The 288,358-nt window shown below is 43.4% G+C and overlaps 1 protein-coding gene and 1 long non-coding RNA gene across 10 annotated transcripts; both read left to right on the plus strand.

Annotated features, from left to right (window-relative positions):
- Positions 1-9,141: 9,141 nt before the first annotated feature.
- On the plus strand, positions 9,142-186,239 carry LOC129696203 (KH domain-containing, RNA-binding, signal transduction-associated protein 3-like). 9 transcript variants are annotated; one of them, XM_055633854.1, is made up of 11 exons: positions 9,142-9,273; positions 9,536-9,627; positions 9,694-9,759; positions 57,428-57,546; positions 75,772-75,888; positions 82,230-82,376; positions 97,053-97,189; positions 99,204-99,387; positions 127,945-128,027; positions 164,274-164,332; positions 185,555-186,239. In XM_055633854.1, the coding sequence occupies exons 2-11, from the start codon at positions 9,537-9,539 to the stop codon at positions 185,653-185,655; spliced, it is 1,104 nt and encodes a 367-aa protein (XP_055489829.1). In that variant the 5' UTR covers positions 9,142-9,273; position 9,536; the 3' UTR covers positions 185,656-186,239. The 9 variants fall into 9 exon arrangements, with proteins under 9 accessions (XP_055489829.1, XP_055489833.1, XP_055489835.1 ...); XM_055633858.1 differs by having other exon boundaries at positions 9,697-9,759; XM_055633853.1 differs by having other exon boundaries at positions 9,154-9,433.
- Positions 186,240-187,145: 906 nt separating this feature from the next.
- LOC129696204 (uncharacterized) lies at positions 187,146-202,399 on the plus strand. The gene is made up of 3 exons (XR_008723287.1): positions 187,146-187,215; positions 192,485-192,606; positions 201,404-202,399. It is a non-coding gene; the product is annotated as an uncharacterized LOC129696204 (long non-coding RNA).
- Positions 202,400-288,358: the final 85,959 nt, after the last annotated feature.

Below are 288,358 nucleotides of genomic sequence, written 5' to 3' on the forward strand. Positions count from 1 at the left end.
CTGCACTGAACTAGTCGCCCTCTGACTGATGCAATAATTGAACCATGCCTCCGATTTTCAATGAGGAATCAATTAAAAAACACGATAATTCAATCCAAATTCGGGGCAGGTGAAAAAAGGCAAACTTCTACAGTACATTGTAATTATATTAATGCAGATAAACAAAGAATAAGTTGTCATTGTGCATTGAAGAATGGTGCTCTGAGATTGAAAAAAGATGGAAAAGAGTGGTCAGGCAGCATCTCTGAAGAACACGGATAGATGACGTTTCAAGACTGGACCATTCTTCAGACCCAAGATTAGATTGTTCTAGAAGTGATAAAAAAACATTGCATTTACACACAGTAACACATTTCAGATTTCACCTTGTTCTAATGCTGTATATTCAAAACCTTTTATAAATCCACTGCGATTACAAGTCACCAGTTTCATGGTTAGATTTACTCAATTTCTTTAGACACAAGGAACTGCCTAAGCTGGTAAATAAAAGACACACAAAGTGCTGGAATGCCTCAGCGGGTCAGGCAGCATCTCAGGAGGACATGGATAATTGATATTGTGGGTTGGTACTGTTCTTCAGATTAAATGTAGTAGTGGGCAAAAAGCTGGAAAAAAGGTGGGAGTGAGATAAAGCCTGGCAAGTAATAGGTGGATACAGATGAATGGGATTGCACTGGCAGATAGATGGACAAAGGCCAGAGATGCAAGGGCCCTTTCAACTTTCTTCCCAGCTGTTATCATGCAACTGAACCATCCTATCACCAACTTGAGATTCGTCTTGACCTCATTAGAGACCTTCAAAATATCTTTAATCGGACTTAAGTGGACTTTATCTTGCACTAAAAGTTATTCCCTTTATCCTCTATCCGTACACTGTGAACAGCTTGATTGTAATCATATACTAGACCAAGTGCAGACACGTTGGGTCTGTTCCCCCAACATGCGGTCGTGGGGGGGGAGGCGGCATGCAGCGTCACACACACTAACTATCCTCCCCCCGCACTCACGCTAATTACCCCCCTTGAAATTATATTAATATTATTAATTTTTGCTCCTTTACCCTTATAACCACCCTATCTAGAGAGTGAGGGCAGAGAGAGAAGGGGCAGAGACAGAGAGAGACACCAGAGACACCAAGAGAGGGGGCAAGAGGGATAGGGGGGTGGAGAGGAGGAGAAGAGGGAGGGTGGGTGAGGGGGGAAAGGTGGGGGAGGAGAGAGAGAGGGTGAGAGTGAGGGGGAGAGAGAGGGGTGTGCTGAGAGAGGGGTGAGGGGGATGGGGAGGGGGGGGAGGGAAGGGAAAGAGGGTAGGGGTGTGGAGGGGATGGAGGAAGGGTGGGGGAGGGGGAGAGAGAGGGGGAGGGGGGGGAGGAGGGGGGGGAGAGAGGGAGGAGGGAGAGAAGAGGGGGAGAGGAGAGAGGGAAGGAGGTGAGGTGGAGGGGAGAGAGGGGAAGCGAGAGAGGGGGGAGATGGGGGAAGAGGGTGGGGGAGAGGAGGGGGGGAGAGGGAGGGGAGAGAGGGTGTGCAGAGGAAGGGGGGTTTAGATATGAGGGAAGGGTGGGAGGTGGGAGGGGATGGAGGGAGGGAGTGGGAGGGAGAGTGGGGAGACAGGGGGAGAGGGTGAGGAGGGAGAGGAGGGTATTTTAGGTGAGGAACGGAGGAGGTTTAGGAGGAGGGAGGGGGTGGGAGAGAAAGGGTGGAGGAGAGGAGTGGGGGAGCGGAGGGGGTAGAGGAGGGGGTCGGGATGGAGAGGGGAGGAGAGGGGAGAGGAGAAGGGGGAGGGGGAGGGAAGAGGAGAGGGGGGGAGGGGATAGGGGGTGATGGGGAGATGTGGGGAGAGAGAGAGGAGAGGCAGGGAGAGGAGAGAGGGATAGAGAACCGGGGGAGAGGAGACAGGGGAGAGAGGAGAGAAAAGGGAGAGGGCAGGGAGGGAAGAAAGAGAGAGGGATAGGGAGAAGGCAGAGGGGGTGGGGAGAGGAGGGAGAGAGAGGGATTGGTGCCTTTTTTACCCCCGAACCCCCCAAACAACCCCAAACGAAACCAGTTTGCAGGCAGTGCTTTTTTCCCCTCAAACTAACCATATTTTCATTTTCAAACCACATTATGGGTACTCACAGCTGTGGAGACATTTGTTCAATGTCATTCAGAGCTCTGATTGAGGCACACCACTTGCAGAGACTGATTGAGGCACACCACTTCCTGGTTTTATAGTCCCTCCCCCTCCCTTCAGCAGGTGGCAGCAGAGAGAATGGGGAATTTTTTGTAAAAACATTAATATATCTGTCATTTTTCATCGACGGGAAAAATCCTCGGCACACATGTGGCGGAGGGGGGCTCTAAGCGAGGTGGCCAAAATTGACGGCCGTAGGCGGTGGCATTCTCTCGGAAATCGCAGCACAGCAGGCCAAAACCAGTCAAGAACAGATTTTTAGTAATATAGTCTTTTTGGTGACTAGATAGCACGCAACAGAAAAGCCTTTCATTTTACCTTGTACACATGACAATAATAAAATACAGAGATGAAAAGGAGCAAGATAAGGAGAGAATAGCGCGGCACGGTGGCGCAGTGGTATAGTTGCTACCTTATAGCACTTAGAGATCAGGTTCGATCAGGTGCTTGTTTGGAAGGAGTTTGTACGTTCTCCCTGTGATCTGCGTGGATTTTCTCCGTGAACTTTGGTTTCCTCCCATAGTCCAAAAGATGTGCAGATTTGTAGTTAACCTTGGTGTAAATGTAAAAAAAAATTGTCCCTAGTCTAGGTGTAGGATAATGTGTGGGGATCGCTGGTCAGTGCGGACTCGGTGTGTCAAAGGGCCCATTTCCGCACTGTATCTCTCAACTAAACTAAACTAAAGAGAAATGAAATTAGAAGATGGGGCATAGGAGGAAGAGAACTTGTTTCCGGAAATCTATATTACTAAAAGTCTGTTCTTGACCGGTTTTGGCCATCTGTGCTGCGATTTCCGAGAGAACGCCGCAGCCTACGGCCGTCATTTTTGGCCACCTTGCTCAGAGCCCCCCTCCGCCGTATGTGTGCTGAAGATTTTTCCAATCGATGAAAAATGACAGAGATATTAATGATTTTACAAAATTCCCCATTCTCTCTGGTGCCCCTGCTGGCGGCAGGGGGGAGGGACTATAAAACCAGGAAGTGGTGTGCCTCAATCAGTGTCTGCAAGCTGGAGGAAGGCAGAGGGTTACCTTTCTCTGAGCTGTGAATAACACAGAACACATGTCTACTAAAAATATTAGTGTCCTTAGTGGGTCTAAAACGCTTGCAGAATGTGTCTATTGGTTCTAAAATGTTTGCAAAAAGTGTTTATTTGTTATAAAATGTTTGCAAAAAGTGTCTCTTTTGGTTCTACAATGCCTGCAGAAGGTGTATTTTTTGTGGTTCTAAAATGTTTTGTAGGTATCTCCTCCCCCTTTCCCTCTCTCCCTCCCCCTCCTCCTTGCTCCGCCTCCTCTCCTCTCTCCCCCCTCTCCTCAACTCCCTCTCCTCTTCTCCCCCTCTTCTCTCCCCACCTCTTCTCTCCCCAGTCTCCGCTCCTCTCCTCCCCCCCCTCTCCTCCCCCTCCCCCCTCCTCTCCTCCACCCTCTCCTCTCCTCCCCCCCCTCTCCTCCTCCCCCCCTCCCCTCTCGCCCCCTTCTCCTCTCCCCCTCCCCCCCCCTCTTCCCCCTCTCCTCTCCTCTACCCTTTCCGCTCGCTCTCCCCCATCCCCTCCTCTCCCCCCTCCTCTACCCTCCCTCCTCCTCCCCCCTCTCCTCCCCCCCCTCTCCTCCCCCCCTCTTCCTCCCCCTCCTCCCACCTCCCCCCTCCCCCTCTCCTCCCTCTCCCCCTATTCTCTCTCCCCACTCTCGTTTCTCCTCCTCCTCCCCTCCATCCCCTCCCACCCCCATCCTCCCCTAAACCCTCCTCCCTCCCACTCCCCCCCCCCTACCAACAAAGCGCCGTCCCCCCTCCCCTCCCTCTCCCTCCCTGCTCCACCTCTCTCCCTACCTCTCTCCCACTCTCTCTCCTTCCCCCCTTTCTCTCTCTCTCTTGCTCCCTTTCCCTCTCTCTCTCCCTCTCTTCCCCTCTCCCCTCCCCCCTCTCTCCCCCTCTCTCCCCCCCTCTCTCCCCCCTCTCTCTCCCCTCCTCCCCCCCTCTCCTCCCCTCCCCCAACCTCCCTAAAACCCTCCCCTCCACTCCACACCCCCTACCCTATTCCCTCCACCCTCCACCCTCCCTGCTCCCCCCCTTACCCCCCTCTCAGCACCCCCTCTCTCTCCCCCTCTCACTCTCACCCTCTCTCTCTCTCCTCCCCTCCTCCCCCACCTTCCCCCCCTCACTCTTATCATCTCTCCGCCTCCCTATCCCTCTTGCTCTCTCTGTGTCTCTGTCTCTTTCTCTGCCTCTGCCCCTTCTCTCTCTGTCCCGCCCTCCCCCCCCGCCCGCCCCCCCCCCCCCCTCTAGATGTGACTGCAAGTTGGGGGCTATGCGTCAGTAGATAGGGTGGTTAGGGGGTAAAAGGAGCAAATTAATAATATTAATATAATATCAAGGGGGTAATTAGCGTGAGTGCGGGGGGTGGGGGGGATAGTTAGTGTGTGTGACGCTGCGTGCTGCTTCCCCCCCCACAACCGCCCATTGGGGGATCAGACCCAACGGGTCTGCACTTGGTAAGTACTATAAACTAGTAAGTACTATAAATGATTTGAACAGTTCAACATGAGCTTGACAACTTCATTTCATGTTTTTAGCTAAAGAACAGTATAACTTACCAAGCAAAGATGGGGGTTGAGGACACCATTATCCACCTGCTCCATCATTCATATGCTCACCTGGATAAGCCGGGAAGCATTGTGAGAGTCCTGTTTTTTTACTTCTCCAGTGCTTTTTACACGATCCGGCCTGCACCGCTAGGGAGAAAACTGACGAAGGTGTGGGTGGATGCTCCATTGTTGTCGTGGATCACCAACTACCTGACTGGACGACCACAATATGTCAGGCTACAGAAATGTGTCTCAGACATGGTGGTGAGCATCACAGGGGCCCCACAGGGGATCGTCCTCTCTCTCTTCCTGTTTACCATCTACACCTCGGACATTCAGATATAACTCCGCCTTCTGCCACCTGCAGACGTTTTCAGATGACTCTGCAATTGTGGGGGCGAGGAGAAGGAAATGAATACAGAGGTGAAGTCAACAACTTTGTTGAGTGGTGCGGGATGACTAACCTGCAGCTCAACACCGACAAGACTAAGGAGTTGGTGGTGGACTTTAGGAGGAGAGGAACACACCTGTCCCCTGTCTCCATCAATGGTGTGGTTGTGCAGTTTACCAGGGAGTACAAATACCTGGGAGTATACCTGGACAGTAAACTGGGCTGGTCCAAACGCTGAGGCCCTGTACAAGAAGGGACAGAGCCGGTTGTACTTTTTGAGATTGCTCTGCTCCTTCAACGTCTGCAGTGAGATGGTGCAGATGTTCCACCAATTGGTGGTAGCCAGTGCCATTCTCTTTGCTGCCATGTGCTGGGGCAGCAGGGTGAAGGCTGCGGATGTCAATAAGATCAACAAACACATCAGGAAGGCTGGCTCTGTCCTGGGTGCGGAGTTGGATTCTTGGGAGGTGGTCTTGGAGGGGAGGATGCTCCTCAAACTGAGGAACATCCTGGACAAAACAGCTCACCCCCTCCATGACATGCAGGTCAACCTGAGGAGCACCTTCAGCAACAGACTGGTTGCATCAAGATACAGGACAGAATGCCACAGGAGATCCTTCTTCCCTGTGGCTAACAAACTTTACAACTCCTCCCCCTTCTGTCATGGTGTAGACTGAGATTGACCCCCTCACCTCCTCAATCTTTGCTCGGCCCCAAAGCCTTACCACTCGGGACTTTATTTTCATGTTTCATATATTTTGTGGTTTTTATGACTGTTGGCAAATTAATTTCCCTCCTGGGATAAATAAAGTTCTCTTGTATTGTATCATATTGTATGGTCATTATTCAAATCTAGGGCAAAGCTTTCATGAGTGAAATGCACCAAAACATATACTCCATTTTGCATATGGCAAGTGAACTTTTATTTCATACCATTACCATTCTTTCCTTGCTTCATCAAATATTCCATGAGTTCATTGGTTTTGCAACACGAGAAAGAGGTGAAATGGTGGGCAGGTATTCAAATTAGCAGTATGTAGCTTGTGATGACCCACAATGTTCTGTATTGGAATTGCAACTGTTGACTATTTTTATGAACTACTTAGACCCATATGATAGAAAGTCCCTTATTTAAGTTTCCCAAGGTCAACAATGTAGATGGTAGCAGGAAGTTAGAAAGACACTTTAATAGTTTTGGCTAATGGGTTACAAATTATCAAACAGATTTCAACATAAGCAAATCACCCATTTGAAAGATAGACCATTTTCTACCTGCTGAAAGGCCAGAAGCTGCAGAAGATCAACGGAGTTTTGTTTGCTACGATTATAAAAATAACATAGAAAAAGTACTGAAAATAATTAAAGGAGCTAACATAATGTTGTCCTATAGATTCTGGAACACATGTTATGGTATGGCAAATCAAAATCAAGTTAGACTGCACAGTGTAAGCAATTCTGTAGACCACCATTTGCCATGGAGAGCATATGCTTACCAGAATGGTGCTTGGAACCTGAAGAGTTAACATAGAATATAGCACACGGCAGCACGGGCACAAGTCCTTCAGTCCACAATGTCTGTAGCGAACATGATGCCAAGACCAACTTTTATCTGTCTGTACATAATCTATAATTCTCCATTCCCTGCATATCCATGTGCCTATCCAAAAATCTCTTAAATGTCACTATTATATCTGCCTCCACCACCACCTCCGGCAGCACATTCAAGGCACTCACCACCCCATGTGTAAAAAAAAATCGCCCTGCACATCTCCTTAAAGATTTGCTGCTCTCATCAGAAAGCTATGCTCTCTAGTATTTGATATTTCAATCCTGGAAAAAAAAAGTTCTGACTGTCTATCCTATCTGTGCTTCTCATAATTCTATATACTTCTATCAGGTGTCCTTACAATCTCTGGCACTCCACAGAAAACAATCCAAAATTAGCCAGTCCAACATCTCGCTGCAGCTAACACCCCATAATCATTTTTGTAAACTTCCTCTGCATCCTTTCAAAGCCTCTACATCATTCCTGTAAGGGACAGACCAGAACTGCATGCTTATACCCAGTGCCCCAACCAATGAAGGCAAGCATACCATAACTTGCATTTGGTCCATCTAGGCCTGCTGGATCTTCCAGTTGCTAAACGTTTTGACTCCCCCCTCCTCCCATACCCAGACTGACCTTTCTGTACTGGGCCACCTCCATTGCCAGAGTGAGGCTGGAAGAACAGCACCTTATATTATAGACAATAGACAATAGGTGGAGGAGTAGGCCATTCGGCCCTTCTGATTAGGTAGCTTAACCCACCGTATGAAAATTAAATTCTCCAATTTTAGGTAACACCCCAACCCCCTGCCCTTTCCTGACTTTGGTGTGCATCCATTCTTCCCCTATCCCACCCCTGACCCTTTCCACCCCAATCAAACCTCCACCCCGCCTCATCTGCATCCAACTATCTCTAGCCAGGCTTTGTCCCACCCCCACCTCTTTTCTCTACAATCAGTCTGAAGAAGAGTCCCAACCCGAAATGTCATCTATTCGTGTCCTCCAGAGATGTTGCCCATGAGTTACTTCACAATTTTGAGTTTTATGCAAGATTCCAGCATCTGTAGTTCCTTGTGTAGAATAGCATAATTTTTTTATGTTATGTCGTTAAATTACAAAAGCAGATTATGTAAACTAGGTTAGTATTTGCTGGAATTTAATGCTTTATAATGGTTTGTAATATAGACTTCATGACATTAATGGATAATTGGGGAAAAAAAACCTTGTTCCAGGAAAAAAACTCTATTCCAGGGCCATGGGTTAATTGCCTGAAAACAGGCGCCAGGTCTTACAAAAATGAAATGATAAAGTTCTGCTACATACAGTTCCGTGTGAACTCCAATAGTAGTTAGGTCAATTACGAAGATCAAATCTGCGACTGATAGTTTGTTGAAGGGACATGAGATAAAGGCACCCTTTGGATGCAGAGCAGCCATTATCTCATTGAATTATGCAATAAGCTATGTTTGATTTTCCTAGTTTGATGCTCCTGTAGTTCAATATCTATATAGTATTGTAGGAAAGGCAACATAAGCATGCAATGGTGCGGCTGATGCAACATTTTTAGCATTCTCAGGAAAGGGAGAAAATCTCTAGAAATTGGTGTTTCGTAATATTAAAATAATCGAATAAAGGAATACTTTAAAGCTTTTTTAGATTCATACCATTATAATTATACTTGTACAATGATCAGATAATCTTGACGTAAAATTAGGAGACATTGTCGATAATCGTTAAAATATTACTTACACATCAATAAATGTAATAGTTGATTATGAAATATGTAGAGAACAATCATACCACAGGGAGGCAGTATTGCTTCTTCTCAGTAAAAAACTTTCTTCAAGTGCTGTATTACTTCTCCCGGTCAACCTGCAGCAAATAATATCCATCCATTCCTAAATCATGATATTTTATCAGCTCGAGTTCATTTTTGGTCGGATTCATTATCACCTCACATCCCTGTGTTCTTTTGGCAAAAATAATAAAATGCCAATTAATACTATTCAATGAATAATACTATTCATTGCAATTGATTCCTGTACGTTCCGACGATAAGCAAACATGCAGTAGGAATTTCTTTAACAAAGAAAATACAAAGGTCTAAGATGTGATAAATATTTTGAAACTATATTCAAAATAAAAGAAGCACAATTCCTTTGCAGTTTGAGAATTATTTCGCCCCCGCGGAGATAGATGGTGTCAGTGCATTCAGCCAGCGGTGCTGCAGCCTTGATTGAGGGGCTGGGCGCCCACTCACGGAGAAAGGCAGGGTTCAGGGAGGGCGGGGCTTTATGGGTGATTGACAGGTGCCGCGGCACCGTCGGCTGCCGCCACCAAAGCCGGCGCGGCCATTGGCCGGGACGCCATCGATTGACAGCTTCGGTGACTAATGAAAGGAGAGGTAATCGTGAGCGGGAGGTGGGAATGGCCAATGGGAGCGGGGCAGGGGGGCGGGCTCTGCGGGAGGCAGCGGACGGTTATTTTTGATTTCCTCTCCTCTTTATAATCTGCGTTGTCGCCCGAAGCGGAGAAAAGGGGGTTAAAAAAAGGAGAAGGGGGCAAAGCAGAGAAAGCAAAGGTGCGAGTGAGAGAATACAGCCCGAGAGGGGCACGGGGCAGCCGTCAGTCACCTCGCAGGCGCGTCTTCAGAATTGTTCTGTCTTGTGCTTTCTCCAATTTGTTGTAAATTAAATACCACGTCTTTTCAACGCTGGAGTCGGACCTTTCGGCTGATCATTGTGCGTGCGTGAGGGTTTTCCTTTCAGGGGAGGGGGAGTAATTACATAATTATTCGTTGCTGTACTTAACACACAACTGACCCGGGTCGCCCTTTGCTGCAGGATGGACGAAGAGAAGTATTTACCCGAGCTGATGGCCGAAAAGGATAGCCTGGACCCTTCATTCGTGCACGCCAGCAGGCTGGTGACAGCAGGTAGATGCTCCGTGTATTTATAGACCCGGGTAAAACTTTGTAATTATTGAATTATTCTTCTCTCAGCAGCAACTCGACTCTCCACTGGTGTCTCATCATGCAAAAAAAACACATTGCTTGACATAAAACCAGGTACTTGTTTTCTCTATAAAAGATTTTTGTAGTCAATTCAATTGCACATTCGGGTAAAAAAAAAAGTTGTCAAGCTAGGAGGGTTTTTAATTATTTTCTGCAAACCCCGAGTCATTTTTCCTTGTTTGCATTTGCTATCCGTTCGATTGTTCCCATTGACTTTTGGTCATTCCTCATTTTCTGCCCATGGATTAAGAGTACCTGAAATGCTCGGGTATTTATTTCTTTGGAGACCGTTTTATTCCAGCAGCTCGCATGATTTGAGATTCGTTGAATGTAGGTTTCAAATGCTGCGGAGGGTGCTTGTACTGGGAACTTCTTTGACATCACTGTTATGTTTTTGGACATGTTGGAGGATTAAATGAGCTATTGAATCATTCTGCAGCTCTACTCGATTGTGCTGCTCGTTTACATCCAGTATACGACGTTTCTATCATTTGTCCTAAAGTTTCAGCATACGCACCTATTTAAATTCGGTTTAAGGAAAATGACTGCTTTTATTGTGAGGAGTTCTGCCCATGTCTAAAGCATCATGCATCCCTGGTTAAATTTCGCATGTAATCTGAAGAAATGTGTAATCTCTTTGTCCTAATTTAAAAAAAAAATCCTTTGGAGTATTGCTTCAGCCACTGGTCAGGAAAGCGAGTTTAAGAATAAATTGATTCATTCTTTGGTACTTCTGATTAAGACATCCTGAAAGATGGGTAAAGCAAATGGCATGTGTTGGATGTTAACCTGAAGCACATTTAATTATCAATTGATTGATGGAAATAATGAAAATATTTGTAAGGCAGATAATAATGAAATTAGACTTTTAATTATTTGGTGGCCTTGGTTAAACACTTCTTTCTTGTGCAGTACCCCTATGGAGGGTGATCATTTTTAATTTGTATATGTCACCAAATTCTTCATGTTTTGCTAACTGTTTCGTAAAACTTGAATGGATATGTGAAGTCTAGTGATGGAAAGTTCCTTATGGATGCATATAAAGCAAGCACTGTTTAGGTTCTTCAGAGCAGACTGTTCTATTAGCTTCAGGAGTACTTATTAAAAATATACAATATATCTAGCTTGGTGATGTTGAAGAACTAATTTAAATTCTTGCATGATAGCATGCAAAGTGTCTATTTTAAATTTACAGGTAAGGTTTGTTTTGGGTTACAGTTTGGGTTTTTTGAGGAAAGAAAGTTGGCATTTCTCAATCTTTTTGGTTAAAGTACATTTATTTGTCCATTGTTCCCCATTGTCATGCTGAGCTTTATGCCGTCTATATTGTGAGGCAATTTTCAGAAGCAGTAGCACCAGTGAACTAACTGATTAACTGAATTATTTAAAAGTTCTGAACTTTTAAATTTTCATCTGTCTCTAAAACAGACAAGCAACATATAAATTACACTTACTCTTCGATGCATTTGTATATGGTGCGTAAAGAATAAACAATAGTTTGAGATTGGGGGGGGGGGAATGACTGGAATTTTCTATTAAATCTTATGGTATTCGCTGTATCTTTTTTCAATACATTTGGGGCATGTATCAAGATTAAAACTGCTGTTTGACAGCATGTTCATTAACATGTTCTGTGAAGCTTTTATGCTTGAACTAATATTTAATTTGATGTGGTTGGTTTGAAAGTTCATTATTCGTGTGAAGTGGTGATGCTTTTTGAGTGATGACTGCATACCACTCTTTTGCCTCTTGTGCCTTGAATTGACTTTTTTTGCAGTGAATGTAAATAGTTGAATGGAAACATAAGATTGTTGGAAATTGTAGGGAAATTAGGTGATGAAGCTGCACCTACCATCAGCCTCGCATTTTGTTTGCAGGCTTGGCTTGGCAGAGGTAATAAAATTAACTTTTCATAGTTGTGATTATATTTTAACTTCTCTACCTGCTGACTCAACCATGTCAAATGTACTTGTCTTAATCCTAATTTTATGGAAAGGAAATTGGATACTATCTTGACTATTTTTCAGCATGAAAATAACAATCTATTATTTATGGAGCTGACTTGAAATTGATAACTGGTACTTTCAGGACATGTATGTGTTCGCTAGCAACAAATTTTATTTTCTAAGCATGTGTTAAAATTGTATGTTTTATGCTGCAGTGGATCCACAAAGTTTGTTTTGTAGACTTGTTATGCAGGTGGTCCTTAAGTCAAAATTTACACAAAGATGCGTGTTTCTGTCAATTGTATTCTGTAATTATGGAGATACAAAATTGTTTAGAATTGGAATGATATTGAATGTCATCGTGCAGATGGATTTTGACAACTAGATTTCTCAGTCTACATTATATTTATAATGTGAATTTTGCTTTGAATATGGTGCATTGATTTAACACTGAATAAGTGATGACAATTTGAAGTAGATTGTGCTGAACCCAGATTATGCAAATATAAAATAATCCTCCAATTGAGTGGGTTATAATGCTTTTTCAAAGCCTGTATTGTTGAAGCACGGGCTTCAGTGTTATGAGGGAATATTGTGTGCTTTTAATATGACGATGTTGAGTTTATTTTAAATACCCAAACAGTTTTATCTTTAAGTATTGTGAAATGTTTGAATGTTTAACAATCGAGGTAGAGGAATTTTTTACTGTTCTCAAATTTGGTGAAATGTGACCATCCAACACAGAACAGTGCAGCACAGAACAGACCCTTTGGTCCATGAAGTCTGTGCCAAACATGATGCCAAATTAAACTAATCTCTTCTACCTGCATGTGATCCATATCCCTCCATAACCAACATATTTATGTACCTATCTAAAAGCCATTCTTCCTAATTTTCATAAGTTATCAATCATATGGACCTCGTTTCTACGCTAATGTGGCAGACATGTTATCTTGAAATTATTTCCTAAAATACATACCTTTTTTGGTTTTCCTTTTCACCAGATCTGTTCAGATTTAATACTTGTGCATGTTTTAAAGAGCAGATAATTTAAATTTGGGCGTTAGAATCGGCACATTTCATACAAGAAATACCGCTAAATTAATTTCAGCATGACATGTAACCTGGCAAAAGGACTACTAATAGAAAAAGTGTTAATTTAAAAATCCAGTGGCATGTTGCAAAGAGCTCTTTCAACCTTGATAAATTATTCTGTTTATGGAGATTTGTAGTGAAACACGGACATTGCAGCAAACATTCTTTTCATGAGCTTGATTCCCAATTAAATAGCATACCATTATCTCTGAAACGGGATATTTATTCCCTTGTTTAGGGCATTATGGAATGGGAATACAACTAACCCTTCACAAAGAAATTATAATTCTTGCCAAATTTCATAATGGCTTTGGATCATTACCAGTTGCCTAATATTTCATATTGAACTGACGTGAGCAACATATTTCTGGTTTCCTATTCCAGCATTGAGGTATTGGAATATTCCATATAGTTGTGAAAGTATGCAAACTAATGTTGTCATTTGTCACAATACCCAATGAAAAAGGTATACTTAATGGTTCTGACAGTCATAACAACTTCGTTGTAAAGAATATAAACAGCTGGAATGCTACAACTTTGCAACTAATTATGGAAGTACAGGTGCACAACCTTTTATCCGGTGTTCCGGAAACCTAAAAACTCCGAAAACCAGCCATTTTTTCCAGGATGTCGTCTGCACACCAAGGCTCGCGTTTGGCGCCAAACTTGACCCGAAACGACCCACGGTCAACCCAGGTCTGTACTACTGTAGCGGCTGCCTCCTCCCCGGAGACATCTGTAAATCATTGCTTAAATGTTAGTTAGTTTGGAGGGCTTTTATGTGAAGAGGGAGGGGTGAATGGGTAAACTTTAATTATTTGTCCCCTACCTGGTCGTAGAGGCGGGGAGTGGTCAATGCCTTACCGGGTCACCGTGCAGTAAGCTCCGCAGAGCTGTGGCCGCCGACTCCCAGCTGGGGTTGCGGACATCCGGCTGCGGGCGGCGCCAGTTGTAGCTCCGACCCCGGCAACTCTACCCCTGGCTGCGAGGCGCTCCAAATCCACCGTCGCCCGCGGCCGGACGCCCGCAGCCCCAGCTCCACGAATGTTGGAAGTCGGCGGCGTCGCAGCGCTGGGATACCAGCGGGGAGCGGGCAATGCCTTGCCAGGTCGCTGTGCGGTAAGCTCCGGAGCGCTGTGGCCGCCGACTCCCAACATTCGCGGAGCTGGGGCTGCGGGCGCTGAATTTGGAGCGCCTCGCAGCCAGGGGTAGCGTTGCCGGGGTCGGAGCTCCAACCGGCGCCGCCCGCGTCTGGACAGAGCCCCCAGCTCCGCGATGTTGGGAGTCGCCGACCAGGTAGGGGACTAAGAATTAAAGTTTCCCCCTTCACCCCCACCACCACCACCACATAAAATCCCTCCAAACTAACTGACTAACATTTATGCAATGATTCCCCCCAGTCTCCGGGGAGGAGGCAGCCGCTCCAGACTTTTCAAGCCGCCTGCACTACCTACCTAATCTACGCTAAAAATCTTCCATTCGGAAATCCGAAAATGTCCGAAATCTGACAAGTGTCTGGTCCCAAGGCTTTCGGATAAAAGGTTGTGCACCTGTAATTGGTTTTTGAATTCGGAGCATGACATTGTCCTTGTCAATTGGACCTTTTAGTTTGTGTTAATGCATATTTTCTTTGAGGACCTCATTGTAAAATAGGATTGTAATATTTTTGCTCGCCATTTTTTGTGTTAAATTGGTTTTAAAGGCCATTTGATTACTTTTTTTTAAATAATATTTTTATTAGAAGTAGACATATTATAAAGTATGGTTCATATTATAGTAAAAAAACGTTTCATATACATCAGTCATACATTATTAACATTTTCAATTGTCGATGACTTCTACTTCTAGTGGGGTTTTTTAATATAGAAAAAGAGAGAATACAGTTACAAATATCAAAAAAAAACAAAAAAGGTGGAATGGATTACTTATAATACATCATTGGAGATGGGTTTGTAGATTATAAAGTATGACTTTTCATCTAATGCTGAGTTCAAGTTTCAGTTGGGTTTTCGTGCTGGGCCAATCTATCCCGTCAGATAATTAATGAATGGAGCCCATATTTTATCAAACAGTTCTTGTTTGTCCATTAAGACAAGTCTAATTCTTTCTAGATATAGGGTCTCTGACATTTCCACAATCCACATTTTAATTGTTGGGCCTTTCCAAAATTTTAATATTAATTTTTTCCCGGTTATTATACTGTAGTCGAGGAAATTTCTTTGGCTTGTTGTGAGTGTTAAACTTTGCTCTGATATTCCAAGTATTATTAATTTTGAGTTTGGATCCAGTTTTGTATTAATAACCTGAAATTATTTCAAAAATATCAGTCCAGAAATGTTTAATTTTTATACAATTTGCAAACATACGTGTTAAATTAGCATCTAGATGTAGACATTATCACAAATAGGAGAGATTTGTGGGAAGATTCTATTTAGTTTTATTTTAGAGTAGTACAATCTATGTAAGACTTTAAACTGTTTTAAAGCATGTCTGGCATTTAACGAACATTGATGTATATGTTGTAAACTTTCGTCCCACAAATCTTTCGTTATAGAATGACCTAATTCATTTTCCCATGTGTGTCTATGGTTCCGTCGGTGGTACCTCGTTGTTTAGGAGGGTGTTATAAATATAAGCTATTAATTTTTCAGTGTTAGGATGCTTGTTCAAACATTCATCAAGGATTTCTGGTTCCCTAGTCCTGTAGACTTGTGTGTTAGATTTAACATAATCTCTCGTTTGTAGATATCTGAAGAAATTATTTGAGTGCAGTCCATGATTCTGTTGTAACTCCTGAAATGAAAGAAAAGTGCCTTTCCCATAAAGATGTCCAATCTTTTTAATTCCATAATTTTTCCATTGTGTGAACCTTATCCAAAAAGGATGGCTTGAATAAAGGATAATTTACAATGGGAAGGCATAGTGGTATATTATTCACTTTTAAAACTTTTTTTAATTGTTTCCAAATTCGTATTCCACTATGTATTATGGGGTTTTCCTTATAGGTTTTTTTGTGGTGGCAAATATGATTGGACCAATTTCAAAAGGTAAACCATCTTCCTTTTCCATCCTTAACCAATCTGGTTGTTGATCCATTTCTTCCAGCCAGAAATTCGTGTTTTTAATATGGACTGCCCAGAAATAAAACAAGAAATTTGGCAAAGCCAAACCTCCATTTATCTTTGACTTGCATAAATGTTTTTTACTTATTCTATGATTCTTATAATCCCAGATAAAACTTGTAACAATGGAGTCGACTTTTTTGAAAAAAGTTTTTGGGATGTATATCGGGATTAATTGAAATGGGTACAGTAGTTGCGGTAAGAAGATCATTTTTATAGCATTCATTCTACCAAGCATTGAAATGGGAAGTGTTTTCCAGCATTGAATATTCTTGTGTAGTTTATTCAGTGAGGGTGGAAAATTTAGTTTAAATAAAGAGGTATATGTCTTAGTTACATAGATTCCTAAGTATTTAAATTTATCTTTAACTATTTTAAAAGGGGATTGTTGTAATGTATGTAAATTGAGTTTTGTTATTGGCATGATTTCACTTTTATTCCAATTTATTCTATATCCTGAAAACTGACCAAATTGAGTTATTAAATTTAATAGATTTGGAATACTAGTTTCTAACTTTGTAATATATATTAGTACATCATCTGCATATAAGGACATTTTATTCCTTGTGTCTCTAGTGTTATATCTGTACATTCCTGTATGGGTTCTAACACTTTCTCCTAAGGGTTCGATTGCATGAGCAAATAATAGTGGGGATAGTGAACATCCTTGTCTACAACCTCTAGAGAGATTAAATTTAGTTGATAACATTTGGTTTGTTAATATTCTAGCTGTTGGATTAGAGTATAACAATTTAACCCATGTACAGTACTTCTCTCCCAATTGAAATTTTTCCATCACCGAAAATAAATATAGCCATTCTACCTGGTCAAATGCTTTTTCAGCATCTAACAAAATAATTGCTAATCTGCACTAGGAATTCTATTGGAGTATATAATATTGAATAGTCGTCTCAGATTATAAAATGAATAACGTTTTGGAATAAAACCTGTTTGGTCGGGGTGTATTAATTTATTAATCACTAAGCTCAATCTATGAGATAGAATTTTAGTTAATATTTTCTGATCAGTATTTAAAAGGGCTATTGCTCTATATGAACATGGGTCTTCAAGATCCTTATCTGTTTTTGGTATGAGTATGATTGTAGATTCATTTAGAGTTTCTGGGAGTTTCTGATGAGTGTAAGCGTATTTGTACAGTGTCTGTAGGCGTGGAGAAACCAGATCATAATTTTTGTAATAGAATTCAGAACTTAGACCATCAGGACCTGTAGCCTTTCTGTTTTTTAAAGATTTAATTGACTCTTCGATGTCTTTTATCGTAATTTCAGCACCTAGTGATTCTCTCTCTTTCTGATCTAAACCCGCAAGCTTACATTTCTGTAGAAATGTTTCCATTCCTGCTGATTGTTCTGTCATTTTAGTTGAGTGCAATTTTTGATCGTATTGTAAAAATCTATTTGATTACTTTTATGCGTCAAATTTAAGATGATTCACTTCCTGCTGTGCAGATAAATGCATGTTGCAGCCAACTGCGTGCCAAATGTGGTGTGCAATCCAATTAATTTAATAATGCTACAGAAAAATTAACCCACGTCCCCAAAAAATTATATATTGTAACTATTTCCATTATGTTAAAGTGTCATTATTAGAATCAGACTACAAGATTAAGGAAAAAAAACTGATTAGACTAGGTACTGTAAATTAGATTTATTGGTGAAGAAGTGCACGTTTTAATTGATTATTTAAAAATTGACACGTTTGGGGTTTTGAAAGCTGACTTTAGAACTAGATTGCTGTTTAGAAAATGATGAATATCATTTGCTACAGGGAAAGCAACGATGCAGTAATGGGTTAACAATATACTTTCACTGAAATTGAAAGCTGGAATTGTTTGGTGTTTATTTTTGAAGTTTGGCTTTTAGGGCCAATGAGGAGAGATGTTGCAGCTGTGAAATTCATTAGGATGAGGTCCTTGAAATTGCCTTGTGGTTTTTTTTTGCAGTAAGTTCATTTAAGCATAACATTGTATTTTAGTTTCAATAGGCATATCAGAATGTTGATTGCTTTTTCTCTTCACTTTTTGCAAATGTTCATTCAATTTCAGTTAACATTGCGCTGCTTTTTTAGTTTTGTAAATACTATATTATTTGGAAGAAAGAAATTGAGCTTATCTTTGCTTTTCTACTTTGGTGTAGTTTAGAATTGCATCTGGTTTATAGACAATATGTGCAGGAGGGCATTCAGCCCTTCGAGCCAGCACCGCCATTCAATGTGATCATGGCTGGTCATCCCCAATCGGTACCCTCGTTCCTGCCTTTTTCCCCATATCCCCTGACTCCGCTATCTGTAAGGCCCTATCCAGCTCTCTCTTGAAAGCATCCAGGGAACCTGCCTCCACCCTGAAGCAGAGAATTCCACAGACTCACCACTCTCTGTGAGAAAAAGTATTTCCTCGTCTCCATTCTAAATGGCTTACCCCCTATTCTTAAACTGTGGCTCCTGGTTCTGGATTCCCCCAACATTGGGAACATGTTTCCTGACTCCAACGTGTCCAAACCCTTAACAATCTAGTATGCTTCAATAAGATCCCCTCATCTTTCTAAACTCCAGAGTTTAAATGTATATTTTGTATTTGTGCTTTAAAATGGTTATAGATTCAAATATTTTTCTAAAAAGAGAGAATGGGATTTAAATTCTTGAGCACATAAATTAGCCATCCCAAAGTTGATGGGTACTTGTGATAAAGTACACTTTAAAGAAAAATAAAATATCTGTTGCATTGATCATGTGATAATCAATGTTAGAATTGGACTACTCAACCATAGCCTGATGTCGATAGTGAATGCTATCTTAAGTATACTGTATTAAGATGGGATGTATATGCTCATAAATCATTCAAGTATGGGTTGGATTTGGCATGCAAATGTTTGCTGGGTATCTGGTTACGAAAAGGTCTAGATCTTAATTTTATACCAGACCATGCCTCTTGTTCATAATCTTTTTTTAGTTCTGCATGGACTGGCTGTGTTTAATTGCTATTTTTCTGCATGACTATTCTGGAGGCTTTGCTCAAAGGGGTGAGATAGTGTTTTACTTTATTCTGACTATTTGCAGTTTTTATTGCTTTATACTGAGGGTGTATACTTTATCTTCTGATTATATCTCTCTTGGCGATACAAAAAATCACTTCATGGATGTTTTCAGAAGATAATTTAACAAGGTAAGTACATTGCCTTGCATGCAGGCACAAAATGCTGCAAAGATTCAGCAGCTTGGGAAACGTGTATGAGTAGAGATACCATTAACGTTGTGGACCTCTGACCACTCATCAAAGCTGGGCAAAGTCTCAAAATATTAATTGTTTCTCTTTACATGGGTGTTTCCTGACTTATTACGTGTTTGAAGCATTTTTATTTTTGGTTTGGATTGCATCTACAGTTTTCTTTGACACACACACACACACACACACACACACACACACACACACACACACACACACACACACACACACACACACACACACACACTGCTATGTTTGTTAAATGAAAGTACAATACATTTTCACACTCATTGTAGTTTCCAAAATAACTTTGGATTCTCACATCAGATTGGCAGCCCTGTGAGATTTTGTGGAACTAAAGCAGTATCTTGACTTTTTGATTATGGTTAAGAAGAAACTGCAGATGCTGGAAAATCGAAGGTAGACAAAAATGCTGCAGAAACTCAGCGGGTGAGGCAGCATCTATGGAACGAAGGAAATACGTAACGTTTCGGCTCGAAACCCTTCTTCAGACTGATGTATGGGTGGGGGGGGAGGCGGGAGGAAGAAAGGAAGAGGTGGAGCCAGTGGGCTGAGGGAGAGCTGAGAAAGTAAGGACTACCTGAAATTAGAGAAGTCAATGTTCATACTGCTGGGGTGCAAACTGCCCAAGTGAAATATGTGCTGCTCCAATTTACAGTGGGCCTCACTCTGGCCATTGAGGAGGCCCAGGACAAAGGTTGGATTTGGAATGGGAGGGGGAGTTGAAGTGCTGAGCCACCGGGAGATCAGGTTGGTTATTGCGAACTGGAGGAGGTGTTTGGCGAAGCCTACGCTTGGTCTCACCGATGTAGAGTAACTGACATCCAGAGCAGCGGATGCAATAGATGAGGTTGGAGGAGGTGCAGGTGAACCTCTGCTGCACCTGGAAAGACTGGTTGGATCCTTGAATGGAGTCAAGGGGGGACGTAAAGCGACAAGTGTAGTGTTCTGTGTTAAAGAGGGAACTGCAGATGCTGGAGAATCGAAGGTTACACAGAAAAGCTGGAGAAACTCAGCGGGTGCAGCAGCATCTATGGAGCGAAGGAAATAGGCAACGTTTCGGGCCGAAACCCTTCTTCAGACTGACCAGGGGTGGGGGTGGGTGGGGACAAGAAAGGGAAAAGGAGGAGTAGCCGGAAGGCTGGAGGGTGGGAGGAGACAGCAGGGGAGCTGAGGAAGGGGAGGAGACAGCAAGGACTAACAGAATTGGGAGAAGTCGATGTTCATGCCCCCGGGATGCAGACTCCCCAAACGGAATATGAGGTGCTGTTCCTCCAATTTCCGGTGCTGCTCGCTGTGGCCATGGAGGAGACCCAGGACAGAGAGGTCGGAGATGGAGTGGGAGGGGGAGTTGAAGTGCTGAGCCACCGGGAGGTCAGCTTGGTTATTGCGGACCGAGCGGAGGTGTTCGGCGAAACGATCGCCCAACCTCCGCTTGGTCTCACCGATATAGATCTGCTGACATCTAGAGCAGCGGACGCAATAGATGAGGTTGGAAGAGATGCAGGTAAACCTCTGTCGCACCTGGAACGATTGCTTGGGTCCCTGAAAGGAGTTGAGGGGGGAGGTAAAGGGACAAGTGTTGCATCTGCTGCGGCCGCAAGGGAAAGTGCCCGGGGAGGGGGTGGACCGAGAGGGAAGGGAAGAATTGACAAGGGAGTTATGGAGGGAGCGGTCTTTGCGGAAGGCAGATATGGGGGGAGATGGGAAGATGTGGCCAGTAGTGGGGTCACGTTGGAGGTGGCGAAACTGACGGAGGATTATTTTTTGTATGTGATGGCTGGTGGGGTGAAAGGTGAGGACTAGGGGGACTCGGCCCTTGTTGCGAGTGCGGGGATGGGGAGAGAGAGCAGTGTTGCGGGGTATGGAAGAGACCCTGGTGCGAGCCTCATTTATGGTGGAGGAGGGGAACCCCCGTTCCCTGAATAGTGAGGACATTTCAGATGTCCTGGTGTGGAACGCCTCATCCGTGGAGCAGATACGGCGTAGACGGAGGAATTGGGAGTAGGGGATGGAGTCCTTACAGGAAGCAGTGTTCTTGTGTGTTATTGATTGTTGCAAGTTTGTTTGTATTTATATTAAACCGCTGCCTTTTAATTTGGGATTAATTTCTATTTTAGCTATTTGAAATAGCTGAGAAAAGATGCAATTTTCTCCAACAATCCCAGTACTCGGATCAAATATTTATAGCATAACCATAACTTTAAAACAACAGCAACCATGATAGCAAAGTAGTCCTTGTATCTAATGGTTCAAAATCTGACTCGCATTCCTCTGCACTGTCATCCAGATGTATGGAGAGAGACCAGGGCATGTGGCAAAGGTTGGAATGTCAAGAGTGTTTTATTGTCATATGTCCCAGATAGAACAATAAAATTCTTACTTGCTGCAGCACAACAGAATATGCAAACATAGCATGATATGACAAACGAGAGATAGCTCGTATAAGGCAGCTTCTGGCATACACAAGTGACGCACGCAACACTTGCGTGTTAAAAAACCGCCAAAATGGTCACATTTTGCGCTGTAAAAAATTGTGGCAGTAAGGGTAACCATGAGTGAACTGCCAAAATCACCGCTGCTCGCTGACTTGCGAAAGAGCAGTGTGCTGGCGGATTGAGGGCAAGTTCCGGCCCATCACCACCCGGGGCTGCAGGGTGACTGAGCGGTCTGAACCAGAGTACCCAGGTGTAAGCGGCCGAAGGAGCTCATCCCTCGGGACAGCCCCCATTCTCTCTCTCTCTCTCTCTCCCCCCCCCCCACCCCCCCCCCCCCCCCCCCCCCCCCATTCTTTCTTCCCCCCCCATCGGAGTTGGGGACAGTCTGGTCCCGCCACCCAGAGTCACTGACCGCGCTGCACCCGACCCCCGGACCCTGACCGACAAACGGGGTGATTCATTTCCCCCCCCAGCACATGGGGTGATTCACTCCCAGGCCCCTGGACCCCGACCCACACACGGGGTGATTCAACCCCCTGACACCCACACCGGGTAATTTTCTCCCCCCCCCCCCCGGGTGCCGGGCTGTCTGAAGCCCTGCCAAACACCGGCCGTGGGTGTGGAACCAGTCAATGCGGAGTCTGAATGCTGAGACCGAAGACGGGCCCGCTGTACTGGCAGTCATAGTAAGTGCTCACCTGACGTTCACCGCTTGTACTTCCGAAGGCGTTGCGTGGCAACAGTAAGCGTCGCGTGTCGTGCAACATCCCTTTTGGAAAATAATTAACTCACCCAAAAATTGCTATTACCATAGGATACCTCATTGGGTTTTTGAAAAGCATTAGAGGTTTGGAGTCTCCATGATTTAACTTACGGAGCTACCGACCCCGATAACGGTCGTTGTGACAATGGCCACCAAGCACAATGACTGTTACAGGATCTGTACTGTATTATGTTTATGTTACTGTATTTCCTTCCGGTATTGATGACTATATTTCCCTAGACCATTATCAAAATTTATTGTGTGAGGGTTGTTGTAAGAGTATTAACATCTGCACATTTTTTAACATTTTGGAGTCTGGGAGTTTTTCATTTGGGTTGAGGTACACTGTGCTGATCCCATTTCTATTTGATTAATAGAAACATAGAAAATAGGTGCAGGAATAGGCCATTCAGCCCTTTGAGCCTGCACCGCCATTCAATATGATCATGGCTGATCATCCAACTCAGTATCCCTGCCTTCTCTCCATACCCCCTGATCCCTTTAGCCACAAGGGCCACATCTAACCCCCTCTTAAATATAGCCAATGAACTGACCTCAACTACCTTCTGTGGCAGAGAATTCCACAGATTCACCACTCTGTGTAAAAAAAATGATTTTCTCATCTCGGTCCTAAAAGACTTCCCTCTTATCCTTAAACTGTGATCCCTAGTGCTGGACTTCCCCAACATCGGGAATAATCTTCCTGCATCTAGCCTGTCCAACCCCTTAAGAATTTTGTAAGTTTCTTTTTTTATTTTTTTTTTAATTTTTTTTATTTTTTAATATTTTATTTTATTAGAAGTAAGCACAGTCATATGGCACCAAAGTGCCTAATATATATTTTCATAATACATTTTATGTACAACTTTTTTTTTGTTACATTGAAAAAAGATGAGAATAAGAAAAAGAAGTTAGATAGTAAAGGATAGAAAAATGTGAAATATATAGTGTGTGAAGAAAGAAAACGAGTAAATGAAGAAAGTTGAGAGAGAAAATAGTGAGAAAAAAGATCATTATTTATAGTCTTGATCAACCCTCGTCCAGTCCTGAAACAGTTATTTTTTACAATTGTGTTGCACCATATGATTCCAAAAAAACGACGAATGGAGACCAACTCGTTATGAATTGGTCTGATTTATCCATTAGGAGGAATCGCATTTCCTCAAGATGAGCGGTGTCCAACATACTTGCAATCCACATTTTAAGCGTTGGTATTGATGTACCCTTCCAAAATTTAAGTATTAATTTTTTTGCTATTATTAAACCATAATTAAGGAATAGATTTTGAGATGCGTTCAATTTATTCCCATCTTCCATTACACCAAATATAATCATTTCAGTATTAGGTTCCATTCTTGTCTTGAATAATTTTGTAATTATTTCAAAAATATCATTCCAAAATCTATAAAGTTTTATGCATGAAACTAAGGAGTGTGTTATAGTTGCCTTTTGGGCTAGACATTTATCACAAGTGGCGGATATATTTGGATAAATTTGGACACGTTGGAGGCAGGAATTTTGTACGTTTCTATACGATCCCTCCTCAATCTTCTAAATTCTACCATGTACAAGCCAAATCTATCCAGTCTTTCTTCATATGAAAGTCCTGCCATCCCAGGAATCAGTCTGGTGAACCTAATCTGTACTCCCTCTATGGCAAGAATGTCTTTCCTCAGATTAGGAGACCAACACTGTACGCAATACTCCAGGTGTGATCTCACCAAGACCCTGTACAACTGCAGTAGAACCTCCCTGCTTCTATACTGAAATCCTTTTGCTATGAATGCTGACATACCATTTGCTTGCTGCACCTGCTTGCCTACTTTCAATGACTGGTGTACCATGACACCCAGGTCTCGTTGCGTCTCCCCTTTTCCTAATCAGCCACCATTCAGATAATAGTCCACTTTCCTGTTTTTGCCACCAAAGTGGATAACCTCACATTTATCCACATTATACTGCATTTGCCCACTCACCCAACCTATCCAAGTCATCTTGCAGCCTCCTAGCACCCTCCTCACAGCTAACACTGCCCCCCAGCTTTGTGTCATCCGCAAACTTGGAGATGTTGCATTCAATTCCCTCATCCAGATCATTAATATATATTGTAAATAGCTGTGGACCCAGCACTGAGCCTTGCAGTACCCCACTAGCCACTGCCTGCCGTTCTGAAAAGGACCCGTTTACTCCTACTCTTTGCTTCCTGTCTGCCAGCCAGTTCTCTATCCACATCAATACTGAACCTCCAATACTGTGTGCTTTAAGTTTGTATACTAATATCTTATGTGGGACCTTGTCGAAAGCCTTCTGAAAGTCCAGATATAACACATCCACTTGTTCTCCCTTATCCACTCGACTAGTTACATCCTTGAAAAATTCTATAAGATTCATCAGACATGATTTACCTTTCATAAATGCATGCTGACTTTGTCCAATGAATTCACCACTTTCCAAATGTGCTGCTATCCCATCTTTAATAACTGACTCGAGAATTTTCCCCACCACCGATGTTAGACTAACTGGTCTGTAATTCTCCATTTTCTCTTTCCCTCCCTTTTTAAAAAGTGGGGTTACATTAGCTACCCTCCAGTCTTCAGGAACTACTCCAGAATCTAAAGAGTTTTGAAAAATGATCACTAATGCATCCACTATTTCTGCGGTTACTTCCTTAAGTACTCTGGGATGCAACTTTCTCAAATAATACATTGCCACCCTCTTTTTAAAAAGGCTTGGCTGTAACTTTTCTAACACTTATTATTATGTGATAATCTTGAACTCGTATTCATTGTTGCCCTCAATCGCACTGCTCTTATTGAATTTATTCATATTTCCTGGGCAGTAATTTGTTCAGTGCTGACCTTAATTTGATCTGATAATAATGGAGGAAGGCTAATTAGATTCTCTGATTTTTCTTACAAACATTTGGCCGCTTCAGGAGCAAGAGGCTGCCATGGGGTTAACCTGTTATTAGTACTGATTCACTACTGCCAGATGTGACAAATGAAGTAAATCAAAAACATTTATTGTTCAGGAAAGGAGTCTGCAGTGAAATTTCTAACTTGAGAGTTAGATGCTTCCAACATGAAAGGAAGTAGTGTTTGCTTATGTGGAGAAGTATACATTTGAGAGTGAAGCAGGATTTGCAGGTTTATAGCAAATGCATTGTGGAATCTGCTTTTAACTAATTCAAAGTTGATGTAAGGGTTGCATTCCAGTGGTTTAAGGTTTTGTGTATGATGTGTATTAATGTTTTTTTGTCATTTGCTTATCACATTTTAAGATCTGTCAAAATGTCAATGCATGATTCTCTTTTTTACAATGAGGCATTTATATCTTCAGAAAGTAATTTGATGCTTTCTATGGTGCATCCATAAAAATTGTTAAGTTATTTGCTGAATTTCCTCTTCAGGAAGTAGAAGTCTGCACTTTCTTGCTGTAATGTCAGTGTGGTTTATTCAATTCTTGAGGTGTAATTTAATTGTTTCAGAGACAGGTGCACACGACGAGGTAATGTCTGAGGTGATCAATTTGGTGGGCTTTTGAAATTGGGGTAGCTCTTATACCTGCATTAAGGAGGCAATTCAGCACACCTGAGCAATTACAAACACCTGTGAAGCCATGTGTCCCAAACTTTATGGTGCCCTGAAATAGGGGGGAGGGGGGGACTATGTATAAACACTGCTGTAATTTCTACATGGTGAAACCAAAATGTATAAAAATGGCCTTTAATAAATTCTGACAATGTGCACTTTAACCACATGTGATTTAACATTTTTTTTTTTTCTATTACAAATCTAAATTGTGGAGTACAGAGGCAAATAAATAAATGACGGGTCTTTGTCCCAAACATTATGGAGGGCACTATGTCCTCTGGTTCTTGATCCACCAACTCTGGGCAAATAGGCAACATTTCGAGCCGAAAGCCTTCTTCAGATGTGGGGGGGGGGAGAAGAAAGGATCTTGGACTCCAACACTCCAAGGAATAAAGTCCTGGCATGGCCAATCTCTCCCAATAGCTCATACCCTTGAGGCCTGGCAACATCCTTGTAAATTTCCTCTGCACTCTTTCTAGCTTAATGACTTCTATATCTAACTAATGCTCTGATCTTGTTATCTTCCGGTCTGCGCGGTCATTTTATTTACGCAAAAACGTTACGCGATAGCGTTACCAGGGCTCTCGCTTAACTTTTTTTCCCTGTTGCCAGCCGTGCAACCATGGCAACTTTTTAGGTTGCCAAATGACAGTTTAGGTGGTCATTTAAGATGGCTTGCATGACGTGTGCGATAATGCGTTCGGACGAAGTGCGTAGTTACCAGTTAGAATTATGCTCAATGAAACATTCACATATTATTTCTGCTTCAAATAAGTCGCAAACTAAACATTCATCAATCAAGACATGATGTATACCACAATGACATGCAGCAAAATTATAATACAGTATCTCAACTCTTTTTACACATTGCAATTAATGCAATTTTTATTATTTTTCCACTTCCAAACAAAAATGTGGTAGGATTATTCAGCGTATGATCAACTTGTGTCAATAAATCATGGACCATGATAACATATATGCTTAACCATGCACACTACAGATTGATGCAAGCATGTTTACTGTGAAGGACTGAAAATTATGACATGGCCATAGCATGTGTCGTTATTGCTATTGGTACAGAAACACTCTCGCTTCCCGCATAATTTATCCACAACAAAATATACAGATTGCAAGGAATTTACTAAAGGCATTTTATGATAATAGCTGACAAAACTGACTATACCCATCTGACAGGTTAAACATTACGCTAACTAACAAGAGATGGCCAAAGGACATAAATGCAGCAAATGTTCTTTTGGTAATATATTTAAAGGTGTCAAGACGCCACATTACCGGACATTCAGATTAGTTGTATGTGTTGTGAACGGCAATGAAGATACGCAGTTTGAATGCAACAACTTTTACAACATTTTTTTGATAAATGCTTTTTCCATCATTCCCACTACAGAATTAACGTTAAAATTTCAACTGAAATATCTCCTGACCAAATTTGTGATGTATATGACTGACTGTAGAAGCAAAACCTGGATATATGCAACGTATGGTTGTGAATGTTTCTCATTAAATAACTACAGTACTATACTCCATATTATATTGAGTAATGAGGAAGGGTTAGTTAGTAGTCTTGTTGTGCGTGGCCCCTTGGGCAAGAGTGACCATAATATGGTTGAGTTCTTCATTAGGATGGAGAGTGACATTGTTAATTCAGAAACAATGGTTTTGAACTTAAAGAAAGGTAACTTTGAGGGTATGAGACGTGAATTGGCCAAGATTGACTGGCAATTAATTCTAAAAGGGTTGACGGTGGATATGCAATGGAAGGCATTTAAAGACTGCATGGATGAACTACAAAAATTGTTCATCCCAGTTTGGCAAAAGAATAAATCAGGGAAGGTAGTGCATCCATGGATAACAAGGGAAATCAGGGATAGTATCAAAGCAAAGGATGATGCGTACAAACTAGCCAGAAAAAGCAGCATACCGGAGGACTGGGAGAAATTCAGAGACCAGCAGAGGAGGACGAAGGGCTTAATTAGAAAAGGAAAAATGGATTATGAAAGAAAACTGGCAGTGAACATAAAAACTGACTGCAAAAGTTTTTATAGATATGTGAAAAGAAAGAGATTAGTTAAAACAAATGTAGGTCCCTTGCAGTCAGAAACAGGTGAGTTGATCATGGGGAACCAGGATATGGCGGACCAATTGAATAACTACTTTGGTTCCGTCTTCACTAAGGAAGACATAAATGATCTGCCGGAAATAGCAGGGGCCCGCGGGTCAAAGGAGGTGGAGGAATTGAGTGAAATCCAGGTTAGTCGGGAAGTGGTGTTGGGTAAATTGAATGGATTAAAGGCCGATAAATCCCCAGGGCCAGATAGGCTGCATCCCAGAGTACTTAAGGAAGTAGCTCCAGAAATAGTGGATGCATTAGTAATAATCTTTCAAAACTCTTTAGATTCTGGAGTAGTTCCAGAGGATTGGCGGGTAGCAAACGTAACCCCACTTTTTAAGAAGGGAGGGAGAGAGAAAACGGGGAATTACAGACCAGTTAGCCTAACATCGGTCGTGGGGAAACTGCTAGAGTCAGTTATTAAAGATGGGATAGCAGCACATTTAGAAAGTGGTGAAATCATTGGACAAAGTCAGCATGGATTTACGAAAGGTAAATCATGTCTGACGAATCTTATAGAATTTTTCGAGGATGTAACTAGTAGCGTGGATAGGGGAGAACCAGTGGATGTGGTGTATCTGGACTTCCAGAAGGCTTTCGACAAGGTCCCACATAAGAGATTAGTATACAAACTTAAAGCACATGGCATTGGGGGTTCAGTATTGATGTGGATAGAGAACTGGCTGGCAAACAGGAAGCAAAGAGTAGGAGTAAACGGGTCCTTTTCACAATGGCAGGCAGTGACTAGTGGGGTACCGCAAGGCTCAGTACTGGAACCCCAGCTATTTACAATATATATTAATGATCTGGATGAGGGAATTGAAGGCAATATCTCCAAGTTTGCGGATGACACTAAGCTGGGGGGCAGTGTTAGGTGTGAGGAGGATGCTAGGAGACTGCAAGGTGACTTGGATAGGCTGGGTGAGTGGGCAAATGTTTGGCAGATGCAGTTTAATGTGGATAAATGTGAGGTTATCCATTTTGGTGGCAAAAACGGGGAAAGCAGATTATTATCTAAACGGTGGCCGATTGGGAAAGGGGGAGATGCAGCGAGACCTGGGTGTCATGGTACACCAGTCATTGAAGGTAGGCATGCAGGTGCAGCAGGCAGTAAAGAAAGCGAATGGCATGTTGGCTTTCATAGCAAGAGGATTTGAGTATAGGAGCAGGGAGGTTCTACTGCAGTTGTATAGGGTCTTGGTGAGACCGCACCTGGAGTATTGCGTGCAGTTTTGGTCTCCAAATCTGAGGAAGGACATTATTGCCATAGAGGGAGTGCAGAGAAGGTTCACCAGACTGATTCCTGGGATGTCAGGACTGTCTTATGAAGAAAGACTGGATAGACTTGGTTTATACTCTCTAGAGTTTAGGAGATTGAGAGGGGATCTTATAGAAACTTACAAAATTCTTAAGGGGTTGGACAGGCTAGATGCAGGAAGATTGTTCCCGATGTTGGGGAAGTCCAGGACAAGGGGTCACAGCTTAAGGATAAGGGGGGAAATCCTTTAAAACCGAGATGAGGAGAACTTTTTTTCACACAGAGAGTGGTGAATCTCTGGAACTCTCTGCCACAGAGGGTAGTTGAGGCCAGTTCATTGGCTATATTTAAGAGGGAGTTAGATGTGGCCCTTGTGGCCAAGGGGATCAGAGGGTATGGAGAGAAGGCAGGTACGGGATACTGAGTTGGATGATCAGCCATGATCATATTAAATGGCGGTGCAGGCTCGAAGGGCCGAATGGCCTACTCCTGCACCTAGTTTCTATGTTTCTATGTTTCTATTAAGAGCATTGATTTGCCATTAAAATTAATTCTGTAATAACGTGTCAATGGTAGCAGTGACAATCGAGCACTGCGGTTTTAATGTTTCACGTGTTCACAATTTAAGCAATCCATCATTCTGGATTAATGGATGGATTGAGGCAGGGGAATTAGTGCGTGTTGGTTGGAGTAGGTAACATTGTGAGGGGAGAGCGCGGGGGATGACAGTGGGGTTGAATGGAGGGGGGGGGGGGGGGGGGGGGGGGGTGGGGGCGGGGGGATGTCCATTGGTGGTTCGGCAGTGATTACAGCGCCAGAGACTGGGTTCGATCCTGGCTGTGGTGCAGGACTGCCGAGAGTGTTTTTGCATGTCTTCCTTATCCAATCACTCTAGCGCTCTATCCTCAGCACTCTTCCCCCCCCCTCTCTACTCCCGCCTCTGACTGACACCTCCGTCCTCCAAGGATCTGTTTTGAAAGCGCCATTGGCGGAGTGGCAGCAGCGGCCGTTATCAGGTCGGGCGGGGTGTGGGAGGAGGAGGAGATGGAGCTGCCGCCACCATTGCAGTGCAGGGCCTGTCATTCGCTCCGACCCTCTGTCACGCCACACTTAGCATCTTTCCAACAACCGTCGCCGACACCAAACGTCGCGTTCCTTTTCTCCAGAGATGCCGCCGGACCCGCGGAGTTACTCTAGTTTTTTGTGTCTTCGGTATAAACCAAGTTGCCAAGCCGGGCAAAATGACTCGCCGTTTAGGTTGCCCAGCGGCACTTTGAGTGGTCAGTGGCACCCGGGCAACCGCTAATTTCGAGCCCATAGTTATCGCCACCCAAAATTACCAAGCATGTAATTAAAAAACACATTTCAAATCTGATACCTTTTTTATTTTAAACCTGATGCTCTACTCCTAGATCAATTGTACAAACTATTGTTTGTGTCCAATGGCTGCTCATTTCTAGTCTCATTCAGATGGGAATGAATTTTTTGCAGTTTTCATATATCTGTCTATACTATTACTAAAACTCTCATTGTAATTAAATTTGCGCAAAAATGCTACCGTGTATTGCTTGGATTTTTTAGCCACCTTACCATTCTCTGCTCCAAGCCATCAAGTTTTGTTCCGATCGGTGAAATAATAGAAAAGTTAAGATGGTTTAAAAAATCGTGAGATCAGCAGAATGGTATTGTATATCTTTATTGTCATTTCCTGAGTATTCACATACCCAGAGGAAACAAAAAAACGTTGCTCAACCAGTGTCCATTCAGTGTGCATTAAAAATAAATAGAAATAAAAATATATATCATGAACAAATTTAACACTCTACTAAACATTCAACAGGCGTTCCGATCGACAGCGGCACAATAGTGGCTCTGCTGCAGTGTGTCCAGGTTGGTGGTTGGTTCACGATACTTTGGCAGGGGGCAAAGTCCGTTTAGCAGTCTTATAGCCTGCGGGAAGAAGCTGAGGAGCATCCTGCTGGTTTTGCAGCTAATGCTCCTGTACCTCTTCCCAGATGGGGAATCAGATGGCAGGATGGAGAATATGTGATGCGATGGGTGGTAGGGGTCTTTGATGATGGAGATGGCTCTGCTGATACATCTCTTCCTGTACAAGTCCAGCAGGAAAGGGAGTGGAGCACCAATAATCCTGCTGGCGGTCTTCACAATCCTGTCTAGTTGGTGCCGTTCGTACGCCTTGCAGTTCCCGAACCAGGAAGTGATGCCGTAGGTCAATGTGCTCTCGATTGTCCCCCTATAAAAAGTCCGTAGGTGTGTAGTGGGGAGACCTGCTTTACGTAGTCTTCGGAGAGGGTGTAGTCGCTGCTGGGCTCTCTTGACCAGTGCTGTGGTGTTGGCCGTGGACGCCAGGTCATCTGACAGGTGTAGTCCTAGGAACTTCACGCTGCTGACCCTTTCCACATCAGCTCCATCGATGTGCAGAGGTGTATGGTGTTGTTTCCCTGCCCTCCTGAAGTCAACCACCATCTCCTTAGTTTTTACCACGTTGAGAATGAGGTTGTGGGATTTGCACCAACCTGTGAGCAGCTCCACCTCCATCCTGTACGCCGATTCATCATTGTCACTGATGAGACCCACCACTCATCGCAACAATAACCGACAACATCGTCCCCACGGTAAGGGTAAGCACCTTCCCGAACCAAAAACGCTGGGTAGACAGATCTGTTCGTGTGGCCTTGAATGCTCGTACCGCTGCCTACAACTCGGGCTTGGCATCAGGAAACATGGACGTCTACAAGGCAGAGTCCTACCGACTGCGAAGGGCGGTGAAGGACGCAAAGAGAAGGTACAGGGACAAGATGGAGTTACAGATGGAGCAGCAGGACACCAGAAGCCTGTGGCAGGGGCTACAGATTGTAACCAACTACCGAAGCACCCCTCCCTCACCCGCATGTGCCGGCACCTCCCTAGCTGACGACCTGAACTCCTTCTACGCTCGTTTCGAGAGGCGCAACACCACTCCAGGTCTGCCGGCTATCGACAATACCGACAGCGGGCTGGCTACCGAAGCTGAAGGGAGGAATATGCACACATTCTCGCTGTCCGAGCACGACGTGAGGAGGGCACTGACACGGGTGAACACAAGAAAAGCTGCAGGCCCCGATGGCATCTCGGGGCGAGTACTCAAGTCCTGTGCTACGCAGCTAGCTCCAGTGCTCACTACATTATTCAACCTCTCCCTGGACAAGTCCGTGGTCCCTGCCTGCTTCAAAAAATCCATCATTGTACCGGTACCAAAAAATGCCTCCCCAGCCTGCCTGAATGACTACCGTCCGGTGGCCCTTACCTCGGTAGTCATGAAATGCTTTGAGAGGCTGGTGAAGAATCACATCTGCGCCTTCCTCCCTCGGAACATGGACCCGTTGCAGTTTGCATACCGTCCGAACAGGTCCACGGACGATGCGGTCTCCCAGGTCTTGCACACCGCTCTCTCCCATCTGGACAGCCAGAAGGGGGGCTACGTGAGGATGCTGTTCATAGACTACAGTTCAGCCTTCAACACGATAGTCCCCACCAGACTGGCCGGGAAGCTACTGGAATTGGGGCTCAACACCTCCCTGTGTGCCTGGATCCTGGACTTTCTCACCGCCAGGCCCCAGGTAGTCAAGATGGGAGGGAATACATCGAAGTCCCTCACCCTGAGCACAGGATCGCCCCAGGGTTGCGTCCTCAGCCCCCTATTGTACTCCCTGTACACACATGACTGTGTGGCTAGGTTCAGCTCCAATTCAATAATTAAGTTTGCTGATGACACTGTGATGGTGGGCCTGATCTCAGACAATGATGAGAGGGCCTACCGGGAGGAGGTGGCTGATCTAGCACTCTGGTGCCAGGAGAACAGCCTCCTCTTGAACATCAAAAAAACGAAGGAGCTGATCATGGACTTTAGGAGGGCACATCATCCGAGGACGTACACTCCATTGAGTATAAATGGGGATCCTGTGGATAGGGTGAACTGTTTTAAATATCTGGGAGTCCACATCTCTGAGGATATGACATGGTCATCACACGCCTCAGCACTGGTGAGTAAGGCAAGGCAGCGCCTTTACCACCTCAGGCAATTGAGGAAATTCAGAGTGTCTCCGAGGATCCTACAATGCTTCTACGCAGCGGCGGTGGAAAGCATCTTGTCCGGGAACATTACCATCTGGTTCGGGAATTGCTCTGCCAAGGACAAGAAGGCTCTGCAGAGAGTAGTGCGTTCGGCCGAACGCACTATGGGAACTTCACTCACCCCCCTGCAGGAACTATACAACAGGAGGTGCAACTCCAGAGCAAACAAAATCATGAGAGACCTCTTCCACCCCTGCAACGGACTGTTCCAGCCGCTACGGTCAGGCAAACGCCTCCGTTGCCATGCAGTGAGAACGGAGAGGTTGAGAAGGAGTTTCTTCCCAGAGGCAATTCGGACTGTAAACGCCTTTCTCACCAGGGACTAACTCTACAGAACGTTTTTCCTTCTATTATTTATTATGTAAAATAATATGTGTGTTATGGTTGTGTTTATAATTTGTTTGGTTGTTTTGTTGTTCCGCGAGCATTGCCACTTTCATTTCACTGCACATCTCGTATGTGTATGTGACAAATAAACTTGACTTGACTTGACTTGACACTGTTGTGTCATCAGCGAACTTGTTGATGAAGTTGTTGTTGAGTCTAGCAGTACAGTCATGTGTCAGCAGACTAAACAGCAGGGGGCTTAGGACACAGCCTTGGGGTGAGCCAGTGCTCACGGCTATGGTTTTTGATGTCCTACTGCCCACCCTGAAGGTAACGCCCCTTCTGGGGGCAAGGAGAATAAATCCCCGGAGGTGAGGTGTGAGTCAGCCCGGAAGCCGTGAGTGTGGTGTGGCCAGAACTGTGAGTCCACCGGCTGTTAGTGAGTGAACTGTGAGTCTACAAGCCGTGCTGACTGACCTGTGGGAGGCTCAGTACAGAGGTCGGACCGGAGTCCAGACGTCGCGCTCAGTCCAGAAGTCGGGCATGAGTATAGTCAAGAGAGTTTTACAGTCGTATGTCCCGGATGTGTGTGTGTGTGTGAGAGGTGGAGTGTGTGTGAGTGAGTGTGTGAGAGATGGAGGATGTGTGTGGGGTCGGTGGTGGGGGGGGGGGGGGGTCGGTGGTGGGGGGGGGGGTGGTGGGGGGGGGTCAGTGTCAGTGGTGGGGGGGGTGTGTGTGATGAGTGGGTGTGTGTGTGTCAGATGGAGTATGTGTGTGCGAGAGATAGGGTGTGTGTGTGTGATGGATGAGTCCACCAACCTCGAGTGAGTGAACTGACCACCACGGCGAGTGAGCGAACTGTGACCACCACGGCGAGTGAGCGAACTGTGACCACCGGCGGCGAGTGAGCGAACTGTGACCGCCGGCGGCGAGTGAGCGAACTGTGACCGGCGGCGGCGAGTGAGCGAACTGTGACCGCCGGCGGCGAGTGAGCGAACTGTGGCGACGAACTGTGACCGGCAGCGAGTGAGCGAACTGTGACCGGCGGCGAGTGAGCGAACTGTGACCGGCGGCGAGTGAGCGATCTGTGACCGCCGGCGGCGAGTGAGCGAACTGTGACCGCCGGCGGCGAGCGAGCGAACTGTGACCGGTGGCGAGCGAGCGAACTGTGACCGACGGCGGCGAGCGAGCGAACTGTGACCGGCGGCGGGTGAGCGAACTGTGACCACGCCTACCGCGAGTGAGCGAACTGTGACCACGCCTACCGCGAGTGAGCGAACTGTGACCACGCCTGCCGCGAGTGACTCCCTTAGAATACACTTTAGTAACTTTCCAACTACAGATGTGAAGCTCACCTGCCTATAGTTCCCAGCGTTTTCCCTGTAGCCCTTCTTGAATAGAGGCCCAACATTTGCCAGTCTTCCGACACCTCTCCTGTATTTAAGAACGACATAAATTTCCATCAGTTCTCCCGCAATGTCCTTGGATATAACTGATAAGGCCCTGGAGATTTGTCTACCTTCATACATGACAGTACCTTTAGTACTTCTTCGATGGTAACACTGACTGCTCGCAAGACACTTCCATAGATTGCCCCAAGTTCCTCTGCCCTACTGTATTTCGCCTGGGTAAATACAGAGGGGAAATACTCATTGAGGACCTTGCCCATCTCCTGTGGCTCCGCTTTGATTCCTGAGAGGTCACACTATCTAGTTACCCTTTTCACCCTTATTTATTTATAAAATCTTTTGGGATTGTCTTTACTGCTACCCACCAGACCTATCTCCTGGCCCCTTTTTGCTCTTACGATCTCCTTTAGAGTACTCCTTAGTTCTCTAAACTCCTCCAGGGATGCACTTGTCTCCAGCTGCCAATACCTGTCCCATGCATCGTTATTTTTGACCAACCCCTCAATTTCCCTCCATGAATTCTTCCAATTTTGTTAGTCCTTGCTGTCTCCTCCCCTTCCTCAGTCCCCCTGCTGTCTCCTCCCATCTCCCAGCCTTCGGGCTCCTCCCCCTTTTTCCTTTCTTGTCCCAGCCCCCGATCAGTCTGAAGAAGGGTTTCGGCCAGAAACGTTGCCTATTTCCTTCGCTCCATAGATGCTGCTGCACCCGCTGAGTTTCTCCAGCTTTTTTGTGTAACCCTCAATTTCCTTCGTCAGCCAAGCTTCCTTGCATTTACCTGCTTTGCCATTCATTCTAACAGAGACCAAATATCCTGAGCTTTTGTCACCACACTTCTAAAAACATCCTGCAGCCGATGTTCCTTTCCCCTCAAATAACCTGCTCCAGTCAACTTGAGCGAGACCTCCTCTCATACCCTCAAAGTTGGCCTTACCCCAGTTGAGCATTTTAACACGTTGAGCATTTTAATATCTCCGTCACTATCTATAACTATCTTAAAGCTAATTGAACGGTGGTCAACGGTCCCAAATGACTTGTACTTTATTTAAATAAAAGATTGAATTTGTTTATTTGTGTTGGAGTTGAATTTTTATAATTTCATTCTTGACATTTATTATTTCTGCAGTTGAGCAGCAAAGCTTGACTTTGAACCAGCAAAGCAGATTGAATGAGTTTATTGCTAATTATCTTGGATTGTTCTCTAAATTAATATTGGTTAAAATGTCCATGTCCCAACAAAGGAATATGATGTAGTGCGTGGGTCTCAAAATGAGGCAAGTAGTCCGAAGTTTGAGAAGCACTTTTATTTAATTCCTCCCGGTTCAAGGGAAGACGAAACCAGTAAAAGATGGCACCCAAACCCTGCCTTTTAAACCATCCGGCTAAGGGCCGCCTCCGGACTGCACCACTCCTGTGCCGAGGGGTTCGGCAGTATAATGGCACGACCCTTAGGAGCCGCCACAGGACCCCGCCCCCCCCAGAACCAGAGGCACAAAACGCACTGGCGGGCGCACGACCCGGCCGGCCCGCGTGCGGAAGTCAGCAGATCCCGGAGGTGTCAGCCAATGGAATGGCCTCCGGCCACCGTGTGAAGCGGTCCACCATGGTCAAAAGGTGGGTGATGCCCCGGGACGGTGGAAGGGGCCCCACAATGTCCACGTGGAGATGGTCGAACCGCTGGTGAGGTAGACCAAACTCCCGGAGAGGTGCGCGGACATGGCGCTGGATTTTTGCCGTCTGGCACGGGATGCAGGTGCGAGCCCAATGGGCAACCTGCTTGCGCAGACCGTGCCACATGAAACGAGCTGCCACCAGTGCCGTTGTCGCCCGGATTGATGGGTGAGCCAGTCCGTGGATCACCTCGAACACTCTCCGGCGGCAGGGACGATGGGGCGCGGCTGACCGGACGACACATCGCACAGGATTGTCACACCCCCAGGACCGAGAGGGACATCCTCAAGGCGGAGGCCGGAGATGGCAGTCCGGTAAGCGGGCACCTCGTCATCTGTGAGCTGTGCCGCTGCCAGAGCAGAATAGTCCATTCCGGGCGCCACCTCGAACACGGCATTTATAGCAGGCCGCTTCTCTTTCCCCTTGACGTAGCGGATGGCTGTGGTGTATTCGGAGATATAAGCCAATTGCCGCTGCTGACGTGCGGACCAGGGGTCGGAAACCTTCTGCAGGGCGAAAGTGAGCAGCTTATGGTCGGTGTAGGCGGTAAACGGGCGGCCCTCCAGGAAGTAACGAAAATGGCGCACAGCCAGGTACAGAGCCAGGAGCTCACGATCGAACGCGCTGTACTTGGTCTGCGCGCGGTTGAGGTGCCGACTGAAGAAGGCCAGAGGCCGCCAAACTGCGCCCGTCAGCTGCTCCAGCACAGCACCAACCGCCGACTCCGAGGCGTCCACAGTGAGAGCAGTCGGGGCGTCTTCCCGCGGGTGCACCAGCAGCACGGCCCGAGCAAGGGCCTCCTTCGCGCCGTCGAAAGCTACCTCCGCCTCGTGGGTCCACTCAACGCTCTTCTGCTGCCCACCCGCCAGAAGTTGATACAGGGGCCGCATGATGTGGGCCGCGGATGGCACGAAACGATGGTAGAATGCCACCATGCCGACAAATTCCTGCAGGCCACGCACCGTGCGTGGGCGGGGAAACCGACGGATGGCGTCAACCCTGTCAGGCAGGGGAACCGCGCCTTGCGCAGTCACGCGGTGGCCGAGAAAGTCAATTTCGTTGACCCCAAAACGGCACTTGTCCAGGTTGATGGCCAAACCATGCTCGCTGAGCCGCTGACAGAACTGTCGAAGGTGAGCGCAGTGTTCCTGCTGTGAGCGGCTGGCCACCCGGATGTCGTCCAGGTACACGAACACGAATTCGAGGTCACGACAAACCCCGTCCATGAGGCGCTGAAAGGCCTGTGCAGCGTTTTTGAGGCCGAACGGCATCGGAGTAAACTCGTAAAGCCCGAATGGCGTGATGATAGCCGTCTTGGGTACGTCATCCGGGTGAACCGGGATCTGATTATAACCCCGTACCAGATCCACTTTTGAAAAGAATGTGGCCCCAGCCAAATGGGCCATGAAGTCCTGGATGTGGGGTACGGGGTATCGATCCGCTGTTGTTGCAGCGTTCAGCCGTCGGTAATCCCCACAAGGTCGCCAGCCCCCGCTTGACTTAGGGACCATGTGGAGTGGGGACGCCTAAGGGCTGCTTGAAGGGCGGACGATCCCCAAGGCCTCCATTGTGCGGAATTCCCGCCGTGCCAGACGCAGTTTATCTGGTGGCAGTCGTCGTGCTCGTGCATGGAGTGGTGGGCCGGTTGTCGGGATATAATGCACCACTCCGTGGCTGGGGGTTGCTGAATGAAACTGCGGAGTGAGAATGTCCGGGAACGCAGCCAAGATTCGTGCGAATGGGGAGTCCACGGACGCCAGTGGCTGTCCCACCGGTTGATACAAGCGCAACGTGATCGGCTCCATTGTAGTGGCGTTGACCAAACGCTGACGACCGACGTCCACCATGAGGGAATGTGTCTGGAGAAAATCGGCCCCGAGCAATGGTTGGGAGACGTCGGCAATGGTGAAGTTCCATGAGAAATTGCAGGAGCCGAGCAGGATGGGAACCATGCGCAGTCCATATGTGCGGATGGGGCTGCCGTTCGCCGCGGTGAGGACGGGCCCCCGCTTACCGGAACGAATGTCAGCCAGCGAAGGGGGCAGGACGCTGAGCTCCGCTCCTGTATCCACGAGGAAGCGGGTCCCGGAGCGCCGATCCCAAGCGAAAAGGCGGTGAATTTGGCCGGCCACCGCGGGGACTATTGGCAGCCGGCCCAGGCATTTCCCGGGAACGTGCACGGCTGGCGGCATTGTATTGTATTGTATTCAAATTTATTGTCATTGTCTCAATTTGAGACAACGAAATGAATTTCCCTTACAGGCAGTATCATAAAATCATAAAAAATAATAAATAAATAATAAATAAATAATAAAACATATTAAAAAATAAAATTGAAATTAAATTACAAAAAAAAGCACAAACACAGAAAGTCCACAACACAACATAACATAAATGGCACCCAGGTGAGGATGGCACCATAGTCCAGCCAGCCTCCCCTCCGTGTTCATCCGTGGTCGGGGCCTCCGAGCACCCGCAGTCGCCGCCCCGGATGGCCCGATGTTCAGGCCCTCACGCCGGGCCGGTGGAACGCCGACGCCGAACCCCGACGGTGAGCACCCTCCTCAGCGGCCCGGACCTTCTGATCAGCCGCCTCCCGCTGCCGGAGTCTGCAGCTTCTGAGTCCGCAGGTCGAGCCGGGCAGAGTCGCAGGATCCCGCGCTGTCCATCAGCACCGCCCGCGTTGGGAGCTCCACAAACCGCAGCTCCATGATGTTGGTGCAGCAGGTCCAGCACTCCAGGCTCCAGACGGCGACCCCCGGTAAGGCATCGCCAGCCCCGTGATGTTTCAGCGCTGTCCCGCCGCTGCTGGTCGATCCCGGCAGGAAAGGCCGCGCCAATCCAGGCATTGTCGTGCTGCAGCACCCCAGCGCTGATGGAAATAGCACCAGCTCCTTGTGTTGGTGCTATTTGGAGCTTGTCTGCTCCTGCTGGTGGTGCCTGCAGCTTGCTGGCGCTGGACTGCAGGTGCAGTACCCCTCACTGCCGCTGGGGGTAATCGTGCGGGCCGTCGGGCTGGAGCTGTCACTCCTTCCACAGCTCCGCCCCACTGGAGGAAATCGGGAGCTGCTGGGGTGACGTCATCGGCGTGCCTGCCGACGGCCAGCGCGTTGACGTCATCGGCGTGCCTGCCGACGGCCAGCGCGTTGACGTCATCAGGGCTCGTCGACCTCAGCGCGACCCCGTCTCTGCTGACGCCCAGCGTGCTGACGTCATCAGGGCGCGCCATCCACAAGGCGTCGGCGCGCCTCCCGAGGGCCCGAAGGTCGGCAAACGAGACCTCGGTGAGCTGCAACCGAATATAGGCCGGCAGCAGATGCAGGTAAGTATATTCGAACAACAGGCACGGCGTGTGCCCGTCTAATAACGCCACCATTTCCTTTAGGAGGGTAGATGGCCGCCGGTCGCCCAGGCCCCCCATATGCAGGATCCTACCTGCCCGCTCCATCCTACTTAGTCCGTAAATTTGGAGCAGGAGCTGTTTCAGGCCGAGGTATTTATTATTGTCCGGGGGGACTGCGAGGAAGTCCGTTACTTCTTCCACAGCATCCTGGTCGAGGGCTCCCACCAGGTAATAGAAGCGGGTGGCAAGGACCATGATGCCCCGCAGGTTGAACTGGGCCTCCGCCTGCTGGAACCAGCTGAGCGGCCGTGTGGTCGAGAAGCTGGGCAGTTTTACGGAGACCGCGTCCAGAGACAGGGTCGGGCTGGCGTGTGAGGAGGTAGGGCTTTGTTCTGTCTCCATCATGATGCCAATGGAGCGTCGGGGTCACCAATGTAGTGCGTGGGTCTCAAAATGAGGCAAGTAGTCCGAAGTTTGAGAAGCACTTTTATTTAATTCCTCCTGGTTCAAGGGAAGACGAAACCAGTAAAAGATGGCACCCAAACCCTGCCTTTTAAACCCTCCGGCTAAGGGCCGCCTCCGGACTGCACCACTCCTGTGCCGAGGGGTTCGGCAGTATAATGGCACGACCCTTAGCAGCCGCCACAATGAAATAATTAAGATTTCTAACTATTAGATTTTGGGTGTAGTATTTTCAGAGAGTGACAATATTCAACTGGCTGCCAGATTTAGATGGTTACTAGACTAAGTGGACCTGTTAGGTCCCATTACCATATAACAATTACAGCACGGAAACAGGCCATCTCGGCCCTTCTAGTCTGTGCCGAACACTTATTCTCACCTAATCCCATCTACCTGCACTCAGATCATAACCCTCCATTCCTTTCCCGTCCATATACCTATTCAATTTATTTTTAAATGATAAAATCGAACCTGCCTCCACCACTTCCACTGGAAGCTCATTCCACACAGCTACCACTATCTGAGTAAAGAAGTTCCTCCTCATGTTACCCCTAAACTTCTGCCCCTTAATTCATGTTCTCTTGTTTGAATCTTCATCTACTCTCAATGGAAAAAGCTTATCCACGCCAACTCTGCCTATCCCTCTCATCATTTTAAAGACCTCCATCAAGTCCCCCGCCTTAACCTTCTGTGCTCCAAAGAATAAAGACCTAACTTGTTCAACCTTTCTCTGTAGCTTAGTTGCTGAAACCCAGGCAACATTCTAGTAAATCTCCTCTGTACTCTCTCTATTTTGTTGACATCTATATTACTAAAAGTCTGATCTTGACCACTTCCTGTTCTGTATATTGATTTTAGAAAAAAACGCTGCCACTTACGGCTGTGATTTTTGGCCATCTTACTCAGAGCCCCCCTCCGCTGCGCAGGACAAGAGGATTTTTCCCATTGATGAAAAATAAAAGTTATTAGTGTTTTAAAAAAAAATGTTGAGATTCTCTCTCCTGAAGGCCACGCCCCTTCCGGAGGGACTATAAAACCAAGAAGTGTGGAGGAGTCTCGGTTCTCTGCAACATGGGGGAGCGAGAGGTCGCAATTCTCAGTCTGAGCAGTGAATAACACTGAACACATGTCTACTAAACTGAGTGGTTTTACTGACAGGTCAGAGCCCTTAATGTGGTTTGAAAATGCAAAAGTGTGTTTTGGTTTGAAAGTGCTAAAGCTGTGTTGCCTTTGGTTTTGAAAGAGCTAAAGCAATCTGTGTTGCCTTTGGTTTTAAAAGTACTAAAGCAAGTTGCCTTGCCTTTGGTTTTGAAAGTGCTAGCTGCATTGCCTAATTAGAGCTGCCTTGCCTAATTAGAGCTGCCTTGCCTAATTAGAGCTGCCTTGCCTAATTAGAGCTGCCTTGCCTAATTAGAGCTGCCCTGCCTTCTATATTATTAAAAGTCTAATCTTGACCACTTCTTGTTTGCGCTTTATATTAATTTAAAAAAAAAATGCTACCACGTACAGCTGTGATTTTTGGCCATCCTACTCACTCCCCCAGGTGCCGAGGATATTTCCCAACGATGAAAAATAAGAGTTATTAGTGTTTAAAAAATGTTGAGATTCTCTCCTGTCAATCAAGCAATGAAGCCCACGCCCCTTCTGGTGGGAGGGGTATGGACTATAAAACCCGGTGGTCGTGGTCATCGCCCAGTCTCTGCAAGATGGGGGAGGGAGAGGTCACGACTTGCTGTCTTTGGAGGCCTTGCACCCTGCTTGAAATGGTATGACACTGCACTTGAATTTGGTGCCCTTGCACCCTGCTTGAAATGGAATTTCAATGAATAGCCGTGAGTGAAATGCGAGCCCACCAGCCGTGAGTGAGCTGCCGGCACAACAGGCTTGAGTGACTGAGCCACCAGCCCAAGAATTAATTCGGCCCACAATGTGCATACTAGCCCTCTGGAAACCGGCCTCTTCAGCGCACAACACCCATACTAGCGCCGCAGAAATCCCCCACCCACTGGCCGCCAGTACTGGAATTGGTGGAGAGGTGGAATATTGCGTTGGGGGACCAGCTCTCCCGTGTGATGCTGGGACCCAACGGGTCCCACTCAGTCTAGTAACAGATATAAATTAGATAACTTCAAGACCAAAAGCCAAACCTTTGTCATGACAGACAAATCTTCATCGTTTTACCAGCAATTTGGACACCGAAAATGTGACATTAAAAACTCTGCCACACTTAGACATAAATATTTAATTCATAAATAAACTTCATATGGCCCCTTTTTATTTTGATAATGATCTAGGGAAATCTTCATTAATACCAGGAGAAAAATACAGTAACATAAAGATATTACAGTACAGGAAAGATCTTGTAATGGTCGTTGTGCTTGGTGTCTATTGTCGCAATTACTATTATCGGGGCCGGTACCTCTAAGTTAAATCACGGAGGCTCCAAACTTCTCATGCTTTTCAAAAACCCATCGGGGTATCCTTTGGTAGTAGCGATTTTTGGGCAAGTTAATTATTTTTCTTATTTTCCAATTTAATATCTAAAACATCGTGGTGTCAAAACGCAACGACTGTTTACAATATATTTTCCGACTTTTTAAAATCAATAAAAAAAATTTGGATATAAATTGGTCCTCAAACCTAAGAAACTGAGCCAATCTTCAATTTGGCATTATGCTATTACCATCAGCAGTTGTATCATCAATGAAGATAAGTGAGCCAGTACCTTCCAGCAGCCGTACATGCCCAGGCCAGAACACCCCCACCACTGTTTCACAGATAAGGTGGTATACTTTGGATCTTGGGCAGTTCCTTCTCTCCTCCATACTTTGCTCTTGCCATCACTCTGATACGTCAATCTTCGTCTCATCTGTCCACAAGACCTTTTTCCAGAACTGTGTTGCTCTTTTAAGTACTTCTTGGCAAACTGTAACCTCGCCATCTATTTTTGCGGCTAACCAGTGGTTTGCATCTTGTAATGTAACCTCTGTATCTCTGCTCATGAAGTCGTCTGTGGCCAGTTGTCATTGACAAATCCACACCTGACTCCTGAAGATTGTTTCTGATCTGTCGGACAGGTGTTTGGGGATTTTTCTTTATTATAGAGAATTAAATTGTCATCAGCTGCGGATCCTTCCTTGGTCTGCCAGTCCCTTTACGACTAGTAAGCTCCTCAGTGCTCTCTTTCTTCTGAATGATGTCCCAAACAATTGATTTTGTGATGCCTAATGTTTGGCCGATGTTTCTTAACAGTTTTATTCTTGCTTCTCGATCTCATAATGGCTTCTTTGACTTTTATTGGCACAACTTTGGTCCTCATGTTGATAAACAACAATAAAAGTTTCCAAAGGTGATGGAAAGACAAGGTGCTGAGATCTCTCTTATACCTGCACGAAGAAGGCAATTAAACAGATCTGAGCAATTACATAAACCTGTGAAGCCATGTGTCCCAAACATTATGGTGCCCTGAAATTGGGGGGGGGGGGGGGGGGGGACTACTATAAACTTAGCTGTAATTTCTACATGGTGGAACCAAAATATATAAAAATACCATTTAATAAAATCTGACAATGTACACTTTAACTCCATGTTTTTTTGTTGCAAATCTCAACTTGTGGAGTACAGAGGCGAATAAATAAATAATGGGTCTTTGTCCCAAACATTATGGAGGGCATTGTTTAAAATTCAGTGTAAATTCTACCTACCACATGTGCATCCCAAATGCTCAGTAAATGATATTTTGCTGCAAAAAAAGTATTTTACTTCATAATGGGTGCCAGTTCAATAAACTGGCCAACCGTAACCTTTTGGGCAGACATAGCAAAAGTCTTGTGAGGCATATGCATGATGAGAATGAGCTGAAACTTTAATTTATATTGATTGACGAGGTTGATCCACTTTTTTGTGGAACTGGATTTGTACATTTTTCAGATATTCTGTTCTTTGATAGGGTTTAATTCAGTATAAGAGATTTTGAAATTAAGAAATTTAGGTTAAATATTTTTGGTATCAATGCAGTGCATGCCTTTCATTTGCTAGTGTTTTACATGGTTTCACTCGCTTTGCTTACATTTGCAATTCTCTTTTTTCAGTAGTTTTACTGCATTATTTTCTCTTGTTAAAATTGTTCTAATTTTTAACGTTGCACATTTTTTATTTCTTGGAGGGGAAAAATCAGCATGTTATTTCTGACATCTCTGCATAAACCTCTCGATTGATTGCTGTGCAATAAAATAAGAATAATCCCATTTAATTATCAATATGAAGTAGACATTGTGTTCATGTTTCTTGTCCAGTCACATGTAGAATCTTCAAAAACTGCTCGGATGTTACACAGACTGCGCTCGGCCAACTGGATGTCTGAATTCAATAACTCTAATGGAACAAATCCTAGGATTTCAAAAGTTGATGATTTAGTTACTGTCAGATTAGAATTTTAAACTACCCATTGTGGAGGAATAAAATGAGAACCATGTTGCCAGAACATTTAAAGTTTATCTTTAAATGCGTTTAGTGCGCTACAACTCACTGCCTGCCAAAACATCACGATTTAAAAACAGTTTCTATCCATATGCAATTCGAACTGAACACTCTATGATAATATCACAAAGCCACCTCGTGCATGTACTGTACACTGTATGTTGTTTGTGTTTTATGTTATGTTTGATGGGAATCGGCCTATTGTGTAACATCCTGTACTGAATATGAATTCCACCAGCTTGACTGTGATCATTAAATAATCTGAATCTGAATTAACACCTTCAAGCAGTGTTTTCCTGTGTTTAAATTGAAACTGTGCTACTTTGCTGACTATCCATCAAGATTTTTAGTTAATGCTTTAGAATGTGTCTGTTATATATATCCTAATGGAATGCTCCATTTCTTTCCGTTTGTTAGTCTAAACTTATTTTCTCATGGTACTAGCAGTATCAGTCAGACTATTAAAATGTTTTCAGAGATTTCTCGCATCATTAAATATTAGGAGCAAGATGGGTTTAAACTCCTGCATAGCAATTGTACTCCATATTTTAGACTAAGGAGTCTAAGAGTTTAGTGTTGTTAATACCTAATTACTTTGAATGCCATATGCAAATCTAGGTAGTGAATGAAAGATTAGAAATGTCAGTACAGATCTTAAAGGGTGGTAAAAAGAAAGGGCTTTGTATCTAGGTTAGGGGTCGGTTTCAAATTCACAGTATTTTGTCCCAGGATTTTTTTTACTATACGCAAAATCGGTACACCACAGCGTTACAATTTTTGCACCACCTTATTCACAATTGGCCTGTGATGTGCAAAAAATGTTTTGTTCAGATTGATGCCATATTTTACAAGTTACTCACAGTAGACAATAGGTACAGGAGTAGGCCATTTGGCCCTTCAAGCCAGCACCGACATTCAATGTGATCATGGCTGATCATCCACAATCAGTACCCAGTTCCTGCCTTCTCTCCATATCCCTTAACTCTGCTATCCCTAAGAGATCTATCCAACTCTCTTGAAAGCATCCAGAGAACCAGCTTCCACCGCCCTGTGAGGCAGAGAATTCCACGCACTCACAACTCTGTGTGTGAAAATATCCTCACATTCATGTTTTAAACTTAAAACATTAAAAACAGCAGCCCCACTTGCCGTCCTTGACTGGCGTCATAAAGGACACCCAAACGGGTCGTCTGCACCTTTTCACAATTTCAGATCATCTTTTTTGTCCCTTGGGCCACAAAGGCTGCACGGATAAGTTTCCTTCCATGTTACTCCTGCTCCTGGCCCGTGGGGAGGGAGAAGCGCTACCCGGGGCTGCTGCTGCTCCGGGCCAGCGGGGAGGGAGAGCGCAGGGAGGGAGAGGAGCGGGACTCGAGGCAAGGAGTTGGAGCCGGGGCAGGGAGAGGCCATGTCGGCGACCTACCCGTGGGGAGGGAGAGCAGCGGCATCCGGGGCAAGGACATTTTCATTGTGGGGGTTGGGATGGGGGGGGAAGGTGAAGTGTTCGGGAGCAGGGAGGGAGAGGAGTTATGGAGGGAGAGAGTGAGGGTAAGGGAAAGAAGAGGGATAGCGAGGTAATGGGAGAAGGGGGGTGAGGGGAGGGAGGATAATGGAGGAGTAAATAGGGTATTGAAGAGGGAGAGTGAGATGCGTTCACATTGCTCTTATTTATTATGTTATTGCCACCAACGCAGTTGGGGGCGATGGGTGAATGGTGGAATATTGCGTTGGGGAACAGGCCTCCCGTGTGACAAGGGCCACTTGGTCTAGTTGTCTTTAAAATGCAGCTTTCTATAACACTTGGTTTCTGAGGAACAACAATTGGATTGTAGCAGAACTATCCAAACTACTTCTCACTGAATCATTCCCTGTATCCTAGTCAATTTCTAAAGTATCTCTTGAGTGTTTGTCTAGATCCCGATCAAAATTTCATTACAACCTATTTGTTGTGCGTAATGCAGATGCTGCATAACCTGCTGAGTTAAAGGCCAATAAATCCCCAGGGCCACATAAGCTGCATCCCAGAGTACTTAAGGAAGTAGCCCCAGAAATAGTGGATGCATTAGTGATAATTTTTAAAAACTCTTTAGATTCTGGAGTAGTTCCTGAGGATTGGAGGATGGCTAATGTAACCCCACTTTTTAAAAAGGGAGGGAGATAGAAAACGGGGAATTACAGACCAGTTAGTCAAACATAAACATAGAAAATATGTGCAGTAGGCCATTCAGCCCTTCGAGCCTGCACAGCCATTCAATATGATCATGGCTGATCATCCAACTCGGCATCCTGTACCAGCCTTCTCTCCATGCCCCCTGATCCCTTTAGCTACAAGGGTCACATCTAACATCGGTAATGGGGAAATTGCTGGAGTCAATTATTAAAGATGGGATAGCAGCACATTTGGAAAGTGGTGAAATCATTGGATAAAGTCAGCAAGGATTTATGAAAGGTAAATCATGTCTGACGAATCTTATAGACTTTTTCGAGGGTGTAACTAGTAGGGTAAATAAGGGAGAATCAGTGGATGTGTTATATCTGGACTTTCAGAAGGCTTTCGACAAGGTCCTACATAAGAGATTAGAAAACAAACTTAAAGCACATGATATTAGGGGTCCAGTATTGATGTGGATAGAGAACTGGCTGGCAGACAGGAAGCAAATAGTAGGAGTTAACGGATCCTTTTCAGAATGGCAGGCAGTGACTAGTTGGCTACCGCAAGGCTCAGTGCTGGGACCCAAGCTATTTACAGTATATATTAATGATTTGGACGAGGGAATTGAATGCAACATCTCCAAGTTTGCGGATGACACGAAGCTGGGGGGCAGTGTTAGCTGTGAGGAAGATGCCAGGAGGCTGCAAGATGACTTGGATAGGCTGGGTGAGTGGCCAAATGCATGGCAGATGCAGTATAATGTGGATAAATGTGAGGTTATCCACTTTGGTGCCAAAAACAGGAAAGTAGACTATTACCTGTATGGTGGCTGATTAGGAAAAGGGGAGATGCAACGAGACCTGGGTGTCATGGTACACCAGTCATTGAAAGTAGGCATGCAGGTGCAGCAGGCAGTGAATAAAGCGAATGGTATGTTAGCATTCATAGCAAAAGGATTTGGGTATAGGAGCAGGGAGGTTCTACTGCAGTTGTACAGGGTCTTGGTGAGACCACAAGTATTGCGTACAGTTTTGGTCTCCTAATCTGAGGAAGGACATTCTTGCCATAGAGGGAGTACAGAGAAGGTTCATCAGACTGATTCCTGGGATGTCAGGACTTTCATATTAAGAAAGACTGGATAGACTCGGCTTGTACTCGCTAGAATTTAGAAGATTGAGGGGGGATCTTATAGAAACTTACCAAATTCCTAAGGGGTTGGACAGGCTAGATGCAGGAAGATTGTTCCAGATGTTGGGGAAGTCCAGAACAAGGGGTCACAGTTTAAGGGTAAAGGGGAAATCTTTTAGGACCGAGATGAGGAAAACACTTTTTACTCAGAGTGGTGAATCTCTGGAATTCTCTACCACAGAAGGTAGTTGAGGCCATTGGGTATATTTAAGAGGGAGTTAGATGTGTCCCTTGTGGCTAAAGAGATCAGGGGTATGGAGACAAGGCAGGTACAGGATTCTGAGTTGGATGATCAGCCATGATCATAATGAATGGCGGTGCAGGCTCGAAGGGCCGAACAGCCTACTCCTGCACCTAGGTTCTATGTTTCCTTCAGCACTTTCTGTCTTGCAATGCAGCTTTCCCTGATTCATTGCCCGTGTGATATCCAGTTCATGTTATGATTTTACACATTATAGCAGAATTACCTGTAGATCACGGGCTCCCAACCTGGGGTAAATTTACCCCCAGGGTTAATTTTGATTCTCTATTTGTATGTTTTTTTGGTCATCATTAGTTGTTCATAAATAAGTGAAATAACATAATTATCTCTATACCTATAAAACTCTGATCTTGGATGTGTATTTATTTGTGTGATGTTCGTGTGCGTTTCACATCTCCTCGAAAACACGACGCGGTAACGGTGAAATTTTTACATATTCCGATAGATTTACGCCATGATGTAAAAAATCCTCTTATCTGAAAATTTCATGCATTATTTCTCGAATTATTTATGAAAATGTTCAAAAATGTCAAATAACTTAAAAAATAAACAAGATGGTCTCGGTGATGACGTCACAATGGACCTGACTGCCTGCCTCTGCTCGGGCTGTGAGTGATGTCACCCCTGTTCTGTTTCATGTGCTTCTTGGCTTCTTAATTTTCACTTCTTTAAATTCGTCACTTAGCATTTTTAAACAGCTGCTCAGGTTGTGCTGTGCGCTCCGCTGGGCTCCTTGAAATTCTAAAACATGGCAGTGGCGGTCGTTATCGCTGCGCTAGTGTGGGTGGGGGCGCGGGGCAGCACGATGGGAAGGTGGCCCAGGTGGCCATTACTCCCCCTGGGAGAGGCCCCTCTCCGCCTCCCCCGCTCGATCATTTATCATATGGGTGGGTGGGCTTCCCCTCGCGGAAACCACGATCGGCCGGCCCTCCGCTGCATGGAGAGTGGTCCCGCCCGCTCGGCGCCACCCGCCTGTCTGCGGCCTCCCACGAGTCCAGGTCTGCTCACAGCCTCCCTTAGGTCGACGATCGCCTGCCACCTTGCTCGGGGTCCTCTGCTATATGCTCGCCCATGGCCTCGCTCGGGACCATGCCCACCTGCATCCTCGCTCGTGCCCGGCGCCTGGTGGGGAGGGTGCTACTCTACGACCTGGGTAGGTGATGCCTCTATGCCCTCCCCCTCCCTCTCTGCCCCCTCCCCCTCCCTCTCTGCCCCCTCCCCCTCCCTCTCTGCCGCCTCCCCCTCCCTCTCTGCCCTCTACCCCCTCCATCTTTCTCCTGCTCCCTCTGCTTTCCCCCCCCCCCCCCCCCTCGCTGGGGGTCGGTGTCCCGTTGGTCCTGACGTCTCCGGCCACCCCCCTGGACAGGAGCTGAGCCTGGGAACTGTACCGCCCTTGCCCCCTCCCTCTGCAACTGCAAACAACCCCACTCTCCTGCTCGCCTAAACCCCCCCCCCCCCCCCCCCCCTAAAATCCACAAACAAAAAATTTACATAGGACCCCTGGGGATCTAGGTGTTAAGGTTCGCTTCTTAAAGACAGCCAACTCACAATGGTAAGGTAAACCAACTCAAGCTTTACTGATCATCAGCCGGCGAGAGTGTCAGTGATACAATCAGGTATGCAACAGACACTTAACTCTCCTGAGCCATCTCTCTAATGAATGAAGACATACGGCATATTTTATGGTGTTTTGGAAACGTTGTCATATGTTTACACAGACTTGCAGCAATGACGTTTAACACAAATCAATCACAGGCTGTACCCATTGAAAGTATACTTGACACTAATACAACACTTGTCATATTGTGGTTATATCAATCATAAACTTTCGTTACAAAACCCCTAAACACCAGGAACTTAGTCAAAGGCCCAACATTTGCAATTCCTTCTTAACCGATGTACGGTTCTTTATCAGTTCCCCACAGAAGTTTCTGTTTACCCAATTTTCAAGTCCACAGAAAACACCATCCTCTCCCACCTTTGTCAATTGTCTTTCCCGGGCATAATAGAAAGCACTATCAGAAACTCTTGGTATGCAGGCTCCCTGATTACTGCAGCTCCTCTAATATAGTACAGAATTATAAAACATCAGTTTATTCAGAACCCAAAACAGTCAAGTATTAAATATCCAGGATATTCTCATCGGTGCTGGAGTTTGAAATGCAGGCGTAGGTTGACTGTCATCAACTGATCTATTGGTCTGGTATGCAAACTGCAGAGGGTCCAGTAGGGGGTTTGTGACCCATCTTTCATGGGTCTTCATGACTACAGAGGTCAGTGCGTCAGTGCTTAACTTTTTTTCCCTGTTGCCAGCCGGGCAACCTCGACTGCTTTTTAGGTTGCCAAATCACAGTTTAGGTGGTCATTTAAGATGGCTTGCATGTCGTGTGCGATAATGTGCTCAGACGAAGTGCGTAGTTACCAGTCGGAATTATGGTCAATGAAGCATTTGCATATTATTTCTGCTTCAAATAAAGTCACAAACTAAACATATTCACAATTCAAGACATGATATATACCACAAAGACATGCAGCAAAATTACAATACAGTATCATCTCTTTTTACACGTTGCAATTAATGCAATTCATATTATCTCTTTCCACTTCCAAACAAAAATATGGTTATTCAGCGTATGATCAACCTCGGTGAGACCAAGCACAGGCTTGGCGATCGCTTCACACAACACCTCCACTCCGTTCGCAATAACCAACCTGATCTAGCGGTAGCTCAGCACTTCAACTCCCCCTCCCATTCCGAATCCGACCTTTGTGTCCGCGGCCTCCTCCATGGCCAGAGAGAGGCCCACCACAAATTGGAGGAACAGCGCCTCATATTTTGCTTGGGTAGTTTACACCCCAGCGGTATGAACATTGGCTTCTCCAATTTCAGGTAGTCCTTGCTTTCTCCCTCCTTCTCCTCCCATTCCCAGCTCTCCCGCAGTCTACTGTCTTCGCCTCTTCCTTTCTTTTTCCCGCCCCCCCCCAACCCAACATCACTCTGAAGAAGGGTCTTGATCCGAAACGTCGCCTATTTCCTTTGCTCCATAGATGCTGCCTCACCTGCTGAGTTTCTCCAGTATTTTTGTCTACCCATTCACACAAGTTCTGTTATCCCACTTTCCTCACCCACTCCCTGCACATTAGGGGCAATTTTACAGAGACAAGTTAACCTACAAAGCCAATGCGTCTTTGGGATGTGGGAGGAAACCCACATGCTTGCAGGGAGAATGTGCAAATTTAACACACAGTGCCCGAGAACAGGATCGAACAAAGATCCCTGGTGTGTGAGGCAGCAAGTCCACCAGTTGTGCCACTATATTTTATTTTCCAACACAAAAAATTATATGTTGATAACTTTGGTTACTAAAAAAAAGAAACTATCCATTCTTATTCTTAAATCTCTAAGTGACGCTATGTCCCCCTTTACAGCTACTGTATGTTTGAATTCAGTTCAAGGCTATTGGCCATAAATTTGCTGCCTACAATTGCCAGAGACCCGGAATTAATCCTGAATATGGGTGCTGTTTGTATGGAGTTTTGTTTTCTCGTTTATAACATTGTTTACAGAGTACTATGTTTACATATTCTGTTGTGCTGCTGCAAGTAAGGATTTCATTGTTCTAACTGGGACGTGAGAGAATAAAACACTCGACTTACGTCGCTGATGTGTGGGATAGAACTAGTGTACGGGTCGGCGTCGCCTCGGTGGACCGAAGGGCTTGTTCCACGCTGTATCTTTAAATTAAACTAAAAACACTAAAACCAGAGGAAATGTAAAGAAGGGTTTCTACCCGAAATGTCATCCAATTTTTTCCATCCAGAGATGCTGGCTGCTCCATGGAGTTTCCCCGCACAATTAAAGCATGGAATAGTCTTCACCCTACCATAGGTACCAACCAGACGCAACTAAATTTAAGGTAGCTTTTTTTCCCCCAAGAACCCTTTTTTGCTTAAGCCCAAGTCAAGAGTCAAGAGTGTTTTATTGTCATGTGTCCCAGATTGGGCAATGAAATTCTTGGTTGCTACAGCACAACAGAATACGTAAACATAATACAGAACAGGAGATAAAAGTTCAGTGTGTCTATATACTATTGACCATATATATACACAAAGATAAAATGCAATAGGCTGTTATTTTTCAGAGTTTGGTGTTTGGTGCTGGTGGGTCCACCAGTTTAAATTCCATTTCGAATATTTTTGGAGAACCAGGAAACCAAGAAGCAAGAGTTACTCCAGGGAGTTACTGCAGCTCCAGGGAGTGATTCTGTGTTGTTTTTCAGCGGTCGCGGTGAGGCAGCGGCTGGGCAGCAATGGTGGCCAGAGCTCCCACAATGCAAAGGGAGGGAGAAAGTGGTCGACGCCGACCAGTTGCCGTGGCAGTGTGCATGTGCGGGGCCGCACTTGTGCATAACCACGGCCGTTGATGTGCTCGCCGGCGGCCGTGCCGAGCTAGCGCCGAGCGGAGACCCGAGCGGAGAGCTAGAGCCGAGAGCTAGCGCCGAGCGGAGAGCCGAGCGCCGAGCCGAGACCCAGACATGGATGGCGGGCTGGTGTCCCGGTTGCTTGCCAAGCCAGGCAAAATAGCATGGCTTTTAGATTGCCCGGCGGGACCGTATGTTGCCATTGGCACCCGGGCAACCGTTAATTTCAAGCCCTGGGCCTGTAGTTATTAAGGCCATTAATCCATGTCTTGTTGGGTATAGGGACAATAGTGGAGACTTTGAAGCAGGCAGGGGCAGTACAGGTTTGCAGGGACTGGTTGAAAATGTCTCTGTAGACTGGTGCCAGTTGTTTGGCACAGAGCTTCAGGGTAGAGAGAGAAACATTGCCCAGTCCTGGAGATTTCTGGCTTTTCTGTCTTCTGAATAGGCTCTCCACCTCCACAATTTCTATTGTTGGTGACAAAGTGGCCAGACTGATGTTGGGCAGGAAGGAGGGGGTGGGTAGTGGACGAGTGCCCAGTCTTTGCTGACTGGAGTCAGGCTGTGAGTAGGTGTGAAGTGGTGATTGGGGAAGGGGTACCAGGGTTAAGTTTCTGTTATTGAACCTGCAGTGGAACTCGTTCAGGTCGTTGGTCAGCTGACAATTGTCCAAGGAGCGGGGGGTTTTCCTCTTGTAGCTGGTGATTTCTTGCAAGCCCTTCCAAACTGAAGAAGAGTCATGAGCTGAGAACTTGCTCCTCAACTTCTCTGAGTACCTTTCCTTGGCAGCTCTGATTCCTCTTCTCAGCTTGTACTTGGCCTGCCTGTAGAGGACTTCATCCCCGCTCCTATGGGCCTCATCTTTAGACTATTGCAGCTGTCTGAGTTCTGCTATAAATCAGGGCTTGGCTTTGTTGAACCACAATCCGGGTCCTAGTGGGAATGCAACTGTCCTCACAAAACATTACTTATGATATCAGTGTCTGTATATTCATCGAGGCTTATGGTTGCTTACCTGAACACATGCCAATCAGTGCAGACAAAGCAGGACTGTATGTTTTCAATGCCCTCGCTTGTCCACCTTTTCATTGTTCATACAATAGGCTTAGCATATTTTAGTTTCTGCCTGTGGGTCAGAATAAGGTGAACTAAACAATGATCAGAGACACCCAAAGGCGCTCGGGTAACAGAGCGATATGCGTTCTTGATTGAAGTGTAACAGTGATTGAGTGTTCAGCAGGCAGTGAAGAACGTTAATGGCATGTTGGCCTTCATAACAAGAGTTGAGTATTGAAGCAAAGATATCCTTCTATAGCTGTACAAGGCCTTGGTGAGACCACACCTGGAGTATTGTGTGCAGTTTTGGTCTCCAAATTTGAGGAAGGAGAGAGAGCTTTCAAGAGTTAGAGCTCTTAAAGATAGGGATATGGGCTCGAAGGGCCGAATGGCCTACTCCTGCGCCTATTGTCTAAGTCATGGCTTAATTATGTATTTTGTGCAACTCAAATATTCGGCTTAATCTCATCAGTTCACATAGTGATTGTAAATGTTATATTGTACTAGACCAAGTGCAGACCCGTTGGGTCTGCTCCCCCAATGGTGTGATCCCTCAACCCAATATTCCACCATGCACCCGTCTCCTCCAATGGAACTGAACCCGTTCCCAAATGTACGATTCCAGCACTCCCCTGCCTCCCTCAGCAGTGGATTGAAAAGAAAATCCAATTGCACCTTCCCTGCCTGCTGCAGCAGTTCCAATTGCAATACCAATTGGCCCTCCCCCTTCTGTTGAAGCACTCGCTGTGATATCCCATTGAGGTGAAAAGTTCAGAGTGTTCCTGTCTTACAACTTTGTTTTGAAGTGTGTTGGAAGCTGATAGGAAGGAGTGTATTGGGCATTGTGACATCGCACGATGAAACAAATCAAAAGGCAGCCGGACGGCGGACGACAGGCGGCAGCCACACAGTTTTAATATATAACTAGACCAAGTGCAGACCCGTTGGGTCTGTTTCCCCAACGGCGTTTGTGTGTGTGTGGGGGGGGCTGCGGCATCACACTCACATTAACCACGCCCCAAACACACAGGTGGGGGGAGGGGGGGTGAGTAGAGGGGAGGGAGGGGTGAGGAAGAGGAGGAAAACGGGACAGATTTGGGAAGGAAAGGAGAGTGGGATAGGGGGTGAGAGAGGGGGTTGGGGAGAGAGATGTGGGGGGGGGGGTGGGGAGGTGGGGGAGAGGGGTGGGGGAAGAGAGGAGAAAGAGTGGGGAGGGAGAGTGGAGGGGGAAGGGGAGAGGTGGAAGAGTGGGGAGGGAGGAGGAGAGGGGTTAGGGGGAGTGATGGAAGAGGGACAGAGGGGTAGGAGGAAGGGGGCGGGTGGAGAGGGAAGGGGGTGGTGACGTAGAGAGGGAAGGGGGGGGGGGGAGAGAGGGATGGGTGGGAGAGGGAGAGGGGTGAGTAGAGGGAAACATAGAACCATAGAAATTAAGTGCAGGAGTAGGCCATTCGGCTCTTCGAACCTGCACCACCATTCAATATGATCGTGGCTGATCATCCAACTCGGTATCCTGTACCTGCCTTCTCTCCATACACCCTGGTCCCTTTAGCCACAAGGGCCACATCTAACTCCCTCTTAAATATAGCCAATGAACTGGCCTCAACTACCTTCTGTGGCAGATAATTCCAGAGATTCACCACTCTCTGTGTGAAAAATGTTTTTCTCATCTCTGTCCTAAAGGATTTCCCCCTTATCTTTAAACTGTGACCCCTTGTTCTGGACTTCCCCAACATCTGGAACAATCTTCCTGCATTTAGCCTGTCCAACCCCTTAAGAATTTTGTAAGTTTCTATAAGATCCGCCCTCAATCTTCTAAATTCTAGCGTGTACAAGCCGAGTCTATCCAGTCTTTCTTCATATACAAGTCCTGACATCCCAGGAATCAGTCTGGTGAACCTTCTCTGTACTCCCTCTATGGCAACAATGTCTTTGAGCATTGGGCATTGTGACATCACACGATCGAACGTTCACCAAGTGCTTGTGCTCCTGCAAAGGCATATGTAAATGAATCCATTCCGATTGGACATATGTGAACCTTGGGCATTGTGACATCACACAATGGAACGTTCACCATTGGCTGGGGCTCCTGCAAAGGCATATGTAAATGGATCCATTCCAATTGGACATCTGTGAGCATTGGGCATTGTGACATCACACGATGGAACGTTCTCCAGGGGCTGGGGCTGGTGCTGATTCTATGGGTGAGAAGCCAGTTTATTTTTCAAATATTGGGGGGGGGGGGGGGGGGGGGGAAGGATTTGATTAAAAAATTTGTTAAAAACGTGTACTTAAACACGACAAAATGTAATGAGGAGCGGATATTAGAAAGAAAAGTGAAATCTCTACCGAAATGGAAAAGATGTCGGCGAATCTGCGTCTGGTTTCGGAGTTGCAGTGAATCAAAGGAAGAAAGTCCAATTGGACATCTGTGAGCATTGGGCATTGTGACATCACACGATGGAAACGAATCAAAAGGAGGAAAGGCAGCCGGCAGCCGGACGGACGGACGGCAGGCGGCAGCCACAGATTCCATGTTCTCACCACCTTCTGGGTAAAAGGTTGACCTTTGGGTCCCCCTTTTACCAATTTTCCCCCTCTCTCCTAAATTCTATGCTGTAGTTTTAAACTCCTATTCTTGTTTTTGTTTAGGGGGGGGGAGAGAGAGAGAAGGCTATGACCATCCACCTTATCTACTCCCCTCATATTATATACTTCATAGTCACCTCAGCCACCTATGTATGCTTCAGGAAGGCTATTTTTTTTTTAAACTATTTAACCTGATCACTTTTTCTTTCTCTTTGTCAGTTAATGTTAGTAGATGTTTTAATCATCTGAAATTATAACTATACTTGGAGATAAATGAAAAATTGTTGATAAACCCAATTTTAATAGATACAATGTAAGTGGTCAGCACATTGGTGTGTAAATTCACACCATGGATTTGGAATGCCAATATGTTGACACATTTGTAATCGTTGCCACTGAGAGCAAATTACTTCAGAAGTTGTTTTACAGTTGCACTCATTTTATAAATGTTGCAGTGAATCAAGAGGATTTATGTAAATATTTGAATTAATGTTTATTCAGTTTCAGTTCAGCCTAATTTGGGGTATTATTTAATTTATTTGTTTACTTGAATGCATGGATATTGAACAGATTTTGTTTATCAAAAGTTTGAATATGTCTATAATCATTGATATATTTACATTACAGAGATAACCAAAATAGAGGCAGGAGAGGGAAGTGATGAAGAAAAGTTTGTGGATGTGGTCAGTAACAAAAACATGAAGCTGGCTCAAAAAGTGTTAATTCCTGTTAAACAATTTCCAAAGGTAAGGAACTAGATTATGTTTATTTCAAAGAAAAGTTTTAAATTTGAATTGGCTTATTAATGGTCTTTAGATATTTAGACTAAAATAATAATTTCATCATAGCGCCCGTAGCATGGGACAAAGCAAATTGTTTTTAATTTTTGATTCTGCGCACGCTTCCTCGTTAAATTCTAGTCAGAAAGATCTCTTAACCAATAGAGAGTGTTTTGGGCTTTTTAAAAAATGTTTCACATAGCTCTTTCCCAGTATTTGGTTAGGGATGAATATTTGCACATTAATTACCACTAATTGTTTCAACAAAGTTTTATTGTTTAAAATAAATCTCATGAGCTAAATGGTGTCAAAGGAGTGAAATCCTTTACTCATACATCAATATTGTTTGTCAAATATCTTAACGATCTGACAAATATCAGTTTAGTCGACTAACATTTGATTTGCATTAATTATTTGAATACTAATATTTTCACAGCAAGTCATCGCAACATGCAAATTCCAATCTGTTTGGTAAATTTACAAACGTCGGGCCTAGCTATAATATCTCTTAACAATGCAGAAATTGTTATAATTGTACTCTATGCTATGTTAGAACAGTGTTGCACTTTATCTTGGAAAAAACAATTATTGTGTTATTCTATTGTATTTATCATTTAAATAATAAAAGCCAGTAATTGTTGCTTTTGATGTTGAAGTTAATAATTACCAATCCTGATTGGCAAAAAGTTAATCCCATCCTCATGATTTTAAATGTACTGAAGCATTTGATTACATTTAAAACCATTAGTCTCCGTTGAATTGCCAGTATTTTTCAGTTATGTACAATTGAAGAAATGGAACTGTGACCATTTTTCTGACAGATCATGATGAAGTTAATTTTTAACCAGTTGCATATGATTACATTAAATATGAGCAGAAGTCGCCCACCTGCGATTGAAACCTGCTCCATTTTTTGAGCTGGTCAGCCATCTCATTGCCACTTTCCTGTCTTTAGTTCGTATTAATATCAAGTTTCTACTGTTCTAAGGTAATGAATTCCCATGGTTTACCACGGTTTGAGTGAAGACATGTCTCCATCTCTGTTCCAAAATGCCTATCCTTTGTTCTGAGAAGGTGAATTCTAGTTATAGACTTCTCAGCCTGCAAGCCTAGTAGAAATGTTCAGTTTCAGAGATTCCTGTTTTTCCAAATTGCTTAAATATAACCTGGCCTTAAATATAAACAAGAGTACTATACATCATACAGTGATACACAGGTCATATGAGCATAATTGGGGCATTCAGCCCATCAAGTCCACTTTGCTGATTACTTCACTGTGCTCAATCTATGACAACTGCATCCTTGATTTTATTCCAGCCATGTTTCATTAAGACCCTTTACAGTTGTGCTATTACTTACACCGACATTCATGTTTTATTGTAATGATAGCAAAAGCACAATTTTTGTTCCTAATTGACGCTGCACCTGTAGGTTGATTTTCAATTACTTGTTTATCAGCACATCCGGGTCTTGTTAACCATCAACAGTTACTTGCTATTTAAAAATTCTGCATTTGTGTTTTGTGAATAAAGTGGATACCCTTGTATTTTTTTGCATGTTATTTTCTATCTGTCATGTTATCTTCCTCATGTTCACCTTGTCCAGATTTCCCTGAAGCCTGTTTATGCCCAGTTCCGCACTGGCAATCCTTCCTAGCTTTGTATGATGTATAAAGTAGTAAATGTAGTATTTGTTCCTCGGCCAAATCATGGCTATAGATTACTATTAGTCTGAAGAAGGGGCTCTGCCATTCAATGTCACCATTACTGATCATCCCCAATCAGTACCCCGTTCCTGTCTTCCTCGTCTCCGTTCTAGATGGCTTACTCCTATTCTTAAACTGTGGCCCCTGGTTCTGGACTCCCCCAACATCGGAACATGTTTCCTGCCTCTAGCGTGGCCAACCCCTTAACAATCTTATGTTTCAATGAGAATCCCTCTCATCCTTCTAAATGATATCCTTAATTCCTTTTACTCTGACTTTTGATTGATCACTTTTGTGTGACCTTATCAAAATCTTTCCCCAAATCAATCTGTCCACTTGGCCCCTTTTGTCTGTTCTATTCTTCATATCCTCAAAGAACTCCAGTTGTTTCAGAGTAAGATTAAACGAGAACTTACCAGTTTGAAGTTTGATCGTTATTTTATGAGGAGTTACGTTGAGGGATTACGTGAAGAACCTGCCAGGACGCATGCGTGTCAATCTTTAAAGCAGCGGTGTGAAATCACAGATAACAGTAATGACTGAACATAGTAAGATTAGAGAAGAGGATACCAGTTGAACTTTATTATCAAGGGTGGGAGCGGAGGGCACGTAATCCCTCAACGTTACTCCTCATAAAATAACGATCAAACTTCTAACTGGTAAGTTCTCATTTAATTTTACTATTTTACTTCGTGGTCACGTGAGTGACTACGTGAAGATTTCAAAGCTCTGATTTCATGTCGTGGAAACGAGTCCATGCATCACATCTGCCTTAATTGACTAAGGGAGGAATTGTGTTAACATGTTTAAACATGAATCCGTCATTGAAAATCAATGATAAATTTATTAACAACATGTTATAGCCCCTATTTCATGGGGTGAAATCATATTACAGAACTTAAAATTGATTCTGCAAAAGTTCCCGGTTTAACCACTGGTTTATGGTAGAATTGTTGGAACGTTTTTTCCCTTGACCATCCTGCTGTCTCCAGGATTTGGTCCATCGGTACGTCCAACTCCATAGCTGCCGATGTAGCTGCAGCCCTGGTGGAATGAGATTTGAATATGTTAGTATCCACCCCAGCTGTTAAAACCTGTTTCAGCCATCTGGAAATAGTTTGAACCGCCACTTTTTTGTGGGGTTGCTTGTGGCTGATTAGTAGTGCCATCTCATTTAAAACCAGCCGCACTGCTGATTCCTGAGCCGCTTGAGTTGGAGGACCACGTCCCCCGTGGGAGCTACGGGTAGAGAATGGCTGCGTTGGGGGAGCAGACCCAATGGGTCTGCCCTTGGTCTAGTATAACAATAAATGTCTTATTATTACAGAGACGATCATCTATAGGGTATGCCCTAAATTCTATTTTGAGGCCTAATGATCCCGGTCTGTTCTGTTTGACTAATTCGTGAATATAAAAAGTTATACTTTTTGTTGAAGAAGTCATATTGTCCAGCCTTAACTTATGTAAAGACTGTACCCTTGGTGCTGTGACCAAAGCCACCAGCATGACTGTTTTATGCGTCAGTTTTTGCAGGGACAGAGCTGTTGCTGGAGACCAGTTCCTTAGCAACGTTAGGACAATATTCACATCCCATATTTGAGAGTACCTGGTTCTTGGGGGATTGATATTAAAAATTCCCCTCATAAGTTTGGTTACCAGGGGGTGAGTCCCAACAGAATGACGCTCTGATCCTCGCCATAGATATGCTGAAAGGGCACTTCTGGCGCAGTTAATGGCACTGTAACTGAGCCCCTCATCATAATGGAGGCCTGCCAGGAATTCCAGAACAGACGTTATGTTCATCGAGCTGTAAGTGATGTTGTTTCTGTGACAATATATCTCCCATTTCCTGATGTATACCAGATATTGTTTTTTGGTGGACTGCCTGTGAGCCGCTGAAATAATGTTCAATGTTCGGTCCGCCAGTCCCAGTTCCAGTAGAGGTTTCTTTAGACTCTACAAATTAATAAGTTTGTTGTAATATGAAATGGATGGCTATCCCCAGTTACGGGATGAACCAACAAATCTGGTTGTTTCAGGATGGTGATACATGGTTCTAAGACCATGTCGAGTATCACAGGGAACCATGGTTGAGTAGGCCAATCGGGCACTACCAAAATACCAGACGCCGAGTCTTGTTGTATTTTGCGTAATACCCGACTGATGAGGCAGAAAGGAGGGAATGCATAGAAAAACAATTTTCCCCAATGCAGCGAAAAAGCATCAATCGCTGAAGCCCCAGGGTCTGGTTCCCAAGAAACATAGTTTGGTAACTGGTGATTGAGTCTAGATGCAAATAGATCGATATCTGGTGTTCCATACCGTGCTTCAATCTCAGCAAATACTTTTATATCCAACATCCATTCCATGATTCCTGGGATGTCAGGACTGTCTTATGAAGAAAGACTGGATAGACTTGGTTTATACTCTCTAGAGTTTAGGAGATTGAGAGGGGATCTTATAGAAACTTACAAAATTCTTAAGGGGTTGGACAGGCTAGATGCAGGAAGATTGTTTCCGATGTTGGGGAAGTCCAGGACAAGGGGTCACAGCTTAAGGATAAGGGGGAAATTCTTTAAAACCGAGATGAGGAGAACTTTTTTCACACAGAGAGTGGTGAATCTCTGGAACTCTCTGCCACAGAGGGTAGTTGAGGCCAGTTCATTGGCTAAATTTAAGAGGGAGTTAGATGTGGCCCTTGTGGCTAAGGGGATCAGGGGGTATGGAGAGAAGGCAGGTACGGGATACTGAGTTGGATGATCAGCCATGATCATATTAAATGGCGGTGCAGGCTCGAAGGGCCGAATGGCCTACTCCTGCACCTAATTTCTATGTTTCTATGTTTCTATGTTTGCATTGAATTTGCGTGACCTGGAGTCTGCCACTGAGTTTAGATTACCTGGTAGGTAAGTAGCTGATATCCAAATATTTCTCTGGATACACCATTGCCAAATTGTATTAGCTAGATTGTCACGATGTCGATTTGATTCCGCCCATATGGTTAATATATGCCACCACGGTGGTATTGTCAATCTGTAGTCTAACATGCTGGTGATATATTCCAGAACAGTATGACTTTAGGCCATAGAACGCACCCAACATTTCCAGGTAGTTTATGCCAAGTGTCTGTAGTAATGAGGCCTCCTGTGCATGCCATCTACCTCCACAGCTGGGGATGGAATTGGTAGCACCCCAACCAAGTGCACTGGCATCAGTTTGTAGCACCACTGAGGGGTTGCTGATAATGATAGGGCTGGAACAATGCCAAATGTTATCCCTTCACCATTTTAATTCGATAATTGCTTTGATTGGTAGCTTCATTGGTCTGTCGAAATGACCAGCATTAATTTTGAGTGCTTGTATTTTTGCCCTTTGTAAATTTTGATAATACAAAGGTCCAAATTGTGTGGCTGGAAAAGCAGCCACTTTTTTGCCAATCACCCTTGCTACCAATCTGATAGATGGTTCACTGATGTCAATGAGGTTGTTGCAGGCCTCAGTTAAGACTGTAGCCTTGTCCTTTGGTAAAATCACCGACATGTGAACTGAGTCAATAGTGAACCCCAAATAATCCATTATGGTGGAAGGCGTTAGTTTAGATTTAAGTGGATGGATGATAAACCCCAGTTTCTCAAACAATTGTTTGGTGGCTGATACAGCTAGTTTGGCTAATTCCAAAGTTTTGCCCACAATTAATATGTCATCTAGATAGGCCATGATCATATGTTTTTGTTTCCGAAGAAACGCTAGGGCTGGTTTCAAATTTTTTGTAAACAGCCTGGGGGCTGATCCATTTGGTAGAGCTCTATACTGCCAGTGCTGCCCCATCCAGTTGAATTTTAAATAACGTTTGTGCTCAGTCCGTATAGGCAATGAATAGTAAGCATCTTTTAAGTTGATGCTAACCATGAAGTAGCCTCTGGAAATCAATTGTTTGGCAGTAACAAAGGTTTCCATTTTGAAATGAATATATTGCACACATGTATTCAATTTGGTTAAATCTATGATGATGCGACCACCACCATCTTTTTTGTTTTTGGTAAAGATATTAGACACAAATTCCAGAGAATCGTGTTGGGTTTTTTCCAATTACCCCCTTTGCGTGAAGTCTCACCAGTTCACATGTACTTCTAATTTTTCTTTTCGTGAAAGTTCGAAAGTTCGGTTCGGTACATGCTTAACTGAGGGGCTATTTTTGTGCACAAATTCAATGGCATATCCCTGGATACTGTTTAGGATATAAGTGTCTGTAGTTAATGTACTCCATGCATCCCAAAAGAAGTGTAATCTTCCACCGATATGTGTATTATCCACACTTCCTATAATTTGTAAGGGACCAGACCCACCTACCTCCATGGTTACCAGTGGAAGGTTTACTTCTTCTTGTGTAGTCTTTGAGGAGGTTGAGGCGCCGGTGTCTGGGTTTAGGTTTGGGGTTTGCGCATTTTCCACGAAGGCCAGTCTGGGCCATGGCCTAAAAAAGACCCCTGTCCTGTATGCCCGGCCTTTGAGCTTTCACCAGCTTCTCTTGTTCTGCTGGTGGGTGCATAAGGGTGCTTTCTTTGGCTGTGGGAGGTCCTTGTTGTTGTCGCCTTTATGAGCCCCAGGGTTTTTGCCACCTCATCGAGCTCCTTAACCTGCTTGGACAGGTTTCCCCCAAATAATAATATCGGTGGCTTTGTGTCTGCAGGTTTGCACAGGCCTGCAAATTTTGGATTTAAGGCAGGTCGGATGGCACTCTTTCTGATACTATCGATTTCATACTGCGTATTGCAGAATAGTGCCAGTGCATTCTGTTGTACTTGCGACATTTCCTTCCCATCCACTGTGCGAGCGAATGCTGTAATCCCTGCTGTTAGTAGTTTCAGTATTTTCTGGAGCTTGACATCCAGGCTACTAACTCCTGCTCCGACGTGTTTCCAGATACAATTATTCACGACTGGACCATTCAGGGATATGCAATTTCCTGCATGTAGCAATATGACACGCATGCGTCCTGGCGGGTTCTTCACGTAGTCACTCACGTGACTCCGAAGTAAAATCAAAACATTATTTTCCTTTTATAATTTGATGCTGGGTCTGCTCAATCCAGTTATTATTTTCAAGGTATTCTGTTATTACATTCATCATGGATTCCAGAAATGTTCCTACATATTTCCCTATGTTTCTGTTTCACGAGTTATCTAGTCACTCTTATGACCCTGTTGCTCTCTATGTCAGGTTCACAGGATGTCACTTCCTGCGCAGTGGTCCTTGTTAGGGGTGAATTAGTTGTCCTGAAGCTTCCTAATGGTATTCTGAGTCATGCAGTATCCAAGGCCCATTTATTTTCCGTGCAGCAATTCCTACTCCTTCCCTCCATTGGCATTCCTTTCTCATGTAGAGCTGTACTCCTGAAGCTCAGTTTACTCCTCCCATACCCTTGCCTTCTTGCCTGTTTTGAAGTCCAATTTCATCCCCATCCCAAACTTTGTCAACCCCTTTTCTTTTTCTTCCTTGTTCTGCTTTCTAATCTGAATTATCTGGACAAGCAGTGACCTACCTAACCTACCCTCTCAGCTCTTCCCCAATCATTCACTTAAACCAATCTTGAGTCTGTCTTTATAAAATACTAGACAAAGTGGGACCCGTTGGGTCCCAGCATCACACGGGAGGGCTGGTCACCAACGCAATATTCCACCCTTCCACCAATTCCAATATTGCTCGCCAGTGGAGGGGCTGGGTGGGGAGGACTTTCTGTTGCGCTAGTATGGGTGTTGCGGGCCAAAGGTACTGGTTTCCAGAGGGCTAGTACAGACATTGTGGGCCAAATGGATTTGTGGGCTGGCATCCAACTGTTGCAACGATTTTAAAAGCCAAGACGAACAATTTGGCTGCAGCCACCCGACAACCAAAATTCATTTTGTGATCAAAAACTCTTTTTAACGGCGAGGCCAATTGGGCTGCAGCCACCCGACAACCAAAATTCATTTTGTGAACACAAACTTATTAAAAAGGCGAGGCAAACAATTGGGCTGCGACCACCTGCCAACCACATTTCTTTTTGTGAACACAAACTTGTTAAAAAGGCGAGCCAAACAATTGGGCTGCAGCCACCTGACAACCAAAATTCATTTTGTGAACACGAACATTAAAAAGGCGAGGCAAACAATTGGTCTGCAGCCACTTTAGAGCTGCACCATGTTCTGGCACCTTCCTTGGAATCATCATAAAACTCTTTTTTTTTCGAATACCACCTATTGTGTCTTTCACGTTCCTCCTGAGATGGCCTCTGATTCCAACAGTTTATCCTGCTTATCTCTGAGCTCTTTATTAAGGCTGCATATCAGGCCTAATTTACCTTCCACCTTATACAGGTTGCCATCTTATTCCATTAATTCCTACACACTATCAAACAGCCTCCTTATCCTCTTCCACAACTTGTTTCTCTCATTCTCGGCTCCCTTCAGAGCTAGGACTCGACCTTTCTCAGTGAGTTTAAGTTTCTAATTGGTCTTACATCGCTACCTCGTGCACCCTCAGGCGTGAAACTTTCTTCATCTTCTAGTTCCATAATTTTAAAGAAGTCTTGGCAGATCGTCAAGTCTTTAAATTGAACGAACAAAGTCCTCTGCTGGTAGTTCTAATTTTGTTTTGTCAACATTTTCATCAGAACCATAACAAACTGGAATTGTAGAAAGCTTCTCTCAAACATCCATGGGCTTAAAGATGACGCTACTTCGAAAGGAATGTGTGTTAACAAGAGTTCAAAACAATCCAAGGTAGTACTGGCTGGAATCTCCAGACAGTTAAAAAACACATTCTAGCTCTTCTCACAGAAGCCGTTTAAAATTAAAGCTTTGCAGCTTCCAAATTCAAAGAAATAATAGTTGATTTTACTTACAATTTCTGTGATATTGTCTTCAGATCAGTCTCATCGCAGTCGATAGACCTCAAGGCCTTCTCTGGCTGAGATCTATTGTCTTCAGTTCCTCGGCTGGAACCGGTATTGTCTTCAGTTCCTCGGCTGGAAACGGTATCCTGGCCAAAACCTCTTCCGAGATCTCAGCCAAATTTTCTGCCCCACTCTCTGGGACTGGTATTCACCCCCTGGTCGGAGGTATCCTTTGACTTAATTTAGCGGCAGATTTTTAAATCTTCAAGATGACTCCCTCAAGCCGCTAAATGGACTACATGGTTAAGGAGAATGTCTTTATACACATGCGAGCTCTACGTCAGAGACCTTCAGAGCTTCTTCACAGATAAGTCTTCAAAACACAGTCCTTTGATTAATAAATTCTTTATTGTTGATGAAAAACAATAAGGTACATCCAAGCTTCTTCCGACTCGTACACTATAAATTTCATCGAACTCCAGCTTATTGCATTAAACTCCTCGTGTCTCCGTTACATTTCGCATGGTCAAAGGGTAAGCCTTCTCCATGCTGGTCCTAAACTAAAAACTAAGCTTCTGCGCAAGAAACTTGGCTCAAAACACGCCTTAAATACGTCCTAAATCCCACACACAATATAACGGGCTGTCTAAAATTTAAAGACACATGCCATAATTAATGACACACAAGACAAGCCAAATTACCACTAGTAGTACAGTCTGCTCTTAGGTGTGCACATCAAGGGGATTGGAGGTAGGGTGGGGTTGGTGTTGCTGGTTGTGCAAATATACTGGTTGCATGAGAAATGCTCATTGGAAACATCACAGGCTAGTCCATTATACCCCCAATTTTAGGATTATCTGCAAACCTGCTGTTTGTGCCACCTACCTTCCAATCCATATCATTAACGAACAACAGGCAACCCAGTTTTTAAAATAAATGCAGAATGATGCCATCTCCTTGTCCTTTTCAAATACCAATCTTTTAAAATAACAACACTGCAATTTTATATCTGAATTAGGTCTCCACCTGTGTAAATACTGCAAAAATTACTGCATTCACTATCACATGCCAACTCTTCAAAGTAATCAGCTAATCAGCCTGCAAATGTAGTGTTTTTAGCTATTATGAAAAATAAACTCAAAGATTTTTACACTTGAAATAAAATACGAGTTCTTACAGTTCCTTAATATTCTTAAATTATTGCAAGTTGCATGAAATTTCTTGACACATAAATGCAGGACCATTAAGAAATTTTAGTTGAGACACCATTGTTTCAAATTCACTGTTCTGCATTATATTTTACAATAATATTGTTTACACAATAAAGAATGAATCGAATGGGCTTATATTCATTGGAATTTAAAAGGATGATAGGGAATCATAGGAACATATAAAATTCTTAAGGGACTGGACAGGCTAGATCAGTGGTTCTTAACCTTTTTGGCCCCACGACCCCATCAAACATTCTTGGTCAGTACCGTGACCCCCAAAACAAAAATTGAAAAAAAACAGCCCGATTTATTAAAACATGTCTGCCAATGCTCAGTCAATGGGATGGCTGCAATTGCTTCGCAGCCATCGGGCAATCACCTCATATCAGCGTCGATCACAAGCCTATTGCGTACCTTTGAGTTACCAAGGTTGAGAATCCAGCCGCACAGCGATAGGTTGAGGGGGACTGGACCAATAGGGTCAGGGCCCTCTTCGAAAGAACAGGACAGTCCTTCACTTTCAGCCAAAACGTGGCAAACTGTTCTTCCACGAAGTCACTCTTGACCTGCGAATCTTCACAAATTCGGTGAAATTCAACCTTTGCAATCACGACAGTATCGCTGATCTTCAACGGAAAAGGGTCGGATGATCCACTCATCAAGAGAGCAGTCGTCCAGTCCGGGAAAGTAACGTTCGATGGCTTCACTAATTGCCAGATCTCCTCGTGGAAGTGGCATTCAATATCTGGCGTAGCATCCAGGAGAGCCGACATCTCAGGGAAGATAGTCGTGTCACCGTCCTGGACTCTTCTCTGATAAAGATGAATCTTCCTCCCGAACGCTGCCACTTTGTCACAAGTTGTGTGTAGCATTGGGAGGTTTCCTTGAAATGATAGGTTCAAGGAATTCACCTTGGCAAAGAAGTCAGCCAAGTAAGCAACCTTCATCACAAACAGTTCATCCTGCATCTTTTCATGAAGCTGATTCTCCTTCTCAGTACACCCTCTCTCCAAGAACAGCGCTACTTCCTCTTGAAATTGAATCACACGGTTGAGAACTTTACCACGCGAAAGCCAGCGCACCTCTGTGTGGAATATCAGAACAGTGAAATCGGTGCCCATTTCTTAACACATCGCTTTGAAGGTTCTTGAGTTTGTTGCGCTCCCTCGGATGTGGTTCACAATCTTCTCCACATCTGAAAGCACTTCTCGAAAACCAGGAGGGAGAGTCTTCATCGCTAAAGCATAGCAATGTATCATGCAGTGGGCGAAGGAGACATGGGGAGTGACGTCCTTCACGAAGGCTTTGAATCCGGATCTGCAACCGGCAATGAAAGGTGCCCCATCTGTACACACCCCGACAAGGCATTCCAGCCAAGCTCATGTTTGATGAGGAAGGATTTCAGCATTCTGAGCACATCTTCTCCCCGCGAGGTAGTGGCCAATGGCTCCCAGAACAGGTACTCCTCCTTCATGGCTTCTCCATCGAGGTTACAAAAGTAGACTAGCAGTTGGGAACATGAGGCAACATCTGTTGACTCGTCCAGTGCAGTGAATACACTGGACTGCTCTTCACAGCGCTCACTACTTGCAGCAGAATATCATTACTCATATCTGAGATTCGACTTTTGACTGCGTCTTTTGAAAAGGAAATCTGCCTGAACTTGTTTGACTGCTGTTCCCCCAGCACCAACTTTGCTGCTTCGAGAAGGCATGGCTTGATAAGCTCTTCACCGATGCTGTGAGGTTTCTTAAGGGCCTGTCCCACGAGCATGAGACCTGCATGCGGCAAGCGCGACCAAACCGGAAGCGAGGGCCGCGCGGAGGTCGAGCGATCCCCGTACAGGCCGGTCCCACCAGCATGCGCCTGCATGCGGCGAGTGCGACCAAACCGGATGCGGGGGCCGCGCAGAGGTCGAGTGAGTGACGTGAAATTCGAGCGAAGTCCGCGGGAAGTTCGCGTGTGACCGTCGAGACGCTGCGTACGGCGTTGAGGAGCTGCGCACGCCGTCGAGACGGCTGCGGGCCGGCAGGCCGTTGCCGCGCGGAATTTTTGAACACGGTCAGTTTTTCGGAGCCCCGCTATGGAACGTAAGAAATAGGCAACGTTTCGGGCCAAAACCCTTCAGACTGAAGAAGTGTTTTGGCCTGAAATGTTGCCTATTTCCTACGCTCCATAGATGCTGCCTCACCCGCTGAGTTTCTCCAGCATTTTTGTCTACCTTCGATTTTCCAGCATCTGCAGATCCTCCATATACATACTGATTTAGGATGATCAGCCATGATCATATTTAATACGTTGCTGGATCGAAAGGCCGAATGGCCTACTCCTGCACCAATTTTCTATGTTTCTATGTAATATCACTTATGGTGTTACAATAGTGAAATTCTCTTAAGTAGCATCGGATAGTTCAGTAGAAAACTTTGTACGCTGTCCAATCAAATTGTACAATACTGTTGTATAATCAAGCCATACACAAGTACACCAGATAGTGCAGAGAGACAAAGTAGAGATTTAAAAAAAGAGCAAGTGCTGCAATGCGGTAGGTTAGGTTTTCAGGACTATACCCTTAACTTATGAAAGGCCTATTCAATAGTCTAACAGCGGGCAGAAGTTAGTCTGAACCCTGAATCTGATGGTGTGTGCTTGACCAGTGTTCAATGGTTCAATGGCACTTTATTTTTACGTGTACCTAGGTACAGTGAAATTTGATTTGCCATCCAGTAATACAACCAAAAGCAACAAGATACATAACTCCATAAAGATTAAACATAGACTTAAACATCCACCACCAGGGCACACAGCATAAGTGGAGATCCACAGCCATCAGTTCAATGTCCGGGCCACACACACACTCCTTCACCGTGATGTGGCCAGAGTTGTACCAACTGCTGTCACTCTCTCTGCAGTCTCTGTCCACTCGAACAGTCAGAAAGCCGTCCACATTCGCATTAGACTCCGGGATGTCCTCATGGAGTGATTTCCATTGCAAACCCTGCGATCACTGCACTCATGGCACTCCCTCCGAGTCCTCCCCAATGCAGGCAGCACGTCCATCTTGATTTTCAGCTACCTCACATTCCCCCCTGTGATGGAAGACAAATAACTTATACCTTCTTTCTCCTTGATTTTATCTGCTACTTTCACAAGGCCACGTTAAGTGTAGATGTCGATTGTATGCTGAGTAATGTATAGAAGCGAACTGGGTGTTGGTACAATGGTAAGCCATCTACTTGGACAGGGTACTCGTGGAGGAGGAACTTGCAATGAATTTAAAAACATTTTTCGTCTTGGAATGTATATGTGTGTTTTTACAATACTGGGTACAAAAAGTGTGACATCATACATAAAACTAAAGTTCATAAATAATTTATTTCAACATGATTCAGATTAATCAAAAACCTTCACAGCAGCAGTACATGACAGGGAGAGATAGTTCATGAAGTTTGAGAAAATTTCATTAATGAACAAAATTCCTTGTTTAACATGCGTTCTATGCGGTTTTTACATTTTATGTTTGATGTCCATAACAACCGTTACTTCAAATTTAGAAAGTCATTTTTTTCTAAAGCATGATAGCTGATTTCTGCTGTTTTTCCACATACGAATGTACTTTCTTGCTATAAACATGGAGTATGTGACCAAATGAGCAATATTCCTCTTATCTATTGAAACGTGCATTACGCGCATTACACAGTGTCCAAGGGTGGACACCAAAATGAGCGTTGCTCCTGTTTCTTCCAGTATGGCTATTTTTGTAATTTCTTTCTCATGTTTTGAATAAACGTTATGAAAGTAATTGTCCATATATAATAAGAAACTACAGGTACATAATTTGATGGAAATATAGCTACTGCAAAATGCTGGTGTTACGCATGTGATAGTGGACACCAAAAATATTCACTAATTTTGGCATGCAGTAGCTTTTACAGAATCTTGATATTAAGGTTACTTTCTTGTCATAATTTCATTATCTAATGTGTTCTTCAAACTAGAAACATTTCAATCTCCTTGGGAAGTATTTAATTTACTATTGTGGTGCAATGGTGGTTACTCTAAAATAGGGTGGACACCAAAAGTAACCACCGTTACACTCTGCACTGAAGAAGGGTTTCGACCCGAAACGCTGCCTATTTTCTTCGCTCCATAGATGCTGCCTCACCCGCTGAGTTTCTCCAGAATTTTTGTTTCCCTCCATTCATCCTGTACTGATCCCCCCCCTCTCCATCCTGCACAGATCTCCCCGTCCATCCCACACTGATCCCCTCCCTTTCAACCCCACCAACATCCCCTGCGTGTTCCCCTCACACTTTTACCTACTCCAATTAACACGCACTAATTCCCCTGCCCCAATCCATCCATTCTGCACCAATTGCCTTCTCAACACTCCCCCCCCACCGCCACCATCAATCCATCCCGCACTGATTCACACACCCCTCCCCGACCCTGTAGTGCTGGAAATGTCTTCAGAGGCAACATTGACTATGTTTGATAACGGACTGCAATCAAATGTGTTTTAATTCCCAATGTTATTATTTGTTTTAATCCATCAAGATGGATTAATTAAACTGAATACGTGAAACATTAAAACTGCAGTGTTCGATTGTCACTGCTACCATTGACACGTTATGGTCGCTTTCAAGAGAGAGCTAGATAGGGCCCTTAAAGATAGCGGAGTCAGGGGATATGGGGAAAAGGCAGGAATGGGGTACTGATTGGATGGTGGTGCTGGTTCGAAGGGCCGAATGGCCTACTCCTGCACCTATTGTCTATTGTTATTAGAGAATTTATTTTAACGGCAAATCAATGCTCTTAATATGGAGTATCAGTACTGTAGTTATTTAATGAGCACCATTCACAACTATACGTTGGATGTATCCAGGTTGTACTTCTACAGTCAGTCATATACAGTGGCTTGCAAAAGTTTTCATACCCCTTGAACTTTTCCATATTTTGTCACGTTACAATCACAAACGTAAATGTATTTTATTGGGATTTTTATGTGATAGACCAACACAAAGTGGTGCATAATTGTGAAGTGGAAGGAAAATGATACATGGTTTTCAAATTTTTTTACAAATAAAAAACTGAAAAATGTGGCGTGTAAAAGTATTCAGCCCCCGAGTCAATACTTTGTAGAACCACCTTTTGCTGCAATTACAGCTGCAAGTCTTTTGGGGTATGTCTCTACCAGCTTTGCACATCTAGAGACTGAAATTTTTGCCCATTCTTCTTTGCAAAATAGCTCAAGCTCAGTTAGATTGGATGGAGAGCGCCTGTGAACAGCAATTTTCAAGTCTTGCCAGAGATTCTCAATTGGATTTAGGTCTGGACTTTGACTGGGCCATTCTAACACATGAATATGCTTTGATCTAAACAATTCCTGGCTGTATGTTTATGGCTGTCGTTGTCCTGCTGGAAGGTGAACCTCCGCCCCAGTCTCAAGTCTTTTGCAGACTCTAACAGGTTTTCTTCCAAGATTGCCCTGTATTTGGCTCCATCCATCTTCCCATCAACTCTAACCAGGTTCCCTATCCCTGCTGAAGAAAAGCATCCCCACAGCTTGATGCTGCCACCACCATGTTTCACAGTGGGGATGGTGTGTTCAGGGTGATGTGCAGTGTTAGTTTTCCGCCACACACAGCGTTTTGCATTTAGGCCAAAAACTCCAATTTTGGTCTCATCTGACCAGAGCACCTTCCTCAGGGTTAAAGCTTTAGAGTTGCAACAGACCGAGTGGGACTCGGGGTGGGTGGGCCTGCGGCTTTACACGCACACTATGCACCTCCCACACACACATATTAACTGCCCCCCAAGCACACACACTAACCACCCCCCTTGATATTATTCATTCGCTCCTTTTACCCTATCCCCCTCCCTATCCACTCACGCATAGCCCCCAACTCACAGGCATGGCTAGAGAGGGAGAGGGAGGGGGTAGAGAGAGTGAGGGCAGAGGGGGGCTGAGGACAGGGCAGCGAGAGGGCAGCGACAGAGGCAGAGAGCGGCAGCAACCCCCACACCATGTGCCGACAGGAGGATCCTGAGTGAGGGGGTGACGCGGCATGTGGGTGGGCGAGCGGGTGAATATCGACCAAAGGGCCGCGAGTTGGCCGCCGCAGTCTTCAGCTATGATCTTTAGTCTTCAGTCCAGGGCCCGACTTCATCACCAGCTGCGTCTTTTGAATAACTGGGAGGAGGAGGGAGGTATGGGGGGAGAAAGCGTGAGGACGACGGCACGTGGAGCAGACCCATTGTGACGTCATCAGTTGAAGACAGTTGTTTTTAAATTCAATGTTTTGTCATATTTTTGAACGTTTTCAGTAATAACTCGAGAAATAAAGCATGACATTTTCAGATAAGTAGATTTTGGACTCCACGGGAAAAATGTCTACCAGAATATGTAAAAATGTTATCGTTACCGCGTAGATTTTTGACAAATATGTAATAACACACAAACAAATGAACACACAAATCCACAAACAAGATCAGACTTTTAATAGTTAATAGACCAAGCCGGGGGGGGGGGTGGCGTCACACACATACTAACCACCACACACACACACAGACACTAACCACTCCCCTTGATATTATATTAATATTATTCATTCGCTGCTTTTACCCCTTCCTCACCCTATCCACTCATGCATAGCTGCCAACTCGCAGGTGCGTCTAGAAAGGGAAAGTTGTGGGCGGTGTAGAGAGAGAGGGGACAGAGGGAGAGAGGGGCGGAGAGGGAAGGGTGCGGAGAGGGAAGGGGGGAAGGGGGGGGAGAGAGGGTTCTGGGGGAGGAAGAGAGGGGGCGGGGGAAGAGAGGGTGGGGGGGGTAGAGGGGGTGTGGAAGAGAGGCCGGGAGGGGGGTGGTGGAAGAAAATGGGGGGGGGGGGCGGGGAATAGTAGCCGGGGGGGGGGGGGGGGTGGTGAAGATAGGCTGGGGGGAAGAGAGGAGGCGACGAAGGAGCCGAAAGAAAGCCCCGAGAAAAAGCGATGCCCGGGCGTCTTTTGAATAACGGGGGTAACATAACTCGCAGCAGCGCGAGCAAACACTCGCGCAGCAAAAACGGCAGCAAGCAGATCCATTTTGACGTCATCAGCAAAAAAGAGCCAGTTTATTTTCGGTATTTGTGAATATTTCATAAATAACTCGGGAGCTAAAACATTAATTTTTCAGATAAGGCGATTGTGGACTCCACAGTAAAAATCTCTACCGGAGTGTTTTTTCGAGAAGACGTGATTACACACAAACAACACATATACACACACACAAATAAATACACATCTAAGATACGTCCCCTCAAAGCGCGGTCGTGGGGGGGGGGGGGGGGGGGGGGGACACACACACTAACCCAGCCACCCACATTTACACACCCACACACACCACACCCACCCCCCCCCCCCACACACACACACACACACACACACACACACACACACACACACACACACACACACACACACACACACACACACACACACACACACTAACCACCCCACCTTGATATTATATAAATATTATTAATTCGCTCCTTTTACCCCATCCCCACCCTATCCACTCACTCATAGCCCCCAACTTGCAGGTGCGGAGGAGAGAGGACAGGGGCAGAGGCAGGAGAGAGGACGCAGGGGCAGAGGAGAGAGAGAGGGCAGGGGCAGAGGAGAGAGGGCAGGGGCAGAGGGAGAGAGGGGCAGGGGGGCAGAGGGGAGAGAGAGGGCAGAGGGGGGGCAGAGGGAGAGAGGGCAGGGGCAGAGGGAGAGAGGACAGGGGCAGAGGGGGAGAGAGGGCAGGGGCAGAGAGAGAGGGCGGGGGCTGGGGGGCAAAGGGTGGAGGGGCAGGGGCAGAGAGAGGGGCAGAGGCAGAGAGAAGGCAGGGGGCAGAGAGAGGCAGGGGCAGTGAGAGGGCAGGGGCAGAGGGAGGGAGGGGCAGGGGCAGAGGGAGGGAGGGAAGGGGCAGAGCGATGGCATGGGCAGAGGGAGAGGGAGGACAGGGGCAGAGGAAGAGAGAGGGCAGGGGGCAGAGGGGGAGAGAGATGGCAGGGGCAGTGGGAGAGAGAGATGGCAGGGGCAGAGGGAGAGAGAGAGGGCAGGGGCAGAGGGAGGGCAGGGACAGAAGGAGGGCAAGGGCACGGGCAGAGGGTGCGAGGGGAGGCAGAGAGAGAGCAGGAGGAGGGCAGAGAAGGAGGGGGGTACAGTTTGAGGGGTGGGGTGGGGGGAAGTGATGCATGAATTTTTCAGATGAGGCAATTTCGGAGTCCACGGGATAAATCTCTACCGGAATATGTAAAAACTTTACCGTAACCGCATTGTTTATTCGCGATATAGCTTGTGTTAACTATTGTTCATCAATGAAACCCAAGATATCCTTCAGTCTTAGAAATAACTTTTGTTTGTCTCATTACTTGTAGTTTAACTTTGTCGGTAAACTACTGGGACCACGTGGTAATTCTTTGAAGCGATTACAGGAAGAAACACTGACAAAGATGTCCATTTTGGGTAAAGGATCCATGCGGGACAAAGCAAAGGTAAGATTTAATAATGTGTAGCACAGAAAGACAAAATTGGTTCAACTTTTTCTGCTTTGCCTTTCTTCCCCTCCCTGTAAATGCTCTTGGTTTATTATGGATATGTGTATGTTTATAGTGTGAACGATTAATTTGTACAATGCAGTAATTTCTTACAACTGTTTGTTGAGATTAGACCCCCCCTGTCTTTGATTTGAAAATGGCATCCACAAAATTTGAAAATTGAGGATCACCATAAGAATTCAATTTAAAAATCAATCTCTTGCCAGGAATTAAACATAATGACATTACCAAATCCATGAGCAAAACATGATCGATTGTTTGTATACTTGCTCAAATGATAATGCTTTAGACAATAGAGCACTGTGTGAAAGGATCATCACTTGTCGGGTGACCTAATATCATGAGTAATATTAACAAAGTTTTCTGTTTCTGATATGTTTGCCTCAATAAAATTTGATTATTCAGGACCTGCACTGGGTAAAAGTCATGCTATTTAAGCACGTAGCTACTTGAAAGAAAATTTGGCAGTGATTTGCCATTCGAAAAGATTACTCGAGGACATCTTAAAAACAATAAGCTTCTTTACTGAAGAGAGAAACCCCAAGTGGAGAAGGTTTGGGTACAATTGGGAGACAGCAAGTGGGCGATACATAGAGGCAGATATATATACAGGAGAAAGAGGGATAGGTGGAGCCAAAGGAGTAAATGGAGACAAAAAAGGGAGAAAATGCTGGGATTTGCGTAATAAGAAAGTGATGGAAACCAGATAAGGATGGGATGATGGTCAGATAGAGTTAATTGGGGATGGGGTAGGACACTCAGCAGGTACAGTGTATGGGTGATTGGCAGATGGAACTAAGAGGAGGAGAGGAGAACCTGGGTGGAACAGTAGAAGATAGAAAGAAGCACAAGATTGCAAGTTACCAGAAATTGGAAAGTTCAATATTCATACCATTGGGTTGTAGACTACCTAGGTGGAGTATGATGTGATTATGAAGGAACTGCAAATGCTGGTTTAAGCTGAAGATAGACACAAAAAGCTGGAGTAATTCAGGAATATGAAGTGTTGTTCTAGTGTGTGTTTTGCATGCCCCTGGCAATGAAAAAGACCAAGGACAAACATGTCGGTAAGGTAATAAGACGGGGAGTTGGTATGAAATCATGGGCTCAGGATTATTGCTGCAGACAGAGTGCAGGTGTTCCACAAAACATTTGCTCAGTGGATGTTTGGTTTTGCCGATACAGAGGAGACCACATTGAGAGCAACAAATGCAGTAACAAAGTTGGCAGCGGTGTAGGTGAATCTTTATCTCAGCTGGAAGAGCTGTATACATCCTTGAATGGCTGAGGGAAGAGGTGTGAGGACAATTGCGGCAATTCCTTTGGACGCAGGGAAAAGTCCCAGAGGATGGGGAGGGATGAACAATCATGGCGAGAGTGGTCCCTGCAGAAAGCCAAAAGAAATGGGGAGGAGAAGATGTGACCGGTGGTGAGATCCCATTGTAGTTGGTGGAAACGGTGATAGTTGAAGGATGTGGGGGCTGTTTGGGTGAAATGCAAGGACGAAGGGAACTTATTCTCTGTGCAAGTTTTCAGATTGTAATGGGCACAACACCATAAATACTAATCAGATTAGAGATGGTGTTTTTTATATTACAGCAATCATGATATTTTGGACAATCATCAAAGACTTGCAACCCATGATGACAACAATGATTTGCTGGCTTCTGATTGGTTGGAATGCTGGCAAAGTAGTTCAAAGGCTGTTTGATTTTTTCTCAACCTAGAATAAACTGTACCTGGCATGGAAATTATCCTGACGTGCTCAATCCTCTGTGTGTAAGGGCAATTGGCACTATGAAACACTCTATGACCTTTTTTTTAAACTATTTTGTAATTCAAAACCCATTGATCATCTGATCACAACTCTGGTCAGATGCCACATTTCTTTAACTGGAGGCATAAGGAACCTGCAGATGCTGGTTTACAAAAAAAAACATAATGTTCAAGTTCAAGTGAGTTTATTGTCATGTGTCCCTGATAGGACAATGAAATTCTTGCTTTGCTTCAGCACACAGAACATAGTAGGCATTTACTACAAAACAGATCAGTGTGTCCATATACCATTATATAAATATATACACACATGAATAAATAAATTTGATAAAGTGCAAATAACAGATAATGGGTTATTAATGATCAGAGTTTTGTCGGAGCCAGGTTTAATAGCATGATGGCTGTGGGGAAGTAGCTATTCCTGAATCTGGTTGTTGCAGTCTTCAGGCTCCTGTACCTTCTACATGAAGGTAGCAGGGATATGAGTGTGTGGCCACGATGGTGTGGGTCTTTGATGATACTGCCAGCCTTTTTGAGGCAGCGACTGCGATAAATCCCCTCGCCCAGAGCCGATGATGGACTGGGCAGTGTTTACTACTTTTTGTAGTCTTTTCCTCTCCATGGCGCTCAAGTTGCCGAATCAAGCCACGATGCAACCGGTCAGCATGCTCTCTACTGTGCACCTGTAGAAGTTAGAGAGAGTCCTCCATGACAAACTGACTCTCCGTAATCTTCTCAGGAAGTAGAGGCGCTGATGTGCTTTCTTGATAATTGCATTAGTGTTCTCGGACCACGAAAAATCTTCAGAGATGTGCACGCCCAGGAATTTGAAGCACTTGACCCTTTCAACCATCGACCCATTGATATAAACGGGACTGTGGGGCCCCATCCTACTCCTTCCAAAGTCCACAATCAGTTCCTTGGTTTTGCTGGTGTCGAGGGCCAGGTTATTGTGCACCATATGGACAGTTGCTCGATCTCTCTTCTATACTCTGACTCATCCCCATCAGTGATACGTCCTACAACAGTGGTGTCGTCAGAGAACTTGATGATGGAGTTCGCACTGTGAACGGCTACGCAGTCATGAGTATAGGGTGAGTACAGCAGAGGGCTGAGCACGTAGTCTTGAGGTGCTCCCGTGCTGATTGTTATCGAGGCTGACACATTTCCACCAATACGAACAAACTGTGGTCTGTGCATGAGGAAGTCTAGGATCGAATTGCAGAGGGATGCGCAGAGACCCAGTTCTGCGACTTTGGTAACCAGCTTGGAGGGGATGATTGTATTAAATGCCGAGCTGTAATCAATGAATAACAGCCTGACATATTAGTTTTTGTTGTCCAAGTGGTCCAGAGCGGAGTGGAGGGCCAGCGAGATCACATCCACCGTTGATCTGTTGTGGCGGTAAGCGAACTGCAGTGGGTCCAGGTTTTTGTCGAGGTAGGAGTTGATTTGCTCCATGATCAACCTCTCAAAGCACTTCATCACCACAGGCGTTAGTACCACTGGTCGATAGTCATTGAGGCACATCACCTTACTCTTCTTGGGCACTGGTATAATTGATGCCCTTTTAAAGCAGGTGGGGACCTCAGACCTCAGAAGTGCGAGGTTGAAAATGTCCGTAAAAACTCCAGCCAGTTGGTCCGCACAGGTTTTTAACTCAGCGATTCAGGCCGCATCTCTGGAGAACATGGATAGGTGATATTTCAGGTTGGGGTCTTCTGCCGACTGACTTGCTGAGTTACTCCAGCACTTTGTGTTTTTTTGTTTGTTTAACTGTTATTGGATTGAGACAATAAACTTTAATAACAAATGCTGGAAAGACTTTGCAGGTTAAGATTCATTTGTGGAATGACAGTTAACATTTCAGATTAAAGGTCCTTGATAAGAACCTGATTGGAATGGTTAGTTTTAAGTTGCAGAGATATGGGGCAGAGATGGATAGGATAAAATGAATATATCTTGTTTGGGTGAAATCAGGGTCGCTACGGAGCTTAGTTGCAGAATTCATTTGGAGAAAGGGTAGAAAGTGTGAGAGCGATATCTTCATATTTTGTAGCTGCCAAAATGAAGGATATCAATGATCTATTGAGGAATTTTCAACTAATTAATTTCTTGGCAGTGTGTGGTTAGGCCTTGGAATATCTGAAATATAAATGTGTCCTCAACAGTATAATTACTCATTATTCCATCTCAGGGTCTGTCCACTTTAGATGTTGATAATCAGTGCTCTGACCTTACCCTTTTACTCTAATTTTGCCTGTTATGATGGATTCTGCAAAACTTCTCATGCACGATATAATACAATATTGCTGAGGAGCAAAAGGACTGTGTAAACAACTATTAGCACTTAGTGATTTAGTTTTGTAAATCAACATCTTTACATCCTTGTTTCTCCAATCTTTTATCAATAATCTGCACTGTTAAAACAGTTTCTATCTGTAAACACCAGGTCACCAACATGATATTTATCACTGGGTGGCAAATTATGCCATTGCCTTACTTGTAATTGCTACAACGACTTCTGAAAAGTGTATTTGCATAATCATTTTTGCCATTAAAAAATTGGGCTAACAGCTCTAATACACTAGGTGAGCCTAATTCTCTTCAGAAAAATATTAGATCATTATATCAGTCAAGTAAAGAAATAACTGATTTATTGCTAAACCCTCCAAGGTATGTGGGTATGTGTTATCCAGATTCCATATTAAAGATAGTTACAACATTTTCTTTGCACCTGTATCTCACTACTTGAGAATTTGATAATCAATTTGACTTAACTTGACATACAAGATAATAGGCTGTGGATTTGAACATTGTGGTTTGTTTTGACGAAGGAAGAAGGTTGACAGCTGCTTCAGGAGTGTAATAAATATATTACTTAATCAAATGTGTTTTTGCAGATGCCATCTAAACTGAGCCTCTTGCACTTTTTCTGCTGGGGTGTACACTGCTTATTTTTGATAATCCAATTGTCAAAATCTTGGACCTAAAAGAATTTTGCTTGAACTTCAAGCATCAAATTCATAATTGGATAAATGAATAACTTGATAGTTGGCATGGACATAGTTGTCTGAAGGGCATATTTCTTTGCTGTATGTTTCAGTGACAAAAATGGTGCCATGGTATGAGTGGAACAGCTACCGCCTGGCTGAGTTTATATTTTCTGTGAAGAAATATTCATTAGATATAATACATATTTTCCAGGACACTTCTCACATGAATCAGTGTTGCGCTTTACGATCCAGGCACAGTTCTATTAGAAAATCTAGCGATTACTTCGAGACCAGTCACATAAATGAATACAATCAAGTCATACACAAGTGCAAAGGTCATGCAAAGGGAAACATATCAGAGTACAGAATATGGCGTTAAAGTGTTACAGCTCAGAGAAAGTGCTTTTTTTTAAAGTGTTGCAATGAGGTAGGTTGGGAGATTAGGATAATTCCTTTAATATATCAGTGGTCCTTTCAATAGTCTGATAACAGCAAGGAGGATGCTATGTTGGTGTTTCTGAATCTGGTGATATTTGCTTTCAAGCTTTTATATCTTCTGCATAATGGAAAAGGGGTTGATTGGGCATTAATTAGTCCTTGATTTTTTCAGTTACTTTCCCGAAGCAGCGTGAAGTGTAGATGGAATTAATTTGGGGGGTGGTGAGGTTGAGGGGGCTGGTTTATGTGATGGACTGGGCTGCATCCACAACATTGTAATTTATTGCGGTCTTGTGCCGTTCTCTTGCCAAATCAACTTGTGATTCATCCCGATAGGATGTCTTCAATGACGCATCTAGAAATTAGTAAGAATTGTTAGGGACATGCCAAATTTCATGAGTGTTCTAAGGAAGCAGAGTATTGGTGTGCTTTATTGGCTGCAGCATCAATGTGTTTTGACCATGACAAATTATTGGTGATATTTACACCCTGCAACCTGAATCTCCCAGCTATCTCCAATTGAGCACCACCCCATTTCCTGAAGTCAATGACTAGATCCTTTGTCTTGTTGACATTGAGGGTGAGGTGATACTCTTGACACCATATTACTAAGCTCTATCTTCTTCCTATACTCCATCTTGTCATTGATATTCGGCCCACTCGGGCGGCGTCATCTGCAAACTTATACATGGAAGGTACACAAAAATGCTGGAGAAACTCAGCGGGTGCAGCAGCATCTATGGAGCGAAGGAGATAGGCAACGTTTCGGGCCGAAAACCCTTCTTCAGAGATCAGTCTGAAGAAGGGTTTTCGGCCCGAAACGTTGCCTATCTCCTTCGCTCCATAGATGCTGCTGCACCCGCTGAGTTTCTCCAGCATTTTTGTGTCCCTTCGATTTTCCAGCATCTGCAGTTCCTTCTTAAACAACTTATACATGGAGTTAGGGCAGAATTTGGCCGCACAGCCGTAAGTTTACAAGAACTCTAGTAAGGAGCTGAGAACACTTGTGGGACACCATCATCTGACATTTGAAAGTTGATTTTTTTTTCATATCCTCCCGTTCAACAGGAAGAGGAATTACGGAAGAGTGGTGAATCTAAATATGCACATCTTAACGAGGATTTGCATGTACTGATCGAAGTATTTGCGCCACCATCGGAGGCCTATGCTAGAATGGGTCATGCTTTAGACGAAGTGAAGAAATTTCTCATACCGGTTGGTATTCAAATTCATATTCTCATCTCTTGGTTCATTTGGTTTTAAGATGGTTCTGTAGTATGCTTTCTCTCAAGGAGCACATCTAGTCCTGGTTATTATTTTTCTTCTGTTTATTTATTGTTAAATTGTGCTTTAGTGTGTGAACTTGCTCTGAAACATTTTCCTTGCATCTCTTCAGCTTACTTAAAACCTGCTCAAAGATTAACTCATTGATTGCCATTGGTAATTTTTTCTACATATCTAAACCCTGGTCGAACTTTTAATTAACTTTGGTAATGTTCCCTGCATTAAAGATTCATAAAAATGTACGATGGCAGTGATTAATAATACTGATTGTTTCTTTTAAGAAAATATTAATTCTACCAACTCTGAGAAAACAACATTTATGAATTGCTTATCAGTGAGGATGTATTAATATGATATAATTATTGTTACCTTATGAAAAGCTTCTTGTTGCATTTGAAAGGACTTTACAAAAGGCCTTGCTTCGGACTGTAGTTGCCCCATTATGTAATGCATAAATGCTTCTCTTGACCACCACATTGTTATAAGAAAAATTATGATGGTGGTCATGGGTTAAGGAGCAATTTGTTGGTTAAGACAATGGAACAATTTATTTCAGTTGCTCAAATAGGGCTAAGGTAATTTGCATTTATCTAAGCAAAAGCATGTTTCATTTTTATAATGAAGGTAGGAATAAAAATTCCCAAGGAGCTTCATACAAGAAGTGAACACAGGATATTAGGACAAAAATGCCAGTCTGAGAGAAAAGGAATATAGAAATACATGGGTTTGGAGAGAAAACCCATCGGAGGTCGGAGAGAGAAAGTTTAAAGAAGTTGTGTGAAGCAATTTTTTTTGCACAGAATGGTGCCTGGAACGAGCTGCCATGTGTTACGGTGGAGGAAGCAGATATGATTGTGGCGTTTAAGAAGCTTTAGATTTCACTTAGATATGCTGGGATTGGAGCAATATGGATCACAAATGGACAGAGGAGATTAGTTTAACTTTGCATGTTCAGCACAGACATTGTGAAGTGAAGGGCCTGTTCTTGGGCTGCACTGTCCTGAGATCAATGGGTGGGTGAATATTCAAGTTAACATGCTCTCAGTTTTTAATCTGAAATAGCTCAGCATCTATGGAAAAAATATATATTTTTCAGGTATTGGTTTATTATATTCATGTGTACTGACTGAGATGTAGTGAAAAACTTTGTTTGGTGCTATCCAGTCAAATCATACAATGCATGAGTAACATCAAGTCATACATAATTATAACAGGTAGTATAAAGAGAAAAATATCAGTGCCAAATATAGTGTTACATCATTGTAGCATTACAGTTATAGAAAACAAATACTGTCCAGAGGCAATATGAAGTGTAGATGGATTTGATTTGTTGGTGAGGGAAATTATTTGTGAGATAGTCTACGATATATCCACAACTTTCTGCAATTTCTGGCGGTCTTAGTGGCCAAACAAAGTTGTGATATAATGTTTTCCATGGTGCATCTGTAGAAGTTGGTAAGTATCTTTGGAGAAATGCTGAACTTCCTTGGTCTTCTGAATGGTATGGTTTCATGACTGTAGTTTCGTTGTGGTTGGTCCTGTAATAGCGTTGGTGCTATTTACCCTTTGGAACTTGACCATCTCCACCTTGGCTCCATTGATGTTAACTGGGCTCTATACACCCTCACCTTGTTTCCTGATGTCACTAACTGTCTCCTTCGACTCGCTGACATTGAGGGAGAGATTGTTGTCTTGACACCATGTTACTATCTCGTTATTATTCGAGATCTGGCACACCACTGTTGTCATCTGGAAACTTGTAGACGCAGTTAGAACAGAATTTGATCGCACAGTCGTGAGTGTATAGAGAATATACTGAGAACGTATCTTTGCGGCACTGGTGTTGAGAATTCTCGTGCAGGATATTTTGTTGCCGATCCTCATTAATTGTGCTCTGTGAGTCACACAGTTGAGGGCCCAGTGGCAGAGAGGGGTGCTGACTCCTATGTCCAGGTGTATGGAGATAATGTAGCTGGAATTATAGTGTTGAAGTTGGAGCTATGGTCAATTAATAGGATTCTGGCATAGACAATAGGTGTAGGAGTAGGCCATTCGGCCCTTCGAGCTAGCACCGCCATTCAATGTGATCATGGCTGATCATCCACAGTCAGTACCCCGTTCCTGATTTCTGCCCATATCCCTTCATTCCGCTAGCCTTAAGAGGTCTATCAAACTAATGCATCCAGTGAATTGGATGCCTTCTGAGGGAGAAATTTCACAAATTCACAACTCTCTGGGTGAAATAGTTTTTCCTCATCTCAGTTCTAAATGGCCTACCCCTTATTCTTAATATATGTCCTTGTAATCCAGATGTTCCAGAGGTGAGAGTAGGGCTAGGTAGATGGGTTCTGTCATGGACCTGTTGCGAAGGTAGGTGAATTGCCGCAGCTGTCTGGGAGACTGGAGTTAATGTGTATTGTGAATGCCTCTCAAAGCATTTCATGATGATGGGTGTCAGATATTGGGACAGTAATCATTAAGGCAAGCTAACTTGCTTTCTTTTGCCGCAAGAATGATAGATGCCTTTTTAAAGCAGGTCAAACCTCAAAATGGAGAAGGGGAGAGGTTAAGAATGTCCTTTTAATATTCCTGCCAGCTGGTCCGTGCAGCTTCTGTGAAAGCGTCCAGTGAATCCATCTGGGCCAATTGCTTTCTCTGGGTTCCCTCTCAGGAATGTTGATCTGACATCTGAGATGGTGACCATGGGCACAGGTTCAGCCAAAGTTCTTGGGGTGGATAACATCATTCCATTGACCTATTGTTTAAAGCAAGCATGGAATCCATTCAGCTCATTGAGGGAAGCATTGTTTTCAGCAATAGTGTCCCAGAGACTCTTCAGAAAGAGAGAAAATAATTTAGTCTAACTAGGAGAGAAGGTGGGGGAGGGCAGTAGGTGAAATAAAGGCAATTCGTTTTTAGCTAATTACACAAGTCGTTTTTAAGTTTGTTTTCAATAGGTTCTTGCCTTAATTCTTGTTTAAATGATTGGTTTAGTTTCCTGCAGGGAAAAACGATTAAAGAAAGCATTCCTCCTGCTTTTGACATACCACCACATCTATTTCTTCCTCATAGTTCTTCATGCAGTCCTGGAGCCTCTATAATTAAAACTTTATTAAAAGTCAACTCTGATATATTTAACCTTATTACGATGTTTAAATAACTAATGCACTTGTGACATATGTAAGGTGTATATAACCTGTCTTGGTGGCATTGAGAGACTTAAATGTTCTGATTTGAGTTGAACTGGATACTAAAATTGCCAACTATTTGAACTAAAGTGCTTGGGAATAAGATTCAATTCTTCTTTGTTCATAATATCTACTTCAGTGACTTTTGCAGCTTTATATATCTCCTCACTGGGATATATTGATAAAATTAAATCCAGAGCAATTTGCTCAAGTATGTTTCAGTGTTGCAGTTGTGAAGTTATAAAGATAGTCTATTTTTTGAAGGATACAGTTTTCAAAATAATGCTGATTGATGGGGTGGTTATGTACTGGGGGATACTTCTATTTAACAATGAGTGAACAATGTCTATTGTGTGCAGGATCTGATCATGCTGCTGTCTAATGTAGATGTCAACAATGAGACTGAAGCATTTGCAAACATCTTCACCTAGAAGTGCCACATGGATGATTCAATTTGGTTTCCTGCATGTTATCAAGAAACTCTGGAGAGCATTGCATAAGAAAATCTATTGGATCAGGCATCATCCTGTTTGTAGAACTGAAGAATTGCTCTGAGCCAGGACAAAGCAGCTTACTCATTTGATTGTCATCCCATCCTACATGTGCTACCTCCATCACTGGCACGTTACAGTTGCATTGTATACCATCTACAAAAAAAAAAAATTAAGAAGATGATAACCAGGGAAAAAGTAGATACCCCTGAAGCAGGGGCGGAAATCCGGGGGGGGGGGGGGGGGGGGGGGGGGGGGGGGGGACACGTCTCCCCCCCCCCCCCCCGTTTTGAGAGGTGGGGGGACGATCCCCCCCATTTTTGTAATCGGATTATAAAACTCGGTGAAATCTCTGCTTTCCGTCGAGACAGTGGAGGTGGGACTGATGATCGAGGGTGCCGATTGGACGAGAGAGACGTCGGTCAGCAGGCAATGGGGGTGGGACCATGATAATTCAGCGCGATGATTGGAGGAGGAAAGTGTCGGTCAGAGGCTGAAGTAGGGGGGGTGGGACTGAGGATAGAGCGCGGTGATTGGAGGACTGCCGGCACCCGTCACTAATTACTGTCCACGGGGCCCACGGCTGAAGCCTCGTGTGTGTGTGAGTGTGCGCACGGCTGCCAAGAAATTGTGGTCCCCCGGTCCCCTCCATGTTGAAGTGAAGATAATTCAGGAAATTGTATGTTATGAACCTCACATCAGTGGTAGGGAAGCTATGAAGATGATTTGTTGGGATAGGGTTTATTACATGTAAGAAAGAATGGGCTAATTATAGCTCATAACTTTGGTTGCGACAGGTCGTGTCTTACAAACTGTTGCAGCTTTATAAAACACAGATGAGGCTGCATTTGGAGTGTTGTGTACAGTACTGGTGAACCCATTACAGGAAGGATGTGAAGCCTAAGGAGAGGGTGCAAAATAAGTTTATCAGGATGCTGCCTGGATTGGAGAGTATTCATTATAACGAAGGGTTGGATATCCTTGGATTTATTTCTGTGGAATGTCGGAGGTTGAGGAGAAACCTGATAGAAGTGATAGAATGCATAGGGCAGATAAACCTTTTTGTCTCAGGGTGGAATTGTCAAAGAGAGGGTGTAGCATTAAGGTGGGAAGGGCAAAGTTTAAAGGAGATGTGCAGGGCAAGTTTTCTTTTACACTTGAGAGTAGTGGGTGATTGGCACATGTTGGCAGGATGATGGTGGAGGCAATCACTACGATAGGGAGGGAGGGGGGATGGGGGTTGCGGAAAGGGGGGGGGGGGGCGCTGGGGTCAAGATTGTTTCATTGTCATATGTCCCAGATAGGACAATGAAATTCTTGCTTGGTTGGCTGTAGGGAAGAAGCTGTTCCTAAACCAGGACGTTACAGTTTTCACGTTCCTGTACCTTCTTCCCGATGGCAATGGTGAAATGAGTGTGTGGCCAGGATGTTGTGGGCATTTGATGATGTTGGCTGCCTTTTTGAGGCTGTTGGGGGGGGTGTGAATAACCGGGGAGGGGAGGGGGGTGTGAGTGTGAATAACCCGGGGGGGGGGAGCATGAATATCCTGGGGGGAAGTGTGAATAACCCAGGGGGGGGGGGGGGGGGGGGGGGGGGGGGGGGGGGGGGGGTGTGATTAACCTGGGGGGGGGGGGGAGGGGTGTGAATTACCCGGGGGGGGGGGGTGGGGGGGGGGGGCGACCCAGTTGGCTGCGTTTTTGAACTGGGGCCACAGCCAGCATGGAGAAGAAGCGATAACTCCAGCTCAACTCTCGCCGGGCCCAGACTGCCGATACCAGCGGCCGTAGGCCCACCGCTAGCGGCACGAAGCGGCAACCACAGCTCGACCCCCGCCGGGCCAACTGACAGGCCCGGAACGACTGCACCAGCAGCCCCAGGCGCGCAGCTGGCGCGGAGAAGAAGTGGCAACCCCAGCTCAACTTCCGCCAGGCCAACTCACAGTCCTGGACCCCACCGCCGCTTTTGCGATGCCTCACTGCTGTCGCGGCCCTATCTTCGCGAGGCCTCACCGCCGCGGTTTCGATGCCTCCTAGATGCCCGTGTAAAACCGCAGCCTGGGTGTCACGGGTAGAAGCCCGGGTCGAAAAAAGCGAAACGTCAATTTAAATGAGGCCTTCCCTCTGACGTCACTCGAAGCTCGTGGAATATTCTGTGTGTGAAACGGGATAGAGAGGGAGGGGGTAGAGGAGGAGGGGGTAGAGAGGGAGGGGAGGACAACTTGTTCTATTTGATCTTATTTGGTTGGACGCCAGGTTGATTGCATTTGTGGAAGCACGTGAAGGTTGCAATCTCTAACCCCTGCCCCATTGTGATGTCATATGTAAATGAGATCCATTGTAATTGGACGTCTGTGAGATGCCACTGTGACATCATCAATGAAAAGTACTGCAAGGGTCTCACACTAAAAAGCAGTAATTTTTTAAAAATAAACGATTAAAACTTTAAAAACTTCGGTAATATAGTTTGGAATGCGTCGGGAAGATGTTTATCCGGTCGAGGGAAAAAATGTGAGTAGCATGTGGCCAAGCGTTTTGGAAGAAAATACAATTAAGGAGATTAAAAGAAAGCCAACACAACCCTGCATACACACGGAATTTAGAATGTTGAGAACAAAGGGAAGAGTTTTAGTATATACTAGACCAAGTGGGACCCGTTGAGTCCCGTCCCCTCAACGAATGGTTGCGGAGGGAGTAGACTGCGGAGTCACTCACACACACACTAACAACCCCCCCCCCCCCCCCCCCCCACACACACATTAACCCCCCTCTTGATATTATATGAATATTATTCATATGCTCTTTTTCCCCCCCCATCCCCCGCCCTATCCACTCATGCATAGCCCCCAACCGCGCAGGCGCGGTGGGAGGGGATAGAGAGGGAGAGGGTGAGGGGGTAGAGAGGAAGAGGGAGGGTGAGGGGGGTGGAGAGGGAGGAGGATAGAGATTGAGAGGTGGGTGGGCGTGCAACGTCGCAGGGGAGGGCTGGTTCCTGAACGCAATACTCCACTACTCACCCATAGGTCCCAATACTCACCACATCCTAGAGAGGGAGGGGTAAAGAGGGAGTGGTGGTTGAGAGGGAGGAGGAGGTAGAGAGGGAGGGGGGCATAGAGGGAGGGCTAGAGAGGAAGGGGGAGGGGGTAGAGAAGAGAGGAGGGGGGTAAAGACTGGCGGTTGGGAGGGAGGGGGATAGAGAGGGAGGGCGTAGATAGGGAGGGGGGTAGAGAGGGAGGTGTAGGACAACTTGTTCTATTTGATTGTGCAGGTTGATTGCATTCAATTAATCACATGAAGGTTGCAATCTCCCACCCCTGCCCATTGTGATGTCATATGTAAATGAGATCCACTGTGATTGGATTTCCATGAGATGGCATTGTGACATCATCAATGGGGTGCAAGAGTCACACTAAAAAGCGACTAAATGACTAAAACTTAAAAAAACTTCAGAAATATAGATTGGAATGCGACAGGAAAATGTTTATCCCGTCGAGGGAAAAAAGGGGAGTACATGTGTGAAAATGGGAAGGCTGTGGCCAAGTATTTTGGAAGAAGATATAAATTAAGCCGATTAAAAGAAAGCCAACACAACCCTGCATACACAGAGAAATTTAGAACGCTGAGAACAAAGGGATGAGTTTTTGTATATACTAGACCAAGGGAGACCCGTTGGGTCCCGTCGCCACCACGCGCGGTTGCGGAGGGGCGGGGTGCCTGCGGTATCACACACACAAACTAACAACCACACACACACACACACACACACACACACACACACACACACACACACACACACACACACACACACACACACACACACACACACACACACACACACACACACACAAACTCCTGCCTTGATATTATATTAATATTATTCATTCGCTCTTTTTCCCAATCCCCCACCCTATCCACTGACGCATAGCCCCCAACTGCACTGGTACTGCTAGAGAGGGAGGGGGGATAGAGAGGGAGGGAAAAGGGGTAGAGAGGAAGAGGGTGAGGGGTAGGGTAGGACGAGCTGTGTCACAGAGGAGAGCTGCTCCCCGAACACAATACGCCATTACTCACCCATATGTCCCAATATTCACCACTCCTCAGAGAGGGAGGGGGGGGGTTGTTGGGCAGAGAGGGGGGGGTTATAGTGGGGGTGGGGGGGGGGGGGGGGGCTAGTGTGAATATCCCGGGGGAGAGGGTAGAGAGGGGGTGACATCCTCAGGTGTTGAGGGAGGGGGGTTTGTTGGCTGCCTTTTGTGAATAACCCGGTGGGGGAGAGTAGTAATGTGACTAACCCGAGGGTAATGGGAGTGTGAATAACCCGGGGGGGGGCGGGGGGGGGGGGGGGGCACTGGTCGTGTGAATAACCCAGGGTGGGGGGGGGGAGTGTGAATAACCCCAATCGGGGGCTTTTTGTGGGGGGGGGGTGTGAAATAACCCGTCTGGGGGGAGTGTATAACCCTGGGGGGAGGGGAGGGTCCGGGGGGGGGGGGGGGAGGGGAGGACTCGAAGTGCATGGAAGATTCTGTGTGAGATGGCTCCGAGCCGAGCCATTGTGACATCATCAGTGAAAGCTGGTCGTTTTAATTTCAGTCTTTTGATGTTTTCAAACTTTTATAGTAATGAGTCGAGAAATAAAGCATAAAATGTGCAGTGAAGGTAAATTTAGAGTGGAAAAATGTGAATCAGAAAATGGTAAAATGTTATCGTTACCGCATAGTGTTTTTGCGAAGATGTAAAGACACACACGTACAAGATGAGAATTTTAGAGTTATATATCGACAAAGTGGAGACCCTTGGGTTGTGTGGGGGGGGGGGGGGGGGGGGGGCCTATAGCGTCACGCACACACGATCCATCCCCCCCACACACACACACACGCATTTCTCCCTCACTTGATATTATATTAATATTATTAATTTGCTCCCCTCAACCCAAAACCGCCCTATCCACTGACGCATAGCCCCCAGCTTGCAGGCACGTCTAGAGAGAGGGGGGGGGGGGGGTAGAGAAAGAGGGCAGAGAGAGAGTGGGCAGAGACAGAGGGAGACGGACTGAGACAGAGAGGGGGGGGGGGGGGGGAGGAGGAGGGGGGGGGGGAGAGGAGGGAGATACAGGGGAGAGGGGGGGAGGAGACGGGGAGGGGGATAGGGGGGGGGGGGGGGGGGGGGGGAGGGGGGGGGGGGGGGAGGAGGAGGAGGAGGAGATACAGGGGGGAGAGGAGGAGGGAGAAGGACCCGACCAGAGACGGACCCAAGAGCCCAAGAGCACTAATACAGGGCCCGACTTGCTCGTTCTTCACTCGCAGCGCAGTTTTGTGCTTTGATCTTTGGTCTTCAGTCGACGGGCCGACTTTTGAATATAATGGGTGGAGGAGGGAGGGGTGGGGTTGTGACGTCACTCACAGCGCGAGCTGATGCAGCGCGAACAGATGGCAGGCAAGCAGATCCATCGTGACGTCATCAGCGAAAAACAGACTTTTTCATTTCAAAGTTTGATCGGAATTGTGAACATTTTCATTAATAACTCAAGTGTGAAAAATATCCATCTTCGAGATGCGCTGGGACGCATCCTCAGTGATGTGATCTGGGGTCATCGGGTGTTTCGGGTCTCACAACATCAGACATACTCACCCAGGCGACCCAGCCGGGGTTGATCAGGCCCCGACGCGTCCCAGCAGCAACAGCCCATGGATCAGCTATCTTAATAACTACTCTGCAGGGGTTGGGAGATTCCAGTGCGTGGAGGGACTGGGCTCTGTGGGGTGAGTCCTGGCCTGGCTCCTCCTGCATCTCACCAGGTTCAAGGCCTGTGCGCTGCACCTCTTTCTCCTCCGAGCATTTCATTCTCGCCTGATGGATTCTTAGGCCATGGTGTTTCATTAGGCCTTTCCGTAGCTTTATTTGGAGACTTTTTCACGAACCCAGCCTTTCCCGGGTGCCGTCTTTATTAAGAAATAAAGCACAACATTTTCAGATAAGGCGATTTCGGACCTACGGAGATTTCTCGGTAAATCTCTACCTGAATATGTAAACATTTTACCATTAGTGCGTCGTTTTTTCGACAAGATTTGACAACACACAAACAAGTAAATACACACACACACACACACCACACACACACACACACACACACACACACACACACACACACACACACACACACACACACACACACACACACACACAAGTCAAGAGTTTTATGGTGGGTCCCGTCTCCTCAACGCACGGTTGCGGAGGGGAGTCGACTTGCAGCGTCACACACACACACACTACCGCCCCCCCACACCGATATATTCATTTGCTCCTTTTAACCCAACCCCCATCCTATCCACTCACGCATAGCCCCCAACTGCGCAGGCGAGGCTAGACAGGGAGGGTGGGGGGTAGAAAGGGAGATGGTGAGGGATGTAAAGAGGGAGGGGGTAGAGAGGGTGAGGGAGGGGGTAGAGTTTGAGGCGTGGGGGGGTGGAGCAGTGTCACCGGAGAGGGCTAATTCCCGAACGCAATACTCTACCACTCACCCATAGGTCCCAATACTCACCACTCCTTAGAGAGGGAAGGGGCAGAGAGGGAGCACATGGAAGATTATGTGTGTGAGACGGCACCGAGCAGACTCATTGTGATGTCATCAGCGAAAGCCAGTCGTTTAAATTCAAGGTCTTTTGACAATTTTCAACTTTAACCTGTAATGTCGTGAAATAAAAGCATGAAATGTTCAGATAAGGTCGTCCCGGCCTCCACGGGAAAAATGTCAACCGGAGTATGTAAAAATGTTATCGTTGCCGAGTAGCTTTTTCGCAAAGATGTAAAGTCACACACGTAAACGCACACATGAGATCAGAGGATCAGGGTTTTAGTATATAACAGACTAGTCAGACTAGACTAGAGCAAGTGGGTCCCGTCCCCTCAACTCGCGGATGTGTGGCGGGAGGGGGTGGGGTGGGGGGGGGAGGGCCTGCGGCATCACGCACACACACCACCCCCCCCCACACACACACACACACACACACACACACACACACACACACACACACACACACACACACACACACACACACACACACACACACACACACACTAACCCCCACTTCATATTATATTAATATTATTAACTTGCTTCTTTTACCCCATCCCCCACCCTATCCACTCACGAATAGCCCCCAACTGCTCAGGCGCTGCTAGAGGGGAGGGGGGTGTAGAGAGGGAGAGGAAAAGGGAGGTAGAGGGGAGGGGGGTAGAGATTGAGGGTTGGGGGGGCACTTAGCGTCACGGGAGGGCTGGTTCCCGAACGCAATACTCCACCACTCACCCATACTCACCAATCGCTAGAAGGGAGGGGGCAGAGGGGGGTAGGGGGAGGGGGAGATGGTAGAGAGGGATGGGAGGGGTAGAGAGGGAGCGGGTAGAGGCAGCAGCTACCCAGGTCGTAGAGCAGCAGCCTCCCAAACAGGCGCTGGACCCTAGCTAGGCTGCGGACTATCGTCGACCCGAGGCCCCAAGAGAGAGGCGTTGGGCAGGCGTGTGTCGACCCGCGTGCGTCGACCTGAGGACCGCGAGTTTGGCATCTTTTAAATAACCCGGTGGAAGGGGGGGGGGGGGGGGGGGGGGGGGGGGTACACGTCACTCGAAGCGCGTGGAAGATTCTTAGTGTGAGATGGCACCGAGCAGTCCCATTGTGACGTCATCAGCGAAAGCTCGATGTTTTTATTTCGAAGTCTTTGGATATTTTTTTAACATTTTCAGTAATAAGTCGAGAAATAAAGCATGAAATGTTCAGATAAGGTGCTTCCGGCCTCAACGGGAAAAATGTCAACGGAATATGTAAAAACGTGTTGTTTTTTTGCGAAGATGTAAAGACACACACATATACACACATAAATAGACACGTACAAGATCAGAGTTTTAGTGTGTATATATATATATATATATATAGAAATAGATAGATAGATAGACAGACAGACAGACAGACAGATATACTAGACCCAAGTGGAGACCCATTGGGTCTGCTCCCCCAACGCACCGGTTCCCTACGAGTAGCCCCCACGGGGGCCCTGGTCCTCTAACTCAAGCCGTTCCCGAATGTAAGATTCCAGCACTCTCCTACCTCCCTCAGCAGTGGGCTTTAAAAAAATCCAATTGCACTTGCCCTGGGTGTTGCAATAGCAATTCGCCCTTCCCCTCCTGTGAGGTGTAAAGTTCAGAATGTTTGAAATGTGTTGGAAGCTGGCAGAAATGATCTTAACAGTAAAAATCTTGTGAAAATTGGCATTTTTAAAGCTTTAATCGCGAATAACGTGAAATATAGGAAGAAATCTTCAGTGAAGCTGGTCACTGCTACCCGAGCCATTGTGACATCATTAGTTGAAGCTGGTCATTTTTAATTCAAAGTCTTTTGATTTTTTTAAACTTTAACCAGTAATAAGTCAAGAAATAAAGCATAACATGTTCAGTTAAGGTGGTCTCTGCCTAGAGGGGAAAACTGTGAATCAGAATATGTAAATATCTTGTTATAGTTGGCATTTTAAAAAGCTTAATAGTGAAAACGTCAAATATAGGATGAAATCTTCAGTGAAGCTGATCACTGCTAACCGAGCCATTGTGACGTCATCAGTTGAAGCTGGTCATTTTTATTTAAGTCTTTTGACTTTTTTAGACTTTTCATCAGTAATGTCGAGAATGTCGAGAAATAAAGCATAAAAAGTTCAGTGAAGTTGGTCTCTGCCTCGAGGGGGAAAATGTCAATCAGAATATGTAAAGATGTAATCGTTACCGCGTAGCTTTTTTGCGAAGATGTAAAGACAACCACATATACACATACAAGATCAGACTTTTAGTAAGTACTAAGTGGGACCAATTGTGTCCCAGCATCACACGGGAGGGCTAGTCCCCCAACGCAATATTCCACCTCTCCACCAATTCCAATATTGGTGGCCAGTGGGGGGTGGCGGCTTTCTGGAGCGTTAGTATGGGTGTTGTGGGTTGAAGGGACTGGTTTCCAGAAGGCTAGTATGGACATTGTGGGCCGAATGGATTCTTGGGCTGGGGGCTCAGTCACTCAAGCCTGTTGTGCTGGCAGCTCACTCACTCATGGCTGGTGGGCAGTTAATTCACGGCTATTCCTTGAAATTCCATTCCACCAAATTCAAGTGCAGTTTCATACCATTTCAAGCAGGGTGCAAGGCCACTAAAGACAACTAGTTGTGATTCTCCCTCCTCCATCTTGCAGAGACTGAACCATGCCCACACTTCTGGGTTTTATAGTCCCTCCCCCTCCCACCTGAAGGGGCGTGTCCTTCATGGTGTGATTGATAGGAGAGAGAATCTCAACATTTTTTAAACACTAATAACTCATTTATTTTTCATCGATGGGAAAAAAGATGGACAAAAATCACAGCCTTACGTGGTAGCGTTTTTTTCTAAAATCAATATAAACGCAAGCAGGAAGTGATCAAGATTAGACTTTTAATTATATAGAAGGCAACTTTAATTAAGCAAGGCAACTTTAATTAGGCAAGGCAACTTTAATTAGGCAACACAGCTTGGAAATGCAAAGGCAACACAGCTTTAGCATTTCCAAACTATATTTTCAAAACAAATTAACGGCACTGACAGGTCAGTAAAACCACTCACAATTTAGTAGATATATGTTCAGAGTTATTCACCGCTCAGACTGAGAGACGTGACCCTGTCACGCCCCCACCTTGCAGAGACTGACTGAGGCACTCAACACTTCCGGGTTTTATAGTCCCTCCGGAAGGGGCTCCAGGAGAGAGAATCTCAGCATTTTTAAAACACTAATAACTCTTATTTTTCATTGATGGGAAAAATCCTCTTGTCCTGCGCAGCGGAGGGGGACTCTGAGTAAGATGGCCAAAAATCACAGCCATAAGTGGCAGCATTTTTTCTAAAATAATATACAGAACAACAGGAAGTTGTCAAGATCAGACTTTTAGTAATTATATATATGATATATGACATGATTATATGATATGATGATAGTCATAGATGACATCATGTTCGATACAGACATTTTTTATTCTGAGCAACATTTGCATCCAATAGTCAAGGATGTTTATTTGTCATATGCAACAGGTGCAGAAAAATAAAATTATTTCTCGCTACAGCTTTATACCACAGTAACACAACAAATAAATATACAATAAATGTTAATACAATAAATTATCAGTTATTACCAGGTACCATATTGTAATAGTGCAAGCCAAAGTTTGTAAAACAATATACAAAGTTCCAAGTAGCTTGTTGCTGAGTTAGCGATGTGGTTATGGTTGTGCAGTGTGGTTCACGAGCCTGATGGTTGATTGGAAACTGATCTTCAATCTGGAGGTAACAGTTATTAGGCTCCTGCACCTTTCTCGTGATGGAAGCAATGAGATGACACCTTTGGGAGAATTGTGTGGGACTTTGATGATGTTAACTGCCTTCTTGAAGCAGTGCTTCCTGTAGATTCCTTCATTGGTGGAGAGATTAATACCCATGATGGATCGGACAGTGCGCACCACTGTCTGCAGCCTCCTCTCCTTGAGCATCTCAGCTACTTAATCAAGCTATGATGTAACCAGTCAGTGTGCTTTTATCAATCGGTTACTTTTTCTCGCGATATCCTTAATATTCATGAGGATGAACAGGCCTTGGTGCAAATTAGGAAATGTTTAGACTTTTGGATGTCCTTGAGTGTATGGACAATAGAACAAGGGGTGCAGACCTAGTGTGGAATAGTCTTGCCTAAAGTTAACAAAGGCACTAACAAGCACTTATGCAGCAGAAGAGGTGAGCTTGTGGCATCATGAAGGTGGAAATAAGGGGTCTTGCTGATCGATGTTGCGACTGAAAGCAGTAAAGGAGCTTATTACCAACTTGGATTATTTATCCCCTCCAAAATAATAATGTTCATAATGTTTGCATATATATTTTTAGGATTACAATGATGAAATTAGACAACAACAACTGCAGGAATTATCATACCTGAATGGTACACCAGAAAGTCCAGAAACTCCAGCAGTCCGGGGAAAACCAGTAAGGGGCCGTGGAGCAATTGCACCAACTCTAACCAGGTGAGATTATATGTGTGAAAACTAGTGGTACAGTTTTTTGCAGGCTAAATTACTACTTGATTTCAGAATAAGTTTTGATGACACACTTTGCCAATATTAAATTTTGAAATATATTATCTCAGGTAAAATATTTGTCATTTTACTGGTCCAATGCTTGTATATATTTAAAGAGTAGACGACCTCAACGATGAAAACGTAAATGCGCATTAGTTTAACTACCTAGAAAGCAAGAAAAATGAAGAATTTGTGCATATTTGGCAATCCCAGATTAAGGATTCAGAATTAAAGAACCAAAAGATCAGAATCTTAACATTTTGAATTAATTTAGAAGTTATAGATCACTTTTAGATACAGAGATATTTTGTCCAATTCTGGTCACGGCACTATAGGAATGGTATGGTTAAATTTGGGAGAATGCAGAAAAGATTCACAAGGATGTTACCTGGATCGAGTTAACAGAATAAATTGGACAGGCTAGCTCTGTTTTCCCTGATATGAAGGAGGCTGAACTTTTAAGTAACAGAAGTATATAAAATTATGAGGTATGGGTTTCTAAAATGAAGGCACATGTTTAAGGTGTGAAGGGGAATGTTTATGGTGGAACTGAAGAGGAAATATTTCATGGCAAAGTGGTAGTTGTATGGAATGAGCTGCCAGAAGAAGGGGTAGAGGTGGGAGTAGTAACAACATCTGAGAAGTATCTGGAAAGGGACTTAACTGAGCAAGGCATGGAGGGATATAGAATTAATGCAGGTAAATGGGATTAGTTTAAATGTGCATGATGGTTGGCATAAATGGAGTGGGCTGAAGAGCTGTGGTGTTGGAATCAATAACTGATTAAAAAATAGCACGGCTGAAGTGCTATGAAGGTATAAATGGTCAGTATTATAAAATCAATCTATAAGTAATTGTAGCTTATAAAATACTAGTGCTAGAGATATTGCTCTGAAGTAAGGCAAACACCTCTTTTCAATTAGTCAATGACAACATTGATGGGGAAAGGTACATAAAGGGTGGTTGAGCCAATAATGTTTGAGGAAAGAGAGAGTTTAGCATGTCCTGATGGAGTTACAGAAAAGTCATGACATAGAAACATAGAAAATAGGTGCAGGAGTAGGCCATTTGGCCCTTTGAGCCAGAACCGCCATTCAATATGAACATGGCTGATCATCCAAAATCAGTACCCTGTTCTGGTTGGCTTTTTCCCCATATCCCTTGATTTTCTTGGCCCTAAGAGCTAAATCTAACTCTAAATCTAATCTTGGAAACATCCAGTGAATTGGCCTCCACTGCTTTCTGTGGCAGATAATTCCACAGATTCACAACTCTCTGGGTGAAGAGGTTTTTCCTCATCTCAGTTCTAAATGGCCTACCCCTTATTCTTATACTGTGACCCTTGGTTATGGACTCCCCCAACATTGTGAACATTCTTCCTGCATCTAGCCTGTCCAATCCTCTAAGACTGTTATATGTTTCTATAAGATACCCTCTCATCCCTCAAAATGCCAGTGAATACATGCCCCATCAACCCATTCTTTCATCATATGTCAGTCCCACCATCCCAGGAAATAACCTGGTGAATCTACACTGTACTCCCTCAATAGCAGTAATATCCATCCTCAAATCAGGAGACCAAAATTACAACCAATACTCCAGGTGCGGACTCACCAGGGCCATGTACAAATGCAGTAGGACCTCCTTGCTCCTAAACTCAAATCTTCACACGATGAAGGCCAACATGCCATTTGCTTTTTCACTGCCAGCTGTACCTGCATACTTACTTGCAGAGAAGATAAAGTTATAAATGTAATGTACAAAAAGTCTTGAATTTTACTGGATGTTTTTGTTGGCAAGTGAAGAAAATAAGGAGAATGTCTGTGGTGTGTTTTCTTAATATTAGATTGTAAAAGCTCACTAATCTACAAAACGCCAACGTTTATTTTAGAAGCTTTAAATTATTTTTTCTGACATGCAAACAGGTGCTTTATGACATTTCCCTTTTGCCCTGCATCAGAGGCCGTGGTGGAGTTCCTCCACCCGCATCAGCAGTCCCACGAGCAGGGCCAGTTCCCAGAGGAGCACCTCCTGGTCGAGGTCCTGGAACTAGAGGACGAGGAGCTCCAGCGCCAAGAGCAAGGGGAGCACCGAGTTATAGGCCTCCACCACCTCCAGTACAAGATTCTACATATGGTGAATATGTAAGTAAATCACCTCCTATATTGATGATTGATGGGATGATGGGTGTAAAATAAAGTGGTATCAATTTTAATTTTGAAATAAATTGTGAAAATGCAACTAGGAATCTGAAAGTATAAAATTACTATTAGAATTGATTATCAGTAAAACAAAATGGATCACGAGCTGTTCCACAACTTTGAGGAGAGCAACTGAACAATAAACTTGATGGATAAGTTTAATTAATAAAATAATTGAGATATGAAAATAGCAAACATGGCAAATTAATTCTGCCTCTGCATGTAGAGATATTCAACATTATTCCAACTAGTGTGTAGAAGCCATGGATATTGTTGAACATTAAATTCCACGCATAAAGTCCACATAGGGAATACCTTTTGGTCTGGTTGATTTCACTGAGATGGTTTTGTTTTGCCTATTTATAAAATTTAATGATCTTGATTTGGTTCAATAATTCAAATTTCCTCATGATTTCACACTTCCTAATGCTCCACTTGTGAATGACCGACCAATGAAACTCACTCAGCCTCAACCAGAGACCTTTTACTGTTTTACCCAGTGCGTTGTTTTTATTGAAATAACATATCAAAATCATACAGTTCCCTCCTTTTAGAGTTTTTTCTCCAACTGTTTTGTCATCTGTAATAAGTTTATTTTTACAGTGAATCAGCACTGTTGACCACATTTTTAGTTCTCACTCCCTAAACTTTAACTTAACATGAGCAGTAGTAAGGAGAATATCAAGCAGTGTTGTATTATTGCTGAGTGTGCCTCAGGTGACTCTAATCTAGCATGCCTGATCTGATTATAAATGTGGAGTATATCCATTGTGACCAATTTCACCTGCTGCCAGAAATTAACTTTTTTTTAAATTGGTTACTCATTATATATTTTTGGAAGTTCATGCTGTAAATTTACCTCACCTTTTAAAAAAGTAATTGATGAAGGGGCTAAGCATTTGGATGAATAAAAATCAGGTTATAATACATTTAATTGAGAAAGTACTTGACATATTTTTAAATTTAAGTTTGTACCTTTGGATGATTTATGACAGTTGAACATCCTGAACTAAGATTTTGGTAAACATGGAAACTATAACCACTGCCACAGGGAGCTGTTTGTGGTTTATAATAAGGAATACCTCATATAATTATAGATTAAACACTATTGAGATTTACTATGTACACATTTAAAAAGGACAGGGAAATGACTAATAGCAGTTTTGCAAACTGTGTTCCTATACTACCTCATTTCAGTGCTTGAAATTTGCAAAATAACCCAGGGGTGAACTAAAATCAGATAATAATCATAACTGGTGCAGACCAGTTGAATAGCAATGTAATATTGATAATGCACTAGATGGTGACTGGTTAATGTATCAATGTTACAAAATTTTGAAATTTTAAAAATCAAGTCTGCAATTTATCCCATCAGATAAAGCATAAAAAGAAGTTTAATTTGATACCTAATTCACTTTCATATCTTCAGTATTAAACAAGTTATGGCCATTTTCATACTCAGAAATTAGCATCTTGTTCCCTCTTGCTTTTCCATTGACATCGCACAAAAGTTGTGATCGAGGACAGTCAAAAGCCCATAACTTTCTTAAAAATTAAGAGAACTGAATGAAATTTTCAGTTATTATAGATTGAAGCATTCTGAAACAAATATGAAACATCTTACTTGGATGACCTGAAATTAAAGCATATAATTAGTTAGTTACCTAATTGTAGCTAATTACAAAATTGACGGACGGAAATGGTAATAAATATCCAGACTGCCTTGAAAATTCAAAAATGTGATATTCTCAAGTTCAGAACTTTATTAATATTATAGTGTTATATGCTGTATGTTTGCAACAGATAGGTAAATACATTACAATTTCTAGCAATAGACCAAGTCATTATGGAGAAGATCAGTTTCTAGCTGGTACATTGGCATATCATAATCAGTAGCATCATCATACTCCTCAGATTGTAACCAATAAGCAAATCTGTACACCTTGTTTTTCCTCAACTTTTCAATTTAGGCGTTGTAAACTACAAGTTTTTGCTCTTCAAACCACGCATGACATGCCTTTCTGCCCACTACTTTCCCATTAAGAATGTCCTGTAGATCATCACATTTGGAGTAGTACAAATTTGGATAATCTCTGCGAATGCTGTCTAAATCACTCTTTTGCTGGGCATTTGGATTGACAATTGTGCATTTTTTCTTCGGAGACACCCGTTTAAAATGTAAAGGAAAAAAAAACACTGAACAGCATTAACAGAAACAAGTTATTATTTGCAGTTTTAGAAAAAAAGGTAGAAATGATAAAGTTAAACGAAATAGCAAAAATACCCAACAAAAAATTCATATTCATCAGTTTCATCAAATCAATTAAATTCATCTAATCAATTAAATTCATCTAAATTCAATTACTAGATCTAAACATCTATCCATTTCTTAAGAAAAGGCTAAATGTTTTAAATAGCCTAAGTATCCAAATAACAAACTAATCCCATTCACACAAGAATTCACAATATAACATGATTTTTAAATCTCACTGTCTTGAACATATATGTCAAATGGAAGGAATTTAATGTTTAATTCCCATAAATTAATCTAGAAACATCCACTCTACATATAATCAAAATTATTATTTTTTTGCACAATACATGTGACTAAAACTGTTGTGAATATTTAGTGAACAAATATTGACTGGATAGACAATTACACAAAATATAGACGATTTATGACATGATTGTCCAAATGTCTTGCGAGGTGGTGTTTCTGTAATGCGATCGATTGGAACGTTGTCGTGAATTTTAACCTGATATCGGCAGGCAAAGACCTGGCCTAATCGTTTGGGGACTAAATAACATTTTCGCATTGTAAAATTAGACTAAAGCCACCCCAAGAAGCAAGATTATATGTGAAATACACGACTTACCCTTTGTTTTGTCCTGATATTACGATCCGTCACGTTGAAGGCGTTGAGAGCGTTCAAAGTCGCTTTTTACTTTAACCCAACTATTAAATTGTCCAGCGATTTTTGTTTTTAAACGGGAACGTAAGTCCGATCGATTCTTCTTCATCGACTAGCAGCCCGAGGAAATCCCTCTCCGACAAGCGATACAAACCTGCATTTTAAGCCCGCCCCCCAAAGGTGCCGTAGTCGCACACACAGCCAGTGGCAGATCTGCAGCGCCGCTGAAGGTAGGTTTTGTAATATCGCTAGTTAATGCATAAATCTTCGTCAAGATAGGAAAGTGGTACTCCTCAAATACGATCTTTGAATATTTTATAAACTGCCTTGAATGTGGAGATTGATTAAAGAAAGCATGCTCCATCAAAACTGGGATGCATACAAGCCTAGATTTCTGTGGAGTAGAATGAAAAGAAAATGATGGAAGATCTCAGTGGGCCAAGCAGCATCCTTAGGGAGTAATACCACATCAGTAATATTGCTGATGAACAATCATTAACCTACAACATGAACTCATTTTTTCCCTTCTCTCCATGGGTGCTGCATGTCCAGTTCTTGCACCATACTCAAATCCTTTTGCTATGAAAGCCAACATACCATTCGCTTTCTTTACTGCCTGCTGCACCTGCATGCCTACCTTCAATGACTGGTGTACCATGACACCCAGGTCTCGCTGCATCTCCCCCTTTCCCAATCGGCCACCATTTAGATAATGGTCTGCTTTCCCGTTTTTGCCACCAAAATGGATAACCTCACATTTATCCACATTACACTGCATCTGCCAAACATTTGCCCACTCACCCAGCCTATCCAAGTCACCTTGCAGTCCCCTAGCATCCTCCTCACAGCTAACACTGCCCCACAACTTAGTGTCATCCGCAAACTTGGAGATATTGCCTTCAATTCCCTCATCCAGATCATTAATATATATTGTAAATAGCTGGGGTCCCAGCACTGAGCTTTGCGGTACCCCACTAGTCACTGCCTGCCATTGTGAAAAGGACCCGTTTACTCCTACTCTTTGCTTCCTGTTTACCAGCCAGTTCTCTATCCACATCAATACTGAACCCCCAACGCCGTGTGCCGTGGCCTGCAATGGAGCTGTATCCCTCCATGTCTTTCTTAAGCAGTTGTCCAAATGTCTTTTAAATATCGTAATTCTATTGCTTCTATCACCTTCTCTGGAAACTTGTTCCAGATAGCCACCACCATCAGTTGCTGAAATAATCCCTCGGATTCCTTTAAATCTCTTTCTGGTTTTTAATTTTTCTGTGGATATTTGGCAGCTTTAGTTCTGAAATTCCAGTCTTTTGGGGTCTAGATTTCATACTAATCATGCACTGTCTTTCCGCTGACTGGATAGCACGCAACAAAAGCTTTTCACTGTATCACATGACAAGCTGTATCACATGACAAGAGCACTTAAGCACGTTAATTTTCCAAAGAATTTGATATGTATATTACAACAGATTTTTTTTTTTTAGTTTTCTGCTATTTTCAATGGTAGCGTTTTACAGTTAAAAAATTATAGACCCAGTGGAATTTTAAACCTTTTCAAAATTGCTTTTTAAATATACAAGTAAATCTAGATCATAGATGCCTCAAGCAACTGCTTTAATACTTAGAACATTTGCTGATGTCAGAAAGGGACTTGAATTGAGCTACTTCAGAAAATAGTGCATTTTCCTTTTTCAAGTTGCATGTTTCATTAATATTACTTTTTTTTGTTGAAATGGCATTATATATCCTTCATACTTTCAACATATGAGAATTCTACTTCATTTAAAATTGAATACATTTTAACATATTTGGATTGGGCATCACCAGTAACCTGAAGCAGTGAGAATTTCAAGCTGGTCTCTAGTACATATTTTAAGAGATGAATATTCTAATAATAGTGTTAAGTGTAGAAATAAAGATTCATGTCATGCTCTAATGTGCCCTCGGGCTATCCCAATGCACTTTGCAACCATTGGATTACTTTTAAAGTGCAATATGTGTAAAGTGTAGGTAAAGGCACAACAATTTACACAATCAGATCTAGTTGGCAAATGAAACTAATAATAACATATATCAATTTTGATATTGGCTGAAAAATGCTGGGGAGCACTCCTCAGATTAATCTTCACCTCCAAAATTTGTCATCTTCAATGTGCAGAGATGCTTAATCACATAACAAAATGGGCTCCAAAAGGTCTCCTGTGGTGGCTTGATGCAATACGTGGATGATGTTTATTTGGAGTCCTACAGCACTGAAACAGGCTCTTCGTTTCAACTTGTCTGTACTGTCCCATGATATCCTATCTAAACTAGTCACATTTTCCCCCGTTTGGCCCATATCCCTCTGAACCTTCCTATTCATATACTTGTCTAAATAGGTAGGGGGCGCCGTCCTGTGTAGTGGCTGCCTAGCCAGCAGCTGTCCGTCTTTTCCACTATTTTTTTTATTTTTAGTGAGTTTTAATGTTTTGTTTTTAGGTGGTCTAGACTTTTTTATGTGGGGGGAGGGGGGGGAGGGGGAAACTACTTTCTAGGGTCCCTTCTGGTCGGAGAGGCAGCTTTTCTCCGGGCTGCACCGTCGACCCGTCCTCGCGGCCTACCAACGGGCCTGGAGCGGCGTTTTCCTGAGGGACCGCCTAGCACCTCGACTTCGGCGGCGGCACAGCGCTGAAGCGCTATCGCGGAACGGAGCGGGCGATGCCTTGCCTGGGTCACCGCGCCGGAGCTCCGGTGAGCTGAAGACCGCCGAGAAAAAGAAAAAAAACATTGCGGAGCTGCGGGTCTGTGGAGCGGCCAGCCGCGGGCGGCGGCGCTGAACTTAACAACGGGAGCCTGGGATCTCTCGATGAGAACGCCAGTGGTGGAGCTCCAACCGGCGCGGCCTTGTCGGCTTCGGAAGCCGCGGTCTCCAGTAAGGAAGCGGCCGTTCCAGGTGTTCCAAGCCGCTGAGAGGATTCTCCCGACGCCGGAGCAACATCACCCGGCGAGAACGGCCTGGAACATCGGGCCTCCGTAGGCCTCAATAGGCCCGACTATGGGCGAACTGGGGATGGGGACTGGACATTGTGCCTTCCCTCATAATGGAAACCATTGTGGGGGGATGTTTCTATGTTAAAGATCATTATTATTGTTATGTTTTGTGTTACCCTTTCTGGCTTGAGCCTCCCCTTCACCACCTCCAGTTTAAATTCCAGTTGGAATATTTGGAGGACCAAGCAACCAAGTACCAAGTACCAAGTGTATTTTAAATGCTGTTTTAGTACCTGCCTCAACTACCTCTCTGGCAGCTCATTCCATATACCCTCTACCTTCTGATGAAAAAAGTTGTTCCTTGGGATCCTATTTATTCTTGCTTCTCTCTCCTTAAAGGTATGTCCTCTGGTTCTTGATTTCCCTACCCTGGGTAAAAGACTTTGTGCATTTACCATATTTATTCCCCTGATGATTTTATATACCCCTATAAGATCACCGGTCAGCCTCATGTGCTCCAAGGATTAAAGTCCTAATCTGCCCAACCTTTCCGTACTGCCCAGCCCCTCAGGTCCTGGCAACATCCTACATGGTGAATCCAAAATGGATAAAAAATGGCTTTTATTAAAATCGGACAATGTGCACTTTAACCACATGTGTTTTGTTACAAATCTCAAAAATTGTGGAGTACAGAGGCAAATAAATAAATTATGGGTCTTTGGCCCAAACATTATGGAGGGCACTGTATACTATTTCACCATCTACCTCAAATTCATTCATCAGATGCATTAAAAAGGCTTGCATCTATCTCATGGGTGTCTAGAGGTTGTGAAAATATAATGTTCCAGTAATACACACAAAAAGCTGGAGTAACTCAGCTGATCAGACAGCATCTCTGGAGAAAACGAATATGTGACGTTTCCGATCGAGACCCTTCTTCAGACTGAAGAAAGATCTCAACCCGAAATGTCATATATTCCTTTTCTCCAGAGATGCTATCTGACCCGCTGAGTTGCTCCAGCTTTTTGTGTCTATCTTTGGTTTTAAACCAACATCTGCAGTTCCTTCCTACATATAATGACCCAGTAATGTTGGACTAATGAAACATGGTTGTTTGTTAGTGTACAGAGTGTTTTTAGAACATTCTCTTGTTTTCTTTGCCCATGTGGTTGGTGAGGGTGATGCGTTTACAGATGTGGTTGATCTAGATTTTACAGTGAATAGTAGATAAACTATTTTATGAGCCATGTTTGTTCAAGTCAGAATCCCTTGGATGTTAAGGAGTAACAATATATCCTTTATCAGCAATTGAAGTTAGCATGTACAAGGCATGATTAGTAAGTTTGCAGATGGAACTCAAGCAGGTGGTATTGTAAACAGGACCTCTTCGGAATGTTTACCTTGTTGTTGTGAAGAGGCTTGCATGCCCCAATGATTCCGAGAGCGATGTTGTCGGAAGCAGCAGCTTTTGGTAGAGCCAGCCATGGCGGTAAGGTCGAGGATGACGGTCCAGACTAAGAATGATCCAAGCTACAAGACCTCAACGACGGTCCAGGTGGAGAACGCGAAGGTTAGTGGCTTGTGGTCCGTAAATGCAGTAAACGGCCTCCCCTCCAGGAAGTAGCGGAAATGATGTACGGCGAGATACAGGGCAAGGAGCTCATGGTCAAAGGCGCTGTAACGGCGCTGAGCATTACTGAGATGTCTGCTGAAGAAGGCGAGTGGCTGCCAGCATCCATCAACGAGCTGCTCCAACACTGCCTCAACCGCAACCTCAGAAGCGTCCACCGTCAGGGCGGTCGGGGCGTCCTCTCGTGAGTGGACGAGCATCGTAGCCTCAGCCAGTGCCTGCTTAGCCCTCTCGAATGCCGCTGTTGCTTCCATGGACCAATCAACCTCCCTGCGATGACCAGCAATCAGGTGGAAATGCGGACGCATGACTTCGGCCGCTGATGGCAGGAAGCGGTGATAGAAGGTCGGACGGGGGAACCTGCGGACAGTGTCCACCCTGGCCAGCAGAGGCACCACCCCATGTGCAATCACGCGGTGGCCGAGGAAGTCGATAGCTGTCACCCCGAAACGGCACTTGGACGCGTTGATGGCCAAACCAAAGTCGCTGAGGCGCTGACACAGCTGACGGAGGTGGGTGCACTGCTCCTGCTGCGAGCGACTGGCTACGGGTATGTCATCCAAGTACATGAAGACGAAGTCCAGGCCGCGGCACACACAGTCCATAAGCCGCTGAAAGGCCTGCGCAGCGTTCTTTAACCCAAACGGCATCCGTACAAATCCGAATAGACCAAATGGTGTAATAATGGCTGTCTTCGGGATATCATCGGGGCATGACCGAAATTTGATTGTGCCCTCGCACGAGGTCCATCTAGGAGAATAGGGATGCTCCGGCCAGATGGGCATTGAAGTCCTGAATGTGCGGGACCGGGTACCTGTCGGCGACGGTCGCATCATTCAGGCGACGGTAATCCCCATATGGGCTCCAGCCCCCGTTCGTCTTAGGGACCATGTGGAGCGGTGACGCCCATGGGCTATCGGAGGGACGCACGATGCACATCGCCTCCACCGGGCGGCCTCCCGAGCCAGACGAAGCTTGTCTGGCGTGGGACGACGCGCCCGGGCGTGCACAGGCGGGCCGGTAGTGGGGATATGGTGCTCCACCCCGTGCTTGGGGATGGAGGTGCGGAAGTAGGGTTCAAGAATGTCTGGAAAATCTGCCAGGATGCGCGCGAAAATCACATCCACGGATGACAGGGGGCCATCAGGGCGTGATACGGGATCACCAATGCGGAGGAAGACCGGCTCCTGCGTGACAGAGTGCATCAGGCGCCGCCGCTTGACATCCACGAGCAGTGAATTGACTCGAAGGAAGTCGGCGCCCAGCAGCGGCTGGGAAACGTCGGCAATGACAAACTTCCATGAAAAGGAGCTGCGGCCAAAGTTGAGGGGGATGGTGCGAAACCCATAGGTGCGAATAGCACTCCCGTTCGCCGTGGTGAGGAGGGGGCCTCGTTTGCCCGCACGCATGTCAGCGATGGAGGGAGGCAGAACACTCACTTCTGCACCAGTGTCCACGAGGAATCGACCTCCAGTGCGGCGATCCCAGGCGAAGACGCGATGCATTGTGCCAGCCGCCGAAGGAATCACTGATGACCGGCCCCTTCGTTCCCGGGAATAAACAAGGTGGGCGACATAGCCTGGCTGCAGCTCCCCAGCGACCATGGTAATAGCACCAACGCCCTTTGCTGGCGTCTGGTGGAACTGCAGGCGAATTAGTCTGGTTTGAACGCCAGCGACCTCTGTTGGCGTTGGGTGGAACTGCAGGCTGGCCATGCTGGAAGGACGTACCTACAGTTGAATGCGCAATGGCAGCCGGATTTTGCCGCGGGGGTCGACTGGGAGCAGTGGAAACGCGGTCGATAGCGGTCCCGACCTGCTCTGATCCTCCAAACGCCGCGGGAAGGACGGTCAACGCTTCCAGGTTCTGATGGCGGGAATTCCACAGCTCGTCGGCTTGATCATGCAGCGCCCGCATGTCGGTAAATGGATCCCTGGTGAGCTGCAGGTGGATGTCGAGCGGTAGCTGCTGCAGGTATTTAAATAGAAAGCAAGGTTCATGGTCCCCCGAGGAATCGCCAGAGTCGGAACACCAGCCAGCGCGGCCTGCCGATTTCGGATGCCGCAGTCTCCGAGTAGGGAGCGGCCGCTCCAGACATTTTTCCAAGCCGCCGATGAGTGTTCACCCGACAGCGGAGTTCCAGCTTTCCGGCAAGAGGGCCTGTAAACATCGGACTGGCTGCGGAGGCCGCAAATAGGCCCCGACCTCTGGGTGATTCACAGAGGAAGAGGACTTAACTTTATGATGGCTTTCCCCACAATGGAACATTTTGATTTTGTTGTGGGGGGGCGTTCATGTTGAATTCTATAATGTGTTGTGTCATTTTTTCTTATTTTTAATTTTTCTATGGATGTACGGAAACTTAATTATTTATTTTATGTAAAGCATTTTGGTTTCAACGCGAGTTGATTTAAATGTGCTATATATAAATAACATTTACTTACTACTTACTTACTAAACAGCACTGTCAGTTTAGCGTGTGGGAATTTAAAAGAACAGCGCTATGGGTTCTAATTATAGCGCTACCAGCCTGAGCGCTATTGCCTTTACACAAAGCGCTATGTCCACAGCATTATGGGACACAGAGTGTTCGGGAAGGGAGAAGGAGAGAGGGAAGGAGGAAATACGAGAAGGAGGGAGGAAAAAGGGAAGGATAGGGGGTGGAAGAGGGGGAGGGGGAGGGAGAGAGGGAGGGAGTTAGGGAAAGAGGAAGGAGGGAGAGAGAGTGAGGTGAGGGAGAGGGAGGCTTCCAAAATTGCTTCTGTATTATCTGGTGCTGAAACCAGGGAAGCAACTGTTCAAACAGAAGTAAACAAAGAGATGGCAATGAATGCACTGTAAAGTAAGGTGCGTAGAAGACATGTCAATTGGTAGCAAAGTTATGCATTCTTGTACTCTTACATGGGTATGACCGCACATAAAAATCAACATTTTTTTCAGCAAAATGGCACCGCGTAAAAATACTGATTTCCTCAAAATAGTGATTTTCAGGTACTAGAATACTGAAATTAACAAAACTTGGCAGCTCTGGATAAGTGTGAGGTGTTACACTATAAGATGTCAGACCAGGGCAGGAACTATGCAGTGAATGATTGCCCCCTGGGGGGTATTGTTGAGAAGAGGGATAGGGCATATGTACACAGTTCGCTGAAAATAGTGTCAGAAATAGATAGGTTGGTAAAGAAAGATTTTGGTACATTAGCCTTCATCGGTCAGGCTCCACAATATAGAATATATCAATCTGAAGAAGGGTCTCGACCTGAAACGTCGCCCATTCCTTCACTCCAGAGGCACTGCCTGTCCCGCTGAGTTACTCCAGCATTTTGTGTCTATAGAATATAGAAGTTAGGCTATTCAATTAGGCAAGACATTGGTGAGGCCACACTAAGAGTATTGTGTCCAGTTCTGGTCACCCTGATATAGGAAGGATATGAATTAGCTGGAAAGAGCGCAGATTTACAACGATTTTGCCAGAACTCGAGTGATTTGGCAAGCTAGGACTTTATTCTTTGATGTGCAGGATGTTAATGATCTTATAGAGTTGTATAAGATCACGAGGGGAATTGATAGGGTGAATGTGTGGAGACTTTTAGCCAAGGTAGGGAAATTAGAACTGGAAGGCATAGATTTAAAGTGAGAGGGGAAAACATTTAATAGGAACCTGGACAATGTTTTCACTCAGAGGATGGTAGGTACATGGAATGAGCAGTCAGAGCAGAGGTGGGCAAAACAGAACTTCAAAAGTGTATTCAAGGTTTCAAGGTTAGTTTATTGTCACATGTACCTGTTGAGGTACAGTGCAATTTGAATTACCATACAGCCAGACATACTAAGTGAAAAGCAACAAGACATACAGCCACATAAAATAAAAGTTAACATAAACATCCACCAAAGTGGCTCCCCACATTCCTCACTGTGGTGGAAGGTAATGAAGTTCAATGTTCTTCCTCTTTGTCCTCTCGCGGTCGGGACTATGGAACCATCCGCAGTCGGAGCGATCAAAGCCCCTGCAACCAGCGATCCGAAGCCCTCACTTCAGGGTGATCAAAACTCACGCGTCGGGGCGATTGAGCTCCCGAGTCAGCCTCTTACCAGAGACCGCGGGCTTCATGATGTTAAAGTCCACAGGCCCCAATGTTGGAGCCTCAATCCCCGGCAAAGGGATCGCAAGCTCTGCGATGGTAAATCCGCACCGCGCCCGCGATTGTAGTGCTGGGTCTGTCTCCGTCTCCAGGAATAGGCGTGCCACTCAACGATGTTAGGACGCAATGGGGACGGAGATACGATACGGGAAAAAAATTGCATCTCCGTCGGGGTAAGAGATTGAAAAACGTTTCCCCCACACCCCCCACAGAAAACAAACCAGGGAACACTAAATCGTACTCTTTAACACGTACTAAAATAGCAAAAGCGAAGAAAGGACAGACAGATTGTTCATTCAATTTTTCCCAGATTCATCAGTAGTGTCTTTTTTCCCGTTATTTTTTCATTTGTCAGGTAATGGTATTGCTGGTAATGCTACCATTTCCTAACTCCCCTAGAAAATAGAATATGTTCTCTTCCTGAACAACTGAAGATTTTTTGGTGAATATTATTATTAGGTAGGAGGTTCTTAATTTACCACCAATGTTGTTGCAGGAATAGAGGTACACTTCCAAGCCAGGAATATGTGCAAGTTGGATGTTTAACCATTGACCCGATTGTGTAACCATATTATTTATGAGGCAAGCCTAGTTTTGATTCTATTAATAGTGACTCCCCAGGATGTTGTTATAGAGTTCTTGGTGATCAGACAGCTATTGAATATTATGCATAGTTTTACTGCTCTTGGAGGTAATCATTTCCCTGCATTTTTGTGACATTAATTTTGACTTGCCACTTATCAACCAATGCCTAAATGCTATTAGTTTTTATTATATGCAAACAGGTACTGCATTGTTTTCAGAAGAGTTGTGCCTGGCATTCTGCAAGCATCAGCGAGCATCCCTTGTTTAGACTGATGCTAAAAGGATAATTACTGAAGCATTTGAAGATAGTTGGGCTTGGACTTTGCACTAACTAACTTTTATTTTTATTTTTTTTTATTTTTTATTATTTTTTTTAAAATATTTTATTTTATTAGAAGTAAGTACAGTCATATGGCACCAAAGTGCCTAATATATATTTTCATAATACATTTTATGTACAACTTTTTTTTTTTTTACATTGAAAAAAGATGAGAATAAGAAAAAGAAGTTAGATAGTAAAGGATAGAAAGATGTGAAATATATAGTGTGTGAAGAAAGAGAACGAGTAAATGAAGAAAGTTGAGAGAGAAAATAGTGAAAATAAAATAAAATAAAAAAGAAAAGGAGATCATTATTTATAATCTTGACCAACCCTCGTCCAGTCCTGAAACAGTTATTTTTTACAATTGTGTTGCACCATATGATTCCAAAAAAACGACGAATGGAGACCAACTCGTTATGAATTGGTCTGATTTATCCATTAGGAGGAATCGCATTTCCTCAAGATGAGCGGTGTCCAACATACTTGCAATCCACATTTTAAGCGTTGGTATTGATGTACCCTTCCAAAATTTAAGTATTAATTTTTTTGCTATTATTAAACCATAGTTAAAGAATAGATTTTGAGATGTGTTCAATTTATTCCCATCTTCCATTACACCAAATATAATCATTTCAGTATTAGGTTCCATTCTTGTCTTGAATAATTTTGTAAGTATTTCAAAAATATCATTCCAAAATCTATAAAGTTTTATGCAGGAAACTAAGGAGTGTGTTATAGTTGCCTTTTGGGCTAGACATTTATCACAAGTGGCGGATATATTTGGATAAAATTTGTTCAATCTTGTTTTTGAATAATATAATCTATGTACAATTTTAAATTGAATTAGATTATGTCTTACATTAATTGAACATTTGTGAATATATATCAGGTATTTTTCCCATTTAACCTTCGTAATTTTTATCATTAATTCCCGTTCCCACTCTTCTCTAAGTACCTCTGTCGATGGTAGGTCTATATTTAGAATACTATTATATAAATAAGATATTAATTTTTGTGAGTCAGCTTCAATATTCATTGCTTCTTCCAATAAGTCAGGAGTTACTTTTTGATATCCTTGTATATATTTTTTCACAAAGTCGCAAATCTGAAGATATTTAAAATATTGGTTGTTTTTCAATTTAAATTTTAATTGTAGTTGTTGGAATGATAGTAGGTTTCCCATTTCGTACATATCCCTGATCCTTCTAATTCCGAGACTTTCAGACTTTCCCATTGGTTATATGTCTTATCAATAAGAGATGGTTTAAATAAAGGGTTGTTCGCAATTGGCATTAACAGTGATAGATTTCTTAATTTTAAAGATAATTTTATTTGTTTCCAAATTCTTATTGTACCATATATAATTGGGTTCTTCTTATATATTGTGTTATTCAGTTTTTGGGGGGAAAAGAGGATCGTTCCTATATTACAAGGATGGCAATCCTCCTTCTCCATTTTTATCCATTCTGTCTGTTGGGTAGAACTATCCAACCAATAAATCATATTCTTAATATGCACTGCCCAGTAATAATACATAAAATTCGGAAGTGAAAGTCCCCCGACCTCTTTTGGTTTACATAAGTGTTTTTTTGTGATTCTATGTGATTTATAGTCCCAAATATAATTTGTAATGTTAGAGTCTAATTTAAAAAATATATATTTTGGTATATATACCGGTATAGACTGAAATAGGTATAGTAATTGTGGTAGGAAGATCATTTTTATTGCATTTATTCTACCTAATAATGATAAGGGAAGTGTTTTCCAAAATTTAATCAGTGTATTAAGTTTATTTAATAAAGGTATGAAATTAGCATTGAATAATGCTTTATATTTTCTAGTAATCTGAATACCCAAATATTTAAATTTTTCTGTTGCGATTTTAAAGGGGAACTTCAATAAGTGTATAGGTTCTTGAGGTTTTAATGTCATGATTTCGCTTTTGTTCCAGTTTATTCTATATCCAGAAAAAGACCCAAATTCCTCTATTAAGTTTAATAAATTTGGTATGCTCGTTTGTGACTTTGTAATATATAAAAGTATATCGTCTGCATATAATGAGATTTTATTCTTTGAGTCCCTGGTATTATAGCCCTGAATATTCGGATGAATTCTTATACTTTCAGCCAGGGGTTCTATCATAAGGGCAAATAGCAGGGGTGATAGTGCACATCCCTGCCTATTACCCCTTGATAGTTGAAATTTTTGAGATAACATGTTATTAGTTAAAATTCTTGCCATCGGTTTATCATATAATAATTTTACCCATGTTATAAAATTCTCTCCCATATTAAATTTTTGTAGTACTTTATATAAGTATTGCCACTCTACCTGATCAAATGCTTTCTCTGCATCCAAAGAAATAATTGATATATCTTCTTCCTCTACTTTATGCGAGTACATTATATTAAACAGGCATCTCAGATTATTAAATGAGTATCTTTTAGGTATAAACCCCGTTTGATCAGGGTTTATCAATTTACTAATATATTTGCTTAATCTTCTTGCTAAAATCTTTGCTAAAATTTTCTGATCTGTATTTAAAAGTGATATAGCTCTGTACGAGCCCGGATCTTCTAAATCTTTATCTTTTTTTTGGAATAAGCGTAATAGTTGATTCTGTTAGTGTTTCAGGTAGTTTGTTTTCTTTAAAAGCATGGGAGTATAAATTAAATAAATAAGGGGTCGTTATCTCCTGAAATTTTTTATAAAATTCATTATTAAAACCATCTGGTCCCGGTGTCTTACCATTTTTCAGCGATTTTATTGTTTCACCTATTTCTTTGATTGTAATTTGAGCTCCTAGTTCCTCTTGTTCCAAAAGGTCCAGTATTGGAAGATTACAGTTATCTAGAATTTTTTTTATTTTACTATCTTCTATTTTAATTTTAGATGTATATAAGTTTTGGTAAAATTGGGCAAATCTATTATTAATATCTTTAGGTAGTATTAGTAATTCGCCTTTCTCTGATTTAATTTTGGTTATAGTATTTTCCCTTTCTTGTTTTTTCAATTGGCGAGCTAAAAGTTTATGTGGTTTGTCACCAAACTCAAAATGTTCCTGTTTTGTAATTTGGAATAGTCTTATTACTCCTGCCGATAAAATTCGATTAAGTTTAAATTTCAGTAATACTATCTTATTGTGTTTATCTGTCGTGGAATCTTTGGCATTATCCAACTCTAACTGTCTGATTTCTTGTTCTAACAACAATTGTTCTGTCTTATTCTTTTTATTTTGAAAACTTTGATATGAAATTATAATTCCTCTCATAAATGCCTTAAAAGTTTCCCATAATAAAGAAGGCGAAGTACCTGGTATATCATTTGTATCGAAAAAAAGTTTCATTTGTTGTTTTAAATATTGATAGCCTTGCACGTCATTTAAAATATGTGTATTAAACCTCCAAAAAAAATTTTTTACCCGGCATTCCCTCAAATTTTACTGAGAATGTCAACGGAGAGTGATCTGAGATACTACTAATGTGGTATGTTGGGTTGTTTGTATAAGGCATTAATTTCATGTCCACTAAAAAATAATCAATTCTTGAATAAGTTTTATGCACCGGAGAGTAAAACAAGTATTCCCTTCCAACTGGATTAGCAGATCTCCATACATCTATTATATTAGTATTTTTTATATATGTATTTAGAAGTTCGCTAGTTTTAGATTTTAAATTACTCTTCTTTTGATGATTTATCTAGATATGAATCTAAAACACAATTAAAGTCCCCCCCTATTATCACATTTTGGTAATTAAACTCTGATATTATGTCAATAATTTTATCAAAAAATTGGGGGTTATCAAAATTCGGAGCATAAATATTTATCAAAGTTAGTGGGGTTGCATAAATTTCACCCGAGACTATAATATACCTTCCCTCTTTATCTGATATAGTATTCTTTAATTTAAAAGGAATACCTTTCCTAATAAGAATAGCTGTACCCCTAGATTTAGAAGTAAATGAGGAGTAGTATGTTTGGCCTATCCAATTCGCCTTTAATCTTATTTGTGTTTGTTGTTTCATGTGTGTCTCCTGCAAAAACATTGTCGCTTTTCAACGATTTTAGTTGGGCAAAAATTTTACCCCTCTTAATTGGTTCGTTGGCACCCCTTATATTCCAACTACAAAATGTAATTCCTCCATTCTTTATTTGTCTATCGTCTTGCATTGTAATCAGGGTAATATTCCTGAATCATATGGTGCAACCAAATACCTCAGAATTTTAGGACTTGGGTGGTCATCCCGGTTTATTAGATTTATATTGCATCTCCTTCTTGTAAAGTGCCTTAGAAAAAGAAAAAAAGAATGTGATATACAATTACTTTCAAAAAAATTAAACAGATAAAAATCTTGATTGTGCTTTAAAAAAAAAGCGCTATTAAGGTATCTAAGGGAAGATACCTTAAGGACAAATAGCCATCAATGATGGCAAAAAATGTATCGACCTCCGCGATGTTGTTATACATTGAGCTCCTCCCCCTTGGTGAATCCTCATAAAAAGTTACATACCGTTTCATATTTTGTCTTTTCTTATATGAGTTTATCAAACCAGTGCGTGACAGCCGAGAGAAAGAATAAAAAATAAAAAAAATAAAAATTATCAGGAAGAGACATAAGGAGTAAAAAAAAAAAAACCCAAAACAAATATAGAACACAACATATACACGATTATATAAGTATATATGTCCTTCCAATTATCCAATCTTAATCTAATCTAAACTTTCCAATATATATCCCCCCAGGATTCTTACATAATATCCCATTCTATAACTACCATACATCATACAGGCCGGTACCAAAGGGTTAACTACCGTACAAGCAGGTGCCAAGGGGTTAAACTTTGAGCTTTTCATCCAAGGTTAAATATAACCACGCTCTCTGAATAACACATTCCAACGAGATAAGCTTTTTAATTGTCTGGTTAGCTTGGCCATTTTAATCAGTTCAAAGCTCTGTAAAAAGTTCAATCTTCTTCTTTGTCGGCAGCTTGCCCCGATGTTTTCTTAACGATGTCCTCTGCATACTTTAAAGCTTTTCCGGGCTCTGCAAATGAACGTTCAACGCCGTTATAAGATACCTTCATTTTTCCGGGAAAGTAAATTCCATATCTTACTCCCGGGACATCCCTCAAAGTGTGTAAACAATCTCATTTTCTGGACTACTTCAGGAGAGTAATCGCGAAATATTCGCACATTATCCCCACGGTATGTTAGCTTCTTGCCATGAGTGATCTTTTTCAATATAAATTCCACTGAAGAGATGTCACGGAATTTCACGATTATCTGTCTTGAATAATTTTTTCCTCTTGCAACATACCCAACTCGGTTAGCGACGTCTATTCTTGGTTCTTCTGACAGTTCAAAGACATCTTTGAGCAAATCAGTAACGAAAGTACATGCTTGAGATTCATGTCCTTCTCGTCCTTCCTTTACTCCGAGAATCCTCAGGTTATATCTCCGAGTTCTTGATTCCAGGTCCAGACATTTATCAGTCATTCTTCCAAGTTTTTCCTCTTCAGTTTTCTGTGATTGTTTCAAACTCTTTATTTCCGAGACAATCTCTTTTATCTCATTCTCCATCTCTTCCATTATCTCATCCAGCTTTCCGATATCATCCTTTACACCTTTAAATTTCTTGTTGTAATCATTTTCAATTCTGACACACTCTGATTTTAATCTCTTATCAAATTCCTTATTCTGCTTTTTCAGTTCTTTTAACTCACTGCAAGTATTATCAATTTTTTGAGAAAGTTTCTCCATGCTAGCCTCCATACTCTGCTTGTTACTTTCCATGTGAGACTCCATACTTTGCATCTTCTCCAGTGTAATGTTAATTGTAGCATTCATATCTAAAAGCAATTGCTTCACCTCTTTCTCCTTCTTGTCTCCTTTTGTTGCCATTTCAAACAGAGACCCTTGGCTGTAAGAATCTTCTTCTTCTGAACCTTCTTCTGTCGTTTGCAGAGTATCCAATACTTTCTCGAGCTGAAGGCTGATAGTGTTTTTCTCTGGCGCCCTTGAACGATTATCTCTGCTCATTTAAACTCATTTAAACACCCGATTTCACCATTAATCTCCCCGATTTTCACGTCTTCTTCTGATGATATCACCCTTACACAACACCAGGCGACTTCGGTGAGTTTTTTTTAAAATCGGTGCTGACTTAAAACGGCTTTTACAATTTTTTACGGGGGAGAAGCTCAATGCCGCGCCTTAATTCTCCATGACGCCGCCGGAAGTCTTCTAACTAACTTTTATAACAATGCCGTGGAGCCAGCATCAAAATTGGAGCCATCTTCCCTTGTGCAATGTATGATTCCAACCATTAGAACATTTTTCCTTGATGCCTTTTGATTTAAGTTTTAGCAGGGTTCCTTATGTGACACTTGATAGCACTGTCTACATTTCACAGCACTTTCTATATTTTGCATCACTTTAGCACTTTTTATTTAGGAGTATATTTGTGGAGCAGGCGTTAGCTGGATTTATATTGGCCTTATAGTGAGTTTTCAACATTGAGTTAGATGCCTTTGTGGTAATGGTATTGGAACAGCTTGGTGAGAGATGCAACTAGTTTTGGAGCAGTTCTCCAGTCGTAGAGCTATGTGGTTGTCTGGTCCCTTAGCTATGTCTTAATCAGCACTCTGAGGAGTACTTGATCCTGTACTTTCTTAAAAATTAAGAGAACTGAAAAAAATTTTCAGTTATTTATAGATTGAAGCATTCTGAAACAAATTAAAGCATATAATTAATTAGTTACCCAATTGTAGCTAATTACAAAATTCAATTACTAGATCTAAACATCTATCCATTTCTTAAGAAAAGATTAACATTTTTAAATATCCTAAGTGTCCAAATAACATTCGCACAAGAATTCACAATATAACATAATTTTTAAATCTCATTGTCATGGATTTATAGGCCAAACTAGACCAAGTGCAGACCCATTGGGTCTGTTCCCCCAACGTGTGGTTGTGGGGGGGGGGTAGGTGGCATGCAGCGTCACACACTAACTAACCCCCCCTCCCCTCCTGCACTCACGCTAATGGAGGGGAGGGAGAGAGAGAGAGAGGGGGACTTTGGGGGGGATGGGGGGGGGGGGGAGAGGGGGGGGGGGGGGGGGTGAGAGGGGGGGGAGGAGAGAGAGGGGGGGGGGGGGGGAAGAGAGGGAGGGGGGAGAGAGAGAGAGAGAGAGAGGGGGGGGGGGGGAGAGAGAGTGCCTTTTTACTTCAACCCAAACCCAAACAACCATTTGCAGGCAGTGCTTTTTTACCTCTAACCATATTTTCATTTTCAAACCAAATTAAGGGTACTCACAGTGCTGTAGACATTTGTCAGTGTCATTCAAAGCTCTCATTGAGGCACACCACTTGCAGAGACTGATTGAGGCACAGCACTTGCAGAGACTGATTGAGGCACACCACTTCCTGGTTTTATAGTCGCTCCCCCTCCCTCCAGCAGGGGCAGCAGAGAGAATGGGGAATGTTGTAAAACCATTAATATCTCTTGTCAATTTTCATCGACGGGAAAATCCTCGGCACACACGCGACGGAGGGGGGCTCTGAGCGAGGTGGCCAAAAATGACGGCCGTAGGTGGCGGCGTACTCTCGGAAACCGCAGCACAGAAAGCCGAAACCGGTCAAGAACAGAGTTTTAGTAATATAGATAGATGGAAGTGTAAAGGGACTTAGTCTGACACACTGTAACCTTTACTAGAGTCTTTATTATAGCACATGGCACACACGTCCCAGCACTGGCTGCACCCAGCCTTCAGGCGTACCAGGACAAAATGGGAGGAGGGGAGGGGAGGAGATCATAGTTATACTGATATGAGAGGGCGTGTTAATGGTGATGAGGTAGCTACATTATAGGTTGCATGCATAAACCATCTACATCCTTTCCCATACAATTTAAACAAAGTTGCAAGAATAGCAGGTTAATTATACAGGACCTGCAAAACTAAGCGAAGTCTCCGTAGCGATCCGGAGCTTTGACAATCCGACCCGAGCAAGTGCGCACAGCACCCTCACCCTCCCCACCCGAAAGAAGAGAGGGCAGAACGGGAACAGGAACAGGGGGGAAGGAGAAGGTCGGCGGGGACCCCAGCTGCAAGGGGGATCCGGCAGGCACTGGAGAACCAGGAGAGAGAGAAGGGGATGAACGAGCGGCAGGTGGAGAGAGAGCGAGACGGGCAGGAGGCGAGCGGACCGGAGACCGGGAAGGGCAGAGGGTGGAAGGCGAGGGACGCGAACCGACGAAGGCATGTTACGGGCAAAGGGCATGTTACTGGAGGGGGGGCACCGCAGGCGGGGGAGAATAAGGAACAGCAGGAGGAGGTTTCGGCTCTCTGACCGCCAACAGGTGCTGGCGGCTGCGACGGTAGATGGTGCCCTCATAGTCTACTAAGTAGGAACGCGGCGAATCGTCGACCCCCACCACGGTAGCGAGCTTGGAGAAACCGGTAGACGTCTGCAAATGGACGACCTGGCCTGGCAGTAGTGGGGAAAGAGGACGGCAGGACTTGTCGTGTGAGCGGCGTTGGATTTCGTGCTTCTGAGCAATTCGCTGCTGGATGGCAGAAGGCTGCAGGACCCTGGGCACCAGAGTTTGCTGGGCAATCGGCATCGGAGGGCGAATAACGCGGGACATGGGCCTTTGGTCAGGCGATTTCATGGTACAGTCTCTGGATATATTCCGAAGGTTCAACAACCCTTGGTAGAAATCACCATAAGAGAGATAGGACTGTTCGAGCAGGTGCTTTGCACTGCGCACAGCGCGCTCAGCCAGGCCATTACTCTGCGGGTACTCTGGACTGCTGGTGTAATGATCGAAGTTCCACTTTGTAGCGAAGGCTTTGAACTCAGCGCTAGTGAACTGGCGGCCGTTGTCAGTCTGTAACCGGACAGCAGATCCAAACGTTGCGAAGTGGCGACGGAGCTTGCTGATGACCATATCCGAGGGGATGGCAGGGAGAAGGTCCACCTCGAACCAATTTGAGTAAGAATCCACCAAAACGAGGTATTGCTTTCCACGCCATTCAAAAATGTCAGCAGCCAGCGAGGACCATGGCATGTCAGGGGCAGGCTGTTGTAGCAGCGGCTGACGCTGCTGATGCGGGGCAAGAGAGGCCACTCTGGCCTTGATGTACTTCGCCATGCCAGGCCAATAGTACTGTTCCTGGGTATGCGAGACGGTGGCGTCAGCCCCTGGATGCCCCATGTGGGCAGCATTGAAGTACAGGTCGTATAGTGAGGCAGGGACGACTACTTTGTGGCCCTTGATGATAATGCCATCGATGAGCACCAGCTCATCACGAACCAGGAAGAAGGGGTGAACGCCAGCAGGTAAAGAGGTGCGCTTGACAGGCCATCCACGCCTGATGACAGCGGCAAGCTGGTGTAGATCGGGGTCGTCGGCGGTGTGTGCAGCCAGGCATTGGAGCTGTTTCGAAGGGACGAAATTCACGTTCAGCACCTGTAGGTCATCCTGTTCGAAGGGGTGCTGGACACGTGAGGTCCGGGGGGCCCGGGACAGCGCGTCAGCCACATGCATCTCGGTGCCCCTTTTGTAGACGATTTTAAAGTCAAAGCGCTGCAGCTGCAGCATCATCCGCTGCAGCCTGGCGGGAGCAACGTGGATAGGTTTGTTTAGGATCGTCACCAGGGGTTGGTGATCCGTCTCGACAGTGAAACTGTTGCCAGAAAGGAAGTCTTGAAACTTTGAACAAGCGAACACAACTGCCAGCAGCTCCTTCTCAATCTGCGCGTAGCGCTGCTCCGTGTCCGTCATGGTCCTAGAGGCATAGGAAACCGGCTGTAGGGAGCCATCATCCTGCAGCTGCAGGCAAGCAGCACCCAGACCAAAACGTGAGGCGTCACACGTCACCACCACCGGACGCTGCAAATCAAAGAACCTCAGAGTGGGTGTGCTGATCAGCTTTTTCTTCAACAGGTCGAAAGCTTGCTGGTGGTGTGGGAACCAGGACCAGGCAATGTCTTTTTTAGTAAGCTGTCTTAGGGGCGCGCTCAGCTCGCTGAGGTCAGGAATGAACTTGCCCAGGTAGTTGAGCATGCCCAGGAAGCGCTGTAGACCGGCAATATCAGTGGGGGCAGGCAGTTCAGAGATTGCGTTCGTCTTTTGGGGGTCGGGCTTCAACCCTTTTGCCGTGAAAATGTGGCCAACGTACGGGACCTCAGGTACACGGAAACGGCATTTTGACGGGTTCAACTTGAGATTTACCTGCCTGGCGCAGTCCAGGATTCTGCGGAGGTTGCGGTCATGCTCAGCCACATCTCTGCCGTAGACCAGAATGTCGTCCACAATAATCGCACAGGGCAGACCTGCAAACAGTTGCTCCATGGAGCGCTGGAATACCTCACTAGCGGAGTTGATGCCGAATGGCATCCGCAAGAATTTAAACCTGCCGAAGGGTGTACCGAATGTTGTTAAGTCAGAGGAGCATTTGTCCAGGGGTATTTGCCAAAATGAACTCCTGGCGTCGAGGACGGAAAACACCGTTGCTTGTCCGACTTGGGCGGCGACGTCTTCAACGGTCCGCATTGGGTAGTGGGGCCGCTTGATTGCTAAGTTCAAATCCTTGGGGTTGATGCATACCCGTATCTCATCCTTTCCTTTCTTCATCGTGGCGACCATGGTGGAGACCCACTCGTTGGGCTCGCAGACTGACGCCAGAACACCCATATCGACCATGTCCTTTAGCATAGCCTCCACCTTGCCCTTCATGGCGAATGACACTGTGCGGCGGGCGAATTACAGGCATCACGGAGGGGTCAGTTGCAATCTTGTACACTAGCAGCAGCTTCCCCAGCTTACCTTCAAAAAGGTCTGGATACACGGATAGCGGTCCATCACAGCTTGAACCTCGTGAACGGTCCGGTCGAAAGACACCAGACCGAGATCATGGCAGGTCTGGTTGCTCAGCAAGGTGACACAGTCGCAATCCAGAATAAAGAACGACAGGTCACAGGATGATTTCTGCAGCACACAGTGGAAAGTGGCCCTCCCCACAGGTGTTAGTTCCTCTCCCCCATAGGCACGCAAAACAGAGCGATCGGCAGTCAACAGCTCATTATTTCTTATCTTGTTGAACAGTGATGTTGACATAACATTCACTTTTGCACCCATATCCAGCTTCGCAGAGATATTCGATCACATAGTCGTGGGCAGTGTCGGCAGTAGACTGAGAGTCCATCTCACTATCAAGTTGCTGAAGGTTGTTTAGCATTTGCCTAGTAGTTGGTGGAACTTTCCCATGGGAACGGCATGCGGCAGCAAAATGATTCATTTTCTTACAGAAATTGCAGGATTTTCCGAAAGCCGGGCACGGAGACTGCACGGGGTGGGCATAGTTACAATTGGGACACTTGGGTGCCCGCGGGTCCCGAGACGTACGGGCGGGCCGCGGTGGAGGGCGGGAGCTGTCCTGCAAACGTCGTGGCCCTGTAACACCAGTTACACCAGTCAGATTGACAGCGCGGCTGTCAGATCCCCTCACCCCATGCGTAGGGGCTACCACCTCGGCGATGCGACACGCATGCATTGCCTGAGTCAGGGTCAGGTCAGGTCATTGCAGCAAATCAGCACGTAACTTCTAGTCTAACATGCCAGTAACTAGAATGTCTCTGGTGAGCTGATCACACATATTTTCGAAACGGCACCGCTGAGCAAAGTAGCGCAGGTCAGCGATGAAACACTCGACAGGTTCTTCTGGCTGTTCTTTCGCGAGAAAAACCTAGCCCGCTGCAATATGCGGTTGGAGGGCAGGTCGCAAATCTCGGCAAATTTACGCAAAAGACATACCGGGTCGGTGGCAGATTCAGCTGGCACGATGAGCTGGCCGTTGTCATCCAGGACCGCTGGATCATAGACGAAAGCCCGAGCTCTCTTCATGGCATCGGGACCTGCTAGATTAAGCAGCAGGGAGGCACGGACCGCAGCTGGGTCATTTCTGTGCGCAATATTGACGAAGTGAGTGTAGTCCATTACAAAAGTAGCCCATCGCTCCGCAATGTCCGCATCAAAGACAAGGGGAGAAGGTTTCCTGCACGAGGAGGCCATCAAAACTGATAGGGAATACCGGGCAAAAATAAAAGAAAACCGGTAAACGGGAGGCGCGAGTCTAACTAACTATCTGACACCATGTAAAGGGACTTAGTCTGACACACTGTAACCTTTACTAGAGTCTTTATTATAGCACATGGCACACACGTCCCAGCACTGGCTGCACCCAGCCTTCAGGCGTACCAGGACAAAATGGGAGGAGGGGAGGGGAGGAGATCATAGTTATACTGATATGAGAGGGCGTGTTAATGGTGATGAGGTAGCTACATTATAGGTTGCATGCATAAACCATCTACAGGAAGGAATTTAGTGTTTAATTCCATAAATTAATGGCCATTTTTATCATCTTGCGAGTAGGTTTTTGAAGAACGCGATCGTTTGGAACGTTGCGGTTGCGGTGCATTTGAACCCCATATCGGCAGGAAAAACACTGCCAGTTCGTATGGGTCCTAAATCACCGTTTCGCAATGTAAAATGTGGATTAAAGGCATCCTAAGAAGCACGTTTATATGTAAAATAAACGGCTTTCCCTTACCTGTCCCGTACGTGAAATCCGTCCCCATTGTCGGCGTTGACGGCGTTCGGCGTTAGAAGCTGATTTTTAAATTACTCCAGTGCTGAAATTGTCGGGCGATTTAAAAAAGAAAATTCACAGAACGACCGTCGGAACAATTCTTCCGAAAAAACTTGCTCTCCGAGAAAATATATTCGGGACAGGTAGGAGAAAAAACACATTTTAACCCCGCCCCCTGAGATTACTGATGCCAGTAAACACTGATGTGATAAATTGAGAGTGCTGCATAAATCTAATTGAAGTTTAGATGTTATTTAAATTGATTAGTTAAGAACTAAACTAATTTAATAGTTGTTGACCAGTTGTTAAGTTCAGAAGCACGTCCAGTATTGAAGTCCTTGACAATTAGCAAAGCTGAGATAATAGCCATGCCAGTTATCACGTTTCTTCATTTGTTCATGGGCAGAGTTTGTTCCATCCTGCCCACTTGACAGCAATAAATCAAACTGCAATACAGGGTCTGTCCATTAATAATGGACTAAAGAAAGCCTGGCTATTTACATTATACAGGTGCACAACCTTTTATCCGAAAGCCTTGGGACCAGACACTTGTCGGATTTCGGACATTTTCGGATTTCAGAATGGAAGATTTTTAGCGTAGATTAGGTAGGTAGCGCGGGCGGCTTGAAAAGTCTGGAGCTGCTGCCTCCTCCCGGGTGACCGGGAGAATCATTGCATAAATGTTAGTTAGTTAGTTTGGAGGGATTTTATGTGGTGGTGGTGGAGTCGGGGTGAAGGGGGAAACTTTAATTCTTAGTCCCCTACCTACCTGGTCGGCGACTCCCAACCTCGCGGAGCTGGGGGCTCCGTCCGGCCGCGGGCGGCGCTGGTTGTAGCTCCGACCCCGGCAACTCTACCCCTGGCTGCGAGGCGCTCCAAATCCAGCGCGGCCCGCGGCCGGACGTCCCAGCTCCGGGAATGTCGGGAATCGGCGGCATCGCAGCGCTGGGATACCAGCGGGGAGCGGGCAATGCCTTACCGGGTCGCCGTGCGGCAAGCTCCGGAACGCTGTGGCCGCCGACACACAACATTGCGGAGCGTCGCTGGATTTGGAACCGCGGAGCTGGGGGCTCCGTCCGGCCGTGGGCGGCGCCGGTTGGAGCTCCGACCCCGGCAACTCTACCCCTGGCTGCGCGGCTCCAAATCCAGCGACGCTCCGCGATGTTGTGTGTCGGCGGCCACAGCGCTCCGGAGCTTGCCGCTGCGACGCCGCCGACTCCCGACATTCGCGGAGCTGGGGCGTCCGGCCGCGGGCGGCGCTGGATTTGGAGCGCCTCGCAGCCAGGGGTAGAGTTGCCGGGGTCGGAGCTACAACCAGCGCCGCCCACAGCCCCACCCGCCACAGCGCTGCAGAGCTTACTGCACGGCGAACCGGTAAGGCACTGACCGCTCCCCGCCTCTCCGACCAGGTAGGGGACTAAGAATTAAAGTTTACCCCTTCACCCCCCTTCACATAAAAGCCCTCCAAACTAACTGACTAACATTTAAGCAATGATTTACAGATGTTTAAGCGTCTCCCGGTCTCCAGGGAGGAGGCAGCCGTTACAGTAGTACAGACCTGGGTTGACCGTGGGTCGTTTTGGGTCAAGTTTGGCGCCAAACGCGAGCTTTGGTGCGCAGACGACATCTGGAAAAAATGGCCGGTTTTCGGAGCTTTTCGGTTTCTGGAACACCGGATAAAAGGTTGTGCACCTGTACCACAATAACTCAATTATTGTGAGATGTGTCTTTGGAAGTACCTTCAATGTTAGCTGCATTCTGAATATTGAGGATAACGATGGAGATCTGCAAAAAAGACTCTACTTTTTTTCAGTAGGAATTATAGATATCCTGCTGCTGGTTCTGGCTTATGATATCACTGAGATATGTAAATCAGGATAGGAACTCCACAATTTGCATCCGAATTCTCCAGAAGTGGGAGCTGGGTAGGAGGAGGAGACTTAGTACTCTGATCACTGTGCATGCGTACTGATACAAAGGATATGTTTGTCCTTCATTCCACAGTTGAACGATATCAATCCTCACTGTTTATAACAATTTATTTACTGAAGGACTGCCACTGTCCGTGGGCCCAACTATTTTGAGAAAGGCAAAGTTGGGCAACATTTTCCTGTGTTACTATCTAGCAATGTTACAAAATTTTGAGATTTTAAAAATCAAGTCTTTAATTTATCCCATCAGATAAAGCATAAAAATAAGTTTAATTTGACACCTAATTCACTTTCATATCTTCAGTATTAAAAAGGTTATGGCCATTTTCATACTTGGAAATTGGCATCTTGTTCCTTATTGCTTTTTCATTGACTTAACACAAAAGCTGTGATCGAGAACATTTGAAGGCCGATAACTTTCTTAAAATTTAAGAGAACTGAAAGAAATGTTCAGTTATTGTAGATTGAAGCATTCTGAAACAAATATGAAACAATCTTACTTAGTTGACTTGAAATTAAAGTATATAATTAGTTAGTTACCTAATTGTAGCTAATTACAAAATTCAATTACTAGATCTAAACATCTATCCATTTCTTAAGAATAGATTAACATTTTTAAATAGCCTAAGTGTCCAAATAACATTCACACAATAGTTCAGAATATAACATCATTTTTAAATCTCATTGTCATGGGTTTATAGGCCAAATGGAAGGAATTTAATGTTTAATACCTGTAAATTAATGGCCATTTAAATCAGCTTGCGAGTGGGTTTTACTGGAACGGGACCATTTAGAACATTCAGGTGCGGTGAATTTATACCCCCATATCTGCAGCAAATACACTGCTGGTTCTTCGGGGGGGGGGAAAATCACCGTTTTGCAACGTAAAATGTGAATTAAATACATCTTAAGCAACACTTTTATACATAAAAATAAACTACTTTCTTTTACCTGGTCCTGCATAAAATCCGTCCCAGTTTTCGGCATTGACGGCTTCAGAAGCTGCTTTTAAAATCATTCATTAACTTGTCGGGTGAATTTTTTTTTTAAAAACACACAGAACGGCCGTAGGAACGATTCTTTAGCAAAAACTTGCACTCCAACAAATATAATTCAGGACCAGGTCGGGAAAAAAACCCGTTTTAACCTTGCCGCCCCCCCCCCCCCCCCCCCCCCCGCTCAAACGTGCCAAAATCGCTCACACGGCCAGTGGCAGAATTACAGTGCCGCTGAAGGTAAGTTTAGGATTCCACTGGGATGTTTGAATTTTCAACACACAGCCAATTCTATATTTGACTATGTGAGAATAACTGGTAGATTATATAATCAATGCTCCTTCTTGAAACTTTAGGCATATGGTGATGGCTATGGAGCAGCATATGAAGACCAAGGTTATGACTCATATGATAACAACTACAGCAGTCAAGGCCAAAGGTAACATTTATTCTTCTTGACCTCATTCATTGATTCTTCGTGTGTGGCCTTATGAAGTAAACTTTTAAGTCAAATTGTAAGAGGTGTCATTGAGGTGTCACTTACGGTGATGATGCAGTACTTGAGTTTGAAGCCCCATCTGACTTTCAGTGGATGTAAAAGATCCCATGGCATTCTTTTGAAGAAAAGTTGGGGGAATTTATCAAGATGTCTGGGTCAATATTTACCCTGCTGTCAATAAAACATTACCTGCATGTTTGTAGAAAGTTGTGTTATGCAAATTCACCATTACATTTACAGTAATAATTGCTTCATGAAGTACTGAATTGGCTCTGAAGATACCATGGGATCATAAAAGATGCAGGTTTTGTTTTTGTGTGGTGCTGCATCGTGATGTCAGTTTGAGGAAGGGATGAATGAAAGGTTAAAATTTGGAATTGATTGCAATGTGAAATGAAACATTTTGAGATTTAAAAAAAAATATTCATTTACTGGATATGGCCATTGCACTTATGCCCATCATGAATTGTTCTTGATAGGTGGAAATGATCTACTTTTCTGCAGTGTATCTGGTGATGATACTCCCAGGAAGAGAATTCTAAGATCCAGTGATGATGAAGAACTGTTAAACCATTTACAAGTTAGATTACTGTGTGGCATTGGGGGGGGTGAGGACGACTCTGTGGTGATATTCTTAGGTGCTCATTTTCTTTGACTACCTTCCTGGCATGGCTTTGGCAGTGCATTTGGAAGAGTGTGCACATACTGGTCGTTTATGCCGGTGGATAAGGTATTGTCCAGTCTGCCATCTTTTATCCTGGGTGATTTTGAATTCAAATTTCCAAAGTCACACTTTTTAGCTATGTGGAAATGATTCCACCACATTAATAATGTTCCCTGAGTTGGGTTTTGGAGAGATGGAAGATGATACTGGCGATCTAGCTTCTGGTTGCCGTGGTAGCCGGGCTGTTCGTACAAAAGTTAAGTTTCTGGGTACCGGTGACTGCAGAATGGGCTTGGTGAAATGAGTGTGTTTTTACCCAGAGTTGTGAATCTGGAATTCTCTGCCACAGAAGGCAGTGGAGGCCAATTCACTGGATATTTTCAAGAGAGAGTTAGATTTAGCTTTTAGGGCAAAAGGAATCAAGGGATATGGGGAAAACGACAGAACGGGGTACGGACTTTGGATGATTAGCCATGATCATATTGAATGGCGGTGCTGGCCCGAAAGGCTGAATGGCCTCCTCCTGCACCTATTTTCTATATTTCTATGACCCCATTGGTTGGATTCTTTAGTTTAGAGATACAGCACGGGAACAGGCCCTTTGACCCTCCGGATCCGTGCCAACGAGCAATCCCCGCACATTAAAACTATCCGACACATACTGGGGACAATTTACACTTAAACCAATTATATAAACCCAAGCCAATTAACCTACAAACCTGTATGTCTTTGGAGTGTGAGAGAAAACTGAAGATCTCAGAGAAAACCCACACAGTAACGGGGAGAACATGCAAACTCACTTCAGACAGCACCCGGAGTCGCGATCAAACCCGTGTCTCTGGCACTGCAAGCATTGTAAGGCAACAACTCTACCACTGCCACCTTCTGTAATGTTGGACATGGTTATTTCTTGGCATTTGTGTGGGCGCCTGTTACCTTCCATTTAACTGACTATGCCTGAATGATGTTATGGTCTTACTGCTTGCAAACATTGGCTATTTTATTTTATGTTTTAAAAAACTATAAAAGGAGTTGAATATATGGTCATCATCATTGAACATGCCCACTCCTGATCTTAAGATGGCATAATCATCATTGATTGCAATATAAGAATATACAAAATCGAAGAAGTAGAGTGCTCAGTCTCTCAACCCTGCACTGCCATTCAGCAAAGTCTTCTAATTTACCAATAATTTTCCTACCTATTTCCTTATCTCTTGATTTCAAATTGTTGAAACAGCTGTAGGCAGATGGTTCCAGCACATGAACTGAGGATCTCTGGCATTATGATCTTGGGGTTAGGATGATTGACCACCAATGACCACACCTTTCTGCAAGGTTTAACTTTAGGTAAAGGAGAGGATTCCCTTTTACCAGAGCACACATTGCTGCTTTAATATCAAAAGCAATCACCTCAGTTCTGGAATTTTTGTCCATTTTTGAACCAAGCATGTAAAGAGGTTTGAAGATGCATCCTGGTAAAAGTCAAACTCAGACGTAGTTACTTATTGTAAATACAAATTAATAACACTGTCAGTTATACAGTTTCTCATTTTGGTAGTAATTAAATGGTAATTAGCTAGTATGGATTTGATCAGTATTAGTTTGCATGATTCAGTTACTCTTGGCAAAGTTGTAGAAAAGAGCAGAGATGAAACAGAAGTAAAAAATGATCAATAATGGCAAAACACATTTTACCAGACTGAGATAGGTAGGTACAGTGCATTCAGAAAGTATACAGACCCCTTCACTTTTCCATTTATTCTAAAATGGATTAAACGGATTTTGAAATTTGGTAAGGCTTCACCGCCGCCGTGCCCCATCGTCGCAAGCAAAGATCATAGGGCTCAACTCTATGAGCTCCATGATCTTTGGTCGCGAGGCTTCACCGCTGCCGAGGCCTCACCGCTGTCGACGCCCCACTTCACGACTCCGTGGTGCCGTCCTGGGCCGCGTGCCCCGTCGGCCGCTTCGTCCGACCCGGGCTTCTACCCGCAAGGCTCTGACCCGTGCGATCCTGGTGGCATCGAGACCGCGCGGCATCTCGATAAAGGCCTCTTGCTGCATTCCCAGTTCCCAGTCGGGATGCCTTCTGGCTGCGCAATACAATGTACTGTTGCATTTCCAACTTGGACTAGCCATTGAATCAGCAATTAGCATTCCTTAATAGTCACTGACTTTGCAAATTCTGGCAATCAGAAAATGTCCAACAATCAAAATAAGATAAAAGATTATTCGCTTATTTTTCTTTATTTTTAAAATAATTTGACCATAGATTTAAGAAATGAATTTTTAATTTAAAATTTTGGGAAGTGTTATTTACTGTATACTGTACTTAATTTAACTGAGTAGCTATGTAGCACAATATGGTCATCTTTGAAGTAGATGGATCATAATTTTCATCCTAACTGTTAAGAGTTGGATTTGAAATTCATTTGGCATTTAAATACAATGGTAAAGGATACTTCTCTCTAATTATAGTAAACAAGCAAGGACCAGGTATCATGTTACAAGTAGGTGTAATATTAAATATTTTCAATATGACTTAAGTGTAAACAAGCAAGAAGTTGGTGTCATTTTACGGTATGATTATCACAAATTCGCTGTGTAAATTAAGAAGTGACAAGCAAGTAAAATGTGTTATTTTTAAGGTACAATAAAAAAAATTACAGTATAATTTAAGGGTGAACAGGCAAGAAAACAGTGTCATTTCAAGGTACAATTATCAAAAAATGGCTGCATATAGGGGGTGCTGCCCCCTTTTAACCCCGCCTGGGACGTTGCACCTTGGAACCATATCAGGGGACAATGCCCCATTTCTCTTCCTCTTTTTTCAGTTGTTTCCTGTCTCATGCTCTGTCAGATTGGATGGGGAGCGTCAATGCACAGCTATTTTCAGGTCCCTCCAGAGATGTTCGATCGGGTTGAAGTCCGGGCTCTGGCTGGGCCACTCGAGGACAGTCACAGACTTGTCACTAAGTCACTCCTGCGTTTTCTTGGCTGTGTGCTTAGGGTCGTTGTCGTGTTGGAAGGTGAACCCCCACCCAGTCTGAGGTCCAGAACGCTCTGGAGCAGGTTTTCATCAAGGATCTCTCTGTACTTTGCTCCATTCATCTTTCCCTCAATCCTGACTAGTCTCCCAGTTCCTGCCGCTGAAAAACATCCCCACAGCATGATGCTGGCACCACCATGCTTCACCGTAGGTATGGTATTGGCCAAGTGATGAACGGTGCCTGGTTTCCTCCAGACGTGACGCCTGACATTCAGGCCAAAGAGTTCATCAGACCAGAGTACCAGAGAAAACAACTCTTTTGGCAAACTCCAAACAGGCTGTCATGTGCCTATTACTGAGGAGTGGCTTCCGTCGGGCACTCTACCATAAAGGCCTGATTGGTGTAGGGCCACAGATATAGTTGTCCTTCCGGAAGGTTCTCCCATCTCCACAGAGCAACTCTGGAGCTCTGTCAGAGTGAGCATCGGGTTCTTGGTCACCTCCCTAACCAAGGCCCTTCTCCCACGATTGCTCAGTTTAGTTGGACGGCCAGCTCTATGAAGAGTCCAGGTGGTTCCAAAGTTCTTCCATTTAAGAATGACGGAGGCCACTGTGCTCTTCAGGACCTGCAATGCTGCAGAAATTGTTTAACACCTTTCCCCAGATCTGTGCCTCGTCACAATCCTGTCTCGGAGGTCTACAGACAATTCCTTCGGCTTCATGGCTTGGTTTTTGCTCTGACATGCAGTGTCATCTGTGGGACCTTATATAGACAGGTGTGTGCCTTTCCAAATCATGTCCAATTAATTAAATTTACCACTGGTGAACTCCCAATCAAGTTGTAGAAACATCTCAAGCATAATCAATGGAAACAGGATGAACCTAAGCTCAATTTGAGTGTCATAGCAAAGGGTCAGAATACTTATGTAAATATGGTACAGGTGCACAACCTTTTATCCGAAAGCCTTGGGACCAGACACTTCTCGGATTTCGGAATTTTTCGGATTTCCGAATGGAAGATTTTTAGCGTAGATTAGGTAGGTAGCGCGGGCGGCTTGAAAAGTCTGGAGCGGCTGCCTCCTCCCCGGAGACCGTGGAATCATTGTAAATCATTGCTTAAATGTTAGTCAGTTAGTTTGGAGGGATTTTATGCGGTGGGGGGGGGGGTGAAGGGGGAAACTTTAATTCTTAGTCCCCTACCTGGTCGAAGAGGCGGGGAGCGGTCAATGCCTTACCGGGTCGCCGTGCAATAAGCTCCGGAGCGTTGTGGCCGCGGACGCCCAACATCACGGAGCTGGGGGCTGCGGGCGTCTGGCCACGGGCCGCGCTGCATTTGGAGTGCCGCGCAGCCAGGGGTAGAGTTTCCGGGGTCGGAGCTACAACCGGCGCCGCCCACGGCCGGACGCTCGCAGCCGCAGCTCCGCGATTTTGGGAGTCGGCGGCCACAGCGCTCCAGAGCTTACTGCACGGCGACCCGGTAAGGCATTGCCCGCTCCCCGCATCTCCGACCAGGTAGAGGACTAAGAATTAAAGTTTCCCCCTTCACCCCCCCCCTTCACATAAAAGCCCTCCAAACTAACTGACTAACATTTAAGCAATGATTTACAGATGTTTAAGTGTCTCCCCAGTCTCCGGGGAGGAGGCAGCCGCTACAGTAGTACAGACCTGGGTTGACCGTGGGTCGTTTCGGGTCAAGTTTGGCGCCAAACGCGAGCTTTGGTGTGCAGACGACATCCTGGAAAAAATGTCCGGTTTTTGGAGCTTTTCGGTTTCCGGAACTCCGGATAAAAGGTTGTGCACCTATATTTCAGTTATATCTTTTTAATTACTTTGTAAAATATTGTGTGATGATAAAAAAAAAGAGATTTAATCCATTTTTAAATAAGGCTGTAACAAAATGTTGAAAAAGTGAATGGGTCTGAATACTTTCTGTATGTACTGTATATGAATAGAGTGAATATATCAACCTGATGGTAATTTACTGACAGAGAAATGGGGTCGAAGCAAGAGAGTTAATAGGAGTTAAGAGCAAATATATACCCATGCGGATGAGGGTTTGGACTCCAAATATGTAGAGCTTTACAGGACGAGGAAGAAACAGTGAGTCTTGGCATCATGTTTGGCACATTGTGGGCCGAAGTGCCTGTTCCCGTATTGTACTCTTTGACATTCTAAATAGGTTTGTCAAATATTAAGAGCTTGAACAAGTATAAAAAGTGCAAGAGTAAAAGTTAAAATGAAATGACTATGTACAAGAGAATGATTGGAAACAAATATGGCCCAGTAAAGTCAAGGAAATCATAGATTCGTATTAATGATATTAAGGGATGACAAAAGAAAGGAATATAACCTTTTCAGTTGATATGACTCATTGTGAACCACATTGTGGGAAACCAGAGGGGAACTTGCGGGAGCCCTGATTAAAATTTCCGAGTCACCCTTAAATACAGGAGAGGTGCCAGACGTTGTGCTCCTTTTCACGAAGGGCTGCAGGGAAAATGCTGGGAACTATAGTTGGAATCTGTAGTTGGAAAGTTACTAGAGAGTAATCTGAGGGATAGGTTATACAGGCATTTGGACGGGCAAGGGCTGATTAGGTATAGTCAGCATGGCTTTGTTCGTGGGAGATCATGTCTCGCAAATCTGATCAATTTTTTTGAAGATGTGACCAAAAAGTTGATGAGGGCAGAGCTGTAGATGTTGTATACATGGATTTCACTAGGGTATTTGACAAGGTTCCACGTGGTAGGCTGCTCTGGAAGGTTAGATTGCATGGGATCCAAGGAGAGATAGCTGAGTGGATAGCAAATTGGCTCCATGGAAAGAAGCAGAGGGTGATGGTGGAAGGTTGCTTCTCGGACTGGAGGCTAGTGACTAGTGGTGTGCCTCAAGGTTTCGGTGCTGGGCCCTTTACTGTTTGTTATCTACATCAATGATTTGGATGAGAACATAGTGGGCAAGATTAGCAAGTTTGCTGATGATATAAAAGTGGGTGGTTTTGCAGATAATGAAGATGGTTGTGAAAGATTACAGCAGGATCTGGATCGATTGGCCAGGTGGGCTGAGGAATGTTGATGGAATTTAATACAGAGAAGTGTGAGCTGGTGTGTTTTGGGATGTCTAACAATGGCAGGACCTACACAGTGAATAGTAGACCTCTGGGAAGAGTTGTAAAGTAGAGGGATCTAGGAGTGCAGGTGCATGGTTCCTTGAAGATCGAGTTGCAGGTATCGAGTCGTGGTCAAAATGGCTTTTGGCACTTTGGCCTTCATCAGTCAGTGTATTGAGCATAGAAGTTGGGAGGGCATGTTGCAGTTGTCTAAGATGTTGGTGAGACCGCATTTAGAATATTGTGTTCAGGTCTGGGCACCATGCTATAGAAAATAAATTGTCAAGCTTGAAAGGGTTCAGAAAAGATTTACGAGGATGTAGCCAGGACCAGAGTGTGTGAGCTATAAGGAGAGGTTGAGTTGGCTGGGTCTCTATTCCTTGGAGCGCAGGAGGGTGATCTTATGGAGGTGTATTAAATCATGAGAAGAATAGATCAGATACATGCACAGAGTATCTTGCCCAGAGTAGGGGTATCGAGGACCAGAGGACATAGGTTCAAGGTGAAGGGGAAAAGATTTAATGGGAATCTGAGGGGTAACTTTTTCACACAAAGGATGGTGGGTGTATGGAACAAGCTGCCAGATGAGATAGTTGAGGCTGGGACCATCCCAACATTTAACAAACAGTTAGACAGGTACATGGATAGGACTGGTTTGGAGGTATATTGATCAAGTGCAGGCAGGTGGGACTAGTGTAGCTGGGACATGTTGGCCAGTATGGGCAAGTTGGGCCGAAGAGCCTGTTTCCACACTGTATCACTCTATGACTCAATATAGAACCAACCTGCCTGGTTCCGGCAAACCAACAAAGGTACAATACATTAGAGAAATCACTGCCAAGAATTTAGCAATTTCATTCTTGTTTTCTTTGATCACAGTTGTATTCTGTAGCTGTAAATTGAGCATTGCTGCTCAGAAATTTAATGGAATTGGTTAATTACATCAACATTGGTCGATGATGTAAAATGCTATTACTTAATCCAAATAGCTCGAAGTGAAGAAGCAGCTACGATGTCGGGAAAAGTGTTGAGGTTCAGAGCATTAAGGATACAGGGGCTTCCTGGATTACAGATCACTGATTTGGGTAACCTGATTTGAGGCAAGTCCTCCCATTTTTCAAGCTAGTACTAATAAAATTTCATGGTATTCATTAATGACTAGATATAATGCATGTTCCATTAGTTTAATTATGGGCATTCGGGTGATTATTCAATTAAATGAAGGATTTGTGGGAAGTGTTGACCTTTTGACCTCTTTTAAAAACCTGCTACTGAAAGTTGAGTGTAGACAAAAATGCTGGAGAAACTCAGTGGGTGAAACAACATCTATGGAGCAAGGAATAGGTGACGTTTCAGGGTGGAGACCCTTCTTCAGACTGATGTGGGGGGGGGCGGGAAGAAGAAAGGAAGAGGCGGAGACAGTGGGCTGTGGGAGAGCTGGGAAGGGGAAGGGAAGGAGGGAGAAAGCAAGGACTACCTGAAATTGGAAAAGTCAATGTTCATACCGCTGGGGTGTAAACTATCCAAGCGAAATATAAGGTGCTGCTCCTCCAATTCACTCTGGCCATGGAGGAGGCCCAGGACAGAAAGGTCGAATTCTGAATGGGAAAGGGAGTTGAAGTTCTGAGCCACCGGGAGATCAGGTTGGTTAATGCGAACTGTGCGGAGGTGTTTTTTTATTTTTTTTATTTTATTTTTATTAGAAGTACGGTAAATTACAATCCTACACAACACATATATCCTAATACATTTTTTGTACCGCTTCATTTTTTTTGAGCTTTAAGAAAAAGGTAGAAGTAAGGAAAGTAAAGAAAGTGCGCGAGAGTCGTGAAGTGCAAGAGTGTTGGGAAAAGAAAGCCCCTTAGGAAAGAAGTTAGAGAAGGAAGTAAAGTGAGAAAATAGACCCTAGAAAAGAAAGAAAGAGAAAATAGAAACAATCGCTCTATTATAACATTAAACTCCGCAGAAAGGGGACTACCAACCAAGTCTGTTTTTGTTATTTTACCTCCCGTTACCAGGTCCTGATACCATTTATTTATATATTTGTTTTTTTTTAAATTACTATTGCACCTCATACTTGTAATAGGTCCAGAAACATAGACCACGTCTTTTGGAATTGGTCTGCTTTACCTGCTAGGAGGAATCTCATCTCTTCCAGATGTAATGTTTCAAACATATTTGATATCCACATTTTTATTGTTGGTGTCGGCGCATTTTTCCAGAATTTAAGTATAAGCTTTTTTCCCATTATTAGCCCGTAATTAAATAAATTCTTCTGAAACACGTTTAATTCAGGGTTACCTTCCGATATTCCGAAGATAATCCATTCTGGTTTTGGTACCAGTTTTATTTTGATCAATTTTGAAAAAATATCAAATATTTCATACCAGAATTTTGGGATTTTTGTACAAAAAACAAAAGAGTGCGCTATGGTAGCTTCTTGACACAGGCATTTATCACAGATTGGTGAAACATTAGGGAAGATTTTATTTAATTTAGTTTTTGAATAATATAATCTATGTAATGTTTTAAATTGGATGAGCGTATGTCGTACGTTGATCGAACATTTATGCACCTGTAGTAAATGATTATCCCAGGTCTCTTTTGAGATTTTTATAGCTAATTCTTGTTCCCAATCTTTTCTAATTCCATCTGTTGTGGGTATTTCTATGTTTAAAATGATATTATATAGGTACGATGTTAAATTAGCTGATTCCGCCTTGGTCTTCATTGCTTCATCCAATAAGTCGGAAGGCATATTATGATAGTCTTTTGTGTGTTTTTTCAGATAATCACAAATTTGAAGATATTTAAAATATTGGTTATTTTTCAAATTATATTTCAGTTGTAGTTGTTGAAATGATAGTAAATTCCCCAATTCATATAGATCTTCGAGCGTTTTAATTCCCATTCTTTCCCATTGTATAAATGATTTGTCTATGATTGATGGTTTAAACGATGGATTATTGACTATTGGTATTAAAAGAGATAGGTTTCTTAATTTTAAATTCTGTTTTATTTGTTTCCATGTTCTTATTGTGTTATGTATAATTGGATTTTTATTATAATTTTTATTATTCAAATTTATTGGTGAGAGGATGGTCGCTCCTATATTACTCGGGGAGCAGTCCCCTTTTTCCATTACCAAAAATGCTGGAGAAACTCAGTGGGTGAAACAACATCTATGGAGCAAGGAATAGGTGACGTTTCAGGGTGGAGACCCTTCTTCAGACTGATGGGGGGGGCGGGAAGAAGAAAGGAATAGGCGGAGACAGTGGGCTGTGGGAGAGCTGGGAAGGGGAAGGGAAGGAGGGAGAAAGCAAGGACTACCTGAAATTGGAAAAGTCAATGTTCATACCGCTGGGGTGTAAACTATCCAAGCGAAATATAAGGTGCTGCTCCTCCAATTCACTCTGGCCATGGAGGAGGCCCAGGACAGAAAGGTCGAATTTTGAATGGGAAAGGGAGTTGAAGTTCTGAGCCACCGGGAGATAAGGTTGGTTAATGCGAACTGTGCGGAGGTGTTGGGCGAAGCGATCGCCAAGCCTGCGCTTGGTCTCACCGCAGTTGACACCTAGAGCAGCGGATGCAATCGATGAGGTTGGAGGAGGTGCAGGTGAATCTCTGTCTCACCTGGAAAGTACCAGGGGCAGGGAACACCCTACCAGCCGTAACATACAACAGACAGTCCTCTGACATTTTCGCCACCTCCAACGTGTTCCCACCACTGGCCACATCTTCCCATCCCCTCCCCTTTCGGTTTTCTGCAGAGACCGCTCTCTCCGTAACTCCCTGGTCAATTTGTAACTTCCCACCCAAACCACCCACTACGCTGGTACTTTCCCTTGCAACCGCAGGAAATGCTACACTTGTCGCTTTACCTCCCCCCTCGACTCCATCCAAGGACGCAAGCAGTCTTTCAGGTGAGCCAGAGTTCACCTGCATCTCTACCAACCTCATCTATTGCTTAGTCTAGTTTGTTTGTAAATTTAGGATTTACACGCTGAGATAACAAAAGATCCATTTAAGCCAAGTCCTATTGGCAATTAAACATATTTATTTATGAATGCATGATGCATTAAAGTAGTTCAAGTCACAATTTCAATTTTCAATAATGTTACTTTAATACATCAACAAAATGTTATAGATTATTGCTTTGTTTCATCTTTTAATGTGCAATTTGCAGTGTTGATAATATCACTAAGAAGTACCTAGCATGACAATTTCCTAATTGTTCTGCAGGGCAAAGGTGGAATTGAGGATTGTACATATTGTATGAAAATACAATGCACTTGGGAGATGTACAACATAAATTGAATTTACCAGTGCCATCTGCTTAATAGCATAGTGCTGAATTCTGAGATATTTATAATCACCCATTCATGGTATTAACAGATGCTGTAAAGATTTAGCAAACTAAGGATGGGAGGTTTATTTTGTATTTTAAATATGATGACAGAATACAGAGGTATCTGAGGTCTTATTTTCACTGGTGCATGGCCAGAAATTTACAGTGTAATTCAATTAATTTGTCTCAAAAACTTAAAAATAATATTGTATTCTTAATATCTTATCAATTCCATTCAAACTATTCCACCAACAAGCAATAGATAAGTATAAGGCAGTCGCTTGTTCAATTTATTATTTTATTGAAATTGGAAGCCTACTTTGTGAATTCGATTTGATGGCTCATTTACAAATGAAAGTAGATGATAATTCTTGGCGGTAAATGAAGATTTGTGCAGTTGATTTGTATTTTCCAATCTTTTTCATCACATGAAGTAAAACTAATAAAAGGTTTAAAACATTTTTGGTTCATTTGCATATTTGACACTCCAAAATACAAATAAATGGGAGTACAACTGGGAAAAGCTGTTTATTTTAATGATTTCATTTAATAATTTGAGCAAGTTACATTGTTATTCTATTAGACAACCTTTTAAGGATTGTAGATTAAATGACTGATTTCTATGAGGGAGATTGTGTAAACAATATTGCAGAACAGCTTCAGTCAAATGTAATGAAGACTTATCAATAGCCAGATGAGACAAGTATGAAAAAGGTGTGACTTTTAAGAGCTGAAAGATTGTAATAAAAATTATGACGAATAAAAAGTGACAGATGCGACCAAAATTTTACAGGGTGTGTGGTCTTGTGTTGAGAGTGATTTTGAGTCATTTGGGATGTGGGAGAAAACATAGAGGTACTGGATACGATTCTATGAAAACAGGCTTGATTAATATTGATTTTTCTTATTCAAGGTATTCTTTAGAATCAGATAATCTTTCCAGAGTTAATATTAGAACAACTAGAATTGGCATCAGCAACTAGAATTAGCATTGGAATGAGGGAGGACAAAAACAGATTTCTGTTATTGACATTGAGACCAGTTGGATAAACTTAAATGTGAACAACATTAATGTTCACTTAATTCTCACTTTAAATATGCCATAATAGGTCAAGGGTCAAGAGTGTTTTATTGTCATGTCCCAGATAGGACGATTACATTCTTGCATGCTTGGCTATAGGGAGTAAGCTGTTCCTGAACCTGGATGGTACAGTTTTCAGGCTCCTGGTGGCCATGGTGAAAAGAGTATGTGGCCAAGATGGTGTGGGTCTTTGATGATGTTGGCTGCTTTTCGAGACAGCGGGGGGGGGGGGGGGGGGGGGGGGGGGGGGGGGGGGGGGAAAGGGGACGCGGGGAGGAAGGGGGCGGGGGGTGTAAGTAACCCAGTGGAGGAGGGGGCGGGGGGTGTGAATAGCCCGGGGAGGGGAGGGGGGGGGGGGGGGTTGTGAGTAAACCGGAGGAGGAGAGGGGGGGCAAGAGGTATGAATAACCTGGGGGGGAGGCGGGAGGGGGCTGAGGGTGTGGCACTCGGCAGTTTGAGAGCCCATTGTGATTGGTGCACTGTGAGTGGCATTGTGATATCATCATTGGAAGTTCCTAGAAAAAAGGCTGTGAGTGAGGTGGTTTTTGGCTTTTTTTTTAAACTTTAATCATAAATAACTTGTGAAATATAGGATGATGTAGCAGGGACTCCAGGAGTCCAGCCAAGAATGAGGCGAAAACGAGTTGTGTGAACGAAAAGGGAGTTTATTGCTGCACTGTGCTGCTTCCAACATCACCCCATGACCGGGCATGACCCGACCCGGGTCGAACCCCATGACCCAATGCCTCCCACTCTGATGCTCAACTGCTCCCTCCTGAGCCGAGGGTTCGCTACCCATGGCTCGCCACCAGTTACCGCCACATGACCCCCCCGCCCCCCCCCCCCCCAGAACCGGAGGCACTGAAATGAACGGGACGCCGAACAAGGCGGCCTGACTGCGTAAACACGTCCGTCCGAATAGGGTCCTTACCTGCCCGGAAGAACATATGGAAACCCGCGACAGCAGGTGTCCGCGACGAGGAGGCTGGGCCACCCGAACCGGCTCGCTCAAGTCCAAATGGGCCGGCTTAAGACGCACCACAGACACAGTCTCTTGCGGGCCCCCCATGTCCAGTACAAATGTTGCTGTCCCGTGCCGCAGCACATAAAAGGGACCTTCATAAGACCGTTGCAAGGGCAACCGGTGGGCGTCGCTGCGCAAAAAGACGAATGGGCAGTCCACCAGCGCCGGTGGCACATGGAAAGGGGCTATGCCATGCCAAGGTTGGGACGAGAGACAAGCGCAGCAGCATGGAGGACGGATGTTCCCGGGACCTACCAGCATCTGGGATGAACTCTCCTGGAATGGTGAGCGGAGCACTATACACCAACTTCACCGAGGATGATGCCAAATCCTCCTTAAGCTGGCATTTCTTCGTCTGATAGCTGCGCTGCCGCCAAGGCGGAGTAGGCTACCCCGACGGCCGGGTTGTGCACAGCTGCGATCTCCGTGCAGGACAAGGCGTCCGCCACCAGGTCGCATTTACCGGCGATGTGCCGGACGTCGGTGGTATATTCCGATATGGCTGTCAGCTGTCACGGATCCAAAACCTTGGCGAACGTGAATGTGAGGGGCTTATGGTTCGTGAAGTCCACAAAGCGCCGACCCTCCAAGAAGTACCGGAAATGCCGCACCGCGAGATGTAAGCCGAGCAACTCCCGATCAAAGGCACTGTGGCAAACCTCCGCTGGGTTCAGCTGTCAGCTGAAGAAGGTGAGAGGCCACCATTGACCGTCGAAACACTGCTCCAGGACCCCGCCGACTGCGGAGTCCGAGGCATCCATGGTAAGAGCTGTGGGGGCGTCTGTTCGTGGGTGCACAAGCATGACCGCACGAGCCAGGGCATCCTTAGCCCCTTCGAACGCTGCCTAAGCAACGGCTCAATGGACCTCCCGCCGCTTGCCAGACGGCAGTTGGAACAGTGGCCGAATGATCTTAACCGCCGCCGGAACGAGCCGGTGATAGAATGTCACCATGCCTACAAACTCCTGAAGTCCTCACACCGTCGAAGGCCGTAGGAACCGGCATATGGCTTCAACCCCGTCAGGCAGAGGCACTGCTCCGTGCCGGGTCAACCGGTGCCCTAGAAAGTCAATGGCCCGGAGGACGAACTGGCACTTACTGAGGTTGACCACCAGGCCATGCTCGCTAAGGCACTGGCACAACAAACAATAATTGGCACAGTGTTCCTGCTGCTTGCGACTCGCCACCAGGATGTCGTGTAAGGAGATAAAGGTGAAATCCAACCCCCGATCCACGGTGTCTATGAGGCGCTGGAAAGCCTGCGCGGCGTTCTTGAGGCCGAATGGCATCCGCAGGAATTCAAACAACCCAAAAGGGGTGAAAATCGCAGCTTTGGGGACATCCTCCGATCGCCCGGGGATTTGGTGGTACTAAGTCGACCTTTGAAAAATACTTTGCCCCGGCCAGATGGGCTGTGAAGTCCTGAATGTGGGGAATTGGGTACCGGTCGGCAATCGTAGCTTCATTATGGCGGCAATTGTCCCCATAAGGTCGCCAGCCCCCAGAAGCCTTCGGCACCATGTACAGCGGGGAGGCCAATGAACTGTAGGAGCGCCAGACGATGCCCATGGCATCCAAGTTGTGAAATTCTGCCTTTGCAATTTGAAGCTTGTCGGGGGCAACCCTGCAGACGAGGAGCGGTGAGCCGAGGTGAGAATGTGGTAATCGACCACGTTCTTCGAGCTGGCCGAGCCGAACTCCGGTGTAACAATGTCCGGAAACTAGGCCAGAACCTGGGCGTAGACATTGTCCACCGTTGCCACTAGATTGCTGTTCAACGGAGCAGGCGCAGTAGGGCGATGGCAAAAGGCCAGGTGAAATGGCACGCGCCCAACATAATGGGGATAGTACGGACGCCGCAGGTGCGGATGGGACTCTCGTTCGCCGCGGTCAAGTGTGGTCTCCGCTTGTCCGCACCGGAAGGAGGAAAAACACTAACCTCTGCTCCAGTGTCCACCCGGAACCTACGTCCCGAGCGCCGGTCCTAGGCGTACAAGTGATGCATTTCTCCGGCCACCGCGGTGCCTACCGGCGGCCGGCTCTGGAGTTTCCTGGGAACGCACACGGTTGGCGGCATTGGCGGGCCACAGCCCCCCAGCATTGGTGGTAAAAGGACCACATCCTTCTCTCCTGTGCCACCTGTCTGGTCTGTGGCTCTTGTGGGCACCACATCTCTCTTTCCTGTGCCACTTGTCTGGTATGTGGCTCTTGTGGACACCACATCCTTCTCTCCTGTGCCACTTGACTGGTCTGTGGCTCTTGTGGGCGTGGGCCTCTTGTGGGCGTGGTCCTTGGTCGCTGGGCTTCCAGGGTGCTGAATCGATGCGGTCCAGTGATTCCAACGCACTCAGCTACTGCTGGTCGGACAGTCACAGCTCATCGGCGCACATGCTGCTAGTCTAAGTGGGTCTTCGAAACTCTCCCCTGCGAGTTGCCGGCAGATGTCGCATGGCAACTGCTGTAGGTAAATAGAATATTCAAATAGAAGGCAGGGCCGGTGGTCGCCTATGATCATGAGCATTTCGCTCATGAAGGCCGAGGGCTTCCGGTCGCCGAGCCCGCCCATGTTGAGGACTCGTGCCGCGTGCTCCATGCGGTTCGGCCCGTGGACCCGGAGCAGCAGCTCCTTGAGACCTGCGTACTTATCCGGCGCAGGCGGGATATCCAGGTACGGCACAACCTGACCGGCCGTTTCCTGGTCGAGAGCCCCTACCACCTAATGGTACCGGGTCTCGTCGATCGTTACACCGCGAACATGGAACTTGGATTCCACATGACAAAACCAAACCCCAGGTTGTGAGGTCCTAAAGGTAAGTAGCTTCAGGCCTTCCGCGTTGAGCTCAGCTTCGTATGCGGCCACGGCGGGTTGAGCGCTGTACATTTTAACATGAACTTTGTCCAGGATTCCACTCCTGGTCGACTGGGTCACCAGTGTAGTGGGGACTGTAGGAGTCCAGCCAAGAATTAGGCGAAAACGAGTTGTGTGAACGAAAAGGGTGTTTCTTACTGCACTGTGCGGCTTCCAACTCTGCCCCATGACCGGGCGTGACCCGACCTTAAATACCCAGGGTTGGACCCCATGACCCAGCGCTCTGATGCCATCTAATTCCGACTAGTAACTACGCACTTCTCCGAGCACATTATTGCACACGTCATGCAAGCCGTCTTAAATGACCACCTAAACTGTAATTTGGGAACCTAAAGAGCTGCCGAGGTTGCCTGGCTGGCAACAGGGAAAAAAGTTAAACGAGAGCCCTGATATAGTCTAAGGCCAACTATTGCCTTTGCATTAGTAGTCGGGGTAAATGGCAATATACATCCAGGAGCACCTGAATGATTATGCCGCATCATGCCAGCATGTTTGATTGTTTGGTAAACTGTATGATGAATTGCGAAATGTATGTATATTATTATATATTTTTATGTTATGGAATCAAAATCAAGAATTATAAATTCACATTTCAAAAATAGTTTCACAATTCAGTAGTACTGATTTTCAGTATTCTGTAATGATATTTGAGAATACATGAGGTTGCATGCAAAACACAGCTTTTCATAAATCCAATTTTTGTGTAGTACGTTCCATTGCATGTAAGTGAGAAATACCGAGTTTCCCCAACAAAATATTGATTTTTAGCCAACAAAATACGGAAATGCTCGGTGAAACTTGGCAGCCCTGCAATTATTAATCTTGACTCCACCAAAATTATTTCTGAAATATTGGTCATAAATTTGGTGCAAAAATGCTCCAAAATAAGGCTCAAAGTGCCACAGAGATCACCTAAAACTCCGGCCGCTATGCGCACATTACTTCACATAAAATTTTTGTAATCCTATTATGCCACCCCCCTTTTTTGGGGTGGTGTGGGGGGGGGGGGGGGGGGGAAGTGGGTGTGTGGGGAGGAGGGGGAAGGGGGGAGTGGGGTGGGACTGCACTCAGCGGCCACAGGCGCCACCACTCAGCGACTTTCCCGACACCACACAGCGACTTTCCCAACTCCACACAGTGGCTTACCCGACTCCACACAGCGACTTTCCCGACTCCACACGGCGACTTTCCCGACACCACACAGCGACTTTCCCGACTCCACTTTTGCGAACTCAAACAGCACTCATGGACTTAACTCCACTGCTGGGGCTTTATTCTCCAGTGGGTGCCGGAAGGGGCGTTACCTTCATGGTGACTGTCAGGCGAGAAGACCAATCTGCTGATCTCACAATTTTTTAAACCTTCAAAACTTTTGTACTCGTCCACCGATCGGAACAAAACTTGGTGCGCTTGGAGGAGAGAACGGTGTGTAAGGTGGTGAAAAATCCTAGCGATAAAGGATACTGTTTTTGCGCAGATTTAAAAACAAAAAGCAAAACGGAAGTGGTCAAGATGATTGGTTTAGTAATAGTACTGGACTAAGTGGGACCCTTTGGGTCCCAGTCACACGGGTGCCCTTGTCCCGCCCAACGTAACCCATTCCCCAGCACAATATTCCACCACTCACCTGTTCCTCCAATGCAACCCGTTGCCCCAAAGCAATGTTCCACCACTGTGGGGGAGGGGTGGTGTGAGGGAGGGGGCTGTGAGATGGGGGAGGGGGGGTCTGGGGGCAGGGGGGGAGTGGGGGGGAGGGGGGCTTGTATGGGGGAGGGGGCTGGTGTGGGTGAGGGGGAACCTTCAAAACCTTCATAACTTTTGTACTATTTCACCGATCGGAGCAAACCTTATTTGATTCACAGCAGAGGAGAATGGTGAATAAGATGGCGAAAATCGTATATGGAGGATCGTTTTTGCGCTAATGAAATTACAACGCAGACAGGAAGTGGTCAAAATGAGAGTTTTAGTAAGATAGATAGACGGACAGATGGACAGACAGACAGACAGACAGACAGGATATACTAATTCTGCATTCCTTGGAGCAGAAGAGGGGACAGGATTTGGGTATATAAAATTGAGGGCAACCAATAGGGTAAATTGCACAAAACTCTTTTGTCAGAAATGAATAAAACAAGAGGATATAGATTTAGGATAATGGTTAAGAGATTTAGAGGGGATCTGAGGAGGGCCTTGTTCACCCAGTGGCGTGTTCCTGGAATGTGCTGCCAGAGAGAGTGGTGGAAGTGGTGTAGCTGAGAGCATTTAAAAGTGTCTTAAATAAGCACCTAAATTGCCTTGGTGGAGAAATCTATAGGCTACATATGCTGGAAGATAGGATTAATATGAATGGATGCCCACTGGTCGGCATGCACCCGGTGAGCCTAATGGCCTATTTTCATTATAATGATTCTGACCTTGATACTGACAGGTTGCTTTTCAGCAGTGTGTTGGTGACAAGAAAGGAATGTCAATATATTTCCTTGCTAAGATAGTGTGTAACTTGAAGGAGCTGATGGTGGATATGGTGCTATCAGCTGCTGCTGTTCTTGTCTGGTGGAAGCCGTGAGTTTTGGAGGGGCTAGAAAAAGAAAACACCTGAATTACATCTTGTGGATGGCATATTCAGCTGGTGATTTTGGAAGTTGATAAGCAAGTCATTCACTTGTCTCTTACCAACTGTTATAGTCACGATATGTTTGAGACTATGCAGGGTTATAGGTGTACCTAGAATTTGGAAAGAACAATGGTGCTAAATATTTCCAAATACAAAATATGGCATTTGGGCTGATGACTATATGAATTTTTTTAAATGTATTACATTATGCTTAAGCCGCAAGAAAATAAATCTCAAAAAATTGTCATGACAAGTACAAGTACTTTTACTGTTTTTGATCTTCAGCAAAATATAATGGCCAGGATTTTGCAATTGTAATGACAGTAAAAAAGACAGAATTGGACATATTACATTGTAAAACTGACCAACTTCTGGAGTAAGTACATGCACAGATAAATGCAAAATTACAGAAGTAATTCCTGCTTCTCCACTGTTTCCACTGTTAGGAACAGACTCCATGAATTGATGAGAACATGAGATAAAATAAAGCTCTGAATATTTCAAACTAAGTGCAGAATGACAAATGAGATGACAAAGACAAAAGAAAGATAAGTTTTAAAACATGTTTCATGTCTCCAACAGCAGCTTGAATTTGTGACATTTCATTGTTAATTCTGTACATTCTATGTAAAACCGAGTATTTGCAATATGGTAATGTTTTCTTTTTTGTGAGCATGATTGATGGACAATAATTCTCTCGTGAAGCATTTCTTGAAATCACAGTGAGAGTAAAACCAAGGTGCTATTTGAATAGACTACAAGATCTAACATGAATTGACCAGCAACGTATGACAGTTCAGAATTATTTCTCTGAGCCGTTCACTTTCATCTAATATACTATTGGAGCTCTTTTAAACTCTGTTAAAAGGACAGGAGAAGTGATGGAATTTTAAGTGTAATAAGCACATTGGATTTTACTTTTATAACAAACGGATAGATTCATTCCAAAAATGTTTTGAATTGTACGCATGACTTGAACTATAGGCATCCTGTAGCAGTATTTAGGAACACGAGGCTAATATTTAGATTGATCTGGTTGTGTAAATTATAAGATCACCAATACCCAAGGGGAGAGAGCAATGCGCAGTGATAATTTTCGGGTTATTTTGGGTATTTTCTTTTCAAAATTAGCTGCTTCACAAAGGTATACAAATGTATAAGATTGAGTAGTGGATGTTACTGCAACAGGAGTATTAAAAGGGAGATAGAAGAAAAAGGAACTGGTTTACAGTTGTGTTCACGATAAAATATATATGACTAGAAAATAGCTCGCAATGGCACTACATTTCTCTGCAATGTCCAAAAACTAAAGAAATTTGGGAGTTCTATCACAAACTCCGTTTTTTTTTGGTACCAAGTTATTCCAGTAGGCTGTGGGCCGAGGAGCTTTATTCCAGTGTTTTGTGACCCAAGTCACAGAACTACATGAAATTTTCACATATTGTCAAAACATATTATATAAATCACCCCTGAAACTCGTCATGAACAAGACTTGCACATTTTTATTAAATTAGAGAAAAAACTGAAACATTTTGGGTATTTTTCATCCAATCAAAGCAAGTTTAACATTGAGTTGTATGCCAGTTGGCCAATCACGCACTTTGCTTCAGGCTAGCACACAACATGGCTGAGAGGACTTCACTGATGCCTGTTTTACTGGAGATTCCGATGAAGGTTATTTCTAGTTCTGTGGAATACATGTCATGGAAACTTGCAGCAGGGTAATTGAATTTAGTGAGAAAAGCATTAAGAAGTCTGAAAAATGTGCAGCTAAGTGGATAGAAGTGGAAGAAAGCCTTGCTGAGATGCTACAACACAAAGTTGTGAAACCAGTGAAACTTTGTGAATCAACTCAAACTGAAAGGTAAGATCTAAAGTCTGAATTCATGAAAATTAATCTGTATGGACTTTAATTTGATTGCACCCTTTTATAATGTGAAAAAATTAGATTTGGAGGCTGTACATTCACTCATTCATTCACTCACTCACTCATCATTCATTCATTCAATCACACATTCACTCATTAATTTGCTCACTCAATCATTCACTCATTCATTCACTCACTCATCATTCACTCACTCACTCACTCACTCACTCACTCATTCCTTCACTCATTCATTCATGAAGTTGAGGGCCTAAACTATGTGTATCCATAACACAAGGTAAATTAATCATTTTCACTAATGCCAGCTTGTTGTAGTGTAATAAGTCTTTAACATCTAATCTTGGAGCTGCCTGCGATAACTTACCGGGAAAAAGTGCTCCGATCGCAGGGCCTATGTACTTGTTTTAATATATTTTTTAAAAATTATTTTTATACTATGTACTTAACATAGTGAAGCCGCGGTCTCAATTAAGAAGCGGCCAATTCGTGAATGCGGAGCCGCGGATCATCTCCACGGGTGGGGTGGGGGGTGAGGAAGGCTGTACATAGTGGCTGTACATAGTGCCGTCCGTAGCGGCCATTTCCAGGCCCCGACCACGGGAGAAAAACGGAGGAATATTCATTGCACTTTATAGGCTGCCATTGGAGTGAGAAATGGTCAGAAATGGCTGATGTTTATCTAGAAATGAATTGGTGTATGTGAACTTAAACTTGAACTAATTTATCTATGGTGGTAACAGTGTTATTCTCATTAACATTAAGAAGAGGTTGAAATGTTATGAATTGAAGTCCATGCAGACTTAATAACTATGAGATGTTTTTTTTTGTAGACTCTGCCTGACCCTTATACTTAATTATATATGATTACAGTCATATTTACAAGTCATATATATATGTATAATAATATATAGTTTAAATGGACTGCAACATGGAAATAGGCTGCCCATGGTGTAATATGGGTATTGGCCACTAGATGGTGCTTACTTTCCCAATCTCATTTTCTAATTAGTTTAATTAATTGATGTGCAACGTTTGGTAATGACGAGTAATGACATCCTTCTCAATTATATTTCATCTAAATCTGTGGAAAATATCATGTAGTTCAGTGACTTGGGTCACGAAAACTGATTTCTAGACACATTTTTGATGCTCGGCCCACAGCCTACAGGTCGTTGAAACATATTGGGACTCAGCAATATATACATGTCAATTCTGGAATTTTCATTTTCACTGGAGTGACCTGTGCCATCTGCAGATTTTGTTTGCAGAAGCAGGTTGTCATAATCCTTGAGGCCTATTTCCGCACGGCTTAAAAAGGACCAATTCTCGCAAGATAGCCACAAAAAACGAGTAACTCAGCGGGACAGGCAGCATCTCTGGAGAGAATGGGTGACATTTTGGATCGAGACCCTTCTTCTGATATCCCATCATTCAATTCTCTCATCCTGCCATAGGATCCCCTAATTATTTAATACCTTTTTTGGGCCATATCTCTAATACCTTTCCCACCCATAAAGAGGATGCGGAAAAGCAAATAGAGAGTAACATGAGGCTGTTCATTTTGATATGAATAAAGTCATAACAAGATAGACAGGTGTCAAGAAAGTAAGGTGTATAGAGAGGTGATGGGTACTAGGTTTCCCCAGGTGACAATCACCCAACTTGCATAAACAAGCGTTTAAAGAGTCATATATACAATTAAAAGTGTTTAATTGTCATATGTACCAAATCGGAACAATGAAATTCTTGTGTGCAGCAGCTTTGTAAACACCGTACTAAAAAAAAATCAATATAGTGCAAAACAAAGCATACCTCGAAGTCCTTAGCGAAACCAAGACAGTTCGAAGTTTATTTGGAATTTGAAGTTTTCTATAACCTGATAGTTGTTGGGGAGCAGCTGAGTTCACCACCCGGGCAGCATTCACCAATTTAGTTTCCTACATTCTTGTGCGCTCGAGTTGCCGAACCAGAGTTGATGTAACCAGTCAATATGCTCTCGACAGTACACCTGTAGATGTTCAAGAGCATATATGTTGCAATACTGAACCTCCTCAATCATCTAAGGAATTAGAAGCATTGATGCACTTTATGATTGCATTACGGGCAGCACGGTGGCGCAGAGAACTGCTGTCTTACAGTGTCAGAGAATTGGGTTTGATACTGACTATGGGTGCTGTCTTTACAGAATTTGTACGTTCTCCCCGTGACCTGCATGGCCTTTCTCGGGTATCTCCAGTTTCCTCCCACACGCCAAAGACATACAGGTTTGTAGGTAAATTGGCTTGGCAAAATTGTAAATTGTCCCTAGTGTGTGTAGAATAGTGACCAGCAGGGATCGCTGGTTGGCTTGGACCCGGTGAGCCGAAGGGCCTGTTTCTGTGCTGTATCTCTAAACTAAACTAGATGAAACTAAAAGCATCAATCTGCTGGGTCCAGGGCAGATCTCGTTTTGGAAACCAGTGGGATGGACTTTCCAGATGGTGTGAGTCTGTAGGCATCTTCTGTTGCGGGGGTATTTAGTATGCAGCAGTATGTGAATGGTTGAGTTAAATACCCTGGCTTAGCTACTTATTGTCTTTGGTTGACCTGTATTTTAATTTAAATATGGCCGCCAGGTGGCCGCATTTCCAACTTGTAAATTGTTCAATTATGAACAGTTCTCAGGAACGGAACCCTGTCGTAACCTGGGGAGAATCGATAATGATATGTCCTTTTACCATACTGGCACACAATAACGTGACAAAGGGGGTCAAATTTCGAAATTTCTTCAAAAAAGGTTAACAAGTACATTATTGGGTTCATGACTAACATAGTATCAACATAAAATATGGAAAAAGATCAAGAGTCAAGAGTCAAGAGAGTCAAGAGTCAATTTAATTGTCATTTGGACCCCTGGAGATCCAAACGAAATGCCGTTTCTGCAGCCATACATTACACACAAATAGACCCCAGACACAACATAATTACATTTAACATAAACATCCATCACATAGCTGTGATGGAAGGCCAAATAAACTTATCTCTCCACTGCACTCTCCCCCCCCCGATGTCAGAGTCAAAGTCAAAGCCCCCGGCTGGCGATGGCGATTGTCCCGCGGTCATTGAAGCCACGCCGGGTGGTGCGAGGTCGCACACCGGGTCTTGGTGTTGGAGCCCCCGGTGTGCGCTCGCAGAGTCCGCGGCCATTCCAGCCGCGCGGGGCAGTAATGTTAGGCCCCGCTCCAGGAGCTCTTCAACCCCGCAACTCGGGCGGGAGAAGTCGCCGATTGCAGGAGCCCCGAAAAGCGGTCTCCCTCCAGGGAGCCGCGGGCTCCCGGCGCCGTCGTCCACAGACCCGTCGTTGGAGCCTCCGACTCTCCGGTAGCAGCAGCAGCAGCAGCAGCAGCAGCGCTCCACCACCGCTCCACCCGCTCCGGACTCGGCCAGCTCCGCGACGGCAACGGTGAGTCGACACCTGAGTCCCCGGCTTCTTCCTGTTGGAGGCCGCTCCTCGTTGCGGCCTCAACGACACCTGAGACCCGACGAGAAAGAGGTCGGGGCATCTCCAGTGCAGGGAGAGATTCAAAAAGTTTCCTCCCCCCCTCCCACCCCACCCCCCCCCCCCCCACACACACACCCCAACAATAAAATAACAAAAAACTACATAAAATACACAGACAAAAAATAATAAAAACGCGGACAGGCTGCAGAGGCCGCTGCTGGCCAGAGCCGCGCCGCCTACCGATAGCATATTGATGACAAGTTTCCAAAAATGGCATCAGAATACACAAATACATTTTGTGTAACAGTTGTCGCGTGGTGTCCACCAGTGATATGGTTGGCACAGTAAGTGCACGTATTTCTTATTCCTTTCTATATTTATGAATATCACATGGAACAATAAAATTGTAAACACCAATTCCACTTCACTCACCTGATCATGTAGTAGAATACTGCATCCTTCTGAGTGGACACCGCAACACGCGTTACACGATCATACACACAAACATAGATTGTGGTGGACCCGCAAAGGTTTGGTGTCCCAGAAAATGAACTTCACATTATTAGAGAAAACCAAATTATATCCATAGATTAAAAAAACGGTACATTACCTTATGGATTTGAGCTATATCGATGGCTGATGATTCGTTGAAAGGTTTGATTTAGGATTTTTAAGAAGGTAAATGTCTCCGTAACTGTCGTTGTGAAGCTTCCGGAGGTTGACTCGAAGAAATAAAGCTAGCGACTTGGTCTATCCGAAAGGTAAACAAGAGACAGTGTGTTGTCAAATTGAAGATTTGCTCAGTTTCTTAGTATTGATGACCAATTCATGCCCCAAAAAACATTTTTTATTGCTTTAAAAAAGTTGGAAAATATATCATAAACGGTCGTTGTGTTTTTGACACCACAATGTTTTAGATATATTAAATGTGATTATAAGAAAAATAATGAACTCGCCCAAAAATCACTATTACCATAGAAGACATCGTTTGTGTTTGTGAAAAACGTTTTTGACTTTCGGTCTTGAAGTTATCTAATTTATACCTGTTATTTGTAAGGTTTCACATGATGGATAGATTTTAGTTAAGAACAGTGTATCGGAGTAAAAACCTGAATAATAATCTTGTTCCTCAAAATCTCTCCAATATTGTAAAAGGACTCGTATATAAAATCCAGAAAATAACTTTCAGTTACAAGAAGTAACTATTTTTCTTAAATTACTAAACTAATAAAATTGAATCATGGCCTTTATTTCAAGGGGGACTGTATACAAAGTAGTGAGAAAAATTGAGTTAATATTATAGGTTCACGAGTTGAGTGTTTAATTTTCATCTGCATTGGAACTGGGACAACAAAATACTTATTAGTCACAGTTTTATAACCACACTAATGCAACAATACATTTATATAATAAATTATCAGCTAACCAGACCATAATAGTACAAGGTGAAGTATGTGGTGTACCCTTATAGAAAGTACATATTTGTTCAGGAGTTGGGGTTGTGGTTAGGGTTGTGCAGAGTGGTTCAAGAGCCACATGGTTGATGGGAAGAAGCTGTGCTTGATCCTGGAGGTAATGGTTCTCAGGCTCATGTTGCACCTTCCCAATGGTATCAGCAAAATGTGAGCATGGCCAGGTTGGTGTGGATTTTTGATATTCGTTGCCACCTTCAGGCAGGGCTTCCTGTAGATCCCTTGGTGGGGAGGTCAATCACATGATGTGGGATGAAGACGTTACATTCTGCTGGAAGCTCAAAATCGGCTTTATCTCTGTAAAGTGGCCACCCAATTTGCATTTGATTACTTCAAGTAGCTGAGATAACACTAAGAACATCTTTCTTCCCTTGACTAGTCGTTTCTCATTTGCCAGTGCAACGCCTCTTGCTTGATGATTTACTTTAACTCTTTTTCAGCCTGCATGGACTCAGTGCGCTGAAAGCCCTCCTTCTACATTTCAATTTGCTATAATTTATAGGAAAGCGTGTTGATGCCAGAGTTTTTTTTTAATTCTAAACCGCAAATCAATATAATATTAATTTGCACACTTTTAATTATGCAATTGAAACGTTGGTTCCAAAATTAAACTTCAAATTGCTTTCCAACAATGTCTGATTAGTTAAATATATAGGGGTGTTGAGGTTTGAAAAGGATTCAATTACTATCCAGTGTCAATAAAAATTCAGAAAAACTTTATTTTTGTCTCCCACTGGTATTTATTAAAAAGTCCAATTATATATCACTTGGCAGTTGCTGGTGAGAAGGAAGTTTTTCCCTGTCTTTCTTTTGTTAATGGAATCTGACAAATGAAACACTGGAAAACATTACTGACAAGATTGACAGAAGCTGGTGTGGGCTCAGCTGCACCAAGCCTCCAGGTTTGATGATACACTTCCACAAAATTATTAGATGCAGTACAGAGTGATGGCTGTTACCAGTGAAACTTCTAAAATTACCCGCACTGCTGCGTTCATATCAAGCCCAAATATAACTCTTTGCAAGTTTTATGCAGGGTTTCTGCTGTGTGCCCTGACAAACCTGGAATAATTTAACTGTCAGGCTCTTCCAATAGGTTTCCTACTTGCTTGTGACATGATTGACAATCTGCAGCAATTTAGGCAGGAAATCACCTTGAGAAGGCCATTTATGAATGGAGGTTGGTGTGTTGGGGTAGTGAGTTTGAACATGGGATAAGGAGGAGTGATAGAAGATTCATATCAATGACGTATTGGATGGTATGGGATGGGGGGGGGGGGGCATGTTGGGCATGTTCCGATGATTGGCAAGGAATGACGGGGTTGTTATAGATGCCTTTCAGAGGTTAATGCATAGTTTGATAGTAATGGAGTAGTTGGGGAAGGTTGATGGGAGAGCATATGTTTTATAATTGTTGTTGAGGGATGATGAAACTTACCCCTGAGGATCCCACTATCACAGAAGCGAAGCTTCAGTTGGGTCATTTCTCTCCATGTGAAATCTAGAAATAGTTGAGCACAGCTGCGCAGCAACTATTCTCTGCCTGACAACATTTTGTCTGCACTGCTTCAAAGATATTCCTCTAACCCAATTGCGTCAGTACAAATTTTAGACCTTCCTCTTCTGAACAACATAAAATATTGCACGTATCCATGTAGAAATGAACAATCTAACTTGACTAAATGAGCTTGTGCCAGCTCCCATAGCAGTAATCCCATCAGCCTCAATACTCCTTGCTAATATTCCTGTGCCTTTGTTACATGCTCTGCCTTGCACTTGCAAATGCACCCTGATTATTTTTACTTCAACTTTACACCAGATAAATTCTTATAGCCAGCCAATGCAGTAGCACATCATTGTCATAGTCATAGAGGAAAATGCAAAATCTGCCCAGATAGCACCAAAGATCAGAATCATATCTGAGTTGCTGAAATAGTGCATAGCTACTTCACCACCATGCCACTCTACGATATGCCTTCCGATAACTGGAAATCTTTACAATATTTTTTTTTAAATGCGATTTAAAATAATAGCGGCATTATTATAAATTATAAATGGATTACATGCATTCCAGGAGCAAATTGGCATCTATATCCTGTTTTACCTTCCTTAAAATAAAGTTGACAGGTTCAGTTGATTTCCAATGATCTTGCAATATAATCTAGCTGTTCTGAATGATACTGATACAGAATGTTCCATGTGGTTTCCGATTTTACCGAGTTGGGCACCTGACCCATGTAGTTCATAATCTGGCATTGGCCAGGATTTTACAGCCAATTGTGAGAACCTGCAGATCCCCACATTGCAAAAATAAATAGATTTTGTTTTGCAGGCTTGATAGTCCCTTCAATTGAGCCATTGGAAAACCACTTGAAAAGTCTGCAGGGCAAGGCATAATCCCTACCCATGATTTAAAAAGCTCGATCAGAGCAACCTTGCAGTTGCATCCAGCAGTTCAGTGAAAGATGGCTATGTTTCCTTGCACAGATTGATATTTAACTGTTAATGCAGACATGAAAGAAGTATAGACAAATTAAATGGGTTGGCCATCTAATATTGTAGACAACCATTGGATACACTCATTTTTCGATGTAATTTTCGAAATCCTTCGAGAATCAAGTACCTACTTATCCCAAGTAGAAACCGAACAAACACAAGAACCCACGATCCTGCAGTGATTTCAATTAATCAAAGTTTGACTTACATGATCCTTCCAGAGAGGAATTCCAGAAGGCATAACAAACCTGCAGTGAAACTGTGAAATGCAGTGTTGGCTTTTTTACTCTAATATAATCTGAGATCAAAGAAAGACATAAGTATAAGAGTAACCCATCAACTCTTCACAAAGGGTCCTGGCATAAAAAGCATTACCTATCCATGTTTCCCAGAGATGCTGCCTCACTTGTTGTGCACTTTGTCTCTTTCTTTTATAAACCAGCACCTGCATCTCCTTGTTTCGATATAACCTGAGATAATTTGCTTTGGGAATTATGGTTGCTGTGTCAGTAAAACTCTGAAATTCCAGGACACACGGAACTTTGCTGGACCAACAGATTTCTATACGATTGAATGATATTCGCATTCGATTTAACACATTTTTAATTGTTTTTTTTAATGTTAACGCAGCATGTATAGCACTGCTGAAGCTGTGGAGCAAGTGCACAGAAAATTGTGGAGGATAAATCGAGCAAGTTCAATGCTCAAGCAGGTTAGGAAACATTGAGAGGGGTGGTAGGTTCAACTACATTTAGTTTAATGCAAGGTACCTCGCAGCTATGCCAGTTGATACACAGATCGCAATTTGGAATTGTAATGTTATAGCACTTACGAAAATGTGGTTGGGGAAGTGCAAGATCGGCAGCTTAATGTTCAAGTTCGTTCACATTTATTGTCACATGCACCAATTGGTACAGTGAAATTTGAGTCACCATACAGCCATACAAATAAAAAGAACACAATACATGATAGAGTTTAACATAAACATCCACCACAGCGGAATCAATGTTTCCCACTGTGATGGAAGGCAATAAAGTTCAGTCATCTTCCTCTTTGTTCACCCATGGTCGAGGCATTTGAACCCGGCCCAATATGGCCTGGATGATCAGAACTCCGACGTCGGAACGGATCGGAACACACTCGCGGCTTGGAGATTCCGAATCGGCCGCTTCTTACCGGTGACCATGACCGCCGAGCTGGATGGAGCGCCAACACTGGCGACCCCCGGCAAGGGATCACCTCGCTCCGCGATGTTAAAGTCAGCGTCGCCCGCTGCTAGAAGCTCCGCGATGATAATTCAGCACTGTACCGCTGCTGAAGCTCTGGGCCGGTCTCCGGTAGGAAAGGCAGTTGGTAGGCCGCGAGGGGGGGAGGGGGGGGCGAAGATGTGACACAGAATAGATGCATCCAGGTAAGTGACTGAGAAACGGTTTCCCCCATTGCCCCCCACCACCCCGCACATAAGACACATGAAGAAACATTTAAAATATACATTTAGACCCGCAAAATAACAAAAAGGGTGAAAGGATGCCACTGCGGTGACGCCACCAAATGGAATGTTAAGATGTATAAAAGATTTGGACGTTTCAGACGGGGTGGAAGGGGAAGAGGAGTTTCTCAATTAATTAGGTGAATATAAGGGCAGTACTTGGAGAGGAAAGCCTGGAGGGATCATCCCATGAGGTCAAGAATAAGAGAGGGCTAATCATTTTCCTGAGAATATGCTTTAAGCCTGCCAATAATCAATAAAATTTAGAGGAACAGGTATATAATCACAGAAAGGTGCAAAAGCAATAAGATTATAGTAGTGGAGCGTTTTAACTACAACTTTCCCAATATTGATAGACAAAAACCTGGAGTAACTCAGCGGGACAGACAGCATCGCTGGAGAGAAGGAATGGGTGACGTTTCGGGCCGAGACCCTTCTTGGATTGCCATCGTGCCAGGGGTTTAGATGGGAGAAATTTGTTAAATGCAACAAAGGAGGTTTTTAAGATAATGTGGAGGAGGTCTTATTAGAGACTGGACAGTACTTGAACTTAGAAAACAAAACTGTGCAGACAATTGAAGTGTCAGCGGGGAGGCCATAAAACTGTAAGTTTCAAGGTAGTCATGGAAAGGGATAATATTGGTCCTCAGGTTATGGTCACGAATTGGAAAAAGGTTGACTTCATTAGTGTGGGATAGAATCTGGCAAAATTAGAATGGGAACAGATGCTTGGGGTAAAATGACAAGAGGGAATTTTTTCAAAGTAAAAGTTCTTGATCTGCAGATTGTGGTAAGGGTGAAAGCAAACATGGCAAAATTAGGAAACCTTAGATGACAAAGGAAATTGAAGGTTTGACCAGCAAAAAATGGAAGCACTTTGCAGGAATAGACAACCAGATTGAGGGAGTCTACTGAGGAATAGCGACTACTAGACCAAGTGGGACATGTTGGAGTGCACCCTGCGGCATCACACACACACTAACCACCCCCCCCCCCCCCCCCCACACACACTAACCACCATTGATATTATATTAATATTATTCATTCGCTCCTTTTACCCCATACCCACCCTATCCACTCACGCATAGCCCCCAACTGAGCAGGCGCGGCTAGTGAGGGAGAGGGAGGGGGGTGGAGAGAGAGGGCTGAGAGAGAGCAGAGAGGGCAGAGACAGAGAAAGAAGGGGCAGAGACAGAGTGGGGATGGAGGCAGAAAGAGTGGGCAGAGAGAGAGAGAGGGGGCAAATACAGAGAGAGGGTGCAGAGACAAAGTGTGGGCAGAATCAGAGAGAGGGCAGAGACAGGGAAACAGGGCAGAGACTGAGAGGGCAGAGACAGAGGGGAGAGGGCAGCGGGCGGACGTGTACTCGAGGGAGGCCGCGGGCCGGCGTCGACCCGAGCAGCAGCCTCCCCACCAGGCGCCGACACGAGGACTCCGAGCGAGGCGGCCGGCAGGAGGACATCGGCAAAAGGACTGCGAGTTCGGCCCCTTCAGACCAGGGCCTGACCATCTCCAGCGACGTCTTTTGAATAACGGGGGTGATGGAGGGGAGGAGGGAGGATGGGGGGGGGGGGGGGGGGGGGGGGGGGGGTGACGTCACTTGCAACACATTGAAGATGGCCCCGAGCAGACCCATTGTGATGCCATCTGCGAAAGCTTATCATTTCAATTTGGACATTTTTAAACATTTTCTGTAATGTCGAGAAATAAAGCATGGAATTTTCAGATAAGGTGATTTTGGACTCGAAGGGGAAAATGTCAACCGGAATATGTAAATAAATATTTTATCGTTACTGCGTAGATTTTTCGTGAAGATGTAATAACACATAAACACACACACATTCTAGATCAGAGTTTTAATACTTACTAGACCAATTGCAGAGGGTCTGCTCCCCCAACACACCCGTACCCTACCTGTAGCCTCCATGGGAGGCATGGGGGGCAGAGAGGGAGCGGGAGGAGGAGCCGGGTAGAGAGGAAGGGGGGTAGAATTTGAGGGGTGGGGGTGCGTCATCACGGGGAGGGCTGGTTTCCAAACGCAATGATCCCTCGCTCCTGGCTGCAGGCTCCAGGCAGGGCCTGAGTATGGGGGGGAGTGGTCAGGGGGGGTGACGTTTTTTTAAAAACTTTTTTTCAGATTATTGAACATTTTCATTAATAACTCGAGAAATAAAGGATAATTTTATAGATAAGGCGATTTCGGACAGCAGGGGGAAAATCTCTACCGGAATATGTAAAAATGGTTCCTTTAGCGTGTCGTTTTTTTCGAGAAGATGTGATTATACACACACACACGCACACAAATAAATAACTACACGTACAAGATCAGACTTTTAATAGGTACTAGACCAAGTGCAGACCCGTTGGGTCTGTTCCCCCAACGTACGGTTACGGGGAGGGGGGGCAGCATGCGGCGTCACACACACTAACTACCCCCCACCCCCCCGCACACACGCTAACTACCCCCTTGATATTATATGAATATTATTAATTTGCTATTTTTACCCCATAATGGACCTATCTACTGACGCATAGCTCCCAACTCGCAGGCGCTTCTAGAGAGGGAGGAGTGGGTGGGGGGGGGGGGAGGGGGGGGGGTAGAGAGTGAGTGCAGAAAGGCAAGGGGCAGAGACAGAGAGAGGGGCAAGAGACAGGGAGAGAGGGGAGGAGAGGGAGGGTGAGAGGTGGGGGGGAAGGGAGGGTGAGAGGTGGGGGAAAGGGGTGAGAGGGGGGATGGAGTGATAGGGGGGTATGGATGGGAGGAGCTAAGGGGTGAGGGGGGGAGAAGAAGGGGGGGGTGGTGAGGGGGGGTTGTTACCGAACTGTATTCACTGGAATGAATCCATTTACGAAGTTTCTCTGCTGCTGGATTCTAAGTTGTCCCTGCCTTCCCTCTGGAAGCCTCCTCGTCCCCATCAGATGCCGAGTTCCCAGAGCCCTGGTTAAACGCGGGGGCACTCATGGCTAAGTCTGTGAAAGCAGCCCCATCAGAGACTGTGAGCAGCAGCAGAGTTCAATATAGGAAGGACCATTGCGCCTTTACCCCGCCCGCCCGTCACCTTATCTCTTCTCCCCTGAAGTCCTGAAGTAGGTCGGTCGGGCACAGTTGCCAGAAGCTGAAAACTAAATATTGCAGCGGGAAAACTGCGGCTGCGGTTCTGGCAACTGCCGGCGTTCTGCTCTGTCTGAGATAAAGGGCGAAGTGGGGTGAAGGGGGGAGAGAGGTGAAGTGGGGGGGGGGGGGGGTGGCGGGGGGCGGGCGGGTGGGGTGGGATGGAGTCCGGCGGGGGGATGCGTGGCGCTAGCGTACTTGGAGGCATACTGGAGGCAGGTGGGCCTGGATTGGTCGGCATGTGAGCATTGTGACGTCAACAGTTGCTGATTTAAAGAAAACAGTACATTTTGTGAAGGATTTTATTGAAAATGTGTACAGAAAAATTACCAAATTTAATGAGGAGTGGATATGCAAATGTAATCTGTTTCTGCAACGCGCGGTTGCAAGGGGGAGGTGGTCTGACGTCATTGAGCAACACCACGCGATAGGTACTCCGTAGACTCTGCGTCGAGACACTGCGTACGACGTCGAGACGCTGCGTACGGCCTCAATGTGCCTGCGGGCCAACAGGCCGTTGCCGCGCGGGATTTTCGGAGAGTGTAAGCCCGCGGGGATGCCAAAAAGCAGCGGGGGGGGACCAGCCGATCTGTGCCTTACGCCAGCGTGAGAGAGCTGGGCCCGGGGGGGGGGGGGGGGGGGGGAGGTGGAAGTGGAGGAGAGCCGGGCGGCAGCAGCGCGAAAATCGCTAGCGAAATGTGAAAAATGTTGGCGTTTCAGGACGAGAGCCGTGCGCCAACAGCCGTTATGGTGGCTGGCCAGCAGGAGGTGAAAAAATGAGTGAGGGGGGGGGGGGGAAGGATTTTATTAAAAATGTGTACAGAAAAATGTAATGTCTAAATGTAATGAGGAGTGGATATGCGAATGTAAAAGTGAAATCGCTAGCGAAATTAAAAATAAATTTGCCCATCCACTCCTCATTAAATTTGGTCATTTTCTGTGCACATTTTCAATAAAGTTTTTTCAAAAGCCAATACTACCTTTTAAAACACCGGCTTCCAGTGATATCAGAAGATCGAAGCAATATTATAGTAAATTTACCAGCACAGCCAGCATATTTAAAGGGAGAGTGTGGGAAGTGCCCCAATGAGTCTAAAATAAACACGGGATTGAGACATGCAACAAGTTGAAAGGGAGGATGGCAGACCATTACCTGGTGAGCCAGATGACCAGACCATCAGGATTTCCAAACGGTGAAATAATAGATTATCAGATTAATGCACCATTACTTTCTGGCATATAAAGTACTGGGGTCAAGGAAAGAGCGTTCACGTCGCGGCCCTGTTTTCACCAATCTTTCCACCACCACGCACAAGAAGTGCAAGAAGCGCAAGACAGACACCATTGTATGCAGATGCCGAGAAGTGTGTTCAGCTCTGGCTGAACAACTTCGAATCTTGTGTGTGGACTCGATAAGAAGAATATAAAGTACTTTTTGGTAGATATGATGGGGTTTTTTTAGTAAGTCTTTTGAGCATGATACAAGAAGAATGGAGTTTGTAAGCAAAAATATTAATTGTCCTCTCCAACTGGCAGAATAGAGTTATTTGTTCATGGTGAAGATTCTTAGAATGCAAGTCAGGCGTAATTAATGCAATGGACAAGAAAGATAATGGCATGGCAGACATTACCTGGTGAGCCAGATGGCCAGACCATCAGGATTTCCAAATGGTCAGATAATAGATTATCAGATTACTGCACCATTACTTCCTGGCATACAAAGCACATTTTGGCAAATATAATGTTTTTTAGTCATTCTTTTGACCATGATGCAAGAATGGAGTTTGTAAGAATAAATATGTATTGCCCTCTATAACTGGCAGTGAGTAGAATAGAGCATTATTTGATTATAGCGAAGATTCTTGGAATGCAATTTAGTCTTAATGAGTGCAAGGGACAAGAAAGATAAAGGGAAACTAACCTATAGTCAATCATCTTAACAGTTGGTAAACAGTGAGTATGCTATCCATTTTTATATATCCATTTCAATGGGGCATTGTAATGGGCCTGTCCCACTTTGGCGATTTTTCAGCAGACTGCCGGCGACTGTCAAATTGCCGTCACTTGTTATCTCAAGATTCTAGCAGTGAGGTGGTGGTTTTGAAAGCTGCTGTGGACAATCTAAACTTGTTAGCAACTCATGCAACTGCAGGAGGAGTGATCAAATTTTACAAATACAGTCTGCTTATAGGGTACCTGGGAACTTAGGTAGCAGATCGAATAAAGGGTTCTGCCTGTAATCTCCTTTTGGTCATTGAATATCCCTAACTTCACAACATCATATATAAATATCATTGTTATTCAGTGCTGAGCTCTGGAGCTTGCACAGATTAAATAAAAAATCAATTTTATTTAATCTGTGCAAGCTCCTTAGGCCTCAGTCATTGAGGCTAATTACATACTTGGTGCTCAAAGGAAAGGTCAGGAGGTTGAGGTAGTTGGGAAAAGGATCTGCATTTGGTGGCGCACTTAGGATCTGGGATGAGGGACCGTGTGAGATCAAGACCTTGAGAGTGCAGTTGCCAGTAATCGAGGTGGTGAAGCATTGCTTGGATTGTGTGTTGGGGAGGGGAGTGCATGGGTTGGGATGTTCAGCAATTAGTGCTTGGATCTGACCTGATCAGTAGGAGGTTCGCTTGTAGTTTGTTGGTGGGTTAGTGGTAACTGTTTCCAAGAAGCACAGTTGAGTAAAAAACAAAATAGTGTATATTTCAGTTTCGGAGCGGCAGTGGGAGATTTCAAAAAGGAGCTGTTGGATCGGTTGAGTCAATGTATTTCTGTGCTGTGCCATTTCGGCGCAGCAACGGGAGATTTCAAAATGCAACTGGTAGATTGGTTTAGTGAACTAAATTGACTATTTGAGCAGCCAGTAAAAAGAAGGTAAGATGTAGCAGAGCAGCCTATTGGATTCAGCTGTGCTAGGGGAGAGGATGTGTGGAGGTGAAGTTCTGCGTGGAGGGTATACCTGAAGCCCTGGCTCAACAGGCTACAGGTGGCTAAGCAAAGGGGGACAGGCTACAGGAAGCTGAGCAAAAAGTACAATTGCATTTCTTGTGTGTAATTGTTGTGTCTGCAGCCAATCAGGGGGTTGAATTTGCCTCTTGTGGCCAGGGCTCTGAAAGTCCAGCCCGGCCAGAGCCGGCATATCCATTCCCATAGTTGTCTTCCGCAGCCAACTTGGCGGGCCTGTATCTCGGTCCCCAAGGCCGTGACCTCTGCTTTGGCAAAACAGATAATACGGCAAATCTCTGAAACCAAGGGTGCCCGAAAATGGACCTGTAATTGATGTTTGATGCCTGCCCATAATCTCCAGAAGTATAATCTATTATTAGAGTGTTTAACTGCAATTGTTTTGAACAAAGCAACAATAAACTGCTAAGAAGTTGGTGGTTGGGGGAGGTGACAATGTGTTTCATTACTAAATATGTTTGTCACTTGAGGATTGATTTGAAATAAATGAAGCTGTCTCTAATTACCATGTTTCTTGAGTTTGCATTTAAACTGATTAAGTAATTTAGTCAAACTTTCTTGTAACTTTCTCTGTTTACAGCGCATCGGATTATTATGATTATGGTCATGGAACTGGTCAGGAGTCATATGAATCGTATGGTAAGTAATCATGTTGTATGCAAAATTATTTTGCACGTATTTTATAGTGGGCTGATAATATTTAGATTGCTGCTGGGTGAAGTGAGATATTTGTACATAAAACATTAGAAGGATATCACATGGAAGTTACAATTAAGGAACTGTTCATTGGATCTAGTTAGTTTATATTTCATATTTTCCTAAGATGTAGATGGAAGCTAATTTAGCCCATTGAGTGTATGTCAGCTCCAGTCCCATTTGCTGACTAATTTTCCCTCTAACCCCTCATCCCACCCATTCCTTTTTCATATACAAAGTCCAAGGAAGCGTCCCGACCAAAAACGGCACCTATCCATGTTATTCACAGTCTGCTTGACCCATTGAGTCACTCTAGCACTTTGTGCAGAGTAATGCACTTGTGAATTTACAAAGTATGCCATCCTAAATTTAGCAATGGATAAATAGAAATGAGTTAACTGCCTTGGAAACTGGTAATTGATTAGAATTGAAAATCAAAGAAACTGCAGAAATCTGAAATAGAGGAAATGCTGGAAACACAGATCAGGCATTGTCTGCACAAGAGAAATGCTTAATATTTCGGGTTTGAGATCCTTTCTCATAACTCAGAAAGAGAAACGTTATTAGTAAAAGGCTGAATGTTCAGCTCACAGGAATGTCTCAGAGGTTATGGCTGCCTTCCACTTTATTACCCATTCTATTCTCACTGACACATTTTCCGTGGCTTCCTGCACTATTACTACTTTGTTGAGTGCCTCATCTTCCATATGGGTAGGTGGCAACCTTCCAGACTCAATATTTTTAACAGCTGAAAGGCACATGGACAGGGATGTGGATAGGAAAGGTATGATCTAGGCACCACCACCCTGATATTTTCAAGGGAGAGTTAGATGAAGCTCTTAGGGCTAACGGAATCTAGGGATATGGGGAAAAGGCAGGAACGGGGTACTGATTTTGGATGACCAGCAATGATCATATTGATTAGCGGTGCTGCCTCGAAGGGCTGAATGGCCTACTCGTGCACCTATTTTCTATTGTTCTATGAGTGCCAGTGCAAGAGCATTTTAGAGGTATTGGGCATAGCTCTATGAATTATAAGATTATTATGGAGCAAGGCAAGGAAGTTAAGGTTCTGAATTAGAGAAAGGCTAATTTTAAGGATGTTTTTACCCACTATTCAGTTAGGCAACCTGGTCTGCATCGATGAGTTGGGCCAAAGTGTTTGTTTCCATGATGCTCAGATGCTTTCTAGATTTGATAAATTCTCCAACTTTACCTAACTTGCTTTCTTTTTCTGTCTATATCAGAAATGGCATTTCCTACTTGTCTTATTTCTTGTTCAGTTTTGGCTGTTCTAATAAGGGTAAGACATAAATAGCAAATGGCAGAACCCTGAGGAATATGGAAGAACAAAGGGACCTTGGTGCACAAGTCTACAGATACCTAAAAGAGGCAGCCCAGGTAGATGAAGTAGCAGACAGCATATGGGATTCTTGACTTCATTAGCTGGGCAATAAAATCGGAAGAGTGTGAAGGACAAGTACAGTTTTATAAAACTTTGCAGTTGTGTGTGCAAAGTCACCACACTGATGATGGACGTGATTACATTGGTAAAGATACAAAGGAGATTTACCAGGATGTAGCCAGGAATAGAAATTTCATTTCTAAGGAGGTTCTGGAGAGACTAGAATTTTCCTTGGAGAGGTGGAGACTGAGGGGAACCTGACAGTCATACAAAATAATGAGGGCCATAAACAGGATAAATAGTAGGAGTTCTTTGGGTTCTTGGAAAGTAGTCATGGTTATTTCCACAGCCCTGTATAAATATTTTTGTATAAACATTTTTCATCCTCTTTTGACTTTTCTAAAAAAATGCTAATGTATGAATGCTTAGTGTCCCACTGGACAGAGAATGGCTATTTTCTCACAGCGATATCAAAACTTAAACATTTTGAATTCCTGCATTTTTCAGCTCTACATGGGCCAGTCTCTTAACCGTATTCTAATATTTAATAGGCAAAGAGATAAATCAAAGGCGAGTTCAGGAGACGTGTAAGTGATTACAAGAGAGTAAGAGGAAAGCATGAATAACGTAGCAATTTGAAGGGGTTTGGGACTGTGGTGGAGGCAAAGTAGGACTGTGTCAATGGAAATTAACAGCCACATTTCTGATTCCTCTACTTATGTGCAGCCATTCTAGTGAAGCCAATCTCCATTATGGACACTAATGTGAAATGGAGATTACGGTGACGGCCTGGAAGTGTGAGACATGCAGTTTCAAGATATGATCCTTCCCCTTAAGTACCCTAAAAAAAAGATTAAAATAATACAGGTGGCTGAACTTGGAGAAATCAGTTTGTGACTAAGATGAAGAACTAAAATGACAATTGGATTAGGGTACAAGTTATAGTTGAAGAGAAAATACTGTGGAGGGCTATATGGTAGGTTGAGCATGCTGGGACTTTATTCCATGGAGTTAAAGGGCATGAGGGTTGATCTTGTAGAGGTGCAAGCTGCCAGAGGAGGTAGTTGAGGCATGTATTGTCACAATGTTTAAAAAATATTTGGACAGGTACTTGGATAGGATAGCTTGAGAGGAATATGGGCCAAACGCAGGCAGGTGGGACTAGTGTGAATGGGACATGTTGATGGGCGCGGGCAAGTTGGTCCAAAGGATCTATTTCCACGCTCTATGGCTCTATGACTATAACGTCATAATAATCTGAACATGAGAATAAAGTAGCTATTTGGGAAGAACTGCTGGTAAAATCCAGCCAGAGAGTACATTTGGTGTCCTTGAAGATGGGATGGAAGAACGGATGTTACATCTTGTATGCGTCAAAGAGAAGCTACCAGAACACGGAGCATGGTTGTTGGGTTGATAAAGAAGTCAAATTATTGGAATACTGAGAGAGAATTTTAAAAACTTTTACTTCTCAGTTAAACTGGAGGTAGCTGTAGTTTCAAAGAATGATCTGTTGAATATAAAGGCTTGGGATATGGTAATTGAGAATAAGGATTGTCTATTATAGCTCTGTGAGGACGGAGATAGAAGAGAAAAAGTGTGCATATTTATAGTTCAGTTTGTACTTGGTACAAACATGCATTGTGTGGTATTTTCTAATATTTATATTTTCTGTTATCATTGCTATCATGCCGTTATCATTTATTTTTTTAATTTACGACCTTTGGAATAAAAAAATATTTTTTTAAATTAGCGACTAGATAGGTAAAATAAAATTGAGTGTTGGAAACATTCACCAAGTCAGGCAAAATCAATGAAAAGAGAAAGAGTTTACTTCCTTAAAATTGTGACAAAGGCTTTTTGACTGAATTGTTAACTATTACTCTTTCCATAATTGCAGCCTGATGTATTATGGAATGATGGGATATTCATTATTTTTAAATCCCAATAATGGAGCAAAAAGAATATTGTGTCGTTCTGAAAATGGTTTGTGTTCAGAATTCAGATTTCATCTATTTCTAGTGGACTAAATTAGTGCTACATTTTACCCATATTGCAAACTAGGAGCAACAAAACAACGTGTAAGACTGGGACCTCTTTGCTTTAATACATCACAACTGTAATTTTCTTATATCTGCAAATGCTGAAAGTAGGTTTGCTGCGCTGTGATGTTTGAGTTCTACCAATAATGAAAAGATCAGCAAACAAACATGAATGCGAGGGAATCGCTGTTATAAAATCAATGTGTCAGCAGGGTCCATTAGGTATGGTTTATTGATGCTGCCTGGTTTAATCCTTGTTTTACTGTGAATAAGATTGACGCCCATGACCTTTTGATGCATTTTCAGTAAGTGTGTCAGAAGTGTGACATCACGTGATTGGTGGACAAAGCACATCCGTGCAAGAGTGAATTGTGACAGTTCAGTTTCCTCGATGAGCAGAACTCTGAACAAAAAATTGAGGCAAATAGTTCAAAGCATGTACAGATGTTTATGCATGAATTGTGCATTTACAAATGTATATGTTGCTTGGATAAGTTAATTAACCCCGTATTTTCTGGCATTTTACATATGTGCTCACTTTTGATTAGTTTATTGTGATATGTGGGCTGGTATTCCGAAGCAAGGATTCGACTTGTACATTGCCTGTACTACTTTTCCACATGATTGATGGGTTGTTTCTTGTATATGTGTGTATCTTGAGGATGACTGCAAGTTGCATAGTTTCTGATGGATCTTTGAATGCTTATTAAAAGTGGATTGTTCCCCTTAAAACAAAATTGCATTTTTGCTTTAATTCTTACACAAATAATTACAAAATATAATGGCAATAGAAAAAAGTTTCAGGAAATCCCTAATTTTTGAGTTTCGTCTTGGAGTTTGTGGTAGAAAAAGTCAAAACAAAGAAAGGATGAGCTCCTGATCTCCAATAGCCACAAGAGCATTCCTAGGCCATCGTTAGTCATCTGGATACCGGGACAAATGAACTGCCAGGCTATAGAGGTAAATAGACCTCACAAGAGCAGGAAGGGTGAGTACAGATCATTATCTTTGCAATTCACCCAATACCATTCAAGAGCACTGCTGTCATCTTTTATCACAGCACTCAATAATTCCTTTCCCTCCATCACTTCAGTATACAAACTTATTTTCTCTAACTTAAAGGGAAACTGGTGTATTCTCTGCACCTGTACCCAGGGGTTCTGGTGATTCAGGGCTTGTATTAGAATATCATAAATTAATCATGGACATTGAGCATAGAATTGGAAATTAGTGTCTGATAAGGCTGGATTTTTTTCAAGAGATAAGGTGACTATTGCGAGCAATTAAAGAATTTAGTAAGAGTTTTGAAAATCAGCCCACTTTGCAGACTAATTATAAAAAAAAGGCCAAAAATGGACTGATCTAGGGTTTATAAACTCAATGTAGTTGGTCGAAGAAAATGTTGTTTCTTGGGCAAAATGAAGAGAGCGTGGCACCCAATAGACAATAGGTGCAGGAGTAGGTCATTCAGCCCTTCGAGCCAGCACCGACCGCCATTCAATGTGATCATGGCTGATCATACCCAATCAGTACCCCGTTCCTGCCTTCTCCCCATGTCCCTTGACTCCGCTATCTTTAAGAGCCCTATCTAGCTCTCTCTTGAAAGTATCCAAAGAACCGGCCTCCACCGCCCTCTGAGGCAGAGAATTCCACAGACTCGCAACACTCTGTGTGAAAAAATGTTTCCTCATCTCCGTTCCAAATGGCTTACCCCTTATTCTCAAACTGTGGCCCCTGGTTCTGGACTCCCCCAACATCAGGAACATGTTTCCTGCCTCTAGCATGTCCAAACCCTTAATAATCTTATATGTTTCAATAAGATCACCTCTCATCCTTCTAAACTCCATAGTATACAAGCCCAGCCGCTCCATTATCTCAGGATATGACAGTCCCGCCATACCGGGAATTAACCACGCAAACCTATGCTGCACTCCCTCAATGAGATGAGAAGAACTTTTTTCACTTTTTTCATGCAGAGAGTGGTGAATCTCTGGAACTCTCTGCCACAGAGGGTAGTTGAGGCCAGTTCATTGGCTATATTTAAGAGGGAGTTAGATGTGGCCCTTGTGGCTAAGGGGATCAGGGGGTATGGAGAGAAGGCAGGTACGGGATACTGAGTTGGATGATCAGCCATGATCATACTGAATGGCGGTGCAGGCTCGAAGGGCCGAATGGCCTACTCCTGCACCTAATTTCTATGTTTCTATGTTTCTAATAGCAAGAATGTCTTTCCTCAAATTAGGGGACAAAAACTGCACACAGTACTCCAGGTGTGGTCTCACTAGGGCCCTGTACAACTGCAGAAGGACCAATTTGCTCTTATACTCAACTCATCTTGTTATGAGGGCCAACATGCCATTCGCTTTCTTCACTGCCTGCTGTACCTACATGCTTACTTTCATTGACTGATGAACAAGGACCCCCAGATCCCGTTGTACTTCCTCTTTTCCCAACTTGACACCAATTAGATAATATCTGCCTTCCTGTTTTTGCTACCAAAGTGGATAACCTCACATTTATCCTTGTTAAACTGCATCTGCCCACTCACCCAACCTGTCCAAGTCACCCTGCATTCTCATAGCATCCTCCTCACAGTTCACACTGCCACCCATCCCTTGGTACATCAGCAAATTTGCTAATGTTACTTTGAATCCCTTCCTCTAAATCATTGATGTATATTGTAAATAGCTGCGGTCCCCGCACCGAGCCTTGCGGTACCCCACTAGTCACTGCTTACCATTCTGAAAGGGGCCCGTTAATCCCTACTCTTTGTTTCCTGTCTGCCAACCAATTTTCTATCCATGTCAGCACTATACCCCCAATACCATGTGCCCTAATTTTGCCCACTAATCTCCTATGTGGGACCTTATCAAATGCTTTCTGAACGTCCAGGTACGCCACATCCACTGGCTCTCCCTTATCCATTTTCCTAGTTACATCCTCAAAAAATTCCGGAAGATTAGTCAAGTATAATTTCCCCTTCGTAAATCAATGCTGACTTGGACTGATCCTGTTACTGCTATCCAAATGTGCCGCTATTTCATCTTTTATGATTGACTCCAGCATCTTCCCCACCAGCGATGTCAGGCTAACTGGTCTATAATTCCCTGTTTTCTCTCTCCCGCCTTTCTTAAAAAGTGGGATAACATTAACTACCCTCCAATCCACAGGAACTGATCGTGAATCTATAGAACATTGGAAAATGATCACCAATGCATCCACAATTTCTAGAGCCACTTTCTTAAGCACCCTGGGATGCAGATCATCAGGCCCTGTGGATTTATCAGCCTTCAGTCCCATCAGTCTACCCAACACCATTTCCTGCCTAATGTGAATTTCCTTCAGTTCCTCCGTCACCCCAGATCCTCTGGCCACTAGTACATCGGGAAGATTGTTTGTGTCCTCCTTAGTGAAGGCGGATCCAAAGTACCTTTTCAACTCATCTGCCATTTTCTTGATCCCCATAATAAATTCACCTTTTTCAGTCTTCAAGGGTCCAACTTTGGTCTTAAGGATACCCATTGCCTGAAAGGATGTTTGAGAAAAGATTCCTTATGCTATCTGCAAATTATTTGGAAGTGAACCTAAGGTGATTAAAAGCTAGAAGAAGCAGCAGGATGACTGTGGGATTAGGCTGCACAAGTCTTCTCTGGCTAGTGTAAATGCTACCTCATATGTTTGTATAATGCAGTGATAAGGAAACATTGCAGCAGATCCTTTTGTTAGTTAAGGTACCCTAATTTCTTCCTTTTCTCTGTTCACAAATGACATGGCCATCATGTTCTCATTGTATCCTAACTCCTTTGCAAACATCTCCATCTCATGATTATGGCTTTAAATTCATCACCTTCCTATTTTCATTCTATTGTGCTTTGTTAATATACATTAATTATATTGCAAGCCTACATATTTCCAATAACCTTTTCAAAAACTTTCTCTTCCCCCCCCTCTCTGCAGGAGAACACAAACTATGCGTCGGTGAGAGCACCAAAATATTGGAGAAGTACAGGGGTAGGATAAATGAATACTCAACATTATAGCATTCACCCAGACATAGCAGGATGCCATGGAAGCAGTGAGCATCCACGATGGTTCAATGGTACTTTATTATCACATTTACCGAGGTCCAATTAAATTCATTTTAATAATCAGCTCAGTATAGATATCACTATACATAAGCAATTAGATAAGCATCTCAGACACTGCATCAGTATACAGAGTTGCTAGTTTTTAGCACCATTTTCAAGGCCCAGTTATTTTAAATGCCGGGTTCTTGGCCTGACCAACGTGAGCCGTTGTCCTGGCAGCGTTGCAGGGTTGCACTAGCTAAACGGAGCTGTTGGTGTCCTCCACTGGTCCTCCACCACTGTAGGCCACGTCCAGTACTTGCGCACAGACTCTTGGAATGGCACCAGTCCAGCCAAGTCCCATGCTGTTTCAGAGCCTCTAGTGGTCCAATGCCTCCCGCAGCAGGTCCACTTACCAGCCCTCTGTCTGATTTCCTCCTCTCTGGGCGGACGAGCCAGTCCTGCTGTCGGATATGGCCGCGACAACGTGGGAGCGACCTTCTGCCATAAAGGGATGATCGGCCTGGCTCCTCTCGAACACTGTTGCCGACTCCCTCCTCTTTAGTACTCGGTCTTCATCAGAAGATTTAAAATCGCAACAGAAAAATTTAAATATTTGGGTATTCAGATTACTAGAAAATATAAAGCATTATTCAACGCTAATTTCATACCTTTATTAAATAAACTTAATACGCTGATTCAATTTTGGAAAACACTTCCCTTATCATTATTAGGTAGAATAAATGCAATAAAAATGATCTTCCTACCACAATTACTATACCTATGTCAGTCTATACTGGTATATATACCAAAATATATATTTTTTAAATTAGACTCTAATATTACTAATTATATTTGGGACTATAGATCACATAGAATCACAAAAAAACACTTATGTAAACCAAAAGAGGTCGGGGGACTTTCACTTCCGAATTTTATGTATTATTACTGGGCAGTGCATATTAAGAATATGATTTATTGGTTGGATAGTTCTACCCAACAGACAGAATGGATAAAAATGGAGAAGGAGGATTGCCATCCTTGTAATATAGGAACGATCCTCTTCTCCCCCAAAAAACTGAATAACACAATATATAAGAAGAACCCAATTATATATGGTACAATAAGAATTTGGAAACAAATAAAATTATCTTTAAAATTAAGAAATCTATCATTGTTAATGCCAATTGCGAATAACCCTTTATTTAAACCATCTCTTATTGATAAGACATATAACCAATGGGAATGTCTCGGAATTAGAAGGATCGGGGATATGTACGAAATGGGAAACCTACTATCATTCCAACAATTACAATTAAAATTTAAATTGAAAAACAACCAATATTTTAAATATCCTCAGATTTGCGATTTCATGAAAAAATATATACAAGGATATCAAAAAATAACCTTTGAAGTATTGGAAGAAGCAATGAATATTGAAGCTCTCACAAAAATTAATATCATATTTATATAATAGTATTCTAAATATAGACCTACCATCGACAGAGGTACTTAGAGAAGAGTGGGAACGGGAACTAATGATAAAAATCACGAAGGTTACATGGGAAAAATACTTGATATATATTCACAAATGTTCAATTAATGTAAGACATAATCTAATTCAATTTAAAATTATACATAGATTATATTATTCAAAAACAAGATTGAACAAATGTTATCCAAATATATCCGCCACTTGTGATAAATGTCTAGCCCAAAATGCAACTATAACACACTCCTTAGTTTCCTGCATAAAACTTTATAGATTTTGGAATGATATTTTTGAAATATTTACAAAATTATTCAAGACAAGAATGGAACCTAATACTGAAATTATTATATTTGGCGTAATGGAAGATGGGAATAAATTGAACACATCTCAAAATCTATTCTTTAACTATGGTTTAATAATAGCAAAAAAAATAATACTTAACTTTTGGAAGGGTACATCAATACCAACACTTAAAATGTGGATTGCAAGTATGTTGGACACCGCTCATCTTGAGGAAATGCGATTCCTCCTAATGGATAAATCAGACCAATTCATAACGAGTTGGGCTCCATTCGTCGTTTTTTTGGTGTCATATGGTGCAACACAATTGTAAAAAATAACTGTTTCAGGACTGGACGAGGGTTGGTCAAGATTATAAATGATGACCTTTTTTTATTTTAGTTTTTTTCTATTTTCTCTTTCTCAACTTTCTTAATTTATTCGTTTTCTTCACACACTATATATTTCACATCTTTCTATCCTTTACTATCTAACTTCTTTTTCTGATTCTAATCTTTTTTCAATGTAACACAAAAAAAAGAAGTTGTACATGAAATGTATTATGAAAATATATATTAGGCACTTTGGTGCCATATGATTCTAATAAAATAAAAAATAAAAATAAAAAAAAAAGAAGAGCATGGAATGGGCTCCGTGGCTTCCTCCTGATGGGCCGTGGCCCGCATCCGGCTGCGCAGCCCGCCAGGTCTCTCTGGGCAGGTCCCCTGTCTGGCGGGTGAGACGGGCAAACCTATCTAAATCAAAGGGCAGTAACTTGCCCAAGCAGAGTATTTTCATTAGATTTGCTTCAGTAAAAATGCTGCAAAATACATTCTGGATCTGTTACCTTTAGTACAGTTTCTGTGAAGCATCCTAATTAATGAATATTTTTTGGATTGGTCAAAACTAGACTCTTGATGAAGCAACATTGGAAGAGCACTATATCCTGGAGATGCATTTTATTGTGCATTATATACTTTGCAGGCACCAACGTATTGATTGTCACTCTTGATAATTAATTAACTATTCTTCAGGAACTACGCATGAATTAAGAGTGAGCACCATTGGTATGTGCTGGGGCAGTCCAGGTGTGATTACAAGAGGGTGTAATCCTCTTCAAGCTTTTCTGAGTACAACAGAGATACAACTTTGAGACACACCACTGAAAAAGAACTGCTAAAATCTCAAAATTGTATTGGAAGATAATGAATTTCATAATAATGAATTTTGTCTCACAAATCTGATTGATTTTTTTGAAGATGTGACCAAAAAGGTTGATGAGGGCAGAGCTGTAGATGTTGTGCATGGATTTCAGTAAGGTATTCGGCAGCATGGTAGGCTGCTCTGGAAGGTTAGATCGCATGGGATCCAAGGAGAGACCCTTTTTCAGACTGGTTCGGGATACGGGAAACGAGAGATATAGACGGTTATGTGGAGAGATAAAGAACAATGAATGAAAGATATGCAAAAAAGTAATGATGATATAGGAAACAGCCTATTGTTAGCTATTTGTAGGGCAAAAATGAGAAGCTAGTGCGAATTGGGTGGGGGGGGGGATAGAGAAAGAAGGAATGCTGGGGCTATATGAAGTGAGAGAAATCAATATTCATACCACTGGGCTGTAGGCTGCCCAAGCGAAATATGAAATACTGTTCCTCCAATTTGCGGCTAACCTCACTCTGACAATGCAGGAAACCGAGGACAGAAAGGTCTATGTAGGAATGGGAAGAAGAATTAAAGAGTCCTGCAACTGGGAGATCAAGTTGGTTCATACGGGATGAGCAAAGGTGTTCTGCGAAACGATCGCCCAGTCTGCGTTTGGTGTCGCCGATGTATAAGAGTCCACATCTTGAACAAAAGATACAGTAGACGAGGTTGGAGGTGGTACAAATGAACCTCTACCTAACCTGAAAGGACTGTCGGGATCCCTGGACAGAGTCGAGGGAGGCGGTATCGTGACAGGTGTTGCATCTTCTGCAGTTGCAGGGGAAGGTATTTGGGAGGGGGTGGTTTAGGTGGGAAGGGATGTGTTAACCAGGGAGTTGTGGAGGAAATGGTCTCTGCAGAAGGCTGAAAGGGGTGGAGATGGGAAAATATGGCTAGTGGTGGGATCCCGTTGGAGGTGGTGGAAATTTCGGAGGATTTGACGGCTGATGGGGTGGAAGGTAAGGACTAGGTGGAGGGACCCTGTCTCTGTTGTGACCCGGGGGAAAGGGAGCAAGGGCGGAGATGCGGGGTACCGAGGAGACACGAGGGAGGGCCTCATCTATGAAGGGAGAGGGGAACCCCCGTTCCCAAAAGAATGAGGACATCTAGGATGTTGTAGTATGTAGCACCTCATCTTGGGGCAGTTGCTGCGTAGACGGAGGAATTGGGAGTAGGGTATAGTCTTTGCAGGAAGCAGGGTGGGAAGAAGTGTAGTCGTGTTAGTTATAGGAGTCAGTGGGTTTGTAATAAACGTCAGTCAGTAGTCTTACCTGTGATAGAGACTGACATCAAGAAAGGGGAGGGAGGTGTCGGAGATGGTCCAAGTAAATTTGAATGCAAGATGAAAATTGGTGGTGAAGTTGATGAAGTCCATGAGTTCTGCATGGGTGCAGGAGGTAGCACCGATGCAGGCATCAATGGATGGTGGAAGGTTAATTCTTGGATGGGAGGCCTGTGACTAGTGGTGTGTCTCAGGGTTCAGTGTTGGGCCCGTTACTGCGTGTCGTTTACATCAATAATTTGGATGGGAACACACGGGGCAAGATTGGCAAGTTTGCTGATGATCCAAAAGTGCGTAGTTTTGCAGATAGTGAAGATGGTTGTGAAAGATTGCAGCAGGATCTGGATCGATTGGCCAGGTGGGGTGAGGAATGGTTGATGGAATTTAATATAGAGAAGTGTGAGGTGGGGCATTTTGGGGCGTCTAACAAGGGCAGGACCTACACAGTGACTGGTAGGCCTCTGGGGAGTGTTGTAGAGCAGAGGGATCTAGGAGTGCAGGTGCATGGTTGAAGGTTGAGTCGCAGGTAGATAATGTAGTCAAAACGGCTTTTGGCACATTGGCCTTCATCAGTCAAGTGTATTAAGTATAAAGGTTAGGAGGTCATGTTGCAGTTGTATAAGATGTTGGTGAGACCGCATTTAGAATATTGTGTTCAGTTCTGGGCATCATGTTATAGGAAAGATATTATCAAGCTTGAAAGGTTCAGAAAAGATTTACGAGGATGTAGCCAGGACCGTGAGCTACAGGGAGAGGTTGAGTAGAAGGTAGACACAAAATGCTGGAGTAACGCAGCAGGTGAGGCAGCATCTCTGGAGAGAAGGAATGGGCACCGTTTTTGGGTCGAGACCATTCTTCAGACTTCTTCAGTCTGAAAAAGGGTCTCGATTCAAAACGTCGCCCATTCCTTCTCTCCAGAGATGCTGCCTCACCCGCTGAGTTACTCCAGCATTTTGTGTCTCCCTTCGATTTAAACCAGCATCTGCAGTTCTTTCTTACACACGAGAGGTTCAGTAGGGTGGGTCTCTATTCCTTAGAGCGCAGGAGGTTAAGCGATGATCTTACAGAGGTGTATAAAATGATGAGAGGAATAGATCGGGTAGATGCACTGAGTCTCTTGCCCAGAGCAGAGGAATCGAGGACCAGAGGACATAGGTTTAAGGTGAAGGGGAAAAGATTTAATTGGAATCTGAGGGGCAACCTTTTCACACAAAGGGTGGTGGGTGTATGGAAGAAGCTGCCAGAGGAAGTAGTTGAGGCTAGGACTATCCCAACATGTAAGAAACAGTTAGACAGGTACATGGATAAGACAGGTTTGGAGGCATATGGACCAAGCGCAGGCAGGTGGGACTAGTGTAGCTGGGACATGTTGGCCAGTGTGGGCAAGTTGGGCCAAAGGGCCTGTTCCCACATTGTATCATTGTGCGACTCTATAACAAATTACTGAAATTTTGAAGAACCGTTTTAGTGGCACCTCATTTAGCATCAATCTGCAGTCTATCTTGCAAAATGTAAATGGTGTGGTCATCCTCTCATGAGAGAGCCAGTGCCGCAGCTGTGCAGCTTTAGTGGAAGTTGCAGCAAAGGCCTCATAGTCTACCTAAGAGAAACAGTTGAAACAGATTATGGATTTTGCTTACTTGGAGCACTATTTAGCTCAAGAAACAAGCATTTGTTACCTTTTGTTTTGAGATGATGGCAGCAGATCAGTTGCATCCAGTCAGCATCAAAAGGAGAAAGGGTACAACTGAACGGCAGGAGAAGAGATCGATCTGCACACGTTAACTTTACGACATTCAACCGATCTGAACGAAACTTGGTGCATTCGCAGCATAGGAGAACGATGAGTGAACTGGCGAAAAAATCGTAGCACTATCGTAAACCTTTTTTACGCAAATAGAAAGACCGCACAAACTGGAAAATAACAAGATCAAAGTTTTAGTTATATATAGTTGGAAATGTATGGATATGTAGGATTAAAACCCCTGTCTCACAGTGCGAGTCGACCCACGAGTGACCCCGAGTTTAAAACAAATTAATCTCGTGGTAATCACGTACAATTAATGTAGCGGGAACGTCGGAACTCGTGGACGCAACTTAGCGACTCGTGGCGCTAACGGCAGGTACCCGGGAAACTTTTTAACTCTTGACAAACTTTCAATATGATTAAGGATTTCCACGAGTCAAATATACTCTTGAAGTTAAAATTTTAAACATTTAAACTTGTTGTAAGAACGTAGTAGCCCGTGAGTTTACCGTAGTGATTCGTGAGTCTGCCGTGGGCACTCTTTACTCAGTGGTCAGGCAGCATCTCTCGGGAGAAGGAATGGGTGACGGGATGACGTTTCCAAATTTCTGCTGCTACTCTAGCACCGTGTGTTCATTTTTTGTCAACCAGCATCTGCCCTTTCTTGTGTATGACATTATTTGTATCCGTGGCAGTTGATTGTCACTCCCTTCAGTTTCCCAGGGGATCGGGACTGGACTGGAGTTGGGAGGGAAAGGTGGTTGGGGGGGGGGGGGGGGGGGGAGGGGAGTGGAGGGAAGGAGGGGGTTGGGGTGACTTAGTACGGGAGACAAGTGTACTGACTGTGTGGGCAGACACTTTGGTAGTGATTGCCCATGGGGTTCACTGTCGAAGTGCAGTTAGCAGCAATATCTGAATGGATGAGTTAAACACCCTGTCTTAACTACTCATTGCCCGTTGGGTGTATGTTTAAATATATTGTCCAGTGCCACATTTCCAACTTGCAAGCTGTTTGGGTTACAAACATTCTCTGGAATGGAACCTTGTTCAAGGACCATGATTAATTTACTAATTTGAGGAGCATAATTAATGATTTGGGGAAGTGCACTTTAAACAAGTGGGTATGGATTTGTTAAAAATGTCTAACTTAAATGTATGTCTCAATTGATTTTGAGATGGTAAAACTCAGGATTGGTGAGCATATTAGGTGCATGGATTTTCAACATGGCTAATGGTAAAAACGCACGGCAGATTTATCAGGAAAAAATGAAAACTTTTGTGATCATCATTTTTTTTTAAGTTTATATTTTATTACAGACATGGTGCATGCTAGCTCCCTAGAATAAAGGGATTGTCTCGTGAGGAAGTTAAGTAAATGTTGCAAAAGAGGGATAACAAAGAACTAGTGTGACTTGGTGGGTCGAAGGGCCTGTATCCAAATTAACCAATATAAATCTTTAAATTTATATTGGGTTTAAAAGAAAAGAAGGTCCACATTGAAATATGCCTTGAAATTCTCAGCACACCTTAAAGAGGATGGCAGAACAAAGATGATCATGGTTATTGTCCCACCACATTTAAGTTCCCACTGAGGCCTCTGTTACAAAAGAAAGACATTGCATCTTTTCAATTCCCAAATGTGCTGCATGGAATTATTCTCCTAAGATTGGTCTCAGAAATGGACCATATTCCCCCAACGCAATATTCAACCACTCACCCATAGCCCCCATGGGAGGCCTTGTCCCCAACGAAACATGTTCCCCAACGCAATATTCCACCACTCACCCGATCCCCCAACTGTGCAGGCTGGCTCATTTCCCCATCTTCAATCTCCCTCATTGTAAACTTTAATAAAAATGCAATTGCACTTGCTAAAGGACTCGGTGTACTGGGATAGCAACATTGTAGTGGGCAGGGCTACAATCCCATTGTGATGTCATAGGTGGTAACTGCCACTGCAGATTTGAAAAAATCTTTCTCGAAGTGGGGTTTTGTAAACTTAAAATGTGATGACTTGTAAATTATAACATCAATCTGAACAAAACTTGTTGAAAACACACCAGATAACAATTGTGAGTAAGGTGGTGCAAAAATTGTAGCGCAATCGTGTACCGTTATGGTGTAATTTCAGGATCTCACTCACACGCGCACAGACAGGCATCCAAACAAGATGAGAGTTTTAGTACCAGCTATAATGTCACAATGCCCCCACAAGCTACAATGTTGCTATCTCAGGACACTGAGTCCCTGACAGCAAATATCTTTCCGGGGAAGAATCTGCCAGCCTAACATAGCACATATGTAATTGCAAAGTCGCAGCAAAGTTTAATGGCCTTGTCGATGGCATCTACATCACATTAAAGAATAAAAAAAGTGTTAGTGCAATTGTATTTTTTTTTAAGTTTAAATGAGGGTGGGTGAAAAAATGAGCCGACCTGCACAGTTGGGGGCTATGGGTGAGTGGTGGAATATTGCATTGGGGGAACAGGTTGCATTGGGGGAACAGGTGAGTGGTGGAATCTTACGTTGGGGGACCAAGCCTCCTGTGGGGGCTATGGGTGAGTGGTTGAATATTGCATTAAAAATGAGCCGACCTGCACAGTTGGGGGCTATGGGTGAGTGGTGGAATATTGCACTTGGGGAACGGGTGAGTGGTGGAAACCTACGTTGGAGAACAGGTTGCGTTGGGGGACCAGGCCTCCCGTGGGGGCTATGGGTGAGCGGTTGAATATTGCGTGGGGTAACGGGTTGTGTTGGGGCACCAGACCTCCCTTTCTCAAAGAGGGATTTTGTAAAGCTATAAATATTAATAACTTGTAAAATATAACATCAATTTGAAAGGAAACTTGTTGAAAACCCATCACAAGACAGTTGTGAGTAAGGTGGTGCAAAAATGATAGCACTATCATGGATCGATGTGGTGTAATTTCAGGATCTCACACACACTCACAGACAGGCAGACATCCAAACAAGATGATAGTTTTAGTAATATACTAGACCAAGTGGGACCCGTTGTGCCCCATCCCCCAATGCAATAATCCACCACTCATCCGTTCCCCCAACGCAACCCGTTTCCACCAATCACCCGATCCCCCAATGTAACCCTTCCTCCGAAGCAATAATTCACCACTCACCCATAGCCCCCACGGGAGGCCTGGTCCCCAACGCAAGTTGTTTCCCAACGCAAGATTCCACCACTCACCCGTTGGGTCCCTGTCACACGGGAGGCCTGGTTCCAAAGGCAACCCGTTCCCAAACGTAAGATTCCACCACTCACCCCGTTCTCCCAATGCAACCCATTCCCCCAATGTAATATTCCACCACTCACCCATGGCCCCCAACTGTGCAGGTCATTTTAAACTTAAAATAAAATGCAATTGCACTAAGATTTAATGAGATCTAGGTCCCACCGACAGGGCCATCCTTTGTTATCCAAATCTAATTATTAAACGTTTCTATGCTGGGTTAGGCTGGCAGATTCTTTCCCTGAAGGACATTTGCTGTGAAGGACTCAGTATCCTGGGATAGAAACATTGTAGCCGGTAGGGCATTGTGATGTCATAACTGCCTAACTGCCAGTGCAGATTTGAAGAAATCCAACTTTTAAATGTCACTTTAAAATATTTAAATCTCCTCCACTATGTCCCTATCCTTAAACAATGTAAAAACACTCTCATAGCTTGTGTATTGGCAGCAGAGATCACATTATGATGTCATTTTCAGTTTTCGGAATCTTCAAGTTCAAGTTCAATCTTCAAGATCCCAATCTTCACGGCAACTTGTGTAAATGAGATCTCATTGTGATTGGACAGCTGTGAGATGCCATTGTGACATCATCACTGGAAGCTGCTGGAAGAGTCTCTCTTTCAAAGGCAGTTATTATTCTCAAAGTTGGCATTTTTAAAACTTCAATAGCTTGAGAAAAATAACATCAAATCTGAAGGAAAAAGATCACATTGATGATGGCAAAAAGCTAAGTAAGGTTCTGACCAACATTTTCACACTATTGTGTACTGTTACTACAATCACACATACATGCTAACAATTTCCCCCGCAAATTGTGAACCTCAAAAAGTGGTATATTTAAATATACCCCCTTATGCGTGTATATCATGAACCAAATCGACAGACAAATCGACTGACAGCAGATGCGGTTAATCAGTACGGTGATGATGTAGGAAGGGGCGTCGCTGTCCCGGCCGTGGCGGTGACTGACAGGAGAGGAGACCAATCTGTGCATGCGCGTTTTTTAAGATTTTAAAATCTTAATAACTTTTAAAATATGCCATCGATCCGAACAAAATTGATAGATAGATAGATAGATAGATAGATAGATAGATAGATAGATAGATAGATAGATAGATAGATAGATAGATAGATAGATAGATAGATGCAAAAAAATTGTGGGTGCAGTTTGTGAATGTGTAGTTATGGTTTCTCACTGCCTACATCAGAGCTAGACAATAGACAGGTGCAGGAGTAGGCCACTCGGCCCTTCGAGCCAGCACCGCATTCAATGTGATCATGGCTGATCATCCCCAATCAGTACCCTGTTCCTGCCTTCTCCCCATATCCCCTGACTCCGCTATTTTTAAGCCCTATCTAGCTCTCTCTTGAAAGCATCCAGAGAACCTGCCTCCATCGCCTTCTGAGGCAGAGAATTCCACAGACTCACCACTCTCTGTGAGAAAAAGTGTTTCCTCATCTCCGTTCTAAATGGCTTATTCCTTATTCTGAAAGCTAGTGGGGTGAATTTTGGTTTGCCAGAAAATATTAGAATTTTACAGACCTCAATAACATGTTATTTTGGTAAGTTTAATTCTGGTGTGAGTCTCCCTTTTATGGTGCTTTTAATTATTAGTAAATGTGTCCAATGCCTGAGTCCTAGGGAGTTGATTTTTTTAAGGTAGAATGGTTTTGCAAAGCCTTGCTCTCATTTAACTTAGTGACATCATTGTAAATATGTCTCTTGCAATTTTTATCTCTAAAATGTTGAAGTCTCATTCTGCAGGGAACAGGAAGGTGTTCAACGTTCCCAAATTTTCATCACTTGGTTACCAGCCTTGCTCTAAATACAGTTTACTGAACTGAAACCTGTACTTAAATGTTACATGCGATAGTGTAAACAAGTTGCCAGCACGGTCAAATATCTGGATTGGATTCGGAGGATATTGAAATTAGCAATAACAATTTTATTTTTTCCTAGTGATTATGTATTTCGATTTAGAAAAGAACATTTATAGTAAATGCCAAGTTTTGACAGTTTGGGGAGAAATAAGGTTTTTGATTATGATGGTCTGCCATTTTCTGTGTGTCTTGAAAACGTTTCGAGTTACTACCGAATGTAGAAAATACTTTTCAATCAGATCAGTCTAACATTCAGTGTTTTTCAAATATTCTTAATAAACTTGTTTCTTAAGAATATTTGAAAATATTCAATATAAGAACGACCAAACCAAAGTTGTGGTTTTTGACAACGAAAATACTAGGTTTAATGTAATATTTAGTTTTAAATCAATGAAGCATTTCGTTATTTGAAGAGGGGTGGGAGAGTGAATCTTGATCATGTGTTTTTACATTTTATGTTATTAGAGGGATTTTATTGTCATGATTTATTGTAAACTCATTCTAATTCTTAAAATTCACCATCGTTTTTTGAAATCATGGCCAACGTTTCACTCTCATGTGGTGTGCTGAAGATACTGTTCATTGTTCTTTGCTTAATCTGGTAGATCTAGGTTGTTCTGATCTTGAGATTTAGCAAGTTAATTTACAATTTAAATTGTAAAACACAGTGAATCAGCAACATTTTAGTACAACAAACTACACCAATAAAATAGGAAACAAATTAGATCTTTAAATGAAGGTAGATGCCAAAGCCCTTTTATGTAGGACCATGATCTTCAAATTAATGTCACAATAAATCAAAGATGAGTGTCTGCCTGAAGTCATAAAATAATGCATAAAGCCCCTGTCCCACTTAGGAAACCTGAATGGAAACCTCTGGAGACTTTGCGCCCCACCCAAGATTTCTGTGCGGTTCCCGGAGGTTTTTGTCAATCTCCCTACCTGCTTCCACTACCTGCAACCTCCGGCAACCACCTGCAACCTCCGGGAACTGCACAGAAACCTTGGGTGGGATGCAAAGTCTCCAGAGGTTTCCGTTCAGGTTTCCTAAGTGGGGCAGAGGCATTAGTCAGAAGGTCTTTTTGACCTTGAATTTCACTCTTTGAGAATATATATTTCTCAAGAATCGTCTGCCCTTGGTACCTGTAGCTAACAATCAACAGGTATTTGTGCTTTTCAGGACATACAAACATGTAACTGATTAAGTTTGTCAATTATGTTAAAATATAGAATGTTTCTGATAGGAAGAAAGTTTTAGACTGCACCAAAGTAGCTTTGAATTGGCTAACTAGGCATTAAAATGATGAATGGGTTACAAGCCAAAGATGTGTGAGATAATGTACTTGATTAGTGAGGGCAAACAGACAAAATAATGATAAATGACAAGAGTGAAGCAAAACAGAGGAACCCGGGGTACATATCTACAGATCCTTGAAGGTATCTCAATATGGAAAGAGGAAGATTAAGAACGTTTGTTTTAATCAGACCTGCATAGAATCATATAGAAAGATGATGCAGGAACTGTTTTTAAAAAATGGCCCCGCATAAGAAAATATGGTCTACAGTCTGACCGTTACTAAAGAAAATATGTGTTAGCCCAAGAGAGGATGCAGTGAAATTGTGTGTTGTTATATGGTAATGATGTTGACTAAGATTAATTTATTTTAGGGACATGAGTAATTGTGTGATGGTTTGCTCTTGTTTAAAATTATGAAGTTTATACAGGGTAAGCAGGAAGAACCTATTCCCCTTCACAGAAGTGTGATTTGATGACAAATTAATTGGTGAAATGATTAGAGTGGAATTGAGAGGTTCTTTTCCAACTGAAGTGTACTGACGAACTGGAACTCACTGCCTGAAAGCCTTCATCATATGTAAATACGTATCTGAGCAGACATTTGAAGAGCTATACTTTACAAACCAAAGGATTGAGCTGAAACCCAGATAGTTATTTTACCTGGCACAGATAAGATGGGCCCAATGAGCATTAATTGTCATCGTCAAAAAAAAATTGCACCAGATTGTGGTGACATTTTTCAAGCAGCAGAACAGGTCAAGATCATATACAGTCGTTTATTTTTAATGAACTGTCTCTGATTCAAAGTTTCTATCTTGGTAAAACATCTTAACATCACATAAGATAGTTCACTATCTTCCTTCAAGCTGAGTTTTTATGAACACAAATTTAATAAATAAAAGCATGCACTTTAACCTGGCACCTGCTTACCTTTACAATTTCAATAATAAATATAGGGGACAATTCCCAATGGTTTACCCTTTGTGATGAACAAGTTAATTTGAAATACCGAAATATACATGCATTGTAGAACTTTAAAATTGATAATGGAATTTGGTTTGTTGCAGTTAACAAAAGACGATTAAATATCTTTAAAAATCTGATATACAAAAATAGTCTCTCATAAAAGAGTATGATTTAAAATGTTACCTTGTGAACTTCCATTGTTATTCTAGGTAATCTAATTCAGATTTGTTTGTGTATGTATAATAATTCTAATAGGTCAGGAAGAGTGGACGAATTCCAACTCTCGGATGAAAGCTCCTCCAACAAGAGCACCGAAAGGAGCGTACAGGGAGCACCCCTATGCACCACGATACTGATCTCACCATCTACTCTGTGAAATACAATCATCAGTTAGCTGTTTCTGCAGTGATGTACGCTGTTAAAAGTAATTGGTTATTTTATATAAAAGTTTTTTTCTTAAATATAACAGATCTGTTTAATCAGTTCTGCATTCTTGTATGAAGTCCTTTCGATGGAGAAAAACTATTTGATTTTAGGAAGGGTGGGTGGGAAACCTTTTGATCTTGTTACATGCTCTGTTGGAAACGAGTAAACAGGACTAACACGTTTCTAAGTTTAACTAGACTTTAAAATATTACCAAACTAGGTTTGATAATGTAGATCACTTAAAATGTAAACAGATTCAGTTAACAGTAATGTTTTATCCATTTTGCATTTAGTTATTGTAAAAAACTAGTTTTAAGTTTGGTTTGAATTTTAAGTTTTAGCTTGTGTTAGAACGTTATCCCTTGTAAACTTTTACTTAAACAACAGTAAACTCCAAATGCCAAGTAAAGTTGTATTCTTTTGTAACTGAAGTCTCCGGATATTCTGTAGTGTTAAGATCAAAGACATTGACTATTCTTGCTTGATACAAATAAAGTTTTGAGAGAAAAACAAACTTTTCTGTGTGTGACATATCAGTAACATTGATATATTTTCTTATAACGCCAAATAATAAATCCACAAAAATCTTTTAAACAGGGAAAGCATACTTTTGTCTTTATAAAATCTTCTTTAAAAAAAAAAGTTTGTCTTGAGAGGTGTATACAGAAATATACCTGAATGATGTCTTAAAACATTAAAAAAAAAGTCCAGATTGTTGCCCTTTGAAAATACACTACTGAACAATGAATTTATATGAAGAATGTGATCAGCATTTCATCTTGTCTAAGCATTTTTTCACTAGTGCACTTTGGAATTTTTATGAGAATTACCTAAATGAATCCTCCGCTGGAAGCAATTAAAGCTTTTTAGAGGCAAACAGACTTGACTAATGTGCCATTCGTCAGAGGCAGTGGATGTGTAACCCTTAAAAGGTCTTCAGTTCCAAAGGTAAATGAATCAAGTAGATTTTAATATCACTTAATTTACCTTTAACATTTAAAACCAGTAAACGCTAAAAGAAAGCAAGGTTGTAAAGTTGTTAGAGTAAAAAAAATACTATAGAAAAGGTTCAAGTACTTCTAAACTCCTAACAATTATAAATCGATCTTGTAATTGTGTAGAGACTAAACTTTATAACTGCAAACTAAGCAGTAGCTGATCTCTTAAATTCTATCCTGTTAAACATAGTGTAAAAACCACATAACCTTTGTCTATAATTGTCATAGTTAGCCTCAACTGCTTAATGTTTGATTTTGTTTTGAATCAGAATAAATTCACTCTAAACAATATCTTACTTTTTTGTAGCAGTGCATGATAATGTTTTCTTTTTATTATGGATGACAATTTTTTTTGAAATGATTTAATTCTGATTTTAATTGAACTTGTGATATATTTTATGTTCACAATTTTTTCCCTCCACTTACAGGATCTTTTTCTCACATCTCGGGCCAAATGGGAATTAAACCATGGTCCTCGAATTGGACACTATGGTAGGTGTTTACAATAGTTTTGTTTTCTGAATACTTATATAATTAGTAGTTCCATTTCAAGCACAAAATATTTCAGTGTTCTGCATCTCTACTCTTGGATTGTACATTTGCATGGATGTAACACGAGAAGTTTTTTTTCCAAGTCGAGTTGGTGAGTAGCATCAATAGAATTATTGAAAGAATTACCTAAATTAATCTTCGATTCCACAGAATTACAATGCATTTTAACAGGAAAGAGACATCCTAGCTGATTTCAATCACATCACTACATAATGACTATTTAAAGGTGAATATATTTCCAACAGAAGTCATTTGAATGTTAAGGATGATTGTAATGTAATTTCCCAACACAAAATAGAAGTGGAATTTAAGAATTTTCTGCACCATGCATCTCATTACCATTCTAGCATGTTGCTCATAAAGTGAATGAATGATTTATCTTTAAATGTCTCGTTGCTGAATATTAGAATTATATAAATACCTGGATCACATGTTTCAGTTATTGAACAGTATTCACTCTTGTAAAATTGTGGTAATGTACCAAAAAATGGATAAAAATAGAAAGTTGCTCCATTGCATTTGTCAGTTTTCAGCTGACATGGATCCACAGAATTGAAGTGCCATTTTCGATAATGTTTTGTGAGTTGTAAGGCTAATGATAATTAAGGGCTTATCCATGTAAGGGTTACGGCGGGAATTAACGGTATTTTCAGATCTATGTGCATCATTCATTCATGAGCATCAACTTCATCCTATGGTATCTTCTATAATATTATTATTCCAACCTTTTGAAGTAGAATAGTTCCATAGTCATCAAAAGAGACACTGCAGTGAAATGTTTTGCATAATGCATCTGAAACGTATTATAAATTGCAGCTGGGTTAAATAGGAACATACCATGGTGCCATACCAGAAGGTTTCAGGATGTGAGCACTTACCTGGAATAATATTTTGTTGCAGCACTGAAATAATTAATTTATTCCCAGGACCCCGTCATTCAAAGTTGAAATTTAAAATCTTATGTGTCTGCCTATTTAGGTGAAAAGAAGGAAAGTAGGGTTTTTGACAATGACAATGAGTGTTTTGGGATGACCACAGCCTTTAGGCTGCAAAGAGCTTTGGCATGTAGTAAGGATGTGAAATACTATATTAAAAAAATGTTTTTAACATTTCCAAATACTGATTGCGATGTTCTTGTATCCTTACAGTGCCCTCCATAATGTTTGGGACAAAGAACTATCATTTATTTATTTGCCTGTGTACTCCACAATTTGAGATTTGTAATATAAAAAAACCACATGTGGTTAAAGTGCACGTTGTCAGATTTCATTAAAGGGTATTTTTATACATTTTGGTTTCACCATATAGAAATTACAGCTGTGTTTATATATAGCCCCCCATTTCAGGGCACCATAATGTTTGGGACACATGGCTTCACAGGTGTTTGTAATTCCTCAGGTTTGTTTAAATGCCTCCTTAATGCAGATATAAGAGAGCTCTCAGCCCCTAGTCTTTCCTCCAGTCTTTCCATCACCTTTGGTAGGTATGTTACAAAACCTACCTGAATCGCCATTGGGAATCTGCCCTCAGCCATGTCGGCGATTTTGGCGCTGTTTGGAGGGGGCGGGTTTAAAACGCGATTTTTACTAGGCTGTACTAATCGCACATGTTCAGCCTAGTAAATCATTAACGAAAAATCGCTGCAAGACCCGGTCGCAAAAGGTATTATTAGCTTTATAGGCCTCGATAATATAGTTATAATAGTCTTAAAATTACTGTTTTATTCCACGACCTCTCGCAGCCCCAGGGTTTTATAGAGCAAACAATTAAAGGTATGTACCTTATTTTTACATTAAATGGGGCATATATATAACCCTGTAATTAAAGTTATCTATAGCGAATAGTTTATTTTGGGCTTTTTATATCCCGCAGTATTTTTCTCGGCATTTGAGGGCACTAATCTAGCGCGCTGTCAACATTCTAAACCAGCGCGTTCACAGAAACCCACTGGAAAGCCGATTTAAATGGGCATTTATTTACAGCTATTGAACACTAAATTCCTTCCATTTGGCCTATAAATTAATGTAAATTAGATATAAAAATCATGTTATATTGTGAATTATTTGTGAATAATCTTTGGACACTTAGGCTATTTAAAAATGTTAATCTTTCCTTAAGAAATGGCCTGTTGACTATCCAAGATCACAGCTTTTTTGTAATGCCCATTGAAAATCAATAGGGAACAAGATGCTAATTTCCGAGTATGAAAATGGCCATAACATTTTTAATACTTGAGATATGAAAGTGAATTTGGTGTCAAATTAAACTTATTGTTATGCTTTATCTGATGGGATAAATTGCAGACTTGATTTTTAAAATCTCAAAATTTTGTAACATTGCTACCTTTGGAAACTTTTATTGCTGTTTATCAGCATAAGGACTATTAAGTTGTGCTAATGAAAGTCAAATGCCATTATGAGACTGAGAAACACGAATAAAACTGTTGGAGACATCAGCCAAACCTTAGGCTTACCAAAATCAACTGTTTGGAATATCATTAAGAAGAACGAGAGCACTGGTGAGCTTATTAATCGCAAAGGGACTGGCAGGCCAAGGAAGACCACCACAGTTGATGACAGTAGAATTCTCGCTATAATAAAGAAAAATCCCCAAACACCTGTCCGACAGATCAGAAACACTCTTCAGGTGTGGGTTTGTCAATGACCACTGTCCGCAGAAGACTCAATGAACAGAAGTACAGCGGCTACACTGCAAGACGCAAACCACTGGTTAGCTGCAAAGATAGGATGGCCAGGTTACAGTTTGCCAAGAAGTACTTAAAAGAGTAACCACAATTCTGGAAAAAGGTCTTGTGAACAGATGAGACGAAGATTAACTTATATAAGAGTGATGGCAAGAGCTAAATATGGGGCAGAGAAGAAACTGCCCAAGATTCAAAGCATACCACCTCATCTGTGATACACGGTGGTGGGGGGCGTTACGGCCTGAGCATGCATGGCTGCTGAAGGCACTGGCTCACTTATCTTCATTGATGATACAACTGCTGATGGTAGTAGCATAATTAATTCTGAAGTGTATAGACACATCCTATCTATTCAAGTTCAAACAAATGCCGCAAAACTCATTGGCCGGCGTTTCATTCTACAGCAAGACAATGATCACAAACATACTGCTAAAGCAGGTGTCGGCAACTTTTTCTGCCAAGGGGCCAGGACATATGCCTGCGAACAGATGGCAGGTCACATCTATCACGTGTGCACATGGATCCCGTCCCTTCGAGGACGCTATCCGGAGCACTGAGCTCAAATATCACACTCACTCGTCCCCAGCCTACTGACAACCCTGATCCTGACAGTGAAGCCCAGACACAGAAGGTGCACGGCCGTGCTGGTGGCTTTGCATGGGATGCGGTACAGCCAAATCGCCTTCCAGGTACCAAAGGTAGAAAAAAATGCTGGAGAAACTCACTCCAGCATTTTTTTCTACCTTAGATTTTTCCAGTATCTGCAGGTCTTTCTTAAACATTCCTGGTACCGGAGATGACGAAAGTCTGCGGGCCGGATGATTGAGAAAAAAAATACGCCTGTGGGCCTGAAGATTTCGGGTTATGGGCCGGATTCGGCCCGGGGGCCGTAGGTTGCCGACCCCTGTGATAAAGCAACAAAGCAGTTTTTCAAAGCTAAAAAATGGTCAATTCTTGAGTGGCCAAGTCAATCACCTGATCTAAACCCAATTGAGCATGCCTTTTTATATGCTGAAGAGAAAACTGAAAGGGACTAGCCCCCAAAACAAGCATAAGCTAAAGATGGCTGTAATACCGGCTTGGCAGAGCATCACCAGAGAAGACACCCAGCAACTGGTGATGTCCATGAATCGCAGACTCCAAACGGTCATTGCATGCAAAAGAAATGCAACAAAATACTAAACATGACTACTTTCATTTACATGACATTGCTGTATCCCAAACATTATGGTGCCCTGAAATGGGGGTACTATGTATAAACACTGCTGGAATTTCTACATGGTGAAACCAAAATGTATAAAAATTGCCTTTTTTTCCCATTACAAATCTCAAATTGTGGAGTACAGAGGCAAATAAATAAATGATGGATCTTTGTCCCAATCATTATGTATGCACTGTATGTTCTGAAAATATAATTATATTTAATAGAGGAGGACTTTGTACCAATTTTATTTACTGTTTTATATAAATGCTTGCAATCCTGGGCACAGTCATTTAAAGCTAATGTTATGAAGTAGCTGTTAACCTTTCAATTTAACTTTTAGAGGTGTATACGTAAACTCATTGAAAGTGAGTCGGTTTATATACAATGCATTTCGATCTTTCAATCCTAATCACTTTATTAATATTTTCTAAAATAGGCAAAGGGCCTGTTTCCATGCTGTATATCTCTGTCTCTCTAACAACTTAGCAGTATATGTACGTCATAAGTGTTAATAGAATGAAGATTTTTAATCAGAGTTGCATTATGGTTATGGAGAAAGAAGATGGCAGGTCAGAATGCATCAACAGACAAAATGCACCTACCTGCCTTTATCCCCAGATACCCACTTTACAGCCTGAAATCTGCCTATCAGGCTGAGTCCAAATTACTGTGTGACTACAACAAAGCCAGAAGTAGAGCAATGCCATTTGCTCCACCCTTCCAAAAACTGTCTCTGTCATTTATAGTAACAATCAACTTTGATTATCCTTCTGCTTTCTTACCATAGATGGAAGAGGCAGTCATTAGGATTTTTCTGAATATTGCTTACATTTCTGGGTTCTCTACTGCAGGAGGGTATTGTGATGTTAGTATATCTTGATTAATTATTCTTATAGCCAGGTCAAAACATTTGAAGTATTACAAAAACAGAATGCATGGACTATATTAGTATTCTCTTGACAATTGAGGATTAATCAATGATCTGTGTAAGATAATTAAAGGATTTGATTTAATAGATACAAAGTGTCTTGTTTACTACTGAATCCAGGACAAAAGGGTAATAACCTAAATTTAGAATTGGGCTGATCAGCAATGATATAAGAGATCTCTTCTTCACATCAAAAGGTGGTGAATTTGGAAGCTCTGATTTAGTCAACTGAAATTTTAACAAAAATCTCCCAATCTTAGCGTCAGACAAAGATATTAAAGATATGAAGTTACAGCAGGCAGGGCATAATTAAGATAGATGGAAAATCATCTAATTAAATGACAGCTGAATAGAGTATTCTATGTTCTTCCAGGATATGCTGACCTCTCAGGAGATGACATTGGAGTCACATAGGATTTGCCTTTTCATTATCTTTTACGTAGGCAATCAGAGGTGGCAGGTGCATCAGTGGTGGAGGCTGCTGGAGACTGTAAGGTAAATCGTTGGCCATGCAGCAGGTATCCTGCATTACAGTGGCAAAACCTTGTAATCTCAGGAGCTCCCAGTTATGAACACTCACAGGACAAAATGGCCTATGTTCACAACAGAGCATTGCTCCTGAATGGCATAATACATTCTGCATGACTCCACCTGAAGGTACCCATCTGAATTGCCAAAATCTCACAAAATAATCTGGAAATGGTTGTTCTGAGGTTTCATTCCAAGGGAAGAAAATTAGATTTTCTCCTGCAGTGTGTTGTTTTTAATTTTTATGGAGCAATTAATTTTCTGGCGATTATGTGCCTCCATATTTACTGCATCAAAGAAAGTCCATTGCGGGTTGGGGGTGGCGGCATGTGGCGTCAAACACACTAACCACCCCCACACACACACACGCTAACTACCCTCCTTGATATTATATTAATATTATTAATTTGCTCCTTTTACCCCATAACTGCCCTATCCACTGACGCATAACCCCCAACTCACAGGCGCATCTAGAGAGGGGTGGGGGGTAGAGAGTAAGGGCAGAGAGAGAGAGGGAGAGAGAGAGAGAGAGGGGGAAGAGACAGAGGTGGAGGGGAGGAGAACATGGGTGAGGGGGGAGGGTGGTGTGAGAGGGGGATGGTGTGGGAGGAGGGGAGAGAGAGAGGGTGGGAGGGGAGGGGGGAGAGGTGGGGGAAGGAAGGGAGGGGGGAGAGAGAGAGGGGGAGAGAGAGAGAGAGGAGGGAGAGGGGGAGAGAGAGGGAGAGGGGGAGAGAGGGCGAGGCAGAAAGGGTAAGAGAGGGGTGATATAGGGAGAGAGAGGGGGGGGAGAGAGAGAGAGGTGGGGGGAGTAGAGAGAGAGGGGGGAAGAGAGAGGAAGAGGAGTTGGCGGGGCAGAGCGATCTGAGGACCTATAGGATCTTTGCTGAGGACTGCCAAAAGCTGCGGAGGATTGGGCCGGGGAGATGGAGAGGAGGTCATCCCCTGTGACGGGTAGAGAGGAGAGAAGGGAGGAGGTGAGAAGAGGGGGGGGGGGGGGGGGTTGAGGGGAGCCGGGCGAGTGAGTGGGCTGCGAAAAAAGTGGACAGAGATAGAACCGGCCTGGAAACCCGCAGCTGGAGTGAGCAGGCTGGGGAGGGGGGTGGCTTCATAAGCTGCGCCGCCAGCGAGGCGAAAGCTCTTCAGCACATGAGCATCAGTGACCTCTGGCTCTGCAGAACTTTCTCGTTCTTTCTGCGCCTTTTAAAGAACGAGTGGTGGGTACCGTAACTCGTGGAAAACTGCGCATGCATATTGACAGCAGCTGCATTAATCCAGAACGGCGGGGGGGGGGGGGGGGGGGGGGGGCATGAGCGAGGTGGGCCATGAGGAAAGGCATTGTGAGGTCAGCAGCTGGGCAGCCGTTATCTATATACTTTTATACTTTTAAAACTCAGTCTGTGCCTGTGTGTGTGTGTGTGTCTCATTTTGCCTGTGAAACGTATCTCCTCGAAAACCAGATGCCGAAACGGGGAAATGTTTACATATTTCAGTAGAGATTTTCCTTGTGGTTTTAGAAATCCACTCCTCTGTATATTTGTTCCTCTCCCCCCTCTCTCTCTCCCCCACTCTCTCTCTCTCTCTCTCTCTCCCCCTCCCTCTCTCCCCCTCTCTCTCTCTCTATCTCTCTCTTTCTCTCTCTCTCCCCCTTCCTCCCTCTCCTAAACCCCTCTCCACACCCTCCCCCCTCCACCCCTCTCCCCCCCCCCCCTCCCCCATCTCTCTCCTCCCCCCCCTGTTCTCCCCATTCTCTCCCTGCCCTCACTATCTACCCCCCCCCCCCCCATTCTTCTCTAGACGCGCCTGCGATTTGGGGGCTATGCGTCTGTGCATAGGGCGGTTATGGGGTAAAAGGAGCAAATTAATAATATTAATATAATATCCAAGACAACGAAGAATAGGGTGGTGACGACTGGAGAGACGGTGGACAGTTCGGAAAGATGGCAACCGGGGGGGGGGGGGGGGGGGGGGGGGGGGGGCAGCCCAAACCGCATCCTCTGAGAGGAGGAGACCCAAATATTAACGACGACTAATGGCAATGGACAACCGACTATGAAGTATCAAATGCAGATGTGATAAGGTTTGCAAGAACAGCCGAGGCCTGAAGATTCACCAGACCCGGATGAAGTGTTTGGAGGGACAGGGAGTGTCACAACGCACAGGTATTTTACCTGGTGAGACGCAGGAGGAGCCGGGCCCGGAATCACCCCATAGAGCCCGAAGCCTCCAAGTTGCGCAACTAGTCCCTCGGAACAGTTCTCCAGAGAAGGTTCGAGTCAAATGGCCTCAGGTCTGCAAGACGGCAGTCTGGCATCAGTTCAACGAGGACATCGACAAAGTGCTAGAAGCAACTGCGAAGGGAGACGTGGACCGAAGGCTGCGGACGATGATGACAATTATCATCAGCCTAGCAGTGGAAAGGTTTGGAGAAGTGGAGAAGAAGCCGGCCAGAACACCTTTCACCATGAACCTGGAAGGCAAGGTGTATGCCCATCGAGGTTGGCTGCAGAGGTTTTGCAGGGCAATCGCTCTACAAAGCCTTGAGTGCACTGGGCATCAACGGAGTGGCGAGGAGAAGGGCCATCAAGAACACCACAGAGGCAGCGGAGAAGGCCTTGAGATGGCTCTGGATCAGGAGAGGAGGTCCATGGGGAGGAGCGAATGCCACCTGAACATAAGTCGTGGTCTGATCAACCACAGCTGGGTCGCCTGGGTGAGGGTATCTGATGTTGAAAAACCTGAAACACCCAATGACCCCAGGTTACATCACTGATGATGTGTTCAGGGGCATCTATCGATGTATTTGTATCAATCGTATCAATCAAGGAGAGTAGTTAGCGTGTGTGCGGGAGGGTAGTTAGTGTGTGTGGGGGAGGTTAGTGTGTGTGACGCCGCATGTCGCCGCCCACCCCACCCCCCCCTGCAACCGCGCATTGGGGGAACAGACCCAACGGGCCAGCACTTGGTCTAGTATTTTTTTTAAAGATCAGTTTGGTGATACATTTTAGTAAATAACTTATGAAATAATTAAGCAAATTTACAGAGGAGTTGATTTTTGAAATCATAACGTAAATTTCTACCAGAATATGTAAAAATTTCAACGTCATTGTAACGTCAGCAGCTGGGCAGCAGACAGATTTTTAAAAAAGGTCAGATTGGTCAACAAAATTAATATAAAAGTCAGGGAAATAATTGACCAAATTTACAAAGGATTTCTAAAATCACAAGGAAAATCTCTACTGAAATATGTAAAAATCTCCCCGTTTCCGAGTCTGGTTTTCGAGGAGATGCTTTTCACAGGCGAAATCACACACACACACACACACACACACACACACACACACACACACACACACACACACACACACACACACACACACACACACACACACACACACACACACACACACACACACACACACACACACACACACACACACACACACACACACACACACACACACACACACACACACACACACACACACGGAGTTTTAAAGGTATACTAGACCAAGTGCAGACCCGTTGGGTCTGGTCCCCGAACGTGCTTCAGACCCCGGGTACGGGGAGGGGGGGTGTTGTTACCGAACTGAACTCACTGGAATGAATGCATTAACGGAGCCACTCTGCTGCTGGATCCGAAGTTGTCCCTGCCTTCCCTCTGGAAGCCTCGTCCCCATGAGATGGCGAGTTCCCAGAGCCCTGGTTGAACGCGGGACGCGCAGGCCGCTGACGGTAAAGTCTATGAAAGAGGCCCCATCAGAGACTGTGAGGCCTCACATCCTCGGCGCTTCTTACACGGCGGCTCTGTCATGCTGGCTGTTCACCCGCTGCTTTTCGCCCGCGGTTGAACATCCGATGTTTGGCTTGAGGCAGCGTGACAAGAACCGGGCCAGGCCGGGCACCAGCCGTTGGGAAAAAGGTCAGCGTTTTTTGAGCAGAGCCGGGCATCAGCAGCCGTTATGGTCGCTGGCCAGCAGGAGGCGACAAAATGCGTGAGTTGGGGGGGGTGGGGGAAGGATTTTATTTTTTAAATGTGTACATAAAAAATGTCCAAATGTTTTGAGGAGTGCATTAGTGAATGTAAAAGTGAATTCGCTAGCGAAATGAAAAAAATCTCGGGAGTTTTTGCATGTGGTTTTGCGGACCAAGGAATCAAAGGCCAAATCTGACACCCTCACACACACACACACACACACACACACACACACACACACAAACACCAACACACACACAGCAATACACACACACACACACACACACACAGAGTTTTAATAGTATACTAGACCAAGTGCAGACCCGTTGGGTCTGGTTCCCAAACGTGCTTCAGACCCCGGTTGGGAAAAAAATGTCAGCGTTTTTCGAGCAGAGCCAGGCGTCAGCAGCCGTTATGGTCGCTGGCCAACACGAGGTGACAAAATGCTTCAGACCCCGAGTACTGAGTTATGGTTGGTGGCCAGCAGGTTGTGACAAAATGAATGAGTGGGGGAGGGATGGATTTTATAAAAAAATGTGTACATAAAAATGTCCAAATGTTTTGAGGAGTGCATGAGTGAATGTAAAAGTGAATTAGCTAGCTAAATGGAAAAAACCACGGAGTTTCAGCGTGTGGTTTTGGCGGACCAAGGAATCAAAGGCCGAATCTGACACCGTCAAATAAACACACACACACACAGAGTTTTAATAGTATACTAGACCAAGTGCAGACCCGTTGGGTCTGCTCCCCCAATGCAGCCGTTCCCTACCCATAGCCCCCATGGGTGACGCGGTCCTCCAACTCAAGCGGCTCAGGAATCAGCAGTGCGGCTGTTTTTAAATGGCATCTTTGAGGCGAGATGCGGGCGCCAGAAGCCATTATGGTCGCTGGCCAGCAGGAAGCTACAAATGAGTGGGGGGGGGGAAGGATTTTATTAAAAATGTGTACATAAGCACAACAACAATTAATGAGGATTGGATACTTGGAATGAAAAGTGAAATCTCTACCGAAATGGAAAAAATCAGGGCGTTTGTGGGTGGGGTGTTGGCATAGCAACGAATCAAAGGCTGGCAGCCACAAGTCAGAAACACGCACAGCCAGCCAGCCAGACACACACAGAGTTTTAATATTATACTAGACCAAGTGCAGACCTGTTGGGTCTGTTCCCCCAACGTGCGGTTGTGGGGGGGGGGGGAGGCGGCATGCAGCGTCACACACTAACTACCCCTCCCCCCCCCCCCCCCCGCACTCACGCTAATGGAGGGGAGGAAGGGAGAGAGAGGAGAGGAGGCGGGGAGGAGAGGGGGAGAAGAGAGGGAGTGCTGGGAGGGGGGTGAGATGAGGGGCGGGGAAGAGGTGGGGAGCAGGGAGGGGGAGAGGGGGGGGGAGGGGGTAGGGGGTAGGGGTGTGGGAAGGGGAGGGGGTTTAGGGGAGGGGGGGTGGGGGAGGGGATGGAGGGGAGTAGGGGGAGGAAAAGAGGGGAGAGCAGAGGAGGAGGAGGGGGGAGAGAGGGAGAGGGGGGAGTGGAGGGGGGAGAGGAGAGGGAGGGGGGAGAGGAGAGGGGGAGGGAGGAGGGAGAGGGGGGAGAGGAGAGGGGGGAGGGAAGAAGGAGAGAGGGGGGTAGAGGAGGAGGGGGGGGGAGGAGGAGAGGGGGGAGAGGAGCAGAGGGGAGGGGAGGAGAGGGGGTGCGGAGAAGGGAGAAAGAGTGCCTTTTTGCTTCAACCCAAACAACCATTTGCAGGCAGTGCTTTTTTACCTCTAACCATATTTTCATTTTCAAACCAAATTAAGGGGTAGACATTTGGCAATGTCATTCAGAGCTCTGATTGAGGCACACCACTTGCAGAGACTGATTGAGGCACACCACTTCCTGGTTTTATAGTCCCTCCCCCTCCTCCCTCCAGCGGGGGCAGTAGAGAGAATGGGGAATTTTGTAAAAACATTAATATCTCTGTCAATTTTCATCAACGGGAAAAATCCTCGGCACACATGCGGCGGAGAGGGGCTCTGAGCGAGGTGGCCAAAAAATGACGGCCGCAGGTGGCGACGTACTCTCGGAAATCGCAGCAAAGAAAGCCAAAACCGGTCAAGAACAGACTTTTAGTAATATAGATAGGTAGATAGATAGATAGATAGAATAAAAACAACCCAACACGGGTGCACTTAAGGCAGGCAACCACCAAAGAGTAAATGGCCACATTGAGAAGTTACAGCTAAAAGCACAAACACTGCATCAACTGGAATTCTGAAGTAAAAACAAGAAATAATGTTGGGTAGCATCTATAAAAGCTAGAAGAAATAGCTTTACATGGATGCCACCTGACTTTACAAGTATGTATAGTATTTTCTGTTATAAAAAGGAAAATGTGAACATGAATAGCCTTTTCAAAGATTTCTACAATCCTTGGTTTTATATTTCAGCCCAATGAAAACATTGAGTAATAAAAAGCATGCAGATATGCATGTTTTGATACAATAAGTATGAAGGCAAAATCAATGAAATTCAAACACATTTAAAAGTCCACCTTCAGATTCAGGATAGTTTATTATTATATGCACGAGAGTGCAATGTATTTCCTTGTTCACATAAAGCTTGCAGAGTAAACAATATAGACATAATAATGATATTAATAACAATATAGATAAAATAAATACAATGTTAAATGTAAAGACATGTGCAAAACAGTGCAAGATTGTAGTGCAAATTTCTGTATTACAAAAGAATATTAAGGTACAATAACAGTTACAGAATGAGGTAGAGTTAAGAGTAATTGTATTTGCCAGCACCACCAACAATGAGGTGTGGGGTGGGGTTAGAAAGAGACTACGCCCTGTCCACGGGCACCCTGGGGGATTTCCGGGACCGCTGGGCACCACAGGGGGTTGAATGCATCCTCAATAAGGATTGTAACATTATTGTATAGTAGTTCATTTAGGATATTTGTTTGTATTGTATTATGGTGGTGGGTTCTGGTTTGTTTTATTGTATTGTAAATATTTTTAATAATTGAATAAATTTGTTGATTAAAAAAAACAATGAGGTGTGAAAGATGGGATAGGTTCTGGAGTCGGATAGCAGTGGGGTAGCAGCTGTTCTTATGTTTGGACACTGAGCTTCCAAGCTCTTCGAAATGAATTTTTTTTCAAGTGTAGCACAAAGGAAACCTAATAAAACTAAAGTCAACGCGCAATAATGAGAAAATACTCCAGTGGGTAGAGTCATACTTAGCACAAAGACATTTGTGATTATTGGATGTCAGTCACCACGGTCCCAGCTGTAGCCCAACCATCTTCAGCTGCTTCAACAATGACCTTCCTTCATAACATCTGAGGTGGGGTTGTTGGCTAATGATTACACAATATTTAATTTTATTCACGCCTCGTTAGTCACTAAAACAGCGCACACCTGCAGAGAACAAAATCTAGGCCACTTGGGCTACTGTCTATATGAAGAGGTTAAGATTATGACCACTGCCGCCAACAGTCACTGCTACACCTCTATACTTTTAATGGCTTTATCATTGCACATTTCTCACCAAAAACATCGTGGAAAGATGTGTGGGGTGGGAGTCATAGAATCATACAGCATGGAAATGGCCTGTGCAGCCCATCATCTTTACATCGACCATCACATACCCATTTGCACAAATCTTACATGAATACCATTCTCTTTATATTCTATCAACTCCACATAGGCAGCACTCAAGACTAGTTTAAATATTGATCTTTGAACACTGGATCCTGGTTCTGAGGGAATATTCTCTACTTGCATTGAAAGTAGATTAAAATAATGTCAAGGGGTTCAAGACCAACCAGGACAAAGCATCCTATCCATCATCATAAACACTCATTCCTAGCACCACTGTTGCCTTGTAGCTGTGTTTTTTTCCACCTAGGCTAGTCTGGCAGCACTAACCAAATCAACAGCTAAGAAGAATAAGAATACCTCTGTCTGCAGATTCCTTCCAAATTGTGTATCATCCTGACATGGAAGTACAGGATTATTTATGGATCTAAATCCTGAAATTTATCAACTAAGATTAAATTTACCAAAAGAAATGAGATGCTTCACCATTCCCTTCTCAGGGGGAAAAGGGGAATTAAGAATAGGCAGGAAATGTTGTCATCACCAGCAGCATCTTGAAACTGAGTGTTTTAATTGTAGAAATGAAAAAATGTATCAAGGAGAAAGGGTATGCATTGGGTTTTGTTGGGTGAGTGTTGGTAATATTTGAATATCAAATTAGAAAACGTAAAATATTTTCTGTCCCACAAAACAGATTTTTTTTCTGTCTTATTTCTAAGCCAATTGTCAGTGAACTAAGGTATGCGTAGTTATGTCATAATTGGTGTGCTACTAGACAATAATTTATCTGAAAACCTCTGGAAATTAGTTGGATGTTTAGTCCAATTGGTTGGATTTTTAGTGTGTGCTTGAATTGGAATTGTCAGATCAACTGAACTAATGTATTTTGGATTGACTATCTGTACTTGATGCAGTCCATATATGGCTTCAGTAATGTAATTGACTCTTAACTTTCTGATGAAATGGCATAGCAAGCCACCACATGCAATTCTATCACAGGTCAATGCCAACAACTGGATTATTGAGATTTTTATTCATTCAACCTGTAATAATGTGTTACATTAATAAATATTTTACTTTAGATCATAATGACAAGCAAATAAAATTCAGGAATTGAATTGCCAGGTTAAAATATGATTTACATTTACCTAAAAGTATAGCTGACAGCATACTTGTGATTAAATTCTTTATTTGTCCTTTAATAGGAGACAGTACTTTTGACTTGTCATTGATTAAAATGAAGCTGAGCAACACAGCAATCGACGGAATGGCAATCACACAGAAAGAAAATCCAACTTAACTTGTGCTTCCATTTATAAACTGATTGTAAAGTTGTAAATATCTGTAAATTTATTTTTTATTAAAATAGTTGCGTTTTGAAAGATTTACTCGAATGACACCTGTCACTGTATTCTAGCTCTTCTATGTTTAAATTTATAAAATATTTTTAGATGTTATAATGAACTTTAAAATATGTTGATGGAATAGAACTTGGTTTAAATGATATTTTGCCTTTTTTGAAACAAAACAAAAAATCATGTTTAGTATTTTAATTATGTACCAGTAATCTTTAATAATTAAAACCAAACCAAAATTATATTGTGTCTTTAATATGCTGTTGAAAACAATATAGTGAATGTGCTAATTTAACATTAAGTGACCATCAATTTACTTAAGTTCATAGGCATTGTTTAGCTAATCATCATGACAATACAAAATCTTGCACATTTTCTCCTATAAACAATTTTATAATCTAATCACAAAGCTGGAGATGCTGGAAATGTGATATAAAAACAAGAAATGCAAAATATATTCAATAGGCAAGGAATCTGTATAGAAGGAAATAGTTAACATTTCAAGTCAATAATCTTTCATCATAATCTGAGAATGTTATATATGCAGGAGATTTTTTTCCCTTCTTCGAATTCCAGAGTGCAATTGTAAAACCTATGTCATGATGCAGGGTGTTAATTCAGATTCTAGAGTGGGAAGATATATATACTATTCATTGTATATTTGTTAGATCACATCAAGATTAGATTATAAATTATATTGGTTATTTGAAGTCCAACCATAGTTTCTCACTTCTCGTTCACTTCATGATGTTTTTCTCATTTCTATTTTGTCAGTATCTTGAGATTCTCTGATGTACTAAAGATTCTCTGATGTATGGGATAGTGTAATGATGTTGCTTTCCAGAGCGAAGATGATTAAACATAGCTTAGAATATTTGTTTTTTACTATCTCTTGCCTAATACTGCAAAAAACATTGATTGAGAAGCTGTAGGTTTATTGCTTAGTCTTACTAATTTTGGAAATTGAATGGAGCTGAACTTCTGTTCCCCACAATTTGTTAATCTGTCCCATTTAGGCAAATTTTCAGGCGACTGCTGGTGATTGTCAAGTTGCCGGCAGTCGCCTGATAAACCGGCAACTGGAAAGGCGATTGTCAGAGTGGAACACACACAAACACATCGCTTCCTTAACCAGTCTGTTATGCAGGCGGGGGACAGGGCAAGCGGAGGGAGCACTGCCTGAGTGAAATTCACACGGTGCAAAGCAAATGTGATACAGACACACACTGCAATGAACAAGAAGGTTGGCGCTGTAATTAAGAAGCTAAAAAGCACAGTGTACGGTAAGTCCTTTAAAAGAGAGGAGAAGAAGGGGGGAGAAGGAGTGGAGACAACTTTTAAGAAACTAGAGATACATGGCTCGGCAGACATTTAACATTACCGGTCGGTTATCCTTGGTTCTGAAAACTACTGCTTACGTTTATTTTTCCCAATGAGCCAATGAAATTCACCGGCCAACACGGGCTACAACCTACGAGAACCTAAGAGAACCTTCGACCTCCTGGCGGCGACCCGCATACAGAGCGAGAATTCTTGCTACTCTCCATGGCGGCTTCATTCTAGTCGCCGCTAATTTTTCAATATGTTGAAAAATACGCGGCGACCATAATGAGGCCGCAACTAGTTCCCAGAATGTGGGAACGCCTCACGACCATGAAGGCGACTCCCCGGCAACCACCCGCGAACATGTGGCAACAGCGTTTTCTCCTGCAGTCACCTAAAAGGTCGCTTAAGTGGGACAGGCCCATAAGTCTCTCATATTTCAACATCTGAACATAGGTGCAGGAGTAGGCCATTCGGCCTTTCGAGCTTGCACCACCATTCAATATGATCATGGCTGATGGGGGAACATGCACCACTAATGGTGGTGCATGTTCTTTCATGATGTATATACAGTTCAAAATTGGATTGTCTGGCATTAACCAGCACCATAATAATAGTTTGCTGAAGACTATTAATCATGTGTGTCGATGACGGATGAATGGTAGAATAATTTTGGTTTTGTATATTTTGCCAAAACCCAGTTTCACAATCAGGCCACTTGCTTACTACAGTTGAAGAGAATCAGGTTATAATAACGATAATCATTTGTATGTGGGCGTACTGAAGTTACTTCTGATATTCTTCCCTACCCCGAAAGATAACTTAATCTCGTACCATTTCTTAATGCAATACTGTGTAGTTCGGAACCTCCTCTTCATTTTCAGGCAGTGATTTTTGCAGTCCATTTTACAAAATTACAAAAGTTTAAATAGGATTTTTAGAATTGATGTAAACATCTGGCAAATTATGCTTAAACTGGGATAGAATTTCTTTCTAAATGTTGCCTCTTTTAACATTGTCATGGATTTAAAAAAAACTCATAAGGTTCCCTCTGAATCCATGATAAAGTCATCAGAAACAGGCTGTGGTCTCTTTAATGTAGCTATTGCCATTATATACCTTGCTTAAATATAAATGTTGAGTGCTTAATAATTGAGTCTCCATACCATTTACATCTATGATTTAGTGGAGGGGAAATGCAAAGATAATCACAAGATCAAGATTTATAATAAGTAATTTTCTCTACATATTCTAATACAAGGGTTCCCAACCTGGGATAAATTTCGCCTACCCAAGGGGTAAATTTGTTGATTCTTGATTTGTACATATTTTTTCTCATTGACTGAGCTTGGTTCTGGTATACCAGTATATCTGTTCATCATTAGTTGTTCATAAATAAGTGAAATAACATTGTTATATGCTATTAAAGTTGCCAGGGGAACCGGGATGAAAAAGGTTGGGAACCCCTGTTCTAATAGCTCTTGTTTTAATTGTTTGTAGCCCAATGGATGATAATTGTTTTTCTTTTTACAGCGATTGACAATTTTGTTTTATCCCTCACAATCAATGTCAAGCTTAATTAATGAATAATAACAATCCAAATCTCTTTCCACTTTACACTTATACAAATGCCCATTTAACCTCCCAACACCCCAGACACAAAAGCTAAAATAACTTTACATTAGATATTCCAAAAGCAGATAGCAGCTTCTTCAGATGTCTGCTGAGTATTTCAATCGATTTATGTTGTGTTTTCATCAGATATTGCGTGTGATCAATGTCTACAACACTAATAAGTGAACAAACTTGAAAATCTTGCAGGTCTGTTAAGTTTTTCATTATCTAAATATATTTTTAGATACAAACTGCCAACATATTTCAAATAAATTGTTATACTAATAATAGTGACCTAACTTCACTCTTCTATGATAGGTATTTTGTTGTTAACTAAAAATTGTAATGGTATTGGCGATTAAATATGAGGCCCCATATGTGCCTGCCTCTTTGTAGGGTTTGTTGAACAATCCCTGTTCCAGGCTACACTGGCCATATCCCTGAACTCTATCTCCGTTACATTGATGACTGCATTAGTGCTACCTCCTGCACCCATGCCAAACTAATGGCCTTCATCCACTTCACCAATTTTCATCCTGCATTCAAATTTACTTGGACCATCTCCGACACCTCCCTCCCCTTTCTTGATCTCACAGCCTCCATCACAAGAAATAGACTATTGACTGACATCTATTCCAAACCCACTGACTCCCACAACTATCTCGACTACACTTCTTCCCACCCTGCCTCCTGCAAAGACTCTATCCCCTACTCCCAATTCCTCCGTCTACGCCGCACCTGCGCTCAAGGTGAGATGTTCCATACTGGAACATCCGAGATGTCCTCATTCTTTAGGGAATGGGGCTGCCCCTCTCCCATCACAGATGAGGCGCTCACTCGTGTCTCCTCGGTACCCCATCGCTCTTGACTCTGTTACTCCCCCTCTCCCTAGTCGCAACAGAGACAGACAATAGGTGTAGGAATAGGCCATTCAGCCCTTCAAACCAGCACTGCCATTCAATGTGATCATCCTCAACCAGTACCCCGTTCCTGCCTTCTCCCCATATCCTCTGACTCTGCTGTCTTTAAGAGCCCTATCAAGCTCTCTCTTGAAAGTATCCAGAGAACTGGCACTCCCTTCCCCCCCAAACCACCCCCTCCCCAGGTGCCTTCCCCTGCAACTGCAGAAGATGCAACACCTGTCGCTATACCTCCTCCCTCAACCCTCACTTGCACCTCCTCCAACTTCATTTCCCGTATCGTGGACTCTTATACATCGGCGAGACCAAACGCAGACTGGGTGATCGTTTCGTGGGACACCTTCGCTTAGCCCGCGTGAACCAACCTGATCTCCTGGTTGCTGGACACTTTAATTCTTCCCATTCCTACACAGACCTTTCTGTCATTGGCCTCCTCCATTGTCAGAGTGAGGCTAAACACTATTCAGAGGAACAGTATCTCATATTTTGTTTGGGCAGCTTACAGCCCAGTGGTATGAATATTGATTTCACTCACTTCAGGTAGCCCTGGTATTCTGTCTCTATTCCTCCCCCACCCAATTTGCACTAGCTTCTCATTTTCACCCTACAAACAGCTAACAGTGGCATCTTTCCTTTATTTTTGTTACTTTTTTGCATATCTTTCATTCTTTGTTCTTTATCTCTCCACATCACCGTCTATATCTCTTGTTTCCCTTATCCCGAATCAGTCTGAAGAAGAGTCTACCCGAAAGGTCACCCTTTCCTTCTCTCCAGGGATGCTGCCTGTCCTGCTGAGTTACTCCTGCTTTTTGTGTCTATTTTCGGTTTAAACCAGATTCTGCAGTTTCTTCATACACATGAGATTTATGAAAACTGGAATTAAGTAATTAACTTGATGGGATCTCTTTAAATAAGATTGGGGATTGGATTGTAACTTTTTCTTAGAGATAAAGCATGCATATAATCAAAAGAATGGTTGAGAAGGAGATATCTCAATAATTAAAAGTTACAAAGTTACAATACTGCTGTTTCCCTCCATACCTTATCAACCTTAACTCAGAACTATTGAATAATATTTGAGATTGAGGATATTTCTATTTTAAATTTATGTTTTCAGTGGTAAGCCATATCTTTCAAGTTCTTTTAGAAATGAAGCTATTCAAAGTGTTTACCCCCCTTTAGTTAATCAGGAGTGTGAATGTTGACCTCTAGCAACTGTACTGTTCTATTTGTTTAAGAAAGAACTGCAGCTGCTGGAAAAATCGATGGTAGACAAAAATGCTGGAAAAACTCAGCGGGGGAGGCAGCATCTATGGAGCGAAGGAATATGGGAGGTTTCGGGTCGAGACCCTTCTTCCCATTCTATTTTACAGTTTTTTTCTATATTCTGTTATATTCTATATTCTTTAGAATATACTGCTATATTCTACTGTTCTATTTTATTTTTGTGAATTATTTCCTGGACGAGATACTGACTTTCAGGAATTTGGTGTCTTGCAACTTCATCTTCATACTTCAATATTTTAAAATATTAACTTTGATAATGCTATAAAATGGGCATTAATAATTCTATACTTCCTTAAAGATAGCAGCGCCAATAGATATCATGTTTAAGTAGGCGCATGAAATACTAATATTCTTTGTAAGTAAGGGCATTGAATGCAGGTCCTCCCCCCAGCTTATGATAAGAGTTCTGTTCCCAGCAATACCAAGGGCTATATGTAGTTAAATAAAGGGTGTTTAACGTAACCTTGCAGATATTACTGCAGAGTGAGTACTGAGAAGGTGTCTGCAATGCTGCAACATCTGACAAATCCTTTTTAAACATTTTTATTGGTCGACCAATGCCAGTAACCAATCATTTTATTAGTGTTTGTCTGCCATTCTTTGAATATACATTATTGTTCACGTCATTTTTCCTTTCCTGCTTTCATTATTTAAGTACCAGAGTTTAGGTGACTGGAGAGACCTGGAAAAGGAAGGGAAGTCATATTGGTCATGTTAAGGTTTGAATAGGTGAAAGGAGGCAAAAGTGATGACATTCTTGGGTTCTGCAGATTGGGTTCTGCAGAAATACAAATTGCCGCAATGCCATTGTTGATGTACATAGAAACATAGAAAATAGGTACAGGAGTAGGCCATTCGGCCTTTTGAGTCTGCACCGCCATTCGATATGATCATGGCTGATCATCCAACAGTATCCCATCCCTGCCTTCTCTCCATACCCCCTGATCCCTTTAGCCACAAGGGCCACATCTAACTCCCTCTTAAATATAGCCAATGAACTGGACTGAACTACCTTCTGTGGCAGAGAATTACACAGATTCACCACTCTCTGTGTAAAAAATGATTTTCTCATCTCGGTCCTAAAAGACTTCCCTCTTATCCTTAAACTGTGACCCCTAGTTCTGGACTTCCCCAACATCGGGAATAATCTTCCTGCATCTAGCCTGTCCAACCCCTTAAGAATTTTGTAAGTTTCTATAAGATTCCCCCCTCAATCTTCTGAATTCTAGCATGTACAAGCCAGGACTTCCATATGAAAGTCCTGCCATCCCAGGAATCAGTCTGGTGAACCTTCTCTGCACTACCTCTATGTACATGTAAATGAGTTGAGCAAAGGGGCCTGAATAGGTCTGAAATAAATATTGTTTTGTGTATTTCACAAAAAGCCAGCTGTAGATAGGGCCCACGTGAGACTTCACAGGTATACCTAGATCTGAAGAAAATGGAATTGAAGGAGATGTTCAATGTGAAAACTATTACTGCCAGGCAAATAAGTGCTCATGGAAGGCAATTGGTTGGGCCACTGTTCGAGGAAGAAGCACATGGCTCTCAGACCACCTTGATGTGGAACAGGGGTGCAAACAATTGAAAGTCCATGGTAAAGATGAACCAGTTGGAGCAGGCAATTGGAATCTGTCAAAGAAAGAACAGCAGGGGTGTTATAGATATAAGTCCTCGAAGGAGCAAAAGAAAAAAAATGGATCCTTGTAGGAAGCAATAAATTCTGTTCAATTGATTGGAACAATGAGTTTTTCCAAACGGTCCTGATTATGCTAGACATCTCTGACTGAGTGTGACTGGAAGACAAGACTGGAAGTGGTGAAGAGAAAATCCCTCAATGAATTTACCTAATTGACTGGGGGATCTTGGGCTGACATTCAGATGATGATCCAGATGTGCAAGGATGTGTCTGGAAGATAATGTTAGGCTTTGCAAGGTAGAACCAATACAGCAGTCACTAATAGCGCTATACTTGTTAACTGGTTTGATAACAATAATGTGATTAGTTTTTGGTGATCAGTGTGCTGCAAATTGAGATGGATGTATGTCAAAGTGAGTGAGGGAAGAGGCAAAATCAAGGTGATAACTGATCACACTATGATGGTTATTAACAACAAATCGATCAAGAGAGTGTAAAAGACCAAAGGGAGACATCCAGTTGGATCGGGAATTCTGGAGATGGTCCACAAATAGGGGGAAGACTCCAGGTAAAGAAATGGGCACATAGGCAAGAAAGAAATGTTCAACGTCATGTTGGTCTTGAAATCCATTAAAATGAGGATGGGATAAACCTGAGGCCTGATCAAAAGAGATGGTGTGAATATGTGAAAGCATGCGACTGGGCATAGAAGTGAAGTGAGAGAAAAATGAAAGCTGAATTCTGCCATCAAATGTGCTCAGTAAGATTGTGAATTTGTGTCTGAAGATCTTCAGCACCCTCTGTGGGAATGCCACCTGTCCTCAAGTTTTGAGTTAGGATATGGCAGTCAAACTCCTGTCAGTTAGGGAGGGCAGCAAGATTGGATGTCAAATGGATTCCAGGGCACTCAAGGACAGAGTTGCAGTTGAAGAGAACTTCAACTCTTACCAAAAAGTATTGATTTCTTTTCTGCTCCAGATGACTTCAGTTGTGTTCTTGGCTCGCATGATGTAGGATTGAGAAGGCTTTTATAGCACTGAAGAGCCCATACATGTTGCAGCTGTCAGTGAGTTGCTGAACCTCCTGTGCTCTCTCCATCCACTATTTGTTCTTTAGCACTACCCTGTGGGCTTCAAGAGATTGTTGCTAATGAATAAATGCTAGTTGCAAAAAAAAAGGAAGCTGGTGAGAGCATACATTGAAGGAGTTGAATGGACTTGGATGAACTGGTGAATGATGCCTGTGGACATCATGTGCAACAGACCCATGGAAGTACTCCAGGGATACAGCAGGTGCAACTAACTGGAAGTCACCAAGGAAATCTTTGTCAGGAATAAAAAACACAAAGTGCTGGAGTAACTCAACAGGTCAGGCAGCATCCCTGGAGAACATGGATTGGTGATGTTTCGGATCGGGCCTCAAGTCTTTTTTTTTTGTAAACCAGCATCTGCAATTCCTTGTTTCTAGATCTTTATCAGGAGACTGATTCTCAATGCTTGTATCCATGCTTGAACTGTCTTTGTGTGGACCAAGTAAATCTCCCCTTTGGATATGGAATTTGGGTGACCTCAAAATGAAACTGCTACAGACTCAGATGCGGCAAAGGTTAGCAGTTGAAACCTAGAATGATCCTTGGACTGAGCAACTGAGATGGAGAATGACCACAACCCTGAGCTCCATGGGCAAAGCAAGCAGGAAATGTATGATTAGTTGTATTTGAGGTTGTCATAAATCTCAGTAAGACAAAGAATAGATTTGGATGTCACCTCTTTAAATAATACCAGACAGCAAGGAAACAGGCTTCTCAACTCAACCCATCCTTTCAGACAACGATGCCCCATTTTATCTAGTTCCATTTGCCTGCTTTTGGCCCAGATCCCTCCAAAGTTTTCCTATCTATATACCCATCCAATATATTTTAAATGCTGTTATTGTACCTGCCTCGGCTACTCCAGCAGCTCATTCCATATTCCCACCACCCTCTGAGTGAAAGTGTTGCTGCTCAGGTTAATATTATATATTTCCCCTCTCTTAAACCTATGTGCTCCAATTCTTGATTCCTCTACCTTGGGTAAAAGATCTCTGTGCATTCACCCTATCAATTTCCCTAGTGATTTTACACACCTGTATAAGATCATCCCTCAGCCACCTGCACTCCAAGGAATAAAATCTTAGCCTGTCCAACCTCTCCCTATTGCTCAGGCCCTTGTGTTCTGGTAACATCTTCAGAAATATTCTCTGTACTCTTTCTAGCATAATTACTTTCTTCCTATGGCAGGATGACCAAAAATGCGGCCTTAACATCGTGGTTAACAAAACTCGGTGGTTCTGTGTGTAGAAATATCTGGCTATTTTCTGATGTGAAAATTTATTTGCAGATGAATTTTCCATATTACGTTATTGTTGACATATGGCCGTTTGACACTGGAAATTGTGTTGGGGAGAAAGAAAATCTCATTGAAAAACGAGAGTTGATGTGGACAAGCTTTTCCCTTTGAGAATAGGGAAGATTCAAACAAGAGGGCATGACTTCAGAATTAAGGGACAGAAGTTTAGGGGTAATATGAGGGGGAACTTCTTTACTCAGAGAGTGGTAGCGGTGTGGAATGAGCTTCCAGTGGAAGTGGTGGAGGCAGCTTCATTGGTATCATTTAAAAATAAATTGGATAGGCATATGGATGAGAAGGGAATGGAGGGTTATGGTATGAGTGCAGGCAGGTGGGACTAAGGGGACTTGTAGGGCCGAGATGGCCTGTTTCCGTGCTGTAATTGTTATATGGTTATACTTCACTCGGACCTCCAGAAATAAAAGTCAAATAGGTTAAGTCAATTTTTAACAGCATAATGCCATTTCTTTCAGAGTTTGAATTAGGATGGAGAGTAACATTGTTAATTCAGAAACAATGGTTCTGAACTTAAAGAAAGGTAACTTTGAGGGTATGAGACGTGAATTGGCCAAGATTGACTGGCAATTAATTCTAAAAGGGTTGATGGTGGATATGCAATGGAAGACATTTAAAGGCTGCATGGATGAACTACAAAAATTGTTCATACCAGTTTGGCAAAAGAATAAATCAGGGAAGGTAGTACATCCATGGATAACAAGGGAAATCAGGGATAGTATCAAAGCGAAGGATGATGCGTACAAATTAGCCAGAAAAAGCAGCATATCGGAGGACTGGGAGAAATTCAGAGACCAGCAGAGGAGGACAAAGCGCTTAATTAGGAAAGGGAAAATAGATTATGAAAGAAAACTGGCAGGGAACATAAAAACTGACTGCAAAAGTTTTTATAGATATGTGAAAAGAAAGAGATTAGTTAAAACAAATGTAGGTCCCTTGCAGTCAGAAACAGGTGAGTTGATCATGGGGAACAAGGATATGGCGGACCAATTGAATAACTACTTTGCTTCCGTATTCACTAAGGAAGACATAAATAATTTGCCGGAAATAGCAGTGGACCGCGGGTCAAAGGAGTTGGAGGAATTGAGTGAAATCCAGGTTAGCCGGGAAGTGGTGTTGGGTAAATTGAATGGATTAAAGGCCGATAAATCTCCAGGGCCAGATAGGCTGCATCCCAGAGTACTTAAGGAAGTAGCTCCAGAAATAGTGGATGCATTAGTAATAATCTTTCAAAACTCTTTAGATTCTGGAGTAGTTCCTGAAGATTGGCGGGTAGCAAACGTAACCCCACTTTTTAAGAAGGGAGGGAGGGAGAAAATGGGGAATTACAGACCAGTTAGTCTAACATCGGTAGTGGGGAAACTGCTAGTCAGTTATTAAAGATGGGATAGCAGCACATTTGGAAAGTGGTGAAATCATTGGACAAAGTCAGCATGGATTTACGAAAGGTAAATCATGTCTGACGAATCTTATAGAATTTTTCGAGGATGTAACTAGTAGCGTGGATAGGGGAGAACCAGTGGATGTGGTGTATCTGGACTTCCAGAAGGCTTTCGACAAGGTCCCACATAGAGATTAGTGTACAAACTTAAAGCACAAGGCATTGGGGGTTCAGTATTGATGTGGATAGAGAACTGGCTGGCAAACAGGAAGCAAAGAGTATGAGTAAACGGGTCCTTTTCACAATGGCAGGCAGTGACTAGTGGGGTACCGCAAGGCTCAGTGCTGGGACCCCAGCTATTTACAATATATATTAATGATCTGGATGAGGGAATTAAAGGCAATATCTCCAAGTTTGCGGATGACACTAAGCTGGGAGGCAGTGTTAGCTGTGAGGAGGATGCTAGGAGACTGCAAGGTGACTTGGATAGGCTGGGTGAGTGGGCAAATGTTTGGCAGATGCAGTATAATGTGGATAAATGTGAGGTTATCCATTTTGGTGGCAAAAACGGGAAAGCAGACTATTATCTACATGGTGGCCGATTGGGAAAGAGGGAGATGCAGCGAGACCTGGGTGTCATGGTACACCAGTCATTGAAGGTAGGCATGCAGGTGCAGCAGGCAGTAAAGAAAGCGAATGGTATGTTAGCTTTCATTGCAAAAGGATTTGAGTATAGGAGCAGGGAGGTTCTACTGCAGTTGTACAGGGTCTTGGTGAGACCACACCTGGAGTATTGCGTACAGTTTTGGTCTCCAAATCTGAGGAAGGACATTATTGCCATAGAGGGAGTGCAGAGACGGTTCACCAGACTGATTCCTGGGATGTCAGGACTGTCTTATGAAGAAAGACTGGATAGACTTGGTTTATACTCTCTAGAATTTAGGAGATTGAGAGGGGATCTTATAGAAACGTACAAAATTCTTAAGGGGTTGGACAGGCTAGATGCAGGAAGATTGTTCCCGATGCTAGGGAAGTCCAGGACAAGGGGTCACAGCTTAAGGATAAGGGGGAAATCCTTTGAAACCGAGATGAGAAGAACTTTTTTCACACAGAGAGTGGTGAATCTCTGGAACTCTCTGCCACAGAGGGTAGTTGAGGCCAGGTCATTGGCTATATTTAAGAGGGAGTTAGATGTGGCCCTTGTGGCTAAGGGGATCAGGGGGTATGGAGAGAAGGCAGGTACGGGATACTGAGTTGGATGATCAGCCATGATCATATTGAATGGCGGTGCAGGCTCGAAGGGCCGAATGGCCTACTCCTGCACCTAATTTCTATGTTTGGTGAACCTATTTGTAATCCTCCATTTCATGTCAGCAATCCTTAATAGCTCTGAAATTTAGATCAAATATTTTCATAATATCAGGGCTTAAAGATGACATGTTTCACCCCTGTTAGGTCTTTTATTTTCACACAATCATGTAATACTTGTATTTGAGGTCATCATAGATCCCAGTGAAGACAAATAATCCATTTTGGGTGTCTGCTGTTTAAATAGCGCCAGACAGCAAGGAAACAGGCTTCTCGACCCAACCCGTCCTTGAGCCTTGATATACCTAATCCAGAATCATCTATTAAAATTTACCCATTTCTTCCTTGCTTATCTATCCTAACATCTCATTTCCTACTAATAATACTTAGTTGGGCGAGTCCAGAACCAGGGGCCACAGTCTTAGAATAAAGAGGAGGTCATTTAAGACTGAGGTGAGAAAAAACTTTTTACCCAGAGAGTTGTGAATTTATGGAATTCCCTGCCACAGAGGGCAGTGGAGGCCAAGTCACTGGATGGATTTAAGAGAGAGTTAGATAGAGCTCTAGGGGCTAGTGGAGTTGAGGGATATGGGGAGAAGGCAGGCACGGGTTATTGATAGGGGACGATCAGCCATGATCACAATGAATTGCTGGCTCGAAGGGCCGAATGGCCTCCTCCAGCACCTATATTTGTATGTTTCTAGTTGATTCCTATTAACATGATTTTACAGGAGATTTTAAACTGTTAGAAAATCTATTTCATCTCAACTGGAACTTGATGTGACTACTTCACGTTTCACAGATTAGTGGTGTTGTGGTGGGAATACATCTATAGCTAACCTCATGATCATTCCCTAAATTCACAATTATTATGCTGTCAGATCCCTGTTAGTCATCAGAGTATGGAGACACAAGAAGCTGCAGATACTGGAACCTTGAGCAAAATCAAAATGCTGGAGAAACTCTGAGTGTGGCAGCATCTGTGGAGGAAATGAACAGATGATGTTTTCAGATCGGCACACTTCTTCAGACGAGTATGCTTCTGCTTACTTTGATTGATGAAAGAGCCTGAAAATTCACAAGAGTTCATTCAAACTGGGTGGGGATAACGCATTAAAGATATGGGTAAAAACATTCGAAAAATGGGGAGATGATCAAACCTAATAGAAATTATTAGATTATTAGTATTGGTTTATTTTGACACATTTATTGAAAAACTGTTTGTATGCTACCCAATCAAATCCTACCATACATGAACACAATCAAACCATACATAAGTTCAATAGGCAATGTGAAGAGAAAAATAACCAGAATGCACGACATTGTGCTACAAATGCAGAGAATGTGCTGATTAAAAAAAAATGTGCAGGGGCCACAAGATTCAAGATTCAATTTAATTGTCATAATTAAGGTACAATGAAATCTAAGTTACCATACAGCCATACCAAGTAAAAAGCAAAAATATACACAGCACATAAAATAAAGTTTAACATAAACATCCACCATGGTGGAATCAACATTCCTCACTGTGATGGAAGGTAATGAAGTTCAGTCATCTTCCTCCTCTGCTCATCCGTGGTCAAGGCCTTTGAACAGGGCCGTTGCCGACGGTCCGCTGTTCAAGCCCTCTCATCGGGATGATCGAAACTCCGGCGTCGGGACGGATTGGAAAACTCAAGCTCTCGAGTCTGCTGCTTCTTACCAGAGACAGCGTCTTCACGGTGTTAAAGTCCACAGGCCTTTAAAGTCCAACACTGGAGATCCTCGGAAAAAGATCCCAGGCTCTGCGATGGTAAGTCCGCGCCGTACCCGCGGCTTGAGCTCCGGACCGGTCTCCAGGAAAGGCCACACCACTCCACATTGTAGGCCGCAAAGGAGCGGCGGGGATGCGACATGGAGAAAAACCGCATCTCCATCGCGGTAAGTGACTGAAAAAGGTTTCCCCCGAGTCCCCCCTGCAACCCCCACATAAAACACACCAAGAGGCATTAAAACAAACATTCAAGACATAATTAAAATAATAACAACAGAGAAGGGACAAGACAGACTGTTGGCGAGGCAGACAATGAGGTAGGATTGGGTAATCAGGACTACACCCTTCGCTGAAAGCAACAGAGAAGCTGTAGAAACAAGGAACTACACAGATGCTGGTTTGCAAAAAAAAAGACACAAAGTGCTAGAGTAACTCAATGGATCAGGCAGCATCCTTGGAGAACATGTAAGAAGCTGTGCCTGAATATGGTACAGATGTGCTTTCAAGCTTTTGTTTCGTCTGCCTGATAGAGGAGGGAAGAAGATGAAATGACCGGGATGTAAATGGTCCTTGAACACGTTGGCTGCTTTCCCGAGGCAGTGTAAAGTGTAGATGGAGTTGATAGTGTGGAGGCTGGTTTGCATGATGTACAAGGCTGCATCCAGAACACAATTTCTTGCGTTGTTGGGTCGAGCAGTTGCATCCAAATAGGGTGCTTTCAGCAACACCGGAAATTGGAGGAACAGCACCTCATATTCCGCCTGCGTAGCCTGTGGCCGGTGGGCATGAACATTGAATTCTCCCAATTTTGCTAGCCCTTGCTGTCACCTCCGATTGCTTAACCCTCGAGCTGTCTCCTCCCATCCCCCCGCCCTCGGGATCCTCCTCCTCCCCTTTTTCATTCCTTCTCCCCCCCCCCCACCCCCCTATCAGTCTGAAGAAGGGTTTTGGCCCGATACTTCACCTATTTCCTTCACTCCATAGATGCTGCTGCACCCGCTGAGTTTCTCCAGCATTTTTGTGTACCTAGGGTGCTTTCTATGGTGCATTTGTAGAAATTGGTAAGAGTCATTGGAGATACGTCAAATTTCCTTCATCTTCTGAGGAAGTAGAGATGTTGGTGCGCTTTGCATAGAAAGTAACTGCAGATGCTGGTATATACTGAAGATAGATTAGAGTATGTAGGAAAGAAGTGCAGATGCCGGTTTACACTGAACATAGACACAAATTGCTGGAGTAACTCAGTGGGTCAGGCAGCGTCTCTGGAGAAAAGGAATAGGTGACAGTTCAGGTTGTGACCCTTCAGAAGAAGGACTGAGGATCTGAAGAAGGGACGCAACCCAAAATGTCAACCATCCTTTTTCTCCAGAGACGCCTGACCAGCTGAGTTACTCCAGCACTCTGTCTTTTGTTGGTGTGCTTTCATGGCTGTACCATCAATGTAGCGGTATTCTTTACAATCGTGACAGATCTGCCTCGGGCCTTCTCTTTTGTGCCAGTTCTCCAATGCCCTCAAATCCCTGTCTTTCAAAAACTTTCACTTAAAATGCCACTTATGATGTATCTATCCCAAACCTCTGGGACAGAGAATTCCAAAGACAGAACACAAAGCATTTATAATATATAAAATGTTAAACTCAAGTGCCTGTCCCACTGTACGAGATAATTCAAGAGTTCTCCCGAGTTTTCCCTGATTCGAACTTGGAGAATTACAGTAATAGCCGCTCGTAGGTACTCGGGGCTCTCGTGGATATTTTTCAACATGCTGAAAAATCTTCACGAGCTTACCACGTACCTGCTGTTAGCGTTACAAGCCGCTGAGAGACGTCCCGAGCTCCGGCGTTCCCGCTACGTACATTCTACGTACTTACCACGAGTTTGATTTTTTTTTGTAACTTGGGAGAGCTCTTGAATTACCTTGTACAGTGGGACAGGCCCTTCAGAGAGGAACTTATGAAGAGACCAAATTACATGTAAAACGTATCTGAAGAACAAATCCACTGCAGGAATGAGTCTTAAAAGTTTCTATTATCCTTTTCTGGAATTCTGACGGAACAGCAGCATGGAAACAAATCTTGGCACTGCAGTTAACTCACTGGTGAGTATAATTGTTAATGTGCAAATACAGACATTTCTAGAAATTCATTAGCAGTTGACAGTAAGCGGTTGTTTTCACAAGCTTAATGACAGAGTTGCAGAACTCACAGTTATAAATTTGCAGTGATTTACAACTGAAGTCCTCCTACTACACACAGCTGGATGATTTACACCTTAATAGTTTATGCATATTGGCACTTACAATTTTGTTACTCCGGCCCATTTCCTTCTATTGATTTATTTTACATCTTAATTGTCTTGACATGTCCAACTTTAATTATGATTTTTTTTTAAATCTAACTTTTTTAATCCAAAAAAAAATCCTAAACAGTGTCCAAGGTACAACATCTTTGGTCCATAAAATGCTTGCAACGTGATTATATTTATCTATAATCATAAATTAATCTACATGGTCAGTTCTTTATTGCAATGTCTGGTGTGAAAAGGAGTGTCAAAATTAAAATTGCAAAAAGGACAGAAATCTTAAAAGTAATTAAGCAATTTTTTCTAAAAGTTTATTCATTCACATTGGGTAAACCCCTTATGTAGTGACGTACAGGTTTGAATATTTCCATTATGTGCTTTTCAATTTTGTTAAAAGAATAGTGAAAGACAGGATAAATTATGCCGGAATAATCTAGTTGTATAGCGAACTGATTATTGTAAGAATTTATGAATTTGAATTTGTTTTTAAAAGGAACGCTGGTATCAAATCATGTCATTATATTTTCATGAAAACTCAACTAAATCATTGGCATTGCTAAGGGAAGAGTAATCTATCTTGCTTATACAGTCTGGTTAATTATTGATTCCAGCCCTATATCAGTGAAGAACATTTTTTTAAAGTAAGTCAGTAAACCAGTTGAGAAGTCAATGTTGCCCAGTTTCTTAGGGAATGAATAATAAATGTCAATTTTATAGACAACTAGACTAAGTGGGACCCATTGGGTCCCAGTCACATGGGAGGCCTGGTCCACGAGAGGGTGGGGTTGTGGGGGAGGGGGTGTGTGGGGGGAGGTGCGTGGGGGGGAAGGGGTGATAGGGGAGGGAGGTGTAGGGGGGGAGGGAGGGGGGGAAGGGTGATGTGGGGGTGAAGGGAGGGGTGGTGTTGGGGGGGTGGGGGGGGGGGGGGGGGGGGGGAGGGGGGGGGGGGGGGGAGGGAGGGAGGGGGGTGATGATGTGGGGGAGGGGTGATGTGGGGGGATGAGGGGGGGGTAGGGGGTGTGGGGGAAAGAGAGGGAGGGGGATTGTGAAAGGGGGATTGTGGAGGAGGGGGGGGGGGGGAGGCAGGGGGGGTGGGGGAAGGGGGGGTGGGACTGTTGGGGCGGTTTTCCCGACTCCACTCAGCGGCTTTTTCGACTCCACACAGCGGCTTTCCCGACTCCACTCTTGCGTCCTCAATTAGCACAGCTTGTTTACTCAGCCCCACCTCTGGGGTTTTATTCTCCATCGGGTACCGGAAGGGGCATTACCTTCATGGTGACTGACAGGCGAGAAGACCAATCTGCTGATCTCACGATTTTTTAAACCTTCGTAACTTTTCTCATATTTCACCGATCAGAACAAAACTTGCTGTCTTGGAGTAGATGAGAACGGTGAGTAAGGTGGCGAAACAATCCTCGCAATATGCGGTAACGGTTTTGCAAATTTAATTACGACGCAGACCTGAAGTGGTCAAGAAGAGAGTTTTAGTAATAGTATAGATAGATAGACAATAGACAATAGGTGCAGGAGTAGGCCATTCGGCCCTTCAAGCCAGCACTGGCATTCAATGTGATCATGGCTGATCATCCACAATCAGTAACCCATTCCTGCCTTCTCCTCATATCCCTTGACTCCTCCATCTTTAAGAACTCCATCCAAATCTCTCTTGAAAGCATCCAGAGGACCGACCTCCACCGCCCTGTGAGGCAGAGAATTCCACAGACTCACAACTCTCTGTGAAAAAGTGTTTCCTCATCTCCATTCTAAATGGCTTACCACTTATTCTTAAACTGTGGCCCTTGGTTCTGGACTCCCCCACCATTGGGAACATGTTTTCTGCCTCTAGCCTGTCCAAATGTTTAATAATCTTATATGTATCAATAAGATCCCCTCTCATCCTTCTAAATTCTAGAGTATACAAGCCCAGCCGCTTCATTCTATCAACATATGACAGTCCTGCCATCCCGGGAATTAACCTTGTGAACCTACACTACACTAACTCAATAGCAAGATGTCCTTCCTCAAATTTGGAGACCAAAACTGTACACAATACTCCAGGTGTGGTCTCACTAGGGCCCTGTACAACTTCAGAAGGATCTCTTTGCTCCTATACTCAACTCCTCTTGTTATGAAGGCCAACATGCCATTTGCTTTCTTCACTGTCCGCTGTACCTGCATGCTTTCTTTCAGTGACTGATGAACAAGGACCCCCAGATCCCGTTATACTTCCCGTTTTCCCAACTTGACACCATTTAGATAATAATCTGCCTTCCTGTTTGCCTGCTTGCCATTCTGAAAGGGGCCCGTTAATCCCTACTCTTTGTTTCCTGTCTGCCAACCAATTTTCTATCCATGTCAGCACACAATTCCATGTGCACTAATTTTGCCCACTAATTTTATATGGGTGACCTTATCAAATGCTTTCTGAAAGTCCAGGTACACTACATCCATTAGCTCTCATTTGTCCATTTTCCTAGTTACATCCTCAAAAAATTCCAGAAGATTAGTCAAGCATAATTTCCCCTTCATAAATCCATGCTGACTCAGACCGATCCTGCTACTGCTATCCAAATGTGCCGCTATTTCATCTTTTACAATTGACTCCAGCATCTTCCCCACCATCGATGTTTGGCTAACTGGTCTATATATCCCTGTTTTCTCTTTCCCGCCTTTCTTAAAAAGTGGGATACATAATTACAATTTTCGTAGCAACATCAATTGTTTATAGAAATAAAAAATAATACCATATATTAAAAAAATTAGTAACATACGAAAATGCATCTTCTTTATATAACCCCAATGATCTGGTCTCCACACCCCTCTGAGGTAAACGGAATCTAGAGATTTACCCACCGTCTATAAGAAGTTCCTGTGTCTCTCAGTTTTAAATGACCCACCCCCTTATCTTCAACGATGCCCCACATTTCCGCTTCTTTCACCAACATGCCTCTATCTATCTACATGATTCAGTAATATTACCCCTTGTCCCCTTACATTGCCAATACAGATCTAGTTCAACTCCGGCGAGTCGCACGGGGCGGCAGAAGCTCCCAGGAAGCCGTGGTCATGCCTCGACAGCAGGCCTGGCTCGCCCACCGTGGAACCGGGAACCCACCATGAGTAGTTCGAGTTATCTCCTGCTCGACCCCGAAGACCGAGAACCGGGGTGGAGGGAGTCAGTGGTGGACGCTGGACAAAGGGCTGGTTTCAAAATAGCGGTGGACGGAAGAGAGGATTGGTGTCACCAGGGCAACTGGCCTTTAAGGCCAAGATAGGACTGCACTCTTAAGAACTATGAAACTTTGTGAGTGCCAGAAACGTGCCGACCCTCTGTATAGTCTCAGCAAAGTCTACTATTACACTACAAACTTTGCACTCTTGTACTTATCTATGATTGGGCTGATCTATAGTATAATTGTACTGGATTATATGCAAAACAAATAATATTTCTGTACCCAGGTACATGTGACAATAAAGTATCATCATAATTTCTACAGCTGCTTGATAGTACAGCCCTCTTATTCCAGGAAATAACTCACTGATCCTTTTGCCATTATCTCCAATGCCATTCCATTTTAAAAAGAATAATGAGACCAAAATTGTGTACAATAGTCCGAGTGTGACCCCACCAATTTCCTGTAAAATTGTTACATTACTTCCTTATTTCTGAACTCCAGCACCCTAAACACTCACTGTACCTGCCTGCTGATATTTTGCAATTCATACACAAGAACATCAGGATCTGTTCACACTTCGCTCACCCGCAATCTTTCTCCATCTAGATAATAGTTGGCAAACTAAATACATTCATGTTTGAAAAAACTGCTGATATCGATTTAAATCGAAGGTAGACACAAAATGCTGGAGTCACTCAGCGGGTGAGGCAGCATCTCTGGAGAGAAGGAATGGGCGACTTTTCGGGGTGAGACCCGAAGATTTCATCACTCCAGACATGCTGCCTCACCCGCTGAGTAAATACATTCATGGTTCAGTTTAGTTTATTGTCACGTGCACAGAGGTACAGTGAAAAGCTTGTGTTGCGTGCTAACCAGTCAGCAGAAAGACAATACATGATTGCAATTGAGCCAATTACAGTGTATTTATACATGATAAGGGAATAACGTTTACTGCAAGGTAAAGCCAACAAGATCTGAAGAAGGGTCTCGACCCAAAACGTCACCCATTCCTTCTCTCCAGAGATGCTGCCTGTCCCGCTGAGTAACTCCAGCATTTTGTGTCCACCTAAGATCCGATCAAGGATAGTCCGAGTGTCACCAAAGAGGTAGATAGTAGTTCAGCACTGCTCTCATTCTTATATTAATATCTATCTATTAAATAGATAAAATTGATAAATGTATTAAATTGCATTTGATTAGGAAAACTTTATTTTACCAATTCATTGAGCATCAATTGAATTAGATGCAATGCCGAATAAGATCATAATTGAGCATTTTAATTACTGAGTGTCATAGACTTAGTCCAATTGCAACCAAATCCATGAATGCGAAATACAGTACATACACCAATCAACTTGCCTCAACTTGCCTGATTAATTATGCAGTCTCCAGAAAGATGGCTGATTTGGGGACGAGAATGTAACCCTTAATGGAGATGTAAACGAGTGGCTGGCAATCTGGTGCGAAGGTAATGATGTACATTCATAAATAACTGAATATTTTCAGTACAAAAAGAACTGATGGGAAAGCGATGCATTGAACCTAAACAAAGAGGAAACATGTTGGTACAATTTAAATTCAATAGGGAGGATGAAACAAGGTTACTGATGAGACTGAACAAAATTATAAACATTATATAATAGAACCAATGTTTCAGGTCTCTAATATAATATCAGAATAATTACTATTTTGTGAACATTTTTATTAGGTAAATAAAAGCAATGTATAAAAGCCGTGGAATGAGAGGGCTGTGGAAGATGAAAGTCCTAGAATACAATTTTGAAATGATGCACCTACAGAGGTTGTACAGTTCTTTGGCTTTTATGACTTATAGGAGAGTTAGAAAATTAATTGGGCTGCTGTGATGTTGCATGCCTTATAACTGTTCAGCAGGTACAATTGTTTGAACTATTCACTCACAGCTCCAGAGTCATAGGATCAATCCTGACCTACTGCTTGCTGTCTGAGTGAAGCTTGCACATTCTGTCTGTGACAACATGGGTTTCCCCTGGGTGCTCTAGTATGCTCCCATATGCTAAACACATGTGGTTGGCTGGCCCATTAATTACCGCAAATTGCCTCTTTGGAAGTGATAGGAATATGGGAGGAAAATAGGATTAGTACAGATGGTCATGCTTATGGTCATAAATAGAGCCATAGAGAAATACAAGATGAAAACAGGCCCTTCGGCCTACAAAAAGTACACCAAACATCTGCCATCTATTTACACTAATCCTCCATGAATCCCATTTTTCTATTCTTCCCACATTCCCATCAACTACTCCAGGTTGCAACAGTTACCTATATACAATGCAGAATATATAATAGCCAATTAAATTTACAAACCCTCACATCTTTTTACCTGTCGGATGAAAATGGAGCACCTGGAGGAAAACCACATTGTCATCGGGAAAGTGTGCAAACCAACCGGGCAGCACTCAAGGTCTGGAATGAACCCAAGTTGTTGGTAGACAGCAGCACTCCTAGCTTTAAAGTCTTTGGAGAGATACGAGGTGGAAACAGGCTCTTCGACCCACCAAGTCCACGTCGACTAGCAATCACCCCATACACTAAAACTACCCTACACACCCTTTACAATTTTTACCAAAGCCAAGTAACCCACAAACCTGTACCTCATTGGGACGTGGGAGGAAACTGCATCACCCAGAGAAAACCCACCCAGTCACAGGGAGAACATACAAACTCCATACAAACAAAACCCATAGTCAGGCTCGAACCCGGGTCTCTGACGCTGTAAGGTAACAATTCTACTGCTCGCAACTCTATCCTATTAAGGGCCTATCCGACTTAGGCGATTTTTCAGCGGACTGCCAGTGACTGTCAAGTTTGCGAAACTCGATTAAAAAACTGGGAACTGGAACGACGACTGTTAGAGTGGAACGCATACACACATCGCAAAGGCAGGGGCCAGGGAAAGTGGGGGAAAGCTGTCTGAAATTCACATGTTGCAAAGTCAAGATGATACAGACACACACCGTGATGAACAGGAAGGTTAAGACGGCTAGCACAGTGACAGTAAGTCCTTTAAAAGAGGGGGGAGGGTAAAATGGGGGGTGGGGGGGGAGAAGGAGTGGAGACATTTTTAATAAGTCAGATAACGTTTAATAAGCTGTGAAGTTTGGCGGGCATTTAACATTATCGGTCGGTTATCGTTGGTTCTGAAAACACGTGCATTTTTTTTTTTCCCCAATGAGCCAATGAAAATGTCTGGCCAGCAAAGGCGATTAACTAAAACTACCTACGACTACCTCGACTACCCATAACTACATGGCGACCCCACTACAACTGCACCTACAACTACAGGATTATCCATGAAAAATCTGCAGCGACCATACTGAGGATGCGACTAGTTCCCAGAATGAGGGAAGTCCTCGCGACCATGAAGGAGACTCACCAGAGACCACCAGCAACATGTGGCGACCAGAGTCTCCTGCACTCGCCTAAAAAGTTGCCTAAGTGGGACAGGCCCTTTAACATATAACCATATAACAATTACAGCATGGAAACAAGCCATCTCGACCCTTCTAGTCTGTGCAAACACGTATTCTCCCCTAGTCCCAACCACCTGCACTCAGACCATAACCCTCCATTCCTTTCCCGTCCATATAACTATCCAATTTATTTTTAAATGATAAAATCAAACCTGCCTCCACCACTTCCACTGGAAGCTCATTCCACACAGCTACCACTCTCTGAGTAAAGAAGTTCCCCCTCATGTTACCCCTAAACTTCTGTCCCTTAATTCTCAAATCATGTCCTCTTGTTTGAATCTTCCCTACTCTCGATGGAAAAAGCTTATCCACGTCAACTCTGTCTATCCCTCTCATTATTTTAAAGACCTCTATCCAGTCCCCCCTTAACCTTCTGCGCTCCAAAGAATAAAGACCTAACTTGTCTAACCTTTCTCTGTAACTTAGTTGCTGAAACCCAGGCAACATTCTAGTAAATCTCCTCTGTACTCTCTATTATGTTGACATCTTTCCTATAATTTGGCAACTAAAATTGTACACCATACTCCAGAATTGGCCTCACCAATGTACAATTTTAACATTACATCCCAACTTCTATACTCAATGCTCTGATTTATAAAGGCCAGCACACCAAAAGCTTTCTTTACCACCCTATCTACAAGAGATTCCACCTTCAGGGAACTATGCACAGTTATGATGAGAAGCGATCGCATTGAAGGATGAGAGGGATTCTCAATTAAACATATACGATTGTTAGGGGTTTGGACACGCTGGAGGCAGGAAACATGTTCCCGATGTTGGGGGAGTCCAGAACCAGGGGCCACAGTTTAAGAATAAGGAGTAAGCCATTTAGAACGGAGATGAGGAACCACTTTTTCTCACAGAAAGTGGTGAGTCTATGGAATTCTCTGCCTCAGAGGACGGTGGAGGCAGGTTTTCTGGATGCTTTCAAGAGAGAGCTAAATAGGACTCTTAAAAATTGTGGAGTCAGGGGATATGGGGAGAAGGCAGGAACGGGGTACTTTTTGGGGATGATCAGCCATGATCATATTGAATGGCGGTGCTGGCTCGAAGGGCCGAACGGCCTACTCCTGCACCTATTGTCTATCGTCTATTGTTGTTCCACTGTCATCCCTGTTCGGGTATCCTTCCAGTCAACTTTGGCCAGCTCCTCCCTCATGGCTCCATAGTCGCCTTTGTTCAACTGTAATACTGACACCTCTGATTTACACTTCTCCCTCTCAAATTGTAGATTAACACTTATTTATCATATTGACTTAGCTTTCGATCTTATCTCCAGTTAATGTTTTTCTTGTCCCTTTTCTCTGTGTCCATGTTGGAGACACTTAAGTGAATTGAATAGTGACTAGTGACAATTTAATGTGTGTGATGAGTGGTACAGAACTATTCACAGAAGCTACTTCTCTCAGTCAGTGCAATTGCTACATGTTTTATTCAGTCCCTTGGTCTCCACCCTATCACAACCATTCACTGCACATATCCCTACTCAATTCTCTGTTTTAAACATGCATGATTTCTAACATTTCCTAGATTTTATGTAAGTTCAACACCTAATGCACTGCCCTACTTCTCTCTCCACGTATGCTGCCTGGCTTGAATATACACAGCATTTTATGTACACTTATAAGTCCATCTCAGGCAGCTGGAATGGTTGTTTATTGTTCTGCTGCACTTGTCTTGGACAGTGCGTTTACATGCTGTTGGAAATTGAACAAGGAGCAAGAGAGGGGGAGAAAATATTGCTGCAGTCTAAATTAAAAGCAAGGTCAAAAAGGAGGGTTTACAAAGCTTTGCAAAGTCTAGACACAGACCATATTGTGGGAAGATATGGTAGGAAGTTGTAGAGAATATAATGAATACATTTTATTAGCATGTGTACATACAAGGAATTTGCTTTGGTGCTTTGCCCGCAAATAACAACATGATATACAGTAGACAATTAAAAATTAAACATTATGATTTAAACATGTGAAGAATGAAATAAAATACCAGAGCACTACAGATGTGACTGTGGTGTTGTTCAAGTTCAATTTCAAGTTCACATTTATTTGTCAAATGCACCAATTAAGGTAATTAAGGGAATGAGTTACCAATCGGCCACTTTCTTACCGGGGACCGCAACTTCACAATGTTATTGGCCACAGGCCAGCAGTTGGAGCACTTCTTCTGGCGATCCCCAGCAAGGGATCGCCCCGTTCTGCGATGGAAAGTCCACACCGCGCCCGTGGCTAGAAGCTCCGCAGACTGCGGTTTCACAATGTTATTGTCCACAGGCCAGCGGTCGGAGCTCTTCTTCTGGTGATCCCAGGCAAGGGATCGCCCTGCTCTGCGATGGTAAGCCCGCCACGCCTGCTGATGAAGCTCTGGGCCGGTCTCTGAGAGCGGCCGCCCCAAACCAGTTGTTAGGCCGTGAGGGGGGCGAAGCTGCGACAAAGATAAAAGTCGCATCTCCGTCGAGGAAAGTGACTGAAAAATGGTTTTCCCCTATTCCCCCCCACCACCCCCACACTAAAACATACATTTAGACGTACATTTAGACTACTAAAAAACGAAAATACGTCAAAAGGACGAATACGCTGCTGGTGAGGCTGCCGGTTTGCAGCGCCACCTGGTGGAAATGTTGATGGTGAGTGGGGGGAGCTCTCCTAAAGTCTACAATCAATTCCACCGTCCTAAGAGCATTGAGCTCCAGGTTGTTGCGATGGCACCAGGCCGCCAACTATGTCAGTTACTGTCTGTTGGCAGATTCATCCCCATCCTGGATCAGTCCAATCAGGGTTGTGTCATCAACAAACTTGAGAAGCTTCACAGAGTAGTTAGTGGAGGTGCAGTTGTTGGTGTAGAGAGAATAAAGGAGAGGGGAGAGTTTGCAGCCTTGCGGTGCTCCTATGCTGAGGGTCAGCAGGTCCGAGATGTGCTTTCCCAGCCTTACATGCTACTTCCCGTCTGTCATGAAGTTGATGATCCACTGACAGAGAGGTTCAGGCACAGTCAACTGGGAGAGTTTGGAGTGTAATAGCTTTGGCATAATGGTGTTGAATACAGAGCTAAAATCCACAAACAAAATCCGTGCATAGATCCCCTGGTGGTCTAGGTGCTGGAGGATGATGTGCAGGCCTAGGTTGACTGTGTCATCCACTGATCTATTGGCCCGGTATGCAAACTGCAGAGGGTTCAGCAAGAGGTTTGTGATATTTTTCAGGTGGGCCAGCACAAGTCTTTCAAGGGTCTTCATGATTACAGAGGTCAGTGTGACAGGCCTGAGGTCATTAAGACAAGTAATCCTTGGCTTTTTAGGTATGGGAACAATAGTGGAGACTTTGAAGCAGGCAGCGACAGTGCAGATTTGCAGGGACTGATTGAAAATGTATGTGTAGACTGGTGCCAGTTATTCGGCACAGAGCTTGAGGGTAGAGGTGGAAACATTATCCGGTCCTGGAGATTTCCGGCTTTTCTGTCTCCTGAATAGCTTTTCCACCTCCTTAATTGTTGCTATTGTTAGTGATGGAGAAATGGCCAGACTGATGTTGGGCAGCAAGGAGGGGGTGGGTAGTGGACGAGGGCCTAGTCTTTGCAGACTGGAGTCAAGCTGTAAGTGGGTGTGAAGTGGTGATTGGGGAGGAGTGGGGGAGGGAGTGAGGGGGGGTACTGGGGTTATGTTTCTGTCTATCGAACCTGCAGCAGAACTCATTCAGTTCGTTGGTCAGCTGACAATTGTCCAATAGTCCAGTAACAGCTGCTGGCAGAGTGAAAAATAAATCCCAAAGAGCAAAAGAGATTTTGACTAGATGATACCACAGTGTATATTACGGAAACTACACACAGGTAAAATCAATCAGCATTAATGTGGTCATCTCTCTTGGGATTTCAATTATCCTCTAGCAACTACTTTAAAATCATGAAAATATTAAGAATTATGAATGGCTTATGTCCTAAGGCTTCTTTCTCACTGAAAGAGCAGCTCCAGCATTACCCATTTAATGTGATTCCCTTTGCTGCACCTTTTTCATTTACTTTTACAGCCAATAAGTTTTCATTGCTTCCCTATCATAACCCTGTGGTGATTCTGTACATTTGACAGGTTATTTGATGTCACAAAAGACCACTGCTGAACCTGGTCCTCATTTATTGCGCACACACATACATGCCAGTAGAAGTTATCAGACAACAATGAAGACTGGCCAGATTGGCTCGTATTTTATCCTTGTAAAATATTACCATCTTTCGCAAAGTTGAAATGAGTTATTCCAATTTGATATGCAATCAGCCAATCCTGCAAAAAATGAGGAACAAACTAAAGGCTTTGCTCGCCTTGGTTTAAGGCCAGGCTATGCTATTACCAACTGGATCATCATGGGAGCTGTCAGAGTATTTAATGCAGGATAATGTAAACTTTGACACTGCCTCTCATACAGTTTATAACTTGCATTTTGTGTTGCTAAATAGAAAAATGATAAATGTAACTGTGTCCGACTGCCTTAAAACAATGTTATTTGTTTTTGAAAGGTGCTGTAGATGATGATGTATGTGAAGAACAGCAAAATACTAATTTAACACATTCGTTCTGCCACTAGGACTTCAGAGCAGTTGTCATCCGGTTTTCAGTCTGAAAGCAGGCGCCTGGGATTCATAGCTTATTCAATAGCTGCAAGCTATTACTAGGTCAGATGGTGGAATTGAAAGCCTGTACTGGGGCAGACTTTGTTTCATGTACGCTCCACGATAAATCATTGTGGGCCAGTTGGCTATGAGGTTGATATAGCTGCAGTAGTTGGAAAACTGAAAAGTTTGAATGATGATGAAAAATGTGCTTTATGCTGAAAGGACAAAAAACGATTTGCAGACTTAAGTTGGTTTTAAAGTTGCGTTCTCACTCTGCCATTGAATCATTCGTTAAAGCGGGATTTCAACAGAAAACAACACCAAAACATCCATGGGGAAATTAACTTTCCATGGGATCCAACTGGAGGAAAAGGTATAGAAAATTAAGCATTGTTAGTAGATAAATGTTATTTTTATTTTGCTTTTTTTTAATTTAAACTTTCATTTCACTTCAGATATTGCAATGTTAACAAATTCACATAATTTTAAAAATCCTCAGAGATTGAAGAGGATTGTCATAATCATACCATCATAGATTCATACAGTGTGGAAATGACAGCCCAACTTGATCACAGCGACCAACATACTCAGTCTACACTAGTCCCACCTGCCTGCATTTAGCCCATATCCCTCCAACCAGTCCTATCCCTGTACCCGTCTAAATGTTTCTTAAATGTTGCGATTGTAACTGCAAAATTGTAATCAAACAAAAACTGATGACGATTCACAGAAATGTTGCGGCAATAGAGGAAATTCGTTTGGAGAATGTATTACATGGGGAAACTGCCCAGGAGACTTTGGGAGTGAATGCTAGATCAGAGATTACTTAAGACGCACGTATAACTTGACAAGCTATGGAATAGTACAGAATAAGATGGGATTTGGCCATGTCATGATTGAAAGGCAGGATGGGAATTTTTAATTTTGTAAAGTAAGCGCATAGATTTGTTGGTGACTGGGGCAGTGCAGGTTAGGACATAGAGAGTGGCGTTTAGACAAAAAAATCAATATGACAGCTAAAGTTTCTCCAATATGAATTGCTATCTTTAATGCATCCAATCTTACTGTGAATGGCAATATTGAACAAATCTTTGTAAATAGCTTACTTAACAAAGATGGTCACTCTTTTGGTAGTTACATTATTGATTGAATTTTCCACCGTTCAAAAATGTTCAATGGAATTTTTTGACTTTTGATAATATTTGTTTTTCAATATAATGTAAAGTAATTGGTCATAAAACGTGTAATGCGGATTCATATATAATCCACACTTAGAAATGAAAGTCAGATTTATTTTTTTGGCTGATTTAAACAGTCTCATAGACAGTCTCATTAACTTAGACCGAGTTAAGACTAACATTGTTGAACAATTTTCTCTGCTGGGCTGTGTATTTGTAGGAAGACCAGCTGAGGACAAGACTGTTAGTGAATTCTTCTGTTGTCATTGGCTGTCTTACCTAATACGTTAACACTCAGCAAAAATGTTAAATGCCAGTGAGGGCAAGCACCAGTAAAATCACAAACCTAGAAAATGGTTTGGCCAGCAACTGTGTTTTTTTGTTTGCAAATCACACATAAAAGTGACCTGGATTACTTCAGACTGCTAATTATAGCAGAAAAATAGACCAGGCTTTTCTACACTATTCAGTTGGCAGAGCTGACATTTATCGACATATGCTAATAAGACACAAGTAACAATTGCACCATAGAAACATAGAAACATAGAAAATAGGTGCAGGAGTAGGCCATTCGGCCCTTCGGCCATTCAATATGATCATGGCTGATCATCCAACTCAGTATCCTGTACCTGCCTTCTCTCCATACCCCCTGATCTCTTTAACCACAAGGGCCACAAATAACTCCCTCTTAAATATAGCAAGATATAAAAAAAGTATCAGGCAATCCCCATGTCCAATATGTAGGTGTCTAACCCTCTAAATAGTTTTTCACACAGAGGGTTGTGAATCTGTGAAATTCTCTGCCTCAGAACGCAAGGGGATATGGGAAGAAGGCAGGAACAGGGCACCGATTGTGTAATGCGCCATGACGTCAACACAGCCATGATCACTGTGAATGGCGGTGTTGGCTCGAAGGGCCGAATTGGCCTACTTCTGCACCTATTGTCTATTGTCTATTATTGTCACTGGGTTAAGTCATTAACATCCTGTGATCACCATAAATAAGAAACTAAACTAGACCAGCCACATAAATACTGCATTTATGGCATTTGCTCAGCAGTTGGCATCCTGTGTTGAATGACTCAGCTCCTGACAATATTGATGTTGACAAAATGGACAAAACTATAACAAGTGAAGTTCATCCTGTTAAGTGTGAGGTGAAGGCAAAGCGATTTCTGGATTCTTGGGGAACTAGGCAACATCTGTGAAAGGAAATGGACAGACAACATTTAGTGTTGGGATATTTCTTCAGACTAAAAAAGGTAGGACAAACGCTATGAAGGTAAAGCCCGAGGGATTATTAAGGAACAGAAGGACCTTGGTGTACAAATCCAAGAATCCATGAAGATGGCTGCACAGGTAGATAAGGTGGTGAAGATCAAATACATGATACTTGTCCTTTGTTAGCTGGGGTATAAAACATAAGAGCTGGAAGATAATACTACAACTATATAAAGTATTAGATTGGCCACAGTTTGTATTCAGTGGGCATTTCTGGCCACCACATGATAGGAAAGACTAGATTGTGCTGTCGAGAAGCATATTCACCAGTATATTGTTTAGTATGGAGCTGAAGAGAGACTAAATGTTTGTTCTCTTTAGAACAGAGGAAGCTGATGGGAGAATTGGTTGATTTGTAAAAATTAATAATGGCATAGATAGGGTAGGTGTTTTGAAACCTTTCCCCATAGCAAAGATGTCTCACAGCAGAGGGCATATAATTTAGGTAAAAGTATGGAATTAATCTGAAATGAGAGGTTATAATTTGGGAGGCAATTGCCAGAGAGGGAGATGGAGGCAGAGATACTTAGAACATTTAACAAGAATCACAACCATATTATAAATCAATAAGGCATAGAAGTATACAGGTCCCGTACTGAACAATGGATTACATAGTTGGTCAGCATGGACATGGTGGGCCAGCAGCTGTTTGTATGCCGCACAAGACGATGATTCCATGAGTTCAAGGTCTTTACATCATTTGTAAACCACAAGCCTGGGGCTTGATGGAATTGTGCCCACTTGCCTAGATGAATATAAGAAAGAATGGTTAAGAAGCTTGAATCTTTTCAGGCCAGAGAGCACTCTTGGCTGGTACTCCTTCCACCAGCCAAATCATGCATTCCTGATACACAGTGTCTATCGTTTACAAAATGTGCCACAGTACTCACCGAGGCCCAAAAGCTGTGTCCTATCACCAAGAAGAACGTGGGAAGAAAGTACATGGGAACACCACCACCTGGAGGTTCCCCTCCAAATTGCAAATTGCATACCAACTTGACAAACATATATCACCATTCAATGTCACCTGGTCTAAATCTTAGAATACCCCTTCTCCATGTCATCTTTATCATAATTATTGCAGCAGGTCAAGAAAAAAGCTCACTATTATCTTCTCAAGGGAAATTTGAGTAATAAATACTGCTCTTCCAGATCTCAAAAATGAATAAATACAGTAAAGAGATATGTCAGTTCCCCTAATATTTCAACTTTTTTCCCTTCAATTTATTATCCAGCCTTCCTTGGTTTCTGCTTTCCACTGGATTATGCCCTCCACGCAACTGTGCAGGCATCAGCCCTGCAGATATAACCAAGTCACCTCAAGCTCTCTCAATCAGACTGCAGATGGCTATGAAAATGACTTGCTGTCACAGCCTGTTATTGATCACTTCTCTGTTTCTATTTGGATAACCTTGGATTCAATAGTAGTAAAAACCGCATTGTCTTCCCTGTCATTGACACTTTCATGGCCCTAGCAGTTTACCTTTTGCACAAAATATGTTTGCCTCCTTCTCTACTTGGGCTCCTTTTATTAGATTCTTACCGGCATGTTTTTAGGTGTTGATTGTTCATGTTAACTAAAGCAATTAAGACGATGGAGGGCACCAGAAACTGCAGATTCAGATTCTTCAATCTCAAACCATAATCCGCCTACCTCCCTTTCTTTTCCCTGCCTCCCATCCCCAATGCAACCTATTTCTCCCATCAGTGCCCAGCATCCCAGTCACTGTGCTCCATTCATCCTACCCCCCTGCTAGGTCACCTCCCATCACTGAGTTCCATATTTCCTTTTGTTCCCCCTCTTTCCCCTGCACCCTGTCCCCTTTCACCCATATCCCTTCCTCCAGCTTTACATTTCACCCTTCTGCCAAACCCCCCTTCCACTCACCTACATCCACTTCTTCCTCACCTTGTTTTGCCACAAATCCCCCTCTTTTTTCCAGCTTCGCCCCACCCTCCCACTTCATCAGTCCCAATCTTTTTCACACAGAGAGTTGTGTCTGTGGAATTCGCTGCCTCAGAGGGCGGTGGAGGCCGTTTCTCTGAATGCTTTCAAGAGAGAACTAAATAGGGCCTTTAAAGATAGTGGAGTCAAGGGATATGGGGAGAAGGCAGGAACGGGATACTGGTTGGGGATGATCACATTGAATGGTAGTACTGGCTCGAAGGGCCGAATGGCCTACTCCTACACCTATTGTCTATTACCCATTGTCTATTGTCTAATCTGAAAGGTCTCCCCTCCATTCCATCTTCAGACATCACCTGACCTGTTGACTTCCACCAGTACTTTTTTTTCAACTGTGAAGATTGTTGAAGGCAGGGTGGTAGATGTTTCTTAAAAGGCATTTGACAAGATTCCACATGGTAGGTTGAACCAGAATGTTAAGACACATGAGATCTGAGGTGAGCTGGCTAATTGGATCCAAAATTGGCTTGGGGATAGGAGGCAGAGTTTGTGGTGAAAGGATGTATTCTCTGACAAAGTCCAAGATCTGAGGTGTGCAGTAGGGATCAGTGCTTGAACCAATACATATCTTAGAGGTGAATGCAGTAAATATGACTGGTAATTTTGCAGATGACTGGAAGGTTGGTGATGTTGTGGATTGTGAGGAAGCTTGGACAAGGTTTAGACTGGCACTGGATTAGATGGAAAGTTGCACAGAGCATTGGCAAGTAAAATTTAATTGTGACAATTGCAAAGTGATGCATTTTGAGAAGTCAAATAGAGGTAGGATGTATTTAGTAAATAGTAATGTTCCAAGGAATTCTGATGAACAGAGGGATCTTTGGATTTAAGTTCATAAATTCTGGAAACACAGGTAGAGAAGGTGGTGAAGAAGGCATATGGCTTGCTTGTCTACGTAATTAGGGCTTAGAAAATAAGATCAGGGGCATAATGCTACAACTATACACAAAACTGGCTGGACATCATTTAGAGTATTATGTACAGTTCTGGTTGCCACACTATAGTTTAGTTTAGTTCAGAGACTTGAAGTATAGACTAGAGGTAGTCAGCACATCAGCTTCATACCTCATAGTCAACAACTAGCATTTTGTTAACTGTACCAGTTACTTACATTAGGATTCAGACCTCCTACCTTTCTCGAGTCTTAATCAATTACACCCTTTTGACATTTTGCCCGGCTATTGGTATTAGTAATAGGAAGGTATTGAAAGGTAGCAGCCTGTTCAGAATCCAACCTTGTTGATTAAGTCACACAACAGACTTGGTCATGTTCACATTCTGCAAAATTTCATTTCTGAATTTCTCTGGTTCCCTAGCTAAGCCTCTATCTTAAATAAGTTTCACCAAAGTCAATTTCTCAGACAAATCTTGTTGATAATAGACAGGCATAATAAAAAATTTGCATCATTTTAAGCATCTCATTCAAATTATCCACTTGCTCTTTATTAATTTTCCTGTTCCATACTGTATAATACACTGGCCATTTATTTCAATATACAATACAATACAATACAATACAATACAATACAATACAATATTTATTACATGTCATTTGAACCTCAGTGAGGCTCAAACGAAATTCCGTTTCCACAGCCATACAAACAAAGACGGAGGGCGCTCAGCATCGCCAAGGACTGCTCTCACCCCAACCATGGACTGTTTACCCTCCTACCATCCGGGAGGCGTTACAGGTCTCTCCGTTGCCGAACCAGCAGGTCGAGGAACAGCTTCTTTCCGGCGGCTGTCACTCTACTCAACAACGTACCTCGGTGACTGCCAATCACCCACCCCCCCCCCCCCCCACCCCCCCCCGGATACCTAGTATTATTTATTCAAATCGTTTGCTGTGTCGCTCTTCCAGGGAGATGTTAAATGCATTTCGTTGTCTCTGTACTGTACACTGACAATGACAATTAAAATTGAATCTGAATCTGAATCTGAATCTGAATCTGAATTTCCTACAGACATACACACAATTCAATTTACAGAAACATCTATTACAGTGAACCCACTGTGATGGAAGGCAAAGTCTTTTCTCTCCCCTGTTCTCCATTTCTCTCCCGATGTTGAGGCCCCAGGCGGGCGATGATAAGTCCCACGGCAATTTTAGGCCATGCCAGGCGATCTACGGCCCCGCTCCCGGTCTAAAAGTCACGAAGTTGGAGCCCCCAACGGGCGCTGGACTGTCCCACGGCCATTAAGCTGCGCCGGGTGATGTACGGCCCCGCTCCGGGTCGTTGCAACCCCGCGATACGGGCTAGAGAAGTCACGTTGCGGGAGCTCTGGAAAGCGGTCTCCATGCGGACCCGCGAGCTCCTGATGTCCCAGTTCACCGGACCTACGGCTGCAGCTGGAGCCTCCGAGCTACGTGGTCGGGCCGCAGCAGCGAGTCACCACCGCTCCCCATTCTGTGCTGTGCCTTTCTTCTGAGTCCATTTCTAAAATAATACTGGCAATCAAGATTGTCATTGTTAGGAAGAAAGGGTTAACATTTACTTTACCATAATGTATACCATCACAAAATGCATACAAAGGAAACATCTACATTTATAGCATAAGCATTTTGGTGATAAGATAAACAACTAGAAATCAGGCATTTAAGTGACAAGTGTTTCATTTTTCCTTTAGATGTACTGTTCAACAACAGCAGCTTAAAGAAAATGCATCTCAATTGCAGGCGACACATCAAGATGTTGCAGAGTGGGTTCACTGTTTGCAGTTTAAATCATTCATTGTATACTTTTCTCCGGTGACTCATCTATTATTATATAAAACTAAAAGTCTGTGACTGCCGCCTGCCGTCCATCCGTCCGGCTGCCTTTCTTCCTTTTGATTCGCTGCTCCTTCCTATCAACTTCCAACACACTTCAAAACAAAGTTGCAAGACAGGAACACTCTGAACTTTTCACCTCAATGGGATATCACAGCAAGTGCTTCAACAGGAGGGGGAGGGCCAATTGGTATTGCAGTTGGAACTGCTGCAGCAGGCAGGGTAGGTGCAATTGGATTTTTTTTTCAATCCATTGCTGAGGGAGGCAGGGGAGTGCTGGAATCTTACATTTGGGATCGGCTTCAGTTCCGTTGGAGGAGACGGGTGCATGGTGGAATATTGGGTTGGGGGATCACACCATTGGGGGAGCAGACCCAACGGGTCTACACTTGGTCTAGTTTCAAATAAATCTGTGAACATCTGTTGAGATTGCAATGCTGGGTGTGTACACAAAGCAGACCCACAGTGTTCAGATGTACTGATGAGAGCTCTGTTCATAGTACATCCAGGAATCAAATGGGCAGAGGTCGGATGCACATGAGAGCAGTAATACTGGCATTTGTGTCATGTGTGAATCATATGTGATTCTATAACAAGCAGACAGGCATATATTATAAACCCAGCAGCCAGTATTTATTTAGAAGGAAGCCTGCATTTATTTGAAAAAAAAAGCCTAAGATAGAAAAAGCCTAATAGCATCTCCTCCTTCATCAATTTTTTTTGTCTTCCATTTTTCTCCCTTTCTTGAAGGATTTCATTCCCAAGCGAGCTATGGTTTCTGGTATTGGAGCCACCCTCTGATAGATAGGGTTGATTCGGTACTGTGAGTTTATTAGATAATTCATTGCAGAGCATATTGTAGTCAGAGTTGATTTTTTTCTTCAACAGTACCAGGCAGCTTACATTAACCCCATAAATTAAGACCCAAAGTACTGGAATATCTCAACGGGTCAGGCAACATCTCTGAAGAACATGGATATATTTGGCTTGCTCAGTCTGAAGAAAGGGACCCAACACAAAATGTAACCTATCCATGTTCTCCAGAGATGCTGCCATATTCACTGTTACTCTTTGTAGTTTTTTTCCCATAAAGTAGCATCTGCATTTCCTTGCCTCTACAACCCCAAAATTAGTTAGCTTGCAACAATTAGTGTACAAGGGCACCAAGATCCCTTTCCCAATCCATCTCATTTAAAACCCAGGTTTCCTGGTTTGTCTACTAAAGTAGATGGGCTCATATTTTTTCCGCATTATATTACTCTGGTATGTTCTTGACTTGCAGCTGGTAGTCACTAGAATGTCTCAAAGTTCCATTACATTATCCTCCCTACTCACAATCATTCAGCTTACATGGTTTACCGTACATGCCTTGTTTCCATGGAGAATTGAACCGATCCAGATATTTGGTGAGTACTAGGAAACAGATCATCTAAACCTACCTTCTCCTTGAAGAGAAGATAGAAGAAAAGGAAAATCATGTTTTTTTTTTTGGAATGAAAGATGCCATTGCAACAGGCCATAAGCAAATTTAACTTCAATTGCCGTTTGTAGCCAAGATTTTAATTTTTGGCTCAGTTGATTGGAAATATCACAGCAGTGAAAAGCAAATGAAAAGATTTGAAAAAAATATTTCCTACTATAATTTATGTTTTAAACAGATTCCATGCAGGAAATCCAAGTTTTCAACCACCCTTTGGGAAAAATAAACACATTTAAGGATGTTTTTTCCCCCCCAGCAGACCTTTGGTCTAGCTATAGTGACTGGAATTGACTGCTGACCCAGTTTTCCATTTGATGAGACATTCTACACAGCAGCAGAAGTGCTGAGGGGCAGGAAACAATTCCTGGCAAAATGTTACAAGTTATTTTAATTATATCTTCTTGAGAGAAGTTAAACAATTTGAACTTTGCTGCTTCACATGTTGCTCTTTCCTTTCTTTTTTACTTACCTAAGAAAGCTAATGTTGCCTGGCCACTGGGAGGTTAGTCTACTCATCCCTTTAGACATGTAGTGTCACATGCAGCACATTGTTCAGGCCCCCCATTATCAGTAAATGCTCTTTCTTCTACTTGTCTTCAGAAAAAGGCAGGAAGAAAATTCCTGTTCAATTGCTGAAGAACAACATGCATAATTAAGACAAGACTAAAAAAAAATCAAAAAAAATTGAGTGTCAAGAGCATTTAATTGTCATATGCACCAGCATTGGAACCATGACATTCTTACTTGCTGCAATTTAACAGATCTGGATTAAAGGGATACAGTTGTAAGGAGAGGTTGGACAAACTTGTTTTGTTTTCTTTGCAATTTCAAAGGCTGGGGGAGACCTGATAGATGTTTATAAAATGACGACAGTCATAGGGTAGACAGTCGGAAGCTATATCCTAGGAGGAAATGTCAAATAGATGCTGGCTTGCGTTGTAGGGAGAGATTGAATAGGTTGGGACTTTTTTTCTTTGGCGCGCAGGAGGCTGATGGGTGACTTTATTGAGGTTTACAAGATTAGGTGCGATCTGGATCAAGTGAATGCTCACAGTCTTTTTCCCAGTGTAGAGAATTCTAAAACCAGAGGCTTAAGGTGAGTAGGGAGAGATGAAATTAGGACCTCGGGGCACCATTTTCTTTCACTCAGAGAATATCCATATCTTGAATGCGCTGCCATAGGAAGTTATAGAAGCGCAATAATTACTACTTTCAAAAGACATATGTACTTACATTCAGATTAGAAGGGTTTAGAGAGAATTAGGCCATATACAGGCAAATTGAGGGCTTGAGCTATTGGGAGAGGTTGGGCAGGCTACGACATTTTTCCTTGGAGCGCAAGAAGATTAGGGATGATCTTTTAGAGGTATATAAAATAGGGGAATAAATAGGGTAGAAGCACAAAGTAATTTACCTTGAGTAGGGGTATCAAGAACCAGAGAACATATGTTTGTGAGAGAGAAAGGTTTAATAGGAACCTGAGGGGCAACTTCTTCACACCGAGGGTGCTGGGTACATGAAATAGGCTACCAGAAGAGGTAGTTGAGGCAGGTATTATAACAACATTTAGTTGACATTTGGACAGGTGTATGGATAGGAAAGGTTTAGAAGGATATGGGCCAAATGCAGGCAGGTGAGACTAGTGTAGGCATCTTGGTCGGCGTGGGCAAGTTTAGCTGAAGGGCCTGTTTATATGCTGAATGACTCTAAACCAAATGGGACCAGCCTAGAATGCCAACGTGATCAGCGTTGTCAAGGTGGGCTGAAGGGCCCATTTCCATGCTGTATAGCTCTACAAATCTATGACTAAAGGACATAGCTTCAAGGATAGCGGGGGAAAGTTTAAAGGAGAGGTGTGGGATATTTTTAATATAGAAAGTGTTAGGATCCTGAAACACACTGGCAGGGGTGATGGTGGAAGCGGATATGATAGCAGCATTTTAAGAAGCTTTTGGATAGATACATGAATATGCAAGGATTGGATGGATATGGAGCATATGTAGTCAGAAGAGATTGGTTTACTTTGCATTATATTTAGCACCAATGTCATTGGCTGAAGGGTTGGTACAGATCTATGTTCTAACACCTTCAACAAGCAATCAATATTGGCTTTGTGAATTACATCTGTACCTTGAGAATTAATGTGTAATAAAATAATTTTCACAATGAGATTCTTCATTGAGGCAGTTAGTTGGTATTTTATGTATATCAGAATCAGAATCAGAATCAGAATCAGAATCAGAATAGTACTTTATTTGCCAAGTATGTTTTGCAACAAATGAGGAATTTCATTTGCCAAGTCAGTCATACAAATAAAAGTAATGGATCACTCAAAACACATTTTAACATGAACATCCACCACAGTGACTCCTACACGTTCCTCACTGTGATGGAAGGCAAAATAAAGTTTGTCACTTCCCTTTGTTCTTCCGCGGTCAGGGGCCTCGAGCCCTCCGTTGACGGGACGATCTTGACTCCCATACCTGGCGGCCTTTGAGCCCTCCGCGTGAGGTGATCAACTCCTGCATCGGAGGGATGTCAGCTCCCCGCGCTGGATGATCAAACCTCATGTCGGGGCTGGTCGAACCTTCTGCGACGTTGGAGCTCCCAACTCGGCCTCTCCTGAGACTGCAAGCCCTCAATGGTAAGTCTGCAGGCCACGGTTGGAGTGATCCCAGGCAAGGGATCAGCTCCGATGTTAAGTCCGCCCCCCTCGGTGGGGCTCACGAAAGTCCAAGGAGGCCTCCAGCTCCATCGATGGAAGGCCGCAGAGTGTCCAGAGAAAGCGATGTGAAAATCAATCGCATATCCGGCAAGATGAGAACCTGAAAAAAAGTTTCCCCTGATCCCCTCCCCCCACATAAGACAAACCAAAGAACATTAAAACAAACTTTTAACAAACATTAAAAATAAAAGAAAGATGAAAAAACGAACAGACTTCCAGCGGAGCTGCCATTGTACGGCGCCCCTGATGGTATGATGACTCTATTTGTTGTGCTGGAAGGAATGGTAGACAAAAAGAGAGATTTGTACAATAAATAGAAATTAGTAACATATGCTCAGACATGGGTTGGTGAAGGTGCAGAGACGCGGTAGAGTTGGAGTTGGCTGTATTTGTACTATGCTGTGTGTAGTGCAGTTGTATGGTTCTGTACATCTGATCAGGTTAAACCGGCTGCCAATTTTTTTCCTTTTGACATCAATGGTAAACAAACCTAGGACAATTGTATAAGAGGCATTGAATTCAACATCACTTGTTTACATCATTGCTCGATGTTGTAAATCAATCCTCATGGGAGATACAAGTGGTACTTTGTACCCATGTGAATCAACTTCTGCCAGCATCCAGCGCTCGGGATTAGTAAGGCTGTGTGCACCACATATTATCTTGCAACATTGATGTTGCTGTCGTCACCCATCACCACAGCTGGTAGGTACAGCCATATTTATAATTATTCCCAATTGTATTAAATGGGGAAAAAAACAACATTGGGTTTTCCAGTTCCAGAAGCTGACTATTTCCTCACTTTCAGTATTTTTAGTTTAGAGAAACAGATACAGCACTGAAATAGGCCCTTCGGTCCACCGGGTCCATGTCGACCAGTGATCCCCGCACATTAACATTATCCTACACAAACTAGGGACAATTCTTTTACATTCACTAAGCCAAATTACCTACAAACCTGTACTTCTTTGGAGTGTGGGAGGACACTGAAAACCCACGTAGGTCACAGGGAGAACGTACAAACACCGTACAGACATTACCCATAGTCGGAATCGAACTCGGGTCCCCGGTGCTGCAAGCGCTGTAAGGCAGCAACTCTAGCACAGCACCACTGTGCTGCACTGAGCCCATTTCTGCTTCCTGAGTTGAAAGATTTGCAACTATAGAATGGAAACTCGAATCTCAATGCACCCACATGACTGGAGTTCAATGCTTTAATATCGGTGTGTCTAAAGGGCCTGTCCCACTGTACGAGGTAATTCAAGAGTTCTCCCGAGTTTTCCCCTGATTCGAACTTGGAGAATGTCCGTAGTGGGTCCGTAGGAATTTGTGGATGTCATGTAGCGGCTCATACAAGTATTGGTAGGTACTCTGGAAATCCGTTAAACTCGTGACGTTTTTTCAACACTGTGAAAAATGTCCACAAGTGAAAAAATACTTGTGATGAAAAAATTGTTACTTTTCACTTGTACTTTTACTCGTACTTATCGCAAGGCCAAACATTTTGTCAATGGTACACTCAAATATTTGAATATGTGATTAATATTAACATATACAGAATATAACTTTTTTTGGTTTCACAGTTGACCTTTTTCTCTCTCCCACCACAATCCCAAATCCCACTATTAACTCTAAACTTCCAGCAACATTTATCCTGCAGTGACTGTGATATGAAAACTATGGAACTTCCACTTAATAAGTGGCACGCAACCATGGAAGTTTATTGATTGGCCATCCAAGTCTTGCCCAGCTAACTTTTTAACATGTTAAACTTATCTGTAGTTTGAACCCACAACCAAACTTCTTTCATCAAGAGGTGGGACACTTGGCAGATTTACTATGATCCTAATCCAACAATGCCAAAGGTAAAAGTAATTGGCCTGTCTCACTTAGGCAATTTTTCAGCGGATTGCCGGCGACTGTCAAGTTGCCAGCAGTCGCCTCAAAAACCGGGAACTGGCCCGGCGACTGTCAGAGTGGAACACACACACAAACACATCGCAAAGGCGGGGGCCAGGGCAAAGCGGGGAACCGCTGTCTGAAATTCACACGGTGCAAAGCCAAGGTGATACAGACACACATCGCGATGAACAGGAAGGTCGGCGCTGTAATTAAGACGGCTAGCACAGTGTATAGTAAGTCCTTTAAAAGAGGGAAGAGGGGGGGGGAGAAGGGGGTAGGAATGGAGACAACTTTAAAGAAGCCAGACAATGTTTAATAAGCCAGAGATACACAGCTGTGAAGTTCGGCGGACATTTAACATTACCGGTCGGTTATCCTTGGTTCTGAAAACCTCATGTTTAGGTTTTTTCCCCCCAAAATGAACCAATGAAAATGACCGGCCAGCAAAGGCGATTAACTAAAACTACCTACAACTACCTCGACTACCCATAACTACATGGCAACCCCACTACAACTGCACCTACAATTACAGGATTATCAATTTTCTCCATGGCGACCAATTTTCGGTCGCAGAAACATTTTGAACATGTTGAAAATATTGTGGAGACCATACTGAGGCCATAACTCCTGCACTCGCCTAAAAAGTCGCCTCAGTGGGATAGGCCCATAGACCTATTTTGGGCCAGTATGGCTTAACATTAAGAGAGTGTCCAACACAAACTGTACAACTATGTTAACTGGCCAATGTTAGCCACAATGTTAATCTCACCCAGTTCTGAGGACAATAAGAGTAACCATTACTCAATGTGGAATTACCATTGATTCTTTGCCATACAATTGTTGTTGGAGGTTTAGAGCTACTTGAGGGTTTGGGGTTGTGGTGAGTGATGTTGCAGAAATTAACCTTGAGGGCCTGAGGAGCTAAACTCGTCACTGAATAAATTTGTTTAATGATTGAAGGAAACCACCTTGGAACCACATTTACAAATGTAGTTTGGAAATTCTGCTGTGCTGCAAAATGTTTTGTGAGATAATCCTTCAATTGTCATCGAAACTGTGGCCAAAATATGGAAGTACAATTGCAGAATCATCCAGGATCCATTCTCTGAATGACACAAATCTGCGTCTTTTGGTCTCATGCACAACAGAATACTGCAAGCAGGGTTTGGGCAGGCGGGCGGGCTTCACACAAAACTGGAATAGCTCCCCTTCACCTAGTAATGCCACTAATCTGTGGTGCGCAACATCTGACTTCCAATTTACAGCTTGCTAGACCTGATGAGTTAACAATCCATAACCACATATGACAATTCCTATATTATTGCACCTAAGCCCTGCTGTCAGACAATAATAGATGAAAATGCAGTGCATTGTTATTTTAGCAGAGCTCAATATTTACTGTAAACTGGGTAGCAATTCTGCTGAAATACTCATAAAGGACAACATTAAAGATACTTTTATGTTTATTCCATGCTGTAGTTTTGAGACTCAATTTAATACTATGTATTTATTGCCATGTAACCTGTGAAATCTGACTTTGTTATATGACAGCCACTGGGAAAGAAGCTTTCGAAAACGCATGGCTGTCAACTCTCTAGCAGATTAAAGATTCAGGTGGGGTTCTTTTAGTGTAGGTTAGATTTCCCTACATCATTCTGTGATGTCAGATGCCAAATGCTGTTGGATTAGTCCACATAAATGTTGGTGGCTAAATTGATGCAGAAAATAATAATAATTCCTTCATTCTATTTTAGCATCAGGTATGGGGGACGGGGAGATAAAAACACAAGCTTTGATGGTTAGCTACAAACGTAATTTAAATGGATAGGTATTCTGAAGGCTGTTTGGTCATTTTACATTTTAGGCCTTTGCCCTCTTCTTTTAAAGATCGATTGCTTGTTTGTCACTCATGAATTACTTGAAATATTGAACCTTTTGTTAAGCATTTTACAAACCAGTCATCTTGTGTCCCAAAGATGGCTAACAAACATTCAACTTGAAATGAGTTTGGGCCATTATTCTAAAATCTGTATTTGACACAAAAAACAGTTCCATACATATGTTAACAAGGGGGTATTATTAAAATTCATTAAAATTGTTGAACAGATTACATTTTGTCCTGATTTTTTTTTTTTTTCTACTTCCTACATTTTAGAATAGAATAGTTTCTTTATTGTCATTGTAACATGAACCATGTACAACGAAATTTAAAAATGTCAGCCAGTAAGTGCACCATTCAAACATTTCTAAAAGCTAACGATACATACAAGGTAAAATATTAAAAGATAAACAACTAAAATAAATATCACGAAAATATCACGCATAAACACCCAACCCTCCATCCTTCTGTCGATTTCACAGTGTACCACAGTCCCTTAGTATGTCTCGCCCCTGCGTTCCTTGGCAGCTACATTTAGTGCTTTTATAGCAGTGGGGTAAAAACTGTTTTTTAGTCTGTTCGTCCTTGTCCTTGTAGATCTGTACCGTCTGCCTGACGGCAACAGTTCAAACAGGGAGTGTCCGGGGTGGGAAATGTCCTTTATGATACTCTGGGATATTTTGGTGCAGCGGGAACTGTGCAAGTCCTCCAAGGTAAGGAGAGGGCAGCCGACAATCCTCTGGGCGTTGTCAATGGCCCTCTGGAGCGCTTTCCTCTGAGCCGCTGTGCAGCTGGTGTACCACACGCATACACAGTATGTTAGTATGCTCTCAATGGAGCACCGATAAAAGGACAGCAGCAGTCTCTGAGTGATGTTGTTCTTCCTGAGCACCCTCAGGAAGTGCAGTCTCTGCTGGACCTTTTTCAGCAGCGCAGTGGTGTTCACGCCCCACGTCAGGTCCTCCTCAATATGGATTCCCAGGAAGCGGAAATCCGCCCCCTGCAATTATCAAATGGGTGAATGGCATTTGGACCTAATTCTCATTTCATACCCTTTCCGTTGCATTAATACTAATACTGCTGACAGCCAGGCAAGTTTTCCAAATTTGTTTTCCAAATAAGCACTGGCACCCAGCCCAAATCACTCCCCTCCTGATTTATATTTGTTTAGTCTATTGAGCCAGCTGAAAGCAATTGCTTTAAAATAACTAATCACTGCATCATTTGTTGCTGTCAAATCTTCCTATCCTCAAGCAGAAGTCAATGTCCTCAGGAGGGGGACAGGGGGAAGGCTGCAGAAAATAAGGATAATGCAAGCCTAAAGTGTCAGTCACGGAAATTATCAATTTGTGGTACAGGTATTTTTGTAGTGGATGCTAATGTTGCATTCTTATTCTGCATTGCTCAGTCACAGAACTCATTTACACGTGCACAAGGAATAATCTGCTCAGGTTAAAGAACTTTGCAATTATACAAAATAAATGTAAATTCTGAGTTTAAATTCTCCTCAGCTGGTAGGTTATTTTACATTTACTGGATGTTATATAACAGATAGCTTGGTAACAGGAGGCAGAGGGTGGTGATGTAGGATTATTTTTCTCACTGGAAGTCTGAAAACAGTGGGGTACTGCAAGGATCTGTGTTGGAACCTTTACATATAAATATAAAGAAGGGGAGAGGGAAAGAGAGAGAGCGAGAGGGAGAGAGAGTCTAAGTGGAGAAACAAGGAACTGCAGATGCTGATTTACAAAAAAACAAAAAGACACCCAATGCTGAAGCAACTTAGCGGGTCGGGCAATATCCATGGAGAACATGGACAGGACAGGAAAGAATGCTGATACTATGGCCCCTCGGCAAGAAATCAGCTTTGGAAAATTGCTTTCAAATAATTCACGATGTCAATTTTTATCTAGGCAAATAGCAAAGGGTCTATATTGTCTGGACAACTGGCATAGATGAGGGCCACTACCAGTCTTTAAAAACACTTTGTTATGGTTGATGTTGGAACTATTTTTTTGAGAGATCACTCCATGTTTCTTGGTGACTGGAATGATGGGGGTTACCTTACATTGAGAAGTAGTTAAGGCATTTAATAACAAATTGGACATATACATGGATAGGAAAGGTTAAGGGGGACATGGGCCAAACCCAGCCAAATGGGACTAGCTCAGAAGGGGTATCTGGGTTGGCATGAACAAATTGGGCTGAGGGGGTTGTTCTGTGCTGTATGATTTCACTTTATTGAACATTGCTGAAGGATGTTGGTAATAGTTAAATTGTGAATTATGGTATTATTGCTAGTTAGATTTATTCATTTCACGACTTCCACTTCCACAGACCACAGTCTGTTTGAATTGGAGGAACCACTTCATCCTCAGTAACAATTAGCACGGGAGCACCTCAAGGCTGCGTGCTCAGCCCCCTGCTTTACTCGCTCCATACCCATGACTGCATAGTCGGATATAATGCGAACTCCATCATCAAGTTCACCGACTACACCACTGTGGTTGGGCGAATCACAGATGGGAACGTTAGAGTATAGAAGTGAGATCGACCAACTGACCAAATAGTGCCAGCACAACAACCTGGCTCTCAACATCAGTAAGACCAAGGAACTGATGGTGGACTTTGGTAGGGGAAGGATGAGGACCCACAATTCTGTTCATATCAATGGGACGATGGTGGAGAGGGTCAATAACTTCAAATTCCTAGGCGTACATATTTCCAAAGATCTTTCCTGGACCCAGCACACCGATGCAATTATAAAGAAGGCACATCAGCAACTCTACTTCCTGAGAAGATTACGGAGATTCGGCATGTCGAAGAGGATTCTCCTAACCTTCTACAGGTAGAAGGGCATTCTGACTGGTTGCATCGTGGCCTGGATCGGCAACTTGAACGTCCAGGAACGAAAAAGACTACAAAAAGTTGTAGTCCATCCATCACCGGCTTTGACCTCCCCACCGATCTATCGTAGTCGCTGCCTTAAAAAAGCAGCCAAAATCGTCAAAGACCCACACCACCCTGGCCACACACTCATCTCACCATTGCCATCAGGAAGAAGGTGCAGGAGCCTGAAAACTGTAACGTCCAGGTTCGGGAACACCTTCTTCCCTACAGCCATCGGGCTATTAAACACCACAACAAATAAGCTTTGAGCTCTGAACTGCAAAAAAAGATATATTATTATTGCACTGTATTTGTTATTTATTGAACTTTTTCTTTTTTTTTCTCTACCCCCGTTATGTACTATGTTTACATATTCACATATTCTGTTGTGCTGCAGCAAGTAAGAATTTCATTGTCCCATCCGGGACATATGACATTAAAACATTCTTGACTTGACTTGATAATCTCATATCGATTAGTACCAGTTGCATTTCAGCTAAGACCAAATATTAAGCCTTGAGACTTTTGCTATTGTACAGCTGAGCATGACACTGCATTAACTCATTGTATTTACTAGTGATCTTGAAGCATAATGCATTTCACAACCAACAAAAGGAAAGAGATTATGACATAAACATAATAACACAATGAATTTCAGACTTATTTGAATCTGAATTGAATGGATTGAAGCTGAAAGGGCTGCAGGTGGATATGTCACTTGGGCCGGATGGACTGCACCCTAGGGTTCTGAACAAGGTGACCTTTGAGAATGTGGAGGAATTAATAGTGATATTTCAAGAATCACCAGAGACAGGAGAAGTCCCAGATGATTGGAAAATTGACATTATTACCTAGCTGCGCAAGAAGGAAGCAAAGCATAATAGTGTGAACTACAGGCCGCTAAGTCTGACATCGGTGGTTAGTAAGAATTTTAGAGTCCATTATAAAGGATGAATTTATGGAGTACTTAGAAATTCACGATAAAGGAAGGTGAATCTGTAGAATTCTTTGCCACAGAAGGCTGTGGAGGCCAAGTCAGTGGATATTTTTAAGGCAAAGATAGATAGATTCTTGATTAGTACAGGTGTCAAAGGATATGGGGTAAGGCTCGAGAATGTGGTTAGGAGGGAGAGATAGATCAGCCATGTTTGAATGGCAGAGTAGACTTCATGGGCCGAATGGCCTAATTCTACCTCTATCACATGACCTTATGAATGAAGATGATATTCATTCTGTAGGCCTGGAAAATAATTCTAAATAATAGATTACTTCAGTTGATTACATCAATGAACGTCGTGACACTTTAGAAGGTACAATGTCTCAACCACAGTGAAATATTTGAAAGACTCTGGAAAGACCATCAGTTTCTCTTTAGTGGCTGTAACACACCAGATGTTTGCACTGACACGTGCTAAATCATGGTACACCTTCTTCTGTTATCAGCAGCTGGAAAAGAGTGACTTACATAGTATTCTTGTTCAAATTATGTGCTATTATGTGTGTCAAATTCATCGAGCCAGTATGATTTTCTGGTAGCTTAATGGTTATTGTGACCAATCCCCAAACTACCTGAAGCAGCAGATCAGCTGAACATCCCATTTCCCTGTGCGTGAAATAAAGCCACTGGGATGCTCAAGCATGTTAGTTGTGCCATCCACCTAATTCTCTGAATAAAGGCTCAGAAATCCAGCGGGATCTGATGCCATTAATTACACTGGGATTATGTATTTTTGCAGTCAGTGGGGGAATTTAGTGCATTCATGGTGGTGCAGTGGTAGAGCTGCTGCATCACAAAGCAAGAGACCCAAGTTCAAACCTGGCTACGGGCGCTTTCTGTGCAGAGTTTCTACGTTCTCCCTGTGACCGCATGGGGTTTTTTCCGGGTACTCCGGTTCCCTCCTAAATTGCAGAGATGCGCAGGATGTAGGTTAATTGCCTTCTGTAAATTGTCCGTAATGTGTAGGAGTTTCACTCTGGTCACTCCCTCTTCTCTCATCTCCCATCCGTCATGAAGTGCTGAACTTTGAAAACGCATCCCTCCTGATTCAGGAACAGTTTCTTCTCAGCTGTTATTAGACAACTGAACTGTCCTCTCACCAGCTCGAGAGCGGTCCTGACCTTCCATCTACCTCTTTGGAGACCTTTGAACTATCCTTAATCGGACTTTATATTTCATTCCATTTCATACCGTTTATCTTGTATCTGTACAATGTGGACATTGATTGCAAATCTAATTCTAAGTTTTAAGACAGTTGTTTAGAAAATTTACATTATGTAAACTAGAACAATTCTAATAATTTTTCTGTTCTTAATTTTTTTTGTCACTCCAAAAATAAATCTATGGAGACGGTCTTGATAGTGATATAGAGAGACAAGATCCACTCCAGGAAGGACATTCTTGTTATTGAGGGAGTGCAGCGTAGGTTTACAAGGTTAATTTCCGGGATGGCTGGACTGTCATATGCTGAGAGAATGGAGTGGCTGGGCTTTTATACTCTGGAGTTTAGAAGGATGAGAGGGTATCTTATTGAAACATATATATAGGATTATTAAGGGTTTGGTCATGCTAGAGGCAGGAAATATGTTCCCGATGTTGGGGGAATCCAGAACCAGGGGCCACAGTTTAAGAATATGGGGTAAGCCATTTAAAACTGAGACGAGGAAACACTTTAAAATATTCCTGGATTTGGAAGAGTCAGCTTCTGGAGAAAAATATATAAAATATGGCAAGTTGAAATGTGGTGGTATTGTGAGCTTTTGTCAGGGAAAGTTATAGAAAGTTACATTAGTTCGATAATAATATATTAAATCAAACATAAATCCATGTTTTTTTTGAGCTAGTTTTCCAAGAAAAAAATTCCAGTAATCAAAGCCCGAAAGGGTAGGATGGGGCTGAAGCCCAGTGTTTACATTGGAATGTTTTTTTTATTATTCTAACAGAATGATTTTCCAACTTGAGTGGTAATTAAATTCTTTTTTTCATTCCTAGTTTTCTTTACATATTTTGAGGATGTTCAAAAAGTTGAACAAAATCAACACTTAAGAAATTAGTTAATTTATGTGTTTTGCTCATGTGACAAAATTAATTATACTTAAAATTAAACACGGGAGAATAAGACGATTCAATTTGCACATTAAATGTCTTAACAATGAGCTGCAATAAATTAACAAAAGTCCTTTTTGATTTTTTTTTGCTCAGAACTATTTTCTCCACATTTCTGCCCTTTCCAAACCATTAAGTTTATTCATCTAGTAAATTTTAGGTAACAATGTGTGACTCGATAGTTCCTTCTTTTTTTCATTCCTAGTTTTCTTTACATATTTTGAGGATGTTCAAAAAGTTGAACAAAATCAACACTTAAGAAATTAGTTAATTTATGTGTTTTGCTCATGTGACAAAATTAATTATACTTAAAATTAAACACGGGAGAATAAGACGAAAATTACCAAAAAACACACGAAAATTTAGTCAAGGGTGAATGAAATTTTGTGATTAAAAACTCAACGGTGAATGACACTGAAATAGTTTAAGAAGCACTGAACTAAAGCACGATATAATAAAGAGGAACTAAACCAGTGAGGAGGCTTTGACCTAATTCCACTATGTGTGCAATCTCACATACAAAGCCAGTTCTTCTCTCGTAGGCAGGAGAGTTCAATTTGCACATTAAATGTCTTAACAATGAGCTGCAATAAATTAACAAAAGTCCTTTTTGATTTTTTTTTGCTCAGAACTATTTTCTCCACATTTCTGCCCTTTCCAAACCATTAAGTTTATTCATCTAGTAAATTTTAGGTAACAATGTGTGACTCGATAGTTCCTGCTGCTGCATAATTGAAGATCATCAGAGAAAATATCTAATCATCGTTACCACTGCTCAAAGGATCATTATAATTACACTTTTTGGAACTTAATCCTACAGCCTTGCAATAAAAGGGCATTAAACTTTATACTAATAATGAGATCATTAAATATTGGAAACCAGTTATAGTAAAATAAGTCATTAAGCATGACATTTGAGCAAAAGACATCATTAGAATGTTGAGAGAACAACAGTCAGGATTTAACAGTGCTGTACAGTATGTGTGCTGTGCTTTTCTAATCTATTTCTTGTCAGTTTAGTTGTTTCTTGCACTTCTCTTGTGTTCAGTTTGTAGAAATATTGGAGCTCATTAAGGACATTCAAGGAAGAATAAAGATTTTCCTATGTTAAACACTTTGTGAGGTATGTTGTGCGCTCTCATGTCAGGAAACTTGCTGTAAGGTAGCACCAGGCTAACGTTCTCTCTAACAACATCTCAGTCCTACCCCAGCATCAAAGTGATAATTGTGCTCTGAGCAAGATGAAGAAGTGAGTGCAACATTGCATTGATGCTGGTGTTGCTTCATCCTGTGGCACATGTTCATTTGAAACTGGGTTCACTTAAAAGGATAGTTCTTTCATCTGATGGCATTTGGTGGGTTTCTGATGCTCATGGATGAAAAAAAAACAATTGTCCCTTTCATTTTACACAAGTAACAACTTTTCAAGAGATGGTAAATACATAGCTTGCTGCTATTGAATGTTTGGTGAAAAATATATATTTAATCATATTAATTTAATATGCACATATTATATAGATTCATGGCTGATTTTTACCTTGCACTTTTTTGCCCAATAAATAAGGATAGTTAGTAAAGTTAGTTAGGGTATATACTGCAGTAACCTCTTCATCTATGTATCAAATTGAAGTGGAGCAAGACAAAGAAGTGCATGTTCCTGAGTCATAGGAGCAGAATTAGGCCTTTCGGCCCATTGACTCTACTCCACCATTTAATTATGGGTGATCTATCTTTCTCTCTGATTCCTACACTGCCTCTCCCCGTAAACGTTGACACGTTTACTAATCAAGTTTGCAGAACAAGACCCATTCTATCCATTGCTCTTATTATCCATTTATTGTCGAGCAGCTATTTGGGTCTCAAAACAGTATTACTATTACATGATTGGGTTGTCAGAATAATTTATATGAGGCGTGAATGGCAGTTAACTTCTTTATTCCCAATAACGTCAGATAAGGAGAACAGTCAAGCAAGAGACTGTTCTACAGACTCAAGCATGCAACCTTTTAATATCATATTTTGCAGGGACACATACGTAGTGGGTCACATATATTTGTTTACACGTTTGGGCATTGTAATTCATTATTCTGCCCTTACTCCTAGCAGCACAGCATTATAACTAAAATAAACCATGACATATTTAGCCGAGCACAGAAGGGAAACTTCACTGGATTAAAGTTCATTTCCCACAGAATGAAGCACTGCCCATAATCATGACAGGATGAAAGATCAGTTCATTTCCCACAATTCAAACACGGTCTATCAGGAACTCGTGAGACTTTTTTTGGCATAAAGACAAACTAGAGCAGTGAAAGATAGGGGAAAATATACTGGAAATAGAAGGTCATTTCTGCAGGAGGCCTTTTGACCCCTCATGGTTGCTCTGTCATTCAGTAAGATCATAATCTCAGTATATTTGACCTCGGCACAATATTTCTGTGCTTTCCATGTCCATTGATTCCCTTAACATGCAAAAATCTACTGATGTCTGTCTTGAATCTACTCCAGGCTCGTACGAAGCTTTTCAAAAAGGGGGGTGGCATGACAGTATTACAAAAATTTAATGTGAAGTAATGTACGCACAGCGCACATCATGAGCGTGAAGCCCCTCGCGGCCAGGGTTTTAGATGATCTCTGTTGCACTCTGTGCCTTATTTTGGAGCATTTTTGCACCAAATTTATGACCAATATTTTAGAAATAATTTTGGTGGAATCAAGATTAATGAGTGGGTGGAATGGGATGATTGGGGTCATTGTTGTATAGATTTTTTAAAAATCAAGTATTGTAATTGTAAATCTTTATTGTCATTTCCTGAGTATTCGCATACTCAGAGGAAACAAAAAAACGTTTCTCAACCAGTGTCCATTCAGTTTTCGTTACAAAATAAATAGCAATTAAAATTAAAATACATGTCATGAACAATTTAACCCTCTAATAACATTCAATAACATTCAACAGCCGTTCCGACCGGCAGCGGCACAACAACAGTGGCTCTGCTGCAGTGTGGGGGGTTTGTGCGCGATACTTGGCAGGGGGGAAAGTTCATTTAACAGTCTTATAGCCTGTGGGAAGAAGCTGAGGAGCATCCTGCTGGTTTTGCAGCTGATGCTCCTGTACCTCTTCCCAGATGGGAGGAGGGTGAAAAAGTCATGCGATGGGTGGTAAGGGTCTTTGATGATGGAGATGGCTCTGTTGATGCATCTCTTCTTGTATATGTCCAGCAGGAAGGGGAGTGGAGCACCAATAATCCTGCTTGCGGTCTTCACTATCCTGTCCAGTTGGTGCCGTTCGTACGCCTTGCAGCTCCCGAACCAGGAAGTGATGCCGTATGTCAGTGTGCTCTCTCGACAGTCCCCCTGTAAAAAGTCCGTAGTAGATGTGTGGTGGGGAGAGGCCTGCTTTCCGTAGTCTTCGGAGGGGGTGAAGTCGCTGCTGGGCTCTCTTGACCAGAGCTGTGGTGTTGGCCGTGGACGTCAGGTCATCAGACAACAGATGTAGTCCTAAGAACTTCATGCTGCTGACCCTTTCCACATCAGCTCCGTCGATGTGCAGAGGTGCATGGTGATGTTTTTCCCCCCCGCCCTCCTGAAGTCAACCACCATCTCCTTAGTTTTTCCCACGTTAAGAATGAGGTTGTGGGATTTGCACCAACCTGTGAGCAGCTCCACCTCCATCCTGTACGCCGATTCATCGTTGTCACTGATGAGACCCACTACTGTTGTGTCATCAGCGAACTTGCTGATGAAGTTGTTATTGAGTCTGGCAGTACAGTCGTGTGTCAGCAGACTAAACAGAAGGGGGCTTAGGACACAGCCTTGGGGTGAGCCAGTGCTCACGGCTATGGTTTTTGATGTCCTACTGCCCACCCTGACTGTCTGCTGCCGCTGCGACAGGAAGTTCAGGACCCAGCTACATGTGCCAGCATCAACCCCCAACAGCTCCAACTTCTCCACCAGCTGCTGCGGGATGATTGTGTTGAAAGCGGAGCTGAAGTCTATGAAGAGGATCCTGGCATAGGTGTTTTTCCGATCGAGATGTGACAACACGAGGTTCAGTGTTGTTGAGACTGCGTCCTCTGTGGATCGGTTGGCTCTGTAGGCGAACTGCAGTGGGTCTAGGTCGGCAGGTAGACTGTTTTTGATGTGCTGCATAACTAGTCGCTCAAAACACTTCATTACAATGGGTGTTAGGGCCACTGGTCGAAAGTCATTATGGCAGGCTGGGTTTGGTTTCTTCGGTACAGGGACGATGGTGGCACTCTTAAGACAATTCGGCACTACTGCCTGGCTGAGTGAGATGTTAAAAATGTCTGTGAAGACATCCTTCAGTTGCTCGGCACAGTCTCTTAGAACGCATCCAGGAATGTTGTCCGGCCCTGCAGCTTTGCGTGGATTGACGCTGGCGAAGGCCTTTTTAACTCTGGCTGCGGACAGCCTGAGCGACTGGTCACTGGGAGATGGCAGTGGTGCACGTGTCTGGGTGCTGTTTTTAACCTCAAACCGTGCGTAGAACTCGTTCAGTTCATCTGGTAGGGAGGGGTTGCTTTGGCATATCCGCATCGGGGGGGGGGGGGGGCTTGTAGTCAGTGATGGTCTGAAATCCCTGCCACAAGCGGCGTGTGTCTTTCCATTTTCGAAGTGGCTATTGAGCTTTTGTCCGTACAGCCTCTTCGCTTCCCTGATCCCCCGGGATAGGTTGCCCCTTGCCAGTTTGTATGCTTCGTTGTCCCCAGATTTGAATGCCGCATTCCGGATTCTCAGTAGGGAACACACTTCCCCAGTTAGCCAAGGTCCTTGTTTTAATAATCAAGTTGTACAGTTGTAAAATGTTATGTAAAATGTTATAAAGGAGCATGCAAAAAACGCAAATAAAATACTGTAAGTTGTTGCATGAAAGAAAACCTTTTTTTAGAAAATGTTTTGTGTTGATTTGATTGCCTGTTACTGTTAGACTGTGTTAGTGCATGCAGTGCACCTTTAATGGTCCTCCTGACCTAACAACTTCACCACATCAATTTCAACATGGAATAGTGATGTGAATACAACATTTAGTTCGACTTCAATTTCCATCATGAAAATTGAAGTCAAACTAAATGGTGCATTCACATTACTATGATCGCTTTCAAACTAACCTATTTTACTGTTATATTATTATAACAAATTCTAGTTCCATGATGACTCATAAACAAGATCACAAATCACATTTTGAATTCTCAAACATAATGTGATTGTGAATAATTGCAGAGCTGCCAAGTTTCATCGAGCATTTCCGTATTTTGATGGCTGAAAATCAGTATTTTGTTGGGGAACGGTATTTCTCACATAAATACAAAGGAACGAACTATATGGAAACTGGATTTTTGAAAATCAGTGTATTGCATGCAACCTCATGTATTCTCAAATATCATTATGGAATACTGAAAATCAGTACTATTGAATAGTGAAACCATTTTTGATTCTTGTTTATGATTCCATAACATAAAAATATAATAATTATATACATAAATTTTGCAATTCACCATATAGTTTACCAAACAATCAAACATGCTCACATGATACTGCATAACCATTCAGGTGGATGTATATTGCCATTTACCCCTACTACTACTGCCAAGTATTGGTTGATCTTAGCCTATATGCCATTCCTGGTTCCACGAATATAGCACCTCAGACCAGTTTATCTAGCATGGCAGTGCTCAGTTTGTTAATGCTGTCAAAGCATGTGTCGTTCCACAGTACACTGATGTAGGTGGCCCTACTACCTCTTCTTGCAGTGCCACATTTTGTCTCCCGAAGTGTGACTATCTTTACTGGCAGTCCTCTGTTCGTTAACGCTGTCCAAGGCCTATGTCATTCCGCAGCTAGTACACTGATGTAGGTATCCCGACTTCTACCTCTTCTTGCAGTGCCCTGTTTGGGCTCCCAAAGTGTGAGGGGATTAGCAGACAGTTCAGGGTTCCTCTCACAGTCTTTGAAAACACCCTTGGCAGACCAGCATATATTGCCATTTACCCATAAATCACATTTTCCATTTGCATTTTCTGAGAATGTAACTGTGCAAACCTAGTCACCACTTTGTCCAAGTCATGGGCAAAGTAATAGTGAATGTACATTAAGGCAAGTGCAGACAGCCTGTCATTGCTCATGGAAGTCCTGGGTAGTGATGCAGGCATCGGACACTCATGGCACGCCTGCATATATTGCCATTTAGCCAGAATTCATGTTTTCCAGTTCCATTTTCCAAGAATGTAACTGCGCAAACCTAGTCACGACTTTGTCCAAGTTATGGGCAAAGCCATAGTGTAGGTATGTTACAATACTTATCTTCAGCGGCGCTGCAATTCTGCCACTGGCCGTGAGTGCGATTTTGGCGCGTTTGGGGGGGGGGGGGGGGTTAAAACGTGGTTTTCTGGTCCTGGTCCTGGGATATATTTTAGAAACATAGAAACATATAAATTAGGTGCAGGAGTAGGCCATTCGGCCCTTCGAGCCTGCACCGCCATTCAATATGATCATGGTTGATCATCCAACTCAGTATCCCGTACCTGCCTTCTCTCCATACCCCCTGATCCCATTAGCCACAAGGGCCACATCTAACTCCTTCTTAAATACAGCCAATGAACTGGCCTCAACTACCCTCTGTGGCAGAGAGTTCCAGAGATTTACCACTCTCTGTGTGATTTTTTTTTCTCATCTTGGTTTTAAAGGATTTCCCCTTATCCTTAAGCTGTGACCCCTTGTCCTGGACTTCCCCAACACCGGGAACAATCTTCCTGCATCTAGCCTGTCCAACCCCTTAAGAATTTTGTAAGTTTCTATAAGATCCCCTCTCAATCTCCTAAATTCTAGAGAGTATAAACCAAGTCTATCCAATCTTTCTTCATAAGACAGTCCTGACATCCCAGGAATCAGTCTGGTGAACCGTCTCTGCACTCCCTCTATGGAAATAATGTCCATCCTCAGATTTGGAGACCAAAACTGTACGCAATGCTCCAGGTGTGGTCTCACCAAGACTCTGTACAACTGCAGTAGAATCTCCCTGCTCCTATACTCAAATCCTTTTGCTATGAAAGCTAACATACCATTCGCTTTCTTCACTGCCTGCTGCACCTGCATGCCTACTTTCAATGACTGGTGTACCATGACACCCAGGTCTCGTTGCGTCTCCCCTTTTCCTAATCGGCCACCATTTAGATAATAGTCTGCTTTCCTGTTTTTGCCACCAAAATGGATAGCCTCACATTTATCCGCAGACAGCCTGTTATTGCTCAAGGAAGTCCTGGTCTTTGCTTCTTCACGGATGTGAAAATGTGTTTGTCCACGTTGGCTGGATCAAAGTAAGATGCCGAGCGTGATCGCACCCACTGCAAGCATGCCGCCCAAGGCGAGCATCTCTATGCTGATCAGGCTCTTGACCAAAGGTCCCGGCTACCTCCACAGTCCAATGGAGGGGGGCAGGCAGGGTGGGCAGAGCACCGTGGAGAGACTGGCTGCCAACAAGGCCAAGTACTTGAAGTGCCAGACGGCGAAGGGGTGCAAAGTGAAGCCCAATGGGTTGGGCAGCTCTGCCCCATAGGAAGGCAGCAGCAGTGGCAGCGGGGGCAGCAGCAACACGAAGCCTTAGCTGGCCTCCAGCAAAGCAGGCAGCTGGTGCTCCCGCCTGACCGTGCATCACTCCAGCTCCAAGAGGCATGCAGGCCCAATTCACTGGTCATGTACCTGCAGAAGTGCAAGTTCATGGCATGGTGAAGTGGAGCAAGAATTAGAGCGGGATGGATGGATGGCGGGGGGTTGAGAAAGCAATCAGTGCGAAATTGATGGATTGAGGCAGGGGAATTAGTGCGTGTCAGTTGGAGTAGGTAAAATTGTGAGGGGTGAGCTTGGGGGATGTCAGTGAGGATTAGTATGGGATAGATGGGGGGGGGGGGGGGGGGGGGGGGGGGGGGATGGGAGTCAGTACCCAATGGATGGGAGGATCAGTACAGGATAAATGGCGGAATCAGTACAGGATGGATGGGGGGACAGTACAGGATGTGGGGATCAGTGCAGGATGGATGGGGGAACAGTGCAGGATGGGGGGATGGGTCAGTGCAGGATTGATGGGGGGTTCAGTGCAGGATGAATGGAAAGATCAGTGAGGATAAATGGGAAGATCAGTGCAGGATGAATGGGAAGTTCATTACAAGATGGATGGGAGGGTTCAGTGCAGGATAAATGGAGGGGGGATAGTACAGGATGAATGGGGAAGCAGTGCAGGATGGATGGGAAAGGGGATCAGGGCAGGATGAATTGGGGGACCAGTGTAGGATCACCCCGCTGCCTTGGCCGTCCCTGCCCACCACTAAGTGCCGCCACCAAAGGGGGAAGCAGTTCGGATCTCTTCGCCACCGCCTCCCCTCCGGAGTGGCACACAGGGACCGCTATGAGGGCAGCGGGGCCAACGTCGCCGCTGCTGCTCCTGTGCGAGGTCCGACATTCGCTCCGACCCTCGGTCACCCAGCACTAGAGCCTCCGCCGCCGCCGACCAAATCGAGGGCCCGTGGCGGCGGAGGGGGGGGGGGAGGGGTGGCGTGGTGAAGCGGCAGGTCACGGCCGCTGCCAGCACTGTTCAGAGTCAGTTGTTCCTGCTTCCTGCCCGGCGACGGCAGAATGGTCTCCCCGGACCGCCCGCCGGCAGCAGACCCGCTCCATGGCCACCAGGTTGACCGGCGGCGAGGCTCCGACTCCGCGGATGAAGGCGACGCACCATGCTGGGAGATACCACAGCCCCCCCCCACTCCCGGGCACGGAGAAGCGGGCCCTCCTTTTTTCCCCAAATCATCCCACGGGTCGGAATGACCCATTCGCGAGCAGTTTAACACCCCTGATTTAAAAAAAAACAAAACAGATTCCCCCTCCCGCAGCACAACACAATATTTCACAGTCTCACTCACCCAAACTAGGCCCGGGGCGTCGAGGCGTTGCATTGAAAATGGCAGCGTCTAATCCCGCCCACTGCGCACGCGTGGAGAGACATTTCACGTCCAGTGATTATCCAAGTCACTCTGCAGCTTCATGGCATCCTCATTGCAGCTCACACTGTCACCCAGCTTCATGTCATCCGCAAACTTGGAGATATCATGTTTAATTCCCTCGTCTAAAGCGTTAATATATATTGTAAATAACTAGGGTCCCAGCACCGATCCTTGCGGCATACCACTAGTCACTGCCTGCCATTGTGAAATGGACCTGTTAAATTCATACTCTTTTCTTCCTGTATGTCAACCAGTTCTCAATCCATTTCCACACCCTACCCCCAATATCATGTTCTCTAATTTTGCGCACTAATCTCTCGTGTGGACCTTGTCAAAGGCTTTTAGAAAGTCCAGATACACCGCATCCACTGGCTCTCCCTTATCCATTCAACTTGTTACATCCTCATAAAATGGCGGATGATTTGTGAAGCATGATTTCCCCTTCATAAATCCATGCTGACTTTGACCAATCCTGTCACTACTCCCCCCCCCCCCCCCCCCCCCCCTCATTAACCCCTTTGTCCTCCTCTGTTGAGTTCTACATTTCTCGCTGTCCTCAAGTTTGCTGCTTCCCTGGCCAATTTATATGCCTCTTCCTTGGATTGAACACTATCCTTGATTTCCCTCATATTAAATCAACCATTTCTCAGCCCACCAACCAATCAAGATTCTAGTGCAATTTTCAACAACCATCTTCACTATCTACAATACCATCCACTTTAGTGTCATCTGCAAACTTACTAATCGTGCCTTGTACGTTCTCATCCAAATCATTGAAATAATGACAAAAGAGGATCTTGCTAAGGCTGACAATTCAAGCACTAGTGGCACTTATTGCCATTCATCTTCACAAGAAGTAAAATATCCTTGCACACAGTCTGTGGGAGATCTGTTGTGATGTTATCCCTCAATCAATTTCAACTAAGTGGATGTATAAGATGCTGGAAACTCTCATACATGTCTGGCGGCATCTACAGAGAATTAGAATGAACATCTAGAAACTACAGATGCTGAAAATCTGAAGTATAATCAGAACATGGAGGCACCAGGACTGCAGATGCTGGAATCTGGAGCAGCAAACAATCTGTTAGAGGAACTCACTGGTTCGAGCAGTATCTATTGGAAGGAAAAAAATTCTTGACACTTCAGAATTTTACTTTTACTTTAGACCAAGAATGGAGTGGGAATTTAGCTAATATAAAGAGGAGAGGGTGGGGGGTAAGTTTGAAAACCGTGGGGTGAAGGACAGCAGGCAGGTAGGGGAGGGCGTGGGGTGGAGTGGAGAGACAGAAGCAGGAACTTGATTGTTGGAGGCAGACAAAAAAAGGGCAGATGGAACCAGGTAGGGGGAGAAGAAGGTGGAAAGGTGGAAAAATGAAGGTGGAAAGGTGGGTGATAAGCAGGAACACAAAGGTTATTAGTGTTGTAATCTGATGCCAGATCATCTCTGGTTCCATCAGCTCTCATACTCTCCTCATCACATTCCTCAATCATTTTCCTGCTTGTAACCCAGCAGATTGTTTCTTGCCAAACATAGAACATGCTGGATGTACTCAGCATGTCAGGTGACATCTATGGTGAGATCAACATTTTTATGAGCTTGATGGTCCTTCATAGGCTTTCCCCATTGGAAGGTTTATGAGTGTTTTGCTGTTGAGATGACAGTGGTCCTGTACCTCCATGTTATGAGATGGCCTTGTTAGTACATCGCCCCTTTCCACAGCTCACAATATATTAGTCATTTTCCCTTCAAGCTAATTCCCAGGGTGAATGTTTTATACTTTTTCTTTTATCCCGAAAAGTGCTTTCAAAGACAAATTCATAGAGGTATTTGGGAACCATAAGTTACCAGGAACAATTTTCTCATTGAAAGGTATATGCAGCAAAATGGTCACCAGTCCTCCAATACAAAACTCTACAAATTTCAAGCAGGTGTTGCAACTTTAAGATATTCCCTCAGGGTTTTGTTCGTGGAGCGAGTTAGTTCAAGGATCTAAGTAAAAAGAGCCTGAATTTTTGTTGTTATAATTTATGAAAATGGCTAATTATAGATTCATGCTGTGATTATTTAATAACCTTTCAACAGTATTTAGTCTGAATTAACAAATAGATTAGGTGTGTATGGATTTCTTTATGCAGTCAATCCTCCCGAGGTCTAAATCACACAGTGGGACACGATGTCAGCATAAACAGTTCATATTCCTTTTGCTGGATTTGTATCAACAATCTCTTCAGGTGTTTGTGTTTGGCTCATCCTGTAATTCAATGCAGTGGGCTTATTGTGGTGATACAAAATACAATGGGTGTAATAGGGTTGTGCCATGCAGGTGGCTGCCCTGTTGTAGATGTGTTCATAATTTCAGTGACTCAGTATGCACGGTGTAGTTCACTCATACACATTCACAAGCAGATGCATCATCAGCTTGTTTCCAAGCTATCTTGGAAATTGATGTCAAGCCCTAAACCAGCAATTTCACTATATTTCATCTTGCCACAACATAGTTCTTTCAACTGAGAAATCTGACAACTTTGGGGATGTTATTGATCCACTGGGGCTCCTTGTCAAACCAGGCAAGTGTTGGATTAAAACAGAAGAGGGTAGATAAACATGTTTTTACTACGAGATAGTTTTTGTTTTAAATAAGCAAAACCATTCATCCTTCTTCAAGTACATCTACCCACATTACTATGTGTCTTCTACTCTTTTCTTTCTCCAAACAGACATTTAGGTAGAGTTTAACCAGTGCACTTCCTCAGCATTTAGCATAGGTTTGGGGAATCTTGAGCTAATTACCTTCTAAAAGCAACCATGACCTAACTCCAGCACAGGTCCTGTATCCTAGTTCTTTAAAAGTGACGTGAGCAATTTGGGTATAGAAATTCGAACAGTATAACAGCACAGGAAAAGGCCCTTCAGCCCACAATGTCTGCCGCACATGATGCCAAGTTAAACAAATTTGCTCGTTATCCATATCTCTCCATTCCCTGCATATCGATGTGCCTATCGTGTAAATGCCACTATTATATGCCAATAAACATTAAGTGGTGAGAAGGGATGTTGTGGAAGCTAAGGATGGATACGTGATTTAAAAACTAATATAGAAAAGCTAAGCAAGTGGACAGATGAATGGCAAATTAAATTTAATGCAAATGTTGGTTTGACAAAACAGAAATTATTTTGGGAGATATTACTCTTCAATCAATTCCCATCAAATCCCAAAATGTCTTTGGGGCCTTCCATGAGTATACATAACGAGGCAGGAGACCTAATTATGTCTTCTCCTTTTACGTCAAGTGGCTTATTACCAATGATACAGACCGACATCTGATCATTAAGGAAGTCTTGGAAATTGTAGAGTACTCTAGGTACAGTGGTGCAGCTGGTAGAGCTTTTGCCTCACAGCGTCAGAAACTCTGGTTCGACCTTGACCTCAGTTACTATGAGTGTGTGGTTTGCATGTTCTCCCTATGATTGTGTGGGTTCCTTTGGGTGCTCTGGTTTCCTTCCACATCCCAAAGACGTGCGGGTTTGTTGGTTAATTGGCATCTGTAAATTGCCCCATGTATATAAAGAGTGGATGAGAATGGGGGATAACATAGAACAAATGTGAATTGATGATCGATGGTTAGTATGGACTTGGTGTGCAGAAGGGCCTTTTTGCATGCTGTATCTCTAGACTAAACATTAACTTAGTCACTTTTAAATTTAAACAACTTGAAGCAACAGGTTTCCTTTACTGACAGATTTTGGCAATGAGTTGTGGGTTCCGAGCATTCAATAGCATTTGACCATTCATCTAGTGCAAGTGTTAAAAAAAAGATTTTATTGAATTACATTTTACGTGTTATTTTAGCAATACACACAATTGGTAACCTTTGTACCAATATAGATATTCTCTTTTTAAGAGCAATATTCCAAAAATAGCAGGACTAAAATTATTGGAACTGAACTTACAACATGTTTGTTGGTTTATCAAGATTGTTATACTCTCTTTATTTTGGATCCCCCTTGCGGCAAATATTGGGAAAATTGTTCCTTTGTGTTGACTCCAGGTTTGTTTACGAGTTTCGAAGGTGTTTACCTGCTTGCTGAATATAGTCATAAGGGAAAGTCTTCCTCATTAAACTGTCACATCTGGTCTTTGTTTTTCTTCCGTCTGCTTAAGATACTAACCTAGGATCTCTCCTTGAGTAGCCGTTGTGTAGATGTGAATCTAAAAAATGGCTTCTCCATGTTAAACAGAACCTTTAGGGCCAGTTCTTCTCACTGTACCAACCACCTGTTTGACATATAATTAATCACAAGGTGGATCGGTACTACAATTTACCTGCTGCACATTTTTTAAAGAAGATCATAAACCAACCTTGATCTCTTTATTGATGGACCAGGTTTGTGGAGGGGAGGGTGTTAAATAATCACTTATTCATTAACCTTTCTCTGTTTGAAAGAGAATTAGAAAATTGGTATGAAAACTGAAGGAAAATACTGTAGAAACAAGGATCTGCAGATACTGTTTTACCAAGGAAAGACACAAAGTGCTGGAGTAACTCTTCCCTGGAGAACATGGATTGTTTCAGAACCCCTCTTCAGACTGATACTGTAAAATACTGTAGATAGAACATACAGTAGATGTTTCTAATCCTAAATGAAAATGCTGGAAACACTTATATTGAAAGGTCATTGATATTAAACATTAACTGTATTATTTTTCTTCATGGATGTTGCCTAACCTGATGAGCATTTCCAGTATTTTCAGTTTTCATACCAATTTTCTAATTCTCTTTCAAACATTACATCATTTTAGCCCACATCACTAAATAAGGATGGCATCAGTGTTGAGTTAACAGTGTCAACCAATTACTGGCCCGAGAGTGGTTTATTTATTTTCCACTGAGTGCTAAGTTCTCCCTTGAATTATAAGTTGGCCAAAGTTATCCATTTAGACAATAGACAATAGACAATAGGTGCAGAAGAAAGCCATTCGTCCCTTCGAGCCAGCACCGCCATTCAATGTGATCATGGCCATCCCCAATCAGTACCCCATTTGGTAGCTAGCGACCCTTTCTGTTTTATTTTTTTGGGATGTGAGGGTTACTGGCAAGTCTTCATAACGCACCCCTCATTTCCTTGAGCAGGGTGCTGGCCAGCCGAACTATTGCAGATGTAAGCGTTTGATGGGATTTAGAACGAAGGACCAACGATACAGTATATTTCCTAATCATAATGGTGTATGTCATGAAGGAGAATTTCGAGTGGTTAAGGAAGTGAGTGTTTGAGAGAGTGGATGAGATAATAGTTAGGAGATGGGGATGGAGGTGTGTTTTTCTAGCCATTTTTCCCATTTCTTGAAAGTTTTTTGAACTGCGCTCTAGGCTAATGGAGTGTAATCCATAACATTCCTGATTTGAGCCTTGTGGAAATGTTGATGTGGATACTAGACACTGGAGGAAACCTATTCTCTGATCTGCTGTTGTAGCCATGATACTTGTATAGCTTCCTGATGAGTGATTGGACAATTGTGTCTGCCCAGGACATGGAAAGGAGATGACTCATTGATAAATAAACAAATGAACCTCAATGGTAGATAATTATAATCTCTCTTGCTGGAGATATTTATTGTCTGCCACCTTTTTGACAATTTTTTGAATGCATTTTTTTACCAAGGAGTCATGTCATCTATGTCTTACTGTATGCAGCCACGGATTGCTTCATTCGCTGGGAAGTGGCAATTGGAATACATCATTGTGTAATCATCTAAAAAACATCTCCTCTTATTATGGAAGGAAGATCTTTGACAAATCAGCATTAGAAACGGGCCCTGAGGAATTCCTGATAAATGTGTTGAGGAAGGGCATAGTCATGGAGCCTGCACCACCTGTTAGCTGTTTACTTATCCACCATCATTGATGACCAGATCTGGTAATATTGCACAACCTCAATCTACTAATGGTTGTGGCTTGGTGTCTCATATCTAAGTGTCAGATGTGCTCTGGCATTGTCTGCATTGCAACATCAGATCTAAGGCATGACCCATTACTACTTGTTGACTAGGAGGACCATGAGTAACCTCCTCTTTTGTCCAGTAGGGCGTCTTTAAGCTTCCTTGCCCTAGCCTGCTCCTGATCATGAAATCCCATGATCACTAATTGTCTTCAAATCCTTGTTCACGTTAAATGCCCAGAATTGTTCCTTCCCCATCTCAATTCCTGTTCCTATTTAATGAGGGCCATTAATTTGACTGTAATTCAAACAAGAACTTACAACAATGGATGTTACAAACCTTACATGCATGAACTATTCCCCCTAAGCATTCACTTTAAGTTGCTCTTCACTATGTCTTGTCCCTTCCTATATTTCTAATAGTATCCCGGAAGGCTGTTAAATTGCAGGGAGTGAGGTTACAAATACCTGGGAAGTTGACCTTGGACAGCTTAGAGCTGGTTCAGAAGAAGATGTTCGGATCCTTTAAGTCTTTTTTTTTGATGAAGAAACCAATTACTAACTTTACCATATCGAAATACTAAATTTCCAATTGCTCATCCTTTGCAAACTGTGTTTGAATCAACCACCATTGGGTTTTGTATTGCATCTAAATGATTAGGAGACTGAAAACAGTTTTTCTCATGTCACCTCTGCTACTTTTTACGAACAGTTTGTATGTCTTATTGAGCAAAGCCAGCTGTGCAAACAGTTTGGCTTTGTTGAATATGCTTCATGTTGATTTTGCTTGGTATTCCAATGACAGTTTTTGTTGTGGCCCAAGGCTCATCCATCACCAATTTGTGCTTGCAAGTGGCAGGGAGGCAGTGGATAGTGTTGTAAGGACCGCATGGTAGTGCGGAGGTTGGGGAGAGATGGAGTGAATGGTGTCTCCTCTTGGGAATAATGGTGGTAGCAAGGTTGAATTCAGGGACTCAATGTGGCAGCTGGCTGCTGGGACTGATTGAGGATTGAGTTTGGGAAGCTTGGGATGGAAGGTAATCAAAAATGGAGCCAAGGGTATGAAGGGATCAAGTGCAGAGATGAGATTGATGGGTATGGCAGTTATCGGAGAAGTATGAAATAAAGAATGTTACATTTTCAATGACATTACATTGAAATAAACAGAGCCATATGATTAAGTTTTTAGACAACGCTTTTGAAACTAATTAAATCCCTTAAGTTTTTCAAACACTTCCTTTAGTAAGTATTTCAACCCGGGCCCCGCCACATTGTTTATCCCCTTAAATATTCCAATAAATTTCTTCTGCACCCATGCCAAAGACTTCATTTAAAGTGCAGTGCCCAGAATTACACACAATACTCCAGCTGGGATACTCTGCTTTATATAACTTTGGTGAGACTTCCATGTATTATAATCTGCGGCTGTGCTTATTCTAATAAAGATGGAATTAATAAGTGGTTATTGAATCCAGTAAACCAGATACGTTAACCATTTGGTTCATCTGCCTCTTGCAACTATTCATGTACAACCACCCGATTTCATTATTTCTTCATTCTCCTCAGTTCTCTCTATGTTTGTCAGTGACATGTATGACCTCATACCTTTTTAATGGTCGCACATTCCTCTGTAGATTAAAAAAACCCTCTGTGCTGCTACATCTGCCTTGAGCATCAATGTTTTCTGCATTCTTGAATCATTATCAACGTGCATGTCGTGAGATGCAGGTATTAGGCTTGAAGTTGTGCCAATGGTGCGAGTCAGAAATTGAATGTTGTAAAGTCAATATCCAGCCTCTCTGGTAGAACATTGTGAGGTGGTGAGTGATTGATGTGCAGCTGACTGATTCAAATTCATTATAAATCTGGTTGGTTATTTTGTTGCTATTTGCAGACCCACGCTCTGTACAATTTGACCACCATGTTTCCTATTTACTAACAATGTTTTCTGGCTAATACGACATCAAGAATTTGAAAAGTTTAGAACTAAATTCAGCTTCATATTTTTTTTCTTGTTCATCGCTCCAAATTCATTCAGCTGCCTAGGTCTTTGGCTTTTGACTTTTTGATCAGTTTGTTATCTGATTGACTAGTGCAGTGATATTAACCATAGAGGAGGATGAATCATTACCGCATTTCCCGGCAATGAAGACGCTATTTTGTACCCAAAAATAAGGCACAAAAATTTACCTGCGTCTTGGAGGCTGAAGGTTAGGTTGTTATCCAAGAAAGATACTTGGCTATCCCTCAGTACAGCAACATCAACAGCTCTGCGCCCGGATCGCCGTGGCAGCGGTGAGTGAGTGAGTTGCTGGTATGATCCCAAACCCCCTCCTTTCAACGCTCCTGCCCGTGCTGACTCGGGCCTGACTCCCCACACACTGTGAAAGGAACTCTCCCCCCAATTGGTCCCTTGAACTAGTATGTCATTGAATAAGATCACAACTGATTCAACTTGTCCCAGTGTGCTCCCGTTTTTCCCACCATCTCTCCACCTGCCATCACCCTCCACCCCCCATCCATTCAATCATTCAGAATGGAGGAGATCTGGAAGCCTTGGGCTAATTGAATTGTTAATTTCTTTATTTTTATTTTTTATTTTTTGAGCATGAGAAATTCTATGTCCCAATAGCCTTTTTTAAAAAAAATTTAGCAACTCAAAATTGGGGTGCGTCTTCGATAGAGGTGCGTCATCATTGCCGGGAAACACGGTAATTCTCTGAATCTTATTTGACAGCACAGAAAAATCTTGATCCAATAGGAAGTTCATTACAAAACAAAACATCAAATGGAATGGTGTTGCCATGACATGGTAACAGCTTGAATTACATCAATGCTTCCAATGCAATTGCATTTCAGACGCAAAAAATAGAAGTTCACGGCTTATTTTGCCAATTTTCAACAATGATATCACATATTCAGTGAGTTCAAGTTGAAAAAATAAATGGTGGAAACTTGGATGGTTTACAAATGAGATTTTGTAAATATTTGGTCAGTGGAAGATAGTCATACAACATGGAAACAGATCCTTCAGCTCAAATCATCCAGCAGAACAATATGCCCATATCCCGTTAAACCTTTCCTATCCATCTAGCTGTCCAAATGTTTTTTAAATGTTATTATTGTACTTACCTTGACTCCTTCCTGTGGCAGTTCGTTCCACATACCCACCATCATCTGTGTGAAAACATTTCCAGTTCCTATCACATTTTTCCACTCTCATCTTGCCCTTATGCCCTTTAGTTCTTGATTCTCAAACCCTCAGGGATAAAGACTGTGTGCATTCCCCCTATTTATTCCCCTTCTGATTTTATACGCCTCTGTAAGATCACCCTTCAGCCTCCTGTGCTCCAAGGGATAAAGTCCAAGCCTGCCCCTCCACTCTCTGTTGCTCAGGCCCCTGAGTCCTGGCAACCTCCTTGTAAATTATTTCTGCATGCTTTCCAGCTTAATTGGATCTTTCCTATAACAGAGTGACCAAAACTGAACTCCAAATGCAGGTTCAACTACTTATTGGACAACTGCAACATAACGTTACAACCCAGATTCAATCCACTAACTTATGAAATGCTTCTTCACCACCCTGTCTACCTGCAATGCCATTTCGGGGAATTATGTACTATGTAGTTGTACTCCTCAAACTCTCTGTAGTCAATCCATCTTTGTTGGGCTTTAAGAACCCATAAGTTTGCTTTTGATTTCAGTACCTGTTTTTAAACAAAATATTAAAATAATGTGAATATGAACAGGTAAAGTCAATACTCTGTGCAATAATACATAACCTCTCCATCTTAATTTACTCTTTTTATGAGAAAGGTTGTCATCATCAAAGTTTATTTCTGTCATTAATTTGAACTGCACGGTGTATAAGCTAAATATCACCATTGCTAAATATCACCATTGAGGAATAAGCCTTATGGAAAGCATTTAAGGACCATTAAGGACCTTTGGACTGAATACTGCAACATTTTAAAGAACAATAATGAGGGAACTAAGGCATGCCAGGACTCTGGTTTTGATTACCAATAAGAAAAATAACTCTAGAGATCCAAGGGAGGTCTTGGCGCCCAGCCATGAAGCTGTAGTAGCATCACTAATTGTGGAGTTTACAAACTTCCAGCGTTTAGAGGAGCCAGAAGACTTCATCAAACTGAAAGAAATTGGAATAGAATAAAAAGCGGGAAGACATATTTTTATAACAAAAAATTATGGAAATTTGTGCCCCAGAAGAAAATTATCTGGCCCACTGTGCTTGCACCAGTCAAATAATGATGTATTTTAGAACAGTTCCACTTCTAGGCTCTCAGTCTGTAGCATTGCTGGTTAAAACCAATTATGTGCTCTTCCAGATACATTTAAAATATTATGAATAGAAGGACTATGGGGTTCAAGTCCATTTTTTTACTTCTCCCTACCTATTCAGGAACTATGGTTTGATTGAAACACAAGTCCTTCAACTCTCAGAGTCTTAGATTTGTACAGCACAGAAATGGGACATTTGCGCCACTATGTCCATACCAGCCATTTTTGCCCCTCTACTGTAATCCCATGTGCCTGCATTAGGCCTGTAAATTTCTATGCTTTGCCTTTTTAAGTGCTTGTCTTAATGTCTGTTAAATGTAATTATAGATAATTCCACCACTTCTAGTGGCAATGAGCAAACACATTTCTCTGCAAAAAAACATTTCCCATCAAATCTCATTTAAAATTCCTTCTTTAAACATATGCTTTTTAATTTAGAGCCCTACCATGGGATGGCCAAGCATACTGAAATCCCACTATACTCAAATTTTCCCATACATAAAGTCACAGAATCATAGAGCATAGAAACAGGCCTGTTGGTCCAACTTGCCCATGCCTACCAAGACACCCCATCTATGATACTCCCATTTGGCTCATCACCCTCTAAACCTTAGAATGTAGAAACAAAGAAATGCAGATGCCCAGAGGTCATGAAGCATCTCTGGGGAACATGGATAGGTGACATCTGAAAAAGAGTCTCCACTGGAAACATCACCCATCCAAGTTCTCCAGAGATGCTGCATGACCTGTTGAGTTACTCCAACACATTGTGTCCTCCCTCTAAACCTTTCTTATTCATTTTTCAAGCTAGTAGTAATAATATATTTAATTATATATTCAAGGATTCAGGTTGCAACGCTTCTTCAGAGAGATTGTGTTGATTACATCTTTAACCTTAAAGGCTTAGAAGAATGAATGGAGATCTCATTAAAGTGCAGCAGGGCAGGATGGATAGAAGTTGTTCTCCCTGGCTGATGATGGGCAAACTGGGCATGTCGAACATAGAACATATAAAAGTGCAGCACAGGAACAGGCCTGTTGGCACACAATGCCTGTGCCGATCATAATGCCATGGTAAACTATACTCATCTGCTTGCACATGATCCATATCCCTCCATTCCCTGCATACCTACAGCATGTGCCCCTCTCAAAGCTAGAATTAGGAATCATAGTCGCAGGATGAGGCCATGACATTTGAGGGTGAGGATAATAGTGAAACAACATTATTCTTTAGCAAATAAGGCAGTGGAAGTATAAGTTACTGAATTTAATTATTAAAATTTCCTTCACAGCTAAATATTAAGACACGAGACATCAGAGGTAGAGGGAGAGGGAATGAATGAGAATATGGTACTGAGGTAGAAAATCAGCAGCAGAGTACTAAATGACAGAACAAGCATGGCTTTTATATTTTCTATGTTTTCTATGTTATTTTTTTTCTAATATGTTGTATCATTTTTTCTTCATTGTTCTCAAACCCTGGATATCATTGTAAATCTCCCTTGCATCCTTTCTCATGTTTTCTCATTCTTCAAACTGAAAGAAATTGGAATGGAATAAAAAGAGGGAAGACGTATCTTTATAATTATGATTTAAAAATTATGGAAATTTGTGCCCCAGAAGAAAATTATCTGGCCCACTATGCTTGCACCAGTCAAAGAATTATGTATTTTAGAACAGTTCCACTTCTGGGCTCTCAGTCTGTAGCATTCCAGGTTAAAACTAATTAAGTGCTCTTCCAGATACATTTAAAATATTATGAATAGAAGGACTGTGGCAAAGAAGCAAAGAGTAGGAGTAAACAGGTCCTTTTCAGAATGGCAGGCAGTGACTAGTGGGGTACGGCAAGGCTCAGTGCGGGGACCCCAGCTATTTACAATATATATTAATGATTTGGACGAGGGAATTGAATGCAACATCTCCACGTTTGCGGATGACACGAAGCTGGGGGGCAATGTTAGCTGTGAGGAGGATGCTAGGAGGCTGCAAGGAGACTTGGATAGGTTGGGTGAGTGGGCAAACGCATGGCGCTCGCAGTATAATGTGAATCAATGTGAGGTTATCCACTTTGGTGGCAAGAACAGGAAAGTAGGCTATTATCTGAATGGTGGCCAATTAGGAAAAGGGGAGATGCAACGAGACCTGGGTGTCATGGTACACCAGTCATTGAAAGTAAGCATGCAGGTGCAGCAGGCAGTGAAGAAAGCGAATGGTATGTTAGCATTCAAAGCAAAAGGATTTGAGTATAGGAGCAAGGAGATTCTACTGCAGTTGTACAGGGCCTTGGTGAGACCACACCTGGAGTATTGCGTACAGTTTTGGTCTCCTAATCTGAGGAAAGACATTCTTGCCATAGAGGGAGCACAGAGAAGGTTCACCAGACTGATTCATGGGATGGCAGGACTTTCATATGAAGAAAGACTGGATAGACTCGGCTCGCTAGAATTTAGAAGATTGAGGGGGGATCTTATAGAAACTTACAAAATTCTTAAGGGGTTGGACAGGCTAGATGCAGGAAGATTATTCCTGATGTTGGAGAAGTCCAGAACAAGGGGTCACAGTTTAAGGATAAGGGGGAAGTCTTTTAGGACCGAGATGAGGAAAACATTTTTCACACAGAGAGTGGTGAATCTCTGGAATTCTCTGCCACAGAAGGTAGTTGAGGCCAGTTCATTGGCTATATTTACGAGTTAGATGTGGCCCTTGTGGCTAAAGGGATCAGGGGGTATGGAGAGAAGGCAGGTACAGGATACTGAGTTGGATGATCAGCAATAATCATAGTGAATGGCGGTGCAGGCTCGAAAGGCTGAATGGCCTATTCCTGCACCTATTTTCTATGTTTCTATGTTTCCTCTAGTGTGATGAGCAGAACTGTGCACAGTCCTCTGACTGTGATCTAATTAATGTTTCATACAGTTCCACAGTGAAGCAAAACCTCTCTCTGTTCTAATACTTTCTGGCTCAGGTAATCAAGACAAGTATCCAGTGTGTTTACTTAATTACCTTTAATCCTGTTCTGCTACCTCTTGTGATCTGAGAGCACTTGCTCCAAGATGTACCTGTTCTTTTGCATATGTAGAAAACCTCCTCATCAGCACCCACCTGTTTCTTGCCAAGCTTTGACCTGCCCTCTCCTCTCTTCCAGCTTTTTCCTGCTCCAAAATCGGTCTGAAGGAACGCCACCCATCAATGTTCTCCAGACATGCTGCCTGACCCACTGAGTTATTCTAGCACTTTGTGTCATGTCTTGTAAACCTGCATTCCTTGTTATTACATAATGCCACGTTAAACTAATCTGCTCCGTCTGTACACAATCCATATCCCTCCATTCCCTGCAGGTCCATGCGCCTATCTAAAATTCTCTAGAATGCCACTATCGTATCTGCCTCCACCACACCCCTGGCAATGCATTCCAAGCACACATCACTCTCTTTGATTAAAAACAACTTTCCCTGCACATTATCTTTAGACTTTTTCCCTTTCACTAGAGAGCTATGACCTCTAGTCCTTGTCACCCTGAAGATGTCCAGGTTAATAGGTGAATTGGTCATTGTGAATTGTACCTAGAGTTGTAAAATCTGCGACGAGTAGATGGGAAAGTAGGGAGAATTGGTTTGAGGGAAAAAGTAAAATTAATGGCAAATAGGATTGTTCTGAGTCAACATAGACGCAATAGGCTGAAATGGTCTCCTTCTAAACTGTAAGAAAATACGATAAAATGGTAGCTGCTTTACTGAGATTACTAAAATGAGATCACAGTTGTAATATTAAAAAAAAACAGCATTCTATTTGCTGATAGGAAGCTCCCACTAACAATATGTAATTGATGAAATAATTGCCTGGAAGTTTATTACTGGTCAGTAACCATGAAAGTACTATGTTGTTAAATGAGTATGTTATACTCTGCCCCCAACTTCATTCCATTGTAACTTTATGGCAGCTTTATTGCTGACTACAGGGATTAATTTCTAGATAACTCTCTTTACTTGACATTTATTGAGGGATAAATGTTGGCCAATACCCAGGAGATAACCGTGCTGCACAATGTTTGAAATAGTTTTATGTCTACCTGAGTGAGCAGATGAAAACTTAATTTAGTGACTCATCCAAAAGACAGTCCACAGACAGTCCATCCCTCTCACAGCACGTGTGAATTGTCAGCATAGATTGTGTGTCACAGTCTGTGCAATCAACCTTCTGACTGAGAGAGAACTACACACTGAGCCATAGATGACACTAAATCTAACTTCTGCCATGTCCATCTCAGCTCCATGAGACCAATTTGTTCCCGAGAATAGCTGCACAAATGTCATTACTGGGTAGATGAGGATGTAGACTGGCGGCATTAAATTCTGATTGATCGAGGAACAAGATGTGAAAAATGCTGGAAAAGCAAAACAATTCAGACAGTATCCAAAAAAATGCTGGCGTTTTCATCTCGTGCCAATATCGATATATGCATTCTATTTCTGGCTTCTTTGGTGTTTTCTTTTTCAGATTTTTGTTTTTGGTGCCAATTTCCTGGCACTCAGAATACTTCTCTTTTTTAATGATCTTCCAAACTATAAATAAATATTCCGACAATAAACTTAGTTGGCAAGTGTTTGGCACTATTGAAGAAAACAGTTAGTTCCTGAGATTCATGTCACACAGAGTTATTGCCAGTTATTTTTTTATAGCTTAAGAGGTCACATATTTATGTGCATTTTACTTCTAATAAGAAGCCGTCTATACATGGGTTTGTAATTTAATGACCCTAACCGTTCCAAAGGTTTGCCCAATTTGAACAGATCTGAATACCTGCCAAAATGATCTCATATTCTAATACAGACTTTGTTTCTTACTGGTCATGTAGACTGGCCAGAAAATATAGGATAGAGACAGATAAAGCGTCCAACGCCTTCCCAAGGTGGTCTGTCCAGACCTCCCAGTCCTGCAACAAGCATTTTGGCAAATGGCTTTAAGATTTTTGTTTCTACTCAAAAGTAGTAGGGGCGGCACAGTGGCACAGCAGTAGAGTTGGTGCCTTACAGCACCTGCGATCCAGGTTCGATCCTGACTATGGGTGGTTATCTGTAGGGTGTTTGTGCATTCTTCCTGTGACCACATGAGTTTTGCCCGGGTGCTCCAGTTACCTCCCACACTCCAAAGATGTGCAGCTTTGTAGGTTCATTGGCTTTGGAAAAAATTGTAAATTGTTCCTAGTGTGTAGTGTGTGCAAGTGTAAGGAGGATCGCTGGTCGGCGCGATGGGCCGAAGGGCCTGTTTTAGCGATATATCTCTGTTTTAGCAATGTAGCCAAATGAGGTTGCCATTGGGTGTGGCAACATCACCTGCAGCAGTCTGTTCTTTCATCCTTTTAAAAAAATGTTTAGTCTGTCAAACGTTTTGTTTTGGAGGTCTTTTAGTCTTTTTACCTGGGGGTGGGGGGAGGAGTGGGAAACTGTTTTTCTCAGTCACTACCTGGTCGAGGATGTGTTTTTTCTCTGAGCCGTAACTTCGCCCGCTCCTCGCGGCCCACCATCTGGATTGGCGTGGCCTTTCCTGCTGGAGACCGGCCCAAGCTCCAGCTTCTGCAGCGGCGCAGCACTGAAGTACCATCGCGGAGCGGGCGATGACTTACTAGAGTCGCCGTGTTGGAGGCTCCGGAGTGCTGGGACTGCCGACTCTAACACCGTGGAGCTGTGGTTTGCGGAGCTCCCAGCTGCGGGCGGAGCTGACTTTAATCACTGCAGAGGCGTGTGATCTTTCACCGAGGTCACCAGTGTTTGCGTTCCGCCCAGCTAGGCATGTGGACTTCGGGAGCCATGGTCTCCCGTAGGAAGCGGCCAATTCAGAACTCTAAGCCGTTGGGAGTGTTCTTCCGACGCTGGAGTTCCATCATTGCGGCGAGAGGGCCTGAAACATCGGGCCGCCGTTAGCAGTGACTGCGGAGGCCTCAATAGGCCCCGACCATGGGTGAACAAGAGAAAGTGGACTGAACTTTGATGCCTTCCCTCACAGTGGGAAACGTTGATTCCGCTGTGGGGGGATGTTTTTATGTTTTATGTTAAATTCTATAGTGTTATGCTTATCTTATTTGTGTGCTGCATGGTAACTCAAATTTCACTGCACAAATTGGTGTATGTGACATTTAACTCAAATTTCACTGCACAAATTGGTGTATGTGACAATAAATGTCCTTTGTCCTTTGTTCTAAACTAAAACTAAACAATGTCTTGACTTATCTACCTTCATATCCCTTAGTGGGTCCAGCACCTCCTCAACCGTAAAATGGACTGTTTTCAAGACCTTCATTATCTGTCCCAAGTTCCCTGGTCATCATTTATTTATCCATAGTAAAAACAGAAGAGACATACTCATCGAGGAATTTGCTCATCTCCTGCGGCTCATCGCATGAATGACTGGTTTGGTTTCTGAGTTATCTTATTTTCCTTAATACACTTATTCTGATCCTAAAATGACACAGGAGCATTGTTATTCTTTGCATGCTCTTTCCAGAGAAGGATCGACTGCAAAACAATACAATCACACTACTCTTTTAGACAAAAGTGCTGGAGAAACTCAACGGGTGAGGCAGCATCTATGGAGCAAAGAAAATAGGCGATGTTTCGGGTTGAGACCCTTCTTCAGACTGATGTGTGGGGGGGGTGAAGAAGAAAGGAAGAGGCAGAGACAGTGGGCTGTGGGAGAGCTGGGTAGGGTAGGGGAAAAAAGGAGAAAGCAGGGACTACCTAAAATTGGAGAAGTCAATGTTCATGCTGCTGGGGTGTAAACTACCCAAGCGAAATAAACATTTCTGCAGAGACCGCTCCCTCCATAACTCCCTGGTCAATTTGTCCCTTCCCACCCAAACCACCCCCTCTCCTGGCACTTTCCCTTACAACCGCAATAAATGCTACACTTGTCGCTTTACCTCCCCCCCTTGACTCCATCCAAGGACCTAAGCAACCTTTCCAGGTGCGGCAGAGGTTCACCTGCACCACCTCCAACTTCATCCATTGCATCCACTGCTCTAGGTGTCAGCTGCTCTACATCGGTGAGACCAAGCGTAGGCTTGGTGATCGCTTCGCCCAACACCTCCACTCGGTTCGCAATAACCAACCTGATCTCCCAGTGGCTCAACACTTCAACTCCCCCTCCCATTCCAAATCTGACCTCTCTGTCCTGGGCCTCGTCCATGACCAGAGTGAGGCCCACCACAAATTGGAGGAGCAGCACCTCATATTTCGCTTGGGTAGTTTACACCCCAGCATTATGAACATTGACATCCAATTTTAGCTAGTCCCTGCTTTCTCCTTCTCCCCCACCCCCCCTTCCCAGCTCTCCCACAGCCCACTGTCCCCGCCTCTTCCTTTCTTCTTACCGCCCCCCCTCCCACCCCACACCCCCATATCAGTTTGAAGAACGGTCTCGACCTAAAACACCACCTATTTCCTTTGCTCCACAGATGCTGCCTCACCCGCTGAGTTTCTCCAGCTGTTTTGTCTAAAAGAGGAGTGCGATTGTATTGTTTGGCAGTAGATCCTTCACTGGAAAGAGCATGCAAAGAATCACAATGTTCCAGTGTCATTTTAGGATTAGTTTTTACTACCAAAGTGGATAACCTCACATTTATCCGTATTAAAACTTCATCTGCCCACTCCCCCAACCTGTCCAAGTCACCCTGCATTTTCAAAGCATCCTCCTCACAGTTCACACTGCCACCCAGCTTTGTGTCATCTGCAAATTTGCTAATGTTACTTTGAATCCCTTCATCCAAATTATTGATGTATATTGTAAATAGCTGCGGTCCCAGCACCGAGCCTTGCGGTACCCCACTAGTCACCGCTTGCCATTCTGAAAGGGACCCGTTAATCCCTACTCTTTGCTTCCTGTCTGCCAACTACTTCTCTATCCATGTCAGCACTCTACCCCCAATACCATGTGCCCTAATTTTGCCCACTAATCTCCTATGTGGGACCTTACCAAATGCTTTCTGAAAGTCCAGGTACATTACATCCACTGCCTCTCCCTTGTCCATTTTCCTAGTTACATCTTCAAAAAATTCCAGAAGATTAGTCATTATGATTTCCCCTTCATAAATCCAAGCTGATTTGGACCGATCCTGTTACTGCTAACCAAATGTTCGGCTATTTCATCTTTAAAAATTGACTCCAGCATCTTCCCCACCACCGATGTCAGGGTAACTGGTCTATAATTCCCCGTTTTCTCTTTCCCGCCTTTCTTAAGAAGTGGGATAACATTAGCTACCCTCCAATCCATAGGAACTGATCCTGAGTCTACAGAACATTGGAAAGTTATCACCAATGCATCCACGATTTCTAGAGCCACTTCCTTAAGTACCCTGGGATGCAGACCATCAGGCCCTGGGGATTTATCAGCCTTCAGTTCCATCAGGCTATCCAACACCATTTCCTGCCTAATGTGGATTTCCTTCAGTTCCTCCGTCACCCCAGATTCTCTGGCCACTACTATATCAGGAAGATTGTTTGTGTCCTCCTTAGTGAAGACAGATCCAAAGTACCTGTTCAATTCATCTGCCATTTCCTTGTTCCCCATAATAAATTCACCTTTTTCAGTCTTCAAGGGTCCAACTTTGGTCTTAACTAATTTTTTCCTCTTCACATACCTAAAGAAGCTCTTACTATCCTGCTTTATATTCTTGGCTAGCTTACCTTCGTACCTCATCTTTTCTTCCCCGTGTTGTCTTTTTGGTTATCTTCCGATGTTCTTTAAACATTACCCAATCCTCTTGCTTCCTATCTATTTTTTCCTATCTTGCTTCCTATCTATCCTTTCTATCTATTGCACCTGAGTTTGACCTGATTGTATTTTTGTATGGTGTACCTAATCTCTTTGGAGAGCATGCAAAACATAGCTTTTCACTGTACGTGACAATGATGAACTTAAACTAATCCTAAACCTTATAAAATATCTTTGGATTCTCCTTAATCTTATGTACCAGCCTGTCTCTTGGCTTCTTGATTTCCTTCTTGAGTATGCTCCACATTCCTCTAAATTTCTCTAGGAATACACAAGATCATCGCTGCCTATATGTGGTCCATGCCTTCTTTTTTCAGACCTGAACTTCAGTTTCTCTCATCATCCAGGTTTTATTATTCCCAAGATAGACACAAAATGCTGGAGCAACTCAGTGGGACTGGCATCACCTCTGGAGAGAAGGAATGGGTGATGTTGCTCGACAAAATGGGTGATGAGACCCTTCTTTTAACTGGCAATTATCTCTTATTCCCATCTGCGTTGCCCTTCACTCTAACAGGAACATGCATGCTTTGAATTTTCACCATCACACTTTTAAAAGCATCCCACATTCCAGATGTCCCTTTCCCCAACTCCAATCCTGTTTAATATCATCAAAGTTGACCTTGCCCTAATTTAGAACTTTAATGAGTGAACCCTTATCCATAACTATTTGAAACTATTTTAAAACTTACAGCATTGTGGTTGTTGGTCCAAAAAGGCTCACGCACCTAAACTTCTGTCACTTGCCCATCCCAATTTCTTAAAATAGGTTATGCTTTGGCCTGTCCCCTGTCGGATCCTCTATTACCTATAGATGCTTTCCTGAACATATTTGACAAATTCCATCCTGTCTAAACCCTTGGCGTTGTGGCAGTCCCAGTCTATATTGGCAAAGTTAAAATCGCCTGCCATATTTGTTATTTTAATTCCTATTAACTATTTAGGGACCTATAATACACTCCCAATAACGTGATAATTTCTTTCTTATTTCTCAGCCTACCCATATAGCTTCACTCGACGACCCATCAGCAATGTCATCTCGGACTACAACTGTGACGTTCTCCATAACGAGCAAAGCAACCTCCCCATCTCATTTACCTCTTCCTCTATTTCACCTGTACCCCGGAACATTAAGCTGCTAGTCCCACCCTGTCTACTGAATTTGTTTACATTGGTTTGCCATACTGTCTTTCAGTCTCTCACCTGCATTGGATCCTGTATTGGATGAGATTAGTTTACCTTGCCATCATATTCAACACAGACATTGTGGGTCAAAGGGCCTGTTCCTGTGCTCTAGTTTTCTATGTTCTATGCCCCATAAAAAGAGCGAGTGAGATGGAAAGGTAGACACGGATGACATGTAACAAAGAAAGACAGATGTATTAATTTCATTTGAACCGGCATAAATGTAAGAATCTAGCATTCTCTAGGATTTTACTTGCGATAGAATTTAGGTGAATGAACAATGGAAATTTTGAATGAAGTTTAAAAACCAATTTTGCGAAACTGGTGTCAAAATGATTGGAGAAACACAGCCATAGCATAACAATCAATGTTCAGCATGCATTGAATACCCTTCATCCATTGAACTGAAAAGATGACATGGTATTTTGCTGCAAAAGAAAGGACATTTATAACGTCTGTTTCAGTCTGAAGAAGGATCTTGACCCGAAACGTCACCCATTCCTTCTATCCAGAGATGCTGCATATCCCGCTGAGTTACTCCAGCATTTTGTGCCTATCTTTGGTTTAAACCAGTTCCAACTGCAGTTCCAATTTGAACCAGGGCTCCTACAATTTCCTCTCTGGTTTGCCACAATGTCCGATATGGAAATTTTGAATGCAGATTGAACAATGATTTTGCAGAACTGGTGTCAAAATGATTGGGGAAAAATCAGTGTTAAGCAGTGTTCAGGAAAACAGGCTTTCCATGCTGGCCAGATTTTACAACAGAACTAGTCCAATTTGCTTTCATTTATCCCAATGGTTCAATGGTGCTTTTTGACACGTACCTAAGTAGAGTAAATGTCCCATATCCCTTTAAACCTTTCCTATTCATGCTCATCTCTGAATGCCTTGTAATTGCCATTGTACCTACCTCTACAGCTCCCACTCACAGCCAGTTCCATATATCTGATTTTGCATGAAAAAGAAAATCCCTTGGGTCTTTTTTTGAATCATTCCCTTTTCACCTGAAACATATGGGTCAAGTTTTGGACTCTACACAGGGGGGATTGAAGTCTGTGCCCATTCACCTCCTCTATGCCTCTCATGATTGTGTATGTCTCGATATGGCCACCCCTCAGCTGCCTATGTTCCAAGCAAATATGTCCCAGCTTTTCCTTGTAACTATCCCTCAAGTCCTAGTCAATCATTTCTGTGCCCTTTTAAGCATAACACATCCTTCCTTGGCAGGGCGACCAGAACTGCACACAGAACTTCACATGTGGTCTCACCGGCATCTTGTGCAGCTGTAGTGTGACGTCTATAATTATTACCTTGATAATCAAGGCAAGCATGACAAACAACTTCTTCACAATCCGGCAAATCCTGTGTTGCCATTGTCAGTGAACCTATTTTTTGGTTAGTGTAAAAAGAATCTGCAGATGCTGCTTTATATTGGTTGATAGTTGTTTATGCTGTTTGGTTAATTTTTTTTTTAAGGTTTTACGCATTCAAACTTGATTTTTCCCTAAAAATACTTGAGGCTTGAGTAAGACATGTCTGGTTTATTGATTTATTTAGTCCACATAGTTTGTATATTTTTTGACCAAATAGGAAATACCATTTTGTTTTAGGGAAAACATGTTATAGCAAAGAGTTTCCTATAATCATGAATCTATATTCAGTACTAATCTGACTTTGAATAATGTGCAAGGCCTTGTAAAAATATTCATGATAACATTTCTGTGTATTAATAGTAGAATGGTTTAAACAAGTCTTTGGGAAAAAGAAAATGATTTGATAAATGTTCACTTGGAACACTGTACCTCCATTTAGATCATTCAGTGACAGATTCACAAACAGTTCCTGCAGTGTCTTATTTGTTTCCGTCTCCTGGTATATTCTCAGAATGTTATCATAATTGGTTCAGCAATGGAATCATGTGCAGAACAATGTTCCCATGCTTCACAAACCCCATTTATGCAAATAAATAGCTGTATATTTCTCAATTGCTAGACTTCCTAAAGAGATCTCCTGCTGAATGCTTCATGCTGTTTCTATCAACTTGTTTAATTGTCCAATAGCATAAGTCACCAATGCTAGTTTTAGAGTTAAATTGTTATTAAGTTATTTATGAAGGATTTTAAAGAGTTTGTTTTTGTTCTTTCTGCTGCACATATTTGTCTTCTGTTGTAACTGCATTAGACCTCAGGAATGTTGAGGTTGATACCATCTGCACTCAAAATGCAATTGCCACCAAACTGCATCTGGCAGCTGAGATGTATCATTGTTTTATTAAACTACTCTCCTCCTTTCCTGTGGTGGGCGTATTTTTTTTGGGCAAAAATCACCACATTTGTTTAAGTAGGAGTGATTTCAATGCAGGAAAGATTAATACATAGTAAAGAATCCAAGTCCTTCACTCAGGTTCTATACAATGATAACTGGCAATAATAAGCAACATTACTTTGAACTAAAGACAAACACAAAATGAAATGAAATGAAATGAAATGAAAAAATGATGAAATGAAATGATTCAATTTATTGTCATTGTCAGTGTACAGTACAGAGACAACGAAATGCATTTTTAGCATCTCCCTTGAAAGGGAGACACAGGGCGTCGCGGTGTGCCCGCGCCTGCCGCCGTAACATTCCATTACAGGCAAAGGTGGGTGAAGTGTCTTGCCCAAGGACACAACGACAGTATGCACTCCAAGCGGGATTTGAACCAGCTACCTTCCGGTCGCCAGCCGAACTCTTAGCCCATTGTGCTATCTGTCGTCCAAAATGCTGAAGTAACTCAGCGGGACAGGCAGCATATGCAAAAAAGTAACTTGGATCGTTTTAATTTTTTTGCATATCTTTCATTCATTTGTTCTATATCTCTCTATATCACCATCTATATCTCTCGTTTCCCTTTCCCATGACTTTCAGTCTGAAGAATGGACTCGATCCAAAACGTCATCCATTCTTTCTTTCCAGAGATATTGCCTGATCTGCTGAGTTACTGCAGCAATTTGTGAACTATCTTAAAATCTGTCCTACCTTGGACTTTCTTACAAATTGCCCTCACAGGATTCCCACCCTGGGCGCAGATGCGGCTAGACAGAGGAATTGGGAGTAAGATAGGTCTAGCCATTTCTTCGCCCAAGATGAGGTGTTCCATGCTAGGACATCCGCTATGTCCTCATTCTTTAGAGAACGGGGGCTCCCCTCTCCCATCATAGATGAGGCCCTCACTCGTGTCTCCTGAGTACCCCACAACTCTGCTTTGCCTCTCCTCCCCCTAGTCGCAACAGAGATAGACTTCCACTAGTCTTTACTTCAACCCTTTCAGCTGTCGCATACAACACATAGTCCTCCAAATTTTCCACCATCGCCAACTGGATCCCACCACTAGTCATATTTTCCCATCTCCCCCCTTTCCGCCTTCCGCAGAGACCATTCTCTCTGCAACTCCCTTGTTAACTCATCCCTTCCCACCAAACCACCCTCTCCCCAGGTATCTTCCCCTGTAACAGCAGAAGATGCAACATCTGTTGCTATACCTCCTCCCTCGACTTTGTCCACGGACCCCGACAGTCCTTTCAGGTTAGACAGAGGTTCACTTGCACCTCCTCCAACCTCATCTACTGTATCCATTGTTCAAGATGTGGACTCTTATACATTGGCGAGACCAAACGCAGACTGGGCGATCGTTTTGAGAAACACCTTCACTCAGCCCACCTGAACCTACCTGATCTCCCGGTTGCTGGACACTTTAATTCTCCTTCCCATTCCTACACAGTCCTTTCTGTCCTTGGTCTCCTCCATTGTCAGAGTGAGGCTAAATACAAAGTGGAGGAACAGCGTCTCATATTTCACTTGGGCATCTTACAGCCCAGTGCAATGAATATTGATTTTTCTCACTTCAGGTAGCCCCGGCATTCCCTCCCTCTCTAACTCTCCCCCACCCAAGTCACACTAGCTTCTCATTTTCACCCTGCAAACAGTTAACCATGGCCCGTTTCCTTTATCGTCATTATTTTTTTTGCATATCTTTCATTCATTGTTCTTTATCACTCCACATCACATCTGTATCTCTCATTTCCCTTATCCCTAACCAGTCTGAAGAAGGGTCTCAACTTGAATTGTCACCCATTCCATCTCTCCAGAGATGCTGCCTGTCCTGCTGAGTTACTCCATCATTTTGTGTCTATCTTTTGTTTAAACCAGCATCTGCAGTTCCTACTGCATACATGTACTAATTTCACTGTCATATTGCTGAGTTTCACTGTTTGTATTAATCGTTATCACCTTTCCTACAGTCAACTTCCCGTGTGGCAGTAGAAGGGTTGATATGTATTAAAAGGAGCTTTGAATTGGAAAGTGTTCAAGAGTTTTCTAGTTTCATGATTTATCATGCATTGACCAACATTTTGTTTCAAATCCAAAAGATGCCATACTTTATAAGTTGATCATCCTGGCAAAACTGTCTCCTTCACATACTTAGAATGTTGGTGCCGTATAATTCGGAGGGGGAAACAGTGAATAAACAAAAGGGAATGATTCGGGGAAAAGCAATTTTGCTTTAGTGAAAGAATTACCATAGTCACCAGACCTGTGAACAAGTATGCAGCTCAGCTATGGCATCGCAGTGAAACAATCTGTCCAGTCTGAAAAGCAATTTATTATTCTTTAGTAATAATAATGGATTGACCTTGTTGATCAGATGATTACAGCAAGAGACAGATATTAAATTAGTGAAGTACTGTGATATAAATTCATTCCTGATGTTAACATCAATATCTGAAGAGCAAGAAATAATGGTGACTGAGTTCTCCAATCCAATGAACGATTGTACCATCAGCGAAATTACATGATATGAAGGAAGCCAATCCACAGAAAGGAACTGGAAATGACGTCTACATGTGTGAAGATACTTTAGATACTTGGTTACAAAGATGCAAGGCTACATGGTGCAATTATGTATGATATACAAAAACACATCATACGCTTATTAAATGTCATTGTTATAATATGGAATAAGCACCTTGTGCTGGTGAATATCATTATTAAACTTGGGCAATATACATACCTTTGCTTAGATGGGGTAAGGGCCAAACATGGCCAAATTGGACCCGGCTAGATAGAAACATAGAAAATAGGACATTCGGCCTGCACCGTCATTCAATATGATCATGGCTGATCATCTAGAATCTGTACCCTATTCCTGCTTTCTCCCCATGTCTCTTGATTCCATTAGCCCTAAGAGCTATATCCAACTCTCTCTTGAATTGGTCTCCACTGCCTTCTGTGGAGAGATGTCCACAGATTCACAACTCTCTGGGTGAATTTATTTCCCTCATCTCAGTCCTAAGTGGCCTACCCCTTATTCTTAAACTGTGACCCCTGGTTCTGGACTGCCCCAACATGGGGATCATTTTTCCTGCATCTAGCCTGTCCAATCCCTTAAGAATTGTATATGATTCTATAAGATTCCCTCTCACCCTTCTAAATTCCAGTGAATATAAGTCCAGTCACTCCATTCTTTCATCATATGTTAGTCCCGCCGTACCAGGAATGAACCTGGTGAACGTATGCTGCACTCCCTCAATAGCAAAAATGTCCTTCCTCAAACTAGGAGACCAAAACTGCACACAATACTCCAGGTGTGGTCTCACCAGGGCCCTGTACAACTGCACTTGCTCCTATACTCCAAGATGGGTATCTTAGTCAGCATGGATGAATAGTGCTGAAGGGCTTGTTTCCATGTCGCATGACTCTATGACCCGTTAACCCTCGCACTGTTTCCTAGCAGACAGCTAATTAAATGTGCAAACTAGAGCTCCATGCAGCACGTGAAGCCTGGTTATAATTTCAAGATCAAAAAAGGTTTTTTACACCATCTGTTGAGCAGGCTCATTAGAAAGACACTAGGTGGCTTCTCTGAGAATGGCCTGGGGAATATTTAATTTTTCTATCAGTGGAGTCAGATCGGGCCAAGATTGTTCTCACTGGGTTCTCAAAACAATTCTCAAACGCAGAGGTCTAGCCACCCTTGCCCCTGGCCTGACTCGCTGGGCCAACTCAATGTGAGCTGGCAGCTGCCTTAAACCATAAGCACCAACTCAATATTGAGCTGGAAGTGGTTCAAGAGTCTTGCTACTTGCTTCACACCCATTTTCAGTAGAAGCCGATGATTAGCCTCATGTTATCTCCTGGCTTCCTCTATCAACCTTGGCTGCATCTTGTGTCTCGGTCCTTGGCTATCTCCACTAAAAAATAACTGGTTCTTACACAGTCACGGAAATTTCTATCAGTTAAAATGGACAATTTAAAAATCTCTTTCACTTGTGTAAAAAAAACCTAATTAACAGTATAAGAGAGTGGGCCTGAAGTATATATTTCTGATGTCAGTAAACAGGTCCTTGTTATTGCCATCTGTTCACCTGTGTAGTTATCTTATTGCATCGTCTGTTCAAGACCTGTTCATTCTATTCATGTTAACCATCAAATCTGATGTGCTACATATATTAGCAAAAGCAACAGATGTTTGGAAATGTAACACAGAGGGATGCATTAGTCTTTCATTGGCTTAATGTTCCATACTGTGCATCAACTTGCAACTCATCAATGGGTGCTCACCACCCGAATTAATGTGCATATCGGAGAGGGTAGAAGAAGCGTTGGAGCTTGTAGTCCTCTTGGATCTTGGATCACACTTTATCGTGTTTCTCTTATACTTACTCGTGACTTAACCCCACCTTAAAAAAACAAGGACACATTATTTTTGAGTCAGTTTGAAATAGACCATTTCAAACCGTGTGCGGACGTGGCAGCGACGGAAGAGAGGCCGAAGCAAAGAAGTCGAAGCCAAAGAACCGAATGGAAATGAGGCCGAAACGGCAATAAACCAAAAGATTACGAAGACGAAACGCCTACTAACCAAAAGGATGGGAAGCCTAAATGCAAACTAACTGAAAGGGTGGGATGCCTAAAAGCCAACGAACCGAAAAGCTGCGTAGCCTAAAAGCAAACTTACCGAATGGCCGCTCTGTCGAAATGTCACCTACCCGAAAGGTGGCGTCGCCTACAGGCCAACGAACCGACTGCCGCTCAACAGAAGGGTCCAATAACGGACATAACGTTGCCAAGGGGCGGGACTTGTCAGCGATTGGTCCAGACCCCCGCGTCCATCACATCACTGTGAACGCATGAACATTGTCCAAAACCTCCGCTCTACCCGACCCACAGCCTGCGGAGGGTGGCCGTGGGAGAGTGGGAGCTGTCCTGAGCGATGCACACCTTCGGCCGCTTTCAACTTGGTGCTTGGGTTCAGATTGCCCAGTCACCTATGGCTTGTGTGGGAAAATGAACCCCACGCTCCCGTCTCCCCCTTCTCTCTCTCCCCTCTTCTCTCTCTCCCCCTCCCTCTCTCCCTTCTCTCTCTCCCCTCTTCTCTCTCCTCCTCTCTCTACTCCTCTCTCTCCACTCTTGCACTCCTCTCTCCCCCCATCTCTCTTCCTTCTCTCTTCCTCCCTTTGGCTTCGACTTCTTTGCTTTGGCTTCTTGTCTATCGGTGCCACGTCTGGGTACCATTTCAAACAGTAAACCCTTGTTATACCAGACCATGGGATGTGGGGCGGGAGGCTGAAATGGTGTCCCCTATTGCCGATTGTCCACTGTAAGTCCGCCAAGTAAGGGATTACCCTGTAATAGAGTATCATTGTGAAGTAGTAGAAACAAAGAACTGCGAATGCTGATATATGCACAAATGGACACAAAGTGCTGGAGTAAGTCATCAGGTCTGGCTGTATCTTTGGAGAACATGGATAGGTGACATTTTGGGTTGAGACATAATGTTACATGCACCAATTGGTACAGTGAGATTTGTGTCACCATACAGCCATACGAATAAAAAAGAACACAATACACGATAGAGTTTAACATAAACATCCCCTCACAGCGGAATCAACATTTCCCACTGTGAGGGAAGGCAATAAAGTTCAGTCATCTTTCTCATTGTTCACCCATGGTCGGGACCTTTGAGCCCTCTGCAGTCGCCACTACTGACGAAATGTCATTGGGTGGCGCCTCGTGCGGCAACCTCGCCAGCAGTTTCCCCGTCCTTTCACCCTTTTTGTTGTTTCTAAAAGGTTTTTGGAGGCTTCTTAGACTTTTTTATGTGGGGGTGGGAGGGGGAAGAGGGGAAACCATTTCCCAGTCATTTCCTGGTCGAGGATGCGTCTTTTCTCCGAGTCACATCTTCGCCCCTCCCCCCCCCCAGCAGCATTCTGGATTGGCGAGGCCTTTCCTGCCGGAGTGGCGCAGCACTGGATTCCATCGTGGAGCGGGCGATGCCTTACCGGGGATCGCCGTGTTGTGCCTGCTGATTATCACTGTGGAGCTGTGGTTTGCAGAGCTTTGAGCGCGGGCAGCACTGATTTTAACTGCGGAGTCCTGGGATCCTTTGCCGAGGGTCGCCATTTTGAATCTCCGCCCAACTCGGCCTGTGGACTTCGGGAGCCGCGGTCTCCAGCAGATTCGGAAACTTCAAGCCGCTGAGTATGTTATTCCATTCTGACATCAGATTTCCATCACCCCAGCAAGAGGGCCTGAACATCAGACTCTTGGTCTGGAACTGGGCCTGGAATCCAGGTGAGTTGGCGGCCGTCAAGATGTGAAGATCAGTGGAGTAATTGGTCATGGCCCATGGTAGGCAGGTAAGGGTCAGCGGTGGCGGTGGTAGTGGCAGCAGCAGGTATAGTCTTGAAACGGCCGATGAAGTTGGGTGGACCATGGCAGTAGGTCTGCGTCCGCTAGGGAAGCCGCAGGGGAGGTGGCGGGGACTGGTGCGGTGGCCCGGATTTGCGGCGAAGGTCGGTGAGTCCATCCATTATAACCAAAATCCACTATAAAGAGGTCCGTTATAATGAGGGTATACTGTACTTTCATAAACAAAAGTCACACACTATATTGACCTGTTTTTCATTTATAATGGGAGAAGAATGAGCAGTGGACAGAGATGGGAGATTAGTCTCCATTCTCCTTTACCCTTCTGACTAAAATTCCTCCTTATCGATGATAGAAGTTTGCATCCTTCCAGCCACTAACATTGCAGTTCAACTGCAGGTAGGCTTTGTTAAATAGGGCAAGATATTCCAGACATAAAAGAGACCAAGAACATTAGATTGGACTTTAAAACCTATTTTTTTTGCGGCCAGTTTACAATGAAGGTTGGGGGT

Source organism: Leucoraja erinacea, chromosome 4, assembly GCF_028641065.1.
Source record: "Leucoraja erinacea ecotype New England chromosome 4, Leri_hhj_1, whole genome shotgun sequence".
NCBI classification, from domain to species: Eukaryota; Metazoa; Chordata; class Chondrichthyes; order Rajiformes; family Rajidae; genus Leucoraja; species Leucoraja erinaceus.

Coding starts and splice junctions, on each gene's coding strand:
- LOC129696203 (XM_055633854.1), top strand. CDS start 9,537: ATGGACGAAGAGAAGTATTTACCCGAGCTGATGGCCGAAAAGGATAGC. Junction 82,377..97,052: donor TGAAGAAATTTCTCATACCG/GTTGGTATTCAA, acceptor ATATATTTTTAG/GATTACAATGATGAAATTAG. Junction 164,333..185,554: donor GGAGTCATATGAATCGTATG/GTAAGTAATCAT, acceptor TAATTCTAATAG/GTCAGGAAGAGTGGACGAAT.